At 37.8% G+C, this 288,358-nt stretch overlaps 2 protein-coding genes and 1 long non-coding RNA gene across 3 annotated transcripts; 2 read left to right on the top strand and 1 right to left on the bottom strand.

The window, feature by feature from the left end:
• Positions 1-5,578: 5,578 nt before the first annotated feature.
• Positions 5,579-8,968, top strand: LOC108696455 (POU domain, class 4, transcription factor 2). The gene is made up of 2 exons (XM_018225846.2): positions 5,579-6,478; positions 6,838-8,968. Exons 1-2 carry the CDS (start codon positions 6,263-6,265, stop codon positions 7,774-7,776), a joined length of 1,155 nt encoding a protein of 384 aa, XP_018081335.1. The 5' UTR covers positions 5,579-6,262; the 3' UTR covers positions 7,777-8,968.
• An 8,483-nt stretch (positions 8,969-17,451) lies between these two features.
• LOC121401131 lies at positions 17,452-28,204 on the top strand. The gene is made up of 3 exons (XR_005966144.1): positions 17,452-17,492; positions 23,263-23,372; positions 27,773-28,204. It is a non-coding gene; the product is annotated as an uncharacterized LOC121401131 (long non-coding RNA).
• A 17,347-nt stretch (positions 28,205-45,551) lies between these two features.
• Positions 45,552-188,955, bottom strand: ttc29.L (tetratricopeptide repeat domain 29 L homeolog). The gene is made up of 11 exons (NM_001096364.1): positions 188,799-188,955; positions 187,059-187,177; positions 182,950-183,033; positions 151,636-151,859; positions 140,806-140,991; positions 128,445-128,657; positions 118,953-119,038; positions 97,105-97,196; positions 92,527-92,650; positions 81,228-81,459; positions 45,552-45,717 (listed from the first exon to the last, which is right to left on the bottom strand). The coding sequence occupies exons 2-11, from the start codon at positions 187,169-187,171 to the stop codon at positions 45,608-45,610; spliced, it is 1,464 nt and encodes a 487-aa protein (NP_001089833.1). The 5' UTR covers positions 187,172-187,177; positions 188,799-188,955; the 3' UTR covers positions 45,552-45,607.
• Positions 188,956-288,358: the final 99,403 nt, after the last annotated feature.

Below are 288,358 nucleotides of genomic sequence, written 5' to 3'. Positions count from 1 at the left end.
CTCACATATGTAGAGAATGAATAGGTGTCAGACTCGCAATTCTGTGGTGCGTGCAGGAGCGACACTTCAGCCACATCCACAATCCTGACCACAACGATTTACATAACATTTCTGTATATTTGCTGCCGTGTAATGAATTTGTGTGAAAGTAAAGCAAAACAGACATTCACTAGACATTTGCCTTTCACTGTTTCCAAAGTGCATTTTTGACATCAGCACTATCCTCTTTCATTCGTCATTCATTTCAGCCCAAGTAAAAGTTCAGCTAATTATTTCAGCGGAGTTTTTATAATTTCATGAATTTATTAGAATGCCTTATTTACCTCACAGAACAGTTATATAGTTAGTGAGTTAGTTAGTTAGTTAGTTAGTTACATAGTTAAATTGGGTTGAAAAAAGACAAAGTCCATCAAGTTCAACCCCTCCAAATGAAAACCCAGCATCCATACACACACCCCTCCCTACTTTTAATTAAATTCTATATACCCATACCTATACTAACTAAACAGGGACAGTTTAGCATTTTGGAGATCAGCTGTCAGTTGCTATTAAGATCAAGAGTCATGTACATTGACTGTGTGCCACACCATGCGACTACTCATGTGCTTCCACCATCATATAAATACATATAATACACAAAAGCCATGAATATCCTGTAAATTATATCCTTATAAACGGTGAGTAGTGATGTCATCAGTTATAAACGGTGAGTAGTGATGTCATTTCTGTCACATGACACACTAAAATTTGTGTATTATAATAAATAAAGTACCCCCAGTTGTAAAATATGAGGATATTAGAAGTTACCTCGGAGTTCCATGACCTGTATAAAAACACTCGGCCTTCGGCCTCGTGTTTTTATATGGTCATGAAACTCCTCGGTAACTAATAATATCCTTATATTTTACAAGAGGGGGTACTTTATTCACTATATATATATATAGAGTCATTCATTTATATACGTTGCAAGATAGAAATTCCATTGTAACATTTTACATGAAACATCAACAAAGAGAAAAACACTGGTATTATTAACCTTCACTGGTGTTATCTGATGTGATTTCAATAGGATGCAGAAATCCATAGAAAACAACAGGTTTGATAAACATTTAGTAGATTCTATATCTGCCCCCACAAATATATATTTGCACGTACACCCGCGGCTACATAGATACTTGAGAGATAAATAGATATTGTGTCTTACTGAATTATATACTGAATTATATGACAGATGATAGATAGTCTTGTGGATAGATAGAGTGATGATAGATAGATAGATAGATAGATAGATAGATAGATAGATGACCGATGATAGCTAGATAACAGATGGATAGGTAGATTATAGATAGATATTGTGCGTTTATATATTTACTATATGAATACGTTATTATACAGTATATGCATTGCATATACATATACAATAGAATAGATCGATGACAAAGATAGATAGATACATATATATAGATATAGCTAGATAGATGGATAGATAGATAATAGATAGATAGATAGACAATAGATAGATAGATAGATAGAGAAAGAGAGAGATAGATAGAAAGATAGATAGATAGATAGATAGATAGATAGATAGATAGATAGATAGATAGATAGATAGACAGGTATATGATAGATAGATAGATAGATAGATAGATAGATAGATAGATAGATAGATAGATAGATATACAGGTATAAGATAGATAGATAGATAGATAGATAGATAGATAGATAGATAGAGAAAGAGAGATAGATAGATAATTGATAGATAGATAGATAGTAGATGATAGATAGATTAGCTAGATAGATAGATAGATAGATAGATAGATGATAGATAGATAGATAGACGACAGATAGATAAATAGGAGATGATAGATAGATAGTAGATGATAGATGAAGATGATAGCGATAGATAGATAGAGAAAGAGATAGATAGATAGATATGATAGATAATTGATAGATAGATAGTAAATTATAGATTAGATAGATAGATCATAGGTAGACGACAGATAGATTGATTGATAGATAGATAGATAGATGAAGATGATAGATAGAGATAGATAGATAGATAGATGATAGATAGATATTGTGCGTTTATATATTTACTATATGAATACATTATTATACAGTATATGCATTGCATATACATATACAATAGAATAGATCGATGACAAAGATAGATAGATACATATATATAGATATAGCTAGATAGATTTATAGATAGATAATAGATAGATGATAGATAGACAATAGATAGAGAATAGATAGATAGGTAGATAGATAGATAATAGATAGATAGATAATAGATAGATGATAGATAGATGATAGATCAGATCAGTGATCCCCAACCAGTAGCTCGTGAGCAACGTGTTTCTCTCCAAACCCCTTGGATGTTGCTCCCAGTGGCCTCAAAGCAGCTGCTTATTTTTGAATTCCAGACTTGGAGGCAAGTTTTAGTTGTATAAAACCAGGTGCACTGCCAAACAGATCCTCAGTGTAGGTTGACAATCTACATAGGGGCTACCAAATGGCCAATCACAGCACTTATTTGGCACCCCAAGAACATTTTTATGCTAGTGTTGCTCCCCAACTCAGTTTACTTCCGAATGTTGCTCACAGGTACTAAAGGTTGGGGATCCCTGGATTAGATAGATACTGTAGATAGATAGATAGATCGATAGATAGATAAATAGACAAAGAGATCGATAGATAGATAGATAGATAGATAGATAGACAAAGAGATCGATAGATAGATAGATAGATGATAGATAGATAGATAGATAGATAGATAGATAGATAGATAGATAGATAGATAGATAGATAGATAGATAGAGATATATAGAGAAAGAGATCGATAGATAGATAGATAGATAGATAGATAGATAGATAGATAGATAGATAGATAGATAGATAGATAGATAGATAGATAGACAAAGAGATTGATAGATAGATAGATAGATAGATAGATAGATAGATAGATAGATAGATAGATAGATAGATAGATAATGTTGCTCGCAGGTACTAAAGGTTGGGGATCCCTGGATTAGATAGATACTGTAGATAGATAGATAGATAGATAGATAGATAGATCGATCGATAGATAGATAGACAAAGAGATCGATATATAGATAGATAGATAGATAGATAGATAGATAGATAAATAGATAGATAGATAGATTGATAGATAGATAGAGAGAGGGAGAGAGAGAGAAGGAGAGGGAGAGAGAGAGAGAGGGAGAGGGAGAGAGAGAGAGAGAGAGGCAATAGGTAGATAATAGATAGATAGATAGATAGATAGATAGATAGATAGATAGATAGATAGATAGATAATAGATAGATAGATAGATAATAGATAGATAGATAGATAGATAGATAGATAGATAGATAGACATGCATGTTAACCAGATACATAGACAGAACCGCAAAGGTTACAAGAGTGAACACGTTATTCACCGAAGTCCTGTACTTTGTGCGATATGATAAGAAAAGTTTCCAGTTTCGGTGCCAAGTGAAATGATTTAGTTTTTCAAAGGAATCGTTCAGCAGTAATAAAGGAGACCCACAGCAGTGTGTTTCATAATCTGTCTTATTTCACATAAATAAGTTTTTTTTAACATTTCTGAATTAATATCCTTAAACATAAGGAATGAGCTTGTATCCACCACGGCTCCAAAATATGTATGGAATAACATCATGTTATTCCGTACATATTTTGGAGCCGTGGATACAAGCTATATAGCAGCACCAAGCTGGTTCCAGACTTTATCGCTCTGTATTGCGATACAGTCGCAGAATTCCAGCAGCACAGAGAAATTGGCGAAAGCTTGTTGATTAGTACATAACATAAAGTTGCAGCCATTGTGGCTGACACCGAGGGCTAATTAAGAAAGCAGTTAATGTGCACAGAGGGGTGTGCTCAGCTTACATTATACAGCAGCCTTGCTGTCATTAATAAAAGATTTCTATAGACTTGAGCCTCTCACCAGTGACATGCACTACATTAGCTATACAGCCTCTCCATCCTTCCACCATTATGAAAACTAATAAATTCGTCAAGGCGAATTAAGGCCACAAATCAGATGAGCCCTAACACATTACATATTGGAGTGCCGTGTCTCCCCAGTCTAAATGAAATTTCAATCTAATCATTCCTTCCTGGCCTGGCCATAATTTGCTTAGAGATGTTGTTTTACTTGCTACACGGCGCTCCTCCTGCCATAATTAAATGATCCTCAAGCTTTAACTTTGATTTATTTCATTTCTGGGAGATGGTGACTGTACAAGTCGCACACAGCAATTTGGGGGCGTTACTAGACACACAACAAAGCCCCTTCGTTTGGGTTCAGCCTAAGACTCCCATGTTCTTGCCCTATCTGAAACCACATTGTGCACTTACCTGGGGGGCCCTCCGGCAGAGATACATGCTTTTCATGGGTGCTGGACCCTCTCGGAGTGAATGAGGACACAGTATTGACATTAAACTCCAATAGAACCCAAACCTATTTTGACGCAATCTTCAATATATTGTTTTGGGACAAATAAAAGTGATGGGCTTGTGTCTCTGTTGTTTTGGTGAGTCCTTGCAATTAGCCAGGCAAGTGAAATCGTTTCGTTCAGTCCCTGAATCCAGGGCATCCTCTGTGTCTCTGCATCACTACACCTATTAATAGCAGCTCACTGGGTGACCACAGGGTTTATGTAAATAAGAGAAGGACCTGCTCGTGGCAATCATTTCGCCCTGTTGACCCATATATATATTTATAGGGAAAGTTCTGGCACCAATAAAGAGACTCTTCTATCAGTCTTGTTAGATTTCGTTTTCCATGTACCTGACACAGACCTCCTGATACCTGTACTGATACTTGTACTGATACCTGCGCCTAAACTAGTGTTTAACTACAGAATGGTTACAGGATACTTTATATTTCTTGATTGCGCATAGGGAAATATTGGTACTATACATTAGTACTATACATTAGTGCTATTTATTAGTATTATACATTAGTGCTATATATTAGTAATATACATTAGTACTATATACATTAGTGCTATATATTAATAATATACATTAGTGCTATATATTAGTATACATTAGTGCTATATATTAGTACCATACATTAGTGCTATATAGTAGTACTATACATTAGTACTATATATTAGTAATATACATTAGTGATATATATTAGTATTATACATTAGTAATATACATTAGTACTATATATTAGTAATATACATTAGTACTTTATATTAGTAATATACATTAGTACTATATATTAGTACTATACATCAGTACTATATATTAGTAATACACATTAGTACTATAAGGATACAGGTATTGAGCTACCTGAGCTACAGAACAATGGAGTGTGTCAGAGTAATGTGCACTGGTGACAAGGTGAAAAGGTATGGGCCGTTACTCCTAGTCTGGTCTCTACATGAGTTTGTTGGGGTTAATGAGAAGCAATGAGCAAATGACACATCCATTCCCAGGCAGCAACAAGCAAACAGTGAAAGAAAAAAGAGCATTCTCCCTGTATCATAAACACACACACACAAATACAATCAATGACAAACAGCCAATCAGAAAGCAGCTGATAGCACAGGGCAAAGCCAGACAGAGTGCGCCTCCCACCCACATTCATGCCTATTCTATTTACTCACTACTACCTGCTGCCAGGCCAAGGTGAGCAGCCGAAGCAAAGAGCAGCAGCTAAGGAAGGAAAGGCGGACAGAGGGCTGAGCTGGGGGTACACAGGGGCACCCCCATACATTGCACCAGCACGAGATGCAAACAAAAGGCACGTTGCACGTTGGGATCAGGCAGGTGTCAGTGTGAGGCTCCGGGGATGCCAGAGAGTTGGCCTGGAGGAGACACTCGCTCAGAGACTGCTGCCAGGCCGCTCAGCTTATACACTGGGCACTAGCAAGTGGCTGATGCCATGAAAGATTAACATAAGGAGAGAGTGGGACAGTGGATGGGAGGAGTAAGAGTGGCAAAGAAGGGGAAATATTAGAGGATCTGGATTGAGTCTCAGGGGAGAGGAGGAGGAGGAGGAGAGCCAGAGCAGCGCTTCTCACAGGGACACACACACAAAACCTGGCTCGTTGGCAGGAGAGGGAGACACAGGCAGGAGGCAGCAGCTCCAAACCGCGGCACATTTGAAGAATCAGGAGGAGCCTGTGCCATCCTTCCTTGCCAGCCCGGCTGCTCCTCTAATCTGGGGGGTCTCGGGCACTCAGTGCCCCCTTTCTGTCCCCATTAGCCGCAGTCATGATGATGATGTCTCTGAACAGTAAGCAGCCCTTCAGCATGTCTCACAGCAGCATGCAGGAGCAAGAGGCCAAGTACTCAGCGCTGCACTCTTCCTCCCCTCACACCTCATCCTCGGCCACCAGTTCCCCCAGTATCAGCAGGGCCGGCGCCGGCAGCGGGAGCAGCAACAGCAGCGCAGAGGCGATGAGAAGAGCCTGTCTCCCAACCCCACCGGTATGTACTGTGCATAATCACCGCTCTGAGGCACAGCCTGACAGCCCCTTTATCTGCTTGATGTTTTTTTCATGTCTGTACAGCAAATCACCCAACTCATCCAATGTTTCCCCCCTTCTTCTTCCCTCTCTCTCTCTCTTTTGCCTCAACTTATGTATTCAGCCGGTCTTGCCTTTCATATTAATTTTTATGACCTGGGATATTGCATGTACCTTGTGTAGTGTGTGTGTGCCTAGGCGTGTGTTCTTCCTCTCTCTCTCTTTGTAGCCGGAACGTTTTTTTTTTTTAGCATTTCAGAAAAGTTTTAATCGGTGAATTCCCAGCAGACAGTAATGTGTGCTTTCTATTTGACATTGCAGAGCAATATATTTGGAGGTCTGGATGAGAGTTTGCTGGCCCGTGCTGAAGCTCTGGCTGCGGTGGATATAGCGTCTCAGTGCAAGAGCCAACACCACCACCACCACCACCACACGCCTCACCACAGTCCCTTCAAGCCGGACGCTACTTATCACACAATGAACACCATTCCCTGCACCTCGGCTTCCTCTTCTTCTTCAGTGCCCATCTCCCATCCTTCTGGAGTGGCCGGCTCCCACCACCACCATCATCACCATCACCACCACCACCAGCCCTTGGAAGGAGAACTGCTGGACCACATCAACCCGGGATTAACACTGGGGGCCATAACAGGACCAGACGGCTCTGTAGTCTCTACACCAGCTCACCCGCACATGGCCAGCATGAATCCAATGCACCAGGCAGCGCTCAGCATGGCACATGCCCATGGGCTTCCAACCCACATGGGTTGCATGAGTGATGTCGATGCGGATCCCAGAGACTTGGAAGCCTTTGCTGAGAGGTTCAAGCAAAGAAGGATCAAGCTCGGGGTGACCCAAGCTGATGTTGGATCTGCTCTTGCCAACCTGAAGATCCCCGGAGTTGGCTCTCTCAGCCAGAGCACCATCTGCAGGTTCGAATCCCTCACCCTTTCCCACAACAACATGATTGCCCTCAAACCCATCCTGCAAGCCTGGCTGGAGGAGGCTGAGAAGTCTCACAGAGAGAAGCTCACTAAACCAGAGCTCTTCAATGGAGCTGAGAAGAAAAGAAAACGCACGTCCATAGCAGCCCCAGAGAAGAGGTCGTTGGAAGCCTATTTCGCCATTCAGCCTCGTCCTTCCTCCGAAAAAATCGCTGCCATCGCAGAAAAACTGGACCTCAAAAAGAACGTGGTCCGTGTGTGGTTCTGCAACCAGAGGCAGAAACAGAAAAGGATGAAATACTCTGCTGGGATTTAGACTGTCTACTTTTTGCTCATTTTGTAAGGAATTAAAAAAAACCACACATTTTAATATGTTTTTTAATCGCCAAAATCTCTATAAATGTATATAAACCGACATTTCTATATGCCAGGCAGCTGTGGGCTCCACCTGGGCTGCAAAAAGTATCTGGTGCCCACAAAGTCTCTCGGATCGGGACTGCACAAGTAAGACGTTTTTATTATCTCCCCAGTTTCAGTGCACAGTACAGCTATTTTTTAAGAAAAATACGGAACATGGGAAGCACAATGAGAATATGCTGGGGACCTTGAGCTAATTCCAGAACCTATAAAATGACTTTTTCCCCCCTTTTTTGTCCTTACAAAAAATCTGCGATGACTTGGTTTGTTAGATAAAATTATATAAATATATAAATATATATATATATATATATATAAATATACATATATTTTTAATGTGATTGAGTAAATGTGTCCCCCGTTGTGATGCTCTAAGTGTAGGCAAAGTCACCCTGATGTATTTTCCTTTGTTTTGTTTTTTTTTTAATTTATTTAATTACAATATTTTATGTTTTTAACCGAGCATTGAAAAAGACTATACGTATTGATATTTAACAGCAAAGGTTATTTATTGGTTATCACTTTCCCACCTCTGGTTTATATTGCACAAAATCACGAGTTTGGTAAAAGTACAAATCACCAGGTTGGATGTTTATCTAGCAGCTCTTTTCATTGGTCACATCTGTAGATTGCCATTAATAGTGACCCCCCCTCCCCCTTTCAACAAGGAATATTGACTGCTCCCAGGCTGTATTATATGTGGATAGACCCTGACATCTGAATGTTCTTCATATGGTTTCCTTTCTTACATATTTAATGGGGTTCCCCACTCTGTCACTCTCGCCTTGTAAAAGAGACATGTGGGGGTATGTGTTCCCTGCTAAATTAAATTAACGCTTTAGACTAGTCTCAAAGGAATATCCAGATTTGGAAGCTGAACACTTTATTTATTTACAATATACCATGTGTATAACCTGTTATGTTAACAGACGATAGAAAGGTTTAACCACAGCAGGGATTGCCGGGTCCCGTACTTATTTATATTGTTTGAAATAAGTGAGAATTCACCAGAAAGTTCATTATGCTGTACATATTCATATTTCTTTTACACACATCTATATATATATATATATATATATATATATATATATATATATATATATATATATATATATATATATATATATATATTGCTACAAATATTTTGCTGTATTACTGTAATGAGACTATTTCTGGTCTTATGTCCTGTAAGATGAAATTTAGTTGTTTACTTAATAGAATTTTTTCATTTCACTAATGTAATAATTTATTTGGATTGTTAAATGGTCTTTCATTAAAAAAAAAAAAACAAGATCTGGACTACTGGCAGTGAATATTCTTATTCAGATTTAGTATTATTTGTAGACAATGTAATAACACTGCAACAGAAAATGATACTCAAAGGAGGAACGAGAAAATGTTCACACAAGTCTAAATAAATTGGGGTTTGGAGTAGTTTTCACAGTCGTGGTTATTTTATAAGTTTATGTGAGATACTGTTTTGTAAGAGCCTGCAGTGGTGTAGATTGTGACATTAAAAATGGGCAGCTCATCATCATGTAACTCCTTCAAGTGTTTGTTCTAGCTAGAACACTATATAAAAGCTTTAAGCATTTAAATCCGCTCCATTTACTGCACTGGAAACTTTTACCTATAGGAAATAATTAATTAATCCTTAATTGTGCCATTACATGCGACTTTCCTTTAGAACATAATGCGGGGAGAGTGCTTTATTATGCATTCTCTACTAATGCAAAGTGTCCACTATTATCTCTTACATCGTCTCCAAAGAACTGTAAATTAAGCGACTCACCATCTCGAAAGCCTAGACCGAAACAATAACTGTAACACAACACACTTGGCATGTGGCAACTTAAGCCTGCGATTTAATTTCAGATCACAGCAAAAAGCAAAATAAAATAAAACAAAATAAAAAAAAAAAACTGTAGTGTAAGCTTTTTTTTATTAAATAACTGAAGAGCCTTACATTGTAAGCATTGATTTTACATCACATGCTGTAAAGAGTAAATAGATAGTTTATCAGCAGTGTGTGTTTAATAGATTAATATACAGTGCCCTGTTGGGGATGGGTGTGGGGGGGGGGGACACGGTGCTTTTGATGCAATCAGAAAATACATCTGTAGCGAAAAGGTAAATCATGTTCTTAATTTAATTGTTGTCAAATAAGACAGCTCCCATGCCAGTGTTCAATTTTATTTTAAAAAAAAGTGTTTGAAAAAAAAGTGCATTATAGTTGAAACTATATTTGTGTGTGATGTAAAGAATTTCTATATAAACCAGGGGACATTTAGTAGGGAGGTAAATGATGGGCCCATGCATAGGAGCTGTAGTTATGAAGCTGCTGGACAGTACCGCAGGTTTCAGCACCATGGAGAGATCCCAAACCTGACGCTCCAATGCGCACTGCTCTGTGCCATGTAACAAGATCACTAGGCTTTATCCACTGATCAGATACTTAGGAAACTCCCCATATTATATTATTCTCATCATCTCTACAAGCTGCCATGGGAATCGAAATCAGTAGCTGAGCAGACATCCCCTGGCACATAGGAGTAGGCCTCAGCTTCTACTGGTACAACTAGAAAATAAAACACAATTTAACAAAACAAATAGATCGGTGGGAATGGTACATCGTATTACCCTTCTATCCGTTACAACTGAACAACATTTTTGTTTAAATGTCACGCTGTGAAACAAAAGTTTTGATTTTTTTCGAACATGCACGTGCATAATGACATGTAGTTTGATGAACTACAAGCGCTTGCTACTGTGATTTGATAAGGCACGTGAAACATGAATTTCATGAGCATTATCTCGGTTTTAAGTAGACTAACATAGAAAATACATTGTGTGTAAATTCAATATATATATATATATATATATATATATATATATATATATATATATATATATATATATATATATATATATATATATATATATATATACGAATATGCAACTGCAACTGTGATTTCTAAATGTTATCAGGGTTTTTGCATGAAGAATTCTGCTTGTCTTTTCCCCATTGGCACCTGGGACGTTTTAAAGAATAAACAAGGGAAAGTTGTGCTCACCACTAGTTTTAAAGAATACCCTCGTGGGGTCGCAAGAATAACAAACAAGCCCCTTATTTTGATTCTATCACATATACACATAGGAAACACCCAAGAGCCGCATTTCCTTTGGTTTGAAATGAAACTGGTATATCTATATATGTTAATATTCGTTTGCATCACCGCTTTTCACATGTGATGAACAGTGTTTTCTACACCTGATGATCAAAAGAAGAAAAACTATTTAGTAATTGATTTGTATTTGATTACTCAGCAAGTCCAGTTGTTTTTAGATTGACCTATACTAGATATACCATGACCTGGATGAATGGTCATAGTCATATTCAGTAATTGGAAAAACATTTGCCCAAATTCGATGCAATGCGCACAATCCTAGGTTATACCTCTGTATATTTCCATGATATCTAAAACGAGATAGTTCTACGATTTATTATTGATATATGTTACACTATTCGTGGTGTTCATTGTGTAGAATTTCTGGGCAAAATCGAATTTCTTTGCCAGCTGCCAGTGTTACCATTCCCAACAAGGAGAGCACAGATACAACGATTTCCCTACGCACATGATCCATTCAATAATAAAGCTGCGATTTTACGAGCGAATGAATAAACGACACGGCGTATTACGAAATGAGCTCATTAGGGAGCATAAGTAAGTCATCATTAGTTATCTCTGCTAATAACTGCAGGTCAGCGTGAGCAGGGACAGGCAAACCTCATTGGAATTAACGTGAAGTTTGCAGAAAGAGTTCCCAGTCTGGGATTTACATGGCAGCCCCTTGCTGAGCCAAAACCCCCATTTAACTCGCAGCTATTGCAATACAGCCATGTGATACCACAAGGATTGGCAGTCACACTCTCCCTGGCACAAGGTGAGCACAATAAAGCAGGTATATAATCATGAATAAAGCAATTATAAACATGAAGAAAGCAGGTATATAATCATGAATAAAGCAGGTATATAATCATGAATAAAGCAGGTATATAACCATGAATAAAGCAATTATAATCATGAATAAAGCAATTATAAACATGAATAAAGCAGGTATATAATCATGAATAAAGCAGGTACATATTTATCAGTAAAGCAGCTATATTCATTAGTAAAGCAGGTTTATTCATTAATAAAGCGGAAAAGGTATTTTTTCTTCTTGAATATTAGTTTGCTCCTATATATTGATATTAAAATATCAAAACCAAAAACAGCAACATCAATATACATCTTGGAATAAACACAAAGCATGAAGCAAGGAAATCCTAACGTGCTATACAGGAAATAGTAGAAGGAGTAGAAAGCCAAGGTCAGACACACAGGTTATTTTTATTCTAGAGCTCACACAATAAAGATCAGTAGAGTAGGAGCAGTAGAAGGAAGTGAATGAATGCAAGTAACATGGCAAGTCCCCAGTAAAGAGGCAGAGCTGCTGCTGGCCGAACTCCCCCATCTCCCCCAGCAGACAGCCGTCTCGGATAAAACATTAATGAAGTGTGGGTTTGGCTGGGCTCAGCCTGAGGGCCAGGGAATGGTAAGTACATTCACACCCAGTGACAGGGGACGCGCCTTTAATATGAAATCAGCCATCCCCAGACGTAAATGGCACAGATGCCAGCCAGTTCCACGTTTAGAGCGATAAGGTAGCGCTGTGTTGCCCATCTGCTTGGCGCCTGTATTTCAAGCTTGTTGGTTAATAATACATAGCTTTCATACCATGCACAGTGTTACTTGGCCTTGTTTTTTTTTTAATACGACTAATGTAATATTAATTGGCGAGCGCCTATAAAGCTCGCAACTCTTTGCTGAGAACTAATCGATGCGACTTGAATGTGGCAGTGAGCGGGGCTTGTCTACGGGCTGCAGTGAGGGCCGCTCGGGCCTGTCGGAAGGTACCAAGGGAAGCATGGGGGGGGGGATTCTCTGCACTATAATCGGAAAGATGGAACGGACCATATAGGTTTGTTGTCTGTAATATTGTACTCATGATAGTACTATTGTACACTAAAAAGAAAGAAAACAGAAAAGACGGAAGAGCAATGGAGAGGAGAGCCGGGAGTACTAGGACACATACAGACATTTTAAAAAATAAATAAATAAATAAAAGTTCATGTACATCTATAGCAGAGAGATAAATCTCAGCTCCCCCGTAATAAGTCTGAGGCGCCAACTACCAAAAACAATTGTACACAAGGAATAATAAGCGCAAGGACACACACAATGACAATAGTAAGGACAAGTAGCGAGTGCTCATTAGGAATAAGCGGAACACATGGACATTGCCGTACAGCAGCCAATCACATTCACACAGACTCTTGCTACCCACATCGATTTCTGTTCAATCAAAGCCAGGAGTAGCTGCTGGGCGAGAAATCAGGGACGAATTAAAAAAACATATCCACGTGATTGTATTTAATAATCACCTCTATTTGAATTTCAGTCCATGGCTCAGCGATCTCTCCAAGGGGAAGCACTGCTGGCTCCGCTGCTGCTTAATATACAGGCCTAGTGTGTTGTCTGTGTGTGTGAGTATGTGTGTGTGTCAGCAGGACCGCCATCAGAAATCGCAGGGCCCCATACGAAAAAATTTCCTGGGCCCCCTGGGCTGCGCCCACCACAAGCCCCACCCGACAGGTCCACCCTCCCCACCCGACAGGTCCACCCCCCACCACAGACTAAAAAAAAAAACCATTGGTGGCTATGGTTCCCACATGTTAATAAAAAAATATTGGTGGTCAGGGTCCCTCCATTAAAAAATATTGGTGGCTAGGACCCCACAAGGGGAAAAAAATTGGTGGCCAGCCCGCCCCACGTTATAAGAAAATTGGTGGCCAGGGCCCCCTTAAACGTCCATGTAAAAAAAACTTGCCCCCCCCCCCAGAAGTTTAAAAAAAATTTGGTGCACGTGTTACCTTTGTGATATAAGTATAACTATGTATCTTCCCTCAGAAATTCATTAGTTTATTGTAAGTGTGCGTTCTCATTTTCTAACAAACAGCAACACACCGACCATGTAGACAATGCACAGGTTGTACAGAAAAGTATTTTGCCCTGGAAATTGGTCGTGAGAATGAAATGAATATTTACTATGTTACACCCCCAAACATCGATTCTGTTGGCCTTGCCCTAACTGAATGGACTCATAAGCAGACAAAACCAAAATCTGGGGGGGGGATTGAATGTAAGTCTTTGCCCTGCACCTCTTCATTATTGAAAGTGCTGCCTTAGGAAACAAGTCTGTTTCTTTTTCATTTCATGCAACGTTTGTGTAATTGTTCATTTCTTATATTGTTCCAATCTGCTGAGTCACACTAATACCAGTACCTCAGAGGCAGCAGCACGTGTTGTCTGTCGGGACACCGTTTTTTTACCAGGGTCTCTGCTAATTACCCTTCATTTCAGTCACAATCCTTGTTCACACACAAACATCATCATCCCCAAATCTCAAGGGGACACCCATGGTTTCCTGCCCCATGAATAACTACATTTACCTCATGACTGTGGTGCAGTGAGAAGGGGATTGGAGGCACTGTGTGGTGCTGTTAGAAGGTGGTACAGGGACATAATTTCCATTAGAGCAGCCATTTATACACTTCCATGGCAAACTACTTCCATTATTCCATTCCTCAGGCTTTATTCTAATAAAATGTAGCAGCAGGGGGTGCTTCAGAAGAGACTTCACCAAATCCATTATTATATTCCTTCTCCAGGTGCCTAAGTTTTATTGCTGTAAAACTGCTTTAATTGACACCAAAACTGTGTTGTTATTAATATCAAATGACCTTATAGTGATATTCCAGGTGGCAGTAAAGGGTAACATAAAACACATGGTGGGTTCATATAATGAGCAATAATATTTGCTGGGCCTTAATCTGATTCCTCACAGGGAGATGACTATCACCTCCATATTTAGGAGACCTTCATCCTATGTGGGGGGACCAGCCTGTAACACCTGGAGCTGAATATGAAGAGCATTGATTCGATTGCCGGTATCCGTGTGAGCTCTGGGCTACTTGATTAGTTGTTATGAATTACCAAGTGGACCATCTGAGGCAACCGGTGCAGGAGATCAATATAACAATTTATTGTACAGAGTATTAACTTCTAGTTTCTCTTTATTCCAGAAATGACAGGCATAGTTTAAAGGTATCAGAAGGTAATGAAAAAGTACCGTGCCTTCATTTGTGACTGACAGAAACTGCAATTGAAGTAAATATTTTACAGTATAAATATTTGGTTTGGTGCTCAAAGGAGAGACAGAAAGCGGAGTATATAGCGTCGCACAATCCTGAATTACCCTTGTGTTAAACAATGTGTCTGCCTGCCTGAAGCGATCAACTTGTATTGAAATAAATAAATAATTGTTATATTCGTGTTGTGCTCATTGCAATCAGGTCTTCTGTGATTAACAAAACAAAATTAATTAAAGTGCATTTATAAACAGTTCATGGTGACTTAAATATTTAAAGTGCATGGTGCTTGGTTGTGAACATGGGAATGTGCTTGAACCTGCGGCTTGGACTAATTAAAGAGACATCATAAAAAGTAACTTTTATTTCATCTACTAAAAATTCATGGATAGAGAGGAAGTTAATTGTTAAAACCACTAAAAACAAGTAAAAATTCAGGGTGGAAATCGGATCTAGATTTGGTATAGAAAAGGGGTGACAGTAAAAATGTTTCCTTTAGACTGTTCCCATATCGATCTTACAACACCCGTTTCCCTATACTGGCTGATTAGTAGTATGGGAGTACGTTAGGGATAAATTAGCACTGTTGCAGTGATCTCCAAAAACGACTGAGCGAAGGTAAGTGAGGATTGGGGGTTGTGGGGAGGTGCCCCTTAAGTAGATAAGCGTAATGTGCCAGCCACTGTACAGTATGATGTGCGCAAAATTTAACTGACACTGTGTCCTCTCAGAGGCACCTAATGAGTTGTGGCCTATTCCCTAGACACTACAAAAGCGACACATCGCACTGACAGAACCGCTGAACAGGACGTTCTGAGGATAGGTTCCCCCACCCAGAAATTATCATCCGATCCTTCCCCCCTGGTCCTCTAACCCACTGCGTGCTTTGGTAAGATTCCTTATAGTTCCCAAAATTTAAACCGCTAAGTTAGCGGCTGAGCTACTGTGCCTGACGCACGTTTCGCCGGTTAGGCTTTTTCAAAGGCAAATGGCGGCGTGTTCTTGCGATATTTAAGTCCTCACGAGCACGCCGATTGGTCTCTTGATGTCACGTGACCCGCAGGTCAAGAGACCAATCGGCGTGCTCGTGAGGACTTAAATATCGCGAGAACACGCCGCCATTTGCCTTTGAAAAAGCCTAACCGGCGAAACGTGCGTCAGGCACAGTAGCTCAGCCGCTAACTTAGCGGTTTAAATTTTGGGAACTATAAGGAATCTTACCAAAGCACGCAGTGGGTTAGAGGACCAGGGGGGAAGGATCGGATGATAATTTCTGGGTGGGGGAACCGATCCTCAGAACGTCCTGTTCAGCGGTTCTGTCAGTGCGATGTGTCGCTTTTGTAGTGTCTAGGGAATAGGCCACAACTCATTAGGTGCCTCTGAGAGGACACAGTGTCAGTTAAATTTTGCGCACATCATACTGTACAGTGGCTGGCACATTACGCTTATCTACTTAAGGGGCACCTCCCCACAACCCCCAATCCTCACTTACCTTCGCTCAGTCGTTTTTGGAGATCACTGCAACAGTGCTAATTTATCCCTAACGTACTCCCATACTACTAATCAGCCAGTATAGGGAAACGGGTGTTGTAAGATCGATATGGGAACAGTCTAAAGGAAATATTTTTACTGTCACCCCTTTTCTATACCAAATCTAGATCCGATTTCCACCCTGAATTTTTACTTGTTTTTAGTGGTTTTAACAATTAACTTCCTCTCTATCCATGAATTTTTAGTAGATGAAATAAAAGTTACTTTTTATGATGTCTCTTTAATTAGTCCAAGCCGCAGGTTCAAGCACATTCCCATGTTCACAACCAAGCACCATGCACTTTAAATATTTAAGTCACCATGAACTGTTTATAAATGCACTTTAATTAATTTTGTTTTGTTAATCACAGAAGACCTGATTGCAATGAGCACAACACGAATATAACAATTATTTATTTATTTCAATACAAGTTGATCGCTTCAGGCAGGCAGACACATTGTTTAACACAAGGGTAATTCAGGATTGTGCGACGCTATATACTCCGCTTTCTGTCTCTCCTTTGAGCACCAAACCAAATATTTATATAGGAGTGGTCAGCACATCCATGTCAAGTTGCTTCTAACTCTCGGTTTAAGGGGCAACCCTAAAGAAAAACAACTGGTTAGAAGGTGCGGCTACCATCTATAGTATTCTCCTTTACAGTATAAATACCTACAGAGACTGAGCAACATTTCAGAGGATATATAGCGAAGCAAGATCCTATGTGCAAGATATTCTGAATTGAGAAAGCCAGTTGGATGACTGGTGAAACGTCTTCAAGAAAAACACAGAAGGTCCAGTTGATTTGACTTATTTCTATAGATATAAGGTAAAATTGTGTTTTAATGATGTTGCTTCTGTGTAAAAGAACTTCTTATTCTATCCATGTTTATTTAAAAGGCCTTGTGCATTTGGAGACCAATTACACTGGTTAATTATCCCAGCGTAATATTCTGTGAATGGCTGCACAGCAAAGTGTCATGGTGCTGCTAACGCTTAATATGTGCAGCACTGGCAGCAGCTGGCAATACACCTAGGACTCAGATCCGGATTTGCTTTCGAATATTGTGAATGCAGGGTAAAATAATATTCAGAAATCATTTCATGGACCTGCACTCCAGTTTATAGTGAATCAATTTGCTTTTATTATGTACATCTTATACACCCTGGATGTATAAGATGTACATAATAAAAGCAAATTGATTCACTATAAACTGGAGTGCGGGTCCACAAAAAGATATATATATATATATATATATATATATATATATATATATTTGTGATCACAATAGTATCTTAAGGACTAAGGGTCAGGGCACACAGGCAGATTCGGGCGACTTGGGAAAATTAATCGCTCTGTGTGCCATCCCGCCAGCAATTTGAATACTTTTTACAAGGCAGGGGAGGTAGTTCGGGGAGATTAGTTGCCCCAAAGAAGAGGAGATTTGTCGCCGGGCGACTAATCTCCCCAAATCTGCCTCTGTGCCCTGACCCTAAAGGACTAAACTCCACAGAATATTTTGTAGGATGGTGTCAACACATCCTACAAGCTGGACCTAGTCAAATCAGTCAGAATAAAATGGGACTGATCAAAAATATGATGTGTAAACTACATGGAAAAATTTCCCTCTGATGCAACATTACTGTCGGAGAACGTAGCATGCAGCGTCTTCATCCAATGAGATAAAATCTGATGGTGTCTCATTGAAATACACTGTCCGATAAAGATGCATGAACAAACTACACCATCCAACTTTGGTCCAGATTCAACTCAGTGAGAAAAAGTTATCTCGTGGTTTATTACTTGAAAAGTCATGGAAGAGATTCAATTCAAGGAGAAAAAACTTTTCTCCTAACTCATTTTAATTTTTTTCCCATAGACTTCAATAGAGTTTTCATGTGATAAACCATGAGACAAGTTTTTCTGAATTGAATTGCATCTCAAATCGAATCTGGTCCATGACTTTTCACGTGATAAACCCTTTTCTCACTGAATTGAATCTGGCCCTTTATCTGATCTGACTTTACATTCTAGCTGTATGGGGATCAGATGGCAAGATCAGATAAAATTTCACGCGCAAAATCTGATCTGTACTTTTATCCATAATGAGAACTAAACCGTAACAAAATATAAATGCTAAACATTAAGTTTTGGGGTTCTGTACCAGCCCTATGCTACCACAGCCCTTTAGCCCTTCTGCCTCCAAAGATGCCCCAGTAGCTCCCCATATTTTTTTCTGCTGATTCAAAGCACATGCTCTGTGTTACTTATCTGAGCTTAGGGACCGACTATATACTGTATTTTTATATATATATACATCATTACATGGTAGCCCAGAAACCAATGCAATTAGCATCAGAATGTAATAATCAGCCCTGTAGCATGAGCCTATATGTCAGGCAAACATAATTTTCTGCTTGATGATTTGTGTCAACCTCTAAGCTTAGCTTCTCAACAGTTGCTCAAAGCCCACTGATCATGTGTGTGTCACTGACACTCCTAACAGAATGCAAGAAGGTGAGCTCCTGTGACAACTTTGAAGGTCTGGATCATTACTGCTAGAGCTGCCGAACCATTAGGCTGGTTATAATCTCATCATATAAAATATGGTATTTCTAACCATATTTGTTTATAGGGTTTAGTTCTCCTTTCCCAGCATTTTCACAGCATATCACTGCTCTTTAGTGAACCTGGACAAACACAAGAGTCCCCTGCACTCAACCCATTATCAATAAGACAGAGACACTTTGTGCATACTGCTACTAAAAAATGCCTTTCCCTTTAAACAAAACAGGTGATTGTTTGTCCATATATTGCAATATATTTAAGCTGGCCAACTACATCATCCCATATCTGGCCAGTCCTATGCTCAATTTTCATCTGATTCATTAAGAATTCTATTGCTTCATTATACATTTTACAAAGGGACTAAGTTTTACCTGCAACTTACTAGCTGCTTTCAAAGTAAAACTCCCAAACTTGGCTGCCATACAGTGCTAAGCAGTTCCTCAGTTCTTGTCGCAGGCTGCACGCTTCTGTCTCCATAAATCCTGCTGAATGGTTGCTGTCATAGCGAAATCTTACTGGTGGCATTTAAAAGAGAACAAGACTTCTAAACAATTAAATATGCATAAAATGCTAATTTGAACTCTTTTACAATTTAAAAAAACATTTAAAGTTTTGAGAGACTTAAGAGGGAAAGGTCAGTGTCCTCAGCCCTGTCCCAGCTGCTATCAACCCCTTTCTGCACCTGTCCTTGATCTGGTAGGATTGATTTCTCAAAGGCATACTCCCAGTCACTACTTCCACAGCAAAACTAAGATTTTTTTTTAGGGGTGTAATTATGTATTTTTATCAATCTATAGTTCTTTTTCTCCCTGTTTGTCTATCTAAGCTCATTACCCTGTGCCTGTAGTGTGATGCTGTCAGTTAATTGGCAATTGGTGGTCCAATCAAGCATTTAGCATCCAATCAAGCTTTTACAAATTCTGAGGTATAAAGAACAGCCTTGTTGAGATGTGAATTGCTCATAATATAACAGCAGGTGAAACCCACACTGTAGGGTCAGAGCAGCAATAAAAGAGATTGTGAGCCAGTTCTTTAAAAAGGGCTGTATACGCAGCCAAAATCTTTTTACAATTCTGCTTGATACCTTGATTAACATTCTTATTGTAATAACTACAATTTTATTAAAAATGTTAAAGAAATTATGCTTTAATATTTCAGAATGGTTCAGATTCATTAATGGCTAGGAGCGCTCCCAACATGTTTGAGAAACTGTCAAATCCATAGCAGGAAGTGAGTCTTGCAGGGAGGTATAACACAGGAATGATCCCAATTTTGATTTCAAATTATACTCTACGGGGGTTATTTATTGAAGTCCGAATGGCAAAAACCTGAAAAACATGTATTTTTTAACTATGACATTTTTAGTGGGAAAAGAACCCACAAATTTTTCTGGATTTATTATACCCCGAGGATGGAAAAAGTCCGAAACTGAAAATCCGGCATCTCAGACCTACAGAGGTTGCATATAAATCAATGGAAGAAGTCATGAAGATTTCTTGATCTGCGCTGGGAATCGTGCTAGAAGCCAAATATTTAGTGGTTTTCAGGCTGAAAATCCCAAAAATTCGTACGATCGAAAGTTTTCACAAATTTCTAATTTTTTTCCCTTGGTTTGTATGTCTGACTCACTGTAAATAGATACAAGTTTTCCTTTAAAAAGGGGTCAATTCATCCTTCAAGAATGGTCCAAATTACCCTAGCAACCATGCACTGTTTTGAATGAGACATGAATATGAATAGGAGAGGGCCTGAATAGAAAGATGAGTAATACAAAGTAGCAATAACATTAAATTTGTAGCCTGTTTTTTAGACAGGTTCAGAAGAAAAAGGCAAATAATTAAAATGAATGAAGTTAAAAAAACTAAAAAATAAATAATGAAGGACAATTTAAAAGTTGCTTAGATACAAATAGTTACCTTAAGGTAAACCACCCCTTTAATAACACTCCAGACAAAATAATTAAAAGTTATTTGTTCAGTGTCCTTTGCTTTTACAGCATTTACTATATATTTTAGATTCTGCATCTGAATGATAGGAACCGTAGTGCTTTAGCATTGCTGGTAAAGGGGTTGCATCTCCAGTGACAAGCTTCTCTACATTGGGTAGTAACACTATTCCTAACCTGATCCATTGATCGACTGTGATTTTCATAACACTATTCATTAAATGGTAGATCACCAATCTGACCTAATATGATGAAGTAGGAGATTCCATCTATTTAATAGAAAGCTGTGCTAGACTGGGGTAAGCTGATGTGCCTCATGTGCAACAACAGACTGATTGGTGGAGAGGGGACAGACGCTATGCCAAGAGTTTTGTTATCAGAGCAACCTTTGATAGCTAAAGTGCCTCTCACAGGTAGCTGGGCAAACATTTTAAATATCTAGGATATGTGCTGTCAAAAAATAATGAAATTGGAAATTGTTTAGGAGATTACTTTGAGCATATTCACTTTACTTTTATCTGTGTGTATTTTTTTTTCTTATCATTTATAATACTACTTACATTGTAGTATTAAAAGGAATATACTGTACTTTGTCTTTGGAGAAAAGTAAATTTTTCTATATGGCCAGAAGTACCACTAAATCCGCATGTCCTCGGTTACAACACTCATTTCCAAGTTCCAAACTACCTCTGGAAGCAACAGCAACATAAGAACTAGTTGTTGGGAGAATGACTTTTTATTTATGGACAAGCAGCCACAGACAAGCCTAATATCACCACGCATAAGTATTGAGTATTGATCAATGCCATTAGTCTGTGGAACAGTGGACTAGTGTCCATAAGGCAGTCTAACAAACGAGGTTGATACCAAGACAAACAATGCCTACTTAAATGCATAATGCAGACTATAACATTTAGTTTATTTTTATAGTCTGAGCTAGGGCCCAAAAAAAAGCAAACCTGAATGCTACATCCTACAATTATATTATTGACACTCTGCTTTCTATTTTGTGGAAACAGTTTAGAGAAGACTCTTTCCTATTTCTGCAAAAGTTATTCCCCAGTAGACTATGAGGTCTGTACAAAATGGGATTGCTGAGATGGAGACTAGAAGAACTTGACTGACCTTTAGGGATAAAGTACAAGGGAGGTTTTGATCAGATTTTATGGATCAGATTTTATCTGATCTTGTCACTCAACACCACAAGATTTTGCAGGTTCCTACAAAAGCTGATCCCCATGGCTGTAATTAGTTGGATCAGATTCAGTCAGATGGTGTTGTATGTTCATGAATCTACATCCGTCATTGAACTGGCGGGTCGTGTCGAATGGCAAATCTTCCATGTAGTTTACACATCAGATCTTTCTATCAGTATCATTATATTTTGACCCACACGACTACATCTGACTTTTAGGATGCGTTCTGTTGGTCCAACAAAATCTCCTGTGTAGTTTAGCCTTAACAGAGCCTTGACTTCATCAAAGCAAATTCCAGCAACTTTCTCAGCAGAGTGCACACTTTTATAATAGTAACAAGAGAGGACCTACTTTATGTGAATACTTTTGGTTTCAGAATGAGCTTTTGGACAGGCAGTTGTCAAGAAACCTTTGGTAATATAACAATATCTATAAATAAAACAATTATTCAAAAATACAATTATTTGCTAAAATATTGATTATATGGATATGGAAAAGATAGAGGTCAGGATACAGGTGATACGCCATGGAAACAGAACAGAAGTTGCGGAGCATATCGGCAGCTGAATCATAAAATCTTCATTTATTGAAAATGATTAAAAGCATAAATATCATAGCAGTGACTTGTACCCCTACGCTTGATGCGTTTCGTGGCGTCTCGCCACTTCCTCAGAAGCATGGTGATACGCCAGGCAGGTGAATTTACATTCTGGATTGGTTACTGTAATGGGTAAAGTAACCTCACCTCTTGTACTATAGTCTGGTCACTGTATCAGCCTGCATTTGAACTTGGAAACTATATGTTTGGTAGAGAACAATAAAAAGAGATTTTTTTGCACCGTCATTCAGATAACATAATAATATATCCCATTTTAAACTTTTTTTCCAGACTCATTTACCACTGCATCTCAAAGATTAGAAATAGAGGAGAACCTACTTGGAATCCACATCCACCAGTCAGAAAAAACCCCAATATCATTTGGGACGGTAAACAAAGAGGTATATTATTTTAGTCAACTAATGTTTCTGTTCCCAAATTCCTAATTTAATCACTCTTATTGACTTACAATTTATACTTACATTCCTCAGTTTGTCTTTTCTCCTACTGATACGATTTTGCTCTAAATTAAAATAGTTTGAAATAATTGAACTATAACATCATTAGCTGTGTCTGGATTGTGGCTCAAAATACAATCTATTCACAATATTTTTAGATTCACAAAAACATAATGTACTATATTTAAAACAAGATCAAGTTATTGCAGTTAAAACAACAATTTATGACAGATAGAGGCAACATTTAGGGGCAGATTTATCAATAATCAAATTCTCATTTTGACCATGCAAAATTCATCAATTGTATTTCCAAATCTCAAATTTATTTATTAAGCCCAAAAAACTGGAAAATTTCCATAAAAACAGCATGTAAAAGTTCATGAGTCCATGTAGAAATTGACAATAGTATTTTCAAATTTTAAGCTTTTTTTTATTTAAGTTTTCTCGATTGATTTGAAATTTGGCTCATTTAAAAAAAAAAAAGCGTAGAATATGACTTCACTGAGTGGCAGTTGTTTTCTTGTGTTAGTAAGCAATCATGCTTTTACATTTTGAGTTGCGTTGAGTTTCAATTGTTTGTAGATCACCAAAAATAAGGACCCTGTCTGAGAAGTAAAGCGGTTCTTAAGTGTAAAGAAATAAAAGATCTAGTAATCCATAGCAACCGATTAGATATTTGTTTTCAAACAGCTGATCAGTAAATGCTACCTCCCATGGGCTAATAGCCTAATAGTAAGCTATGCCCTTTTATTAGCCTTTTTTGTCCTCTTTTATAGTTATGCATAATTATTCCTCGTAAAGGGGTTGTTCACCTTCCAAACACTTTTTTCAGTTCAGTTGTTTTCAGATTGTTCCCCATAAAGGCCTTTTTCAATTACTTTCCATTATTTATTTTATACTGTTATTCCAAAATCTAAGTTTAAATTTTTATATTCCTGTCTCTCGTGTTTGAGTCTGGCAGATCAGTAATTCAGGTGCAGACAATTTTGCAACATTTAGTTGATACATTTTTCAGCAGCATCTCTGGAGTATTGGCAACTATTGTTTCAATTCTAACAGCTGCCTGTACTGAAACCCAGAGATTCTGCTCAGCAGGGACAAAGATAGGAAATGTATCAACAAAATGTATCAATTTAGAACAGTTAACAGGGTCGGCGACCCCCCTCCCAGAGCTGTTTTAGAAGGTGAAAAATGACACTTTACACTTCAGTATTAGAAAAACAGTGACACATAGAAAATAGAAAGTAATTTGAAAAAGTCATAATTTGTGGTGATCTATCTGAAAACAAATAGTTTGAAGGTGAACTACCCCTTTAACAGACACATAACACTATTTCCCCACCACCAAATACTATGAACCCCCTTTATATCCATGCAATGCTGTGTGCTTTTTATAGCCTTGAAATATTAGGTCCCCCACAGTTTCTGTGGCAAAACTGCAACACAGCAAAGTTCCTGGCAGCCATTGTCAAAGACTGAAAACTATGTCAACTGCACACATACATGTTAAAGGTTCTTGACTAGTTTCTGCATCAGTTTGACTCCTGCCTAATCGGTTCATGCATCTGGTTAGTTATTACTGTCATTCAAGTCACTGATACTGAGGATAAAGTGTACAGTATGTTTATGCAATACGCTTTGCAATTTACTAGTGGCTTCATGTAACAAAATGATCCGCTGATGTGCTACTGTTAAGGAAAACAACTTGCCGTAGTGTGGGCTTGTGATGTTCTCAACGTGGCACATCATTTCTGGTAGTATTGTGAGTTAATGAGCACTAAGTCAGAACATGTAGGTTCATTTAGACAGCAGCAGTTATATTCATCTCGCTGCAGTAACAGCAACGTCCCGGAGAGCTGGCACGTACATAAGGGTTGACAGAATTTGTGTCGGTAAACTTTATATGGAGGCTCAGAATACACAAGGAGTGTTTGCTTTAGTATGTTACACCTAATCCCTGAGCATTTATCCTCTGTGTAATGACAGTGGCAAGGAGAGAACAGCTGCTTGTTTGTTTGTTTTCCATTTTATCTGCACACCTTGAACGTATTATAACACACTTGAGATATAAAATCTGTCACATGAGTTAGGTACCCCCATGTAAGCCATATTTACCAGTCATTATTTAGGTTTCTTTTGTCTGGTCAAAGGCACCTGCTGGTTGGCTGTTATGGCTTAGTGCACCATGATACCATTTTTGTTACTGTATAATGTGACCTTGTTTATATATTATTCCCTGGTGGGCAATAACCCCTATCCACCCAGTCAGTTTTTATAGTATTTAATCATTCACATGCACCCAGAAATCCTAAAGGTCCATCTGGTTATCCTGTCCAGTCCCTGGCATATATGATTTTAATAACATTTTTTTAAATTTAGTCTGTATACCAAGTTGTACTGGACAGTAACAAACACGTGGCTCCTCCTGCACTGAAATGTCTTTCTCTAGCATGTAGATATACTGCTTGCTGGAAAAGGGATCACTCCCCAAGGACTGAAATAGTCCTTATATACAGAGTGGGCTTTTTCCATTTTCTTCAAATATATTGATGTTTATGACTCTATTCACCAGACCTAATTAGTCACAAAGCATTACTCTTGAAGCCTTACTATTACTAGTAAACAATGGATTTTCTGTAGCATCTTCATAGACAGTAAATCACAAGGATGAAAATGAAGGTGCATGGTGCTGCACGTCTAAAGACATCTATAATGTCTTTAATTGCTCAATAAACAACAAAGGATCTTCTCTATATATTAGTTAAATGATAATAATGCAAGCTTTCAAACTTTTTACCAGTTAGGTTAAGAAGGTAAAAGGTGCAAATGCCAACCTGAAAGCTTGCATTTTTGTTATTGTATTGTGGGAAGAGGTTATTCATACTGTTTCATATGTAACATAAATTAAGCCTAATACATAAAACAGAAAAAAATATATGGACCACTACATTAAACAGCACATATTTTGCCACACCAGAAATATAAACCTTAAAATTTACTGTACAAATATGGTAATTGTAGACTTTGATGGTGGCTTTTTGTACTGACCTTTTATTTATATTACATGAAAAATTTGCAGGCTGTGTTATTTTTTCATATGGGGTAATATTTCGCCATATAGCAAAGTAAACACCATGCACCTTTTTTGTGGTATTTTAGATGCTGTCAGTTATTTGGACATGGTGCCTAGAACAAAGTTTTCCTGTTTGCTGTAAAATATAATCCTGATTATACCTTTAATAGAAATACAGTTAGGTCCATAAATCTTTGGATAGAGACATTTTTTTTTCTAATTTTGGTTCTGTACATTACCACAATGAATTTTATTTGGTTTTCACAATAAACCATAAAAATCAATATGATAACAAATAGTATGCAGAATAAGAAGATTCACAATGAATTTTTAATGAAACAACTCAGATGCAGTTGAACTGCAGACTTTTAGCTTTAATTCAGTGGGTTGAACAAAATGATTGATAAAAATGTACATTTCAGGGGCTCAAACATAATTGGACAAATTAAAAAACTGAAAATAAAATGTTAATTTCTAATACTTGGTTGAAAACCCTTTGCTGGCAATGACAGCCTGAAGTCTTGAACTCATGGACATCACCAGATTCTGGGTTTCCTCCTTTTTAATGCTCTGCCAGGCCTTTACAGTTGCTTTCAGTTGCTGTTTGTTTGTGGGCCTTTCTGTCTGAAGTTTAGTCTTCAACAAGTGAAATGCAGCTCAATTGGGTTCAGATCAGGTGACTGACTTGGCCGTTCAAGAATATTCCACTTCTTTGCTTTAATAAACTCCTGGGTTGCTTTGGCTGTATGTTTTTGGGTCATTGTCCATCTGTATTATGAAACACCTTCCAATCAGTTTGACTGCATTTAGCTGAATTTGAGCAGACAGTATGTCTCTGAACACCTCAGAATTCATTCGGCTGCTTCTGTCCTGTGTCACATCATGGATAAACACTAGTGTCCCAGTGCCACTGGCAGCCATGCACGCCCAAGCCATCACACTGCCTCCGCCATGTTTTACAGATGATGTGGTATATTTTGGATCATGAGCTGTTCCACGCCTTCTCCATACTTTTTTCTTGCCATCATTCTGGTAGAGGTTGATCTTGGTTTCATCTGTCCAAAAAATGTTTTTTTTCCAGAACTCTGCTGGCTTTTTTAGATTATTAGAACCAAAATTAGAAAAAAGTTGTCTCTGTCCAAATATTTATGGACCTAACTGTATAGCATTAATACTTGACTGTAGCCACACTGTTTTAAGTTATATATTTCTTGCTGCACTGATGAAAATACAGCCATAATTTATAACATTTTTTTCCTTGTGTATATAGAAAATGAAGATACCTAGAAGAGAACAAGCAATCTATTGGGCCTTGTGACACTGCTGTTCTGAAAAAGTATTGGTTGAAGGATGACCAGTCAAGTCACTCCTTGGCAGATATTTCTCTTGGAACCCCACATGACATGGGAACTTGGAATTCTAATACACTCCTTGCTGTACATTCAATTCAGCAATGGTTATCAATCGTTTTCTTCTGTCAAAATCTTTGAATGAGTAATACTGGTTTGCATGGAAAATGTGTTCACCAAGGAGCTCTGGTCGCCGAAATGCTTTTAGTATTAGCTGCCTTTGGGAACATCCTTTGAAAATGCAGCCCAATAAGTCTTCAGCATATTATTTACAGCCTTGCAAGCTAAGCATGGACTGAACAATTGCATGCCATGTTAATAATAATGGCTTCATAAATATGATTGAAACCTTATTCCATGCCAGTTTTTTGATATTAGTGTCAGACTTGAGGACGTGAATAAATGCACGGTGTTAGGAGGATGCTGACAGTACTGTGTTTACTAATAATGAAGGGATCAACTGATCTGCTTTTTCCTATTTTTATAATGTTAAACAAATATTTGTTGGCTGCATGTTACCAAGGTCATAGTATACTGAATATAACAAGTTAGATTTGCCCAAAGGCGTGTACTTAGACAGAAGCCAAGGAGAGGACAGATGTGCAAACCTGTAGATAATCACTATAAATATACAACAGTGTGCATCTTGCAGCAGTCTTGGGAGAAGAATTTTGAGGCTTAAACAGTTCCTACTCAATCACTCTACAGTCTATAAGACAGGGAATTGTTCCTAGAAGAAGAGTGCCATTTACAGCCCACTACCTTAGCCAAGTCCCTTTGTTAAACAAGCTTTACACCCTCCTGACACCTGGTAAGGGATTATAAGGACAAAAGGAGCCCTTGTGGAAGTTAGAGTGTGCTAAAGACGAGAAAAATGTTAGCAATGAAACTGAATGAACAGTTTTGGCTGATTTTTGGTACATGTATGGTGGCCCTACTGATTCCAACTGGTATTCATGTACTAAAAATAAAGTCCAGTTTGCAGGTCGGGCAGGTCTGAAAAATCTGATGATTCACTGAATTTGCTAGTATATGGTGCATCTGCAGACAAGGAAGTGAAGAGGAACTGTAGCTTTGCCGAAATGATTACAACAATAGAAAGGTGGCTGAAAATGTTTTGTAGAGGATGTGAAAGTATAACAGGACCAGGACAAGGTGCTTCCATTTGTGCCATTGTTGAAGGATGGTGTAAAAAGAATTGTTTGTAACGTGATAGAGTGAGACAATAGGAGACACCAATGACAATGAGTGGGGAATTAGAACAGTACTTTTATTAAATCAAGCAGTCATAAAACCACACTCTCATTCAATGCTGGAGAGATGGAGACTATTATATGTTCTACATTTCATAGACCTGCTGTTTTCTTCACTGAGGTTCTAGTGCGTTTTAAGTCACATATAACATTTTCCCCAGAATCCAGGATAATAGCAAATTTCCTCGCACAATATTGACTGCATGAAAATATTGGCTCATGTTTGGGTCCAACTAATGTTCCATCACAATTCATTTAAATATAAATTGGGCAGGCTGTACCATATCTGGTGAGGACTACTCTGGATAATGGAGATGGCCTTCTCCCACTGGCTCTTCACAGGACCCCATGTGATTTGATTGCATGGTCCACAGGATTTGACCCACCTTTTGGCTGGTGTAATGCAAATATCTGTCTGTTTAGCAACCTAGCCAAATAAGCATATCTTATTGTAAATATGGCCAGTTTATCTCTTTGTTTTCCTGCACCTACCACAGCTCATGTCACCATCAGTTTGTTTATATTCATACACACACACGAAAGATGTTTATGTACCCCCTTTTAGACAATGTCCCAGAATCTGTCACTTCACAAAGAAACAAGATGAGGGAGGGATTGGGTCACTGCATGAGCCTGAGGGGGCTGGGAACTCGTTTGTGCAGCACGGGAAGACTATAACGGTTTCCTTTCAGTCTGTGGAATAAGGTATGTCTGTGTAAAATAAAATATTTTTGGACCTTCAGACAGTGTTTAGGCACCTTTTCTGCATAAGCTCAGCTGATTGATCTAGTGTCAAAAAGGGGGATATATTTCCTCTTTAAGAGTAGGAGAAAGATTTAGGGGGTTATTTATTAAGGGTTGAGTTGTGTTTTCCATTAAAATAATAATTTTCGTGGGTTTTTTTGGCCAAAAATAAAATTTTCGGGTTAAAAAAAACTCAATTTTTTCAAGTTTTTAAAACATTTTTTTTTTCAAGATTTATTATACCGTGACCCTGGCAATAGCTTGAATGCAAAAATACACCACCTAAAACCTGTCAAGGTCATGTAGGAGTCAACGGCAGAGGTCTCTTGAACCATCTGAAGAATTATGTTTGCGGTTTTTTTTGGGGGAGTTTTGCTTGAAAGCTCGATCAATTTGAGCGTTTCTAGTTTTTTTCCCACTGAAAAAGTGATTAATTCAAGATTTCAGGTTGTTAACCCCAAACTGAATCAAGTTTTTTCCATTCGAGTTTTTTCTGAAATTAGAAACCACTGTGAGTTAATTCGAGGTATAAAAAAACTAAAACATTTGACCTTTGATAAATTTAGATCAGGGTTTCTATAAATGCTCAGTTAGGGGATTCAGAATTGTGTAGTTTTGCAGATCTCTTAAAATCTTTTGTGTATCTGTTTTTCTCTCACAGACTTACCCTCTCAATTGTTTGCAGTTGATACGCCTTCAGTTGTGTCCATTTGTGCTGAGGATCTATTAATCATATCCAGAAGCATTGGCAACAAGGCATGGCAATCCTCGCCTCCCAGTTTATACAGAACAGAATCATTTACATAAAGTCCTTAAGGCAAATAACTGTTGGGGCTCTAATTTATATCTGATGGAAAATTAGCCGTCATTATGCGCTCCATTAGCAGCGTCTTTAATGTGCTTCTAAGCACCATTTGTCAAGCGGCTTGTTAATATCCTTCAAGTCTTTAAAGTTGAGAGCTCATTAAAGACTGCGCTCTGTTATTGATGTAATTTAGATGAGTCTGGAAGAGCAAGTATGTCTCAGCTTCAGTGGACGGGCCACCAGGATAGAGATTCTGCATCCTTCTATTTTATTGTCTATGTGCTTCCCGTGACAGGGAGAAAAACCTAAATTGGATCTGTGCAGGGACGCATTTGTGGAATGGATCTAGGATGGAAGAAATTTAGTGGCACAGCATAAAAAAAAACTTTAATGTGGTTGTGTCTGTGCATGCAGAAGTAGTAACAAATGTTTTGGGGTGAATGTTAGAAATAATGTATATTTATTTTATACAGATGATCACAATGAGCTGTGATTTGAGGACCTGTATCATGGTGCTTGTATGGGAGGGGGCATCACAAACATAGCCCTGGGCAGGAGAATCTGGCCCTGTGCCCAGGATTGTGTGGCAAAATTGTAAGCAGTAACCATTGTACTTAATATTAAAGCAACAGTAACGTCAATTTTCAAAAAAAAAATTAGTTTGTATAGAACGAAAAAAAGACACCAAGACATTTGTAACTTTAAAATCGCCAAGTCTTTATTAAAAAATAACTTACTGAAACTCCGCGTGCGTTCCTCTTCAAGAAAAGGCGACAGGGCGATGATCCATAGTGCGGCGCTCAATTTCTCCTCCCTGCCTTCTATAGGAGATAGCCAGGGAGGAGAAATCGAGCGCCGCGTGATGGATAGTCACCTTAACGGCTATTCTGAAGAGGAGCGCAAGCGGAGTTAATTTTTAATAAAGACTTTGTGATTTTAACATTACATATGGCTTGGTGTTTTTTTTCCGTTGTATACAAAGACATTTTTTTTTTTAAAAAAAAATTGGCGTTACTGGTCCTTTAAGGCCCTGCAATGCATATGGGGTACAGCATCTGAAAGCTGCTAGGTCACAACAGTCCAGACTTGAGTTGGAGCATGAAAGGTCATTTCACAAGGCTTCTGATGAATTCATTATTAAGGGGCACATTTACTAAGGGTCGAATATCGAGGGTTAATTAACCCTCGATATTCGGCCATCGGAGTAAAATCCTTCGACTTCGAATATTGAAAATTTTTAATCCATCGATGGAATGATTTTCCTTTGATCAGAAATTGCTTAGAAAGCTTATGGGGAAGGTCCCCATAGGCTAACATTGGTGCTCGGTAGGTTTTAGGTGGCGAAGTAGGTAATCAAAGTTTTTTTTTAAAGAGACAGTATTTCGAATATCGAATGGTCGAATAGTCGAACAATTATTAGTTCGAATCAAATCGATTCGAAGTCGTAGTCGAAGGTCGAAAGTAGCCAATTCGATGGTCAAAGCAGCCAAAAAAAACCTTGAAATTCGAAGTTTTTTTCATTCTAATCCTTCACTCGAGCTTAGTAAATTTGCCCCCAAGTGTTTCAAATAAGATACAGGTATGGGATCCATTACCTGGAAACCTGTTATCTAGAAAGCTCAGAATTATGACTAGGTCATCTCCCACAGACTCCATTTTATCCAAGTTTTTAAAAATAATTTCCTTTTCTGTGTAAAAATAAAACAGTACCTTGTACTTGATCCCAACTAAGTTTTAATTAATCCTTATTGGAATCAAAACCAGCCTATTGGGTTTATTTAATATTTACATGATTTTCTAGTAGAAGTAAGGTATGGAGACCCGAATTACAGAAAGATCCGTTATTCGAAAAACTCCAGGTCCTAAACATTCTGGATAACAGGTCCCATACTTGTGCCTGGATTGTGTATCTAGGGACAGCATTTATACCAATATGGGATCCCTTATCTGGAAAGAACAAAATCACCATAAATTCCATTTTAAGAAAAAGAAATTCAAATTTTGAAAAATGATTTCCCCTTTCTCTGCAATAATAAAACAGTAGTTTGTACTTGATGGAAACGAAGCTGCATAAATCCAATTTGGTGACAAAACAATCGTATTGGGTTTACTTAAGGTTTAAATGATTTTTAGTAGACTTAAGGTATGGTGATCCAAATTACAAAAAGACCCCTTACCCCCCCAGCTCCCAACCATTCCAGATAATAGATCCTATACCTGTATTGTATGTAGTAACGCCCATTATTATTTTTATCTGCACTGTATTACAATTAAGTTCATTTTCTTCTAAGCCTTAAATATTACATTTTTTTTGTAATATTTTCCTTTTCTATAAAATGCAATGTGATTGGTGGAACAGTGATACTCAGCAACTGAAGAGCAGGTTTATTCTAAGACTAGGAAACAATAACTAATTGCAGGTTTGCTTACAGCAGAATTCTAAAATTCAAGTTTAGAGTGAACATCCCCTATAAATGATGTACTAAACTCATAGTTATATGTTCTGCTTGAGGATATAAAGGCTTGTGCCCTTTGCCTGGGCCGGATTTGGTTTAATCGAGTACTCATTATGCTGAGAGTTCTTTAAGTGATTGTTCAGGTTTGCGAGTGAGCACTTAGGGGCTCTCCATGCGTTCAATCTGCCCGCTGGAGTCTGCATATTCTGTTGTCGGAAGTAAGTGATATCTTGGGAGATGCAAAAAGTGATAGATTGAAGGAAATGGAAATCTATCAGAAGCATTTTAAGGTTCATTGAAGAATTAAATCATAATTACACCAGAGAGTTATACAGAGAGTCTCTGAAACCTCAGCGCAATAAGCAAATGGGAAGCCAAGCGCCGTATTTAACATGTTTATTTTGTGTGTGTGTGAGACCAGTAAACATGAGAAAGTCAGTGAGGAGAATCTCATTTCACCAAGGTACATTAAAGCCTTTTAATTAGAGATGTTATTACATTAGCATGCCACCATTCCATCTGAGAAACATAAAGGCCATTGCATTAATTAGCTTGTTTATCTCCAAATCCATATATTTTGTCATTTTTCCACATGAGACTATTAGACACGCAATAAAGGGAATCATTATTCTCCCGACTGGAGGTTGGGAAACGTTACTCTAGTTTTTATATAACGATTATAATCGCAGCCTTTTATCCCCCCAAGGCGTCAGATGCTTATTATGGCCAACACCCAGGTCTCAACCCTTTGAAATGTCACAGAAGTGTCTGAAATTGCAGCTGTTATAAATATATGGCTGCCCCACATATAGAATGCAACTGCACTGCCTATGGTGCAGAGAAATCCCTGACACTTACATAGTGAGAAGATTTCTCAGCAAATTTACAGAAGAACACATTTTGTTTCCAATTTACTCGGGGGTTATGGGGCCTAAGCACATTGTATACATGCCCGGGGGGGGCGCTTCGCCAATGAGGCGAGTTGAGGCTGTCGCCTCAGGTGGCAGCGCCCCAATAGGTACCAGGGGTGGCAAAAATGCCGCTCCTGGTACTTTAAGAGCCAAATTTCCTGTTTTCAAACCGGAAATTCGGCTCTTCTAGCGCAGAGAGCGCAGTTAAGCTCTCTGTGCTAGCGTACTGATCCTCTCTGCCGCCCTTGTGGACCCCCCTGGACCCCCTCATGCCCCAAAAAGGTAAGCGCATGGGGAGATGGGGCGGCAGCAATTGCTGCTGCCTCAGGCGACGGAGGGGCCAGGATCGCCCCTGTACATGCCACAGAGACACCAGGGGGCACATTTATCCAGGCCTGGATCTGTGGTGAGGCCACAAAGGCCGGGCCTAGGGTGGCAAAATTTTAGGGATGGCATGCTGCCCTGCCACATCCTAAGGAGTACTGGTTGCTCCGGTACTTAAAAGCGCACTCACAAGGGCCGGCACTAGGACCATGTGGCCGTGCTAGGTCTGTGCGACCATGGGAGGGTGCGCACGCGAATTGTCCGACGCTGGATTCGGGGCACCACTCGCATAAATCTGCCCTGCATTTATCAAAGGTTTAATTTCTAATTCGAATATACTCAGAATTCGACTTGGGGGTTATTTATAAAAAAAAAAAGATCAATTATCTAAATTCTACCGACTTGAAAACTTGAATGAAATCTAATTTGACTAAACTCCAAAAAAAAAAACTTGAATGTCAGGAAGGCTACTAACATGTCCAAATTGGTCCCTGGACCTCTCCCATTGACTTATACATGAACTCGGCAGATTTTAGTAGACAAAAAGTCAAATTCGAGTTCTAAAAGGGCCTGGGTATGATAAATCTCGAAATTTGAATTAAAACTCGAATCGAGTTTGGATAATTTATAATTTGAATTTGAGAGTTTTGACCATAAAAAAAATTCAAAAATTCAAATTCGAACCCTGAATAAATCTGCAAAAGTATTTTGGATTCACTGAGAAGCCATATAAATGGAGCAAGAAGGCCCCTATGGCCTTTCAGTCTACCTTCCCAGGCACAGCATAGTTGATAGCACAACATCGCTCCAATCAGTAGAGGCAAATAATCTGGATGTGTAACATAACAGCATTTTGTATCAGACTGGAATAATCTCTTCTAGTGATGAGTGAATTTCCTGAAAAATTAGCAAGACACATTAAAGTCTATGGGCGATTTTTTTTGTAGCAAGATGTATTAAAGTCTATGGGTGACTTTTTTTGTCCTCACTCCATTAAAGTTGCATTGAAGTCAATTGGTGTTTTTTGTCAAGTTTTTTCTCATGCCAAAAGCATGAGAAAAAAGCAAAAACAAATTTTTGTCGCCATCAAAACTCGATGGCGAAATGCGGAATTTCGCCTCGAATCTTTGAATGGCCAAACAATTCGTTCATCACTAATTTCCCAAATTATGGAACAATTACAGTTTCTCTCTTAAACAATATTATGAAAAAAGCTGCTCAAATAAAAAAAGGAAGCACCTATAATCACATTTACCTGAGCAGAGTGGCTAGAATTACAATGTGAGAGGTGTGTTTAGGGCACCTCATTAGCACAGATAATAGCAGATGATGTATTAGCATTGGGTGCAGAGGGCAATAGGACTTGGGACCCCAACAGAACTAGGACGCTTCAAGGTAGAAATGAGAAATAAGAACAAACTGCATGTTATATTATATAATAATTGTTATTGTGTACAGTAAATGTCAGCTATTTACAAGACATGTACCTTGTTTCCCCTACAAATGGGAGTCCTAGGACTCCTACATTGCTCTCTAATTGTGGTCTTGAACATTCACTATTAACCCATACACACATCTACCCCCTTATGAAAACCTCGATTATAAAAAAAAAGGTAAAATATGTAATAGGATCAGTTTGAGGACATATTGAGGTCATTTTGCAGCACCAATATTCGCTAGCACTGAGGACTGCATGCAGAGAGGATCTGAGTCAGTTTTATTGTTAGCAGGAGCCTCCTCATATCAGTTGTTTTTTACGGTGTTCCCCCAGGCTAAAGTAATAAAGGCAGTAATTACAATGCTAAAGACCGATGTAAATAAAGGCAATGAGACAGTGCTGACAGATGAGTGGCTTGGTCACATTCTCATCCGCAAGCCCAGTTGGTAGAAATGACAAACACTCTCAATGCCAGTGGCCTTAGGCAACAGACCGGGGACAGAATGGGCAAAATGACATTCAGGAGGAGAGCAAGAGCTGAGTGCAAAAGAGCAGAGGTGCTGGATAAGGGAGGCTGCCCCTTTGTGCCTTTCTTTGTTCAACTGGGAAGAGATGCCGTTGAGGGATCATGAAAGCGTTTATCATATGCTCTGGCTTCTTGAGAATATTTCTCTTTAGGAAATGCTTTATGTATCTGATTTTTTTCTGTTTTACTTACAGGCATTAGGGCAGCATGTGCAGACTTTCTGAAACCTGATTTCCAAGAGCACAAGGAAACCCAACACAATTATGAGACAGGCTTCAAATGGTGGTGCCGTCAGAGCCTGCTTGTCTGACCCACGACTAGATTGATAGCTGAGCATGGTGAGTCCTGGCTTAACCCTCTGCCACATACCTTTGGGAATATGGAACAGGGGGTTGGATTATAATCTCATTTTAGCCTGGATTTCCTGACTGTTATAGCACTGAGAGTTAATAAATCCAACAAACCCAATATTCTCCCTAAAACACAATTAATGTTTACATTTGTACAAAAAAAAAAAACAAATCTATATTTATTCTGTTGCTAAATGCATTCATTTGCTTTTTTGATATGGAGATAATATAATATTTTGTTTTCATTCTATATCTAAGAATATATGTAAGTGTATGGTTAGATGGACATAGAGCTCACTTGACTACAGCCACAAACCCCTGCCATTTTTAAAGTCCTGGTGGGTGTGCCTTGTGTGTCATGTGACTCATACTGGAAAATAAAACCTGCCCCATCTATACGTATTTGTCCCCACATATGGTGTGTGATTCACATATAACTGATTACATTTTCAGGGGGAAATTCACTAACGGGCGAAAATTCGCCAGCGACGGCTTCGCCACCTTCGCCACACTTTGACAGGCGCAACTTTGCACAGACAGCACTAATTCACTAAATTGCGAAGTTGAGCTAGCGTTGGATAATTTGCATACGACGGGAAGTTAAATTTCAATGGATGTATATGTTGCAGCAAATACATTACAATACACAAGCCCAGGGAAACTTAATAAAAGAAAATAGAGTTGTTATAATGCTCTACACATAGTTTATGTGCCATATGTTAGGAAATGTAGGGGGGAAGAAGGATACCCAATAAAAAAAATGTACAATCTTTTTAAAGCCTATCACCCTGTAAAAAGGAAAAGACGCCAGCGTTTTTTGGGACTTAGAAATAATTTCAACTTTTTTTGGACAAAGTCCTATCTACTCTATTGCACTGCCAAGTCTGGCAATAGATGTAACGTTCAATAAAAACAAAAACGTAGTGAATTTGCATAGTAACGCTCTTTTGCCAGAGCAAAAATACGCCTGCTGTTAGAGTGCGAAGTTTTGCTAGAGTCTATCTCCTTCGCTAGCGTAATTACTGCAGCGCCTGTTAGTAAATCAGCAAAGTGTTGAATTTTCGCCAGCGTTAGCCACTTCGCCCTGTATTAAATTTGCCCCTTAGAATGGGGTCATTCATGAATATAAGTGGAGTCTCATAACATTTTGCAATTGCTACTTTCTTTATCCCGTTGGAGTGGCGGGGGGGGCAGATAAATATTCTTTTTTTGTTACAAGTACCCCAATCATTTTTGCCATGCTCTTGACATACCAACCCCACAAACATTTGGACCAAGGACCTTTATCACATTGTAAATTAAAGTCTCAACTACTCCTTCAACCTTTAAACCTCACTTAAAAAATAAGGGAATAACATCAATAACAATTATTTTCCAGTGAATCATCATTTGAGGAGAGCAGAAATCTGATGTGATCCCCTAAAAGTTTAACCTATTTTCTGACCTTATTTAATAGACATAAACAAATTACTTATTTGCCCCACTTACCTAACTGGCAATGAGGTTTGGGTGGCCCAATAAACTCCTTGACATTTGCCCACAGGACAATATTTATTTATACCCAATAAAGAGGGAAGAGGGAGTCAAAGTCAAACAAACCAGCAGCCCACTGAGACCGCTCTTTGGGATGAGGAAGTAGAATGTGATTTTAGTGTCATTTTCACTGAGGTCATAGAACTTTAGAAGGTAAAAAGAACATTACTTCAAAGATTCACTTCCCTATGGCATGAAAACTGGCAGGATATCAGTTGCATCCAGTGGAACCCATCTGCTTGACTCTCTGCAGTGGTGTCTAGGGTACTAACCCTTTCTCATCTTCTCATTGGAACCTCTGGCTGCTCTACTACCTACCCTAACTATGTCTCCCACTCCTAGAATGAGCTATTACCTCACTCTTGCTAATTCTACCCACCTTTAGTTTGTCTTCCTTGGCCAGTAGGAAATTCCCATCTTTCCCAGGGAATGCCTAGCAGTGGACATGAAATTCCTTTGTCTCGCAACTCTACAGGACCCAGTTGATGGCTGAAAGTGACTCCTTCCATTAAAGCTTTAATACATTTCTACTACACAAGCCGAAAAAACCTTTGGAGCAGGCACTCAATGAAGGCAAACTTCCACCAGGCAGATAAATTCAAAGTGAAGAGTTTATTGTGTCCACAGCCTTACGCGTTTCATGTCATAAACGCTTAATCATAGGCTACAGTTTTACTATTTCTACTACACAACACATATTTCTACAGTGTAGTATCCAATATTCAGTTTTCAGTGCCAGGGTTTATAACTAGTTCAAAGACAGATGACTAATAACTGGTTGCTTAGGGTTATTGCACTAGGGCAAATGTGCTGAATGTTGTTAAACAAGTCCGAGCATCCAAGATTTAGTTCAGAACATTGCCAAGCCCCAGAACATCATTGGTAAATTGGAAAGATGTTTCCCTGCTCTGAGACTTTTCCTTAATGTATGTAAGTGGCAGCCTATTCCTAAACTTCAGCCCAGGTGTCCTTCAAGACAAGTTTGAAGACCTAACAAAATAAGCAAATGAACCTTCTCTTATCAATAGAGTAATGCTTTCCACACACTCCTGCTAACATTTCCATACTCTAATACAAACCATATCATTCTCGGTATGTCAGCCCTCCAAACAGAGGATTTCACCAGGTCTTCAAAAGATGAAGGAGTCATGTCAAGGCTCAGGACATTTAGCAACAACATTGGTAATTACATGCTTGGCATCACATATCACCTGTGCATTAATGCAATGAAACATTTCCCTATTCCTAAATATAGATTCATACCTTAATAGAGGAGCTAATGTCATATGTATGCAATCGACAGTACACTCCTCGTAATAATAATCTTGGAAACAGTGCAATGCTCTACAATTCCGGCTTCATTTCTGTCACCATGAGGGTTCTGTGGAAAATTTAATAAACAAGCCAAGTACTTGTACAGATTTTTAACAAATTATTTTCGTATTTTGAGGAATTACCTGAAAGATAATTTCCATAACACACCGGAGAGAAGCTGCTGAACCACTATTAGCCCTGGAAATAAAGAATGACATTATGTAAATAAGAATGAACTGGTATGAACTGGGTATCAATATCTGCAGGAAGTGGAACACAATGGTGACAATGTAAGTTTTTTCTTGGTGCTTGTTTTTAGTTTAGTCTCAAGCATATTAGCTCTCTGCTAAAGAATTAGCAATAGTAATGTTTATATACCAGCTGAACTGGTTCAGGGAAAAAAATAAATAAACACTACAGCTAAAAGATGCAATCAAAAGAAATCATACATTGGGCCAGATTTAATTCAGTGAGAAAAAGGTTTATCACGTTAAACGTCAATTGAAGTCTATGGGGAGTTTTTTCTCCTCAAATTAAATCTCGTCCATGAGTTTTCATGTGATAAACCAGAAGATAACCTTTTCTCACTGAATTGAATCTGGCCCATTAGTTGATATACTAAGGATTCTGACATTAGCCTACATGATATGGATTGCTGAGTTCCACTTACCAGAGACCAGAAGAATCAATTGCTTTCTATTCAGAAGCAAATACTTTCAGCACCAGCCACAATTCACAATATGGTTCATCATAACACAAGTCAGTAGAAACTCTTCTCACTTTTCCATCTTTTGAATATAAACAAACTGTTACAGTTTAACACTTGGAGGTTTTTTTTAATGTAATTCGGATCTTCATGCCTTAAATCTTTTAAAAAATCATTTAAACATTAAATAAACCCAATAGGCTGGTTTTGCCTCCAATAAGAATTAATTTTATCTTAGCTGGGATCAAGTACAAAGGACTGTTTTATTATTACAGAGAAAAAGGATTTTTAAAAATTTTAATTATTTGGATAGAATGGAGTCTATGGGAGTGTTTGCGTAATTTGAAGCTGTCTGCAAAACAGTTTCTGGATATCAGATCCCATACCTGTGATACAAGTGCTAGGAATGTTTAGCACATTTTAAGTTTAGAAACTGTGCTTAGTGATGCTATCAGTATTAATCAGTGCATAGTGATGTTGTCTGCATCACATCATTCACTGAAACAGAAATATAATAATAAAATAATGTAGGCTTGTTGTAAAATAGGAGGATATTAGGGGGTTATTTATCAAAGGTGGAATTTTAGAGCTATGTGAGCTTTTTTAAACCTCTGATGAACTCAAATGAACTCACAACTGGAATGGTTTCTAATTGAAGAAAAACCTTGAATGGAAAAAACTCAACTCAGTGAGTTCTGGGTTAATAACTATTGATGGGCGAATTCCTGGGAAACAACGAAAAATTTGTTAAAATTTGAATTTTGACGCCCGTGTCAATTCTGATGCTCGCGTCAATTTTGTCGCTGGTGTTAAAGTCAATTGGCATCTGAATAATGTTGACGTGCAACGCTTTTGACACAATCTACTTTTCCGCCGTATGTCCAATATTTTTTGAAGCAGGCAAATTTACGCTGGTGAATTTTTGTGGCTCTTTCTTGAATGTATTCGGCAGATGTGAAACGTGGAAATTCGCAGCGAATTTGCGTCTGGCAAATTTATTCACCAATCACTATTAATAACCCAAAAACTAAAATTTTCATTGGAAAAAACTTGAATCGCTCAAATTGATCAAGTATTTGAGTGGAACTCTCAAAAAAGATCTCAAACATCATGAAGGCTATTAACATCTTAAATGGTTCAAAGGACCTCTGCCATTCCCCTCCTATGTGTCCTCGACAGGTTTTAGATGGTGTATTTTCAGATCTGAGCTAATTCTAGGGTCAGGGTATAATAACTCTTGAAAGATTCTAGTTTTTTTTTTAACTCGAAAAATTTGTTTTTTTACCAAAAAATAACCTCGAAAACTTGAATTTTTCATGGAAAACACAACTGGACCCTTAATAAATCTGCCCCCAGATGTCACCTCGGAGTTCCATGACTTGTATAAAAGACCTGTGGCCTCTTGCTTTTATATGGTCATGGAACTACTCGTTAACTTCTAGGAGCCGATTCACTAAGGGTCGAATGTCGAGGGTTAATTAACCCTCGATATTCGACTAGGAATTGAAATCCTTCGACTTCGAATATCAAAGTCGAAGGATTTAGCGCAGATAGCTCGATCGAACGATCGAAGGATTATTCCTTCGATCGAACGATTAAATCCTTCGAATCGAACGATTCGAAGGATTTAAATCCAACGATCGAAGGAATATCCTTCGATCAAAAAAAGTTAGGCAAGCCTATGGGGACCTTCCCCATAGGCTAACATTGACTTCGGTAGCTTTTAGATGGCGAACTAGGGGGTCGAAGTTTTTTTTAAAGAGACAGTACTTCGACTATCGAATGGTCGAATAGTCGAACGATTTTTAGTTCGAATCCTTCGATTCGAAGTTGTGGTCGAAGTAGCCCATTCGATGGTCGAAGTAGCCAAAAAAAAACTTTGAAATTCGAAGTTTTTTTACTTCGAATCCTTCACTCGAAGTTAGTGAATTGGCCCCCTAATGTCCTTATATATAATTAGTAAGCCTTATTATCCCCTTGGTCAGTTTTTGGTGTATGAACATTTTCATTCATACAGGTCATGATATACAGTATCTAGTAGAGTTTAGTCTATCTCAACTGGAATTTTCTTTTCAGACTTAATTCTACTAGATACTTTTGTTGTCCTTGTGTTAGCGACACTGGGTTTCTACTGTTTGACATTTGGCCTTGTTATTAGTATTGATAAGTCTGCTTCAGTTGTTTTCTCACTTCTGTGACTCTCTGTGAAACTACTTAGCGTCTTTAAGGAACTGCCTTCTCTTCAGTATTTTTCCATTCTCTGTCTGTTTCAGACTACAGCCTCTTAACCTTTGTCCCCTTATATCTAGTATGACTGTGCAGCACTGGGCTTTATTGCTTTTGTTCTCCTTGTGTTGCACTCACCAAAAGGATCTGTTATGGACTGCACAAGACAATATATGCATTGAAAGCTTCAAAGGAGGCATTACAGATGGCTTTATCCAAATGGAAACGCTTTCTGGAAACATCAGTGTAAAATTATAGAACTCCATGGCTAATATTGGAAACTAAAGATGACAAACAAAAGCTTTTTTGGGAAAGCAAAAAATATACACCTAAGTAATATTTGCTGTTCTATTCTATTGAAATTCCTCATTATATTGACTTGTGACAAACATGCAAGGCCAGAATTTTATATACTGCCTACATTCTACCTTAATACTGTAGGAAACAACATCCCCATCTTTTTATTTTTCTTTTCTAGCAAGTATTATGAGCCATTTTCTCCATAAGTTCAAACATTTCCTGTAAGCACATGAGTCAGGCAGCTTTTTTTGCTTTTCAGAAGGACAGCTTTCATTTCTGTTAGGTTTAGATATAATGTAGTACAGCTATTTTGGGAACTGTCTATGCTATATGCTTCCTCTGCTTACAGAACAGCTTTCTCTGCAATGGGTATGTTGCCTGTTAAAATCTTTCCACGGCCACATGTATTCTACAGACTTTAATTAAATTCCAGTTGGTCCTACTGGTTGTATCCTCCAGCTGGGTCTTATAGGTTAAAACTATCAAAAAATGGAAAAAATAAGCCATTGTTTTCCATCAGAATCTGATGAGACTAGACTCTGCCGGTCAGACCAATGTTTTCTTCTGGATGCATCTAAAGAATTGGGTGAAATTCAGTCTAATTAATGTAAACAAAAACAGCAGCCCTCCTAAAATCAATAAAACAGATATAATATGAGCTCTGAAGTATGAAACGTGCCTTTGCCCCCTCTTTTGGTACCTAAGAAAGTTCTATGTAAAGTGTTAGGCATCAAGATTACATGTCTTCTGTATTTTTCCATAAATGAGTTGCTGATAGCCATAGCTATATCAGAAAGCAATAGTATGGACCAGTGGTCCCCAACAAGTGGCTCATGAGTAATATGTTGCTCACCAGCCCCTTAGATGTTCCCAGTGGCCCCAAAGCAGGTTCTTATTTTTGAATTACTGGTTTGGAGACAAGTTTCTGTTGCATCAAACCAGATGTACTGCTAAAGAGATCCTTCTATTGGCTGCCAGTCCACATAGAGGCTACCAAATAACCAATAAAAGAACTTAATTTGCACCAGCCAGGAAAATTTGTTATGCTTGTATTGCTCCCCAACTCTTTTTACATCTGAATGATGCTCACATGTAAAAAGGTTGGGGATCCCTGGTCTAGAACAATCTTGTCATGGTAACACCAGAATTTCTACTCTTCTGCTGATCCTGAGGCATAACACTGACTAACTAAAATCGAACTGTTTAGTGTATTGTGCATGACAAAAATCCTCCATATGGCATTATGCCATCTGTACTCCATTTTGGGAGCTCTTCAGGCCATAATTCGTTTATAGAAAACAATAAAATAAACATGTGGAATGTAATTACACTGAAAGGTTAGTCATTCACGATACATATGATACTGGCTGGCTGCTTATGTCTCTCATTGAACAACTACAAGACACATTCCTAGTGCCCAGTGTATTTACAGGATGAAACATCAATCTGCCAGCCGCTTAGTCCAATTCGTGGTATTTTTTCTTTGTAGCAGAATGTATATTCAATCAGTGTTGTAACATTGAATCAGTCATTGGGGCTCATTTACTTACCTGAGAATTTTCGCTTCATAATACTCCACAACTAGGTGACACGTTATTAGGTGACGAATTTGTGTATTCATCAAAATACGAAATTACGGCTCAGTAGTAGAGCGTGGTCGTACTTCATCAGCAATGATTTGTTTGCAGGAAAATTTCTCTAGTGTTACTTCCTTCCTAGCGAAACTTAACTAAAGGTGGCGATACACGGGCCGATAAAAGCTGCCGACAGACTGTGTCGGCAGCTTATTGGCCCGTGTATGGGGGCCCCCGACGGGCTTCCCCGATCGAGATCTGGCCGAAAGTTGGCCAGATCTCGATCGGATGGGTTTAAAAATCCCGTCAGATCGCGGCCGCATCTGTTCGTTGATGCGGTCCCGCGATCCGACCGCCCGTTTGCTGAATGCTAGGATCCGATCCGGAAAACTGGCCTTTTAAAACTGGCACCAGAAATTCAAATTTGGTGCCTTTAAGTTAAGTCATGACGCTCTGCGTCAATTGCGGACGTACTGGGGACCGGAATGCGGAAGTGTACGCCTGCGCACCAGCAACCTGGAAGAGATGCGCCGGGAGGTAAGAGATCTTGCCAATCTCCCAGCGCGTCTAACAGTAGGGAAAGGCAGATCGGGGAGATTGTCGCCCTGAAGAAGAGACGATTAGTCGCCAGGCGACTAAATCTCCCCGAATCTCCACATGTGCCCTTACCTTCAGTAAATGTATCCCATAGTGTAACATATACACTTCACGGAATTCCTTTTGCTGAACACTGTACCACAACACTGTTTTAAGTCATTTCATATACAATTAAGTAATAGGAAAACACTGATAATGTGGTTCATAAAAAAATCAAACTCAAAAACAGTTGCTTTGAAATAAGAATCTAGTTTGGAGGATTTATTTGACTTTATACCAGGTTCTCAGATGAAAGCAGGTTGTGTAGAACATAATATTAAAGGAAGCATGAAATGCGTTTGTCAAAAACAAACAAAGGTTATACAGAAGTTGTTGAAGTATTTGAAATTTTTATATCACATTTGGCACTATAATCTTGCTCTCCCCACTGAAGTTCCTGTGGAATATAAATATTATACTGTTATACTGCCTTATCTCTCTTACTATTGTGGATGGAGAAGATTTTACTTTTTTAGAATCACTCAGTACTCTGCATGTACAAAGAATGGGGCTGTGCTACTGGTAGAGATTAGTAATTACATTCTCCTAAATGATTAGTCAATCAACCTAACAAGCTAAGGTTAAATAAGTATGACACAAGCTGTTAACTGCACATTTTTATAATTATGATACGCAACAGAAGTAAAATTGTCAACAATATTATGAGGTTGCCACCAGCTCTGCAGAAGTCTCATTTTCAGGATCATCTGAGCTTTCCATGATGACGTTGCTTTTGCCTCCATCTTCAGTATCTTTCATGGAAGTTAATTCTGTAAAGAAAAATTGTTTGAAAAAATATGAAGAAATGCGGTACTGAGAAATGTTCAAAGGCATAATAATAAATAAGGAAATAGTTAAAATAAATCTTAGTCTTATTAAAGGCCCATAGGCCTTGCTTTGGAGAGGTATAATTGCCATATAGTGGGATTCTAACTGCCTTACACTAACATAAAAATATATTACATTGTCACACATATCAACAGGTTTAGGTCACCATTTTATCAATAATAATGCACCAAACTGAATGCACCTGAATGCTTAGTCCATATTGCTTTTAGTGGGATATGTCCTCTTCTTAACTTCTTAACTCTTAACTTTATTGTAGAGTTTTGGGATTTTTTTTTGTTTTAGAACTGGGGGCTGTATCCCAGGAACTATGGCCCTTTTGACAGGCCTTCTAAACTAGTACATAAACCACGTAACAATAAGTTGGGTGCATTCAAACTCTATTCCCCCTTCTGTGAAATTAATTTAATTAGGCTAATTATTGCCACCGCTCACCCTGTAATGGGCCCGGGTGCAGATGCCCCGGACATTTCGCTTATTTAATCCACGTTCAGAGGCATTCAGTATTTGCAGGTCACTCAACGCTTGAAGTGCCTGGTCCGGCCCCGAAGTGCCCCGAACCCGCAGCTTTGGGAGACACGTCAGTCCGTAATATGCAATGTTGCGTACACTCTCACGGATCAGCACACAGCGGTGGTTTTGAAAGGCTTTATTTCCCCAACAGATCACCTACGGAGAGGATCTGTTGGGGAAATAAAGCCTTTTAAAACCACCGCTGTGTGCTGATCTGTGAGAGTGCGCACTGCAGGACATCTTCCACAAGCGCTGTGCAAGAAAGGCCTCCTGCATTGCACTGGACTCCACACACCCCTCACACGGACTGTTCACGCTGCTCCCATCCGGCAGACACTTTCGCAGTATTAAAGCCCGAACAACCAGGCTGCGCAAAAGCTTTTTTCCGCAAGCGATCAGACTCCTCAACTCACTGCCTGTCCTCCCACTACATTCCAGAAACACCTGAACTGTGAACTTAACTTTGTGAACTGTTAATTTATTTGCACAATTCTAAAGGTTTACACATGTGTATATCCAATTTCTGCCTATATAGTGCACATTTCATGTTTACATATTTATTGTGTATTTTTAAGTGCCTTTTTGTGATCTGTACTAGCTGGAGCCACGTCGTCTCGTTTCACTGTATATTCGTATACTGCTGAGATGACAATAAAGTTTACTTTGACTTTACTTTGAAAACATTGGATTTTACTGACAGGTCTTCTAAACTTTAATTTAATTGCTTTTTTTTTTCTTTCATGGACTACTATTTGTTGGAGCAGGTCACGATGATGCCGTAATGGCAGAGCACTCCCAGTCCGTGCCCTCTCCTACCAGATCACAGCTTTCTCCTCCTGAATCGATGTGGAGCGCAGATCAAAGCATTTCTAGTCCAGTATCTTTAATATCAACTTAGCTTTATTCAAGCGAAAATACAGTTACATTATAATGGTGAGTGTGTGCAATTCTAACACGTTTCGTGCCAGCGAGCTAGGCACTTCGTACAATTGCTGCCTGTCAATTCATTTAATTAAAAAATAATTCACTATTCTAATCTGCCAATGTATTCAATCCTAAACTTCTGTATTCTACACAATCTAGTTACTACATGATGGCACACATCCTATATAACTGAACCTATCTATCCTACATTTTCTTGAATTCCATTTCTTGCAGGACTGCAATCTCCCTACACATCCTAATCAGTAACTGGTTCTTTGCTGCTCATTGCAAAAATGTAATTTTGCATAATTTATTTAATGCAAGAAAAGTTATTATTCTGTTCTTCTTAGCCAGCATATTCTGCCCAATCTTTTTACCCACAGTTTAACCATTCTATTTTAAGGATTCTAGCTATGGGATACAGTCTGCCTTGCTCGTTCCAACTTTATTTTACATCTTCTAGCTATTAAAATCACCCTATCCTGCATATTTTAATAATTCTATTTTACAGTTCCAAACATTTTAATAATTTCTACTATGAGCCATCTATTTTATTCTGCACATTCTACTCATCCTACCCCACACTTTAAATTCACTAGCCTCAGTACATTCCAAGCATTTTAAATAGTCGGTTGAGTTCATAATAGCAATTTAGCCTGGATACTCCATCCACGACATTTTGGGTATTTTAACATGTGTAAAGAACATTGAAACTAGTCCTGTCCAAATATGAATTTATCTAACCTAGCAACCTCAGTATACAGATTATATGTGTGATCTATGCATGTCATACTGTGTGTTCTAGCAAACCTGTATTGTATTCATCCCTTCTGCGCTGCACTTAATCAGCACTATTTTTTCTCATCGCATTTAACACATTGTATCCTCCACTCACTCACAGTCAGATTCTGCAGTGTAGGATCTCCTGTGTAGTTTCCACTAATCAAATAATTCTATGTGTGGTGTAGTTCTATTTATTGTTTAGAAAGTAACCTGATTGCCTTACTGTGCATGTAGAAATATTTTGAATAACCATTCACCCTGTAATTGTTGCTTACAGTGGCATTAAGGCTTACTTATGACTCAGTTATTAATTCACTCAGTGTAAGCTCAAGTGATTGTCATTGTGTGAAAACCAGACTTGAAGGGAAGATTGTAAAAAACCCAAATATCAGCCCAATATATATTCCCCGGACTGGTATACAAAATAGTCTCTGGTATTTCACGTATACAGCCCCCACCAGCCCAATAAATAGATGTCTATGACATCTTGCAGCAGCCCCTCTGGCATTTGCCAGAATCCCCAAATTGCCATTCTGTAATAGCCCATTTCCTTATAAAAGAATGTCAGAGCATGGGCTAAGGATGAAGTATTTATATTGTAGAATAAATTATTTGCAGTGTAAACAGTGTAATTTAGAAATAAAAAACGACATAAAAAATATGACAGAATCCCTTTAAGGACCATAGTACATGCAGCAATTTAAACACTGCTACTTGTGGAGGTGATCAGAACACCTCAACATACCCCAGATTGCTTCCCATTCAGTTAAAAGGAAAATAACAGTGGCAGCCCAGCACCTGCTACTAATACTAAACTTGCTGTCATGCCTTGCTGCCTTCTCGGCTCAATTTCACTTGTCCTGAAGGCCCCCTTGACTCTAGAGGAGGGTTACAGACACAGTAAACCAATGGCAGAATGTATATACATATGTTTCAACTCCTATAACCTCAGCTGACAAATATTTACTTTGCTGAATGTAGTTCTGCTAATAAACCTGAAGTCAATGGGAAGCAAATAAACAAGGTGTAACAAGGTGATCCTACGAAGGAGGTTCTGAAAATTCCTTTGCTGCACCCACTTCTGTTGCTAGGACAATAAGAAAACCATTGTTTAACCTTGTTTATCTGCCCATCAGGCTTAACAGAAACCTTATTAATGGAGGGAGGGCTGCAGAAAAGCACCTTCCATTGCTCACAGCAATGCTTCCAAATAGTGCAGCCTTGAGGGCTAAGACCGTGGCTCTTTTAATGTTCCTGCTCCACTTGGTATACAGTTACTTAATTCATAAGTAGTTTAGAACTAGCCAGACTGCATGCAACTGACAGGAAATGTGACTTACAGAAATGTGATGTCATGATTACGTCATTAATAAAAGAGAGGTACGTCATCAGGACAAGGAAGACAAGGCATGGGTAGTCATTTATAAACGCACACAATCCAGTATCTTGTAATTTCCTAGACAAATGGCATACTATTGAACTAATGAGGCCCATAGCTATCCAGCAAACCATAACATTCCGATTTTGTCATAGCTGTCATAGAGCAATACAGCAATATAGATCATTAGGATATTCACAACTGAAATGTCAACTGCCAACGATAAAAATAATAAAATAACATCCTACTGAGTCAGTATGTAACCTATATATTAACGTTACATGCTTGGAGGAAAGAAGAAAGGGTGAAGTTCCGCTCGCCGGACTGTTAGTTAAAAGCCAGAATCTTTATTAGTCCATATCAAAAACACGCTGCATGGTTAGCTTGACGCATTTCGGGCACAGTTGCCCATAATCATAACCACATTACATGTTTGAATGGGATCATCTTAATGTGTTAAAAATTGCTTAGCACAGTGAAAGTGCACCAGCATCAAAAGGGTTAAACCAATAAAGAGCATCACTGTAGACTAATAGCACAATGCATTGCTAAAAGAATGCTAGTGACCTTTGTTGCACATATATATACATGTTTCGGAGTGATGGATGCTTTAAATAGTCATTTTAGCACGCCAACTTCAAAACACACAAGGGGAACTAAAGATTCAAAAGCTTTAGATGAGTCTGCAGAGGATTCGTTGACAAGGCTGAATTATATGTCGTTGAATGAAGCGAAGGGGGTTTCTTCTGAATAGTCATCACAAAGGTTGATTATGTCTGTATATCATTTAACCTGGCCCTCCAGGCTACTATTTACTATGCAGCCTCGGCATCACCAAAGCTGATCACTGGTTCAGGAGAAAATGTATTTATTATTAACCTCCTACCTACACATAAAACACATCTGCAAACAATTTGCATTTAACTCAAGAAGAATCATGTTTAAATATAGAAATGCATTTCATCCTTAGCTACAGTAGATCCTTTATTCTGTGTGGAAGCAAGTGCTGTGTATTTATGCCAAGTAAAAGGCTTCCTAATAAGATCTGGCGTCGGTTTAAATTGTCAGGTACTAATGCTGTTCACTGGTAAACTAATTGTATCTGAGGATAAGTATGGAAAATCACTGACAGGGATGCTAGCACAGAGTCAGAAACTATTTCTACATGTTCCTAAAAATTAAATGCTGTTTTCCTATCTGTTCCAGCCGAATATATTAGTGAAAAATACCCTTTGCTTAAGAACAGCGTTGGTTATGTTATCTGTGAATATAAATTTAGGTATAAAATAACGTGCAAAAGTAGCAGATTATTGTATTCATTAATCTCACAAATAAACAAAATTTGTCTGCAGATTGGAATGAAATACATTCTTCACTGTGACCACTGCAATGTATTACAATGTCAGCAATTCACAAACTGCACGATTGTCCATCCAAGAGGGGCCTGAAAGGACAGTTTTTATAATTAAAGGGGTTGCTCACCTTTAAATTAAGTTTTACTGTGATGTAGAGAATGATATTCTGAGACAATTTGCAATTGGTTTTCATTTTTTATTATTTGTGGTTTTTTGAGTTATTTGGCTTTTTATTCAGCAGCTTAGAGCCCTGCAGTGGGTCGGGTACCTGCAAAAACCTGCGGCACCCTGCGGGTTGTGGGTATAAGTTCCGGGTGCAGGTATAGACGCGGGTCGGCGGTTCTGCGGGGCCACGGGTCTTCTTAACAGCGATTTTTACTTCTTTTTTCTGATCGTGTCTACTTCCGATGATGTCACCTCCGGGTTATAATGACAGCACTTCCTGATTCTCGATGGTCAGTGGGTTGCGGGTCCGGGTTGCGGATAAATAACTTGCAGGTCAGGTAGCGGGTCCAAGTGGGTAGAATACGGGTTGCGGGTCCAAGTTACGGGTCAGGTACGGGTTCCAAAAAATGGACCAGCGCAGGACTCTACAGCAGCTCTCCAGTTTGCAATTTCAGCAATCTGGTTGCTAGGTTCCACATTACCCTAGCAATCATGCATTGATTTGAATAATACAAAGCACAAATAACAATACATTTGTAGCCTTAAATAACATTTGTTTTTTTGATGGAGTCAGTGACCCCCATTTGAAAAAGGGGGAAGAATCCCCTGGAAAGAATGACTAGAAAAAGGCAAATAAATAAAAATGATAACAAATAAACAATGAAGAACAATTGCTTAGAACTGGTTAATTTATAACATACTAAAAGTTAACTAAAAGTTAAACCACTGCTTTAACATGTATTTATAAAGAGGCAACGTTTACTAGTTGGGTGTATAGACCGATTAAATACATATAGGAGGTAACAGGGGTCCTGTTGAAAAGAGATTAGAGATTACAAAAAAAATGCTTATTGCAATTCTAGATACTCCTGGAAGCCCATTATAATGGTTTTGGGAGGAACACTTACGTGTTGCCCTAGATATTCTTGAAACGATAACTAGTTGCTCGAAAAGCAATATTTTCTGTTTAATGGCAAAATGGCAGAAATACAAGGTGTGCAAAGAGTGCACTGAACTGTACAAAGCTACACTGTGTGGTCAAGTGTATGTGCTGATTTGCTTCCGTTGTGCAGAATGGTACGACAGAGTAAAATAAAGTTTGATTAATACACTTTCAACTTGGAATACATTTTAACAAAAAAAATTCTGCCATTAAAGGGTGCATTACAGCACAGGTATGCAGAATGCTTGGGACCTGGAGCTTTCCTGATAAGGGAGCTTACTGTAATTTAGATCTCCATAGATTTATTGAGGGTCGAAGTGAAAATCCGAAATGGAATTCGAATTTTAAATTTTTTTTTGGTGAAAACTCTCAAATTCTAATTGTGAATTATACAAACTTGATTTGAGTTTTAATTAGAATTTTGAGATTTATCATACTCTGGCCCTTTAAGAACTCGGATTCGACTATTCACCACCTAAAACCTGCCGAATTACTGTATAAATCAATGGGAGAAGTCCAAGGATTCATTTGGTGATGTTTGTAGCCTTAAATTCAAATCAAGTTTTAATAATTCGAATCGATTTCGATTCAAGTTTTCAGGTCATTCAATTTCACTCAAGTTTAAAAAATTTGATGTTATGAAAGATCACTGACAGGGATGCTAGTCAGAAACTATTTCTACATGTTGCTAAAAATGAAATGCTGTTTTCCTATGTGTTCCAGCCTAATATATTAGTGATACATTTTGACTAGTCGAATTTCGAATTTATGGGAGTTTAAAAAAACTTACATGAAGTTGAAATTTGAGCCTTGATAAATGTGCCTCTAAGTCTACTTAAAAATTATTTAAACATTAACTAAACCCAATAGGATTGTTTTGCATCCAATAAGGAGTAATTAAATCTTAGTTAAGATCAAGCACAAGCTACTGTTTTATTATTACAGAGAAAAAGCAAATAATTTTTACAAAGTTGAATTATTTGATTAAAAGAGTCTATGGGGTATATTTATCAGTGAAGTTAGAGATAACTACAGTCCCCTAGAGTGAAATACTGCCTCTATCCATTCATTTCTATCGGATTTTTAAAGGCGTGAACTATCATGCCTTTAAAAATCCCATAGAAATGAATGGAGAGAGGCAGTATTTAACTCTAGCGGACTGTAGTTAACTCTAACTTCACTTTTTGATAAATATACCCTTATGGGAGACTGTCACCCCTTAGGGGAAAATTCCCTAACTGGCGAAAATTTGCAGCCATCGCAACACTTCGCCAGGTGTAAATTGGATAGAACAACGCTAATTCACTAAAGTACGAAGTTGCGTCCAGGGCGCTCAATCAAAGCGAAGATGCGCTAACGTTGCGGGAAATGATAAAGTTACATGGATGTATATGTTGCAGCAAATAGATTAATAAAATAAAATAGAGTTGTTATAATGCCCTACACATGAGCCCACTCTATAGTTTATGTGCCATATGTTAGAAAATGTAGGGGGGGACCCGGTTACCCAAAACTCTGAAAAAAGGAAAAGACGCCAAGGTTTTTTTGAGGAAGTCCTATCCACTCCATTTCACTTCGCCTGGTCTGAGCTGGCGAAAGCAAGTCTGGCAAATGAGGTAACGTTCAGTAAAATCCTCATCTTAGTGAATTTACGCAGTTACGTCCGTTCACCAGAATGAAAATTCGCCTGACATTAGTGTGCGAAGCAACGCTAGCGTCTATCTCCTTCGCTAGTGAAGTGACTCCTGCCCCGTTAGGAAATCTGCAAAGTCCATGTGGGCGGTAACGCTAGCACATTGACGCAAGCGCTAGGTACTTCGCCCTTTAGGGAATCTGTTCCTTAATTCTCAGCTTTCTCGAAAATGGATTTCCAGATAACAGATACATGTGTACATCGCTTAAAAGTGCAGAGTTTTCAGCAGGTTGAAGATAACAGATACATCGCTGCATTCTCCCGTTCCTAAACTTCACCATATTGCCCTTCCTGACACTTTATTATAAAACCAAGGTCTGCCGTTTTGGCCCATGAACTCTTGCTCCATTCTGGAATATTAATGCAACAAATTGAAGTTACTTCCATATTAATAAAGTGACAGTGGAGGCTGACACCAAAGCCGTTATAGTATATTATTTCTCATCATCTCGTATGTCAATCAAAAGAACTCTTATTTTTAATTATTTGTAATTAGAGCAAATGGCTTTATTCCACATTTGCCCATTTGTCTTTCACATCCAACTTTTCTTTTTTTAAATAGTGGCTATAAATGAAGTGGTTCGATAATTATACACCATATATAATAATTATGCAGCATATGTAATAATTATACACCTTATTGCTGTAAATACAAACAAATCTCGGCTTGTGTTTAGTTTATTTTAGACATGCCCAAAATTTAAGTTTAAGTAGTAGAATGTTGTTTATCCATTCATGTTTAATCGCTTCAGCCCTTTACTCTATAAGATATCAAGCATCAGTAAGTAATGGAGGATGACCTTTTCAGTTTTTCAAAAAGTCTGTACATAAAGGAAAAAAAATGTGTCCAAATATATCTAAGTGCCACCTTTGGATCTGTAAAGCCACTGGCCACTACAGAACAGGCCAATGTCTTTGCTGCTTGTCTTCACAGCTAAAGAGATGAATGTGACATAAAATCAATTACTAGCTTTATATCCTCTAATGCACAACCCTCATGGCCTCATATGCTACAAATGCCTTGAAACGCTTTAAGAATTTGTGAGGACCGTATGGGGAAATAAAGATATTGTGATTCGTATGTTCTTCTTACCAAAGCTCGCAAAGAAAAATAATTTTCCTACCTGGCGCTTGTGTTAGACAGGATAGAATTTTTCTCTCTAAGGTTCAGATAGAGATGATGATGTCCTGTACAGATGGGGGGCCTCTAAATTATTGTAAGCCCCTAATGGTCGTGCCTGTGGAATATGTTAGTACCTTACAAATACATAATAACATTAAAGGAGAATGAAAGTCCTTTTACACTTGGGGGTGCCAAAAGTTAGGCACCCCCAACTGATCGCATTAACTTACCTCACACCACGGGCCAGTGCTCCTATCAGGAGAAAACTGCATCGGCCCGGGGTTATTTCAGCGAGCAGTGTCGGACTGGCCCACCGGGATACCAGGAAAACTCCCCATGGGTCCAGGTGTCAGTGGGTCCTCATGCTACTAAACATTTGGCCTATTTCATTCTCATTCCCTATTTCTATGAGAAAAAGAGGCTAAACAGATGGAATAATAAACTATAGTAAAGAAAAGAGACTAGGAGAATAGAGGTTGAGTGAGGTGTGGAAGAATAATAGTACTGATAGTGGGCCCCTGGTCTATGGTTCTTTGATGGGCCCCTGGTCTAAGGTTTTTGGGTGGTCCCCTGGTGTCCCAGTCCGACACTGCCAGCGAGCACCACAGAGCAACCGTCTTTCGGTTTTTTCCTTCTTCTCGCTGCTGCGCATGCGCAGTAGAGCGAAAAGCCCAACTTAATGGAAAAGCTTGCCATTTCATTCTACTGCGCATGTGTCTACAAAATGGCTGCTGCCTGCTTGTTGAGATTATGAATTCCAATACTAAAAAAAGAAGATTTACATTTTTTTATATTGTAAGTAAAGATGATTTTGCTTGACTTACATCATAAAATAGGATTTGCTATTATGTCTTAAGGTGACAGGTCCCCTTTAATACCTGATAGTAAATGGGTTTCCCCCCAAAGTCATTAGGCCTTCCATAGAAAAGTTGCAACATCCATTATAAATCAAATCAACATTTCTGTAGAATTTAGCTGTACTTATTAGCTGTTAATTTCTACAGTAGTTTTAAGTTGTAAAGTGCATTATAAGTAAGAGAGAGTAGCGGACAACTAGCATATAGTCCAAGAACTATAGAATCATAAGATGACCTAAGCTGCAGGAAGACCTTGCATAATGAATTGACAATACTCAACAAAGAAAAATAGCTGTAAGGTTAATATCCCCTAAGTGTGTCATGGGACTAGCTACCCTTCTTCATGAGCCTGCATTTAATTTAGTCATCTGCTTTGCTAGACTGAAAAAGTAGTAACAGCAAGGAGCTGACCAAACAGGGAGTGCATGTCTTTTGGTATACAAGGGCGCTAGGAAATGAACAGGAGGTCCTCCCTTAGGCTTAAAAGGGTGCAAGGAACAGCCCAGGAAGAAATTATCTAGCTGGTTTTAATATTATAAAAATAATATATTAATAATAATATCACTTACTGCCTGCAATGACTCTCCATAGAGGATGCAAGTGAAAAGTACCATGGTCCAATATTGCATATGTTTTTTGTTACTACTGAAAGTTAGTGAAGCTGATTAACTGTGAATCAACTTCTGCCACCTATGAAACCATAACTAGCATCCACTGACTTGACAAAGCAGAACATTCAAGGACTGGGACTTCCAATGATAAATATTGGCTATAGTTGCTTATGTATGGGCAGAAGGCTAAGGGGAAACCTGAAAGACAGGAACAATGGTTTAGGAATAGGTTGTCCAACTGGTGTGTGGTCACTGTGCAAGTACGAGCTGAGGCTTGTGTGCCAGTCAGGAATGGATAAACTGCAATTATAGCAATATGATCTATAGGTCATCAGCATGAGTAAAAAATTAGCAGGATGAGGGCGGGGGGCATTTGCTAGTATGGGGTTTGGGTCACTGGACCAGTAAGAGGTTGGAACCATTTCACCATAATGAGTTTGTGGTCACTGTATACATGGTGGTATACATATATACAATATATATTTGTGATGTATGTGCCCCAAATATGTCTAAATTTACTTTTTTATAAGATGGATAATTATTTAGAATTAATAACAAGTTCCCATATTTCAGATGCTATATTTATGTATTTATGTGAACAGCACATGGTCTTGTTGAATGGATTTATTAAATTTGTTTTATAAATTACTCAATTAAAAACATTTGTCATTTGCATGCCTTTTGGATTACCCCCAAACTGTTTTTCTACTACCAATAGCTGCACAGTCATGCTACTCTTTGCCAAAAAGTTCAAGCGATGTTAACGGATTACATACGAAATCCTTGAAGTATACTTTGGCTTAAACCCTGCAGACAGAACATAACTGATGAAAAATAGAAAAAATCAATAAAGATCTCACTAGCTTTTTCTTGCAAAATTAATGTTTTAAAAAGACATTTCAATGGAATATTCTAAGCCCTTAATTTAATATCATGTGCACTGAGCATTAGTCTTTAGATTTAAAAGAAAACTAATATTGGAAATTTCACATAAAACTGTTGAATAAAATAGTTGAACTGGCAAAGCAAATTCCGACAATATCTTTGCCTAAAGTAAATAAAAGAAAAAGTACAGGATATTTCAAAGGTGTCAATATTAAGGTTTGATATAATAATCAAAATCAATTCAATGCTTTGGTTCGGAACAGATGCAATGATTAGATTGGCGTTCTATTTACAGCTCTGTTGAGTGTCCATAACAGCTACTATCAGTTGCACAAACTCTATCCATATTTTCACATCAAATACCAAACAAGAACAAATGCACACAAAAGATTTATAAGGACATAATATAGAGAATGCCTAGAATACATAACAAGACATCATTAGAAAAGGGTACCTATCTTCTATGTATAGCACTTGAATCCCAAATGTTTTATCCTGAAGAGCAAGTAATTTTAATTATTTGTCATAACACAAAGGTTGGATTTCAACTTTAACTGCAGAACAATCATTAACATTCACGATAGGAAGCAAATGATAAATAAACAGCACAATTCATTTGGATGGTGGAATCAGTACAGACAAAAATCTGAGCTTCATGATCTTCAAGCGGCAGTCATCATTTTTATTATCGCTTCCAAGATCTCCACGCTTGAGTGCTCTGCATACTATCTGAGGCACTGGATGCATAATTTTGCAGTGCTTAAAACTTTGCTAACTGACAGAATGTAAAACTGAAGATATATGTAGTGAATAAAGTACCCCCTCTTGTAGCATATAATGATATTATAAATTACTGAAGAGTTCTATGACCATATGAAAACATGTGTGCATAAGTGTTTTATACAGGTCTTGGAACTCCAAAGTGACTTCTAATATCCTCATATTTTGCAACAGGGGGTATTTCATTTGATATAATACACAAGTTTCAGTGAGTTAAGTGACACAAATGTCATCACCAAGCTTCGATTATAACCGATGACATCACTAAGCACCATTTATAAGAATACAATTTACAGGATATTAATGGCTCGTGTGTATTATATGTATATAACATATTTAGGCACAAATAGCCAATATTTAGGCAAATAAGACTCTCACGGCAACAAAGCACAATATGTTTACACTTATTTGTCAAGGGAAAAGGTGTAAGTGTGAACTCCAGGTCACATTCACTAAAGCAGAAAACTCAAAAATGTACTAAACACTGTCTGCGATGTAAAATACAAGGCCCACTTCTACCTATAATATCACAGGTCACTGAAAAGTGCATCTGATGTCATATATGTATGTGTCATAGCTCCATTGCAATGTTTCTTGGCACTCCATTTACTGTACTGTTATTTGTAAATGGAGTGCCATCAATTAAATAGAGACAGGGTTGCCACCTTTCTGCCAAATAGTAAAAGCCTCCCTATACCTGTATCTTTCCTAATTATAATATCAACAGAGAGGATACATATAATAAAAGAGAGGAGACATTTAGGGGATTATTTACTAAATTAAAATTTATCTGGTGAGGCTTTCTTTGGATTTTTCTACGCCGAATTGTCGCCGCAGTTTTGTGAATTAATTTGCTTGCAGCAAATGCAGAAATTCGCGGCCAATTCGTTGTCTGCTGAATTTATTCGCTCATCACTACTGCTGTGGTTATGTATAAGTCAACGGCAGAGGTCCCTATCCAAATTGGAAGTAATAATGGTCTGCGTTAGGTTTAGCCCAATAATACGATAAATTTGGGGGTTTCAGGCAAAAGCCTGAAAAAAATCAAGCGTTTCTGGAAAATAGTCAGAAAAAACAGTACGATTTAGGGTTTCAATCGATTTTATCAGTTTTTTCCAGATTCAATTAATTTCATTAATAAATGGGGCATGGGAGTTTGGTCGAGCTTTTTTTAATTTTAATTATAAATATATATTTAGAAGCGATAAATTCCGATTTTAGTTAATATCCCCCTTAGTATCACTCAAGTATTATCTATACCACTTAGCAGGCAACCGTATGAAGAGCGCCAGTTGAAGCACAGGATATGTTTAGCTGAAATCCTAAAACTAACAAAAAAAGACAGATTTTGGTAAAAATATGAGACTCACCCTGATAGGAGCCCTTACTGATCTGATAACTGTATTTATTGATTTGCTAGCATAAATAGCCAAGCATATTTATTTTTTTCTGTCTGTCTAGACAGAAAATTATCCCCCCAAAAATAATCATGGTACTCCAAAATGATAAAAACAAGAATACAGTAGAATCCCCATTTTACGTTTTTCATGGGACCAGGAAAAAATTATGTAAAATTATGTAAAATCCGGGAAAATGTAAAATCAGGGAAATGTGTTAAAATAACTTTTACTTCAAGTACTGAAAGGATATAAACACAGGAGACTTTTTTACATTGAGATACAATATTAACTGTGTTAATAACAAGGGTTAAGCATTGCAGCATTAATGTTACACTATGAGGGGGGGGGGTATGTACAAGGCCTCTCTGTCAGTCACATACACAACATAAAGAAATAAGTGATTGGTGCAGGACTCTATAAGGGGCAGACTAATTGCAATTGACCATTTAAAGGCCAAACCAAGGCAAAATAAACATCAGGGCAAAATTTGGATGTAAAATCTGGAAAAACATTACTTAAAATCAAGGAAATGCACCCATTGAAATGCATTATAAATTGTCGGGACCACAAATAAAAAATGTAAAATACGGGAAAATTTTAAATCTGGGGACTTAAAATCGAGGTTTCACTGTAATTGTATAATGAAAAAATCATTGCAATGGTTTTTAAATTGTGTAAACCTTGTCATTCCCTTCACTGCTGGTTCTAACTGTGCTATTTAAAGGGGTGGTTCACCTTTAAGTTAACTTTTAGTATGTTTTAGAATGGACAATTTTAAGCAACTCTTCAACTGGCCTTCATTTTTTCTGCATTATAGTTTTTGAATTATTTGCCCTCTGACTCTTCCAGTTTTTTAAATGAGGGTCACTGACGCCATGTAAAAACAAATGCTTTGTAAGACGACAAATTGATTAGTATATTTACTTTTTAATACTCATCAGTCCCTCTCCTATTCATATTCCTATTCATATTCCTATTCGTTGTCAGAATTGGAATCTTGGCTGGAGGAGCCCTGACTACTGCTACATTGTTTCAATAAAACAGCAGTTAAAAGCAAGGGACAGAGAGAGACTGCTTTCTATTGCTATTCCATTTACAAATAACATTCATTAAAGTTATTAAAAAGTTTTCATTAAAGCATAAGTTGATTCTGCAGTCCTCTTAAAGAAAAACTCTATGATCAAAATGCCTATACCGACCAATACCATATTCCCATTGTTGTGGCTCTAGCTCTAGCTTGGGAGTGAAAAGATGGTTTATTCCAAACTCTTAAGTCCCCCCCACCCCCCCCACACATTAACTTTCAGTGCATTAATTGCAAAGCAATCATTTTTAATTTCCTGGGTCTTAATGATCAGTTTGGGTGTTAGAGCTCAGTGCTGCCACAGTCAAATACATTCCTATGAACTGACACATTGACATTGTTAATGTTTTTATAAATTGTAAATAAACGTTATTAAATTGGAACTATTTGGAATCAATTAGGATTCATTGGTGTAAACTTGAATAAACCGGCCCCACTATCTGAGCAACTAATGATCTTAAAATAATTTTTTAAAAAGTATATTGAATGCCTTTTCATTTATAATTTGATAGGATTTTATGGTGTCAGCAATAAAAAAAACTGCTATCTAATTTATATGGGTGGAAAAGGATGACTGTAATTCAACTGGCAAGACTGCTGGCAAGAAATTGTTTCTGAATAAACTACACTGCCAAATAGCATCCATAATGAAGCTCATCTCAATGTAAAACCACCTGGAATCTCTGCAGTCTTGTGCTGTCCAAATAATTTAATGCATCCAAAATGTAACTCGTGTATAATTTGTCTTGAAATACAAGGAAGAAACAAAAAAGGACGAAGAAGGGCCTTTACCCATTTGTGTAACTTGTATTTATGTGGTTTGTGTGGTTGTTGATAATTTAGTTTAGAAAGGTTTGGTGACGTTTAGTCTATTGAAATGGTTTGTAATTCTATTTTCTAAACCCCTACATGTTTTATTGCACGTGCAATGGCTTATTTTAATCTTTACTTTTTACATTCAATATTAACAAATGCAAAATATAGATAACACATTCTGAGTAGAGCACAATGAAAATCACCTTGTTTTTGTGTTCAGGTTACACCTTTGATACACCCATTAATCATTTTATGGATTATATGTGTAAAAAACAAGTCATAATGTAAATTTTGATGTCTCAGCATAGTTGATATGGTTGACAAGCATGTTGCTGTACATAAAGTAAGCAGCCATACAAAAAACTATATTATCGTCTTTGCTACCCGTAGAAATGTATAGGTATGGGATCCGTTATCTGAAAACCCATTATCCAAAAAGCTCAGAATTATGGTAAGGCCATCTCCCATTTATTCCATTGTATCCAAATAATCCAAATGTTTAAAAATTATTTTATTTTTCTCTGTAATAATAAAACAGTACGTTGTACTTGACCCTAACTAAGATCTAATTAATCCTTATTGGAAGCAAAACCAGCCTATTGATCCAAATTAAAGATCAATTATCCTTAGAACAACAGGACCTGAGCATTCTGGACAACAGGTCCCATACCTGTAGTTAGATTGATATTTTAAATGCTGCAGGAATGGCAGTGTTTATGAAAAATTTCCCTTTATTATTGCGAATATAAAAAGGAGATATTCATAGGAATATCATCTAATAGTATGAGTACAATGCCATTAAAGGAGAACTACATTTGTGGGTGTATGTATAAAGCTATATCATAAATATATATACATATTTAGATTTGAGAGCATGTGTAAAAGGACACACATTTACTTTACAGTGCTACGCAATATAAATACATGTACTCTTTCTCCAAATTTAAGGATATTAAAAGCCTACTCAAGTTTCCCTTATTTCTACATTTCTTCCTGGTGTTTGTGCCTTGCATTGAGAGATGGCAAAATGACTGAAGTCAAGCTTCAAGTTTTAGGTGGCAGAGATAATTGATCTCGGAGAGCTAGAAAGTCACAAAAAATGTAGTAAATTACTGTGGCCGTACTCTGTAAACAAACTCTTCCATGTGCTTTGCTCATTAATTTCCTTTGAGTTCAGTATAACACAGCAAGGAATTTGAGAAGATAGACCCATGGTATATGACACGTGTATGTGTTTTCTTGGCTTAATGCAGTGAAGCTCATTTGAGAATCAGTGATGAAAATATGCGAGTTGTTGTGCAGAGAAATACAGTGATCATATTATTCTTTCTGTCTTTTAATGCTCCAGGGATCTGGAGACGAATAGGAGCAATAAGTTCACTTTGCAGAATTAATGCAGTAATTCTTTATCATAAGAGCTTAGCATTAGCTAGGACTGATTTTTCTACAGAGTGCTTCAAAGTCTAGTTTTAATGATGGCCCTAATTTGTTAACACCTTTTAAATTATTAATCCCCTTTATATTCAAGTAGTTATTACATGTCATAACAATGTATCTATGCGGGGTAATGTAATAGTATTTTCTGGATGTCAAGTCAAGGCCTGAACTAAAAAATGCCATTAAATCTGATAATTACCTGTAGCTGAATATTTATTATCCCCAACTGGATTTATAATAGCTGGCTTTGTTTCAGTATTATATCATATTTTTTATCAACAATCATAAAACAGATAAGTACAATGACACATCTGAATTGAAGGAAACAGTATTATTCATGGAATAATGATCAGAGCCCATAAACCAAATACTATGATAGAATAATAATTGACCACTCTGCAGACCATATGCCAGGGAGCTTGTATTTGCTCTTACTCAATTTATGTTTAATAAATGAGCAGTTGCAGAAACTGTTCTATTAAAGAAACAGACGACGCATAAAAACATAACATGCAAAAGCCTGACATGACACATGTTCTTATACAAGTAACATGTTTGCAAAATTAAATAGTATGTTTAATCAAAAAATCTCAACTTTTATATTACAGTGTTAGGACCCTCATTGAGAAACTGATAAAAAAAAATATATATTACAGTGACAATCAAAGTAAATGTTATATTTTAAAAGTTTTATACAAAGTCACAAAGAGGAAAACAATGAAATTGTGCACTGAATTGAAATACTAACAAAACACGCCCATATCAAAGTTCAGCTGTGCATTGAAATAATAACAACATCGGCCCATATCAAAACTAAGCAGTACCCAATGGATGTATTTTTTTGCTTTGTGCAATTCCCCAAAGCAAGTTTTGAAAGTGGAAAGAAAGATAACACAAATCTACAAACGAATGTACGAATCATTCAAAGAGAAAATATTTTAAAGCTTACATTCCATCAAATATTATTATAATTGTGCATCTTTTTGAAAATAATGCTTATTTAAATAATTTAAACTATATTTAAAATAATACTTTTTCATTCATTCACAACTAGCCATTACCTCCAATGTCTGAAGTTAGTGTTCTACTATAAAGAATCAGACACATACTTCTTTTGAAAATTCAAATTACACTGCCTGCAAAAGTTTTCAAAGTTGATTCCCCCGAGTGTCAATAATTCAAAGAACCAGAAACCCCTGCCATGGAATAAACAGGCACATTTCTCTTCAGGCCAACAGTGCAGGGGATCTGTAGTTTTCCCAAAATCTTGCTATCACCGCTAAGAACCTGCTGCAGATTAACACATAAAAAGCTAACAGATAAAATTAAAAAATAGAATCAAATAAAAAATACTTACAAAATTAAACAAATATCTTTTTATTAACTTTTTGAATTAAAACATGATTTGCCGCTAATTAAATTCCTTGAACTAACAAATATGCCTCCCGAAAAATATTTACAAATAAATGACATGATCTTTAAAGACAAAAATGCTTATTACAATGTATAATAGGCTACATTCGATTTGATGAGAATATTTATCTTACAATATATTTTATTGTTGTATTTCCAAAAAGCTTAAAATGTTTTATTGATATAGAACAAGATAAGTTTTTCCTCTTTGAATTGAAGCTAGCTCAATATCCCCCAGCTACATTTGAAAGATATTAGAAGTCGCCAAAGAGTTGTATGACCTGAATAAAAGCAGCCTGCAGCCCTTTCTTCCGCTTTTATAGGGTCATGGGTCTTCACAATGTCTAATATTCTCAGAAATTACAGGTGGTCAAACTGTACATTACCCACAATGCAATTAAGTGTATGCAGGTTTTTGAAAAGCATTTTGGGGAAAAGAATAGTAATAAATATAAAATATGGGTTCATGTAAACATTTTAATTAATCTAATAAGCTGCTCTAGTTAATAAATAAACAATCTTGCAGGAAATAAATTGGACTTCTATTAGGCTGTCATAAAGTAATTAAGTACACTCCAAAATGCACTTTACCTTGCTACATTTTACATGGTCATTAGTTTCTCTGTAATTGAATTTATTTTCATTGCACATTAATGTGATCACAAAATTGCTAAGCCTCCATACAAATGTGATTCCAGTGAAAAGAACACATCAGTGAGTACCGAAGATTAAATAACATTTTTGGCTATTTTTAAAGTTATCAATGCTTCCATCTGTTGTCAGTGGGACAGATTTATAAAAAAAATAATATGGATCAATGGATTTTAAACCTATTTGACAATTTAATATTTGTTATTTATTGAATGAACAGAAAAAAATTCAAATAAAAGATCATTGCCCTTACTATGGATCAATGGATTTCAAACTCAAGATCATTTAACAATTTAATATTTTAATATTTGGTATTTAGTGAATGAACAGAAAAAGAAATGTCAAATAAATTATCATTGCCCCTAGCTTTTTAAGGGATTCAACATCAGCCAAAATAATGAGTGGTCTGGGATAATGAATTCTAAAGGCTCAGACAAGAGCAAACATAAATATTTATTGAACCAATCCAACTAGCCTATCAAATCATTTGAATGATTTGAGTGTCTGTTTGAACTAGAGAATATTCTATTACTACTTAACAAATGTTGGTGCTTTGCTAAATCTAAAGAATAAAAGAGCCCCCACAAATTGAATTTGTCTACGTTTAGTGGAAAAAGGATTTTAAGGCAAAAATTAAGAATACTCAATGACTGTTACTCATAGAAAATTGTCAGTTGTTTTTGCATAATGAAAAGCTTTCCATAATCCATGAATTTCAAAATTTCGGTGGTTTTCAGGAATCAGGAATTCTCCCTGAGGTCTATTAATGGGTTTGATTGCAAGATTATTTCAGGTGTCAGAACCAGGAGTTCAGAGAATGTAAATAGCAATAGCAATCACATTTAAAAATAATGTTAATACCCACTGAAAATGTGTAACTAATGTATAGTGGAAAGTTTCTTAGAATTACTTTATTTTTCATTATGGAAAAAAGCAGTGGGATGGAGGTCCCTTTTAATCTGCTAAATTTGTAGAGAAAAGTCTGCAGTAAATAATAGTGATATAGAGCAAAAACAGAAAAAATATTCTTTGGGTTATCCTAATCACTTAGTATATAAATCATTGGTTCGTTAAACCCTCCAGCAATAGAATGCAATGATCTGAATACAGGGCACTGAATGAGAAATACTGTAATTTTAATCAGGTATTAAGTCTTTCCAAGGCTGAGTTACACGGCGTACTTAAGCAATGATGATATTGCATTACTGAAATTGTACTGGAACTTTTCTGACTGGAGGCCATATTTTGAGAGTGGATACAGTTAAGTACACCAATGATCACATGCCCTTAGGGAAGTTAAGTAACTGTGTTTGCCTAGAGGTACCCACTACTAATATTCAGAAATAAGCTCAGTTTTACTTAGGTGAAACATTTATTCAGAAGCATTTTACACTTTATCAAAGATAACTTTCATTTTTTAGCTGCACTAAAAGAGAAGCCTTTATGTACATTTTATTTTAAAAGTGGCAGTATGAAATAATTAGGATTGGTTAAATTATCTGTCTGATTTTCCCATGGGGTAAATATAATTAAAATAAGACTTCAAAAGGGTCTCCACAAAGTAGACATATTACTCACATAGGGGAAGTGGCCCAGGTGCACCACCCTGAGCCCTAAGCAAAGAGAGCTGATAACCAAAAATAAATATGGAGCAGGCACTCAAATGAAGGCAATCTTCCATCAAATAATTGAAGCAAAGTAAAAAGATTTATTGTGTCCTCTGCCTTACGCATTTCGTGTTATAAACATGTAAGGCGGAGGACACAATAAATCTTTTTACCGTGCTTCAACTATTTGATGGAAGAGTGCCTTCATTTGAGTACCTGCTCCATATTTATTTTCGGTTATCCGCTAAATATAATTAAAACACTAAATAAGAGTTTCAAACTACACCTGTTGTATTCAGCCCTCATTGTAGATTTACAGTGGGGACCCTGCAGGGATCAATAGCTTAACACCATTAAGCAAAAGGGGTTTGGCACTGAAAAAGAGGGCACTGAGGTATTTCTGTAGAACAGTAGGACATAGGCAGCGTCACAGGCAACATCCGACCCTAGTATTTGTAACTTTTGCAAATCTTAAGGTCCCCCTCTGCCACAGGGCACCTATCTGAAGTACTACTGCATATGAATCTTTATATAATTTTTATCATAGGCCTCTCCACAGTTTTGCTGATATCAGTTGGCAAAAAGTCTGGCTGTAAAACTGAACTCTCATACCATGTTTCTTTTCCTACATCTCCGGTTAGTTTGCCTGTTTATCCCGATTTTCTATTTTATCACCTCCCTATATAAAAACTCTTACCTTCTAGTAAATTGGGGTCTTAATGTATTCTGCTGACGATAGATTTGAAAGTGCAAAAGCTGGGTTTATCTTTGCTGCGGCAAATGCTGTATCCACCTATTTGCTAGAAATGTTTTTCTTGTTGCTGCAAATCTGGGGTTACTTTGTCTGTTTGGTGGTATCAGAAAGCCTAGCTGAACTGGTTGAAAGAAGCTTACGTGCTATGCAACCTTAAGCAGATATATCAAAGGCTTTAATGCTGTAGGCAACGTGAAGATAAAAAAATGATTTATTAATAAATAGCAAAGAGAAAGGCAGATCAAACATGATCGGGCAGGTAGCAGGCAATCAAAGTCCGAATAACAGGCACAAGTTAATAACCAGGAAATCACAACACTGGGAAACAAGACCATGGCAGGAAGAGGTTTATAGGGACTAAAGATGCAGGGACCCAGGATACAAGAACACAGGATATAGGAATTCAGAATTCAAGAACAGAAATATTGGTCACAGCAAAAGAGCTCAATGACTCAGTAATGGAAAAGAGCAGTGCTGTCCAACTGGTGGCCCGGGAGCCCCCTTGTGTGGCCCCCAGATGAAAGTCTGCCTGCTGTGTCTGCTTACCTTGTGTAAACTTTAAAGGGTATCAGTACTGAGTTTAACACACCCCTGCATTGTTTACACCTCAAATTCAGACAATAAACTCCTGCATTGTTCACAACCTTAATCCCCCCTGCATTGTTCACACTTGCGACACCAATTGTTCACACCCCTAAAGACTTCTACTGTTCACACCTCAGACCCATACTGAAAGTGCCCACATTTTACATACCCGAGACAGAGCATTGTGTCATCTTTGAGTGGTCCTTTCCCTGTGTGTGCCATACACTGCCTGCCCTACTCTGTCTGTCTGTATGTGCACCATGCTTTGTAGGTGGGATATGAGTCTGGTGGGGGTTTATTGGCATTTGAAAATACTTGTTGGGGGGACCACAAGGTATTTAATCATGTTCTGGGGGTTGCTGTGTTATCCACAGGGGAAAAGGATTATGGATGTAAGGGTATGTCTTAATATGACATCATAAACTTGTTTCACATATAAGTGATATCATTGCAGTGAGCATCATTTTTTGGTGTGTTACCACCATTAATTAAAGTTGTGGTAGTAACATGGGTGTGGTTTAAAGTTGCTGTAGTTTAAAAACAAGGAGTAGTAAACACTGGCTTCCATTGTCAGACCTACACTACATAGGCCAGAAAAATTTTGCAAAGTTGTGCTAGTGATAATACGATAAGCAGGGTACCACAAAATAAATTTTCGATCTTTTTCAGCCTATCACCCAGTAAAAAGTAAAAAACGCCAAAGTATTTTGGGACTTAGAAAAATTCTCAACTTTTTTTTGACAAACTCCTATCTACTCTATTGCACTTCGCATGGTCTGAGCTGGCAAAGTCAAGTCTGGCGCAAGAGGTAACGTTCAGTAAAATCCACAACTTAGTGAATTAGCGTAGTTACGTCCCTTCACCAGAGCACAACTTTGCCTGGCATAAGGTTGCGAAGTACCGCTAGAGTCTGTCTACTTCACTAGCGAATTTACGACAGGGATCGTCCTTCGTCCTTTAGTAAATTTGCCCCTAGAGTCCCGTGAATCAGCAGAAGATGTGGTTGCACATCACTTGCTCCCATCTTCCTCCACTTAGCAAGAGCCCATCTGGGTATAGTGTGACCTATATTCTACCTTTACTATCTTGACAAGGCACTTGGGGGCAGATTTCTCAAAATGTGAGTTTAGAGCTTAATAAATAAAAACTCACCAGTGCTGGGCCAGGTCTGTCAGTTGCCCCAGGCAAGTTGGGTCCCCGCCACAGCTGTGCGCAAGTGTGCGAAACCGCGGACGCGCAGTCGTTATTGTGCGTAACCGAGGACGCACATGCGTAATTGTGCGTAATCGAGGATGCAAGCTCGGAATTGTACGTAACCGTGAGCAACTGAGGGCATGCAGCAGATGGCACGCGTGGCTGGCACAAAGCACTTCAACTTCACAGAGCGCACCCAATTTTCAAGGTGGTAACATTTGCCGGACTAGGGGGAGGCTGCATATAGGTAAGTGTCTTGGTGCCCGCAAGCTTTATGCCCTAAGCAAGTGCCTCTTGTGCCTACCCCTAGTTCCAGCCCTGAAACTCACCCACATTTTATTCATTCCTATGGGATATTTAGAATGGTATTTATCAATGTGCGAAAGTTAGAACTCACCATTTGATAAATACGGTTCTAGAAATCTCATACAGATTAATAAAAAGTGGTTGAGTTTTTATTTATTAAGCTCTAAACTCACATTTTAAGAATTCTGCCCCTAAGGGTTACATAAGTAAAGTACTTTAAAAAAAAAAAAAAACTTTTTAAAAAGGGAGACCCAATAGCTCACTTGCTTACACCACTGCTAAACTGCATAGCCCAAGGCTGCCAATCAGAGGAGGGGTGTAACTAAAGAGGAAGCAGACCCAGTGGCTGCAGGGGGCCCCAGGATGTATAAGGGGCCCTAATTAATGAGCAATTTCAATATATAGTGGTAAACAGGACAACCTCTGTATATGTTGGGGGCCCTAAAATGAATTTGCTGTGGGGCCCGGTAACATCTAGTTACACCACCGAATCAGATATCAATTTTAATCAATCTAGTATAGTGTTTTCAGACTTTTTAGTTCAAGTCACATCCATGCTTTGGTCAGGGTCCCACATCTAATTTATAACAAGCTTACAGATTTAGGAAAAAATATCAGTGCATTCAGCTGTTCACTTCAAATCTTACCCTAACTGACTTTCAATCTTGGTATTCTTCTCTAATTTCATCCAACTATTCATCAGCCTAAGGCCCTCTAGATTATTACCATTAATTATGTCCTTTTAAATATAAAAGAATAATGTAATAGAAGTAGATTGACCGATATTTACTGTATATATATATATATATATATATATATATATATATATATATATATATATAAATATATATATATTTCATCAAGTAATACTGTTTACATGGAAGCCCTACCCATACCATCTATCGTTTTCCATCTGATGCATAAAGTGTATTATTTATATACAACATTGCATAATTCAGCATAAGGAATTCAATTATCAGAAAATTATAGGTGATTCCCAATTAGTGATAATTCCCAATTAGTGATAGGGAAAGCAGTTTTGCTGCACTCACTTTGCAGATTTGATTAGAACACCTAAACCAATGAGAAATTAACACATTACATCAACCAATTAACCAATTAATTCACAGTTCCAGGCAACAAATCTGAAGTAAATAATGGTCATGCATTCAGTAACGTAACTAGAGGGGGGCGGGCCCTGGCGTGGGATGTGCAGCTGCGCCCCCGGCCCCCTCCGTACGCCCGGAAACGGCTGAAATTACTGAAGAAGTCAGTGGCGCGCGAGCTGCTGGGGGGCCCTGAGGGGGTGCGGGCCCTGGCCCAATTGCACCCCCTGCTCCCCCGGTAGTTACGCCGCTGCATACAGCATTTATAGACTTCAGCAAAATGTACTATTGTCTAACCTCTCTCCAGTACTACAGTTTATGTTCCAGTCAAATGAATGTACTTTTTTTTAGTGCTGAATTAGGAGTTTTCAATCTGCAACAGAACAGAGATTTGTAATATTGCTTGACGCACAGACTATGGCAGAAATGAAACCTCTTGGAAATAAGAAGGAATTGTGAGAATAATTGAACGTTATTTACATACAACAGCTGCCAAAGGAAGTCAGAATTCAATAAACATGAGGCATAAAAATCCAAATATAGTTTATAGTTGTTCATCTTTGAATTAACTGTTAGTATGATGTAGAGAATGATATTCTGAGCAAATTTGCTGTTGGGTTTCATTTTTTATTATCTGTGTTTTTTTAGTTATTTAGCTTTTTATTCAGCAGCTCTCCAGTTTGCAGTTTTAGCAATCTGGTTGCTATGGTTCAAGTTACCCTAGCAACCATGCATTTGTTTGAAAAAGAGACTGGAATATGAATAGAAGATGGCCTGAATAGAAAGACGAGTAATCAAAAGTAGCAATAATCAATGCACAATCCTACCCCGCTCCACGGCGCAGATCGAAGACAGCACAGGAAGCGATATCTTTCAAAATTCTTGTGGCTTTATTCAGTACATCTTAGTGAGTATTTGGCAGTGGGTTGGTGTAAAGAAACCTACGCGTTTCGTGCCCTCCCTCCAGGCACTTCGTCAGACCCTGACGAAGTGCCTGGAGGGAGGGCACGAAACGCGTAGGTTTCTTTACACCAACCCACTGCCAAATACTCACTAAGATGTACCGAATAAAGCCACAAGAATTTTGAAAGATATCGCTTCCTGTGCTGTCTTCGATCTGCGCCGTGGAGCGGGGTAGGATTGTGCATTGATTGTTGCTTCCTTGCCGGAGTGAGGAGGATCCCGCGAGAGCTGCGGTCGAAGTGGGAGACGTTTCATCTAAAGAAGGGGTGAGCTCCGATTTGGTTTCTAAACCTATTCTCTCTTTGTGTATAAAAGTAGCAATAACAATACATTTGTAGCCTTACAGAGCATTTTTTCTTAAAATGGGGCCAGGGACCCCCATTTGAAAGCTGGAAGGAGTCAGAAGAAAAATGCAAATAATTAATTAATGCAAATAAAATGCAAACGAAAAAAAAACTATAAAAAAAATAAATAATGAAGACCAGTTGAAAGGTTGCTTAGAATTTGCAATTCCATAACATACTAAAATTAGAGTGCTGGTGCATATTTTGCTGCAGCAGTCTAGTTCATGTGATATTATTATTAAAAATATCATATATTTATACAACATGTTTCATTGTGTAAATGAAATGGGTGTTTACATTGATCATATAGATCATATTAAAAAAAGATACCTGATACAAGTGGTAAAGCTCAAAGATCTAAATTGTATTACTGTTATTAAATACTGTTTTTGGGTCCATCTACAGTAACTAACTGCTTGTGTATTATGTGCATTGTGTATTGTGTTGCCTTACGCAATGGATACCGAGCAGCAGCAACAGATCAGTTGGTTCATATATCTGTCTGTTTATTCATCTAGCTCTTTAGGATGGGATTTACCTTTTATGTTGGCCAAACTGCTTTTGTTTTAATGTCCCCACCATAAACCCTTCCTTATGCATCTTGTATTAATTTGAAGTAATTCATGTATTCCCCACCAACATGCTAATGTTTCATGACAAACAATAAAAGTAGTTTTTCAGTAACAGTATCTGCTGTTAAGGTCTGAAATGTTCAAAAAGGATGCAACAATGAAACATATTACATTCCCCCATTATCTAAATTTGGATTAGTGTGATTTTCATAAATTTTCTACTAAGAAAAAACTCCAATGAAAACAATGTAAAAAAAAAAAACCTTGAATACCTCGAATTCAAGTTTTATTCATCATTGTTAGTGAGTTTTCAAGCTTAAAACCAAATTGGAAAAACTCGAATTGAAAAACACGCATTGACAGTTCTCATTGACTTCTACATGACCTTGCAAGCTTTTAGATGCAGAAGCTGGGATTATTTATTAAAATCCAAAAAAATCCAAAAAATTCTAAATTTATAAACTTTTAGTAAAATAGTCCAACCAAACCCACACATATTTTTTCCCCTTATTTATCAATAAATTTTTCTGAAAATTCTTGAACAAACCATGAAAAGAATTCGAATTATACAATTTTTTTGGATTTGACGCTCGAAAACTCAGAATATTGCCAAAAACCCACGAAATCTTCGGATTCTTGCACGAAACCCAGCACAGATCAGGATATCTTCGGGACTTCTCCCATTGAATTCTACATGAACTCAGCAGGTCTGAGTTGGAGAACTTTTTTATTCGGACTTTAATAAATTCTGAAAAATTCAAGGTTTTTTTCCACTAAAAATTCAGATTGTATAGTAAATAAATGTGAATTTTTCAAGTGTTTGGCATTCAGACTTCAATAAATAACCCCCTTCGTGTTTTCAAACCATTAAAAAAATTCAAATCACAAAAAAACATGACTGTTAAAAAACAATCCCGTAAATTCTTAATTAAAATATATATAAAGATATGTGTAGACAAAATGTAAAATAGCAAATAGTGGAAGATAACGATAAAAATAAATAAAAAATAACTTTGCATGCTAAAAAAACCAAACAAACAGTAATGAAATAATAATTCAGGGCTTACACAACTTCATTATTTATGTACAAATGAAATGTCAATAATATCACTTTCAAAGAAGTGACATAGATGCTAGTGACAAACTTTATATTTTGGCTTTTATCATCCCATAATCCATAATGCTTCCACTTTCTCTTCTCGTTTGAATCATAGCACTGCAATTTCTTTCCTCCCTAACAACTGCTCTTTCTGCCAGTTGTCAGGATAGGATACTGATTTTTCCACCTAGGCTTTTCAAGTGCTACAATGGTATCTTCAGAGAAGAAGCAGGTCTGTGTAAGGCACATTTTCTCTGTCCTAACTCAATTACTGGATGCTTGAACTGCAATGAATTCATTTGAGGGCACTGAGACAGCCAGTAGGAGGGTATTGATTAGAGTATAATGTCATGTGAAACAGTAAGAGTGAGATGAAAAGTGGAGTCTGCTTAATGGTTTAGTAATAAGTAGGTGGGAATGGCCCCTAATTAGCCAACAATTGCTGTGTATCCTAGTTTCCAAACTTTCCCTCCTCCCTTGGCCACCAGCTGCCAGTCTGTTCATGCTTTTTTTTAGTTCATTGCTTACTGCAGCGCAAAAAGCCTTTGTTTAAGATAGAGGGCTCCTAGGGTCTCAGCTGCCGGGGTACTGCTTGCTGCCTGCAATGAGTAGCAACTGTCAGTTTATTTTATCTCAATCTTTTCATCATTCTGCTGAAACTGGTCGAATGAAGCCACCTGAGAGACCTGAGCTCTGAGTACCTACAAGTCATTAGCCAATCTATCCCAACATAACAAGTCAGCTCAACATTGCCTCAAATACATATTTTTAACCATGTAAATTCCAATCAGCACATTGTATGGAACTTAAGTATACTGCTGCATTTATTCTGGTAATCAGATAATGCCACTGTGAATACATGGGAGAATTTAATAACTAGTTATAATTGCTTTAATTGTTGTGTGCTATACTGCAATGTTTGCGATATTCGTAAAATGCAGAAAACACATACCTGTAACTTTCTTAATTGATGACAGTGTTGCAAAGAGGAGAGAAAATGATATGGCATAGCTGAATATACAAAGTTTTACATGCTTGTGACATATAAGTTGATTTATTCAGAATTCTTACTGAAAGCATGGGGTATACTAGGTATCCAAGAAACTGATCAAGAAAGAGAAAGATGCTTTGTGCACTATTCACCACAGGTCCAAATTGCTTGGCACTTAACTAGCCTGATACTGCTGTACACAATAGTCTCACCATGTCCCTGAGTTAAGTGCTTGGTAGATCTCACAATACTGTTCTTGACTTCCCTGCCCCAGCCCACTTCTTACCAGACCCAGCTCAACTCCAGTCCTGTTTTCTTCTAAGCTGCCACGTTTCCTTCAAAATATTGTTCTCTTTGTACCTGTCCCAGTATGGTTACAAAGCCTCACTGTGTCTTACAGTTCCAACTCAACCCTTGTCTAAACCAAACCTTATCAAAGGCATGTATAAAGGAGACATTAAAGCAGTGATTCCCAACCAGTGGCTCGTGAGCAACATGCTGCTCACTAAACCCATTTATATTGTTCCCAGTGGCCTCAAAACAGGTGCCTAAGTTTAAATCCCTGCTTTGGAGGTACATTTTGGTTGCATAAAAACCAGATGTACTGCCAAACAAAGCTTGCAGTAGGCTGCCAGTCCACATAGGGGCAACAATGACCAATCACAGCCCTTATTTGCACCACTCAAGAACATTTTTCATCTGAATGTTGCGCACGGGTAAATAAAAGGTTGGGGACCCCCTCATTAAAGCATTAATATTTTTGCCCATAGGCTTGTCAGTAATTAACTTACAATAGATTCTGTGGAATTTTAGATTATGTTTCTCCGTTTTGCACCATGGATATACAGAGTTTGTTTGACACTGGAGGATATGTACATTTAGGGGCAGCAGATTTATCAAAATGTATTCACACCACTCTATTCAATCCAATGGCATTTTTAGAAGCATATTCATCAATGGGTGAAAGTTAGGGGCAGATTTATCAAGGGTCGAAGTGAAAATTCAAATTTTCAAATTTGAACTTTTTTTTATGGACAAAACTGTCAAATTCGGCTAGGGAATTGTTCCCTTTTTCAAAATGTATCCTACACTGGCCCTTTATGAACTAATTCGACTATTTGCCACCTTAAACCTGCCTAATTGCTGTTTTAGCCTGGGTCATGTCCTGGGATTCATTTGGAGTTGCTTGCTACCTTCCAGAAAATCAAATTCGATTTGAATTTGCGGGTCGATCCTATTAATTCGAGTACAAAAAAATTAGATTTTTTTAACAAATTGCAGTTGGTCGAATTTCGAGTTTAAAAATAACTCCCATGAACTTGAAATTCAACCCTTGATAAATCTGCCCCTTAGTGTTCACCGTTTGATGCTTCTAAAAATCTCATAGGAATGATAGTCAGTGAATTTTACTGTGGTAAGCTCTAATCTCACATTCTGCTACATGTTCCCCTATGTTTCATTACTTATTGATGGTGGATAAGTTAAGTTGTTAATTTTGATATAAGATTGTAGATTTCGGGCACAATAAATATACATATGCACATTAGAAAAAATAGGGCTTATTTACCACAAGAGCAGTACACAAAGTGCACTTTTGTAGGCAATTCATATTTTTTTGTGTCATTTCAGGTTCTCTGCATTATTATGGTGTTTGCGAAAGTCCTTTCATACAAGTCTCCTGTGCAACCAGCATATTTGGAGGCAAGTATCATTAATAAATAGTGGCAACACATATAACAAGTTGAGTTCATTGCTGTGAGACTAAATCGTATTTAAAGTTAAGAATGAATAATTATTTGGGAAGCACAACTTTTCTGTCTCAGTGAGCCTCAATTCCTTAAAATGTTGGGACAACACTAATATTGATTCTAACCATAGCTTTGTGCTTCCCCCCTGAAATGCTTACATTAGTAGTTGCATAGTAGGGAGTTATTATTGCATAGAGCTGGTGGAAACTTTTGCTCTTATGCCACTGCTGTGTCTTGTGCTTTGCCCAGTAAGTAGCTTCACCTCTTTTCACCAGTGCAGAATAGGAAGAGAGTTGCAACCTTTCAATTTTCTAAGTGCCACTGCACATGCTCAAGTCCTATTCAGAACGGGCAGTACAGCTATTCATGAGTATTCGTGGATACCTATTTCTCAATAGTCTCATTTTAGTGCTTTTAGAGGATTTTGAATGTCATGAAATGTATTAAAAAATCCAAAATGAAAAAACCAAAACAGGAAAAGTTGCAGAAAAATTGCAAAAACTGTGACTTTTTTCATACTGTCGCACAAAAGCCAGCATCAAAAATACCCAAACACCTCTAAAACCACAAATCAAAAAAGATCTTCCAGTTATAATTAGGGTCATCAACCACTGACTTCTGAAGGATTTCGACAGGTTTTAGCCAGAGTATTTTTGTGTTCGCAATTGTTGCAATTTTGTCAATAAGTCGTAAAAAGGTCAAGCTTTTTTTCCGACTTTTTTGGATTTTTGGGATCAGAAAGCCTGACCCGAAAAAGTCGAGGCTTAATAAATCGGCCCCTTAGAGTAATAAATAATAATAACTAAAAATGTACAATGTATTAACTAGCACTTCTTCTTCTTTGTCACTTTTTGAACATGTTAAAAATGTCTTGCTGTTGCTTAGTGTTAAAGAAAAAGTAAATATTATTCTGCAATTTTACGTGTGCCAAATAAAATACTGCATTAGATAAGTCTATAAAATGTGAAAGTTTACTAATACATTGTTTTTAATGTGAACATTGACAATGTCCCTTTTAATTTGTCCTTGTTAATTACTGCAGCTTTCACTGCTTCAACCCACAAAAGTCGTATTAATCAGTAATTAGACATTCTATTTTTCAGAGAAACAAAGGGATTATAAAGAACTACTTTTTAATTTAGAAAACAGAAGTCTAATAAAAAGCATGTCAAATAATTCATGCATGTGATTAATCTGCCATGGCAGCATTATTTATTAAACGGGTGATGACTCAAAATTTATAGCTGTAATATTTTAGGAATCATCTTACAAAGAATGATATAGTGTAGCTTGTGAAGAGAACCCTTGTCAAGATCAGATAGACATTTTCTTGCCTTCATTTTTATTTTAGTGAGCTCAGAAGACAAATGCAGACCATAAATTTACAATATGGTCATAACTAGTGAGCACCCTGTACAATGCCAATTTGTTAGAGACTTAGATACGGTTATGTATCAGAATGAGAAATGTGCGGTTAATAAGCTTGTAAATTTGACTGTGAAAATGTGCAGGGCATGCTCTTTCTGGAAATACAGGGGCATTTACCAACAAACAGTGATATTCTACATGTATAATAATACTAATAATATAACTATACAGTTTTCACTAGTTCTACACTTAGCAACACATTGATATAAAATTGTATTTCCAAACTCCTAAGTAAAAGAAATCTTAAAATTAAATTGTTTTGTTTTGCCTTCAATAAGGATCAACAAGAAAAATGTGAATTATTTCATTAATATGGAGTCTATCAATTTTTAAAAATGTGAATTATTTCATTAATATGGAGTCTATGATAGACAGGCTTCCCATAATTCTGTTTTTTCTGGATAACAGGCTTCTGGATAACTAATCCCATTCATGTACAAGGTTTATCGCAACGACATGCTTCCAGTATAAATCTTCCAGTAAAATTGTCTGGTTTAGGGTGTTTTCATGGCTTTCTCTGAGTAAGGAACACAGAATGCCATTCCATTGCTGTAATTGCCATTATTTATCCACACAACATACTAGTCTATAGACTTATCGTGAAATACTTTATATTTTAGGACTACATAGAGGTCGCCTACAATTTTTTTTTATTTTCTTGTTTTTCTCCCTATCTATGGACCAGATTAAGCAACACTCAAATTTTGTTTTTTCTAATTAAAAAAACCCCTGAAAACAGCTTATTTAAGAAAAAAATTGAAATTTACAAACTTGACTGCTGGAGTTTTTTGTACGCTAAGGTCTGTAAACTCAAGTTCTAATTCACAATTTTTGCAGCAAAAAAAAAAATCCATATCTGTACTAAGACTAGACACACATTTCAAAATGTACAATTGTACATGTACTCTCTAACTTGCAACACTGGCCATTTGCAACCACCAAGCAGTCTGGAAAACTGTAGGTGAGTTGCAAAAAGACCAGTGTGCTGGTTCTGTTTTTACTTAACCCTACATTAAAGGGAAACTGTAGGAATCCAAACAAAGAATGCTATTTCATTGCCTTAATTGTCATATATCCACACAACATACTTGAATTTCTATTTTATAGACATGTTATTGTGAAATACTTTATATTTTAGGACTACATAGAGGTCGTCTGTTATTTTTTTTTTTCTTGTTTTTCTCCCTATCTATGGAGCAGATTAAGCAACACTCACATTTTGTTTCTTCAAATTAAAAAAACCCCTGAAAACTCAACTTATTTAAGAAAAAAATTTAAACTTACAAACTTGATTGCTGGAGTTTTTTTGTACTTATATGTATAAATCTTGAAAATATAAGGTCTGTAAACTCAAATTCTAATTCACATTTTTTCAGCAAATAAAATAAATCCAAATTCAAATGTTGATACATTTGCCCCTATGTGTTTTATGTATTTACATTAAACTGCTATAACTGACTAAATAGCAAATTCCCTGTACTAGGCTAAAAAGAGAAATTGAGAATTAATATGCTAAAGTTATAAAAATATTGAGGACACCTATTAAATAATAGTTATAATGTGCCTCATACATATAGTTTCTAACCTATAGACCACTAGCCATAATTATAAAATATTATGTAATACATGCTCGTGCAATCTTTAAGGAATCCCTGCATGAGTTTCATACAGGGTTTTGTGCCAAAAAAACTTTGGCAATCTTCATTGTTTTACACAAACAGGCTTTTGAAACAAAGAAAAACTTTGGCACCTAAAAGCTTATCCCAAAGAGAAAACAGAAATGAATAGTTTTTATTGTTACCATAATTGTGGACTGCTTACTAATGTTACAGTTACAAATATTACTACAAATTAAATCTTTTCAAATAGAATAGAATAAAATTAACTTCAGATCAGAAAAGCAGCCAGTTAAGTTATAATTTCTACACGAAACACAGAAAGAAATCGCCAGCGCACGATCTAACTCACGCTGTGGCGTTGACCAGCTGCTATAAACACCATTGTGCCATCGCTCAGACTCACCCACATTCTGGAGTTGACCAGCTGCTATAAACGATAAAAAGCCAATATGTGTACACAAAAAGAAAAGATAAAAAGAAAATTTGCCAGTGCACAGTTTGCCTTTAAAAATAATTACAAAAAAAAATGAGGTATTAGTACCAAAATATGTAAACTCACGTGCCACATCAAGGCCCCTCATTGAACATAAGTCCTACACTATGTGAGCATTATAAGTTTGCAGTGCATTTAAAATCAAGTCCCCCAGCAACAAATTTGACTGCACTTACCCTTAGCTCAGGAGTTCTAGTGGGAAAGGAGGGAGCTTTTAAGCCAACAAACATACAAAAATCAAGTCCCCCAGTAGGCAATGTGACTGAGTAATAAGACCATGGTGCACTTCCCCTTAACTCAGGGGTTATAGTAAAAAAAAGCAAGGAGCTTTTTAGCCGTAGCCAATTAACATACCTCTATAAATAATTCCCTGTATTAAAGGCTGAATGGCAGCTATTGGCAATATTTGGCTACAATTTGTACACAAAACACAGAAAGAAATTGCCAGCGCCCGATCTAACTCACACTGTGGCGTTGATCAGCTGCTATAAACACCATTGTGCTAGCGCTCGGTTTAACCCACATTCTGGAGTTGACCAACTGCTATAAACGATAGTTTAAGTTTTAGTTATAATTTTGCATATCTCTATAATATATGTACTAAGACTAGGGACACATTTCAACATGTACAACAGTGTATGTACGCTCTAACTTGCAAGACTTGCCATTTGCAACCACCAAGCAGTCTGGAAAACTGTAGCTGAGTTCCAAAAAGACCAGAGTGCTGGTTCTCTTTTTACCTAACTCTTCATTAAAGGGAATGTTATCTGACAAAAACACCTAAAATGTTGCATTATTGTGAAACAATATACATTTTAACATGTTTACCTACATTAATGGAAAGTTGGAAGGCATATTACATTTAATGATTTATATATTCACCATATGGCATGTACCATAAAGAGATTAGTACCGTAGCTGCTACTTGTAGCTGCAAAGCCATAGGTGTCTATTTTCATTAGTGACAATGGAGCAAATTTATCCCACAAAAAACAATGAACCCTATTTCTTGTCTGCTATAAGTAGCAACGACTAATCTCCCTATGTGACAAGAGGCTTTTGGCCTTTTTCTGTAAGATTTGATGTAGTTATACATTAACAACCTCTTCACCTGCAAGTGAAAGCTTTAATCAAGAGATGTGACTGTGTTCGCTTGCTATTATTTCCCTTATTTCCATTGCTAAGAAAAATAAAAGTACACCAATAATCTCTTCACACTGTAACCCAGGTACTATACATTTAGGGGCAGATTTACTAAGCTCGAGTAAATAGTTCAAATGCATAAATATTCGAATTTCTAAGTATTTTTTTGGGTACTTCGACCATCACATTGGTCAAATTCAATCGAATTCGATAGAATCGAATGATTTGAAGTAAAAATCGTTCGACTATTCGACCATTTGATAATCGAAGTACTGTCTCTTTAAAAAAAACTTCGACTTCATTCTTCGCCACATTAAAGCTACCGAAGTACAATGTTAGCCTATGGGGACCTTCCAGAGCACTTTTCCAAGTTTTTTTGATCAAATAAAAATCATTCGATCGATCGCTTAAAATCGTTCGATTCGAAGGATTTTATCGTTCGATCGAACGTTTTGCACTAAAATCCTTAGATTTTACTTAGAGGGTCGAATTCGAGGGTTTTCTAACCCTCAAAATTCGACCCTTGATAAATCTGCCCCTAACAGTATCTGATATGAATAATACAATATATCAGTTCATATAGCAGCCTGTTCATTTCAGTCTTACACAGTCCCTTTCATTATTCCTGTATTTCACTACCACTCTAACATGTTTCATAAGCAATGGCTTACCAGGTTTTGCAGGGTCACTGAATATGTCACTTCTATTCATTTTCCATGCTAGCAGGTGCCCAATGCTGGCATAGTCTGCAGTGTCTGTAAGTCTGCTAACGGTCAGCATCATCTTGTGCGCCTTTGAAATGCTGTACTGAACCTGTGTCTCTTCTATCAGTGCTAAATCACTAAGGCTGAGTGCAGTCTCATATGCTTCAGAAAAATACTGGCATGCTTTCTCGTAATTTCCCTAAAAGCAAACACATAAAACAGAAGTACATGGTTAGTTTAGGATGAATGTTATTGCAGGAAGCGTTTCTTGTCACAGCTGATTACATCACAGTATTTACATCTGTATACATTAACTGCTTGTTAAATATATAGTCACAAGGTATAGTTCACTTAGATTCTTCAGTAACAGTTTAAAATTGAATAATCCTAAAATTTTCACAATTGTATGTTTTTTTTATTGTTCCCTGTAATATTTACATTGCAACAGTTAAAAACTGCCATAAAAGTCTGCAATAAAAAAATAAATATCGCTGTCAAGAAGAAGTTAGTCGAAGTAAAATGGTGCTCTTCCTGTCACATTCAATAGCATAATCACTTCCATAGTCTGTGCGCTCATTTGACAGAAATATATTCCTCTGCAGTCAAGCATTGAGCCTATGTTTTTAATCTTAACAAAGGAGACAAGAATACTCTTGGCCTATACTATAAAATAAAAAACAATAAATGTATGCTCAATAGAAAACAATGAGAATACTTTTTGTTTAACTTGTGTTTAATCATGTAATATACACTCCGGTGTTTCATAAATCCTTTATGGTGCTTCATGAATTCTCTATATTCTGAAACTTTGCATTACCTATTAAATTGCTGTCCACATGTTATAAAAACATTTACATAAATATTTACATAAAATGTTACATATGGAAAAGATTTGAATGGGAAAAAAGAAAAACATCTTAAAGCGATATTGACACATTCCTATAAAAATCATAGGAACGAGTCAGTATGAAGTAAATGCTGAACCCGGAATAGTTTCCTCAAAGCCCCCATGCAAAGCCTCCACCAGCCCCTCCAAACCTGCGTTCACCTGCCCTGCTAAATGATCTTCTGTGTCGTTTCAGTGTTGCTGAACTGGGGGCGGTGTGATCCTTCCATAGACTGATTACGAATGAAAACAGGAATTCAGCCTATGGAAGGATCGCTCTGCCCCAGCCCAGCGTCACTGAAGCAACGCGGAAGATCTGTTAGTAGTGTCAGCCAGTCTGCTGCACACAGGTTCGCGGGCTGGGGGCGGCTTTGCGGGTAACTATTATGGGTGCAGCATTTACCTGATTTTTTATAGGAATGTGTCAGTATTGATTTAACCCTTCTAGAGCATATTAAGCAAACTGAGTACAGAATCCAGTATTTATTAAAATTAAAATGCAGGTAATCTAAGTAATGCCACATGAAGAAAAAAATTGCATTTGCATATTACTGTGGAAGCCAAGGTGTTACCCAGCAAATAAATAAAGATTAAATAAAGATTGCTGACACCTCTGAGGGCTCTGAGAATTTGAACTGGCTAATTGATAAGGTATGGCTCTAATCTAAAATAGAGGTACAGATATGGGATTCATTATCCGCAAACCGATTGTCCAGAAAGCTCCTAATTACGGGAAGGAAGGTCATCTCCCACAGACTCCATTTTAATTAAAGAAGTCAAACTTTTAAAACATATATACTTTTATTCTATAATAATAAAACAGTGCCTTGTACGTGATCTAAACTAAGATATTCATCTTTATTTGAGGTGAAACAATTTTATTGGTTTTATTTAATGTTTTAATGATTTTTTTCAGTAGACATAGTACGGAGATCCAAATTATGGAAATACACCTTATGCAGAAAACCCCAGGTCCTGAGAATTCTGAATAATAGGTCCGATACTGGTACAAAAAAAATGGAGGTACAGTACTATAAACAGAGTCCCTGGTTTGAAAGTTCATGTAACTCTAGTCAAAAGCAGACTACGTATTCCAAACATATTCTATCACAAAACTACGTCTTTCCATTAACTGTGAATGACCCTAGGGGCTATGACCATATTCCCATCTTTCTTACAAATATACCAATTTCTTCTAATTCATTCTTTTGTCCTGGAGGCCAACATTTGTACAGGTGATCCACATATTCCCTTTCCCTGACCGGATACTTTTTTATGTAACTGCTTGCTTTTGTTGCTTTGTCATCATGAACAAATACATACTGTAGGGCCCTTTCTTATAAAGGAATGAAGTAAAAAATTACTTCCTCACCAAAAATTGACAGTTAACATTAATACTTTTACCTCCACGTTTGAAAAACACACTAAACATTTTCTGATTAAGTGAAAGGAATGTGGATTTAGTTGTGGGTGAAGTAGAAGTTGCTCCAAATAGTACTGGACTTTTGTTAACGTGATACAGTTGTTAAATAAACAGACACAAGTTGGTGGTGAAATACTTATTTTTTTAAAGACCTATCTGAAACTACTATAGTTTCACCACATTCTATCTCAATATATTTTAGTTACCAACATTAATATTTTATTTCATCCCATCAGTTACCCCTTCTATAAAATACTGTAAAATGTAACTATTCAATGCACCTGCAACATAAAAAACACAACAAAGTTTCTTTGTACCTAAGGTGAGCAGGAGAAGTAGTAAAGAAATCAAGAAAGAATATAATAAAAGACTACTGAGTTTTAAGGAATATTCTTTCTAAGGTTGTATCCTATTTTCAATATCCGATTTTTTTTCAAATTACACACCCCCAAAACAGTGGATTGATTGCCTGCTATAGCTATAATGGTCATTACAGCTATACATTTTCTTGCCAAAGCAAACAACAGATCGATGACTAAATCATTATAATTTTATTGCTGACCACCAGTAATTATGAGGTGGTAAAGACATGGAATTCCTGGACAGCAATATGAAGCTCATAAAATCAATACGAATGAACATGTTCCTCTTCAGGCACATGTATTGGCATTCATTACAGCAAATACATTTGAATGCTTGTCATCTCTGTTGCTCCTTGAATCATAACATGGGTGGCGAATGTGTGTGCATAGTTCTCTACTAGTCTCAGCACATTTTCGAGCCAAGGCCTTCACCTTTATAAGGGCACTGGAAGCCGTAAACTGTGGCTATAGACCTAGTTATTTAGCTCCAAGTTCTTGGATTATTCTACAACTGTCTCTGTTGTCAACTTTTCCTGTTTTCTGCATTCTGCTTGCTTTCTACCTGTCTCAACCTTTGCCTATTTATCGACAATGCAAAACCACCGTCTTTCTAGACTTCATATTATCTTATGTATTTAATTTTTCACTTAACTTTGTCTCATTTTTACACGTGGTCATGTTTAAGGTACAGTGTATGAAATAAAGAGACTAAGGGGCAGATTTATCAAGCGCCGAAGTGAATTTGTGGGAATTTTCGAAGTAAAAAAATTCGAAATTTGAAGTAATTTTTTGGATACTTCGACCATAGAATATGATACTACGACTTCGAAGTAAAATAGTTCGAATATTCGGCCATTCGATAATCGAAGTACTGTCTCCTTAAAAAAATGGTGACTTCAATACTTCGCCAAATTAAACATGCCGAAGTGCTATGTTAGCCTATGGGGACTTTCTAGAGCATTTTTCTAAGTTTTTTGAAGTCGAAGAAAAATCTTTGATCGATGGATGAAATACTTCGAATCGTTCGATTCGATGGATTTCATTGTTCGATCGAACAATTTTACTTCAACGGCAAAACGGTCAAATTCGGTGAAAAAAACTTTGACTTTGAAGTCGAAGTAAAGCCATTCGATGGTCGAAGTATTTATCACTTCGAAATTCGACCCTTGATAAATCTGCCCCTGAAAGTGTAACAATTCACCACATAAAGTATTAGGACCAGGTGACCACCCAGAGCCTTCAGCGAAGGGAAAGAATCAAACCAGATATCTGTAGAGCAGACACTCTAATATGGGAGTCTTCCCACCAGGCGGATAAGAACAAGTAAAGACTTTATTTATGTCACAAGTCACCAATCATAAGTGTCTGAGATATGCTATATGCTATATTTCCCTCAAGCTCCTCCAAATTACCTAACAATGTTACTGAAGAGAAATGTCAACAGAATATAAGCAAGGCCAAAACCTTTACTTAAATTCAATAGCATATCTCATTATTTTACATTTGCTACAATGGAAAGTAGACCAAATGTTTGTAAACACAGTCAGGGTGATAAAAGGGAGAGATGTAGTGCTGTTTGTGCAAGATCACTGAAATTAAAACATGGAAAAAGAAAACCCAAAATAGCACACCATATAAGAAACTTGCAAAGAGCTATATTAGGGAGCAAAATATTCATAGGTGTCAGATTGTATGTACGCCAAGAGGATGTCTGTCACAAACTGGAAAGCCTGCATAGTAAAGATCCAGCAAGTGGCAAAAAAAGAGATGTCTAGAAGAAAACATTAGGTCAGAAGAGGATGGTATATTTCCATTATAGAGATCCAGTAATGGTTAATTTTGGGAAAACTTTATACCTGTACTGTATTTCATTTTTCTTTTGAAAGTGATCCATGTTTTTTGAATAAAGACTGTACAGATAAAATGTTTTACCATTTGGATCTCAAGATTTAGGGGGTTATTTACTGAACTCTGAATTAATCTGGTCGGGCTTTTTGGGGCAAAACTCAAATTTTTCATTTTTTTTTTAAACTCAAATTTTTGAGATTTATTAAAGCCTGATGCTGCAAAAAGCCTAAATCCGAAAATATGCAATCTCAGACCTATCGAGGTTGTGTATAGGTCAATGGCAGAGGTCCATATCCTATTTGGAAGTTTCTGTGGTCTGCACTGGAATTAACCAGAAAATCCAGCCATTTCAGAGCGATTTGGGGAAAAAAAACCCAAAAAAACATAAATTCTGTTTTTTGCTAGATTTCATTGGGTTTTTACCCGAACCGATTAAATAGAGCGTTTCAATAATAAATAAGGTAAAATCAGGTATGAGAATTTGTTCATGGTTTATTTATTTAAATAATGAGATAAAATTTTAGTAAATAACACCCTTAGTGTAAAATAAGTTTTTGATGTCAAAATAACATAATAACAACAATAGAACAATAAGCAAAACCAGTTTTCCATCATGTGCATTGAGTATATTTTAAGCACAAATTTTAACTTTTTACATTTCTTCAAGGCATATATATTGACAGCAGCATTTTACATGAATACACTGTTTTAAAATGATCATACTACTTACATGTAATAGATTTTATTTCACTATAACAGCAAGGTAAAGATGTATTTTATTGTTAATACATATTTCCCTAATGAAAAAAAATCACAGCTTGAAGATATGTAAATAAATGCAGAGAGCTGTTTAAATTAGAATTTACATATGGATATTTGCTGATTCAGCACCATGTGGTTCTTCAGATTTAAAGGGTGTTCTGTTCACAGATTCAGAAGCAATTCATGCAGAAGCCAAATCAAGTTATTTTTTTTGATCAAAACTATTCATGGAAAATGATTCAATATTCCGAAATTGATGGCCTGCATTTAAAAAGTCGTTGAGCTCATTACAACGGAGAACTGCATTATGATCTTTTTTCGACCACCAAATGTTAACTATTTAGTTCAACAGCCTTTTACTTATTTAAATATACATAATACCAGTGGTTGAAAAAAAATCATAACATATAAATCAAGATGAATACTACAGAAATGTTGGCAGCAGTCAAAAGCAAAGGTGGTATTTCAAAATATATTTTACAATATATATATCTATATCTGTATCACAGATGTATGGTCTATTATACTAGACCATATACTGTACTAGTATACTAAAAAAATCAAAACATTAAATAGCCCTAACAGGATTGTTTTGCCTCCAATAAGGATTAATTATATCTCAGTTAGGCTCAAGTTCAAGGTACTGTATTATTACTACAGAGAAAAAAAGGAAATCATTTTAAAAATAATCAAATTATTTGATTAAAATGGAGCCTATGGAAGATGGTCTTGCTGTAATTTGGAGATTTCTAGGTAATGGGTTTCCGGATAACCGATATATATGTTGTAAAGCTTGGCAAAAAACAATTACCTGTATTTTTGAGAACCACTGGTACTGACGTTATTGCAAGAAAAGTAAAGTGTTTGTGAGAAGTCAGTGTGGAAAACTTTCCTTCAGTCCTATTGATCTAATTTGTACATATAACAAAAGTCAAGATGAAGACACCACAAAATAAAAATCCCTTCTTTATGTTACCAACAAAGAGAGAATTTTTAAATCAGAAATATTTATATTAAAACAAGAATGTGGTATGACAGGAATATCAGATAAATGTTATGAAAAATCTAGCTGGGAAAGTGTTACAGCAGACCCAAGCAGACCCAAGCAAAAGCAAAAGAAGTTTCTGTGCTGTATACACAGGGGATTTATTTACTAAACTCTGGTCGGATTTTTGGTCAAAACTCTTCTCTTTTAAAAACTCAAATCTGACCATTTCAGGCTTTTTGGGCAATTCGGGAAAAATCCCCGAAAAATCGACGACTCTGGTTTTTTGTTTGATTTTATCTAAATTATTAAATTGAGCTTTTTTAATAGAAAACACGGTAAAATCAGGCATGGCTAAATTACAAGTCTTAAAGGGGAACTATTATGAACATAAAAATACAACACGAGCTTCATATCATGGAAATGAGAAACTTTATAAATATAATCAGTTAAAAATTCAGTACTATTCCTGACATAATCAAATTACTCTACACTATCTTCTCAGTAATTTGTCTCTCCACATGTAGCTTTGTGTCGGAGTCAATTATGTCTCTAATACATTGTCTAATCAAAGACCAAAATCTTCCTACTACCGTGAAGAGACAGATTGCTAAGAAGAATTTCAGAAGAATATCTTGATTATTTCAGAAATTATTCAGGAGTTTGCTTGGATTTCTGCAGGGTTACAGTTATTGAATATATATATATCTATATATCTATATATCTATATCTATATATATATATATATATATATATATATATGCACTTACGATGTAACAATAAAACGATTGATTCTTAAAACAGGGAGTGCTGGTCTGAGAGGTTACAGTTATTGAATATATATATATATATATATATATATATATATATATATATATATATATATACATATATATATACACAACAAAAGAGAAAGGGTGCAATGTTCCAAATATCTACAATTACTACTCATCGTAGTCTGTCACTGAAACTTTATAGTGGATAAATGGTTTAAAGAGACAGCTTCTAAGTGAGCACTCTGTAGATCTAAAGTGAACTGTGAATTGATGTTATTTTGTTGCCTAGAGACTGTTGTCTCCACCAATAAAGTGAGCTTCATTGAGGATATTCCTGTGGGAGGAATCTCTTAGTTTTGTGTTACAGAGGAAGTTAGCTCAAGGTTAGTTAAGTCATTAGGCCACACTAAACCATCTTCATACCAGTTCCAGCCATATTAGTTGACCATTTATTTCTTTAGGTAAAGGCTACGCTATTGCCTTATTTTGTGTATGTTTAGTTCTAATTTTGTTAAGTAATTTTTATGAAACACAAATCTCTATGTGAATGTATACTACAGTATACCAAAAGGTATGTGTTACCTAAAATATATATAATGAAACTTCTGTATTATATACACACAATATATATATATATATATATATATATATATATATATATATATATATATATATATATATATATATATTATATATACAGTAGGAAAAATTAAAGGATAATTTTTTTGCAAGATTTTTTTTCAGTAGAAAAAATAAATGTAAATAAGCAAGCACCAACGTCACCCTTATTTTCTTGGTTTTAGTAGGATTGTACTAATGATTAAGTACACTATATAGGCACAAGTATCTGGACACATGCCCAATCTACATCTAAGTCTAAAACCAAGAAAATAAGGGTGACGTTGGTGCTTGCTTTGCTGCTGTAACAATGTTTACTCTTCTTGGAAAGAAGATAGAACATTGTTGGTGCCATTCAGCCAAAAGAGCCTTAATGAGGTTGGGTGTTAAGACCTGGCCTGCAGTTAGTCCTGCTCACTTCCCAGCTGTTCCTTTTGGTTGAGGTCAAGTTTCTATGCAGGTCAGTTAAGTTCTTCCACCCCTATCTCAACATACCAATTGTATAAGGACCTTGCTTTGTATATCATTGTGCTGAATCAGGAAAGGCTTTTCTCCATTTGTGACACCAAAATAGACAGCATAGACTCTAGCCAAAAGCATACAAAATGCCAGACTTTATTACTATTATAATTACTTCTCCAATAAACTTTATAGTTGGCAGTGCATATTGAAAAATGTTCTCCCGGTATCTGCCAAAACAAGTCTTGTCCATCACATGCAAGGTGCAAGGTGGTTCAGTGCAATTCATCACTCCAATGAATATGTTTCCACTGTTCTGAGTACAATGGCAACCTTTACACCAACTGATGCTTGGCATTGTATATGAGTATGCAATACATGTTCATGGTTGCTGGCTGGTAAAAGAAAATAATGTTCCAAGCAAATTTAAAAAAAAGTTATTCTTGCTTATAGAACAGTCTGGAGCTTCTGGTAAAAATGTCTTTGACTGTCAACATCCCCCAAACACATCATACAGTATATCATGCAAAAACTATGTATACCATGTGTATAAATCTGTCCAAATTAAAAGGTTCATTATATTGAACACGTGTCAATAATGTATTCAGTGCATGTGTGCTTGTGTGTAGGCATGAGTCAGTTCAAATGAATATGGACTACAGAGTCTTTATTTCAGTCAGATAATCTGGATGCCAGTGGTCTGCAGGTGAATTACACAAAGGTCTGGGCAAATAATCCTGTCTTAAAGGAATAGTTCAGTGTGAAAATAAAAACTGTGTAAATAGATAGGCTGTGCAAAATAAAAAATGTTTCTAATCTAGTTAGTTAGCCAAAAATGTAATGTATAAAGGCTGGAGTGAACAGATGTCTAATAAAACAGCCAGAATCCAACTTCCTGCTTTTCAGCTCTATAACTCTGAGTTAGTCAGCGACTTGAAGGGGGGCCACATGGTACATTTCTGTTCAGTGAGTTTGTAATTGATCCTCAGCATTCAGCTCAGATTCAAAAGCAACAGATATGACCCATGTGGCTCCCCCTCAAGTCTCTGATTGGTTACTGCCTGGTAGCCATGGTAACCAGTCAGTGTAAACCAAGAGAGCTGAAAAGCAGGAAGTCTGACTGACTGACTTGTTATACATCAAATCACTCCAGCCTTTATACATTACATTTTTGGCTAACTAACTATATTAGAAACATGTTTTATTTTGCACAACCTATCTATTTACCCAGTTTTTATTTTTACACTGAACAATTCCTTTAATGACTATGTTTCACATTTTTTAAGCTTTTCTCATCAATGCCATTTTCCCAATGGTATTCACAATAGGCTATAGAACAGCAAGTGATAAACTAAGCTTGACTTTACTATGGATCCATATTACACACCATATGTCACCAACTTTAACTTCCTTTGCTCCTTTATAGATCAAACATCCTTTTTTATACTATGTCAAAAGTCTTAGATTAGGGGGCTAAAATCTTCACTAATTTAGATCTGGAGCAAGCTGGATGCCAACAGCATGATCTAATCTTGTTATAATCACAACTGGCCATTAGCACACTTGTACCAGCTGTCAAGCAGCAGAGCGCAAAGAGTGACTCTTGTATTTCAACCAACAGGCAAGTAGTGTGTGCACTTCAAAGCAGAGCCTTCCCACTGGGTATTAAAGCACACAAAGAAGTCACAAATTTCACTACCACTTTCACAGCAAAGGCCAGGCTTCTGCAAAGAGAGCTACAAACCGCTTATAGCACCCACAGTGATATATAAAAATAATTATTAAATAAAAAAAATTATAACCCTGATTATTATGAATTGTACCACCTCCTGTGAAATGAACTATCACACAGAAGTTATTTGCCTGTTTTCCATTTTTTTGTGCAAAAAACAAAAATACACAGTGATTGGTAAATGTATATGCTACAATCTTGTATACCATGATTATTTCTTTACTTTTTTTGCATCTAAGCACAATTTCAGAAATTATTTAATTTGGATTCTTTCTTGGAGATATATTATCCCATGTCTGTTCAAATACATCAAGAGCATTGATACTTATAATCTTTAATATTAAATTCTATTTTTGTGACAAATTAAGAAACTATAACATCTTACTGTGGCAAGGGAAGTCTCAGCCATCTTATATGTATATGTAGTTTTTATGTATAAACTTATGTAAATTGAACCTCGCATTATGAAAACATTTCAGTAAGAAATACTTCGCGGGTATGCATAGAAACTTTGTAACTGTCCTTTTGATGGAAATACTAAATAACCCTTCCTTAAATCACTCATCTTTAATATTCCATCCTAAACATATTTTGGCCTTTTGCTCAGTTTTTTCATATTCATTTTGCTACTTAATTTTATTGGTGTATTATAATTTTTATATGTATTATTCTTCCACAGTTATAGCTCTTTATTTCCTGCAAAATGCCCAGTAATTTCTGTGCTGTTTTCTATGCACCAAGAGTATTTCAATGCAGTATAAATTCACTCATACATGAAATAGCCTATCCTTATTCCTTGATGAGATTACATCCGGCAGTTCTATAAAACATATTAAAGTAGATTATATAGTGCAGTTGCCTATAACTGTAGATTGTAAACAACAATTTAACAAACTTCCATAATTTCATACAACTGCACCAACATTACTTCTGAGTATAGCACTCTTATGGATACTGTATGTGATCACAAAAATGGCAGCACTACAGAGGGGTCATGTACAAATGTAGGTGCTAAATAGCACATGTGATGTTAGCAATTAGTTTTAAATAGTCTTATCTTTTAGAAAATAAATGCAAATAATGTGAATTGTTTTTTTTTATATAATTTTATTTTCAAATTCTTTTTTTGAGATTTTACAATAAAACAAATTTACTTTTTTACAGAATGTAAATATATGTGAGGATTCATATTTCAAGTAAATAACATTAAGAATGTTACATGAACACTAAACAAATAGTGTTAATTTATTTATTATACGCTATTGCTCAAACACAAAGATTCCAAAATCCATAAAGAGTCACTTAGCAGATAAATGTTTAGCAATTTAATGAATGGAATAATTTTTTTTTTATTTCCCACTTACATCTAACTTAAATTGATTATAAAAATGTATAGCTCTTGCATGTTTACTTACTCTTGTGTTGAAAATATCTCCAAGGCAACTGTATGTTTCTATTAGGCTTCGACTTAAATTGTTCAGTTTGGCAATTTTAATAAAGTTTTCCAAATACTCCACACTTTCAAGAATTTTTCCTTGGCTGAAGGGAAGCAAAAGTAAAAAAGTAAAAATGTAAACATACAGCAGCTCTTTACAAACAGGGCTCTACTGAGCCTTTAGATGGTTGATTTGAACTTTTCCCAAATAGTAGAGGAGATGAGCAAATACAATGGATAAAAATCCATCAACATAGTAAAATTCTGAATTATCTGTTTTTTTTTTAAGTTGAAGACACTACCTATACCTACCTATAACTTTGGTCATGCCCCCCAGATTAAAGCAAGGTTACCAATTCATGTTAATATTATGTTAACATCCACGTAGAGTAGTTCCAAAAGACAGCAATGACAATTCAACACATATTTGGTAGCTTTCATGTTATACTGCAACAGATCAAGAGTCCCGTAAATATCTATCCATTAGCGTTCACTGCCAATTGTAATGATTTACTAATCATCTGTCTTTCATTGCATGATATATGCATATTCTTAATTTAGTTCCAACCAGAGTATTATGTGTAAACACAGGGTAGCATGTTAGTCTGATGGTAATTGACTATTTGCAACATATGACCTGTCAAGTAGTTTCCTGAATGCTGATAAGAAGCTCCCTGCATATGTTCATCAGTGAATCACGCCGAGAGAAGGTTGGGAGGCGTGACAAGCACAGAGAGGCAGAAAAATGATGGGATTTGTAATAGAAGGATGTCATCTGTTAATTGACATGGGGCCATAGCACTGGATGTCAGGGTGGTTGACTCACTGCAAGCCTCTCCAGTGCTTTTGCTAATATTAGTGGAGAGAGCCAGCAACTCTAATGGATGTGAGTTATATGCTGAAGGGCACCAAAGTGAATTCAAATGCTATGTATTGTTATCCAAGGAAGCTTGGTAATGCAGAGAATTAACTTCTACAGAACTCCTCTGGCACAAAACAAATGCTGCTTTGAAATTTCTCCCAGACCCAACCCTACTTGAACAGTTTCTCACACTGATAGACTTGGGGAATGAGTACTAAAGGATGAATGCCCTCTTTTACTGCATGTGCCCTAAGATTTAATACTTACTTGTAAATATAAATAAATATATATATGTGCTCACATTAGAGGTGGGGCTGCTTCGCAGTAGGATATTGTAAGGCTGCTATAAAATTAGCCACATACACTGGCTCTAACGCAATTATAAAATCAAACTATTATTTTATAATTTAGTTTTTCTTTCACTTACTATAGTAAATTAACTCCTCTGCAAATTTTTCTACACAATTCATAATAACATTGTCTTTTATTGGCTTCAGTAAGTTTGTTCTAGCCCGATTTTCCGGGTGTACCCTGTTAAAAGTGAAATATACCCAAAATATATTGGCACATTGTACAGTAATATGCTAATCATGTTTTTTTTTTAAATTTACTTTACACATATGAATGGGAACTCTGACAGGGTAATTGCATCAAAAACTTCAACAAACTAGTAAGCACTGTCGGACACATTTTAAATGAAATAAGTTAAGTAAATGATGCTCCTAGGGTCTGAGTTTCGATATCAGCCAGGGCACTCAGTTTTTATTTTCTCTATGTGCTTGAGTGGGTTTCCTACATGTACTCTGGTTTTCTCCCACACTCCAAAAACATACAGACAAGTTAACTGACCCCTGATATCTGACCATAGCGTAAGTGAACGTGATAGAGACTTTAGATTGATTGATGTATAATCTCTGTAAAAATGCTTCTGAATTTGTTGGTGCTATATCGGTAAAGTATAACACTGCAACATTCAGTGACACCAGTTTAATTGCAATACATATTGTCAACTACAATATGGTTAGTAAGTACTGTAGTAATGACTACACTTATTTTACTATGTGCCTACTCATTACTATATTGATGTATATTGATCCAGTTATGGGCAGAATAAGCTTTTGTAGTTGAAGAGTTATATACAAACAATCATAATATGCAGAATCATATGTTTACCAATTTCACCAATAGTTTTTATCAATTATTATGGTACTATAGGTTAAATATAAAAGCAGGCAATTTTAATTTCAGATAAGAAGCAAACAAATGGCACAAGGTTATACAGGTATAGGATCCGTTATCAGAAAACCCATTATACAGAAAGCTCAGAATTACGGAAATGCTGTCTCCCATAGACTCCATTATAATCAAATAACCCAAAGTGTAAAAAATTATTTTCTTTTTCTCTGTAATAATAAAACAGAAGATTGTACTTGATTCCAACTAAGATATAATTAATCCTTATTGGAAGCAAAAACCAGCCTATTGGGTTTATTTAATGTTTACATGATTTTCTAGTAGACTTAAAGTATGAAGATCCAAATTATGGAAAGACCTGTTATCCGGAAAGCCCCAGGTCCCGAGCATTCTGCATAACAGGTTCTGTAACTGTAATGTTAAACATATATTAATACTTGCTTTATCATTGCCTTATACACAGTGCACAGGTGCAGGATGGAAATGACGTTATAGATTATAATCACCAAATTCACTCAACCAGACCTCAGAGAGTTAAAAGCATACATTCTCGGGAAAACAAGACTTTTCGGTCCAAAGAAAGAAAATGAAGAATCACAGAATATTTGACTACTAAGGTGATTCCAGTTTCCAGATGGGCAAATGGGACTATAAATGCCCATATCCCCTGACAACTGTCCAATTATGTATATGACACTAAGACTACTGTTTGCAGTAGAACTAATCAATAAAGGATCTGGTTGAGTGAACATAGGTTTTGGTTGAACCAATGCATGAAATCTTCATCATTTACTCAGAATGGAGAAATCAAATAGAGCAGAGATGAGACTATCACAAAGGGGATTTTTAATGGTACTGTAAGTTTGTAGGCTGGAGCAGCACATTCTAAGTTAAATGGAATCAGTGAAAAGGGAAATGTATACGAGAAAAAAAATTAATGGATTTTCTCTTTAATTTAAAGAACTAATATAAATGTTGTTATGTAACAGATGGAAAGCAGTGTCTCTCTAAGAAACATAAATCACCAGGCTATTCAATTTATTGGAGAACAAATTTAATTTGAACTTTGGTGATTGGCATTTTAATACATTTCAGCTGTACCATATGTACACCAAAATAAATTAATAAATCTAAAATATAGAACAACATCACTGATATATATTTAAACCTTTTCATGATAAAGGCTCCATAATATTGCTAATTGTATTTGTTTGTTACAAACATATCTTTTTACCTTAGCTTTGTATTTTTGATCCATTCAGTCTAAATATTCTTATGCTACAAAGGGCACACTGAAGAGCAAATAATTATATTTTCTAGTGAAGCCATGCTCCATTTTCTGATTCCAACAATGAAATGCTCATAATTGTTGCCTCTAAGTTTAAAAATCTGTAATAAGTTTGTAACAACCTTAATGGCTACATCTACTCTGGTCAGTACATTTCATGCAGTAGATTTCCTCGAATTACATATAAATGTGGGTAAAGGACTCCAGAAACTAGTTATCTAGGAAGTCGCAACAGCTGCTCTGTTTAAACACAAATAGGGCAATGTAATAAAAAGTCTTCAATTTGTCCACATCTTTTAAAAAAGCTAAACAGTATATGCTACCTGTTGACTGTATGCTATGGGTTGCTAGACATGTAGCAAACTTAAAACCATTTACTAGATTACCTCATAGTTGTAAATTGTTTTCTAATCTGCTGTGATGGATTTTCACTGCAGTAAGATAGAACATTGTACTTTATAGTAATAAAGCTAGCAGAAGTCTACGATGATGGCAAACCTATCCTATTTTTACGCTTAAATATATTTTAGGAGCTTTATGTAATGGAGCTGCACATTACAGAAAAGTCAAATAACTAAAACATTTATACAGAAAGTAACACATTTATGTAAAGTATACATGCATATGAATGCATTTATCTTATCTTTGTGCCTTTATATATATTGTATGCATGTATACAGTATATACAGTTACGGGACCTGGGGTTATCCAGAAAATTCGGGTCCTGGAGTTTTCTGTATAATGGATCTTTTCATAATTTGGATCTTTATACCTTAAGTCTATTAGAAAATCATGTAAACATAAAATAAACCCAATAGGCTGCTTCCAATAAGGATTAATTATATCTAAGTTTGGATCATGTGCAAGGTACTGTTTTATTATTACAGTGAAAAAGAAAACTATTTTAAAAGATTTGGATTATAAATGGGAAACAGCCTTTCTGCAATTTTGAGCTTTCTGGGTAATAGATCCCATACCTGTATATTTTTTTTATTACCTAAATGTTTAGAATCATAACATAAGAAAAGCTTCGAAATATCTTCATTCTCCCCTTTTAAACTGTTCTTTCTTAAAATAACTTTGACTGAAAGGGTCATTCAGGAAGGGCAGTGCTTAAAACATAAGCAGTCAGTAAATGGGAAGTGACAGATCACTAACAATTTAAGTCTTTCACAGATGAATGCATTCCCAGTGACATGGGAGTGCTAACTTACCTTTCTAGGGCTTTTGCCATTGCTTTGTATGCTTTTCCAAGGCTCACATTATCTTCCAGCATTTTTGAAATTTCCATGTATGTATTTAAATACTGAAAGATATAAAACATTACGTCATTTATCAAAATATCCTTCTTTACTGTGATTATAAAAGAACTTGTTTTATTTCACATAAAATATATTGCATTTGCTGCCAATATTAAACTGTACCTCTAAAACACTAAATGAAGGAATTTTAAACGAGTATTGTCTAGAATTGATTTTGTACTTAACTTTCTAGAATTGGTTTAATTTTCCTATAACAATCTAATATTTAATTGTGCTGCATGTGTAGATTAATATTTCATATTCCAACTTTTTATTATCAATGTGGGGAGTCTAGCTATATATTTAATTTTAAATTATTAAAAATAAAATTTTGAGATATGAAGAAAAGCCTTGAAAAGGCAACATATGTAACAGCAAATAATGCTTAAAAATGCTGAACCATACCTAAAGCCTTGTCTTGTCAAATATGTGTGTGTCTAAAAGCATTTTATAAATATACAGTATACATACACTTTTGTATAACTGGAGTTAAAGGAGAACTAAACCCTAAAAAAAATTGGCTAGAAATGCTATATTTTATTTATTGAAATTATTGTACCTGCCTAAGGATTCTCAATAGCAGCAATGATCCAGGACTTCAAACTTGTCACAGGGGGGGGGTCACCATCTTGGAAAGTGTCTGCGACACTCACATGCTCAGTGGGCTCTGAGCAGCTGTTGAGAAGCTAAGCTTAGAGGTCGTCACAAATTATCCATCAGAAAGAGAGGTTGGCCTGTAATATAAGCTGATGCTACAAGGCTGATTATTAAATTCTGATGCTAATTGCACTGGTTTCTGTGCTGCCATGTAGTAATTATCTGTATTAATTACTAATTAGCCTTATATTGTGACATTTCTATTCTATGTGTACTATATATTACTGAGTCAGTCCCTAATCTCAGTAAGTAACAGCAGCACAGAGCATGTGCAGTGAATCAGCAGAAAAGAAGAGCTATGGGGCATCTTTGTAGACACAGATCTTCGCTGCTAAAGGACTGTGGTTGCCTTGGACTGGTACAGAAGCCCAAAACATAATGTACAACATTTCTAGCCTACTTACTTATATTATAAGCTGAAGTTCTGGGCAAACAGAGACAAGGTACCACAGTGTCAACAGGTGCACAATCCAGCAGAAGAAGCAAGATGATTGCAACAGAATGTAGAGCAACTACGCAGATGTGCAAGGACCATTTTCAGCAAAATAATGAAGAGGAACAGTACATTCTTTCATTTTCATGGTTGGGTCAAAATCATATTTATTATGCATGGAAAATATTTTTCCAAATGGAACAAATCAGGTTCTTAGGTTTCAATAGAAAAACATTTTTTTCTGTTTACCCTTTTCCTTTATATTTCCATGCTTTATTCTGTATAGTAACACTCAAGATACAGTATACCGTAATGATGCAATTACAATCTAGCTATAAGTTACAGTTAGTGTCTCCCTGCAATTTAGCTAATGCATTTCACTCTGTGGCTGACAAAGGGAAATCACTGTTAAAGTTTATTGGAGATGTATTTCTTTGATTTCTGGCAATCTCAGTCTGCTCAGTCATTTCACAGTTTGTGAGCAGTAAGAGTGCTTCTGCCTCATTTACAGCTCTTGAACAAGATTCAAACAATCAGCTGGAACATTAGTCAAAGGTTTTCCTAGCTAATGACTTCTGACATGTATTGCTGCAACTGGCTAGGCAGCATGCTGAGACACTGCAACAATGGGACATACTGTGGGACAGTGTGAGTATTTGCCTACATCTGAAGGTATAACACATTTTTTTTTTTCCTTGACACTGTATTCTGAATGTGTGTGTGTGTGTATATACAGTATATATTTAAAAAATCCTGACAGACGCAAGGTGCACACTGGGTACTTATAAAAAATAAAATTACCACATATTAAAAAGGTTAATATATATATTGATATCATGTGCGCTACATTAATAATAATTTCTTACATATAGCGAGTTCTTGTTATTTGTATTTATTTACTCCTCCCTTATTGAAGCTCTGCAAATATACCTGAGCCTGCACATATAATTTTGCCAACATGTCATTAAATAAAGTAATATCTATAAATGTGGAAACCCTTACAAGTGACACAGGCATTATAAAATAACATAAAAGTCAAAAAACATTTTTGCCTTTGGCTTTATTTTATCTGAGTTCACTATAGAATGTAATTATCTTTGAAATGGAAGGATTCCCATAAGAATGTTGAATGAGGTAATAGAATATAAAGAGTCTTCCCTAGATCATCATCCTTACAACAATGTAGCTAAAGGATATTACATAATCACATTATATGCTACACTACATGCTAATTCATTTAAAATACAAGTACAATAATCATCTTATTAATGGCCGCATTTCATGGCTACACTTTGAGTAGAGTTCAACTGCATCAAAAGGAAAATCTAAGCAGGTCACATATTCTACATATTCTAAACACGCAAGGCAGCTTGCTTGCAATTACCCTGTGTGCCTTGGGATTCTTTCTGCTGGACTGTTTGGGAGGCGGCCGATCCTCTACCTTTGTGCACCAGGTGTCGTTACTCTAATTTACTAAGGGTGTGCGAGAGCCATAGTTGAACTACCACATATTCTACATAACATTGATTAAAATTGCAGCTAACGTCCTTAAAGATATCAATGAATGTATGGCATGACCTACTATATATTTATATATATATATATATATATATATATATATATATATATATATATATATATATATATATATATATATATATATATATATATATATATAGTGAATAAAGTACCCCCTCTTGTAAAATATAAGGATATTATAAGTTACCGAGTTTCATGACCATATAAAACACGAGGCCGAAGGCCGAGTGTTTTTATACAGGTCATGGAACTCCGAGGTAACTTCTAATATCCTCATATTTTACAACTGGGGGTACTTTATTTATTATAATACACAAATTTCAGTGAGTCATGTGACAGAAATGACATCAGAACTCACCGTTTATAACTGATGACATCAGTACTCACCGTTTATAAGGATATAATTTACAAGATATTCATGGCTTTTGTGTATTATATATATATTATATATATATATATATATATATATATTATATATATATTATATATCCTGATGACGATTCTACGGATCGAAACGCGTTGATGTGATGATGGACGAATAAAGTTTTTTCTTCTTACAAACAATTGAACTTGCTGCTGTATTTTCTTTAATGGAATTATATATATCATCACCACCTCATAAAAGCACCAGTAATCCAAAATTTGTCAACGGTGCAGTCTCTGTAACAAAGTGTTAGGTGCCCCAGGAGACCGGCACACCTTCCTACCTGGTTTCTGGAGCCGTGTGTGTACGTTCCAGTGTATCAGGTTTCATACACTGTTTGTAGCACACCTCTGTGTTGTGACATCATTGCTGTGCTTTTGGCACCAAATTTGAAAATAAAAGTGTTTCCATGACCCCTTTACACTGGAAAGCTGGTTCTGTGCTAATACAGTCCTGCCTAATTATCTGTTCCATTTTCTTCCATAGTTATTGAAGTTGTACCTGTTTCCCGAATCCGACTGTATGCTGCCTGCCCTGACTCCTTGCCTGCCTTCTGGTTAACCCTTGCAAATACTGGAATGTATGACCAGCTCACACACCCTGGCCTTCTAGATATTGCCTGGTGCACCGTGATGGAGGGGTCGGCGGCCTCCCATAAATACAGTTCCAAGAAAATCACTGGCAATCACAGCTGATTCAAGCAAGGAAAAACCCTTGCATGTTTATTTGCTGTTGTGCAACATTTCGGGGTAGTACCCCTTTGTCAAGCATTGCAAATACCACACTTGTGATCAAACTCCTCTGTGCTCTGGTTCTCTCTGTTGGTCCGCAGCAGAAAGTTCAGAGCAAACAGGGATCTCCTGCTCACTAAAGAGCACAATCTTTCAATTAGTCCCAGGGTTCCTGCTACACAGATCATGCCACAAAGCATCCTTGGGTTTCCATTTGCACCATTGATGTGTACAGTGTTGGACTGGGACACCAGGGGCCCACCAAAAAACCTTTGGTTAGGGGCCCACCAAATATTTTTAGACCAGGGTCCCACCCTCAGTATTATTTTCTTCCTTTTTCTCACTCAACCTCTATTCTCCTAGTCTCTTTTCTTTACATACTATAATCTATTATTCCATCTATTTAGCCTCTTTGTTCTCATAGAAATAGGGAATGACCATGAAATAGACCAAATGTTTAACAGCACAAGGGCCCACTGACATCTGGGAGTTTTCCTGGTATCCTGGTGGGCCAGTCCGACACTGAATGTGTAGCAAACTTGTTTCAGTCTCCTGGCATCAAAAATAAACTTTCTACATCAATCTGAAGTTTTATTTGAACTGGGTTGATATCACGTTTTCCATAAGTGACCAGTTTTGGACTAAATTATATGTTCAAATTAGTACAAGTGGAATCCATTTATTTTTCAAGTATGAAGAGAGGTAGATGCAAAAATATGAGCAAATGAGAGAACCAATGTTTTCTTGTTTAGCTGAAATGCAAAAAAAACCTGTGACTGATGCACAAGAAGGTGAAAGGCATGTAAGCAAAAACCCATGTCTTTGTTGCCAATAACTGTGCAGATACAACTTGAAAGACATTTATAAATTCTGGTGAAAAATGTTTTGGGGAATACATGGCAGACTACAGTGTTATGTTTCTGAAAATGCCCCTATTAGTATTATGATTTAATTTTTTGCCTTGCACAATCACCAAATTTACTGAAAGTTTAGTGCTCAACTGAGTTTACAAACTTTATCAAAATTCACAAAACCTGTTAAAAAATGAGGGCTGAAATATAATCATTCTAGGAAGGCCTTTATGTGGTTCAAATACTGCCACATGGCCATGATGGTTTGCTAATACAGGTATGAAATCCATTATCCAGAAACCCGTTATCTAGAAAGCTCCAAATTATTTTAAACAAATAATACACGCCAATCAATAAAATATTAGAAAAGAAGAAACAATTTCTCTAAGACTCTGTAGTGTTGTTTACAGGATTCTGCTTTTTTCTACAGCTCTTGCAAAAAAAAAAATGTATGTTCTATAGTAGTTATTAAATTAGTTTCTATGCAAACATTTCAATGTCAGCATCTTTATATGTAATATATATTTAATCAGTTTAGCAGAGAAAGTGGAGAAACATGTACTGGCTATAATAATTTCATGTTAGAAAGAATAGCCTAGCATTCTATAATAAAGTATTGGGCTACCCTGAAATAAAATTGTATCACAAAAACAGTCTATGGATTCTCTGCTCTCTTAACAAATGTGACAAAAACTGAAAAAGTGATGTCTGCCAAGAGCTTTTACCAACTATGTCATAACAACTAGTAATAAGAGTAAATAATAAATGGCTATGATCTTGTGGGATATGGTAGCAATATCAAACTATATTAGGTGCCTGCTGATAGGGCTTTACAAGAATCGGAATTCCCTGGCTTCCCAGTAGAGTTTTGGCCTGACAATAAACAACAGTTTAATACTTTATCTAATACAAGCCAGGAGGTGTATTCAGTAGCAAGCTTCTGCAGATGTTCACATCCAATAATCTATCCATAATTGATGAAACAGGGAGGTCAGATGTAATGGCTCCTACTTTTCCAGCAACAAATAAATGGTTATTGACAAAACAAGGCAGAGTGGTGCTGAGAGCTGAGCAGCGACAAGCCTGATGCAGTGCAGGGATGAAAACGTGGGTCTTCAGCTTAAGAAATCTTCACCATGATGCTTGGCATAAAGGGCCACACTGTCACACACACACATAAAACATATCAAACTTTGTAATGACAGCATGTAGACACAGTCACAGGAATTTACCAAAGAAGACAGGGCCAATGCTGGAGAACAAGGTAAGTACAAATGCACACACTCAGATAAGGATTGGCATGACAGAGCTATGATCCTCTTCAGGTATGGATTGGTATGACAGAACTGCAATCCGGCTTCCCTGAAGGCTTTTATCACTGGCTGCTTGGTTTGTAACAATTTACTATAGATGACTGTGATGTATGGAAGCTTTTATGCTGTTGACATGTGCAAGACATGCCTTAGTATCTGTATTTGAATCTGTATCTGCCTATTTCCATTGAATAACTCCATTTATATAGCAATTATTTTATGTTAAAACTATGATTATTTATTTTAAATTCAGTCAGGATTAAATGGAAACGAGCATGTTCAATCAAATGCATTAATCTAAATAGACAATGAACCTTAAATATTATTTTAAATGTATCTGAATCTATTTTACGATGTAGAACTGAAATACCTGACTATTTGCGTATTTAAAGTTATCACGTGTGGTTAATGCTCTAAACAAATATTGTCCAAAGCTTTCTAAAATTCTAGTATGGGTATGTGATCCGTTATACAGAAACCTGTTATCCATAATGTTCAGAATTATGGAAAGACCATCTCCCATAGACTCCATTAAAATCAAATAATCCAAATTTTTAAAAATGATTTTCCTTTTCTCTGTAATAAGAAAACAGTACCTTGTACTTGATCTAAACTACAATATAACTAACCCTCATTGGAAGCAAAACCAGCCTACAGGGTTTATTTAATATTTAAATGATTTTCTAGTAGACAAAATATGAAGATCCAGATTACGGAAAGATCCATTATCCCGAGCATAACAGGTCCCATACCTGTATATTATCTGGGGGATAATATTACTTATTTACTGTACTGTATGTGGAGTTTTCATGTTCAATAGTGAATTGTTTTAGGCTTTTAATCATAGACATTATGATGTAAGAGTTAAATGCAAAATAAAAATATATTTATGCAGCAATTATGAACAGGGCATTCTGATATTAAATATTTAAACCTCACTGTGTAGACTTCTTCAGTCAAAGTATTATTTGTTGACTCTAATGGGAAGTAAACCAGTATCGGCATTGCAGGTTCCACTACAAATTGAATGTGAATGGGCACAGGAAGATAAAATATATTTCAATAAATAATGTGAAAACTGCAAGATGTGCACAAACCTTGCAAGAAGTATTGAGTCATGAGTAAATAATGAAGTCTGAGTCTCAATGGCATTGTCTGCATTAAAATATCTGCAATCTAAACTCAAAAAGTCCCACATAAAATACCATAGTGGACAAAAGAACATATTGACAGTCTGTACTATGAAACTAAGCATGCTATGGAAAAGTTTATTACATCATTTAATTAAATGTACGCTATTCTGATGTATAGAGAGTACAAGAAAGTATATCAGGATGAATAAGAGCAATATTGGATCTGTCTATAACAGAAGAAACTAATCATAGGGTCCGGCATCAAAGTCAAAGTCAACTTTATTGTCATCTCAGCAGTATATGAATACATAGTAAGACGAGACGAAGTGGCTTCAGCTAGTACAGATATCAGAGTGTCTCTGAGGTAGTCCCGGTGTGTAAAGAAAAGTTCAGTAACATTGAACATTAGTCATAATTAGATCACAGTAATTGGTCTAATGGTCACCAGCACAATAGATTATGATCTAAGGACACTAAGGGGCCAATTCATTAACTTCGAGTGAAGGATTCGAAGTAAAAAAACTTCGAATTTCGAAATGTTTTTATAGCTACTTCGACCATCGAGTGGGCTACTTCGACCTTCGACTTCGAATCGAATGATTCGAACTAAAAATCTTTCGACCATTCGACCATACTGTCTCTTTAAGAATAAACTTCGAACTCCTAGTTCGCCACCTAAAAGCTACCAAACCCAATGTTAGCCTATGGGGAAGGTCCCCATAGGCTTGGCTACGTTTTTTTGGTTGAAGGATAATCCTTCGATCGTTGGATTAAAATCCTTCGAATCGTTCGGTTCGAAGGATTTAATCGTTCGACTGGGATTTTCATTCCCAGTCGAATATCGAGGGTTAATTAACCCTCGATATTCGACCCTTGATGAATTTGCCCCTATGAGTCTAAGGGGGTTATTTACTAAACTCCAAATGCAAAAATCACAAAAAAGAATTTTTTTATAAAATCTGACTTTTAAAAAATCACACATTTTTCAGAATTTATTAAACCCCGAGGATGGAAAAGTCAGAATCTGAAAATCCGGCATCTCAGACCTGTCAGGGTTGCATATAAGTCAATGGGAGAAGTCCCAATGATTTTTTGATGTGTGCTGGGTTTCGGGCAATACCCCGAAGTTTTTGTGTTATAATTCAGAAAAATCGTGAAATTCGTGAAAATCAGATGAAGAAGTCCGAAAAATTTGTGAAAATCGGATTTTTTTTCACGCAAAGCAAATTTTCCGGAAAATGTAATAATAAATAAGCATTAAAACCTGAGCAGATTTGATCAGAGTTTGTAGCAGAAAATATCAAGATAAATTCCGACTTTGATAAATAACCCCCTAAATCTTACTAAAACTATATCTTTGAAAACAATACATATATGTATACTCGTTTTTTTACATATACAATTTTATAGTATTGCATAAGTCTTTGCCATTCATTCAGATATTCTGTATGGTACAAGTTGGTTCTAGTTCAAAGTTGGTTAAACATTAACACACGGCGCCAAAGTGTGCACACATCAAAAAGAACTTTAAATACACATAAGCTTGCATTATTTAAGTTGCTAAATAGTGACTACACTATGTTCATAACAACATTATTTGGAGAACAAGAGGTTTTAAAGGAGTATCATACCCCAAGAGGTTTTAAAGGAGTATCATACCTTAAAATTTTCCAACAGAATTGTGCACTTAAAGTGATATCCCCATTCTGGTACAGTTTTATGCGATTTCTCTGTTCAGGCTATGAGAAAATATAATATGTTGGCCCTGAGAGTAACATTATAGCGTAATTTGCCTACTCACAACTCTAATTTATATCAGACAACATTTTAGGACATACACTCTTTTTTTTATGGAGGTATTTGGCAGGTGATAACGCAAATTATGGACAGAAAGTGGATGCCTGGGCAAAAACTACAAATCTAAATTAATCTAGTAACATGTTCATAGATTCAGGGAGGAAGATTGGAAGTGGTGGCAAAGGGAAAGTAATTATACATTTGCCTCTAAATATTTTTATTAGAATAATACAAAGTATAAATTAAAAGAAGAACGTAGCAGGGTGAGAACCTTGCCTCAGGTGGCAGGGAGCGGCCACCCCTTGTAACTTAAAGAGTTGAATCTCCAGTTTTAACCTGGAAATTCGGCTCCGCTAGTGCAGATAGCGATATAGTGCTCATTGCACTAGCGAAGCGGCCACACTTTGACCCTTTTCAACGCTAAAGTTTTAAGTGCGGAGTGGGAGAGATATGTGGCATCAGGCGGCAGCAGCCCCTGGATCACCCCTGGAAAGAAGTGAACCTTTAAGCAACAATTTTATCCTAATTATGTTTTCTATGATGTTTTTGCCTTTATTTAATTGGGGTAGTTCAACTTTCCTTTTACTTTAAAGTGATACTGTCGCTAAAAAGATACTTTTTAAAATATGAACATGTACATTTGGGGGCAGATTTACTAAGCTCAAGTGAATAATCTGAATGGAAAAATATTCGAATTACACATAAATATTCAAAGTATTTTTTTGGGTACTTCGACCATCGAATTGGTCAAATTCGATTGAATCGAATGCTTCGAATGATTCGAAGTAGGTTTTCTTTCAATATGTGGAATCAGGTATGCCTGTATAAAAAAAAATACATTAATTTTTTATGCACCTTTTCTAAAACTGAATCAAAAAGTGGGGTATAGTTCCCCTTCCAAAACTTTTTTCAGTTCAGTTGGTTTTCAGATAGTTCACCAGAAATAAAGACTTTTTCCAATTACTTTATATTTTCTATGTCTTTTTTTAAAATTGAAGTGTAAAGTTTAATTTTTCACCTTCTAAAGCAGTTTAGAGGGGGGGGGTCGTTGATACATTTAGTTGATACATTTCTTATCTTTGTCCCGGCTGAGCAGAATCTCTGAGCTGTTAGAATTGATACAATAGTTGCTAATATTTTAGAGTCTGTGTCTGAATTACTGAGCTGCCAGACTGAAACACCAGAGACAGGGAAATTAAAATCACTTAGAGTAAAAAAAAATAGATTTTGGAAAAACCATAAAAAATAAAAGATGGGAAGTAACTGAAAAAAAAGTCTTTATTCCTGGTGAACAATATGAAAACAACTGAACTGAAAAAAGTGTTTGGAAGGTGAACAACCCCTTTAATTACCTTGATACACTGTGGTTGTTTTTTTTTTGCATTTGTGGTAAAAGAGGTTTTATTTTGCCACCATACTTGTAAAGCAAGATCTACATGTGCCAAAAACCCTCTACTCTTCACTTAACTTTTCTTAAACAACATAAAGCACGCTCTTATATGAGAGCATGCTGTGCAATAAAAGTATATGCTGTGCCTAGATATTTATTCAGATCTTTGTGAAAATGTCAGTCACTTCGGTGATTTAATATATTATATATTTGAACTATCATACAGATAATATTATATTGCCTGTATTGCAACTCTGTCAAATGGGTGATGAGTAGCAGTATCTAGCTGGCTCCATGCAGTGCATTAGCTGCATCAACATGGATGCCCTATGGGAACAAAAAAAACAAAAAACAATGCTCTTGTGTTCATCACAGAAATATAAAGGGCACAAACAGCATTTTTTAAAAGGGGAAAAACAAGACCTTTGAGGGCCCCTTTACAAAGCAATAATCCAAGCACCACTTCCTTCTTAATCCATCAGAAAACACAATAAACCTCACCACTTTCAGTCCCAGCGAGCCCCTAGAGCTTCAGTGCCCCATATATATATATCTTTATGAGAAAATGTGGATACCATCCCCCAATATCCTTAAAAATGGTATACTGCAAAATAATACAAAAAATATAAAACAATAAATAAAGCAGATACAATGGTGACCATCACCACTAAAAAAATGTCCATTCCTATGTACAGGGGACATAATGTAAATGAAGTGAAACTCAATGTACAAATATATTTTCTCTTTAAAATGCAAGAAAAGATGAAATCCTAAGTAAGCAGACACTGCACTGATGGATGCACAAAAGTGTATTGTGGTTGTAATCATGCACACCTACTTAGTATTATAATTGCCACACTGCTTAAGACCCTTAAATATAAAGACTACAAATAATTACAATAATATAGAGAGACATATGTCAGTAAAATCCGGTAAAAAGTTCATAAGCATAAAGGCATGCGTCTAAGGGAGTACACAGGGCAGAGGAAGCGGCAGAAATGAGCAACCGCAGGAGGAAATGAAATCTTTCACACCAGCTGCTCCCTTTGGATTCCCCTAGAAGGAAACTGCCTGAGGTAGGCTTGAGCACAAAAGGATAGGAAAGATGAAAACTCTAATGTGCGGCAGGAAAACCCACTGCTGAGACCCCTGAGTTTACATCCCATAAGTCTCTGGCTGTGTGGCAAGACCTTTTAGCATGTCACAAAGGCCGGTGATAAACAGCATATTACCATGAAACAAACCAAGTCTGAGCGCTATTGTTGAGAGTAATGATAACTAGCACTCTCATGGGAGATGCAGCAATGGTTTCATCTCCCTATGCATCTGTGCACAGATCTCTAAATGGAAATCAAAAGTGCATATTTTCATTAGGAATCTAGCAGTGTGAATATATTCATAGTGGTTTTCAGAACCCCATTTTAAGCAAATTTTTTACAAAACTCTCCTTGCATTCTATTTATGTTTCATTTTAACAATAATTTAGAAACCATTCTTTTTTATGGAAATGTTTATCCATATCAAGATGAAATATGTTTTTTGCTTGTTAAATCATTTTGAATTTATCAAATCCTTTCCAAACACATAGATCAAAACAATACCCATGGCTTCCTTTACAACCAATGCTTAAACATAAACTTTTTGTTACATAACTTAGAGGGAGTTATTTTTTAAAATCCGAATGTTAAAATCTCAAAAAAAATTATGTTTTTCACCAGATATATTCACTAGATATATTATATCCCGATGCTGCAAAAAGCCCAAATTCGAAAATCCGCCATCTCAGACCTGTTGAGGTCCTGTATAAGTCAATGGGAGAGGCACCTATCTCAATTTGAAGTTTTTATGGTCTGCGCAGGGTTTAGCCCAAAAATCCAATTTCTTCAGGGTTTTTCGGGAAAAAAAACCCAAAAAATTTTTAGCAATTCGGGAAAAAAGCCCAAAATATTCAAGCAATTTGGGAAAAAGCCTGAACAATTGAGTTTTTCCGCGTTTCGATTAAATCGAGTTTTATTTATTACTAAATAAGATAAAATCGGGCATAGGAGTTTAAATTTGTATTTTAGTAAATAATCCCCAGAATGTAGCTCCTTTGAATAACTGATGATATTTTATTAGAAATTAGGCTTGCATTATATATGGGAATTCTTTAGTGCTGCAGTCCATGGTTGCCTTCTCTAAGAAAGTGGTGTCTAGTTCTGCAACATAATACCCAGTAGTGACCTGGATCCAATGCCCAATTGCAGGTCTCAGGGGCAGATTTATCAAAATGTGAGATTACAGCTCACCACAGAAAAACGTACCCACTTTCTATTCGCTCCTAATTTTATGGGATTTTTAGACGTGCATTTATAAAGTTGTCCCATATCCCATAGGAATGAATAGAAAGTGGGTGAATTTTTCTGTGGTGAGCTCTAATCTCACATTTTGATAATCTGCCCCATAGTTTCTAGATTACTGAGTAAACACCAATTTGTGCTACTTTTGTCTGATTCAGCTCTCAAACCTCTTGCCTGTTCTGAACTATGCTGCTTAATTCAAGGTCTGACCTCCACCTGAATCTTTGGTTTTTGACTTAAAGCCTGTTTGACCCCTTGGACACATCACTACTGTACTGCTGTTAATTCCTGCCTATCCTCCAGAATCAGCTTCCTCCTAAATCCCAAATTCCAGGTCAAAAAAGACAACGTGGCCCTGCTGTTTGAAACAAGCTGCTGACTGGAAAAAGCAACTAAAAGCAAACAAATCAACTGAAAAGGATAAATATTTGCTATTAACTGCTATTTTATAGTAAGGTTTTATATTTAAATACTGTGGTTTAGTTTTTTATAGTTTTTTTCTGTCTTGGGTGCTAAACAGCAAAGTTTGGTGTGTTAGTTTGCTTACAGCAAGTTTGTCACAGCCTGCTTTACTTTGCAGTTAGTTCTCCCTCAGTTTGAGGGGGTGGGGTTTGATTTGTTGCACCTGAACAGACTGTATATATAGAACCCCTGGGACTCCAGTGGAGCTTGCTCTAGTGTTTGCTCTTTAATTGGGGGATCTGTAAGCGGAGTTACAAACACCGGAGTTAAGTGGGGGATCTGTACAAACCCCAGAGTTAAAAACTAAAGGAGGTTCAAACTAGGTCAAAAGTTTGTTCTAAACCTAATTTTTATTTAAATTTTTATTAATTTTTAAATTTTTTTTAAATTTTATTATTTATTTATTTTTTCCCTGTAACTGGGATAATGAGTGCTAGCAAGATTGAAGGTCTGACTCAGTGCACAATCTGTCATATGTATGCAGATTTGGAACGAGAGATCCAAAATGCTTACCTCTGTAGTGGTTGAGAGCAAATTGCCACTTTGGAGGCTCGAGTTAGAGCACTAGAGCAACAAATTGCAACACTGCGGTCAATTGACAATCTTGAAATGAGTCTCTAGTGGGGTGAGGACCTAGTGGGGTCATATAGTTGGGGGGAACAGAATAGCAGCAGGATATTGAGGCAGCTAGCTGGGTGACAGTTAGAAAATCTAAGGTGGGCAAAAGGAAAATGGAGGCTGATACAGAGCTTATACATCGCAACAAATTTGCAATTCTAGATGGGCCTGATCTCTCTAACAGCCGGGAGACCAGTTTCTCTAGTAGTGGTGGGGAGGAGAGCAGAGACAGGCCTAAGCAGATTGTGGTTGTAGGGGACTCAATTATTAGGAAAGTGGATAGGGTCTGGATCGCTACAACCGAACAGTTTGCTGTCTACCTGGTGCCAGGGTTCGGTCTGTGGTTGATGGGCTGGGCACGACCCAACTGTCTTAGTGCATATCGGTACTAATGACAAAGTAGATGGTAGATGGAAGACCTTAAAGAGTGATTTCAGGAATCTAGGCTCTAAGATCAGGGAAAGGTCTTCCAATGTCATCTTTTCTGAAATTTTGCCTGTGCCACGTGCAAGTTTAGGAAGACAGCGGAAGCTTAGAGAGCTAAATGCGTGGCTCAAATCTTGGTGTAGGAAGGAAGGGTTTGGGTTCCTAGAGCACTGGGCTGATTTTTCCTTGGGGTACAACGTATACAGTCGTGACGGAGGAAGGGTATGGGTTCCTAGAGCACTGGGCTGATTTTTCCTTGGGGTACAATGTATACAGTCGTGATGGTTTACACCTCAATGGAAGGGGGTCCACTGTGCTAGAGGAAAGAATGGCTAAGAGGTTGGAGGAGTGTTTAAACTAGGCAAGGGGGGGGGGCGGGTGAGATAAAGAATTATGCGGAAGCTATGGTAGATGGGGCAGTGGGGTTAGTAAGGGGTCATGGGGGAGGAGTGAGGGGGCATATAGTTTACCAGTTAGGGAGGTCCCTCTGTTACAAGGAAAACAGAATAATTCTAATTTAGCATATAATTCTCTACTAAGTAATGCAAATTTCAAAAGTAAAAGTAGTAACCTCCACTGTATGCTGGCAAATGCACGGAGTTTGTCATGTAAAATGGGAGACCTAGAATTAATTGCATACTCTAAAAATTATGATATAATTGGTATCACTGAGACTTGGTGGGATGAAACATGTGACTGGACTGTGAATTTAAATGGTTACACCCTATTTAGGAGGGACAGAGGGATAAAAAAGGGTGGAGGAGTGTGTTTGTATGTAAAGCCTGAATTAAAGCCATGCGCTAAAGAAATAACCATAGCTGGCACTGGTGAGGGTGTAGAATCCCTCTGGGTAGAGATTTTGACTGGGCAAAAGGTTACAAAGAAAATTATCATTGGTGTATGCTATAAACCACCTTTTATAAGTGACGAGTATGAAGCCCAGCTACTCTTGCAGATAAAAGTGGTTTCACGGCTGGGTCAAGTTGTTGCTATGGGTGACTTCAATTATCCAGACATTGACTGGGGTAATGGGGTTGCTAAAACAGAAAAAGCTAGGTGGTTTGTAAATATGCTGAATGACAACTTTTTATTCCAGCTCGTTCAAGAACCTACTAGGAATAACTCACTTTTGGACCTTGTAATAACTAATAATACTGAACTCATCTCTAACATTTGTGTGGATGAGCATTTAGGGAATAGTGATCATAACATGGTCTCCTTTGAGATTCTGTTGCAGAAGCAATTCTATATAGGATTAACTAAAACACTACATTTCAGACGTGCAAACTTTGACAGTATAAGGGCATCTCTGCAACATATGGGAAATGCTTTTCACAGGGTTAAACACAGAACAAAAATGGGAAGTCTTTAAAATGCTGCTTAATAAATATACATGTCAGTATATTCCCCTTATAAGCAAGGAACGACGTTGAAAAGCAAAACCCTTTTGGCTCAATAGAAGTGTTGGTGTTGAGGTGGATAAGAAAAGGTGTGCTTTTAAGGCTTTCAAGTTAGCTGGAACAGCCAAATCATTTATAAGGTACAAGGAGGCCAATAAATCATGCAAAGAAGCTATAAGGCAAGCTAAAATTGATATGTAAAAGGATATTGCAGCAACCAGTAAAAAGAAACCAAAATACATTTTTAAATATGTTAATAGTAAAAAAATTAAGCAGGACTTAGTGGGACCTTTAGTTTCAGAGGAGGGTCAGCTGGTTGATGAAAACAAATTAAAAGTGCATATTCTGAATTCATATTTTTCGTCTGTCTACACAAATGAGGAACCAGTTATTGAAGGTTTCTTTCTTAGAGGACAAGGAAAGGCAAAAAAATAAAATCACATTTTTACTTTCTTTAATGAACAAGAAACCTATCTCCAATATACTTTAATTAAAAATGTGTACCGTTTTTATAAGAAACCTGACTGTATGCAGTAAATTCTTCCTTCATTTACTGCTGTGGATAGGAATTGTCAGATGGTCCCCAACTGCTGAGCAGGGAAACAGTCATACTTATGAACAGCAGGGGGAGCCCCCACCTTACTTACCAGCCATGCAGAATTCAAGCAGCTTTGTTTATGACGATCCCTAAGCAGCCCAGACCACACTGAGCATGTGCAGGGTCAGGCAAAGATGTTTAACAAAGTTACAAGATGACAGCCCCCTGTGGCCAACTTTGAAAGCATAAATGATTTGTTTGATTAGGCTTTGTGGTGCAGTAAGTTCATGCTTATGTTTAGTATAAAAAATACAGCATTTCTAGCCTTATTCTATTTTAGACTTTCCATGTCCTTTAATAGTCCTAATTCTAGTAATACAACTAATGGTTCACACACAGCGAATTGCTAATGTGATGCCTCTATTCAAAAAAGTATCCCGTTCTCAGCCTCAAAATTATAGGCCAGTTAGTCTGACGTCAGTAGTAGGAAAGCTTTTTGAAGGGTTAGTAAAGTATAAGATACTGGACTTTATAGCAAATCATAATACTATGAGTGTATGCCAGCAAGGTTTTATGAGTAATAGATCTTGCCAGACTAACTTAATTTATTTTTATGAGAAGGTAAGCAGGGACCTCAATTCTGGGATGGCAGTGGATGTGATTTACTTAGACTTTGCTAAAGCATTTGATACAGTGCCACACAAAAGGTTACTGGTTAAATTAAGGAATGTTGGCCTGGAACATAGTATTTGTACCTGGATAGAGAACTGGCTAAAAGATAGACTACAAAGAGTGGTGGTAAATGGAACATTTTCTAATTGGACCAGTGTTGTAAGAGGAGTACCACAGGGCTCTGCACTAGGTCCCTTGCTTTTCAGCTTGTTTATTAATGACCTGGAGGTGGGCATTGAAAGTACTGTTTCTATTTTTGCAGATGATACTAAATTGTGCAGAGCTATAGGTTCCATGCAGGATGCTGCCACTTTGCAGAGTGATTTGTCTAAGTTGGAAAACTGGGCAGCAAACTGGAAAATGAGGTTCAATGTTGATAAATGCAAGGTTATGCACTTTGGCAAAAATAATATAAATGCAAGTTATACACTAAATGGCAGTGCGTTGGGAGTTTCCTTAAATGAGAAGGATCTAGGGGTTTTTGTAGATAACAAATTGTCTAATTCTGGCCAGTGTCATTCTATGGCTACTAAAGCAAATAAAGTTCTGTCTTGCATAAAAAGGGTATTAACTCAAGGAATGAAAACTTAATTATGCCTCTTTATAAGTCGCTGGTAAGGCCTCATCTGGAGTATGCAGTGCAGTTTTGGACTCCAGTCCTTAAGAGGGATATAAATGAGCTGGAGAGAGTGCAGAGACGTGCAACTAAACTGGTTAGAAGTGTGAAAGACTTAAATTATGAGGGTAGACTGTCAAGGTTGGGATTGTTTTCTCTGGAAAAAAGGTGCTTGCCAGGGGACATGATTACACTTTACAAGTACATTAGAGGACATTATAGACAAATAGCAGGGGACATTTTTACCCATAAAGAGGATCACCGTACCAGAGGCCACCCCTTTAGACTAGAAGAAAAGAACTTTCATTTGAAGCAACGTAGGGGGTTCTTCACGGTCAGGACAGTGAGGTTGTGGAATGCACTGCCGGGTGATGTTGTGATGGCTGATTCAGTTAATGCCTTTAAGAATGGCTTGGATGATTTTTTGGACAGACACAATATAAAAGGCTATTGTGAAACTACCTCTATAGTTATTATAGGTATGGGTATATATAATTTGTGTGAAAGTAGGGAGGGGTGTGTGTATGGATGCTGGGTTTTCATTTGGAGGGGTTGGACTTGATGGACTTTGTCTTTTTTCAACGCGATTTAACTATGTATCTATGTAACTATGTAACATACATTATGTAGGAGAGTTGCACTAAAGCACTCAACTTTTCTCTCATCAGGTAGGTGAGTGTAGATTACTGTGCTGTAGTGTGTTCATACACAATCAACCAATATATATATATATATATATATATATATATATATATATATATATATATATATATATATATATATATATATATATATATATATACAGATGCAGCCACTTTGGTTTGTCTGTTTGACACAGAATAACTAAACACAGATATCCCATTTATCTCATTTAACACAGAAAACTGCGTCACAACATCCCATCTAATTAAAGCATTCACCATTGTTCACAATGGTGCTTTGGTATGCTAATGGAAAGGTTAAATGCATTAAATGAGTTAAGATGACTTTAGATAACGCAGTTTCTTCAATTAACCCTGAGTCATGACGCATTTATCTCACAAATCCAAGTGGCTTCATCTGTATATATAGATAGATATATAAATATATATAAAATAAGACAACATGTAAAACATATCCACCTAAGTAAAAGATTAGCATGCTTAAAATCTGCTACAGTTGAATAAGTAACCAACAGAAGCAAAGTAAAGGTATGGTAAAGATGCCATTCTGCATTTCCAATGCCTATGTGTGCCATCTCTGTGGATACCATTCCCTCTCTGATATTGTTTCATACACAGTATACTTCATGTATATAGTATCCAAGCATTAATTTTAAGGAACCAGATTCTATGCCTCTAATATCAAACCTCCATGGCGTATATAGATGCAAAATTCGCCCAAATATCTTCTAAAGAAGCTGAATGATTGTATTATTTCATGATAGTCATTTCACTTTGAAATTGAAAGGCAAAGCAAGATAGGAACGCAACATTTGTACAATTTAATATATACCCAATATTTAATAAAATATACATGTAAATATGGTCTTCTGGCACATTAAGGCATGTATGTGGCATTAATAAGATGAATTACTATAGTACATTATAGTACATTTAGTAAAAAATATTTCCTATCCTAATATTATTGTGCATTTTTTTTTTTAGAAAATAAATGAAAATAAAAAAATAAACAAAAAGACATACAGACTGCTATTTGCTGGAGCTCTTTTTATTTTTCTGGTTCAAAACACGTTGAGAATGTTTGTGTTTCTTTCCAACTGAACACATCTGTCTGAAACCATTATATACAGTATATCTGATTCTCATATGGTGCCGTAAGCCCTTCATGACTGTAAGAACCCTTCACTACAAAGAAGCATTAGGAAAGTTTATGATTACAAAGATGAACAATTTGCAGAGCTTTACTGAGCAAAATAATTATAATAAAACCTGGATGAATAATGGCATGACAGGACTCCGACTGGTCAATTTACACTGTACAATTAATTACAGTACAATGTACTATTCTCTCAGTATTAATGAACCTGTTGCAATGGATGTCTTGTTTTTGTTTATGCCTGCTAAACAGTTAATCTGTGTTATGAAACTAAAATACAAGTATTTATATTAATATATATAAATGTGTAAGGGTATATACACCAAAACACACAAATTAGATAAAGCCTGATACAGGAAGTAATGAGGGACATACTCTCCAAAGCATACAATCTAAATAGGAAAAAGTATGATGAAGGGTAATGATGTGTGGTGAAGCTATAAAAATAAATTGTGAATGAGATAATAGAAATAGTTAATGACAGGTGTATAAAAAAACCACTGGCCATGAATACATTAAATATATCAAACTGCATATCATTAAATCATGAAAATTCTACAAAAAGAATGTACCTTTGTCAAACAAGGCATAGAAACGAAATAACTACATGTTTTGTGTTTTTGTTGAGCTTAGTGCAAAGCAGTGAAAGGAAAGCACTTCGATTTTACACTTGATTGAGAAGAGATTGCTTAGTGGCTGATTTCAAATTCAAGTTTTTTTTAACTAGATACATTTAAGAAAAACAAAAAGGATTATTTAAAAAAAACCATAATGTTTATTTTAAACAAAAAAGGCTTCAATGTTGAAAATATGCCAGCCATGGACTTCTTCGCCAGGTTTTAGCTGGCAAATTTTTCTATTTAAATGTATGAATCTTTGTATTTTAAAAATTCAATAGTTTGTTAAATCTGCCTCAGCTATGATTCTTCTCTGTTCCACTTACTGACAGGCAACAGTGCAGTGAATAAGCATTTCATATAAATCACAATACGTCCTAGGTGTAAAGCTAAAATCCCTAATATAACACAAGTAAGGATTGCTATTTTTTTTAGAAGCAAGTTGAACATTTTTTTCCCACCAGAACTATTCTGTATTACATGTTACTAGACTATATTTTCAGGTATAAATAAATACTTTTTATTCTGATACCTGTACCCTTTAATGCTGCCAAACAGAATAGTCCTGGTAAGTCCTGGAACACAGACAGTGCACTATTCATCGAAGAGACACAAGTGAGGGCTCAGAATAGGGGCAGGTGCAATGTGTGCCTGATACTCCATGTCCCACATGATGCAAATTATGCCTCTATTGTTATCCATATCAGAGCTCTAAATAGGTGATACAGTATTCATTCAGAACCCTACTTATTTCATCTCCAAAAAGTGGTTCTTGGTTGCATCTAAATGATTCCCAGACTAGTAATGCTCTTACCAATACTTGTTAGATTGCATTTATAATGTTAAAGACAGCTGAACTTCCAAGCATGTTAAAGGACAAGGAAAGGCAAAAAAGTAAAATCCCATTTTTACTTTCTTTAATGAAAAAGAATCCTATCTCCAATATACTTTAATTAAAAAATGTGTACTGTTTTTATAAGAAACCTGACTGAATTCCAGTGAAATTCTCCGTTCATTTACTGCTGTGGATAGGAATTGTCAGACGGTCCCTAACTGCTCTGCAGGGAAACAATCATACTTATGAACAGCAGGGGGAGCCCCGCCTTACTTCCCAGCCATGCAGAACTCAATCAGCTTTATTTATGATGATCCCTAAGCAGCCCAGACCACACTGACCATGTGCAAGGTCAGGGTCAGGCAAAGATGTTTAACAAAGTTACTAGATGACAGCCCCCTGTGGCCAACTTTGAAAGTATAAATCATTTGTTTGATTAGGCGTTGTGGTGCAGTAAGTTCATGTTTAGGTTTAGTATACAAAATACAGTATTTCTAGCCTTATTCTATTTTAGACTTACCTTGTCCTTCAGTCAGAAAGGCCTTTCGTGTAACTCTAGAGACTTTTCAATAATCATCATAATGTAAAAAAGGGATACTGATAAACTCTTGTGCACTGAAACTGTCATATAGTGTCAGTAAGTGACAGCAGCACAGAGCATGTGCAGTGAATCAACAGAAAAGAAGATGGGGAGCTACTGGGGCATCTTTGCAGACCCAAAACATAATGTACACCATGTCTAGCTACTTCTTTAGTTAGGCTTTAGTTCTCCTTTAAGGCCTTTAGAGTTCATATAAAAGTTTAATAGAAAAATAATAGGAAAAAGAAAATGCCTGCTTTAACATGTGTTTTCTGTGAAAGAAGCAATGCTGGTAGTTTCACGTGCTTCCTATTCATGCAACACCATTTCGGTCTGTAGCAGCTGATTTAGGGTAACTTCATACATTTTGATGGACACCAAAACAATAGAGGAACCAAACCATCTGAAAGTATCATGCATACCTTAGGCCTAAAAATTAAAAAATCGGTAGCCTACAAAATTGGTAAGCTTTGACCTATTGAAAGTGTTTCCTGGTAGGTGAATCTTGCCCCCACATGAATACATTTTTAAACCCTGAATATTAATAATGACAAACTCCCTAATGCTCTTACTGTTATAGCCATCTGTGGATTCCCAGATGAAATATGAGCCAGTCCCAAACGGTAAGCTGCTTCTCCTTCCAGTTTTTTATTGTCTCCTGATGAAAGATCACAAATTGGTTAAAAAAAGATCACACGATAGCGTATGTTTTTGTAATTTATGCAAACTGAAACATTCTTCAACAAAACAACATGAAATGTTCAACAAATGATCATAAGTTAAACCTGCCTCATTTCAAAAGTTGCTGAACTACAACTTTGCACATCCCTAAGAGTCTTGTGAATATGCCTGCCAAAAAGCAATGCTCTTTGTAGAGGTGTTAAAAAAGACAAAAGAACACAGTTCAAAAAGAATATGCTTTATAGAAAACCTAGCTGAACTGAACAAACAGGGAAAAGAAATCTCAGCACAAACAGTGAAATGTTTTTACACCTTAAATAAAACACCAGCCAAAATGAAAAGCCTTACTTTGGGCCTCCTAGGAACACCAATGCAAAGTTATACAAGGCAGCATGGTCAAGTAATCAGGTTTCATGGGCTAGGCTGTGTTGCTCATGGCCACAACTTTGTTGTGACTTGGGCAATGCATAAGTATTAATAGTAGCACGCCAAAGAAGCAAATCTAGCAGGACTAAAGTGCTTAAGAGCATGGCTTGTGTTCTAGAACAACATTGATAAATCATGCAAATATATTAGAGTGCACTCTAGCTAAAAATGATTTATGATGGTATGCCAGTTATTGTTGCTGTTGAACACTTACTACCCATGATTATTGTGGGATATTCATATTCATGTGTTATTTTACTGTCACAGATTTCTTAGACTGTAACGTGGCAAACTAAAGCTTTACATGATCTTCCCTTTTCACCAGCATCTTATAAAGCACAAGCACAGAGCAGTGCCTCTGTTTTTAAATGGTAGAAGCAGACTATGGGCAAATTACTAAATTCTACACAGCTGTCCTTACCACGTGCCCTATGGCGGAAAATCAGGACAAGGTTGTCCTGCTCCCTCTGGTATAGCTCAAGAAATTCACTGGCACTCACGGCTGGTTCAAGCAGGGATATACCCATGCGTGTTTATCTGCAGTTGGTGCCACCTACTGCAAATAAACATGCAAGGGTATATCCCTGCTTGAACCAGCCATGAGTGCCACTGAATTTCTTGAAATGTCTGTCTGGGAGGGTGTTGACTCCTCCATCACCGTGCACCAGGCGTTATCTTTAGAAGGCCAGGGTGTGCGAGCGGACCATACTTTTTACCCTCTGGTATAGCCCCATGTGCTAGAATTGTATTAACTGGTGCGAGGTGTAAAGTGCAGCCAGATCCTGGGGAGCAGTAAATTCTTATATACTGTATTATATAAATGTACCAACATACTAATTTCAATGTGAATGGTTGTTCCTGGCTACACACAAGCCTTTTTTTTTACAAACTATAGTGTATCACCAATGTATTTTCGAAAACATGCAATTTATACCAATACAGGGTAATTGTCAGGGTTGGACTGGGCTGGCAGGACAACAGGAGAAAATTTGGTGGACCCTGACCCTCGTAGGCACCTGCTGACCAGGTCTGCTTCTTCCCAGGATGTAAACTGCAGGCACAGATTTTGCACTTCTCCCCTGAATACTGGTCCGTGGTGTGCAATGTCGGTAGACTTGTGGCGCTCACTGTTGGGGTGGGGCGCCATTGGCACCAGCCCCAGTGAGCCCTGGACGCCCCAGTACGACACTGGTAATAGTGCATTTTTTTTTAAATGCATACAACCCCTTCCAATTGTTGGTTTTACTGGTCCTTTAACACTGCTTATGGAACAAGGTTTGTAGATGGGAATAAGAATCTACAGAAAGAGCTAAGGGGAAGTGCAATGTACAAATATAACTTCTGCAGAGGCATGCTCATTCCTCATTAATGTTCAGTTGATAAATATGCCAACAGCAACACGCTGATTACTGCACAGAATCATTCTTCTGTTAACTATACTCTATCTTTAAATGAACAGTTCAGTGTGAAAATAAAAACTAGGTAAATAGATAGGCTGTGCAAAATAAAAAATGTTTCTAATATAGTTAGTTAGCCAAAAATGTAATGTATAAAGGCTGGAGTGACTGGATGTCTAACATAACAGCCAGAACACTACTTCCTGCTTTTCAGCTCTCTAACTCTGAGTTAGTCAGTGACTTGAAGGGGGGTCACATTGGACATACCTGTTCAGTGAGTTTGCAATTGATCCTCAGCATTCAGCTAAGATACAAAAGCAACAGTTATGATCCATGTGGCCCCCCCTCAAGTCAATGATTAGTTACTGCCTGGTATCCAATCAGTGGAAACCAAGAGAGCTGCTAAGCAGGAAGTAGTGTTCTGGCTATTATGTTACACATCCAGTTACTCCAGTCTTTATACATTACATTACATTACATTACAACTATAACAAATCCTATTTTATCATGTTAATCAAGTAAAATAAACTTCACTTACACTAAAAAAATTATATATAAAAACTTTGCATCATGCCATAATCTTGTTTATGCTCCAGAATAGGGTACCTGATGTCCATGCCCATTCATTGTCTACACAATTAGATGGTGAGGAGGGAGGAGAAATAGTGCAGTGATTTCAACATGCAGAATGGAAAGTAAAAGTAATTGGCTGCCCCGCCTCTATGTTTAAGGAGGGGTGGGCAATATATTATTGACAGCTGCGACTTTGAACAAGTCTATAACAGGTATTGATGTTTTAAAAAAAATTAATTTGGATTTAATGCTTTGAAAAGGACTTTTATTATACAGTTTTTTGTCTGGGTGACAGGTCCCCTTTAAATACAGTGCTTTTTTGTGTTTACTGTGAAGGATTCAGTAAGCAAAAACTTAATGGAAGGAAAAAAGGAACAGCATTTAAAGGGATTGTTCACCTTTAAACAACTAGTTGTTTTCTGATAGATCACCAGAAATAACTACTTTTTCCAATTACTTTATATTTTCTATGTGACACGCTTTATTCTAATATTGAAGTGTAAGGTGTCTTTTTTCACCTTCTAAAGCAGCTCTGGAAGGGGGGGTCGCCGACCCTATAAACTGTTCTAAATTGATACATTTAGTTCATGCATTTGTTATCTTTGTCCCTGCTGAGCAGAATCCAGTTTCATTAAAGGCAGCTGTTAGAATTGATACAATAGTTGCTAATAATCCAGAGATGCTGCTGAGAAATGGATCAACTAAATGTTGCAAAATTATAACAGCACAGAATCTGGGACATTCAACTTTAAACTTAGATTTTGGAAAAACAGTAAAAAATAAATAATGGAAAGTAATTGAAAAAAGTCTTTATTTCTGTGGAACAATCTGAAAACAACTGAACTGAAAAATTGTTTGGAAGGTGAGCAACCCCTTTAAGTCACTGACCCTTGACTGCTGGAAATCTAAGTTTGAGCTCTATCACAAATGGGAAACTTTTTTAACTATAATGTTCTCTAATGTTTCTTATTTAAATGAACACAATATAAATTGGTGAATAAGGCAACCCCCACAATCTTATTTACCTAGGAATGATTTGCTGTGCAACAACACTGCCAGTAGACTGAGAGGGAAAAAAACAGAAGGAAGAGGCAAAAAAACATATGCCTGGAAAATTCTCTAGGAACTGATGTTTTGAGGAACTGTCAAATTGTATTTTTATGCAGGTTTTGAAAACAATTAGCTAGAATAAAATAAAGCCAGTGTGGTTAAACCCTTGTGGATTGCAAAAGGCCAAAAGGAGAAATCAATATAACAAGAATATCATGACTGCGTCTTATAAAACACCCATCAAAGTTTAAGTGCCAAGATGCTCCCCACATAAATATTCCAATTATAATGTATGCAGATAAACAAATGTGTATGACAAACAAATCGTAAATACTTTTTTGCTGGTTGGCCATTTTCTGTCATGCTGTAATGTTTTTTGAGAAACACATGGAAAAATATGAATGTTTTACTTGACAGAGCAGTGGAATTGTATGAGTAATTGATCAGTGGAGTGCAGTGATTATGGGCAAGTGCAGCGGTAAGCCAAGCTCCAAGTTGCTATGTTCATTAAATTCTGAAATTAGGCAATCATGACAATAGGTATACTATATATCACAGCCAGGAATACTGCCTCTGCACACATTACAAAGATTTGATAAAAATAGCAGTAGTATACATCACCACTTTTATGCTATCTTTAACATTGTAGAAAATAATTTTTGATTGCTGCATTTGTCCAGACAGAGGCAAGATAGCTATAGCTGACATTTCAGGCAATAAGGATCAAATTATTTTTGATACAATAATTGCATATAAACGAAGCATTTCTACATAGGTTTCATAGTCCTGGGTATCCATACAGATATAGGCAGTGGCGGAACTACCAGGGGAGCAATGGGTGCGAGGGCCCCCCGGCAGCCCACGCGCCACTGAAATCCGGTGTGTACGGAGGGGGCCGGGGGCCCGGCTGTGCGTCAAGCACCAGGGCCCGCCCCCTCTAGTTACGGCACTGGATATAGGACCCGTTATGCAAATACCTGTTATCCTGAAAGCTCCGAATTACAGAAAGGCCATCTCCCATAGACTCCATTATCATGAAATAATTCACATTAAAAAGTATTTCCCTTTTCTCTGTAATAATAAACAGTACCTTGTACTTGAGCCTAACTAATATATAATGAATCCTTATTTGATGCAAAATCAGACTATTGGGTTTATTTAATGATTATATTATTATTTAGTAGGTTTAAAGTATGGAGATCCAAATTATCTGGAAAATCCCAGGTCCAGAGCATTCTGGATAACAGGTCCTATACTGGTACCAACTAAAAAAAATCTCGAATAAATACTAGAATATAACAGAGTAATATTTGAGGACCAAAGTAGATCATGCTATGATGCCAGTCTAGCAACACAGTACAGATATGGGACCTGTTATCCAGAATGCTAGGGACCTGGGCTTTCCATAAATTGGATCTTCATAACTTCAGACTACTAGTAAATCATGTAAACATTAAACAAAACCAACAGGCTAATTTTGTGTCCAATAAGGATTAATTATATCATAGTTCGTATCAAGTACAAGGTACGGTTTTATTGTTACAAAGAAAAGGATATAATTTATAAAAAATTGGATTATTTGTATAAAATTGAGTCTATGGGAGTCTGCCTTTCCATAATTCGGAGCTTTCTGGATAATCAGTTTCCAGATAATGGATCCCATACCTTATAACAAAAACATTAAAAGGAGCCATACTATTGCTCATCTACCATAACTGGTATAATTAATAGTCATCTATATAACAATGTAATTGCGTTTTGAAGTAGCTCCTTCCAATAAGTGTAAAATGTAGAGTGAGAGCAGGCAGAGCAATTATTTCTGGTCATATACTTATTTCAATTATCTCAATAAAACTTTCTAAGTACAAAAACTACTTAAATAAAAGGTTACAACCCAAGAACTGTCTCTGGAAATCAGGGCCAGTTGGAACTTATGTGTCTATGCAGTCAGCAATAAATTGCCTATAGACAACTAAAAGTTAATGGTCAAATGTTTAGAAAAACAAAGCCAGGATGACAACACAGCATGACTGTGTTGAAAATCCCAAATGACTTCTGAAATATATGCAGGCTATTACTGTGCCAGATGGTATAACAAGTGTACAGGATATTGATCCTGCATAGCAGATGATCAAATGATAGGAGAATACCAACTTCAAAGGTTCACCATTTTCAGGTGGCACTAACAAAAACTAAATGTGTTTAAGTACAGATAATTTCCTATTTCATGTAAATCCACAAAGGATTTATGTAACAATTAACCCCATGAACAGATGTATAAACATTAGTTATAAATTATTTTAATTTACAGAGATTGCTCATCATTCACATGGAGTGCCTCTCCCAGTGGTTCTTACAGTCTAAGGTCCCTTCAAAAAAATGCACACATAGATTAGGTACAGCTGCCTGCACTGGTAGTCTTGTATATCTTTAGAAGTGAAGTACTGTAGATTCTGGAAAAAGCGAGACAGTTGCCTGGCAAAGGTATGGTGATTTGTTTGAGATAAGCTTTTATCCACCCCCCAAAAAAAGGACCAGTGCCCTGTAACCCTGTGTTTATTTAGAAATCAAACAGCTCAAGGGTCTTGTTTGTTTTGCATACATTCTGTTTAATTGAATGGGTGATGTTTACATGATTGCTTTAAATATAAAACAGTCTATGTCTAGTCTAAGGTTACCAGATATAGGTATACTTCCTAAAAATCCAGCTAGATTCATTTCAATGAAATCCCTTGCAATTAGAGCAGCCCAGCAACATACATTTAGTAGGCGTGTCCCTGAATCCTGTCCTGTCCACTTCACATTCCATTGTATTCAATATGTATCTTCAACTGGTTTATGTATGTCTCTAGTTGGCCCCAGGCCCGGATTTATGGAAAGGCCACCATGGCCCGGGCCTAGGGTGGCAGGATTTTAGGGCATGAAGCCCAACCACACCCAAAAGCTCCGGGGTTTATCATGAGATACAATACTTTTTTAAGTTCCTCATGTGCCAAACCCCAGTGCTACCGACCTGATGATGAAAATTTGTGCATGTACAAAAATAAAGGGAAGGGGACAGGGATGACGAATGGCAGGGGGCTAGGGGCACATGCTATGTAAATCCGGCCCTGGTTGGCCCTAGTTAACCCAAACCCTTAAAGGTGTGGTTCGTATTTAAGTTAACTTTTGGTATGTTATAGAATGGCTAATTCTAAGCAACGCTTTAATTAGTCTTCATTTTTTCTTTTTTATAGTATTTGCAATCTTCTTATGAATCTTTCCAGCTGTCAAATGGGGGTAACTGACCTCCATCTGAATACAAATTATTTATGTTATTACTACTTTGTATTACTCATATTTCTATTTAGGTCATCTCCTGTTCATATTCTGGTATTGCCTGGTAAGCTGGAGAGCTGTTGATTAAAAAGCTAAATCATCACAAATAAAAAAATAAAATCAATTACAAATTGTCTCAGAATATCATTCTCTACATCATACTAAAAGTTAATGCATGGCAGTTGATTCTACAGATTCTAAAGAAGCACTAACAGTGCCACAGCTTCTGTTCTGAAGAATCTTGTGTACATTCAAATGCAACTTCTTATAAGAACTGTAGCATCAATAATAGGAATGTAAGTCAGGTTTATGGCTATAGAAGTATTTATTTTTTTATATGTATTAATATTTTCTTGCTCCGTGATCTACATATGGATAAGTAAACATGTGTGACTGAAAAAATTATACTGGATGTTCACCTTTAAATTTACTTTTAATACTGTATGTTATAGAATGTCTTATTCTCAGAAACGTTTCAATTGGTCTTCATTTTGTATTTGTTATCACCACCTTCTACCTCTTTCCTTCTTTCAAATCGGGGGTCACTGACCCTGAAAGTGAAAAAAAACTATTGCTCTGTTATGATACAATTTTATTCTTACTGAATTCAGTGATGAGTGAAAATTTTCACCAAGTTTTGCTGCGAAAATGATGCGCATGGGGGTATATTTATCAAAGAGATCACCACAGTCCACTAGTGTTAAATTCCGCCATTCATTTCTATGGGATTTTTAAAAGAGTATTTATCAATTGGTGAAAGTTCACCCTTTGATATTTGCCTGTAAAAATCCCATAGAAATGAATGGAGAGTAGTGGAATTTCACACTAGATGACTGTGGTGATCTCTAACTTCGCTCTTTGATAAATATACCCTATAAACTCTAATGGGTGAAAACTTTGTTGCGCAATTTGTTGTGTCATAGAAAAAAATTGTTGCCATAGACTTCAACTCATTTCTGTTTAGACCCTCTACTATTCATCTTTCAGTCTCTCAGTCAAATAACTGTCTTGTTGCAAAGGTAAATTAGAGGCTGCTGAAATCCCATTCTGAACAAAATATTATATAATTAAAAAAACACAACAAATAAAAAATGAAAACCAATTATTAATCGTCTCAGAATATCACCATCATAGTAAAAATTAAATGTAAGGCAAACTACCTCTGTAAACAAATTCATAAAAAATTAGCAATGATATAGTAAAACTGATGCACACATATCAAATGAAAAGGGCTAACAGGTATTAGTAAAATGCCTGAATTGACATTATGTAATTTTTAAGTAGTGAGAAATATTTTTACAGTTTATGGGTTCTTTCATTTATATCTACTGTTCTTCTAATCCCCAGAAATGCAGTCTTCCTGAAACAGACACCAAAAGGCTCATTTAGGAAGCGCTAAAAATGGATGGAAAACTGAGCATGCATTGACGTTCTTCAGAAAGGTTCCCCTTCAGTCTGCTCTTGACTTGAGCAAAATGAGTTAGAGGCTAATGTGCCAGAAGCAACGTTTTTCCATCGCTTACACTTCTTGCATGTGATTTGCCATAATAAATGCTGCAATGTAGGTAAAAACATGGCATTTGTGCATCAGTTGTATCCTTTGCACATTTACTAGATTTGTACTGTAGATGAGATCTTGTGTTAATAAGGTCTGTTTTTATATTATATCACCTTTACATTTCCTAAATGTTGGGATTACGTGGTGCCTATAACTTCATGAATAGAGCAGAAAACACTGTGATGGACAACATTTTCCAACCTGGTTCCCCAAATAGCCACCTACAAGTTAAGTATGTCTCAAATTATAATGTATTTTGGTCAAACCTTGTAACCAACATATTTTCATTGTTTTTTTCACATCTTTCATTTTAATTTAGGAACAGAACATAAGGCCCTGCAAGTATGTATGCATGAGCTGTGGCATGCTTCACCTTGACAAAACTGTCCATCTGTCATTTGCAAGTTGGGTAAATTTGGAGCTGGAAAGGGCAGCAGGGATTGTGCTTGGTATGTCTCAACAATATGCTGCAGGTTTGTAGGAAATGGTTGATAACAAGGCAACTATCATTAAAGCAGTGCAGTCTGCATTAAGCTTTTTGACCCACAGCCAGGAGAATAAATATTTCAGGTGATACAAAGTTGACGTTGAGATTTGTCCAGAATGTCCATGATTCTCTTCTGGCATTTGCTTTGAGTTTTTTCTCCATTAGGGGAACCTCGGTGTAATCTCAGTGTTGTAATCCCTCTATATTTTATGAACGCTGCCAAGAGAGTCATTTCTTGAGACTTATGTCATTCCAGGTGACTGAAATGCTACAGTTCTTGGTATTTCATATGTTATGTCTACCACAGACGAAATTTTCACATAATATGATAGAAGCTATGACAAAGCAGACATAGACAGCATAAACATAATACATATGGCTGCATTTCAGCCGTTTAAATCCTTTATGAAATGAAAACAGCAATTGCATTTTACAGGAAGTTAACATACTGTTGATATTTGTCTCTGAAATGATAATGACCTAGTCAAACAGTTCACAACATTTAGTTTACTTGTGAGAAAACCAAGGCTAACACATTAAAAGACAAAATGTGATATTGTTATTTTTCACATACCTTCTCTTGCCATATCAAATGCTTTTATTAGAGTTTTGATGGCCTGTTGGCATTCTCTGTTCTCTAGCATTTTGTCTGATTGCAAAGTGTATATTCTCCAGAGGTTCTCACAGGCCAGTGAGTTGTGAGAGCGGCCTGTCTCATCTTTCCATATCCGGCCTACTGTCAGATGATAAAACGCCTCATAATGCTCAGCAGATTTTTCCAGCTGACCTACAATATACAAGCCTTGTATGAATACAATCAGTATTTCAAGACATAAACTAAATCACATTGGTTTTAGATATATGATTTTAAAATAAATCACAAAACAATATGTTTCATATTACATATTTTGATAAAATACAAAATAATGCTACTTTTTAGATATATGAATTATAAACAAAAACAATGTATTCTAAATTATAGTAAGGCTATTTATTGTTCAAAACAAAAATGCATAAACTGTTGTAAGGTTTCGCTCATTTAATATAATTTTGTTTGCGGTCCCACTTATGTATTATGCATAATACATTTTCCCAGGTTTTACACCATTTTTTTCTGGTGCCCTGAAAAACTTAAAATGTGGGCTCTACTGTATAATGATCTTGTTTTCTTAATACAATTTAACATTTTCCCCTTTGTGCCTACAAGATGCTACACTTTTGAGGTTTTCTCCTGCCTTCTGTTCAAATCATATCTTACCTGTCTTCTTCCAGTCACGCTATAAAAACACAAAAACCTATGGCCTTTCCATAAGCTATTCTTTACATTATGCTATATGTCTTATGCTTCAACCATTCCCTTTTAGTCTTCTCAACAGTATACAGAGCCTTATTTTCCATTTGTTGTATTTTGGTTTATTCATTTTTGTTACATAAGTACATAAATATGGAAATATTGAAAATGTTTGCCACTTTAAGTTATAAAGCGTTACTACATTGACATACATTTGCCAACCAAATGCAGCTGGAGATACGCAGTGCTTACTATGACTGGTAAAAAACATAAATCTAAAAAAATCTGAGGCTCCTTAAATCTATCATTGCAAAGTTGATTAGTGAGTGAGGCTTAGCCTCAGTTATACCAAGTGGATCAGAAGTAAACAGGCAGGCAGTTAACTAGCATGTAAACAAAGCATGGTATTTTGGATGGTAGGTTTCTGAAGCTGGGTAACAATTCACTTGTGTTTTCTGACACTGTTTCTCACAAGGATTTAGTCAATTGCATTTATGAACTAAAAGTATTCCCTACCTACAGGAGCTGTTTACAGTCTGGATTAATTTAATGCCAGTGACACTAAGGGGGTTATTTATTAAACTTTCAATGTGTGGGTTTTTTTTAACTATAAAATCCAAATTTTTAGTGGAAAAAATAAAACACTAATTTTTCAGGATTGATTATACCCTGAGAATGGAAAAAGTCTGAATCAGCAAACGCAGCAGACCTACCAAGGTTGAATATACCGTAAATCAACGGGAGAAGTCCAGAAGATATCTTGGTCTGCGCTGGGTTTCATGATCTTGTGGTTTTCGGGCAAAAATCAGAAAGCAATCAGTGTTTTTTTGGGTGGAAAAATCCGAAAAATTTGTATGATTCATTTTTTTTCCCGCACAGGAAATTTTTCGGGAAAAAAACCCATGCAGATTTGGTCAGAGAATTTTTCAGAAAATAATGAGATCAATTCAAACTTTTGTAAATGGGCATCTATTATTTTAAAGGCCCAATAATACAAAACCACACCCGTAAACACTGTGTTTCCTTCAAAAACTCTAATACACTTCACATAAATAAGCCAATATGTAGCCATTGGTTGTCATTCAGATTAAAGTAGTGCTGTTGAATTCACATTTGTGTAGCAGATAACTGATAAGCTGTTTATAGTACTGTAGTTTTATGTTTATATCCAGTATCTAGCAGTTATACTTTAAGTCTGAAGCATTAAGTACTTGGAGATTAATGGGGGTAATACAGATATTGCTTTCAACATTCCTATGGAAACCTCTCTTAAAATTAGACTAGTGCCGGCAGTGAATATTTATTACCCGGTTCTGGATGAACAGATATAACCTTTAAATATAAATAAAACAATTACAATTACCCCAATTAAATGGGGGGAACGTTTCTTTCCAAAGACACCAGTTAATATCAAAATCCTTTCGTTCAGAAATACAGATTACTTTAATATTTCATATTGAAATAATCCATTAGCCAAGCCATGGCCAAAATTGCAAATATGTCCTCCCATTCACAAGATTAAAGGAGTTGTTCAACTTTGAGTTAATTTGCAACTGGTTTTCAGATTTTATTATCTATGGCTTTTGGAGTTATTTAGCTTTTTATTCAGCAGTTCTCCAGTTTGCAATTTCAGCAATCTGGTTGCTAGGGTCAAAATTACTGATTTGAATAAGAGACTGGAATATGGATAGTAGAGGCATGAATAGAAAGATGAGTAATAAAAAGTAGCAATAACAATAAATCTGTAGCCTTACAGAGCAGAAAGAATGAGAAGAAAAAAGCAAATATTTAAAAACGATGAAAAAATTAATGAAGACCAATTGAAAAATTGCTTAGAATTGGTAATTTTATGACATACTAAAATTTTACTTAAATGTGAACCACTCCTTTAAGCACATGTGGGATATTTGTTGCCCATGGGAAATCATGCTCCCATAATTGACAAAACACCAGAAAATACTTTTTCATCACACCTTACTTGTATTGCCATGTCCAAGCAAACTGAACCATGTATTGGTGAGCAAATGCCTTATTTTGCATGATTGCATGATCCAAAAGGCACAGCTTAGGATCAATGCATAGATATTTTAAGGTGTTTTGTCTCCTGTGGGGAATGTGATTTCCCATAAGAGACAAAGCTCCTGTGTGTTTAATTTAAGGGCTAGAAGAGCATACAATTGACAGGGGAGATGCAGTCATCAAAATGCTCCTATCTGTCACAACTTTTGGAAACATCAAATAAAAAGTATATAAGGCAATAACTGCCTGAAATGACTTGCATGTTGCTGTGTTGGCTGTTTCTGTAAGAACAGGCTTGTGCATATTGAACTGATATGGCTGCCTACATTACCCTAATTAAAGCATAAAAAAGGATTAGTTGACATTTTAAAAGGCAAAATGAGGGTTTATTATGAGTGTAATATACTTTTCATTCCTATTTTGTTTTAGTTGTGGAATTATGTGTAACAAAACCAAATAATCAATGGGACCTGTTATCCAGAATGTTCGGGACCTGGGGCTTTCTGGATAATAGATCTTTTCTTAATTTTGATCTTCATACCTTGAGTCTACTAGAAAATCATGTAAACATCAAAAACACCCAATAGGTTGGTTTTGCTTCCAATAAGGATTAGTTATATCTTATTTTTGATCAATTACAAAGTTCTGTTTTATTATTACAGCATTATTATTATTTGGATAAAATTGAGTCTATGGGAGACGGCCTTTCTGTAATTCGGAGCTTTCTGGATAATGGGTTTGCAGATAACGGATCCTATACCTGTACTAACAATGTCAGCACAATTTGTTTTGGTTTCAGAAGCTATTCTCTTACCTAAAAGTGTCTCACACACATAATATGTTCTGTTTAGAATGTAACAGTTCCAGAAATTCAGGCACACTTAAAAATGTGATCTTAGCTGCTGAACAAATGTGTTCATGATCAACACAAAAAGGGCAATGGAACAAAGGGCTATCCCCTCCACTTGCTTGTCATGCTATGGTATACAAGCAAATGTATACCAAATGTAAGCAAATGTATTATTCGATCGTACCACTTCTCAGTATTATAACTTCAAATTTCAATTCCACATGTTGGGGGCTCAAACCAACAAAATATTCCAAAAAATGGAATCAAATACCTTAAACACAGTTAGTGGAATTAAAATTTATATTCTTTAATTCAATATAATAATAACCTAAATAATCAGTGACTGGCCAGTGAGGGAACCTAAAGTAAACGTAATTGTAGAGGATAGAGAACACAGAGCAATAAGCTCACGAAGACTTGGAAATAGTAAAATAATTAAATGTCTATCCCCTATATAATACTATTTCTTATATTCCTTCCTTTCATGAGATTGCACATTTATTCAGACTGGAGGTGAGATTTTTTTTTTTTTTTGTTTTATAAATAATAATTATTTGTGCTATTTAGAATGCCTAGGTTGCTTTTTGAATTGATTATTATTATTATAATGTATTTATAAAGCGCCAACATATTCTGCAGTGCTGTACAATAAATGGGTATATACATTAAACATACAGATGTACATATAAAGCAGTCAATAACCAATAATGTACAAGCAGTGAAGAGGGCCCTGTCCAAAAGAGCTTACAATCTACAAGACAGACAAAAAGTAGGAAAGCAATATGATGCTGAATTAGTTTTTTGGCGGCTTATTTGTCCAGTTCTAGTCATAGGTAACTGTCCAGTTCTAGTCATATGTAACTATTTTAGACATAAGGACCAATTGAACAAACAAATCACCAATGTTACTTTTGTTGATGCTGTTAAAGGAAGCTTGTATATAAAACAACGTTCAGAAAGGTTATGTTAAAATTGGGCACAGTGTATTCTAAAAAGAAATATCATATTAAAAGCAGTAACACACAACATAATTGAAATATTATTCTGCCCTTTCATAAACAGTGTCCAAAGCATGCTTAAGTATATTTACTTCAATAACACAGAAAGGCTTTCCTCAACAAATGATATGAAATTGAAATAATTACAGTCTTTTCATGCACATTTTTTGCATTCATTTAAAATATTTTCCTCGCTTAAAAATGCCTGTCAGAACTAGTGACCAAACATTAGGGAAAGAGAGATGCAAAAGACTTCATTGGCTGCATCATTTTCATACTACAAGAATTTGTATTAACACAAATGGCTTTAAATGTGTAGCTGCCATAAAAGCAGGCACATAAATGTAATTCTCCCAGACGCTATTTTGATGCACATTTTTTGAAGCCATGAATATTTAATGATATGGGCCAAACTAAAGTCATATAACATTCTTACATTACTGATGCCTTCGCCCGTAAGCTACAAACATTATAGCCATGATTGAGTGTACTAAAATGAACTCATTCAGCATCACATTGATTACTCAAAACAAGAGAGGCAAAGAGAGAAAGAGTAGTGTTTCCCCACTTATAAATAAAAGCTGCCACAATTGAAGGTTTCATCGCAAGAGCATAGCAAGCATTATCCACCACCCCATAATTAAATAAATAAGGTATCACTGAACAGAACTGCTTGCCAAGGCCTGACATTAATCTGGTGGGATGTTAATTAGGTTCAAAGACTGCTTCCAGTGTTCTTCAAGTAATTTACTATGTCACAAATTGCAAGATGTACTGGCTGACCTGCCTGATTGTCTCCTATCAGCAATCTTTAGGGTAGCTAATTATCTCCTACCCTGTAAGCATGTACTCCCCCCCCCCCTCTCCAGCTGAAGTTAAAGGCAGCACAACTAAACATTAATGAACATTCTAACACATTCTTCAGTCTGATTTTTGAAAAATAAAACACACATTTTTTTTTAGCTTACACATGAATTGGAAAAATAGACGATTGATGACATCTTGGTAAATTGTTTCCACCGAAATCAAGGGGAAGTTAAATGAACCAGAATTCTGCTGAATAAAAGTTCACTTAGAACATTAGTATCTTGTAGTCAAAATAAGTACTGTATGCATGTTATATTAGATATTTTGGTTGGTCGTTAATCATCTTTCTATTCCGCTTCTCATGAACCTGGTATTTAAAGAGATTCTGTCATGATTTTATAGTGTAATTTTTATTTCCAAATTACAAAAAATAAGTCACTCTACCATATAAAATTTTATAACCAACATGTATGTATCTTTTAGTTGTAATATTGGTGTGTAGGCATTTTATCTCAGGTCATTTTACCTGATCCTGTGCTTTCAGAAAGAGCCAGAACTTCATGATGGAACTGCTTTCAGACAGGCAATTCAGTTTTTTCAACTCAATGTAACTAGAGGAGTGCAGTGGGACTTTTTTTTAGTGCTAGTCTCATGTCTACCAGGGACGCGATATCTTGTGTCAGGGAGCAGTTATTGCTATACTTTCCCACTGTTCTGTTAGGGCAATGTACCAGGAGATAAATCTGCAACGATAAATCTTCTCTTCTGGGACGACTAATCTCCTGTAAAAGCTTCCCCACCCGCAATAAAGTGAATCAATGGTGGTAAAACCCATGTGTCGATTCAGTCTTCCAAAATCGCTTGAAGTTTCCCTTGAAGTTTCCTCTTGAGGCCGTTGCTCTTTTGAAAAATGGATTTCGGTGCAGAAGTTTGCTGGAAGAACGCTATTAACTAATGAGTTTTGAAAAATATTTTCTCATGACAGAATATTTTCTGGTCCAGAGGACAGTGATTCTAATGGTTATAATTTTAAGGTTAGATCAGGAAGGTCACCAGGCAACAAGAATTAACTCCTGCAAAAATGTTTATTCACTAAAATGCTTTACTCTAGTGTTATGTCTGGCTGAAAATGACTAGCTTATTAGCTGGAGAGCTACGTCTCAGAATATGAACAGGATGTTTAGTTATCAAAGTAGGGATGCACCAAATCCACTATTTTGGATTCGGCCGCACCCCCAAATCCTTCACGAAATATTTGGCGGAATACCGAACCAAATCCTAATTTACATATGCAAATTAGGGGTGTTTTGTGACCAAAAGTTATGTGATTTCCCTCCCCACCCCTAATTTGCATATGTAAATTAGGCTGAATCCTGGCCGAACCCCGAACCGAATCCTGGATTCGGTGCATCCCTAGATCAAAGTAGTGTGATATAGAAGCCTACAGTATGTAGTATATATGTTTCACAGAGTAACAAAACATGGGCATGGGAATCGCTGAACACTCTTGAACCATCCTTACATTTTGTACCTGAATCTGTGAGTGCAGGCTAGAATAATCATATATCACGAAAAAAGAAAGCAGAGCACAGTATGTGAATCCATATATGCTTTTGCACCTGAGCCCTAACGAATGCAGATACATTAGTTCTATTCAAACATATGTGGCTGTAAATGTAAAATTATATGATTGTTACATATCTAGACATTAAAGTGTCCTGGTCTGTAGCTAAAAAACGAAACTACTTTTAAATATTTATAAAAGCAAAAGCCATCAATTTATATTACAGTATAAGGGGTAGTCCACCCTCAAACTTGAGTTTTAGTATGAAGTAGATAGTGATATCCTGAGACAATTTGTAATAAGACTTAATTTTTTTGATACTTTTTGTGTTTTTTTATGGCTAGCTTTTTGTTTAGTAGTATGGAATTTTAGCAGGCATCTAATTGATAGGGTCCAAGTGAGTACCTAAATAGAAATATGAAGATTAAATAAAATTGTGCCCTCAAAGAGCACTAGTTTTTTTAGTTTGAAAACTGGAAATAGACAGAAGACAATTTTAAAACTACCAGTATATAAAATTAAAAAAATGAAGACCAATTGAAAAGTTGTTTAGAATAGGCCAATCTGTACGACGTCAGTGCCCCTTGCCACACAAGTTTTAATCATAGACAAATTGCATCAACATAGTGGCAGGTATAATTTAAAACAGCAACAGAATTAGCAGTAACTTTTGGACCTCCAGACCATAGCTGCATATATGTGACAAACACCATTATTCTCATTATCTGTATTCATCTGTTACAGTCTTATATTGCTCTATGTGTTCCACTGCATTACAGTTTATATTTAACAATGTAGAGTAAGCAAGGGTTCCATAATCTGGGTAAAACGACTATTACTACTAGTCAGCAGTAAGAAAACACACTTGCATTTGAAAATACTAGAGCAGCATTCAATCAAATGTGAAGGAAATCTGTTTAGTTTCAACCTACACATATAGAAAATAAGAAAATATCTTGTAAGGCAGTAGCCTTGTATACTAAATATTTAGTTGGCCATGCAGGTCCACCTTTTTTGATCTGTTTGTTTGTGATGCACACAATACAGTATATGCAACTGAAGCAGATCTGCCTTGCAGCTCTGGGTGGGTTTAAATGGCAAAGCACGGATATACAGATTACTTTGGCAACATGCTCTTTCTTTTGTGTACACTCCAACATATTTGCAGCACCTTTTTTGATAACAAGCACTATACATATATTATGACCCCACCCAATTCTCCCAAACTAAGCTAAAACATCCACCCTTTGTGCAAAAAAGCAAAATAACAACTCCTTAACCACAATCCCTTATTTTTGCCATTGTGTGGCCCCCACACGAAAGTCTGGCTGCTGTGACTGCTTACCATGTGTAAGCATTAAAAGGTATTACTACAGATTAACTGGCCCATGCATTGTGTGCACCCCAGACAAAATGTAAGATCTGTAATTCCCCTTGCATTGTTCACACCAGAAACTCAGTTTCTCTGCCTGTGTGTGACATTCTCTGCCTGCCCTACTCTGCCTGTGTGTGTCATACGCTGCCTGCCCCACTCTGCCTGTGTGTGCCATACCCTACCTGCCCAACTCTGCATGTGTGTGCCATAATCTGCCTTCCCTATGTTCCCTGTGTGTGCCATACTCTGCCTGCCCTAAGCTCCTTGTGTGTACCATACTCTGCCATGCTGCAATTTACTTAATAAATTAGCAAGGGTTTACCCTGCTAGCAGTACCTGTGCCAGTTAATTCTGTTGGATCCATACTCTGCCTGTCCCACTCTGTCTGTGGGTGCCTTACTTACAGTGCTACAAAATATGTTGGTGCTCTAAAAATACATGTTCATGATAATAATACTCTGCCTACCCCACTCTCCCCTATGCTCCCTGTGTGTGCCATATTCTGCCTGCCCTATTCTCCCTGTGTGTGCCATTCTCTGCCTGCCCTATGCCCCCTGTGTGTACCATAATGTGTCTGCCCTATGCTCCCTGTGTGTGCCATTCTCTGTTTGACCTATGCTCCCTGTGTGTCGTACTCTGCCTGCCCTATGTTCCCTGTGTGTGCCATTTTCTGCCTGCCCTATGCTCCCTATGTGTGCCATACTATACCTGCCCTATGCTCTCTGTGTGTGCCATACTCTGCCTCCCCTATGCTCTCGGTGTGTGCCATACTCTGCCTGCCCTATGCTCCCACCATGTGCCATACTGTGCATGCCCTATGCTCCCAGTGTGTGCCATACTCTGCCTGCCCCACTCTGGGTAGGTGGGGGTTTGCTCTGAGGTGTGTTAGCATTTGAAAATAGTTATTATGAGGTCCCTAAGGTATTTAATTATGTGCTGAGTGTTGCTATGCTATCCAAATGGGAGAAGAGTGTATATTGATTTAAGTGTATGTCTTAAAATTACTTAAACATTGTTCACAAATGAGTGATATCCCTGCAATGTGCACAAAGCATTTGGTTTTTTGGTGTGCTACCACTGTTGTATTCCCCTTTTTCTCCTACAGTGCGGGTGATACTGGGACTGCTGTTGAACGAGGTGTCACCTTTTGGAGTGGTGACCTGGTATTTCTCAGAGCGACCGATTAGTTAATAATAACACCATTTATTGCAGGGCTGCTAACCAGGCCCCTTGCTCTGGGGGGGGCAATTGTTAGCAGTCATTGCTGTCAGTCAGATCCCACAGTTAATGGGAAGGGAAAGTTTAGGGAGTGGCTTTCTGTCCTTTTCTCATTTACTTATACACTATTAGGATTAGGATACTGTACCCCTCTAAAGCAAATTGCATGAAAATGGGAAAAAATCAAAATATACTGTACCTAAACCTTTCCTGTATTTCATTACAACATGATCAATTTTAAAGCAGTCAGAGACTTGGAGCAGAGACCATACTTTGAAAGCAGCTCAGTGATATCCTGATTCCCTTTTTACTTTACTATAGAAACAAACCCTGCAGCATTTTTATGGTGTCTTTTTTTGTGAAGTGGAAATTGTGCCAGAAAGTAGCATTACGCAAACCCAGAATATATCTTTTCAGAAGGCTACAGCCCTGCTATTTCCATATCACAATAGAGATAGGATTTCTATTTCACAGTTAAAAAATTAAGTTTATATTTGAACAGTTTGAACAAATTGCAATTTCTGGTTTCTTTTTATATGTGTCTCAAATAGCAGGTTTAAGCAGAACCATCACAGGAAGTAGTTATTGTAAGCCCACCAGTCACCTGGGCCCTGTCAACAAGTAAAATGAGGACCCAATGAAAAAAAAAAAAAAAGAATGCATGGTTATTACCCAATCCAGCCTGTTTACTCCACACTATGCCAAAGCTCCACCTGTGATCTCCTAAATCCCACCCACTCTTTTGCAAGCCTTCCCACTCTGTAATCAGTGACTTACAATTTTGAGCTTCATGGGCCTTCCCTTATGCCATGGAACCAAGGGCTTAAGGATGTCTTGTTGTGGGATGTTCAAGTACTGTTAATGGTTAGTCAAAACACAAGGAATAAAATAACTAATCATCGTCCAGTGAGACAGACTGCTTTGAATTTGTTTTTCCTTAACTTTTATATACATAAATTTGCACAACAAACAAGTATGTGTTATATATAATATTTAAAGAAACATAAAGTCCAGAAAAACAATGGAGGACACATTGCATATTTCCTGTTGTATACCAAACTCTACACATTATACCTGTAAGTGTATACGTGTAACAAAAGTTTAATGTGCATGAACATAACATTCACTTCATTCACATTCATGTTCACTAATGCTTTCACTATGGATCATATTTTATTTATGTCCATAGGTCAGGCAAGTTGTCAAACACAGTGGCCCACATGAAGCCCCCAAAAACTAATTTATGAACAAATACATAATATAAAATGCAAAAATCAACAGCCCGTAAAATTAGTACCTGGAGATACTAAAGACTGTAAAATACACATACACACAATACACACAAATTATACAGTGAGGAACACAAAATAATTATTGTTATAGACTAAGTACATTCTATAGTAAACACTAAATAATGTAAGTACTGAGATATGAGAGAATGGATTGGTTTCATGAATGTACCTAGAGTTATAGTCTAATTATATTATTGGTGGTCTAATTTAACACTTGCAATGTGAGGGGATATCAGTTGCATGGATTACTGACTCATAATGCCCTGACAAAGTGGCAGAATGTATATCTGGCCCACTTAATATTTTCCAAGGGCATTCTACCCCTCAAACCTCCTTGTGCAGGAGAAAACAGTTTTTCTAAAATTATTCACAAACAAAAACCAAAAGAGGGTCCCCACCGTTCCTTCCTGATTTAAGAAGTTCCTGAAACAGTACTCTGCTTTTTATGGTCATTACAAACAAAGCTGGTTGGGGGATCATAGTGTGACTACTGTTCCCCCAGTTGAACAGAAGGGGTAGGGAAATCTACATTATTTCTTTCTTTTTAAATGAGTGTGTATGTGATGTGTTTGGTTAGATGTTTTATTATCCTCTTGCTAGGGATAAGCCCAGTCATGTTGTCCTTGGAGGTGGGGATGCTAAACTCAGGGAAATGTTTGTGAATATTCACAGATACTCCAAAATGGGTAGATGAATGGATGCTGGTGGGAGTGCAGGAGTTATAATCTGGAATAATTAAAACGATGTAAATTTGACATGAGCCAGAATCACGTAAGATGATGGACACGATAACATCCATATAAATGAACTCACCATAAACCTACTGAATCAACTGTGATCACACAATGGGCCAGATTGAAATTAACGAGAAAACATTATTTTATGGCTTATCATGTGAAAACTTAAGGGCGAGAATCTGGGAACAAAAACAGTTCAAGTTTTTACCATAGACTTCAACAGAGTTTTTTTTCTCATTTAGACTGTAAACCCTATGGGGTAGGGTCCTCTAGCCTTTTGTTTCCTTGACACTGAGCACTTAATCTGTATTGTAATTATATTTTTTATATTTATGTGAATTGTATTTCTAATAATGCACTTCTTGTTACTTTTTATTCCAAAGACCCCTTGTTTGTTACTACTAATTTACTGTTTTGTTTTACAGTGCTTTGCCCTCAAGGAGCGCTTTACAAATAAAAATATACATACATACATTGAATTGCGCCTGGTTTTATTGGGCAATCTGGAATTGAATTATGAGACAAGCTTTTCTCTTCAAACTGATTCTGGCGCAATGTGCTATGTGGAAACACCTGGAGTTCCATGTAGCATATTCAGCTAATATCTACATATAATTAAAAATGTAATCACTTGGTAATCAGTTTGGATAATGATTAGCCATTTTTATTTCATTCTGTTAACTCCATTGTCTTTCTTCTCCTGTCTAATGTTTTAATCAAAGTAATTACTGAAATGTTTTCATCTCACAACAGAGCAATGCAATTGGTAAATATCTGTAATTACCGTGTTCCTCTTCAGCCAATCCAAGATTTTCGTGTGCTTCAGCTTCTTTTCTTCCTCCGTCACTTTTAATTTTTGTAGCTGTCTGAAAGCAACATTCAAAGAAGTGATATGAAAGCCACCGATCATCGAGTTCTTGGAAGTACTGAGCCAATGCCAACTGATTTTTGTACACATCTTCATAGTAGCCTGAGCAGATAAAAAATACAAATTAATTTAATATTTATGTTACAAAGGAATGCTGCTGTTCTTACAGTCAAAAATAATATTTCTAAATCGAAATACTGCCTATTTTTACATGATATTTGGAGCAAACTGCTTAAATGACAAGTAAATGTCTTCTGTAATAACTGATTACTTGTTCATGTACATTATTTTTCTTTTTCTTATTGTCATAATTGATCTTGATTGCATTGTTATTGTTTGAAGTGTGAGCATAAGGAAAAGAAAAATATTGAACTTAGACCGATAATGTCTTTAGGCATTAACATTAAAAAAAAGTTCAGTGTAAAATAAAAACTGTGTAAATAGATTTTGCAAAATAAAAAAAAATTCTAATATAATTAGTTAGCCAAAAATGTCATCCATAAAACTGTTCTGTGAGTTTGCAATTGATCCTTAGCATGCAGATCAGATTCGAAAGCAAACAGTAATGACACATGTTGCCCAAAGTCACTGATTGGAAACCAAGAAAGCTGCAAAGCAGGAAGTTCTGTTCTGGCTATTATGTTAGACATCCAGTCACTCTAGCCTTTTATACATTAGATTTTTGGCTTACTAACTATATTTGACAAATTTTTTTTATTTTTCACAGCCTATCTAATCTATTTACCCAGTTTTTATTTTTATACTGAACAATTTTTATACTGAACAATCTTTAAGGGGGCCCTGGCATTAGCAGTTTATGAAGTAACAAGATCTGTATTTCTGTTTGGAAATTTATAATTCAAAAATCCCAGACTAATAACATATTCAGAGTCCAATAATGAAGGGAATACATAGTACAGGTAAGAGATCTGTTATCCAGAATGCTTGGGATCTGGGATGTTCCAGATAAGGGATCTTTATGTAATTTGGACAACCATACCATACGTCAACTAAAACATTATTTAAACATTAAACAAACCCAGCAGGATTGTTTTGCCACCAATAAGGACTTATTATATCTTAGAATGAAGAACAGGTATGGGATCTGTTTTAAGGAAAGACTCTCTCATATACAGTGCTACGCAATATGTTGGCGCTATATAAATACATGTTTATAATAATAATAATCCCAATATCTAAAAATGATTTCCTTTTCTCTGTAATAATAAAACAATACCTTGTACTTGATCCAAACTGAGATATAATTAATCCTTATTTGAGGCAAACCAATCTTATTGGGTTTATTTCATGTTTAAATGATTTTCTAGTAGACTTAAGGTATGAAGATCCAAATTAAGGAAAGATCCATTATCTGAAAAAACCTCAGGCCCTGAGCATTCTAGATAAGAGGTCCAATACCCGTACATCGATTTTATTATTACAGATAAAGAGGAAATCAATTTTTAAAATTTGAATTATTTGTTTACAATGAAGTCTATAAAAGATGGCTTTCAATTCTGAGCTTTTAGGACAACGGATCCCGTCCCTGCAGTACTATAACCAGCATTCATTAGACGTCACTAGACAAACCAAGAGGAAAACCTGAAAACAACTGGGAGCCTATCTGGAAGCAGTTCCATTGTGAAGTGCTGGCTCTTTTTGAAAGGACAGGATTAGGCCCAATGACCTACACATCAATATTACAACTAAAAAAAATACGTGTTGGTAGAGTAACAGTGTAATTTAAACATAATACTACACCATAAAAATCATGACAGAATCCCCTTAAATGTGAAATAACAAAAGGGGGATTGTGGGAGCACTCCAAGTCTAGTAAAATAAAGTAAATGGAAGAATGACTGATCTGACTGTTATACTGGCAAGCCACTATGTAAGGCCAGTGATAACACAAACAATTCAATAGATGCAACAGTAATGAAAGGATGCACCTTATGTTAACAAGAAGTGCATACATCTACTCGCAGGGCTGTACAACTGGCAGCCCGCTGGCCGCATGTGGCCTACAAGCCCCCTTGTGTGGCCCTCCACATGAAAGTCTGCCGGTTGTCTGCTTACCATGTGTAAACTTTAAAAGGCATCACTACAGAGATTAACTGGCCCCTCCATTAAACCTTAAATTCAGACTGTAATCCCCTGTATTGTTCACACATGTAATCCCTCATGCATTGTTCACATCCTTAAACCCGGTACTGTCACACCTGAGACCCAAACTGAAACTGCCCACATTGTTCACACCTTATTTAAAATTCTAATGGGGCACCAGCACTCTATCACTGTATGTAGTGCATTTTAGAGTGGTCCTGATGTGTTTCCCTGTCTCCTGCTCTACCCTATGCTTCCTATGTTCCCTGTGTGTGCCATGCTCTGCCTGCCCTATGCTCTCTGTGTGGGCGATACTCTGGCCTTCCTGGAAGCATCAATACCAAATATATATAGTTTTATGGAGATTTCTCACTTGTATGGTAAAAATCTCCAAGCAGTACACTACCAAATTTCCAAAGCACCATTCCACAGAATGGCATACCTCTGATTTTAAGGCCAAACTAACAGTAGGTTTAACCTAGAAAATTACACATTTTTGGAAAGAACAGATTCTGCCGAATCCAAAATGGGTAAATATATCTTCCTACTACATACAACGAATTGCAAAGCTATGCTAAAAGCAGAGGGTTTTTATGACATTTCTGAAAATTGACAAAAAATATAGTAATTTGCCACATTTATCTTGCACAATTTCTTACATGCAAAGACAAATCACCCTAAATACGAACACCAGGGGTCTACTGAACACTTTGATGCCCAATATGCATAGATATGCATATAAGTATGTGGTATGTAAGGACCCAAAATATAAATAGGGCATAAGAATTTTCTCTGCTGCTAACTCTGCTGCTGCAAACAGACCCCCCAGCAAGCATACAAAATGCCAAAATGGTAAAAATTAGATACAAAAAGTAATATAAAAAACTGTTTATTTATGCATGTGCGTACACTTGTAAAAGATGTGTGACAGTGTTTATGTGTGCATGCACGTGTGTAAAAAAGGGCCTCCCCCTCCCCAAAAAGCCCCAAATGCAGCAAAATGCAATCTTTAGTAAATAAAGTGCATAAAAGTATATTTAAAATAACCACACTGTATTTTATATCAGGAGGGCTTCCGGCAGCTAAGGAGGGTCAATGACTAAGTTCCCAGAAGGCATGAAACGCCTCCCTCTGAGATGTTCTTTTTTGTACTAATAAAACTTTTTTAATTTGCATTTATTTTTGGAGTGAAGTCCAGTTTGTGCCAGTCTACCACTGAAATCGACATGTCTAGCATTGCCTCCCGAGTTGAAGGTCTGGGGCTTGAGCCCCTGGACCCCCTGATGTTATTGGTGAGTTATCCTTACTGCCTACATTTTTTGTCACACTGGAACTCTTTTCCTTTCTACCTATCCCCTGTTACCCTTGTTAAATTTTTTTTCCCTGGAAACATGGCAAGTTCCAATGTCGCAGAGCAGCAAACCCAGGAAGTGAGTGGGTGGAGCTTAGGCAGAGGAAGCAGCAGATCGCATTGTGTCTGCAGTTTGAAGGTTGGCCCTGAGACAATCGCATAGCAGGGCTGACATGACAGCACACCTGTCTCATTGCCCAGTGGGCTGTTAACACACCTAACCCTCAGAGGTGGCAAAACTTGTTGATGCAGAGGCAGTTAGAGCCTTTGACTGCCAGCATGTATAGGATATGTGCTTAGCAGGCAAAGCGTTAAAGGGGTGGTTCACCTTTAACTTACCTTTTAGTATATATTATAGAATGGGTAATTGTAAGTAATTTTTCAATTGGTCTTCATTTTTTCTTTTTTATATAGTTTTTTTTAAAAATTGCCTTCTGACAGACGATGCCTTCTCACCCCATCTAAAAAAACAAATGTTCTGTAGCGCTACAAATGTACTGCTATTTTTTATTATTCATCTTTCTATTCAGGTCCTTTCCAATTCATATTCCAGTCTCTTATTCAAATCAATGCCTAGTTGCTAGGATAATGAGCAAGCAGATTGCTGAATAAAAAACTAAATCACTCAAAAATCACAAATAATCACTCACTCGGTACATCATACTAAAAGTTAATTTAAAGGTTCTTTCTTTCAGTGTCGTTACTTCTCTCTTAGTCCGTTTGCTCCAGCGGGGAGCATAGGGCCTCAACGACACTCCTCCAACGAACTCGGTTCGCAGCGGTCTTCTTCAGCTGAGCCCATGTCCATCCGGCTGCCTTCATTTCAGCCTCCATGCACCTCCTCCATGTCTGTCTTGGCCGGCCAACTTTTCTTTTCCCTTGTGGGTTCCACTCAAGAGCTTGCCTTGTGATGTTGTCAGAACTTTTTCTGAGGGTGTGGCCTATCCAGCCCCACTTTCTTCTTCTGATTTCTCGGTCAATGGAGATCTGTTTTGATCTTTTCCATAGGCTGATGTTGGAAGTTTTCTCTGGCCATCTGATGTGTAGGATGTGTCGTAGGCAGCGGTTGATGAAGGTTTGGAGCTTACTTGTGGTTGTCATGGTCAGTCTCCAGGTTTCCGAACCATAAAGCAAGACTGCTTTCACATTGGTGTTAAAAATACGAATTTTGGTTTGTTGTGAAAGGGCAGTGGAGTTCCAGATGGGACGTAAGGTGTTAAATGCATGTCTGGCTTTGTTGATACGGCTCCTGATGTCCTCATCTGCTCCTCCATCCTTGCTTACTACGCTGCCCAGGTAGACAAACTTGTCCACGTCCTTAATGTCAACTCCTTGCAGCTGGATTTGATCTTGCTGCTGGTTGTTAATCCTCATGGTTTCTGTTTTGTTAGTGTTGATCTTGAGGCCAGTTTTTGCTGCTTCCTCTGATAGACGTGTGAGTTTCTGCTGTGCATCTTGTTGTCTGTGCGACAGGAGGCTGACATCATCTGCAAAGTCTAGGTCCTCCAAGATTTTAGTGAAGGACCAGTGGATTCCTGTGTTGGCATTTTGTGTAGAACTCTTCATAATCCAGTCTACTACCAACAGGAAGATGGTTGGTGACAACATGCAGCCTTGTCTCACCCCCGTCCGCACTTCAAAAGGCTCTGTCATTTTTCCTTTATGCACAACCTGGCATGTGGAGTTGTTGTAAAGTTGTTTGATAATGGAGATGAATTTTGGTGGTATCCCATAATGTGCCATAAGTTTCCAGACGACCTCTCTATCTACGCTATCAAAGGCCTTCTCAAAGTCTACAAAGATTGTGTAAAGTGGAGACTGCCATTCCAGTGATTGTTCTATGATGATGCGCAATGTTGCAATGTGGTCCGTGCAAGATTTGTCCTGCCTGAAGCCTGCTTGCTCATCTCGCAGTCGTTTGTCTAGAGCCTCCCTCAGTCTCAGCAGCATGATTCGTGTGAGTACCTTGCTAGGTACAGATAGGAGCATGATGCCTCGCCAGTTGTTGCAGTTGGAGAGGTCGCCTTTCTTGGGAAGTTTCACCAGATGCCCTTCCCTCCACTCTTTTGGCACGCTTTCCTGCTCCCAGACTTTCTGAAGCAGTGGGTATAGCATGTTCGTGGTTGTTATGACGTCCGCTTTTAGGGCTTCAGGTGGGATACCATCTGGACCTGCTGCTTTCCCAGCCTTGATTTCTTTTACTGCTGTGATGATCTCGGCTCTACTGGGTGGGTTGGTGTTGATGTCCAAAAGGCTGTCTGCTGGTGGGATGAGTGGAGGCTGCTCTAGAGGTGGCCTGTTGAGGACTTCTGCAAAGTGCTCGACCCATCTCGTTCGTTCTTGGCCTTCGTTGGTAATGGTAGTGGCCTTCTTTGTCCTTTGTTGCACATGATGGCTGTGTGTTCTTGCCTGCGAGAGTTCTGGTGATCTCATACAATCGCTTCATGTCCTGTTTCCCCGCTGCCGTTTCTGCCTCCTCTGTAAGGTCGTGAATGAATTTCCTCTTATCCGCTCTACAGCTCTTTTTCACCATCCGATTTGTCTCCCAATACTGTGCTTGGAGATCCATCTTTCCTGATGATTTTGACGATTATTCATCTTCTGTTTGAGTTCTTTTCTTTCAGTCATAAGATCCCATGTACCCGATGACAACCATTCCTTGTGCTTTCTGTTCTTTTTCCCCAGGACTTCTTGGCAGGTATCCCTCCATACTTTCTTCAGCTCCAGCCAGTGGTCTTCCACCATCTCTTTCTCCAACTCTGCTAGTGCCTCAAAGCGGTTCTTCAAGCTGCACTGGTATTCTGTAGCTTTATTTGCATCTTTCAGGCTCTGCACATTGTATTTGAATGCTGGCCTCTGTGCCTGGTCCCTGTGTGCCCTTAGCTTCAGCCTCAGTGTCGCCTGCACTAGGTGATGGTCTGACGCAGCATCCGCCCCTCGCTTCACCCTGACGTCTAGTAGACTCCTCCTCCACTTTCGACCAATGGTGATATGGTCGATCTGGTTCTCTGTCTTTCCATCAGGGGAGGTCCAGGTCTTCTTGTGGATGCTCTTGTGCGGGTAGACGGTGCCTCCAATGACAAGCTCGTTGAAAGCACAGAAGTCCATGAAGAGTTCTCCATTTCCATTTTTCTCCCCCACTCCATGTTTGCCCATGATTAGTTCTTTTTCGGTGTTGTCCTTCCCAACTTTGGCATTTAGGTCTCCCATGAGGATCTTTAAGTCCCTTCTATGTATCTTATCAATAGCTGCCTGCAATGCACTGTAAAACTCTTCTTTCTCTTCTTCTTTTGCAGTGTTAGTAGGTGCATAACACTGAGTGATGGTAACGTTTCTTCCTTTGGACTTGAATCTAGCTGACAGGATTCTCTCTGAGATTGGTTCCCACTCCATCAATGCCTTGGCTGCCTCTGCTGTCATAAGCAGTCCAACTCCATACATGTGCTGTTTTTGTGGGCCAGAGTAGATGATAGTTTCTCCGCTCGCCAGTCGTTGTTGTCCGTTTCCTGTCCATCTTGTTTCACATAATCCTAGTATGGTGATCTTATAGCGTCCATCTCCTTGGTCACTTGTGCTGTTTTACCGCTTTCGTAAAGGGTGCGGACATTCCATGTTCCGATCTTTGTTTTGGTCTTGGTTGATAGAAGATTTATCGGCGCACTGGCTTCCCTAGGGCTTTCACCAGATTGCGTCATAAGCTCTGCTGGAGAGAAATCATTGCCAACCAAGTTGCTTTCTGATTGTGTCGTTGTGGTTTCTGTAACAAATTTTTTTTTTAACGAGAATGGGTTGTTGGCCCATAGCCCAACCCCCAACCTGGAGGGCCAGGGACTGCACTTCGTCTGGTCTCTATCCTTTGACCTGTCTGGCATGGGTGGCCCTGCCAGGAGTATAAGCTCCAGCCAGCATAGCTCTCTGGGTTATTGAGACACTCAAGCCCTCCCACCACGTCAAGGTAGCAGTCCATGGGAGACTGCTACCTTGACGTGGTGGGAGCTTATAATTTGGGCACAAGTAACAGCAGTTTATTGAAGCTCAAAAAGGATATTTTACTTTATTTCGTCAAAAGAAGTAGTGTGTCAACTCCTACTCATATTAATAAATACAAATATACAGTAATATACAGTAATATAAGGCTCTTGGTGCAGTCCAGTTCTTTCAATATTTATACCTCTTTAATTATGCAGTTAAATATCTTCATTAATCAACAACTTTAGTATGAAATGTATAATACTAGGAAAAATGGATGACAATAATATTTTACAGGGCAATTTACATGTAAAAGTCTCACACTCTATGTTGACCGAACCATCCTGGATCATATATACTGATGTTGAATAATTAAATAATTGAACAAGCTGTCAAATTGCAAATTTGCAACTGTAAATACAAAAGAAAATGTTCTTATTTTAAGGAAAGCAAAAAAAAAATCTATGTAAATTAAAAAATGTTGACATATCCAGAATATACTATATACATTATGGTAAATACATCTGTAATAATAGTAATGTGAGCAGACATTCAGTCTGGTGTGCAGCTGTGGCCAGCTAGATAAATCAATAAGATGAGCAATTGTTACTCTTTCTATTCATTTTACATAACTCATTTAGTGCTACAAAGCATGCCTTTAAGCTCTGAATCAGGGAAATAAGATTAAAAAGCACAAGTATTTCCATGGCCAACTATCACACACTAGCGCATATTTATGAAACTGAGATAAAGTTGATAAAAATCATGGAAAAACACTTTTTTTTTGCACAAATTTGTACACATTACTACTCTACTACTACTACTAAAAGCTTGCATAGTTCATAAGCTCTAAATAAGCTGTTATGCTGTGAGGAAAAACTTGCTGAGAAAGCAGCACAAGTCCACAAGTTGCACAGCATCAGCTGCAATTACTGCAAGATAAATATGTTCACATTATTATAACTTCAGTTTCCAATTTAGATTGCCAGACTTTATTCCCACACAGTTCAATAGATTTTGCCAAGTTGAGTTCTTTATTACAGAGATAAATATTATGGGGGTTATTTACTAAAATCCGAATTGATCTTATAATTAGAATAAAAAAAGCTCAACCAAACTCCCATGGCCAATTTTGCCTTATTTGTTAATAAAAAACCTTGAATAAATCGGAGCGGGAAAAAACCTGATAACATTTTTTTTAGATAATAGCCCCTATATGTATACTGTATATATATATATATATATATACACACACACAGAGTCGTTGAGTTACATACACCCAAATTACATACACCTCACACTTACAAACAGAGGCTATTACAGTAATGTACTGTGGTTTGCTTGACGTTTATTAACATTTAACTTTAATAAACCACCTGCCCAATCCATCTTGGCGTGTGTTGTCTACTGCACAGCACAAAAAGGTAAAAATAAATATGCACAGGAAGGTAAAAATAAATACTATGTTAAGACAAACATCTGTCTAAGTTACATTTAATATGTAAATGTATACGCTGTATGTTTCAACTTACATACAAATTGAGTGATATTGACACTAAAAAATACTTTTTAAAATATGAATGTACGTTAAAAGTTACCTATAGGTCATGCTGATTATTTTTTGCTGAAAGGTTTGTTTTTGTAAGTAATTGTTAGCTGAAGTTCCTAAACCTGACTGTTTTGCAAACCTGACTGTCCCATCTCAGCCTATCAGTTAAAGTTTCTAATGATAACAGATTCCTGCTGCACAAACATGTCAGTTCCGTCATAGGTGATCACAGGGAGTCGGATAGGTAATGAAAAAGCATTGGGCAAATACATCATGGCACAATTATAAGAAGCATGCAAAGTCAATTGTATGGTAGATAAAAAAAGTTAAAAAGGTATCTCTTACAGTATCTCTTACAGACCCTATCTCATACTTAACCCTGGGACTGCTATATATATCAGATCTACCGGTTGTGTTGGGAGTGTGATTGCATCCCCTCAAGGTCCGTTGGAGCCTCTCGCTTGTCCAAATACAGAGTGAAAACGGTATCTGAAGGGGACCGGGGGGGGGGGCATGGTGGTCCTGCACCCAAGCCCAGCCAGTGATGGATACATTACTGCATAGTTTATAACGTATAAACAGTTTAGTTATATGTGTATTGAGTGCTAACTTGATATACTGATATGTTGATACTACTACATTCTTACTTTGCCTGTTTCTTCGTAGATCATCCAAAATATAAGGTGCCAGTAAATTGTTAGAGCCCATACCCTAGTCGCAGTCCTACATTTTGGTTAAACCCCCACCCCACTTCCACATAGAGAAAATAAATCGTTGCTGTTACAGACATTTGGCCATAGTTCCAAAATATAGTTCCAAATACATGTTTTTAACTGTAAAGCATTTAAAACCACAAGTGCCGAGTGCAAAGTATAATTTTTGGCTTTTTACTCATAATGCAGTGTTCCAAAACTTTAGCAAAATTGCTGCTGTGGGGGGAGTTTACAAGCTGTGACTGTGCCAATGTGTTAAAACACTGAAAATGTTAGTTGTAACCCTGATATCATTTTCTCTTCCTGCAAATGATTAAGAGAACCATGAGGTGGCAAAATGAAAGTTGTTTCAGTTTCACTAGATTTTTTTTTTTACTAGATTTTTACTTAAATAGAACAAAAAATACTCAATAAAATATAATATGTAGAAAGTATGTTCAATACAAATCTTATACATTGAACTTATGTTAACCCATGACTTAAAGCCACTAAAAGAGGTAAAGAAATGTCTTATCCACTTAATATTACAATAAAATAGAAAAAAAAATACAATTAACAACAGATTAAACATTTTTCCTCTACTATTTATTAAAATAAGAAGAAAAATATGTGTACGTGCAGAAGCTTTATTTTGCAATCGTAAATTTCAGCATTTATATAGAATATAAGAGAAGTTGTAATACTGCTTATTGTAGCAGCGTTTCCAGCAAATGAAATGACTGTATATGTATAGCTTTTTTTTTCTGAAGATCTTGGCTCGTGCATTTAAAACACAAATATTCCCAAAAGGGTGTTTTAAAATATACGCACCCTTAATCTCCTTGATTCCTGTTTTAGAGGATTAAAAAAAACGAAAAGAGCACAGCTTGATGCCAGACTCCTTTTTAACCATATTTTATGATCTACTACTTATCTTGCTATATGGCAGATAAGAGTAACGCTGATATGTGCTAAATTGTAGTAATGTTTCAGACTCAGAGATGAAACAATTTAGAATCCTCGCCTGAGGCTCTTACTGCTTCAGCTCCTGCTGCTTTTTTACCCACAATCCCCTTCCTTACCTGCTCTTTGGGCTGCCTCAGCCCGTGTCAGGAAATGTTGAAGTTGATCCAGTATTTCTTGCTGCTCTTCCAAGGGCTTCTGATGCCATATGGCTGACCCTGGCCCCGCAGCATCCCTCAAGGCGTTCCACCTCTGGATCACAGTAAAAACTTCTGAGAAAGACTTGTGATAGCCCTTCCGCAGCATCTCTATGCAGATATTTTTCTTAAGTGAATTCCTATATCTTCATTAAAAATAAATAAAAACTTTATTAATATTATTGCTAATTATACAATAAAAAAAATACAAAAAAATACAATATTTGAATATAGATTTCCCATTATTATGCATAATGCTTTAAACCTTAATAAATGGAAATGAAAAAAAAACCAATATTTGCTCTATGTGTTTTTCATATTTAATATAACTGTTGTGCACTTACTGGAAAACTGTAGCGGTGGAACTGACTAATAAAAACAAATATATGTGGGCAAGGGTTAGCACAGACAGCAGGGTAGACACTGGCTTTCTTTCAACTGCTTCAGGACATGTTTGTATGAAGCTCTGGTGACTCCATAAGGCCATTGGAGGATAACAAAGCAGTATGCATTAAATACAATATCTGCTGTATCTCCCCAACAGAGGTTTTTTAAATGTTATATTCAAATATCGCTCATACATAACAGGTGGTATGAAAAAAAACCCTGATATTAACCAAATGAAGAGAAAAGAACCTCCTCCAGTGATGCAGAAAGAGTAATATGAAAATAAATCATATTTTAATAGCACTCCATAGCATAGCAATACAATATTTGGCTAAACTTTTCATTAAAGAAGTATAATTTTAAGAAACTTATAAGCACTGCTTATTTCTTATCCAAGGTAAGCTTTCCATGTGCATCTTACCTGGAGAATATTCAGAGATTGGACAAGTATACATATATAAAAAGGTAGGTAGAACATTGCAATTTGCTGTCATTTAGAAATTGATTGTGAATTTAAAAATAAAATCCGGAGCCAAGTATAAAGAACATATATTAAAAGTCCTATGAAGAAAGGTTAAAGGATGCAACATTTGCATCTAGCCTAGTAACCCATAGCAACCAATCAGCAAATATAATTTATTGGTCAGCTGTCTAAAGAAACCTGAAAAAATGTTATGGTTGCGATGGCTTACTAGAATAAATAAAATTTTTGTATCTTCACTTTTTGAGGCATGTCCAAAGTGCGGCCTGTGGGCCAATTGCAGCCTGTATTCAAATTCACCCCGGCCCTCAGCCTCCGTCATGAAATTAATAATAATGAGGCCCCCAGCACAGTGCAATCAGGAATCGCCTAGCAGTAACATTTGGGCACATTAGTGAAATGACCTGCCACTTGGTCTATACTGCTGCCTATGTGCTGAAGGTGTTAGCAATAGACACGTACTGGCACGTGGAGACGTGTTGTTTTTGCATACTTTTTTAGGGCTGAAGGTGTCAATAGATGTACTGACGTGCCAGTACAGTAAACTAAAGAAGTATGGCGTCTGGCATCACTATGTACCAGTACATGTCTATTGCTAACACCTTCAGCACACAGGCAGCAGTATTGACCAAGTGGCAGATCATTTCACTAATGTGCCCAAATATTACTGCTATGGACACTCGATTCCTGTAATTTAATGTTATTGGTTCAAAGAATGTCGGGTTGAATTGTCAGCCCCCACACATTTTCATCTCACCAAATCTGGCCCTTGTTGCAAAAAGTTTGGGCATCCCTGTATTAGGTCATCCTTATAGCTACAGATAAGCTACATAGACATATAAAGCTGAGAGCAAAATACAACCAAATAACAGATAACTCACTGACCCAGGCCAATGTTATCACCTTTGAATTACCTTTCTAACAATAAGTACTTTGCAGTGTATTTTCAGCTGATTAATATGAAAGGTCTGCCATTTCTGTGAGATGCTTTATTTAAATGTTATTGGAAATAAATCATATATAGGATAGATAGATCCACCTTTGTATTAACTTTTAGTATGATATATAGCAGTGCTGTCCAACTTCTGTGGTATTAAGAGTCTGATAATGGAAGTCAGTGTTGACCACTCCCTGTTTTTAAACCACACCCACTTTAAATACACCCATGTTACCATAAGAACTATAAGAACCATAAGACTATAAGAACCATAAGGCCACATCTACATTAATGGTGGTAACACCACAAAAAAAAAACAACTGGTTGGTGCTCACTGCAGGGATATCACCCCTCACTCATATGTGAAAAATGTAAGTCATATTAATCTATACGGCTCCTCCTCCCCTGTGGATAATATAGCACCCCAGCACATGATTAAACACATTTGGGGCCCTAACAACAATTTCCAAATGGTAACAAACCCTGCCAGGCTCATAGAGCAGAAGGCATGGACACCTTTCAGGACCACTATTGAGGTGTAAACGATGCAGGGGCCAGTTAATCTCAGTACTGTTACCTTTTAAAGCTCACACGAGGTAAGCAGTCACAGCAGGCAGGCTTTCATGTTGGGGGGGCACACAAGGGGCCACACATTTTAACAAAATTTGTAATTGATTTTCACATTTTATTATTTTTGTTTTTCGAGTTATTTAATTTTTTTCCGGCAGCTTTCCAATTTGCAATTTCGGCAATCTGGGTCCAAATTACCCTAGCATCAATGCATTGATACGAGTAAGAGACTGGAAAATGAATAGGAGAGGACTGAATAGAAAGACAAATAATAAAAAGCAATGACAATACATTTGCAGCCTTACAGAGCATTTGTTTTAGATGGGGTCAGTGACCCTATTTTAAAGCTGGAAAGAGTAAAAAGAAAAAGGCAAACAATTAAAAACATAAACAAATAAATGATGAAGGCATTCTAAGTTGCTTAGAATTGGCTATTCTATAAAATACTAAAAGTTCATTTAAAAGTGAACCCCTTTAAATGCAGTCTCAGACCTATCTTTCAAAAGTAGTGATGTGCGGGCAGAGAAAAATTAGACCCGCACCTACTGTACCATAACACACCCCTTTCACCACCTGCACCTGACCCTAACCCAGCACGCCTCCAAATTTATAGGCTCATGCCCGCCCAAACATCACGAAGGCCGTATCATTGTGTTTTTTGGTGAAGATAGGATATTAATGTCTGAAACAAAAACTAACTGAACATTTAACTTAGGTGTGTTCTTAAATATTTTTAAAATGTGTAAGAAAGTGAATTTAGCTATGGGAGGCTTAAGATATACAGACTCATAAATAGAGACCTTATAATTGTTTCCACATAAGAAAACACAGCAGCTACAAAAAGGCATGCCTTGAACTGTTTTCTTATAAAAGAAAGCTGGAAAAATATTCACTGAAGAAACTCCACAGACAACAAGATTTTTTATTCAGGAGGCATAATCTACTGTAAAAAATGGTATAGCCAAAGGAGAAAAGACAAATTTTTGGTCTGATGCAAGTAATGGATCAATACACATAAGAGTCACTTCCTTTTGACTCAACGATATATGTTTGTTCTGAAAAAGCTTTAAATACAAAACTACAGAGCACATGTGAATGATTGAATTGGATCATATAATTGGATCCTACATTCATCTCATTTCAACAAGTTAACAATTCAATCAGCCATATTCATTTCACTTCGATGAAAGCCAATCTTACAGCAAAGATGGCTTTTTGAATAATCTCTCACTCAAGCCGTGCAGACTGTAAAACATGGAACAAATTATGTGATGGCAGTCTATCAATGTTATCTACAAAATTAAATCTGTGTTATCGGGAAAGCCAGTCCTGATACTCAATTATAAGCTTTAATCAATAATATATATACATATATATATATAGGTTCCAATGAGTATCCGCACTCTGATGCACTCCAATGGAGTTTTCTTCTGCTGGGGTGCACGGTTAAAATGTATATATTCAAATTCTGCGAAGAACCAGCACTCCCATATGTAAAAAGTAGTTTTTTTATTTCTGTTGCATTCCAACGTTTCGGTCCCTATTGGGACCTTTCTCCTTGAGAAAGGTCCCAATAGGGACCGAAACGTTGGAATGCAACAGAAATAAAAAAACTACTTTTTACATATGGGAGTGCTGGTTCTTCGCAGAATTTGCATATATATATATATATATATATATATATATATATATATATATATATATATATATATATATATATATATATCACCAAACTCATGCATTTCAAATAGAGCCACACCTATTTTTGCCTAGCAAGACTAATAAAAGATAAGTTATGGCAAAGTTTCTATGTAGTATATGAAAATTAGTATACAACATAAGGGTATGTAAGCTATCAGGAATGCTGGGTTTGCTTTCCATTACCATGCTATGTTTATATTTTTTATATCTGGAACAGTCTATATCCTATGACGAATGGCTAGTGTCAGAGGGTCAATATCTATTACCCCCGCCCTCTATGATACCATAACGCTACAGGGCCCAAGGCAGGATGGACTATAAGGGCTAATGGTCAACTGTGGACAATGGTCACTCATATAATTTATACTAGGCCATACAAATAAATGATCTCCACTCTGTTACTTAGATTCCAGAGTGTCAGCATAGTGTCAGCATCAGTAATGTAACTGGAGGGGGGCGGGACGGGCCCTGGTGCCGGACGTGCAGCTGTGCCCCCCACCCCCCTCCGTACAAGACTATATGCCCGGAAATCGGCCGCTGCGGGTGGACATCGCCAGTGCGCGAGCTGCCGGGGGGCCCTGAGGGGGTGCGGGCCCTGGCCCAATCGCACCCCCTGCTCCCCCGGTAGTTCCGCCACTGGTCAGCATGTCTCTTATGCCCTTTTGCAGAAGTGCTGCTTAATAGCTTTACCACAATGGCTATGTTTAGCCAACAGATGTTTACGAGGCTGTGGACAGTTGGAACCAGGAAACTTATGTTGCAAAACTGCACATCCTGCAAGAATGTATAAATGTATATGCCAGTAAGTCTCCTCGCCAGACCATGTATGGTATTTCTGTGTACCCTTTGTCACAATTACTGTAAATGCCTTCTGAAAGCTATATAACGCTTGGACCAAGAGGTGGGTCTTTGGTAAATCCTTGGGTGACATTCTGTGTCTTACTCCAACAGTTTACCCAGACAAAACTGTTATGTTGGATTCTGTATGAATAAATTGCCTGACTGAGTTTTGTCTTACACGAGGTCTAAATGGTACTACTAAAAATACCTTCAGCTACTAAAAACATTTAAAAGCCCAAAAGGATTGTTTTTGACATCAACATGAATTTATGTTAGCTTAGTTATCCTCGTGGTACTGTCTTACAGTTCCAGAAAAAAGTCATATTCCAGAGCTTTCCAGGTAACGGGTGGATAATAATCCCATGTATATATGTGACTGCAGTTTTCTCTGATATGATCAGGGAATATTACATAAATGATGTTCCATTAGGTCCTTATAACATTATTAAATGGCTAACCAAACATTTATTTTAAAATACAGATATGGGATTTGTTATCCGTTATCCAGAAAGCTCCAATTACAGGAAGGCCATCTCCGATAGACTCTATTTGATCCAAAATAATCCTAATTACTTAAAACTATTTTCTTTTTCTCTATAATAATAAAACAGTACCTTTTACTTGATCCCAACTAATATATAATGAATTCTTATTGGAGGCAAAACCAGCTTATTGGGTTTATTAAATTTTTAAATAATGGATTTAAGATATGAAGATCCAAATTACAGAAAGATCTATTTACCGGAAAACCCCAGGTCCTGAGCATTCTGGATAACAGGTCCCATACCTGTAGTAAGTATCTAAGACTCAGAGCCCTTTTAACAAGTGAATAAAGACTATTGGCTGCAAAGAAATTGGCAGTTATCGGTTTCCAAGATGTCACTTTTAATCACAGTTACTAAAATTGTAAGATAAAATAATCAATTGAATGGCTCCATCTTTCATTCAACCCTGCTGGGGCATATATCTTTCTTGCCATATCACTAAAGAGAGCAAGTATTGCATATTCCCTGCTAAGCCTGAACCAAGCATTACTATTATGCTTGCTCTGTTCTAACAAGGACTTCCCTATTCAACAGTTTTATATCACAAGTCCCCTCTGAACATGCCTTTTCAGATTGGAAAGCATTAAAGTAATGGCTCTAATTCACAGAACGCACAATAGAAATATGCTTTTCTGCACATTTCTGTGACAGTACCATTAATGATACTTTGGCAGCAGTAATATTTATATTATATTATTTATATTAACCTACATGCATGTAGGAAAGTAAGTAGTATAGGACAACTCATCAGCACGCATTAAAACACTGAAGCTTTTCTTTTGACGGTCACGGCTGTATATAAATTTGCACTCCTATTTGCCTAAAGAGGCATCTATCAAATTAGTATGCAAACTTTTGTAAATTTTTCACTCACTTTTGTAATTGCTTCTAACCACAGCATGGCTTGTACTAAAACAGGGAGCACAGCTCTGGCCTAGAACCATAACCAAATATGCACAAAAAGTCTGGCATTCTGTAGTTGTGCATTTGCTCAGAATATCACCTTAATTGAAAAGCAAAGGAGTAGAAATGAGGGTTTGCATTTATACAGTAAGTCTTACGAATGGAGTGCCTAATACTCCTTTTACAAAAACTTGTGGATTCTGTACTGAGGTATTTTGGTTGTCAACTGTTGGGTTCAAGCCATACTTCTAAAGTCTATAATTTAGCCTTTTAGCTCATGATGATGTTGCAGACTTATAAAAACATATGTTGTGCTATAGTTAAAAGGGTATGAAAAAAAATCATTGAATGTCAAATTTCACCATAATTGTCATTCAACACTAGTCTCCAAGTGAAGTGATAAATCTGTCCCTATGTATGCACTCCTAACAATTCTGAATTCTGAAATAATTTTTATTTCACATTATCCTTTTTCTTCACTTTGGAGGAGTCTTCCAAAGTCATGAATATGTGTTCTCTAATGCTACACTGCACACAATGGGTGTTTGTTTATTAGATCAGTAGATTAGCCTTACCTTACACCCAATGAGTAGACTATATACTAAATAAAATGGTATATTATAATTCTGTAGTTACGTACATATTGTACTGCACCATGCTTACATATCTTACTATCGCCCAGATGTGCACAAAAACGAAACTTTCAAAATTAATTTAAATTAATTTAATAAATAGTTGAAAAGCACAGATAATGTAACAAGATTCAGCCGACTTGTTGGTTGGTAATATTTACTAGATTACTAGATTTACATTTCCAGTTTAGAATTATACTCAAGGGACCTATTTTCAAAAATTTGGAATATTTGAATAAAATGGAGTCTATGGGAGATGGCCTTTCCATAAAATTTAGAGCTTTCTGGATAACAAATCCAATACCTGTACAATTGATTAAATGAAATGTACTTCCATGAGCAAGTACTACAGCTGATACATACAATACATATTTAAGTTATACATTTCACAAAGTAGACAATTAATAGTTGATTACGAATGACTCGTTTCTACAAGGCAAAATGTGCGGCAAATCATTATAAAAGTAATCTATTGCTTTAACATAAATCAGATTATTTGTGAGAGTGTATGTGTAAGAGAGATAGAAAGAGAGATAAAGATAGAACATATCAATATAAAAAAACTTTGTTATGTAAGACTTTATTATTTGCTAGTAATTACTTGGAACACTGGGGCAGGCATCACATGAATAGTTGATGTCCAGTATTATTTCATTTTTGTTTATGAGTATGTGGAGAGAACTAAAATGCAGGAATTATACTATGGAGAAAAAGTAATAACTTTACTTTGAAAATAAAGTTCACAGATTACATAGATAATCCCCATGGTGAGATCATTATGTCCAATAAAGATTTAATCGAAGTGATCTCTATTACTAAGTACAAATGCCTTCTGTGCTGATGCATTGTGGGTGTCTGTGGCACTGACAAGGCTTCTTGCTTAATATTTATTATTAGTAATTGCCCTTAAATAGTCCTGCAAATCAGCATGGGAGATAGTCTATGAAAAAATAAAATTTTCTACAGATTGAAAGTGTAATTACAACACAATAATTCAACTAAAGAAAAACCAAACTGCATAGGGCTGTAGTATCATAAGTTATAATTGCTTGTCACTGGGTTTATTTGATGAATTTGTTTGGAGGAAAAGAAAGGTGTTGCAATATTAGATAAAATAGATAACATTTTCCTGCATTTCTGCTCTTTTCTAAAGGGGCAGTATACATTTTTCAACATAAGTTTAAAGGGGTTGTTCACCTTCAAACTACTAGTTGCTTTCAGATAGATCACCAAAAATAACGACTTTTTCCAGTGACTTTCTATTTTCTATGTGTGACGGTTTTTCTAGTATTGAAGTTTAAAGTGTCATTTCTCTCCTTCTCAAGCAGCTCTGGGAGGGGGGTCGCTGATCCTGTAAACTGTTCTAAATGGATACATTTAGTTGATACATTTCTTATCTTTGTCCCTGCTGAGCAGAATCTCTGAGTTTCATTACAGGCGGCTGTTAGACTTGATACAATTGTTGCTAATACTCCAGAGATGCTGCTGAGAAATGTATCAACTCAATATTGCAAAGTAATAGTTTAGTGTCTGCACCTGAATTACAGAGCTGCCAGACTCAACCAGAGACACAAACATTCACCTTTAAACTTAGATTTTGGAAAAAAAGTAAAAAATAAATAATGGAAAGTAATTGAAAAAAGTCTTTATTTCTGGGGAACAATCTAAAAACAACTGAATTGAAAAAAGTGTTTGGAAGGTGAACAACCCCTTTAATGAAAAGAGCTTGTTTTTTGTGTTAGGCTACATCAAGGGGCCGATTCACTAAATTCGAGTGAAGGGTTAGAATGAAAAAAACTTCGAATTTCGAAGTATTTTTTGGGTACTTCGACCATCGAATTGGTTAAATTCGATCGAAGTCGAACGATTCGAAGTAAAAATCGTTCGACTATTCGACCATTTGATAGTCGAAGTACTTTCCCTTTAAAAAAAACTTCGACCCCCTACTTCGGCAGATAAAACCTACCGAAGTCAATGTTAGCCTATGGGGAAGGTCCCCATAGGCTTGCTAAACTTTTTTTGATCTAAGGAAATTCCTTCGATCGTTTGATTAAAATCCTTCGAATCGTTCGATTCGAAGGATTTAATCGTTCGATCGAACAAAAAATCCTTCGATCGATCGAACGAACGTTTAGCGCTAAATCCTTCGACTTCGATATTCGAAGTCGAAGGATTTCAATTCGAGGGTCGAATTTCGAAGTATTTTTTACTTCGAAATTCGACCCTTAGTGAATCTGCCCCCAATTGTTCTGCCCCTGCTACAAATAAAAAAGAAACAACCATTGAAGATATAGTTGAAGGATAAAAGAAAAAAAAGTATGCAATTCACTCAACAAAAGCTAAAAAGTTTCACAATACATTGTATTTTTTTGTAAGTATTTTAAACTCTGTCTGCCCAGATGTGTGCCTTTTTTTTTTACAGCAGTAAAGTACTTTTGTGTTAATGAATAGGAAACTTGGAGTAAAGAATAAGAAGGGGAAATAAAACAAGACATTCAACAGGGAGACATATAAATGTGCTTGGCAATACAGAAACTACCGGTTTAGTATTGTACCATACTTGAAACATTTAAACATATGTTTTTGTATCAGTGACACTTATTTCTTGTACTTGGCAAAGCAGTGTCAGAAACCAAGCCTCACTGGGGGTTTCACCTTAAAGGAGAAGTCAACCTGTACGGGGAAAAAACCCTCCCCTGTGTAGACCCTCCTCCCCCGGCCAAATGCCCCTAACTTATTACGCACCCCTCGGCGCAGGTCCTCTGCTGCGGAGTTCACAGACGACATCTTTTCCCGAGCATTCTTCTTCCTGCTTTGCCCAGCGTCTTTTGGCGCATGGGCAGTACGAGGCATTTACCGGTAAGGATCTTCTGTGCATGCGATGAAAGTCACAAAGTTTTCGATCTGCGCCCGAGGGGTGAGTAACAAGTTAGGGGCATTTGCCCGAGGGGAGGAGGGAGGGGGGCCTACACAGGGAAGGGTTTTTTCCCCGTACAGGTTGACTTCTCCTTTAACAATGGCCTTTTTTATATGCCTAGAACTAATTACAGTTTTTTAAACCTCATTTACAGGCTGTTGTTTGTAATAAGTTAGGTGTAAACATATCCATAACAATTACTGAAGAAGCAGCAAAATATCTCTTATGGTGTAGACACACATAGCTACTAGTAGCAGCTACTTGTTACTGCTACAGAAAAAGACAATGCTGATAGCATTCTTAGTATTGTCTATGGCAGGGTATTTTCTGGCATTTCAAGGAGATTAATTGCCCGCAGCAGCAAAGATTTATCGCAGGCAGGCCATGTGCCAAGGGGTTGTTAACTTTAGATTAACTTTTACTTTGATGTAGAGAGCGATATTCTGAGTCAATTTGCAATTCGGTTTAAATTTTTATTATTTGTGGTTTTTGAATTATTTAGCTTTTTATTCAGCAGCTCTCTAGTTTGCAGTTTCAGCAATCTGGTGCTAGAGTTGAAATTACCCAAGCAACCATGCACTGAGAAGAGAGGCTTGAAAAGATGACTAATAAAAAATAGCAATAACAAATACAATACATTTGAAACCTTACAGAACATTTGTTTTTTAGTTTGAAAGCTGGAAAGAGTCAGAAGATGGCAAATAAAAAGATTAAAAAAAAGATAAATAATGAAGACCAATGAAAACACTGCTTAGAATTGGCCATTCCATAACATACTAAAAGATAATTTAAAGGTGAACAATCCCTTTAAGTGATTGATCTTTTATTTGGGGGATAACGGCCATAATCAGTCCAGGATTGATTTACCTCCTGTAAGGATTCATTATATCTTATATCTTAGTTGATCTTCGGATCAAGTACAAGGTACTGTTTTATTATTTCAGAGATTTGGGGGATAACGGCCATAATCAGTCCAGGATTGTTTTGCCTCCTGTAAGGATTCATTGTATCATATATCTTAGTTGATCTTCGGATCAAGTACAAGGTACTGTTTTATTATTTCAGAGTAAAAGGAAATACTTTTTAAAAATCTGAATTATTTAATTAAAATGGAATCTACTGGAGATGCTTCAGAGCTTTATGGATAATGGGTTTCCTGATAACAGATCTCATACCTGTATAAGTGAATAATAGGGCTCAAGAAACAGGTAATTTTTAGAAAGGGGAAGAGACAGTCCACCAGGGCCAACACCACATGGAATGCCCCCTTTAACTGATGGCCCTTTTCTTTGCCATCTTACTTACAGAAGCAGTTATCCGAGGGATCCTCCTTTACATAAGTGCAGTGTGCCAAGTTTAATTTCTTACACAGATCACAATGTTTTTCCCCAGTTTTAGTGCAGTGCACTGTGTCAATGGGAGCAGTGCATTTTGCATCTCACGCACACACAGCACTCACATTTTAACTGTACTTTGAAAAATATTTAGTGCAATTGAGTCCAATTTTCGACAAAGTGCAATTGCGATAATTTTGACGCACTGACAGCAATTGTGTCAGGCGCAGTTCCCCCCTTGAGATTGCAACAATGGTGGAATTCTGTGGGAAAACTGCTGAATTATAGGATAAAACATGGCGTTTGCGCTCAAAATTTGGAATGTAAATGAGCCCTTATATGTGGAGTCAGCCATACCAGAAGGGCCCAGAACAGAGTACTCTTGATAAATTTAGGGACATGGAAAAACAATAGCTAAAACGTCCCATGTCACGCATTTCATATTTAGCATATCTGTAACCATGGTACATGTGGGCCAAAAGTCTTGTGCTGGGAACAGGGCCGGAACTAGGGGTAGGCAGAGTAGGCACGTGCCTAGGGCGCAAAGCTGGGAGGGCGCCAGGCACGTACCTTCTCTGTCGCCTACCCCAAGTCCGGCTCCCTTCTCTTCCCGACTCTGCATTTTTTTTTTTGCGCTTCTCAACGCTTCTGCGCATGCGCGCGAGCTTGAATTCGCGCATGTGCACGCAAGCTCGAATTCACGCATGAGCACATGAACGCAAATTTGTGCAGGCGCCACGACTGCCGGGCCTGCCTAGGGCGCCTGCCCAGCATGGCCCGGCACTGGCTGGGAAACATGATTTATAATGAGGCTTTTTTAAAGAGACTGATTCCATTCCATTTCAACCCTTTGTGCACTAACCTCACCAAAAATCAATAAGGCAAATTGTAGGCTTGTTTTGAAATGTTTGGTTCTCCAAATTGTGTTGTTAGAACTATATAAAGTATATATTAGGTGACAGTTTGATGGATGAACTATTATGGCAAGAATCATTATTAAACATATACATAATAAAGTTTAACCAATTCACATACAAATCTATTCGGTTTGTGTAATTGATTTTTCTCTGCATATAAATTACTTTAGTTCACAGTCTATACAGTTTTATTATAATAACAAATGTCACATGCATGCAAACGTTAGATTATATTATCTGGTTTACATTTATAAAAATCAAGAAAGTGTTATAAACTACAGTTTATTAAAATAAGTGCTTCTGTAACATTTATCAATAGTTTTACAACCACCATTTGCATTTTCAATCAATTGAAAAATCAAACATTTTAGCCAATTTAATTTGACACAAAAGACACTAAGGGGGTTATTTACTAAACCCATGATTTTTTATTTATAAAATCAGACTTTTAAAAATCATGAATGTATTAAACCCTGAGGATGTTAAACTCAGAATTAGAAAATCTGGCATCTCAGACCTGTCAAGGTTGCATATAAATCAATGGGAGAAGTCCCAATGATTTTTTGATGTGCAATGGGTTTCGTGCTATACCCCGAAGTTTTCTGAGTTTTCAGGGTGAAAAATCCGAAAAAATCTTGAAAATCAGATTTTTTTTCCCGCAAAGCAAATTTTCTGGAAAATTTAATAATATATAAGCGAAAATAATGCGAGCGGATTTGATTGTAGTTTGTAGCAGAGAATGTTGAGATAAAATCAGACTGATAAAAGGGGTTGTCCACTTTTGCAATAACTTTTAGTATGATGTAGAGAGTGATATTCTGAGACAATTTGCTATTGGTTTTCATTTTATTTTATTTGTGTTTTTTGTGTTTTTATTCAGCAGTGGTCCAGTCTGCAATTTCAGCAATCTGGTTACTAGGGTCCAAATTACCCTAGCAACATGCACTGATTTAAATAAGAGACTGGAATATAAATGGAAGAGGGCGTAAATACAAATACCAGTAAGTAAAAAGTAGCAATAAAAGAGCATTGTTACAGAGCATTGTTTACAGATCATTGTTTACAGAGCATTGTATTTTTAGATGACCACTATTTGAGAGCTGGAAAGAGTTAGGAGAAGATAATTTAAAAAAAACTATAAAATATAAACAATGAAGACCAATTGAAAGGTTTCTTAGACTTGACCATACATACTAAAAGTTAACTTAAAGGTTAACTGTTTTACCAAAGGTTTTTTTACTCACCATTCAAATTTGGGATTATGAAACACACATGTTCATTATTTATTAACTGCAACAAAAAGCTGAATGTAATAATTTGGCATCTAAAAGCTGGTGAGTTCACAAAGAAGGCAATGGGAGTTATATTATCAGAATTCAAGCAATGTTTTCAGTTGGAATTTTTTGATCTTTTTTAAAAAGTTGGTTGACTCATTGAATGTTACATTTTTAAGTGATCAAGTTCAAGTCTGGTGAGTTTTCAAATTTTTTCAAATTAAAAAGCAACTCGAAAATTCACAATTAAAATTTTTAATAAATATGACTCCACATATCAAACTCTTTGTAAAGTGAGTAACCGTTCCTTCCACACAATACCACATGGCTACCGTTAAGTTAGTATCTTGGAATGTTCGGGGCCTTAATGATAAGGTGAAACGGGCTTTAGTATTTAACTATCTTAAATCCTATACTCCCCATATTCTCCTGCTCCAGGAGACTCACTTAGTTGGGAGGCGGCTCCTAGCTCTTCGGAAACCGTCGGTCGCATATTCTCACCATACTACATACTCAACATACGCTAGGGGTACATCGATTTTGGTTAGGAAAGGTTTCCCTTTCGACCTCATTGAGGTGCGTTCGGACAGGTCAGGTAGATACCAAATTCTAGCGTGTGCTATAGCTGGTTATCCCATCTTAGTGGCGAATATTTACATTCCCCCCCCATTTACCGATACTATATTACAGGATCTTTATCAGACACTATTGATGCTACCTCCGGCTCCGATATGTATTATGGGTGACTTCAACAATTGCTGTAACCCTCAGGTTGATAGATTGTCCTCCCCTGCAGTGACTACCTCTAAACTTGCTACGTATCAGTCATTGTCTAGAATAGATTTAGCACTGGTTACCTCGGATCTTCTCCCCAAAGTTAGAGAGGTTAAATATTTGCCCCGTGGAATCTCGGATCATGCCCCTCTGCTCCTCTCATTAGATCTTCTTTCTGACCCTGTTCACAAGAACTGGAGGCTGAGCCCATACTGGTTGCGGGTCCCTAGTGTGGTTGAGGAGTCCACGGACTCCGTTTCGCATTATTGGATTTTTAATCATGGCTCCGCGGACTCCTTGACTACCTGGGAAGCTTTTAAAACTGTATCTCGGGGTACCCTGATAGCTGCAATTACCAGGGCTAGAAACACCTCTAAAGATACTCTGCAACTTTTGGAATCAGCAGTAGCCCAGTCTGAAGCTGAATACATTGGCAATCCCACGCCTCAGACTCATGCTGAATTTGCGGCTGCTCTTCGGCGGCTGAATCTGCATAGGGTGGAACTTACGAAAAAACAGCTTTTACATGCCACTAGTACCACATTTGCATACGGTGATAAAAATGGCAAACCTCTTGCTTTCCTTGCTAATCCTCCTCATGGTACCTCCGCTGTCCCCAGAATACTCTCATCAACCGGTGAGGTGTTAACTGCCCCGTCTGAGATAGCCCTAGAATTTGGTAAATATTATTCCTCTCTCTACACATCTACTGCGTGCTATTCTAATACTGACCTCCACAATTATCTTAATGGTATTCCCATTCCAAAAATTTCACCTCAGCAAGCAAAGTATATGGACTCACCGATTTCCCCATATGAGATTGCAGAAACCATATTATCTTTGCCCTCGGGTAAATCCCCAGGCCCAGACGGCTTTGTCATAGAATGGTATCGCATTCATATACGTGAGATAGTGCCCAAATTACATGAAACCCTGATGTATGCCTTTGAGAATTTCTCTTTACCCAAAACGTTTTCTGACGCAACAATTGTGGTCATCCCCAAGCCGGGAAAGGACCCCACAGTGTGTTCTTCTTATAGGCCAATCTCTTTGCTCAACATGGAAATTAAAATTCTTGCTAAAATTTTAGCTAAACGTCTTGTCAAGGTGGTGTCTACCGTTGTGGAACCAGATCAGACGGGCTTCATGCCTTCTAAATCGACTAGTTTTAATCTGAGACGACTATTCCTTAATTTACAACTGAGGCATGAAAATCTGGGCTCCAGGTTGGTGGTTTCTTTAGACACGGCTAAGGCATTTGATTCGGTTGAATGGCCATATCTATGGGAGGTAGTGACTAGGATGGGTTTTGGTCCTTCTTTCACAAAATGGCTTAAGCTGATGTATAGTGAACCAAAGGCTTCCGTCAGGGTTAATGGCATTAATTCCTCACCATTCCACCTAACGAGAGGTACTCGCCAAGGGTGTCCCCTCTCCCCGTTGATCTTTGCTCTGGCAATTGAACCTATGGCCATAGCGATTCGACACTCTAAAAGAGTAAAGGGACTCATATACAAGACAATTGAGGAGAAAGTTTCACTCTATGCAGACGATACGCTACTCTATTTAGAAGACCCGCAGGATTCACTCTCCTCTGTACTTGGGATTGTCAAGAAATTTGGTACGTTTTCGGGCCTCCAAATTAATTGGGACAAGTCTGTAATCTTTCCCATTGATGGACAACTCCCGACAGTGGTAGACCCGGATTGTAATCTTAAAGTGGTAGATAACTTTAAATACCTGGGGATAACGGTACACAAAGATCCAACGCTATTTCTGCAGCATAATTTATGTGCCTTGCACCGCAAATTTAAGGATACACTTACACACTGGACTAACCTCCCTCTTACCCTTATAGGCAGGATAAATATATGCAAAATCATCTATCTTCCTAAATTTCTTTATATATTCAGTAATACCCCCTGCCACATACCCAAAAAAGCCTTACTTGATATAGACCGCACACAATCGGAATTCATTTGGGGTAATAAAACGCCCACGCTATCCAGAGCCACTCTCAATGCCCCGCACGATCAGCTGGGACTTAATTCTCCAAATTTTGAGCTGTACTACCTTGCCTCCCAGGCCTCACATACAGCCAGCTGGAAGGTGTTTGACGCAGAAAACCCGGCTTCCGTAATAGAAGCCTTATATTTTACTTCAGTGGAAAGTCTACACAACGCTTTATATAGAACTCAGAAAGATGTTGGCCCCTTACTACCTGTTATGGATGCTACTAAGAGAGCCTGGGACGCAATGGTTCAGATCACTAAGGCCGATATTACTTTATCTCCAGACTCGCCTTTATGGGGTAACAGTAACTATCTGCATTTTGCTACATTCTTAGAGGTGGGAGCTTGGTCTAAGTTAGGGTTAAAGCGGCTGTCCCAAGTGTTCTTTGAGGGGAGTCTTCCTACGCTAGCTACTCTTCGTCAGCTTCTTTCTCTGCCTGACCTGTCCGAATTTAGATTCAACCAGATCGCCCACCTTTTTGCAGCGCAATTCCCAACTTCCCCTGTGCTAATACAACGCACGATGGTGGAGGAGTTGATAGCTCAGCCCACTAAAGCAAAACTTCTGTCGCATACGTATAAGCACTTGATCTCTAATAGATATGACCCCAGGCCCAGAGTGAAATATAAGTGGGAAAGTTGTGGAGTCAGTGTGGATCCAGATGATTGGGATGAAATCATAGACAACCTTTACACTCCATTAGTAAGTGTTCGTGACAAACTTATCCAATTTAGGATCATACACCAAACATACCTCACCCCGCAGAAACTATTTATAATGGGTAGAGCAGTTTCACCCGCCTGTCCTAGATGTGGTGCTTCTGTCGCCAACTTTCTGCATTTAATGTGGGACTGCCCAGTAATACTCCGATTTTGGAGAGCAATTGTGCACTTTATGGCTGCTGAACTGGAACTTCCCCAAATACTTAACCCTGCTACCTGTCTCCTGGGCCTTCTTGATTCGGTGATACCTAGAGTAAACACTAGATGCCTGATGAGATTGCTTCTCTTTTATGCGAAAAAAGTGGTTGCCCTTCACTGGATGGGCCCTTCGCCCCCGACGCTGAGTAGATGGATTGGGCTAATTAACTCGCAATTGGAATTGTATAAACTCACGTACCTCGCCCGAGGATGCCCAAAGAAGTTTGAGAATATATGGAATCCTTGGATCGAGTCACCTGCCACCTCAACTACCACCTGATTGCCAATTTTCAGCCATACTTCCTTCCCCCCTCCCTTTTCTCTTTTCTTTTCTTTCCTTTCTTAATCTGTTCTTCTCTCTACTCTTTATGTTGTAAAATTCAATAAAAATTACTCTTTAAAAAAAAAAAATATGACTCCACATATTTTGAGCATAGTTTTATGGAAAAGGGAAAATAATTATTTCATTATTAATAAACCCAATAGGATTGTTATGCAACCAATATGGATTCATGCAGCTGAAATCCCATACCGGTACATACTGTAACTAGAAACCATTTACAATACAATATTTTAAGCAATATATATCAGAAAGTATACCTTTGTATAAAATATACTTTTTGCGTAATTAGTTTTTTTTGTTTTGTTTGCTCCCACCTTGGGAACCAGGAGACCATAATTGATGCCACAAATGCTAAATGTGATTGGCAAATTTTAAAATCAGACATTAATAACTTACTGAGAAATCAATGTTCCTAAAATGTATTGTAGAAGAGCCACTAATAGCATTCTCAGGCTAGTGTCATAATTATGAGTATACTTCAAGAGCTCCTAAGGGGGGCAATTAGCATTATACTGTTCCCTTGGCATTTGAGGGCTAGGGGAAAGTTGACCAAGCCTGTTTCTTCATGTTATCATTTGCTGCATTTCAAAAAATGAATTATGATTTATATAACTGCACATAAGATTTATAAAGCTGGTCACCATATATAACATTTTTATTTTTAAACAATTATTTGTTGAATCTGGCCTTGTTTTTTTTTTTACAATAATTATATCTACACAATTACTAAGACTGGGGTTTATGTAAAATGTATGGTTGCGAAATTGAGTTCCCACCTACTGTACATCCTAAATTTGTAACAAGAAAAAAAAACATGCACATTATCCAGGAATCTGTTTGGGATATAGGTGGATCCAAACACTTTTTGAATCGGAATCCTTATGGTAATGTGACTTTATAGCACTGAATGTGACATTTTTCTTTTTTGGTTGATACACGTGTATTTGTGTAAGCAAACTATGATTCGGCTTTCAACCTGTTTTTGAATATTCATGCACTTACAAGAACTAGATTGCTGGTAACACATGGGTCCATGTAATGTGAGCAACTGCATTGAACAATATAGGCAGGCTGGCACAGGTCTGGAACCAAAAGGGTGCAAAAGAACACAGTCTTTTATTCTTCAACTAGTAACACTACATACACGTATGGGATCCGTTATCCAGAAAGCTCAGAATTAGGGAAAGGCTGTCTCCCATAGACTCCATTTTATCCAAATAATCTAAATTTTTAAAAAAGATTTCCTTTTTTTCCGTAATAATAAAACAGTACCTTGTACTTGATAAAAACTAAGATTTAATTAATCCTTTTTGGAATCAAACCCCAGCCTATTGGGGTTATTTAATGTTTAAATGATATTCTAGTAGACTAAAGGTATAAAGATCCAAATTACAGAAAAATCCCTTATGCGGAAAACCCCAGGTCCCAAGCATTCAAGATATCAGGTCCAATATTAAATTACTCTAAGACCACTAAAATCGACCTTCAATAAATGGCAAACTAGTAGCTTTTGAAGGTGGCTGGTAGAATTCTTCTGGTATCCTTGATTTAAGCTTAGTTTAATTCCATAATTTTGAAATGATTCCCCCTGTTTCTTATCCTCTCTAAAGCTAAACTTAGGGTTAACTTCACATTGCCCTGGTTAATCTACAGTGAAACCTCGATTTTAAGTCCCCTGATTTTAAGTTTTCCCACATTTTAAATTTTTTATTTCTGGTCCCACTAATTTATAATGCATTTCAATGGCTGCATTTCCCTGATTTTAAAAAATGTTTTCCCGGATTTTACATCAAAATTGTGTCCCGATTGTTCCAAAAACTGCTTTTCTTCCTCTATGAATGTTATATAAATAAATAAAGAGGTTTAAAGGAGAAGGAAAGGCTAAAACTAAGTAAGCTTCATAAGAAAGGTCTATATAAATACTCCAGTAAACCCTCAAAGTAATGCTGCTCTGAGTCCTCTGTCAAAATAAACATTTCTTTCCTTCTATTATATATTCTATTGTGTATACATGGGCTTCTGTATCAGACTTCCTAAACCTTCAGGGCTAGGGCATGAGCATGCTCAGTTTGCTCCTCTCTGCCTCTCCCCTCCCTGCTGTAATCTGAGCCAGAGCTATGAGTAAGCACGAAGAGAATCCATCAGGAAGTGATGTCACACCAAGCTAATATGACAGCTGCTATCCTAAACAAACAGAAAGAGTTTCTAGAGCTGTTTACTCAGGTATGGTAAAGCATTCAGCATGCAGAATAAATATAGTGTTATAGCTTGCACTATTGTGGTTAATCTATTGCCAATAAACTGCTTCAGTAGCTTTCCTTCTCCTTTAAAATACTAACTAGATGTATATTTTACCATGGTTCTGCCTGTAAATGGTAAATTCCAATTAGTCTCCCCATTATACAGTACTGCACCAATCACATATTGCTTCAGGTTGTGTATGTGATTGACAGAGAGTCTTGCACATGCCCCCCATAGTGTAAAATTAACACTACAATGTTTAATCCTTGTAATTAACACAGCAAATATTGTATCTGAAAGTAAAACAGACTCCTGTGTTTATATCCTTTCAGTACTTTAACACATTTCCCTGATTTTACATTTTCCCAGATTTTACATAATTTTTTCCTGGTCCACTGAAAAATGTAAAATGGTGGTTCTACTGTATATTATTATAGCTAAAATAGGGATCAAATTGTATCATAAGCAGTTGGCTATTGTACATATTAGAGTACTGTACTAACAGTTCTCTCAATGTTTGAACATATACTGTAGTTTATCCATATACAAACAGTATAGCTGAAGGCAATGCAATGATGCGCCATGATTAGGACTGTTTAAAAAAATCAAATGTGAACAAAAAAGAGGTGCAGCATATCCTGACAGCAGCAAGATCTCTTCTAGCAGCACATTGTACAAGACCGCAATTGCCAGGTCGGCAATCACTAATAGCCAAAGTAAACTGGACCCGAGCGATAGAAACGATCAGAGACAAATTGTTACATAGGAGCTACGAAAGGGAGCTGGAGTGGTATCCGTGGGCTCAATACCTGGAAGGAATTCAAACTGAATCTAATATTAATGAACCTAGAACTACCTGAGAGGTGCAGCAGACGAGAGGTTGTCTGGTAATAATATACTGGAGCTAAAATATCTATGTCTTCCCCTATATGTCTTCCCCCTTTTCTCCTCCTTTCACCCTCTTCCTCAGAGGTCCCCCCCCTCTTGTTATCTTAATGCCAGCTGCAAGATAGTGGCACTGAAACAGAACATCCTCAGAGGTCACTAGAGGTGACCAGTCGTATAGGATCATACATATGGTACGTCATAAAATAACCAGACTAGGATAAGCATGCAGCTGAATATATGTTGTAATTTATTGCTTTTAATATTTGTTACAATAAAAACCAATAAAAATGTTAAATATTAAAAAAAAAGAGGTGCAGATGTGTTGAGTGTAAGAAGGCACAACTGTGTGCTGTTGCCAACTTTGACCTCAGCAAAAACTGGACAAGAGGGCAGGGTGATGTCATTGGGGGCAGAGCATTGACATATTTGGGGCTGTGAATTACATTCTAATGACTGAAACCCTGCACCCAGTTGTATATAGAGTCATTGTGTATAGCATTGTGTTGATAGTTAATATAATAGATAAATACAAGAGTTAATATAGACAAATACAAGAGGTCCTCTGCACACAACCCATTATTAATATATTAAGGACAGTGAGACATTTTGTGCCTTAAAGGAATATTCAACCCCCCAACTAATAAAAACCCCTACCTCCTACCCTCCATAGTCCTCCCCCTCCTGCCCCCCCACACAGGTGTTAACACCTGTAAATGCCCCATAGCCTGTAATTACCCCTCGTTTCAGAGTCAGCTCAATGGAGCTCACGGGCACCATCTTCTGTCGCTTCAGCAATCTTCGGGTCTTCTTCTGGTGCTTTAGTTACTATCGGTGCATGAGCAGATATCATGAAGAGCAAGACTGCTCATTACCGAAGCGCTGAAGATGGAGCCTGTGAGCTCCACTGCGCTAACTCTGCAACGAGGGATAATTACAGGCTTAGGGGCATTTACAAGTGGTAACACCTGTGTGGGGGAGCAGGGAGGGGGGACCATGGAGGGAAAGGATAGGGGGTTTTATTAGTTGGGAGGCTGAATTCCCCTTTAAGCTACTAAAAAATGCCTTACCTTTAAACAAAACAGGGATTGTTTGTCCATATTTGTGAAATATACATTTTTTAGTAACTTAAGGCACAAAATGTCTTAATGTCCTTAATACATTGATAATGGGTTGAGTGCAAAGGACATTTGTCTATATGAGCATAACTTTCCCTTGTTTGTTATAGTTTATACAGGAGCAGTGGCCAGCTCCATGTTGTAGCTCTCAAACTTCCTAGCTACAGTCAGGTGATACCAGTGGTGGCCAATAAAAGGGCAACCATGTTTGGGAGTTATAACCTTGAAAGCAGCATGTATGTTGTAGGTAAAATGTATAATAATTAAGCGTGTGGTAATTCATCTACGTGTTTCTACACATACTGATTTTAATGGATGCTAATAAATTGTGATTTTATTCTCCTAGAGCTATGTGAAGTGATTCATGTTCGTAGAGATGTCCTGCCCGTTCTGGAGGCTTTCATCACATGACATCACAAGAGAAATTGTTGTTTGCCAATTCAAGTTAAGAGAGCTCTCTTTTCTTTCTTTATGTCTGCCAAAAAAAAGTATAATGAAGCAACATCATTTTTAATGAATAAGATGAAAGTTGAGTGTAGAACTGGCCATACTAGGGATGATTTTGACGTAGTTGGCCAGCTTAAATATATTGCAATATATGGACAAACAATCCCTGCTTTGCTTAAAGGGGAGGATATTTTTCAGTGGCCTAAGGCATAAAATGTCTTAATGTCTGAAATATATTGATAATGGGTTGAGTGCAGAGGACCTTTTGTATTTGTCTATATGAGTGCTGTGGTCACACCCTTATTGTACCCCTGCTTAATGGTTTAAAAATTAGCTAATTAATAGTGATGAGCCCTATAACATGCAAACATTTGATTTTTCTACTTTATAAAAATCTGTTTAAATAATTTGTTTGCATCAAATACTTTGTGATTTGTTGATCATTTCATATGTTAGCTACAGATTTTAATTAAACAAAACAAAAGTTTATCTCACCCAATTCTGTAAGTCTTTCACAATTTTTTAAATCTAATGTTAGACCTACATTTTAGAAAATGTATCAGAATGTAATATATGATTTTGCACTTCTATTAATAAGGGAGTAGACCGGACTGTTTCAAGGTGATATAAACCAAAACAACTAAACTGTTTGAAACTTACTGTGAGTTGTCCTCTGATTATTTTTGTAATTTAAATTAATTTAGTTTTCTGAGATATTAGCAGTTTTACACTGCTAATAGCAGGCTTTCAGGTCAACGTATCAGTGACCCTGTAAATGCAGTTCCTGTATTCAATTAACCCTAGAGTTTGTAGAGCTGAGCCAAAAGACTGATATTAGCAAATTTAATTTCAAACATCTCAGAATTTGTAAGGATTTAGCTCCCCTTTAATATATCCTTGTTTATCTTTTTTTACATTTTAGGCTACACAGGGTCACTAGCTCATATAAGCAGCCACACAGATGACTGAAAATACCAGTACATACAGAGTTATTAGCAGTTTCACAAAGATACAAATGAATTGTGTTGTGGCTGTACAAAAAAATGTCACATAAAAGAAGAAAAATTTCATACATAAAAGAAGGTGTCTGCACATTACCAGGTATGCCATTATACAAGAGTGGAATGGATTAAAAAGACATGAAACATATTGCTTCAAAACTCTTATACTGTATATGGTAAGTGCAAACTTATAGGTGTATAAATCAGTATAGAGCATCATAAAAATAATAAACATTAAATATATTTTATTTCTTCTTCACACATAGCTAAATGCAAAAACCACCAGATTAAACTGTTTTGCACTGGTATTTTTTTCTGCTGAAATTCTGAATTGTACCCTGTGGCTAAATACTATTATTTGCCTTTTGCCTAAAAAAATTGTTGTTTTGCCCCAAACTGTAGCTTTTTAGTCAGCGTATCTGTGTAATGGTAATGATTTTACCCTTAAATGTGCTCTGGGCATTTAAACAATTCTAATCAGAAAAAGTCTTTCCTTTTGGGCAATAATACCACTGATTCTATAGGTTGAATGGTCTCTGGGGGCATCTACTGGAAGCATAACCAAACTGCAGCAGTATATACTGTGACTTTTCTTAAAAAGTAGCGAAAAATAACACAGAATTAATAAAATAATACTATATTACTATACTATATATACTATATTACTTACAGCATAAACCAATTTTGTTGTCTTGATATTAGATAACATTCTATGGGTGTTTCAGCTGAAACACTTGGTTAAAATTATTTTATGAACAGGTTAAATGTAATTTCTACTGGAACTGCGCATTAGGTGCTGGCACGAAATATCTTAATGTCACCGGCAACAAATAACAATTATTTTACTCTGGTTGGCTTAATGAAATACAATTTCTTGAACCCATGAAGCTGAAAGGTAAAAAAAGATTTCTAGTATTTATTTAGTTACATATTAGACATAAACCTTATTTAAAGCCAGGCAATGATTTATTATGTAATAAAATAATGTTATTTCTATTTAATTTGCAGCTGATATTTATTGAAATGTGTTTGTTTATATATAAAACAACTTCTTTGGTCTGTTGAATATCCAAATATCCAAAAATTGTCCTTATACTTAAAGAACTAGGGTTAAAGAGGACCTCTCACCCAAAATCCTATTTTCACATTAGTCGTGCAAAATTAACTTTAATTACACTATATAAATTATTTGAATCTTGTCTCCTTCAGTCTGGGAATTCATAATTATAGCAAGCAGGCAGGAGCCATTTTGTGGACACTATTATTAAGGCAAGCCTTGCATCATCTCAGAATCTTGCTTGTGCACCAGAATGGGGGATCTGATGTCCATCCCCATGGACTGGCTACACAATGAAACGGTGAAGAGAACGGGGGAATGTGTGGAAAGCAGTGACATCTAGTAAGTGCTGAATGGAAAGTGAAAGGAATTGTCTGCCCCGCTTCTATGCCTAGGCATAGAGGAGGGGCAGACAATATTTAATTGACAGCTAAGATTTCTAAATGAGATTACAACAGCTATGAATTCTTTAATAAAAAACAGAAATTTGATTTCATGTTTAATTTGAAAAGCACTTTTATTATACAGATTTTTGTGTCTGGGTGACAGGTCCACTTTAAGCAACCAAATAACTAGCAGGATGCATAATACTGGCCGGAAAGAGTAGAATGAGTATGTAGAAGTTGAAGCAGCTTCTATAAGATCCACTTTTTGCAATTGAGAAATAGATCATGTATAATTCTGACTCCCCACAGAGATACAAATGAAAATCCAATTCGTTTTAAATTGGGTAAATGTTCCACTGTTGCAGTGCAGATGGTTTACTTACTCCGAGGTGGCTTTTAATACCTATATTAATTTTACCAGAGGGTACATTATTCATTATAATCTACAGTTAAATGTATATAGGTTAGTCAGAAACTTTTTCTCTTTGCTGCAGAAAAATGGCTGGTACAAATTTGGAATAGGGTATTATTTTCCAGAGTTTTTTTTTTTTACAAAATAATAATTGCTTAGGTTAGGCTCTTAGACAAATGACAGGCAGTGTGGAATTGTACAAAATTCTAGAAAAGATTACCATAAATTAGGGATGAAATGAATCCACTATTTTAGATTCTGCCGAACCCCCGAATCCTTCGTGAATGATTCGGCTGAACACCGAACCGAATCCAAATCCTAATTTGCATATGCAAATTATGGGTGGAAAGGGGAAACATTTTTACTTCCTTGTTTTGAGACAAAAAGTCATGTGATTTCCCTCCCTGTCTCTAATTTGCAAATGCAAATCAGGATTCATATTTGGTCTGGCCGGGCAGAAAGGTTCAGCTGAATCCTGCTGAAAATCCTGGCTGAATCCAGAACTGAATCCTGCTTTCGGTTCATACCTACCATATATAATAAAAGGCACTTTTTAAAGAGATAGGAGTGTGCTGTTTATAAGGATACAATTTACAGTTTGACCAAACTGTAGATTATATAGTGAATAAAGTACCCCCTCTTGTAAATTATAAGGATATTATAAGTTACCGAGGAGTTTCAAGACCATATAAAAACACGAGTTCCATGACCTTATATACAGGTCATGGAACTCGTAGGTAACTTATAATATCCTGATAGTTTGCAACTGGGGGTACTTTATTTATTATAATACACAAATTTCAGTGAGTCCTGTGACAGAAATGACATCAGAACTCACCGTTTATAACTGATGACATGGCCTTTGTGTTTAATATATGCATACATGCACATACAACCTATACGTTCTTAAAATGGGTATTTTGTAGAGTAATGTGAAATAATTATTGTTTTGCAGACAGTTTTTTAAAGTTTAAATCTCCTATATCAGGCTAACTTACTAAGGGGCAGCACAGATGTTGGAACACTAGGGCTGCAAAATTGTGGTCCTTAGGATGCCATTAACTAAGCACTTGCCATACTGGGAGTTCAAATAATTAATAGGTTTAATAGGTTTAACTATTTTTTTTCAACTTGCACTAATGACATATAAATAACTGCTTCTTTATCATAAGTAATGTTTAAGTTAAGTTAAGATAAGCAGACTGATGGCTGGCTTACTAGAATTCTAATTTATTTAACTATTTGAATCCTGCAAGTTTATCCCCCTTGGTTTCTCACTTTGAGTTTTAACACTCTAGCTTTTGTCATAAACCCTTTTCTATCATTCAGCCCACATCTTCCTCCTTCCCTTCTGTCACTTTCTCTCTCTGTGTGTTATGCACTTTAAAAACTAGTTTTATAGTTTCAATTTAAATTTAAAGTTTATATTCTACAAACATGCATGGCTTAGACAGCTCTGATTAGGATGTACCATGCATAATATACCCACTCACACCTTTATTGTTAATAGAAATCAGTTTATTGAATAACAATAGCTACAGGGTCTACATTTCAGTCTTTGCTTTTCAGGAAAAAATATTTTTAGCTTCATGATTGGATCAGAAGAAACTAATATGATTTTGGTAGTTGATAGTAGCTGGAATAGGCAAAATGATTATTGCAAGCAGTCATGAATAAATGAAGAGGTGTGTGTTTACACTACCATGCTGCTGTATTTTGTGCTGAGCACACAGTGTAACTAACATCTTTAAGATACAGTGACTGGATCAAAACAAATTGGAACTGTTATGGGAAATTCAAAACTGCAGGACGAACGTTGCATTGAAAGACACTCCAAACTTTTCAACTTGACAAAATTAATAAAAGCAACTTGCACAGAAACTTTTCTTTCTTCTGTATTTTATTACAGAAGTATGTCATGTAATTTAAGGTTTGATGAGTTTTTGCAAGTAAAATTCTGTTTCCTCTGCACTTGCTAATAGTCATGAGAATCTGTAGTTTGCACCTTCACATTAAAAATGCATTTCATTTTTTTTCTAAATTATTCACCCCGCCTTTTATCCAGATCATGTCTTTGAAAGGAGGATGAGGATAATAAATGGAATAATTCATGACTTCCCATTAAATATGAAAGTTTCTTTTACAGAGTTTAGAAAGTGAAGTTGTACATAATGTGCAGGACTTCATTAGAACTTTTTTTTTAACCTTTTTATGGAGAAATATAACAATTTTCTGCCAGCTGTACGCATGTAATAAAGACTAGATTCTTTTGTTTGGAGAAGACGCTTAGAAGTAGGATGTTACCTAAGTTGCTATAATGTAACCATCAGATAAATAAAAAGGCACGCATTCTAAATATGATACTGAGGCACCTATAAACAAAGAAAATAGCTGCAACATACAAAGCAGGAATAAATGAAAAATGCTGTTTTAGGTTAATACATATTTTGCACATAATGTTACATTGCAATACATTTCCAATATATTTCCAAATAATAATGATTCTTGTAGAACCTATAACATAATGATTTCTAGGAAAAAATCTGCATATGACAATGTAAGCATTTTAGAAAAAGAGTAAGGTTTAGATCTATTCATATATACTTGTGTAATAATTCTAAAAGACACGTTAAGACACTAAGGGGCATATTTATCAAGGGTTGAATTTAGAATTGAAAAACTTTGAAATTCGAATTCAAAAAGACCAACCGAAATTAAGTTGAAGTTTTTTTTTTTGGAAGAATAGGTCCGTTTCTGATCGAATAGTTCCATATTCGTCCCAATTCGAATCATACGAATCAAAGGAATACCCCATTAGTTTGAATTCGATTCGAAGTTTTTCCCCCAAAAAAACTTTTTTTTCAAAGTCCACCAATTGACTCCAAATAGGTTCTAGGAGGTCCCCCATAGGCTAAAGCAGAAATTCGTCAGGTTTTAGATGGCGAATGGTCGAAGTCGGATTTTTAAAGAGACAGGACATGATAAATCTCAATATTTGAATTTTTTCATTTTTTTCAAATTCGAATCGAATTTGGACTATTTACTAGCCGAAGTACACAAAAATAGCTCGAAATTATAATTTTTTTCATTCGAATCTTCCAACAGCCAAATGTGAACTACTGGGATTTGTGGTGCAGAGCTGAAGTTTTTTTCATCTTCTTTTTATTTTCTTTCTGATCTTTTTATTCATACATTTTCAAAAGAAACATTTTGAACTGTCAATTGACAGTTCAAAATGTCTTTTGGCGTTTAACAATTCCTAGGAAACATAACTACAGAGTTTGTCTTGAACCAGACAAATAAGTTACCACTTGCAAGTCTGTGGCACGAATAAAACAAAAATAAAAAATGAACTCTTAATCATATAGATATCTCTATGAAAATCATTTTTATTTCAATCTGTACAAAAGGTCTGTCTTCATCAAATTAATTTCTTTTTATAATTTAATGGCTGTTTACTATGTGATGTTTAAGTCATGATTAGTTTTATTTTTATGTACAAAGGTTTTGTTTTCATTTCCAAAACTTACTCAGTTGGGATTCAGCATGGGATTCAGACATCTACAGCTATGATTTCCCTCCCCTTTAAGAGTTCTATGGTTTAACCATGGACTTCTCAAATCTTCAGCTTGAGTTTGATTAAAGCTCCTGGTGTACTAATACACTGATATAGGGTAAGATGCTGTAAATCTGACAGATACTGTAGGTCTTACTGATCATCAGCAAAAACATACAACATAAACCTTAGGCTAATGAAGGTTGTGCATTGAAACCAACTTCAGTTAAGTTTTAGGTAATAATAAGCAAAAAACTATACAATATATCAATATTCATCCTTTTATTTTAAGTTTTATTGTTAATTGTTATTGTTAATTAATGGCTTTTTATATACTCTTCATTGTTCAGTTTCATTGGATGTGGCCCGTGACTTAACTTGCCAAGATATGAGGGACATTGCTTATAGTGATTTATATTCATTAAAATAAATATAACTCGTATGCTTTAGTTGTGCAAAAATGAATCGGCAAGCATTTTCATGTGACTGCCATTGCATGTTTGTGAGTGAAAGACCAGCAGTGTTTTACATTTAAGGCCATGTTAAGGTATTTACAGGTGTTTTAGCACCTGCAGGGAGCACATTTCCACTGTGCATCCAGTGTGAGCTTTAAATTTCCTTTTTAGGCAGCTATTATGACAGACGCCCTATGATATAGAAGACACACCATGAAATCTTCCATTAAAAATAAATTAGGATTTTAAACCAGTAGTCAACACTCATCTGATAATTAAAGGTAAATTATACCCTCGAACAATGTATATCTATATAAAAAAAACATTGCATAAAAGAGTTCTTATGTAAAACCCTGCTTCATGTAAATAATAATAAATTCATAATAATATACTTTTTTAGTAGAATGTGCCATTGGGTATCATAAATAAAAAAATTGCCATTTTAAGAACTAAGAACACGGTGCACACAAACAAATCATACATGTTAGGTCACATGAGCCAATTAATGGACAAAGTTCTGTCTTCACACTTCTTTCTGTTACAGCTGTAGTATTTCTGGTCAGTTGATCTCTGGGAGCACACAGAACATCACGAATTTGTGGTTCAAGGTAAGAGAGGTAAAAAGGCAATTTACTAATATCAATATCCCAGTTGGGTAAAATTATTTAATACGTCACTTAGGGGGATATTTATTAAAGGTGGAATTTGAGTTTTTCGAGGGTAGTTTCACAAAACGTAAAAACTTGTTTTGAGATTTATTATGCCCGAAGCTGCTAAAAGCCAGAATACAAAAATACTCAACCTTTTGAGGTCATGTAGAAACCAATGGCAGTGGAACCATTTGATGATGTTTTATGCCTTCATTATTTTCGAGTTTTTTTGTATGGTGGTTTTTGCTTGATAACTCATTAAATTTGAGGTATTCAAGGTTTTTTTTGCTGATAAAGTTTATTAGAGGTATAATAAAACTCACAAACTCGACCTCTGATGAATAACATGAATTCATAAATTAAATAGGATATATAAATTAATATGATATAAACTATCTGTTGCTTAACAAATAATTTTGGGAGTAGTTTTCCTTTAAATAGAGTCCAGACAGCTTCAATACTTTCCCAAGTTAGCTATGCATGAGCTGTATGAAATGTTCCCTATACCTTTATCATTTGATGCAGTGCATATTTGTTTATCTAGATTCCTTTGCTACAATTTTTGCACACTAGGAGGATATTTACTAAACCTCGAATTTATCTGGATTTTTAGGGCAAAAACTTGAATTTCTTGTGGAATAAAAAACTCAATTTTCTTTTAGATTTATTATACCTCGATGCAGCAAAAAGCCTTAATACAAAAATCCGCCATCTCAGACCTGTCGAGTTCCTTTATTGTGATCGGGAGATGCACCTATACCAATTTGAAGATATTGTGGTTTGCACTGGGTTTAACCCAAAAAAATCAGACAATTGGTTTTCACTCGATTTAATCATGTTTTTTTCCCAATTCGATGAATTAATTATTTTTATAAACAAATAAGGTCAAATTGGGAATGGGAGTTTGGTCGTGTTTTTCTAATAAAATAATGAGATAAATTCAGAGTTTAGTAAATAACCCCCTAGGCTTTGTTTGTTGATCCAGCCAAGCACTGGCTGCCCCGTCTTAACCCTTCCCCCCATCCAGACCTGCAGGGGAACAAAGGTGGCAACCATATTATCTACATCCAAACAATGATCCCCTTATCCAGAATACTCCAGGTCTAAAAATTCAAGATAATAGATCTTGAAAAATCAGAGTGATAATTATGCAAGAGCTACTCAGAGCTTGCATAAAATATTTTGCAATGCAACTAACTGGGAATAAAGAGGAAACCAACAATAGATAAAACACGCAATCTAATGGAAAGCATGACAGGTATATATTTAATAAAAGTATAAACTTATCTTGATTATTAGTATTAATATTTTTTATTTATAAGCTGCATTTAAAAAAACAGCAGCACATGCAACATACAGAACAGTCTACCTTGATATGAGTAGTTGCTAAGTGGCAGTTGTTTTTTTAACAATATCTTATATAAAATTATAAATAGTTAATGAAAGTAACAAATACATATTGAATTATTCCATCCATTTTTGTTATAACTTCAATGCAAAAAAAATAAATAAATGTACATTTCAAAACTAGTAGACTTACATTGCAGTTTCCTCTTTGGATAGCTCTTTGATATTCTTCTGCTGATTATGATCTCTGACACTTCTGTCCCTGATCAAATGAATCCTAAATTAAAATAAAAGCAAAGAAATTTAAGTGAGGCTCAGAAAGGTACTAAACTCTGGAAACCACCAGTATGCGGAATACATAATGAATAACATTCATAACAGAAACTATTTAGTAAGTCTACAAAAGAATTATTATTTTTATGTAGGCAGACACACTATACGTACACACTATATTAAAGAAACATTGCATGATTTTAAAGCCACAGAAGTGTTCATTATTCTGTGATAGTTGACTGTATTGTATATTTTGCAAGCATGAAACAATTCCCAACAAGACTGCAGAAGCTTTTGCTTAAAGGTGAACTAAAGCGCAAATAGGGCAGAAATGTTGTATATTGTGTTTTGGGCTTCAATACCAGCCCAAGGGATCAATATAAGGTGGATTAGTCAATACTTCAGATTATTAATAAATTGCAGCTCAGAACCCAGCACAATTAGCATCAGAATGCAATTATCAGTTCTGAAGTATCAGATTAAATGACAGGCAAACCTCATTTTCTGTTTGATGACGGCAAAAACATAAGAAACCCTTTCAAGGGCCATATGTTTTTTCTCAAGGGAACTGGCAAAACAAGATACTTGTTTTTGGTCTTCTTTCAGCCTTGTATGAAATCTTGCTGATTATTACATTGACACCAAAGGCCTGGCTTTATCAGTGATTATCAGCATGTATATACTGTATGTCATCTATAGCAGGTGTTACAGTATTGATAGCAGCATTAGAGTTTAGCATACAAATATATATATATATATATATATATATATATATATATATATATATATATATATATATATATATATATATATATATATATATATTGGGTAGAATGATCAAAGAAATGTGTTAAAGGAAAACTATAACCCCAAAATGAACACTTAAGCAACAGATAGTTCATATCATATTAAGTGGCATATTAAAGAATCTTACCAAACTGGAATAAATATTTAAGTAAATCTTGCCCTTTTACATCTCTTGCCTTGAGCCACCATGTCGTGATGGTCTGGGTGCTGCCTCAGAGATCACCTGACCAGAAATACTTCAACTTTAACTGTAACAGGAAGAAGTGTGGCTCATGTGACCTAACATACAATACAGTGAATCCTACGATCCCAGGGGGCGGCCCTTATTTTTTAAAATGGCAATTTTCTATTTATGATTACCCAATGGCACATACTACTAGAAAAGTATAAAAAGCATGAAAATGGTTTATTTACATGAAGCAGGATTTTACATATGAGCTGTTTCATGCAATAGCTTTTTATAGAGACCTACATTGTTTGGGGGTATAGTTTTCCTTTAAAATGTGAATGTTGCCTTTAATTTCTCCCTAACAGTTCAAGTGAGCTGCAAGGGAGATGTTACTAAACAGAGCATGGTTTCTTTGTTTAAAGGATTTTGCTGTCTGGCACATAGTGTTCTGGAAGGAACAGGCAAGCCAGACAATCTATTCCAGTGGTCCAGTTCACATGTTGGAGCTCACTTTCCACAGGAAGGTTGCAGAGGAAGACGTGACCAGGTGACTTAGAGTCAAAAGTTATTGAGGAAACCAGAAGGGCAGACACGCCAGAGGCTGGTTATCTAATATCCCTGGATAGGGGAAAGTCAGCAGGGCTTAATGAGAATCCCAGAATACTCCAGTGTGTGGAAGCCACCCTGTGTGGTGAGCAATCCAGAGTGGGGGAAAATCTTGAATGCATGCTGTTAAACGCTAATGAACTGTGTCTGTAACATTTATGTTGGGGAGAGATTGCCTAAATAAACCTGTGCTTTTGCCAGAAGACATGGTGTCCCTGTCTTTGTGCTCCTGATCCTATGCTTACCTGCCTACCAAATGCTGATTTCCCTCAATAAATACAGGCAGCAAGCTTGTCACAATATATATACTGTATATAATCTTGTGTGGAACTTCTAACAGAGTAGACAAATGAACACTTTAGGCAGCAGCCGAAAGCATTCAATAATAGAGACTGTAAGGGTCATTAACAACCACAAAAGTAGTGCACAATGTTTTTACCTGCAATGCAGCATTTTTCCAGTAGCTCCCTCCAGCATTATTGAGGCTGTGCGCATATTTGAATCCTGTAATTGTGCCCAATTTCATTAACCCATTTTTATTATTTTCCCTTTCAACACTCTGCTTCTTTCAATGAGAGTTCTCCCAGTGTCCGGCACTGTCTATCTCTCATTCTCACCTGAACTCTGGTGCACTCATATTTGGCATTATAGATAACATTGTGGCCAACTGAACTGGCACTCCCCATGGCATCCCACAGAATGAATCTTGTTCATATTTTGCTTGCAATACCTTCTTCTAACTTTAATAAATTAAAATAAAGCAACCACAAAGCAAAATCCGGGAGACAGGGAACCTTTGGTAGAAATAATATAAATGCAAGTTATACACTAAATGGCAGTGTGTTGGGAGTTTCCATAAATAAGAAGGATCTAGGGGTCTTTGTAGATAACAAGTTGTCTAACTCTGGGCAGTGTCATTCTGTGGCCACTAAATCAAATAAAGTTCTGTCTTGCATAAAATTGGGCATAAACTCAAGGGATGAAAACATAATTTTGCCTCTTTATAGGTGCCTGGTAAGGCCTCATCTGGAGTATGCAGTGCAGTTTTGGACTCCAGTCCTTAAAGGGGTTGTTCACCTTCAAACATCTAGCTGTTTTCAGATAGATCACCAGAAATAACGACTTTTTCCAATGACTTTCTATTTTCTATGTTTCACTGTCTAATACTGAAGTGTAAAGTGTAATTTTTCACCTTCTAAAGCAGCTCGGGGGGGGGGGTCGCCGACCATGTAAACTGCTCTAAATTGATACATTTAGATGATACATTTCTTATCTTTGTCCCTGCTGAGCAGAATCCCTAAGTTTCATTACAGGCAGCTGTTAGAATTGATACAATTGTTGCTAATACTTCAGAGATGCTGCTGAGAAATGTATCAGCTAAATGTTGCAAAATTGTAACAGTGCAGGATCTGCGCCTGAATTACGGAGCTGCCAGACTCAAACACCAAAGACAGGAATATTAAACTTTAATCTTACATTTTGGAAAAACTGTACAAAATAAACAATGGAAAGTCATTGAAAAAAATCTTTATTTCTGGGGAACAATCTGAAAACAACTGAATTGAAAAAAAGTGTTTGGAAGGTGAACAACCCTTTTAAGAGGGATATAAATGAGCTGGAGAGCAGAGACGTGACTAAACTAAACTAAACTGGTTAAAGGAATGGAAAACTTGGGGTTGTTTTCTCTAGAAAAAAAGAAGCTTGTGAGGGGACATGATTACACTTTTTTACAAGTACATTAGAGGACGTTATAGACAAATAGCAGGGGACCTTTTTACCCATAAAGAGGATCACCATACCAGAGGCCACCCCTTCAGACTAGAAGAAAAGAACTTTAATTTGAAGCAACGTAGGTGGTTCTTTAAAGTGAGGACAGTGAGGTTCTGGAATGCACTATAGTAAGTATAGATATGGGTGTATATATAATTTATGTGAAAGTATGGAGGGGGGTGTGTATGGATGCTGGGTTTTCATTTGGAGGAGTTGAACTTGATGGACTTTGTCTTTTTTTCAACCCGATTTAACTATGTAACTATTTTATTATGTATAACATCCTTTAGCCATTTATTATTACATGTGTCTCAAGACAAAGCATTCTTTACAGTAAAAGCACTGTATCAAAACTCTAGCCATGAATCCCAACCACATGCATTCTTTACAACATAATCCTAAAATTTTAAACGGCATCAGTTTCCACTGATCCATTAATATTTAGAGGGCTATTTATCAAAATTTGTATCTGTGAAATTGTTGTATTTGTTTCTACTTTGAAGAAATTCAAATTCAAATTTTTTTTATCAAGCTTGATAAAGGGCTATGTGAGGCCTGGAACGTTGCTGTAATGCCCCAGAAGTTTGCAATAAAGGCATTTTTATTTTAAGAAGACTAAGTGGTGCTGTTCCAATTTAATTCTTGTAGCAAGTTTGTAAAATGCAAGTGATGCTTACCTGTAGTGAGTCTTTTGCGGTAGCTCTTGTGGTTGAGCAGGGACAGACCTTTGGTGTACAAGGCTAGGAAAGCGCTGGAGACTTTGCCTTGGCATAGCTGGTAGTGCACTCATTCTCTTCTATAAAAGTATAAGTAGATACGTTATTGTTAACTGTTATTTTTAACTTTTTCTGTATCAATAACTTCTAAGAAAGCACTATACAGCAAACACAGGATCAAAGCAAGTTACAGACTTACAATGTAATTTTACTTGTTCGTGCCATTTTATAAACTATTCTGTACTAGCATTTTAATTATAACCTTTCAAAATACTCCCCGCACTGTAGAAAAAACTAATAGTGAAATGAATATGAACCATAAATTACAAACAACTGGAGAAGACACTCAAGATAAGGGATAATACCAAAACTAAAACAGGAAAGCTTGCCCTTTAAACGGTTTGTTAACCTTTAAATCAACTTTTAGTATGACGCAGAGAGTGATATTTGCAGTTTTCATTTTTTATTATATGTGTTTTAGGAGTTATTTAGCTTTTTACTCAGCAGCTCTCCAGTTTTCATTTTCAGCAATCTGGTTGCTAGAGTCCAATTTACTATAGCAACCATGCATTGATAGGAATCAGAGACTGGAATATGAATAGGAGAGGTCCTGAATAGAAAGAAGAGTAATAAAAAGTAGCATTAACAGTAAATATGTAGCCTTACAGATGATTTGTTTTTAGATGGGGGCATTGACCGTAATTTGAAAGCCGAAAAGAGTCAGAAGAAGAAGGTAATTAATTAAAAAACTATACAAAATAAAAAATGACAGCCAAATGAAACGAAAAGTTGCTGAGAAGCAGGCATTAAATAACATACTAAAAGTTAACTTAAAAATGAACCACTCCATTAAGATTTTACAACCACTGTCAGCAGGAAAATGGACAGTACACCTAGGAAGTAATTTACTTCCACAAGGGCAATATAACCAGGGTTAATAATATGACATTTTGCATTGATGCATCAGATCCAGGATTCGGTTCGGGATTTGACCTTTTTCAGCAGGATTCGGATTCAGCCTAATCCTTTTGCCTGGCCGAACCAAATCCGAATCCTAATTTGCATCCTGGGAGGGAAATCGCATGACTTTTTGTCACAAAACAAAGAAATAAAAAATGTTTTCCCCCATCCCTTCCATAATTTGCATATGCAAATTAGGATTCGGTTCGGTATTCGGCAGAATCTTTTGTGAAGGATTTCGGGGATCGGCCGAATCCAAAATAGTGGATTCAGTGCATCCCTAACTAAAGGGTATCTCTTCAGAGAAACAGGGTATGTTCTCCATTAATATTTATCACAATCCAACATCCTTGTGTAAAAGGCAATACAAAAGCATGTTTAACTGAAGATAAATTAATTACAAGGAATTTGAATCTTTGGCCAAAAAAAACCTGAAAAACTGGGACTGGGACAAAAAAGGGCCACTAAACTACAATACCCAGAATGCTCTGCCATATAAAGGAGGGTGTGTTTTAGAGACCACTGGAGGGTCAACAACTGGACATTTGAATTCATCTGAAAGATCATAATGATATGATATATTGAAAATACACACTGTTATCTGTTGTAACTAAGACCTTTAGGAACCTGATAACAGACAGAACAGAGAGATACACGTGCAGAAAAAACACTAGAAAGAAGTGTAATAGGGTAACAGACGTGCGGATACTGCTTTTCAATAGGAAACAAAAATGCAATCACCAAGTTTGCGGCGAGGTGGTTTTTGTAAAGAGCAATCTCTCAGTCCCTCACACCCACGACAAACCCCCAGCTATACTTCCCCTCCGCGCACACTTCCACGGGCTGGATTCTGACCCTCTGTCGGTCCACTCACTGCATTACGACGCGTCTCCAAGGCAACTGTCTAGGAACTGATTTGCCCCGCCCTGTGTGTTCGCAACCACCAATCGTAAACTGCGGACGGAGACCTTCATTAAGAGATCGTGTTTTTCCCAGCAAGCTTTGCGGAAAAGCTGTGAAAAAGAGAATCAGTGGAGGAAGGCACACACACACTGTGCATGGTGACGTATACACACACATGGAGAATTACACACACACACTGCATGGTGACGTATACACACGCACAGTGAAGTACACACACTGCATGGTGAGGTATACACACATTACACACACACTGCATGGTGACGTATACACATATGGAGAAGTACACACACACACTGCATGGTGACGTATACACACACGCACAGTGAAGTACACACACTGCATGGTGACGTATACACACACACACACACTGTCCCTTTTTCGGAGGGACAGTCCCTCTTTTGACAGCTCAACCTGCAGTCCCTCATTTGTACTGGAAAGTCCCTATTTTCTCTGCACTGAACAGCCAGAAAAAGAAACAAAGTTTGTAACTTAATTGGCTTTGGGCAGAGAGCACAGAACAGCTAACAGGTGCAAATAAGATACTTTGTAACAATTTTGAGACACAAAAAAACTGTTTAGATCAGGAGAAATATTTTCAAAACTTTGATAACCTGCCAAATTATGTAAAATGAACATGGTAATTAGGGGGTGTGTTCACAGAAAGGGGTGTGGTCAAAAACATTCGCTGTTCTACGTGCGGAAAAATTTTTTGTCCCTCTTTTTACTTCCAAAATGTTGGGAGGTATGCGCACACACACACACACACTGCACAGTGAAGTACGCACACACACACACACTGCACAGTGAAGTACACACACACACACTGCATGGTGAAGTATACACACATACACTGCACAGTGAAGTACACACACTGCATGGTGACGTATACACACACACACACAAACACACACACACACACTGCACAGTGAAGTACACACACACACACTGCACGGTGAAGTACACACACACACTACATGGTGACGTATACACAGCTTAAATATATTGCAATATATGGACAAACAATCCCTGTTTTGTTTAAAGGGTAAGGCATTTTTCAGTAGCAGTATGCACAAAATGTCTCTGTCTTAAATATATTGATAATGGGTTGAGTGCAGAGGACCTCTTGTATTTGTCTAGACGTATACACACACACACACTGCACAGTGAAGTACACACACACACACACACACTGTCTGCACAGTGAAGTACAAACACACTGCACAGTGAAGTACACACACACACACACACACACACACACACACACACACACACTGCATGGTGAAGTATATACACACACACTGCACAGTGAAGTACACACACACACACACACTGCATGGAGTACACACACTGTATGGTGACGTACACACACACACGCACACACACACAGACTGCACAGTGAAGTACACACACACTGCACAGTGAAGTACACACACTGCATGGTGACATACACACACACACACTGCACAGTGAAGTACACACACACTGCACGGTGAAGTACACACACACACACTACACGGTGACGTATACACACACACACTGTACGGTGAAGTACACACACTGCATGGTGACGTATACAAACACTGCATGGTGAAGTATACACACACACTCTGCACATAGGGTTGCCACCTGGCCGCTATTTTACCCGCCTGGCCAGTAAAAATGATGGTTGATCCCAATGTTATTAATAAGGAAAAAAGAAAGATAAATATATAGGAAGTCCGGAATTTTTTTCCAGAAAAGGTGGCACACACTGCATGGTGACGTATACACACATGGAGAATTACACACACACACTGCATGGTGACGTATACACACATTACACACACACACTGCATGGTGACGTAGACACACATAGAGAAGTACACACACACACTGCATGGTGACGTATACACACACGCACAGTGAAGTACACACACTGCATGGTGACGTATACACACACACACACTGTCCCTTTTTCGGAGGGACAGTCCCTCTTTTGACAGCTCAACCTGCAGTCCCTCATTTGTACTGGAAAGTCCCTATTTTCTCTGCACTGAACAGCCAGAAAAAGAAACAAAGTTTGTAACTTAATTGGCTTTTGGCAGAGAGCACAGAACAGCTAACAGGTGCAAATAAGATACTTTGTAACAATTTTGAGACACAAAAAAACTGTTTAGATCAGGAGAAATATTTTCAAAACTTTGATAACCTGCCAAATTATGTAAAATGAACATGGTAATTAGGGGGTGTGTTCACAGAAAGGGGTGTGGTCAAAAACATTCGCTGTTCTACGTGCGGAAAACATTTTTGTCCCTCTTTTTACTTCCAAAATGTTGGGAGGTATGCGCACACACACACACACACTGCACAGTGAAGTACACACACACACACACACTGCACAGTGAAGTACACACACACACACACACACTGCATGGTGAAGTATACACACACACACTGCATGGTGACGTATACACACACTGCATGGTGAAGTATACACACACACTCTGCACATGGGGTTGCCACCTGGCCGCTATTTTACCCGCCTGGCCAGTAAAAATGATGGTTGATCCCAATGTTATTAATAAGGAAAAAAGAAAGATAAATATATAGGAAGGCCGGAATTTTTTTCCAGAAAAGGTGGCACACTCTGCATGGTGACGTATACACACATGGAGAATTACACACACACACTGCATGGTGACGTATATATACACACACACACACACACACACACACACACACACACTGCACGGTGAAGTATACACACACACTGCATGGTGAAGTATACACACACTGCACAGTAAAGTACACACACTCCGTGGTGAAGTATACACACACACATACACACTGCATGGAGAAGTTCTGGCTGCTGTAATAGGCAAGCATATACAATCTTAATAAATACTTTTATTAACTTTTATTTTGGGGTGTTAGAACGGACAAGATATTTTCCATTTTCACGAGGCTGAAGAACAAGTGATGGTTTTAAAGAGGATGTTCCCATTTTTCCAAAATAACTAAGTTAGACTTTGCAAATGAGGCGCTCTTTCCAAAATTTGTGATTTTGGAAAAATCGATTGTTTACACTTTATTCATTGTTAATATTGCCACCAGAGTGAACTTTAATGCTGATTTCTGAAATTGTATGGTGTGACAGAGCCGTAACTCTGTAGAGAGAAATCATTTAATGGATTATGCTTTGTGAGGATATCATCAGAAATGTGTGCATTACCCTTACCAGATTGACAGCTTTGGAGTTTACTCTCTGTAGAAGGGGGTCGCTATTTCGCCAAACTCCTCCATTCCCTCTGTAGAAGGGGGTCTCCAACAAGTCGGGACTAGAATTGAAAACAGGCCCTGGCATTCCAAGTACAAAGAGGTCCAAACAGACCCCACCAGCCCACTAAACAGTGACTTTCTATGGCATCGTACTGCAGCCTGTTCGGCGTTTGCCAGCAGACCCGGATTTGTGGCAAGGCCACAAAGGCATGGGACTAGAGGCGGTAACTTATTAGGGGTGGCATGCCGCCCAGCCTCTATGGGGAGCACTGTGAACTCACTGCTCCCCAGTGCTCTGACGATTGCGCTCGTGCGCCCGCTGGTGGTAGTGTGGGCGGGCGCTACAACCCCGCACCCTAGGGGCCCCAGTGCTGTTTGCCAGAATCCACAGATTTCCGTCTGGGCCTGGTTGCCAACTCTTTCTCCATTCCATTAGACAGAGGTCAGCAATCTTCAACGAGGGCATTGTAGCTTTAATTGCTACTGCTCAAGCCCTGTCCTTATGTCATTGTCATGGAATTGGCTTCCAGTTTGAATAATCTCCCGTACTGCCTTTCCCCCGACAAGAATAGGTATCGCGGCGGGATTGCTTTGGATTTCCGAAGTTGCATCCTTGAGTTTTGTACAAAGCTTACCACTTAAACTATACTTAGGGGCAGATTTATCAAGATTTATCAAAATCGAAAATTCAAATTTTTTTTTATGGTCAAAACTGTCAAATTCAACATTTAACAAATAAAATAAAATTTAATTTGTTTTTAAAAAAAAATTGATTTGTTCAATTTAGGGGAGTTTTTAAAAACATGAATTTGAAATTTGACCTTTGATAAATGTACCTCAACCTTTACAATACTTGACTATCACCTCGAAGGCTTTTAAAAGGTTGAAATGTCCGACTTGATTTTTATAGATAGGTAGGTATGCAGCCAGCATTGGTGGATGATGGAGTGGCTAGTTCCCTGCATCTAACATAGATTGGCAGAATTTCCTGCCTTGGGGTGGGTTGTTGAATGTGGATAGTGTAAGGTACTTGTGCCAAAATTGTCTAGTGCTCTGTCCGATGTGGGGCGCAGGCGCAGGGGTGCGCAGGCTTCTGGGCATCTTCGGCGTCTGACGCCCACGTTCGCGTCTTTGCGCGGGCGCGCGTCCGTTTATTCGGACGCGCGCCCGTCGCGACGGACGCGCGTCGCGACGGACGCGAGCGCGCTAATTGACGCTCTGCGTCAATCACGCTGCGGCGTCACGTTTGGCGCCAAATCTGTCCCTTTAAATAGTCTTCAGCAAAAGCAAACGGTGCTTGGTTATTTCCTTGCTTGGACTCGTTCCTGTTTGTTCCTGCTTGCCTTTTGGATTTGCTTCTCTCGTTACCGACCTCGGCCTGACTTTGGATTTCGCTTGTCTTCTGCTTGCCTACTGACTTCTGCCTGTTTACCATTTCGATAATCTTCTGCCTGCCTTTTGACCTCGGCCTGTCCCTCACTACGTCTTGTCTGCTGCCTGCCTATCGACCATCTGCCTGTTCTACGACTACGACTTCGCTTCAACTTGCACTTGAATCATCCCTACGGGTTCAGTGAGCTGTACACTAAACAGCAGTTCTAACTGCTCTTCCTATATTGTCTCCAAAGAGCCTGACAGAATAACCAAGCCAGAATGGAGCCTTCGGAAGAGTTGCCTACGCTGGTCGAGCTTTCTCAACAGATTTTGTCCCTTACTCAAGTAGTGAGAGAACTTCGGGGTGACTATATTCATGTGCAAGAACAATTACAGAGTTTGCAGATGTCCACAGTACCGCCAGACGCCTCCGCTTCCGGATTATCAGCTACTGCGTCAGGAGGGGCAGCTTCTTCCTCTCATCAGGAACCCAAGGTTGCTATGCCCGACAAATTTTCTGGAGACCGAAGGACTTTCAGAACCTTTGTTAATAGTTGTCGGCTCCTGTTTACCTTAAAGCCTCAGTCTCATGCTACTGATCAGATCCGGGTTGGAGTTATGATTTCGTTGCTTCAAGGGCAACCCCAGGCCTGGGCTCATCGCTTATTGGAGCAAAACAGCCCCTTGTTAGCAACTACCGACTCATTTATCCAGGCTTTGGCAAAGATTTCTGAGGATCCTCATAAGGTGGAAACAGCAGAAGCGGCTATACGAAATCTGCGTCAGCTTCGCCGTCCTGTTGAAGAATATGTGGCAGAATTCCGGTGCTGGGCCCCAGATACTCTGTGGAACGATAGGGCTCTTCGACATCAATTTCGTCTGGGGTTATCGGAAACTTTAAGGGACGAATTGGCAAGAGTCGGGTTACCGTCTTCATTGGAGGAAGTAATTTCACTGGCCGTCCAGATTGATCAAAGAATTAGAGAAAGACGCCAAGAAAGAGGTGTTGGTCCCTCAATTCCGGAATGGGTGCTGCCTACAGCTCCTCCTCCAGTTTATCCTATTTCTTCCTCTGATCCCGAACCTATGCAGATTGGGGTGGTTCGAAAGACACTTTCTGTGGAGGAAAGACTTCGTCGTAGACGGTTGAATTTGTGTCTTTACTGTGGCCTTGCTGGACATTTACTTAAAGATTGTCCCACACGACCCAATGGTAAAAATCGTCTTCTTCATTCTCCTATTTTACCATGTATTCCACCTCTTCAGTCTTATATTCTCTTCTTCCTTGTGCAGAATTTTGTTACAACAATTCATTACATTCTTCCACGGGCCAAACTCCTTTTTTCTCTAATATAGGGTTCCATCCTATTATGTTCCCTGATGTCTTGCCGGAAGTGACTCTTCCTTCTCTACAGGATCGCCTTAAATTTCTCAACCAGAACTCCGGGATCCTAAAGACACACATAAGTAAAGCTCAACAAAACTTTAAGATTTTTTCAGATCGTAGACGAGGAAAAGATCCTGAGTTTAAGGTCAATGATAAGGTTTGGCTTTCTACACTGAATCTTCGTCTTTCAAATCCCTCCAAGAAGTTGGCTGCAAGGTTCTTGGGACCCTTCTCCATCAAAAGGGTAATTAATCCTGTTTCCTTTGAATTAGATTTACCGGAGTCTTTGAAAGTGTATCCTGTCTTCCATGCTGCACTACTCAAGAAATTTGTGCCTAATACGTTTCCTGGGCGTATTCCTCTTCCTCCTCCAGCGATCTCTTGTCAGGATGGAGTTGAATTTGAGGTCGAAAGAGTTTTGGACTCAAGGTTTCGGGGTAAGAAGTTACAGTATTTGATCAAGTGGAAGGGATTTCCTAATGAAGAGAATTCCTGGGAACCAGTGGAGAATATTCATGCACCAAGATTGGTTTCAGCATTCCACAGAAATCATCCGGAAAAAGCCTGCTGAAGACGTCCTGAGGCCATCCCTCAGGGGGGGGCAATGTAAGGTACTTGTGCCAAAATTGTCTAGTGCTCTGTCCGATGTGGGGCGCAGGCGCAGGGGTGCGCAGGCTTCTGGGCATCTTCGGCGTCTGACGCCCACGTTCGCGTCTTTGCGCGGGCGCGCGTCCGTTTATTCGGACGCGCGTCGCGACGGACGCGAGCGCGCTAATTGACGCTCTGCGTCAATCACGCTGCGGCGTCACGTTTGGCGCCAAATCTGTCCCTTTAAATAGTCTTCAGCAAAAGCAAACGGTGCTTGGTTATTTCCTTGCTTGGACTCGTTCCTGTTTGTTCCTGCTTGCCTTTTGGATTTGCTTCTCTCGTTACCGACCTCGGCCTGACTTTGGATTTCGCTTGTCTTCTGCTTGCCTACTGACTTCTGCCTGTTTACCATTTCGATAATCTTCTGCCTGCCTTTTGACCTCGGCCTGTCCCTCACTACGTCTTGTCTGCTGCCTGCCTATCGACCATCTGCCTGTTCTACGACTACGACTTCGCTTCAACTTGCACTTGAATCATCCCTACGGGTTCAGTGAGCTGTACACTAAACAGCAGTTCTAACTGCTCTTCCTATATTGTCTCCAAAGAGCCTGACAGATAGATACGATTCTAAAAATTTCATAGCAATGAATAGAAAGTGGGTGAATTTTTCTGTGAACTCTAATCTCACATGATATGCATTAGAGCATTTTAATAACCACCTGTTCTAACTGAACCAGAAATAGTTTGAGCTCCAGTTGTTGGCGCCTTTTTTCCCTAGGTATGTTTTCTATGTGTCTGTAGGTACTTATTGGGCCACACACTGCATAGTGGAAGTTCTGGCTGCTGTAATACATTTTGATTGGATGGATGGAATTTTAATGGCAATCATTTTTTTCGGGTATTAGAACGGGTAAGATATTTAAAATTTTGACCCACATTCAGCAACCCATTACCACCTGTACTAACTGTATTAGGCAGTTTCCTTTAGGGCTGTGACACGTCGTTTTGTCTGCCGGTGGTCAGCAATAGCTCAAATGTCCGTCACCACTCTTGATAATAATACATGAACTAAATGACACTTGTTGAGCAGTGACAGAAGTCACTGTGTTAAAGAAGCAATTTGCAGTGTAAGTCTACTGTCACTTTTCTTTGTGCTTCAGCCATAACATCTTACATTTGATTTTATCAGAAGTGGTGACAGGCAGACAGGGGCTTTTCGAACTCTGCACATTTTTTTCCTGGGCAGCAGCATCTGTCAAACATGGCGATGGGCTCTTAAAATGAAGGACTTTCCCTTAAAATTAAGTTTTGGACTTTCTCCAATTGCTAAAATACTGTAAGTAATGTTTTTTTCAACCAGCATGTCAATATTATGAAGCAAAGCAATGGTAGTTGTATAGAAACATGAAACACCTAGGAAATCAGGCAGGTCAATCCTCTAAGAAAAGGAAAGGAAATCTGTTATCTTGTCAACTGTCTATCGTTCTAAGGCGAAGCTGAAATCTATTTCCAGGACAGCATATGTTAATCCAAATTACATAATGATGTCTTAAAACCCCAGGTTCCAAACAAGTACACTATGTTAATAATCGTTAATTAATGCCTTTTGGTTTGCCTCATATTAATAAAAGAAAAGTAAATAAAAACAAAATTGCAGCTGTCACAGAATGTAATAGACATTTAAAGCTGCTTTAGCAAATATCACACTGTTTCAGCTTTATGATGGTGACGTAGCTCATTTGCACCTGTGTGTAACTACAAAAATAATCAGAATATATATTATCTGTATCTTTGGGAAAGATTTTAACATTTTCTTCTGTATACACTATGTTTTTTCTTGCTAAGATCTAAGGCAAGCTGCACTGAATATTGGCAGGGTCAGTGTAAAATAGATGAAATACTGAATGAATGCTTCAAAGCTGGAAAAGAATATGCCCTGAAGTGTGCTTTTTTGTTTTGATATGTACAGCTCATCCTATAAAACCCTACAGCTTTTCTCCCTTGGGAAACTTTTAAATCAACATTGCAAGGATAAAATTAAAAGTCAATATGTTAGAAAAATATCAATCTACAGGACACTTTCACTGCAGAGGGAGAGCACCATGGAAACTTTTCACATTTTCTCTGTAGAGAGCTTGTTGAGCAGAACTCATTATTTTAATTGACTTACAAGTGTAATACGAGTGACAGTGCACATCACTACAGTTATACACTTTGCACTGGAAAAATAATTTAAGTACTAACTGTAATTGTAAATAATGCAGCTTCCATAGTTTGCTTACATAAAACACAACCAGCAGAGGACAGCCATACAAAAATATGGTTGATTAAGTGTGCCACATTTGTATTTAGAATTAGACAATATTATTAGATTAATATAAAGCTACAGTAAAAACAAAATGAGCATTATGATATTCCAATGACATATTATAAAATTATATTTCTGCATTATGGTATTATGGACTTCATTGTGATGTAACAGTGACCATTTTGGCATTGTAAAATTGGCATTTTCCACTATAGCATCGCAATGATGTTTGTGCCAATATAATATTGCAATAATATCTGAGCAACTGAAAACACCATAAAGAGATTTACATCACAATTCCATTAAATTACCAGTAACTAAAGATGAGTTCTTGTTCTTACCTTTCTCATTAAATTCCGAATAAGCAAAAAAGATTACTTAAAGTGAATATATATTTGTCAGTGGCAGTGATTGTATGGCTAAACCAGTCATTTGGCTCTGTGTCTTTAAGAGGAGGGGCACACTCTAAGAATCCGGTAGATTTAGTCACCTGGTGACAACTCGTCTCTTCTTTGGGTGACTAATATCCCCGAAAACCCTTCCTGCCAGCTAGAATCGAAATCGCTGGCGGGATGGCACTCGGAGCACCAATTCTCGGGGGCGACTTCAGAAAACGAAGCGCTCGGAGTGCCATCCCACCAGTGATTGGCAGGAAGGCTTTTCTGGTAGATAAGTCGCCTGAAGAAGAGGCGATTTGTTGCCGGGCGACTACATCGTCCCAAATCTTAGCGTGTGCCCTTGTTGTTCCAGCAAAAAACTGCACCAGCCCAGGGAGCTTCTATGCAAGCACCACATCATGATCTTCTCCTTTAGGTGCAAACACTCAGTAGAGTGAGAAATCAAGCAGCTTTAAGCAAGAAACCAGCAATTTTATTCAAATGTTTATGTGGTGCACAGGACAGAAGAAGAACTGAAAGTGGAAGATTGCAGCATGTTCCTTGTACAGAAGTACCTCAAGGTGGTGCAGTTTTCTGCTCAGGTAATTGATTATAATCATGGCTTTCTTTTACCTTTAAGGGACAAGAGTGAGTAAAGCTATCTAGAAGTGCAAGAGTTGTCCATCCTATCTCATGACCTCTGGGAAGCTGACAACAACACAGGGACAACAGCCAAGTAAGGGCTGTATATGTGTAACTTACTCAAGAAGAAAGAAACCAGAGAGCAGAGTGTGTCAAAAAGCACCCCAGCTCAAACACCAGACTAATGGTTACAGATGGACTCATAAGTATTGGTTTCCTTTCTGGGTATATCCATACTATTACAATACATTTTTAAATTGTAGCCGAAAAGCGATTTTTCATCTTTATTGTAAGTTAAATGGAGATTGTAAGTGTTGTTATTAAAAGAAAGTCTAAAATCAACTTAAGCTTAAGTGTTGTCCATGAAAAATATATATCTTTACCACCAAGCATTCCCTCATTAATTTTTTCATCAATCTTTTAAAAAAAGTTGAAACATGCATATAAAAACATACCCTGGCTGAAGTCCAGAAAACACTTTCAATAGGGCACACACATGCGCAGTAGTTCTCATTGGTGCCCTGCGCATGCGCACAAGGATCTTGTGGCTTCCCTGAGAAGCAAAGACGCTGCGGTCACGTGATGCAGCCGTTTGTCATCGCTGACCCCTCTGCCCCAACTGCATTCAATCAAGCTCCAATTGCGATCCAGCTTCCCTGTTGCTTGGAAAAAAAGGAAGCTTTAAAGCTCCTGCTTTAAAAGTTTGTCAGTGAGCAAGCGCAGGAGCGCATGCTACGATCTTTTTGTAACATTTACAGCTTGTTAACAGAATGCGCAGGTGTCGCTCCTTGTTTGCAGTCAGTCAAACAATGCACTTAAGATTATATTACAGGGCCATAAAGAAGGCGCATTCACAGTAACGAGGAAGCACAGGGAGGAAGTGATGCACCAATTTGAGAATGGTGACGCCAAGCTTTTAACAGCGGCGAAAAATTTGGAATGTTGGTCCACAAAACCAGTGATGATATTACAGTTTTTAATGCAGGCTTTCAGGAGGGGGCCTGATGCCAAGGTTTAATTTTTTTTGTTTCCTTCTCCTTTAAGGCATATAATTTTTAAGCAAACCTGAAAAATAAACATTTTTAAAGAACTTCTTCATTAAATTACTCGTTCATTTATACAGTGTCACATAGAAGTTTACTGATTAATTTAATTGACCTGGAACATAACTGGCTGAAGTATAGATTTCAAAAATGATGGTAAATCAAGGTGAAGTACCTTGGGGTTCTGTCCTTTTTCTTTGTTTTTTTAATTACCGTGAGGTAGATATAATTGCTGTCTATACTTTTATATTATATTTTTTTTTATTTTAATCAATTTCAAGAGTATTTTAGTACATATGCAGGGTTCAAGTTAAAAAAAGGATATGATTTCACACTTATGGCATAAATGTTTTTTACCTCCACTAGTGTTTTAATTGGAATGTGTTCTGAACCTTGAGAAAGGCTGGTCCCAGACCACACCAAAAAGCCCAACTGCTTAATGAGTCCGGTTTAATGAGAATAACTGATTTGAGAACATTATAGCCATCCTGAGCTCTCTCTACCAAATGAGCATTTAAACAATAGTATGAACTGCCTTAAATTCATTGCTGAAATACATAGATAGGAATAGTCTATAAAATATTTTTCTGGTTGGTTTGTTTAATTCTTTGTGAACAATTTGGACGAGAAGAGGGAAATCACATGAACAGAAGTGTGGCACTTAGTAGTTTATAAAAAAGGAATAGCATTTCTGATATGAGCAGGAAAAGCTGCTTCATCTGATGGCACCCTCAGGCTGGTGACAAGAAATGTGCCTTAAGCTATTTTGGCAACTGTGGGGAAGTAAAGTCTAGAATAAAAGTAAGAACTAAAATGTGTTCCTCGAAAAAGGAAAACAAAAGATTAAAAACAAATAGGTGGACTGGAAATAATACCAGTATGACATGTATGTCTATTAGGCTATGATCTAATGAAACTAATGAAATAAATAAACTCTCACTGGCTGTTTTGCTGAATTAGTGTGTAATTCCTCTTCTGCAGAATATGTGTGGTTTATCCATGTGGGGCCACATCTATATATAGATATACTTAGCAATGAAGACACATCCCTTACAGTCATATGAAAAAGTTTGGGAACCCCTTTCAGCCTGCATAATAATTTACTCCATTTTCAACAAAAATACAACAGTGGTATGTCTTTCATTTCATTTACATCTGAGTACTGGTGTGTTTTCTGAACAAAGATTTTTAGTGAAGCAGTATTCAGTTGTATGGAATTAAATCAAATGTGAAAAACTGGCTGTGCAAAAAATTTGCTAATTTGAATGCATGTAACTGCTCAATATTGATTACTGGCAACACCAAAATTGGTTGGATTAGCTTGTTAAGCCTTAAACTTCATTGGCAGGTGTGTCCAATCATGAGAAAAGGTACAGTATTTACAGTAAGGTGGCCAATTGTAAGTTGTGCTTCTGTTTGACACTCCTCTGAAGAGTGACAGCATGGGATCCTCAAAGCAACTATCAAAAGATCTGAAAACAAAGATTGTTCAGTATCATGGTTTAGGAGAAGGCTACAAAAAGCTATCTCAGAGGTTTAAACTGTCAATTTCAACTATAAAGAATGTCATCAGGAAATGGAAGGCCACAGGTACAGTTGCTGAAAAACACAAGTCTGGCAGGACAAGAAAAATACAGGAGCGGCATATGCGGAGGATTGTTAGAATGGTTACAGACAACCCAAAGATCAGCTCCAAAGACCTGCAAGAACATCTTGCTGCAGATGGTGTATCTGTACACGGTTCTACAATTCAACGCAATTTGCACAAAGAAGATCTGTATGGCAGGGTGATGAGAAAGAAGCCCTTTCTGGACTCCCTCCACAAACAGAGGTGCTTGTAGTATGCAAAAGATTTAGACAAGCCACAGTCATTTTGGAACAAAGTGCTTTGGACTGATGAGATAAAAATTTTATTGTTTGGTTATAACCAAAAGCTCTTTGTATGGAGGAAGAAGAACACCTGCTACCTACTGTCAAATTTTGGTGGAAGTTCCATCATGCTTTGGGGCTGTGTGGCTAGTTCAGGGACTGGGGCCTTGTTAAAGTCGAGGGTCGGATCTATTCAACCCAATATAAACAAATTCTTCAGGATAATGTTCAAGCAATGAAGTTACAAAGGCATTTATGCAGAGGGATAAGTACAAAATCTGAAATGACCGTCACAGTCCCCCGACTTGAATATCATTGAAAAATTTTGGGATGATTTGAAGTAGGCTGTCCATGCCCGGCAGCCATCAAATTTAACTGAACTGGAGAGGTTTTGTATGAACGAATGGCCAAAAATACCGCCATCCAGAATCCAGACACTTATCAAATAGGAGGCGTCTAGAGGCTGTTACATTTGCAAAAGGAGGCTCAACTAAGTATTGATGTAATATCTCTGTTGGGGTGCCCACATTTATGCACCTGTCAAATTTTGTTATGATGCATATTGCATATTTTCTGTTAATCCAATAAACTTGATGTCACTGCTGAAATACTACTTTTTCCAAAAGGCATGTTATATATTAAAAGAAAGTTGTTACTTTGAAAGCTCAGCCAATGAGAAACAAAACTCCAAAGAATTAAGAGGGGTTCCCAAACTTTTTCATATGACTGTATACACACAAATATATTGTAAGGAAGTTATCTGGTGGTCTTGTGGGCAGAATGGTCCAACGCCCTGTTCCTGGCGTAGACACCCGCTGCTGCGCTGCTCCCTTTCCGGTTCCAGATTCCCCCATCGCGCGAGCGCCGTGAGCGTCCATTTCTTAATGGCGCTGGCGTGATGACGCCAGCGTGCATTGGCGCAAAATTCAAACAGTTTCAAAGGGGAATTCAGTCTTCAGCAAATTGGTCATTGTTAGGTTCTATTAGCAAGTTCCTGGGTGTTATCCTGCGCGATTGACTGATTGTAATGTGTTTGACCCTTGCCTGCCTGCTTACTACTCTGACCTCTCCAATCCTGACCTTGACTGTCTGTGACCTCTCCAATCCTGAACCTTTGCCTGTCCTCCGACTTTTCTACGATCTCTAATCCTGATTCTGGCCTGTCTGACTATAATAACTGCTTGTGCTGGCCCTGCCTGCTTGTTCCTGGTGGTGTTCTTCCTTCCAATATCCTGGTGAGACGATCGCGCCCCTTTGCTAATCCAGAACCGTTAGTTTTGCTCCTCTCTCTGTTAAGACCTGGCAGCATCCAATTAGCCGAGGACTCCTCCCGAGGGTGCCGAATGTGGCATATATATATATTTTGAAGGATATATATATATATATATATATATATATATATATATATATATATATATATATATATACACATATATACACACACACACACACACATTTAACAATCAACATGTATCAAACTTCAAATGTTATTTTTTTTGTATATAGTGTGTGTTTTAATTAGGGATACACCGAATCCACTATTTGGGATTGGGCCAAATCCCCGAATCGGCAGAATACCGAACCGAATCTGAATCCTAATTTGCATATGCAAATTAGTGGCAGGAAATGAGAAAGTGGAAAAAATTCTTCTTTTGTGACAAAAAGTCACGTGATTTCCCTACCTGCCCCTAATTTACATATGCAAATTAGGATTCAGATTCAGTTCGGCCGGGCACAAGGATTCGGCTGAACCTGAATCCTGCTCAAAAAGGCCAAATCCTGGCTGAATCCCGAACTGAATCCTGGATTCGGTGCATCCCTAGTCCTAAAGATTTGTAATTTCATATTATTGTGTACTTTGTATATATATATATTATGTTCTAATTTAATTTACTGAATCATATTTTACCATATGACAAATCTTAAAAATAAACATTTTCATTTAGGTTTTGCAATAGAATCACTTGAATTATTTAGGAGCTTATTTGGTATTTACATATACAGTTACTTTGATTATAACAACACTGAAGGTACACTGTAATACTGAATACCATGCTGCTTGAAAATTCTACATTTTGCATACAGTAGATATTCTAAAACAAAGCCTTTGGGAACTTTACTTGGTACAGGCTTTGATGTGTCTCATGTGTATGTTTCTGCTGTTGCTCAAGGGAAATGTTACGAATTTCTCATTCAGTAGAAGCCTTCAAACCCTAAAGATCTGTTTGCTTTAGCCGTAGGCAATTCATTATCAATCTTCAGGTTTTACAGATAAAACGATGGCTGCATTTACTGTTAATATCAGTGTTTTGTTATTAAAGTACACATGTTCTGTAACAATCGTTTTCTTACAATTCAATTGAGAGATGCTGTTACATATCCAAAATAAGTCACTCATACGTTTCCTTTTAACACAATAACATTATTGGAGTGATAGCTTATCATCAATGCTAGTTATTGCCATTTGTATATTTCGCTATAAAAACGTATCCTCTGCTCTTAAAGGGTAGCTAGAAGATCATACAAGGTGCAGTGCAGCTGCTTCTATAAAGTTTGTTCATCCTTACTGCCCACTTTATGCACCACATGTCAAAGCAAATAAAAGCTACAAGGGAACCTTCTTCCTGCAATATGAGGTGAACTTAGCACCAGTTTGAAATAAATAGACAACATGCTTCATGCAACATGCAACATGCAAATTTCAAATATTCTTTGTACTCAACTATAAAATACAAAAAACATACATTCATCAACAACAACAGAGGGCACATTTATGTCCGCAATCACATTGGGCAACTTGTGCTTTTTCCCAAAAGTGAGTTGTGGCTAAAACTGGTACTTGCATTAAAATGTGCTCTTTGCACTTCCATATAAGTGCACTCGGCGCCCCACAATTATTTCTGCCTTTCGTTCTGAATCAGGCGCTGCTGCACCTATTGACGCTGGGGAACCCTTGACCCACCACCATCTCCTGAGCAGGCAGTAATTCTAGAGTTTGCTTTGCGCCCAGCATTAATAGGTTTAGCACACTTTGTGCCTAAAGAATCCTGTGCAGACATTGCACCTGATTCGCACTCTGAGTACCAGAAACGACACTAGGCAGACTTTGAAAATAATTTGCACAACTGCATCTGATTTGCAACAAAGTGCACATGCAGTTGCATTCATTTTGGTGAATCAGAGTATTGTGGTGGGTACAGAACAATTGCATCAAGAGAATTGCCGTTTGTGACCACAATGATGCCAGAAAAAATGGTGCAGTGTTGAAAAAGACATGGAGACTTGGTAAGTGAATGCACCCTTTTGTTACCTCTCTTTTTAACTGCCATTTTGTGTCGCTACTTCTCAAATGCTGTACATGCTTTTCTACAACATCTTGTCCCTTCTAAAAGTCAAATATAAATTTCAGTTCTCTCTACTTTTAGATCTCATAACAGGCATTCCTTATAGTCTGTACTATAAAACCTTTGCTAAAACTGATTTAAACTAGTTGAAAATTCTTCAAGTAAGGTGAGGGTTATTTATTAAAAAGAATTTTTTGTTTCTTAAATTGAAAAACTTGAAGAGTCACCAATCTCAATCATGCACTTATTTATTAAAACCGTGAAACCATGATCATTTAAAAATGTGAGAAAAAACATTCACAGCAAAATCTCGTACTACCCATCAATTTCAATGAGTCTGAAAATTGAAAAGTAGCAATGAATTTTGTTAATACCACTCTCTTTGAGTTCTAAATAAACTCGCCAGCTCGATCTTTTGCACTTAATAAATCTTGAGCATTTGTGCACGAATTTGCTTTTTTGGCTTCAAAAGGTCTTGGAACATGTTTGGGCAAATAATTTATTTTGGCGCTTGGTTATGTCTGCCCAGTAGTGCTGTCCAGGGGTCTAATCCAATATTTTGTAGTAGTACCACCAGGCATTTTCATTTTTTGCCATTGCTCCACAACCATTTTAACCAGTCCCTTCATATTGCAGTCTAACTTTTGCACTTTCCAGTTCAGTAAGGTACAGGCCATATCCGTATACAGATCAAACCATTGCTTAGAGATTGGACGTTTTGCTTATTAACTTGTTTATGGATATCTGCTAGCTTAACAACAAAATATTTCATGCCTGAATGTAACCAATAAAAATCTAAATTCAGTTTAAGTAGTTAGAGAGTGATATCAAATAGATCAGTGATCCCCAACCAGTAGCTCGTGAGCAACATGTTGCTCTCCAATCCCTTGGATGTTGCTCCCAGTGGCCTCAAAGCAAGTGATTATTTTTGAATTCCTGGCATGGAGGCAAGTTTTGGTTGTATAAAAACCAGGTTCGCTACCAAACAGAGCCTCAATGTAGGTTGACAATCCAAATAGGGGCTACTAAATGGCCAATTACAGCACTCATGTGGCACACCAAGAACATTTGTCATGCTAGTGTTGCTCCCCAACTCCTTTTACTTCTGAATGTTGCTCACAGGTTCAAAAGGTTGGGGATCCCTGAAATAGATCAATCAAAGTAGCCAGTATTTTAGAATGATTAATGTGGAAGCCAGGCAGAGTGCAGTTATGCATCTCAATAGATTTTGGAGGTATGTCAAAGTTTGGGAGAGTGTAAAAATACGGTTGTCACAAACATCATAATTTTGTAGCTAACCTGACTGATCTTGATTCCATGGATTGAGGGGTCAGATCTGATCATGATGGTCTGGGGTTCGATGCAGACTGTATATGGTGTGTATGAATTCTTGATTGCTGTGGTCAAAATGTTGCAAATTTTTTGTCACTACTTACCATAATATAGCATAACACTTTTATATAGCAGATGGGGGAAGAAATGTGCTAATTTTTTTGAGTGGGGCTCACCTGCAGCCCATCTGTGTCCGCTATAAGCAAAGGGATTTTTTGCAATGGGAGGTGTTGCTAGTCAGTTACAGGCATCTTCAATTCTGTGTTTTTCTGCTAGAGCACACAACTGCCCTGTTTTCTACACCATAATAATATTAATATGTAACTTTGAAAAAAAATGTAGTTTATATCAGTGGAAATAATGAAAAATAAGACAATATCTTTCATAACTTTTTGTCAAGGAAAGTCTAATTTATTTCTCTGCCTCTGTGTTATGATATGGAATAACTATGTGGTGCTTATGTGTTCTGTCTTGTTCCATCTTTTGATTAGAATAATACAGTGAAACTCGATTTGAAGTACCCTGATTTTAAGTTTCCAACATTTTACATTTTTTATTTGTTGTTCCACCAATGTATAATGCATTTCAATGGGTGAATTTCCCTGATTTTAAGTAATGTTTTTCTGGATTTTACATCAAAATTTTGTCCTAATGTACCCAAAAACTTTTTTTCCCTCAATGAATGTTATTATTTGTAAAATGAAGAGTCTTAAAATACTAATCAGATGTATATTTTGCCATAGTTCTGTCTGTAAATGGTCAATTCCAATTTGTCTGCCTTATACAGTCCTGCACCAATCAATTATTGATTTAGGTTGTGTATGTGGCTGACAGAGAGGACTTGCACATACATTGTAACATTAATGGTGCAAAGCTTAACCCTTGTTATTAACACAACAAATATAGTATCTCAATTTAAAACAGACTCCTGTGCTTATATCCTTTCAGTACTTGAAGAAAAAGTTACTTTAACACATTTCCATGATTTTCCATTTTCCCGGTTTTTACATCATTTTTTCCTGGTTCCTTGAAAAACTTAAAATGGGGGTTCTACTGTAGTTACTACTGAAAGATTTTTTAACATTACTCATTATTTCCACAAAAACTAGTAAATTTGAATCATTCATCTGTATTTCATATGATGATGATGAGTATGAGTTCTAAACTTGTTATGTACATGTCTAAATATGCAAAGATCTCTGTTTACATTTGTAGGTCTTTATATAAGAGTATATTTTAATATACCTCTGTTTCTCCTTTATGAAGGAATTCTGAAAGGTTCAGAAGATTCTTTTATTTTATACTTACCCCATATAGTCATTGTTCAATAATACATATCCTGCTGACAGGTAGGGAATATGGATGTCAGAAGTGGCCTAAAGCTAAATGCCCCAAATTATGTCAAACTTGGCTGGACAGCATATTTTGTTTACTATAGACAATCAGGCTGTTATTATTGAATCCTGAGCTTTCTTCCATCTTATACAATCAGTTTCTAATCATGAAAAATAACTGTTTTAATCAGGGTTCTAGTTTTAGATAAAGGTAAAGTATCATCTACCAAGCACAGAACACATCTCTTTCAAAATTATAGAAATGAGAAGATGTCTGTCATCATATCCATAATGGGGACTCCAATAATCACACACCTGGGACAGCTATTAGAATTGGTCCAGTCCACTAGACTTGTTGGTGCAGGTGGTATGTAAATTTGGTACTAATAAGTCCCATATAATAACATCCTTCTATTGCTCCTCAGGCAGCCTGGCACTTAATTGAGTGCTCCGTCTTGGGTAAGACACATTTATCATTTTAAATCCAAAGTTTAATTTCAGAATTGGGATACATCTGCAGTCTACCCCCAGGGAGGAGAACAGAACTTGAAACACTTGGCAGAGTTGTAAAGGTGCTTTGGCTACTTCCCTTGTACCATATTAGGATGGAGTTAACATTTTTGAAAAAAATATATGTATATGAGTCAGAGTTGAAAACGATGTATTATCTTAGGCAGAAATACAATTTTAAATAATTAACTGTACTCCAGAGGGTGAATCAAAGACCTGTTCATTTGTAGGCAAAGATGAGGTAACAGGGTTAAGGTTATTCACTAGATAGTGTGTGGAGTGTCTAGCTATTATTATGTCAAGATATTTAAATGTAATTTTAATATATAACCTAGTTACTAACACCCCTTCCTTCCAGATCATCTGCTTAAAGGAATAGGACATTTTTAATCATTTGTTTGTTAGTTGTTTGTGCCCCCCCATGAGAGTCTCTTGCTTTTTAAATGGAGTGCCTTGCCACCATATTCTCCCACACACATTCTTTTGGTGATTACATAGGGCATATGCGCAGTACAGAAATCTCTTGGAAAATTCTATACTGCATATGTGCCCGTCCTAACTGACTGTCAGGATGCCTGGAGAAGATGCACCTTGACATCTGTGGATGTGCAACTTACAACTTGATGACTGTAGATATGCTGGGTTTAAATTCCAACTGATCAGGGTGAAGTACTGCAGTAATGCAATGCAATGGACAAAACAATCTTTGATGTCTGTTTTTGAGTGATATGGGGCGAAATAGTCCAGTTTAATTAAAACTGAATGCAGTGTAAAATGTAGAGTCAATGAGCCTGTCCCTGCTACCTTGACTATTATAGACGTTTCTGTCAACCTCCTCCTCTTGTAGCTGGTACATCATTGCTAACTGGAAGAAGAGAAGAGAGGTTATATCTTCCAGTTATTCCTAATGGGTGATATAATAGGAGAATCCAACCATCCCTTTGGTAGTTTCAACATAAACAGAGAGGCAGATGTTGTCTTGACCAAATTGACCAAATGTGATTACTTTCTTTTCTCCATGCTTACCCTTCTTTATTTATTAGCTCCTATTTCAATCTCTGAATAAAAATTTATTTGATACCATTTTATTCCAATTTGTGCTTTATTGTTGCAATTATTAAAATGTTGAAAATATGTGATTTTTTTTTATAGTTTTGACCTCGCTCCAAGGATATCGCCCAATTGTGGCCTATGTAACACTGAGTCACTGTGCTTTTTGTAAATAGCCCATGTTGTACTTGAGTTATGAAGGCTATTTGTGAGACATGCTAATTTGTTCATACTTACAACATGCAGCTGACTTGTATGCAAATAAACCAATAAAAGCTTGGTTTAAAATAAAATTAAAAAAAAAATGTATAGTTACAATAATCCAAATCAATACTAACAATATTATCAAATTATTATTTTAATTTGAGCATAGCTATTTGAGTATATACTTGTGTGACCTTTCCCAAAGTCTATGGAAAATTATTAAGAATTGGCTTTAGCAGAGTGGTAAGTATTGTGCAGCTCTAGGTGCATTTGCAGGTAGAACAAAGAGCAAAAACTCACAAAAGCCCCAATTATTTAAACCTTGTGTGTATTCAACATGATCTCAACCAACAAAGTATACTGTAGGTGTGTTGATGTTTCAGCATGAATTAATTAATTAAAGACTTATCTCTGTAAAAACGGAGACTGATTTGATGATGAAGGTTGGGAAGTCAAGGTTACCCACGCCTTTAAGACTCTACATAAAGGAACAAATTCCTTACCAGGCCTTACAAAAACCCCACATTAACAGATCTAGGTCAAAAACTAGTTGATTCTCAATAAAGGCTGTACAATGTTGTGTTAATTGAAGAGCCAATGAGAGGCATGATGGGCTGAAGACAACCACCATTTGATTCGTCAAACACAATTATTATTATTATTATTATTATTATTATTATTATTAAAAAGAAGATACATTTTTGAGGAATGAGTAATTAAGTTAAACAATTATATAAATTCTACAGTATTCAAGGGCCTGGAAAATATGTCCATAACCTTTTCATGTTTACCCAAATTAATTTAGCAGTTCAATGTTCATAAAAGAAAAGTACGTTTGGCTCTTTCCTGTTCTGCTTACAGTTTCATACCAGCACCAATAATCTTACGTACTGCCTTCTAGTATCACTGGAGAATGGAATAAAGCTAGCTTTAAAAAAGATATGTACAGGAAACAGTTCGATGTCCTGCACCTAAATAAAGAATGCCCCAAATCTCATAGCCTTAAAGGAGAATTTAACCTGTTCGTAAAAAAAACTGTACCCTCCACCCCAGGTTGACCCCCCTCCCCCCAGACTAACTACCCCCCGTGAAGATGCCCATACTCCATATTTACCCCTCGCCACAGATTCTTCCAGCGGAGTTCCACTCATCCATCTTCCGCAATCTCTGTAAGCTGACTGAGACATTGGTATTTCTGCGCATGTGCAGTTGGAGCAGTTTGCCAGTTTGCGCAAAATGACACGGAAATTGCCGATCTCTCTGTCAGCTTACCGAAGAGCTGTAAAATGGAAGCGTGGAACTTCACTGGAAGGATCTACGCTGAGGGGTGAGTATGGGGCATCTCTCCAGGGGGGGGGTAGTTAGCCTGGGGGAGGAGGGAGTCTACCTGGTGTGGGGGGTACAGGTTTTTTTACGAACAGGTTGAATTCTCCTTTAAGCCATAAAAAGTGTAATCCCATGATATATAGCCAAATATTTCTCACTCATGAATTCGAAATTCGACCCTTGATATATGTGCCTCCCAATGTTGATTTCTGGTGAGATAAATGCAAGGCCATTCTCTTGCACAGTGTCAATGTTGCATTTTTAAATATAGTTTGTGTTTCTCTTTTCAAGATAATCAATGAACCTACACACTTTAAGGGCTGAACTCTACGGTGCAGCTTGTTCCGATCCGAAACGATGAGAGGAAGCGGATGCGACGACACAGATGCGCTGAATATAATATAATTAATAGGAATGTCGGACCTACAAGATGCATGCATTTGACACCACTGTCAGATGTGAACGTCACACGTTGCGTCTTCATCCAACATGTTTTGTCTTCATCCTATTACTTACATTATATTCATCATATCCGTCTTGTTGCATCCGCTTCCTCTCATCGCTTCAGATAGGAACAAGCCGTACCGTGGAGTTCAGCCCTTAAGGGATAATTAAGGGATAGGCAAAGATGGATGAATCAGAGTTTCTTAATCTGGGCAATTCATTATCATAACTCCTTACTTATGTTTTTTTACTAGAAAGGTTAGAACAAAATGTTTTCTTTATGTGTTTATGACATTGAACATTGCATTGTTATCATATAAACAGAACTTATAAACAAGAGCATGACATAATAGTAATATTTACAATGTAATTGTATTTGGTAATATGTTCCAGGTGCGGACAAGACCTAGTTGAAGTAAAAAAATTAAGAACTGGTAAACTTTGATTTTATGTTAAAATCTTTCTGGCAGTCTTCAAACCTGTCGAGGTCATGTATAAGTCAATGGGATACATCCCTTTTACAATTTGAAGATATCATGATCTGCACTGGGTTTCGTCCAATAATCCAAAATATTTGGGGTTTGGGCTTTCGGATGATATCCCGAGAAATCAAGCAATTTGGGCGTCAAATCTGAAAAATTTGTACGTTTCAGGTTTTCACTCAATTTTATCGAGTTTTTTCATAACCAGACTTTTCTGAGTTATTCTATTGATAAATAAGAAAACATCATGGATGGGAATTTGGTCAAGCTTGGTTTAATAAAATATTAGATAAATTCTAGTTTTAGTAAATAACCCCTTAGTCACATTAAAGTAAAAGGGGTTGTTCACTTTAAAATTAACTTTTAGTATGATATAGAGAGTGATATTCTGAGACAATTTGTAATTGGTTTGAATTCTTTATTATATGTTAGTTTTGGAGTTTTTTAGCTTTTTATCAGTGCCTCTTTAGTTTTGCAACTGAAGCAATCTGGTTGCTAGGGTTCAAATTACACTAGCAACCATCCATTGATTTGAATAAGAGACTGTAATATGAATAGGAGAGGGTCTGAATAGAAAGATGAGTCAGAAGAAGCAGGCGAATAATTGAAAAACTATAAAAGAAAAAATGAAGACCAATTGAAAAGTTGCTTAGAATTCACCATTCTATAACATACTAAAAGTTAACTAAAGGGTGAACAACCCCTTTAATTTAAACATAAATTAATGGGATTGTATTGCCTCTAATAGGAACTGTTTTATTATTACAGAGAAAAAGAAATTCAAATCTATTATTCTTTTTATTAAAATGGAGTCTATGGGAGACTGCCTTCCCATAACAGGTTTCCGGATAACAAATCCTATACCTGTATATGCACACTGGAGATAATTTGGAAAGGCTGAAAATGTTTTACCCAAATTAACATAGTACAGTAAGTTAGGTTGAAAAAAAGCATGTCCATCGAGTTCAACCTTTTAAGTCTATGTAAATAACCTGCCTAACTGCTAGTTAACTATATAACTCGAAATTTTATTTAAAGAAAGTGGACACCAGTAGAATTTATACACTTTTTTCCTTCCAAGGAAACATGTGGAGTGGAGAGAGTGGTAAAAAAAACAAGTGAATAAATATGCAACTTGTTTGCTTTTAAGTGTATGAACTTGGATTTGATGTGTATTGGTTGAATGGTCTATGTATCCATTGCTCTCCTTAATTTTGTCTTCTTTATATATTTGTTTTGTTTTGGTTAAACTTTAGAATAAAAAAAGAATCAAGTTTTGTGATAAAAAAATATTATTGAATAGTTGCTTTTACAGATACAGGTATGGAATATATTAACCAGCAATACATGGGAACTACATGGCAACTAGGGTTTTCTAAATAAGGTATTCTTCTGTTATGTGGAATATGATTCCTTAAAGGAGAAGGAAATGCTCCTTGGGGGTGCCAAAAGTACAGTATATTGTATTTACTTACCTGAAACTACGGGCTGGTGCTCCTAGCAGCAGAAAACTGCACCAGCCCAGGGTTATTCTAGCGAGCACCAAGGAGCCATCGTCTTCCTGCTTTTTCTTTCTTCTCGTGGCTGTGCATGTGCAGTAGAGCGAAAAGCCAAAGAATATCATATAATACACAAAAGCCATGAATATCCTGTAAATTATATCCTTATAAACGGTGACTAGTGAAGTCATCAGTTAAAAACAGTGACTAGTGAAGTCATCAGTTATAAACGGTGAGTAGTGATGTCATTTTTGTCACATGACTCACTAAAACTTGTGTATTATAATATAATAAAGTACCCCTTGTTGGAAAATATGAGGATATTAGAAGTAACCCCGGAGTTCCATGACCTGTATAAAAGCACTCGGCCTTCGGCCTTGTGCTTTTATATGGTCATGGAACTCCTCAATGACTTATAATATCCTTATATTTTACAATTAGGGGTACTTTATTCATTATATAATACACAAGAGCCATGAATATCCTGTCAATTATATCCTTATAAATGGTGAGTAGTGATGTCATCAGTTATAAACGGAGATCAGTGATGTAATTTTTGTCACATGCCTCCTAAAACTTGTTGGAAAATATGAGGATATTAGAAGTAACCTCGGAGTTCCATGACCTGTATTAAAGCGCTCGGCCTTCGGCCTCGTGCTTTTATATGGTCATGGAACTCCTCAGTGACTTATAATATCCTTATATTTTACAGCAAACTTAAGGCATGGAGATCCAAATTTGGAAAAGATTCCTTATCCAGAACCTGCAGGTCCTAAGCATTCCAGATAATAGAGCCCAGAGTTAAGCCTGAGTGAGTTTACTTATGTCAAAATGTTGTAGCATGGGGCATGTTAATTACAAAGAGGATATACCAGTAGCTGCATTACAGTCTCATAACATTTACCTAAATAACTACACATCGGAAAATATCATGTAATACTCGACTAATGTCTTATCTGTTTTTAAATAGCCTATTGTGTTGCAAATATTGGCAAATTAAAAAAAAGAATTGGGTAAACTAAGCACACAGCAAATAGATAAAACTGGAAATGCCTCCTGCATAATTCACAGTTTGTTACCTGAAGCTGTCAAACTTGGATTAAAAAAGTTTAAAAATGCCAGATTGTGTTGTTTATTTTTTTGACTATCCATTAAGATGGCATGTTAATGTGGGATGTGCCTGATGTATAATTTTTGTAAAATGATGTGGAAATGCAACAGCACTATATAAATATCAGGAAATAGATAATTAAGTATTTAACTATATGTATACTGAAAGGGATTAATATAAAATACCCTGTAAATTCACAAAGGCTTTTTTCAGCACAGTATGCCTAAACTGAAACTCGGGATACATAGAACGGGACACAATGTAACCTGATCACATCAGAACAGGCCACCTATGGGATATACATTATCCAGAGATGGACACCGGGCTACTTTCATCCTCATCAAAGTTACATAACAATCACTCCTTGGAGGCAACATACTTCTCTTTATCGTTATTTCACTGTACTTTGGTACTTTCTGCTCCTGCCAGTCAAAGATTAAATTCATATGGAATAAGAACTGAGACAAATATGCTGTTTGAAATGTATCATTTCTCCTTAAATTACAGAAGCGTGTTTCCCATAGTGCTACACCGGCAGATACACTAGTTCAAATGGCAGCCTGCTTGGAGATGTGCAGTACATGTGCGCATTAACCTGGAACACAAGGGAATTACAAATATGATCTTTTTGAGAGATGACCATAATATAATTTAAAGCATTTTTTCTAACTTCATTTTTATTTGGGCTGCAAGATAGTTAGACTTTTCCAGTTGGACATTTATATTTAGAGTATACCCAGAGTCATTATTTTCTCACATACCTCAGAATATTCAATAACATGAGTATAAAGTTTTAAAGAACCACAAAAAATAAATTTAAAATAACTAAATAAATAGAACTTATTGCAGCTATCATGTATGTAAAGTACGGAACTTAGAGACTGTCATTTAAGTTTGGCTGTGCCGTTCTTTAAAGTTACCCCAGGTATCCTAGATTTTGTGGTATTGGTCTAGATTCGAGTATTGCTTTTCTCAGCTGCCATCCGTTCCAAAGCATCTCTATTGTTGATTTGTATTGTGCATTCCAATGGTTGTGTCGAATTTTTCCAGTATTTGCCAATTAAGGTGATGGCTGAATTGAAGATGTGAAATAGTAATTTCCTGGTAGTTTTGGTGTAGTTTGTAGGGTACATTTGTAAGAGGGCTATTTCCGGATTTTTGGAGTTGTACTTGCAAGATCAATTGGAAAATGTTTTGCCAAAATGGTAAGACTGTTTAGCATTCCCACCACATATGAAGTAGAGTGTTCACACCAGCAGGACATTGGATAGGTTAGTATAGTTTTGGATAGTCTCTATAGAGATTTTTTTGAGGTGTGCGTCCACGTGGTTAGTGCATTTTGTTGTTCCTTGCGGTGCTGTCAGGGCCTTTTGCCATTGCTGTGTTGTGAATATTTGCTGAAGTTCTTGCTCCCATTTTTGCATGTAAGGTAGCTTGTCTTCTTGTCAAGAGTTATTAGTTTTTTGTAAGAGTCTGAAATGAGGCCTTTCACATTCCATGCTTGTTAATAAAGGTATCCCATGTATGACGACCTTAAAGCCAAATATAGTTATACATCCAGACATTTTGATGTGTATTTTTGGGAATCATCCTCATTTAAGCAAACTTCACCAGTCAGTAACCAATCCACATAGGTTTGTCTGCTGAATTCTCTATAATCAGTTGGAAGTAGTGGAGCAGTGAGCAATGCAGATGGGCAGGGCTGGAATATGGCAGGTTGGCATCTCATTGTAAGTGCAATTAGTTAAATGCCTTTATTTTAGATGTCAGTTTAACAATGTGTCTATGATTTCTGTTCACTCTTTAAAATGATTTGGTGTTTATAGTAGATGTTTATTATTCAGTGCATGGTAAAATTCCTTTTTACATGAAATAGATTCAATATTTTTCTAGTAAGGGATATGCAATGGTAAGTATATCAGAGGGATTTTACAACCCTTACACACCAGACAGTTTTGCAGTCCTTGAACACTTTAATAATAAATGATCTCATAAAATATTCTAACTAATGATCCTCCATGCATAGTTTGCTTTGGGATTCTATCACATACAAATACCCCTAAAATGCATGCCCCTTGTGTTCCACCGTAGCATGAGATCCCAGTACCCTTCCACTGTACACTTTTTGTAAGAGTCACACAGGAAAATATGTATACAATTTGCATAAATATATACTCCTGTACCATCTGACCTTTGAAAAGATCATATGCAGGCTTGCATATTGTTTTTAACTTATTCAGCTTTCTGTTAACTGAAGAGCTGAACAGACATGGATGGCCCATTACTAATAATTAATTGAGGTAACTGAGATGACAGTTAACATATCAAATAAATATGACACCAGATAAGGCATACAAGGGAATGTTGTGCTCACAACTAATTTTTAAATTAAGCGGGGGTTCAAAGAGGCTGCGACCACAAAATTCACATAGACAAATACAAGAGGTCCTCTGCACTCAGCCCATTATCAATATATTAAGGACACTGAAACATTTTGTGCTTTAAGCTACTAAAAATTCCTTCCCCTTTAAACAAAACAGGGATTATTTGTCCATATATTGCAATATATATATTGCAATATATTTAAGATGGCCAACTATGTCAAAGTCATCCCCGATATGGTCAGTCCTACACTCAACTTTCATCTGATTCATTAAGAATTCAATTGCTTTATTATACATTTTACAAAGGGACTAAGTTTTACCTGCAACTTACCTGCTGCTTTCAAAGTAAAACTCCCAAAATTGATTGCACTTTTATTAGCCACCTGTGGGATCACCTGACTATAGTTGGAAGGGGTGGGAGCTACAACAGGGAGCTGGTCACTGCACTTCTATAAATTATAACAACCAAGGGAATGTTGTGCTCACCACTAGTGATGGGCGAATTTGCGCCGTTTCGCTTCGCCAAAATCTTGCATATTTCTTGCGAAATTTGTGAAATGGCGAAAAATTCACGAAACGGCGCCGGCATCTCATTTTTTTGACGCCGGCGAATTTTCGCGGGCGTTTCACAAATTTATTCGCCGCAAATTCGCGCCTGGCGAATAAATTCGCCCATCATTACTCACCACTAATTTTTAAAAACATTAAGCGGGGGTGCAGTGAGACTGCGACAAAATTCACATAGACAAATACAAGAGATCATCTGCCCATTATCAATATATTAAGGACATTGAAAAATGTTGTGCCTTAAGCTACTAAAAATGCCTTCCCCTTTAAACAAAAAATGTATAATAAAGCAATTGAATTCTTAATGAATCAGATAAAAGTTGAGTGTAGGACTGGCCATATCGGAGATGACTTTGACGTAGTTGGCCAGCTTAAATATATTGCAATATATGGACAAACAATCCCTGTTTTTTTTTTAAAGGGGAAGGCATTTTTAGTAGCTTAAGCGACAAAATGTTTCAATGTCCTCAATATATTGATAATGGGTGCAGAGGATCTTTTGTATTTGACCAGATAAGGCATAACATCAATCTTACTTTATTTTTCAAATTACTTTGATATCGAATAAGACATAGCATTCACATTGTTTGCACATTAATTTGGAATTCATGTAATTAAACATACCAAATCAGCATGAAGCATTTACATGGCATCTGTTTAAAAGAAAACATATTATTGCTGATGGCTGCCTGTGTAGGTTTTCTTTTTTGTGAATTCAAATAAAAATTATTGAAATAAAAGAAAACATATTTGTTGGTTGCAGTGGGTTAATGCACTTGGCCCTTCTATTATCTATGAGATACAATGCAATATTAAGGGGTAGTTCACCTTTAAAGGCAAGCTAACCCCACCCAAGAGAGATTCCGCATCTAATAGCCCCCCACTTCATCTCCACATACCCCACTACTTAGAAAAGTGTTGCAGTAAGTCACACAGACCCCATCTTCGAATACGCTGGCTAAAGGACTGTCGAACAGGCTGGAAGGCACTGTGCAAAGTGAAAAAAGGTGAAAAAATGTTGCACCTGTTTTTTTGCACTTTGCCTTCCAGTTCCTATATAATGCAATGTTGCTTATTCTGTATAAATAGGTAGCAATTGTGAACCACAGATTTTTTAAGGACACTCCACACTGACTGCATACATTACATGCCCAGCAGGCAGCAGCAATGTTGTATTTCTAATCTGTGTAAATGGGGGTATTGCCTAGTTTTGCTTATTACAGTGCTTGTATAAATAGATTGTTATTTCACAGGGATAATATACTGCAAACACTGACACAAATTCATATTTGATTGTATGAAGTGTTCAGGCAGAGCTTCATTCCATTCAGCGCTTTTATTTTCTGTGAGTGATTTGCTAATGCATTGGAAAATACACTTATTGTAGCTATATGACTAAAGTTACACAACGGATATTCCCTTAATGTGATGCAGTGTGCACTAGCAATAATATCACCTGCGTTTAGTTTAATGCAATAGAAAACTGGCCCGTCCACGCTATCAATGGATAAAATAAAGTACAATCAGATTAAAATGGACGAATCGAAGAATGAGACCGGTATGTATCGGAAAATAAAGGATAAAAATATTTAATTTCTCCACAAACTTAGTTAAATGTCAAAGAATTTAAAGGCCTAGTTAGCAAGTATATTAGATGAGATATGTCAGTTTCCCAATTTACAACCCTGACTTGTCTCTTGTGATTCCTTATCGCCTCTAGCCATTCTCCTCTTACCTGAGGCATTCTCTGGCAAAAACCTGATGCTTCTAGTCATTCTGCATTCTTGTGTTGCTTCAAAAATAATTGGACAGGCATCTTTCCATAAACAATCATCATTAGCTATCTAGTGTGTACAGAAAAAGAATGCCACACAAATAAGATTCAATTGTTTTCCAAGCCTTACACCACAAATGCAGCAATTTGGTCTGCTTATTTAAATATGATTGACAGGGTATTAATGTAATTAGCACTTTCCCAGAATGCTACAGAAACCCATGCTTTCAAACTCAGGAGTCCCTCTTCATGGAAAAGTGACAGAGCTGTTGACCAATATGCTTGTTGATATTCCGAACCATTTCTGCATTCAGTCTATAAGATTAACACCGTTAAAGCCATTGCATGAATTTTAAGAGAACAAGAAAACTGTCAAAAGGTTCAGGGTTGTACTGGAGTGTTTTAACGGACTTAAATTCCTTTCTACTGTGAAAAATATACTAAATATAACTGAATTGACATTTAAAACATCTGTGGATGCTTACCATCATGAATAACGTAAGAAAACTGATTTGTCCCCCAATACATACATTATTATTTATCGCTAAATATTGTAGCTAATCTTATTTTTTTACTCTCTGTATTTGAACAAGTATAATCAAGGGTGATTTATTCTTCAGTCATGTCACCACCAATGTCTGCCATGGGCTAAGCATTTCACATGCTTTGCTATGGGAAGTGTTGACAGGTGATTTTCAACATTTTGAACTCCTTGGTTCTCAACTTGAGCACTGCAGTGGCAAAAACACACTGTGTGCAAAAAAAGATGTTTGTATTTGACAACCTCACCTAGGGGGGTATTTACTAAGACTCTAATTTTTCCAATTTTTTTATTAAAAAAATTCCTATCCACGCATAAAAGTCAGTGTGGGAAAAAGTCACGACAAAATCGTGTGTCAAATTGAATTGTGGGAATTTTCAACTTCATTCTCAAATCATGACTTTTTCAATTTGATGCTCAAATTGTGTGACTTTTTCAATTTGACGCCTAAAAAATGTGACTTTTCCGAATTATTTAAAGAAAACCAGCCTGAAAACCTTGAAGATTATGAAGGCAAGATACATCTTCAACTTGTAAAAGGGACATTTACCACTGACTTTCACATTTTTTTTTTCAAGAAACATGCATTCAGTTATGCAAATGTCCTGTTGTACACAAAACAGAAATAGCATTTAGGAATATTATCCAGAGGCAGCACTCAAACATTGAGTTTATATAATTGCTTATTATAAAAGGAGAAGGAAAGGCAACAAATAGAGATGTCGCGAACTGTTCGCCGGCGAACTTGTTCGCGCGAACATCGGGTGTTCGCGCTCGCCGGAAGTTCGCGAACGTCGCGCGACGTTCGCCATTTTGGGTTCGCCATTCTTGGCGCTTTTTTTTGCCCTCTCACCCCAGACCAGCAGGTACATGGCAGCCAATCAGGAAGCTCTCCCCTGGACCACTCCCCTTCCCTATAAAAACCGAAGCCCTGCAGCGTTTTTTCACTCTGCCTGTGTGTGCTGAAGAGATAGTGTAGGGAGAGAGCTGCTGCCTGTTAGTGATTTCAGGGACAGTTGAAAGTTTGCTGGCTAGTAATCGTTTTGATACTGCTCTGTTATTGGAGGGACAGAAGTCTGCAGGGGTTTGAGGGACATTTAAGCTTAGGTAGCTTTGCTGGCTAGTAATCTACCTTCTACTGCAGTGCTCTGTATGTAGCTGCAGTGGGCAGCTGTCCTGCTTCTGATCTCATCTGCTGACTGCTGCAATAACAGTAGTCCTTGTAAGGACTGCTTTTATTTATTTTTTTGTTGTTTTACTACTACTACTACTACTACTATAAGAGCCCAGTGCTATTAGTCTAGCAGTGTTGGGGAGTGGGACTGGTGTGCTAATCTGCTGCTCCTAGTAGTTCAGCAGCACCAACTTTAATTTTTTTTTTTTAATATTCATTTTTTTTTTATTTTACTTTTTTTTATTTTACTACCGCTGTAGTAGTGTATAAGTTGACCTTTTAGGCATTATTTGCCCTGTAGGCATTATTTGCACACTGTTTTCTTCAACCCGCCATCTAGCTGTGTGACCTTGTTCACATTCTGTCTAAATATCCATAATATTACCGTCTCCAGAAAAAACACCGGAGTGACTTTTTTCAAGCAGCCATAATATATTTTACGTAATCCGTATCCACCGCTGTAGTAGTGTATACGTTGACCTTGTAGGCATTATTTGCACACTGTTTTCTTCAACCCGCCATCTAGCTGTGTGACCTTGTTCACATTCTGTCTAAATATCCATAATATTACCGTCTCCAGAAAAAACACCGGAGTGACTTTTTTCAAGCAGCCATAATATATTTTACGTAATCCGTATCCACCGCTGTAGTAGTGTATACGTTGACCTTGTAGGCATTATTTGCACACTGTTTTCTTCAACCCTCCATCTAGCTGTGTGACCTTGTTCACATTCTGTCTAAATATCCATAATATTACCGTCTCCAGAAAAAACACCGGAGTGACTTTTTTCAAGCAGCCATAATATATTTTACGTAATCCGTATCCACCGCTGTAGTAGTGTATACGTTGACCTTGTAGGCATTATTTGCACACTGTTTTCTTCAACCCGCCATCTAGCTGTGTGACCTTGTTCACATTCTGTCTAAATATCCATAATATTACCGTCTCCAGAAAAAACACCGGAGTGACTTTTTTCAAGCAGCCATAATATATTTTACGTAATCCGTATCCACCGCTGTAGTAGTGTATACGTTGACCTTGTAGGCATTATTTGCACACTGTTTTCTTCAACCCGCCATCTAGCTGTGTGACCTTGTTCACATTCTGTCTAAATATCCATAATATTACCGTCTCCAGAAAAACACCGGAGTGACTTTTTCAAGCAGCCATAATATATTTTACGTAATCCGTATCCACCGCTGTAGTAGTGTATACGTTGACCTTGTAGGCATTATTTGCACACTGTTTTCTTCAACCCGCCATCTAGCTGTGTGACATTGTTCACATTCTGTCTAAATATCCATAATATTACCGTCTCTAGAAAAACCACTTGAGTTACTTTTTTTCAAGCAGCATTCATATATTTTACGTAATCCGTATCCACCGCTGTAGTAGTGTATACGTTGACCTTGTAGGCATTATTTGCACACTGTTTTCTTCAACCCGCCATCTAGCTGTGTGACCTTGTTCACATTCTGTCTAAATATCCATAATATTATCGTCTCTAGAAAAACCACTTGAGTTACTTTTTTTCAAGCAGCATTCATATATTTTACGTAATCCGTATCCACCGCTGTAGTAGTGTATACGTTGACCTTGTAGGCATTATTTGCACACTGTTTTCTTCAACCCGCCATCTAGCTGTGTGACATTGTTCACATTCTGTCTAAATATCCATAATATTACCGTCTCTAGAAAAACCACTTGAGTTACTTTTTTTCAAGCAGCATTCATATATTTTACGTAATCCGTATCCACCGCTGTAGTAGTGTATACGTTGACCTTGTAGGCATTATTTGCACACTGTTTTCTTCAACCCGCCATCTAGCTGTGTGACCTTGTTCACATTCTGTCTAAATATCCATAATATTATCGTCTCTAGAAAAACCACTTGAGTTACTTTTTTTCAAGCAGCATTCATATATTTTACGTAATCCGTATCCACCGCTGTAGTAGTGTATACGTTGACCTTGTAGGCATTATTTGCACACTGTTTTCTTCAACCCGCCATCTAGCTGTGTGACCTTGTTCACATTCTGTCTAAATATCCATAATATTACCGTCTCCAGAAAAAACACCGGAGTGACTTTTTTCAAGCAGCCATAATATATTTTACGTAATCCGTATCCACCGCTGTAGTAGTGTATACGTTGACCTTGTAGGCATTATTTGCACACTGTTTTCTTCAACCCGCCATCTAGCTGTGTGACATTGTTCACATTCTGTCTAAATATCCATAATATTACCGTCTCTAGAAAAACCACTTGAGTTACTTTTTTTCAAGCAGCATTCATATATTTTACGTAATCCGTATCCACCGCTGTAGTAGTGTATACGTTGACCTTGTAGGCATTATTTGCACACTGTTTTCTTCAACCCGCCATCTAGCTGTGTGACCTTGTTCACATTCTGTCTAAATATCCATAATATTATCGTCTCTAGAAAAACCACTTGAGTTACTTTTTTTCAAGCAGCATTCATATATTTTACGTAATCCGTATCCACCGCTGTAGTAGTGTATACGTTGACCTTGTAGGCATTATTTGCACACTGTTTTCTTCAACCCGCCATCTAGCTGTGTGACCTTGTTCACATTCTGTCTAAATATCCATAATATTACCGTCTCCAGAAAAAACACCGGAGTGACTTTTTTCAAGCAGCCATAATATATTTTACGTAATCCGTATCCACCGCTGTAGTAGTGTATACGTTGACCTTGTAGGCATTATTTGCACACTGTTTTCTTCAACCCGCCATCTAGCTGTGTGTATTATCGTTTCCAGAAAAACCAACTGAGTTTTTGTTGTTGTTGTTGTTTTTTTAAAAATAATGCCAGGCAAAGGCAGGCCGCCACGCAAAGGCCGTGCTAGGGGCCGTGCTGCTATGCAATCCTGTGGCCCTAGCAAATTGCCCAGTTTTAAAAAGCCAATGACCCTGAACTCCCAAAATGCTGAAGAGGTAGTTGACTGGCTTACACAGCACACCCCATCCTCTACCGTTTCTAACTTTACCACAACATCCTCCTCATCCTCCACTGCTATGGCCACCCCACGTAACACTTCCTCCACCACCGGTGCCCCTTCTTCACTGGGGTCAGAGGAGTTATTTTCCCATGAGTTTCTTGAACTGAGTAATGCGCAACCATTATTGCCAGAAGAAGATGAAGGAGATGAGGACCTTACACCAGATTTAATTCTGGCAGAGAACACGATAGAGATGGACATAATGAGTGATGAGGAGGAGGTCCCCGCTGCTGCTTCCTTCTGTGATGTGTCAGAAGAAATTGATGCATCTGAGGAGAATGATGATGAGGAGATTGATGTTTTGTGGGTGCCTAGTAGAAGAGAGCAAGAGGAGGGTAGTTCAGATGGAGAGACGGAGAGTCAGAGAGGCAGTAGGAGAATAAGACTTAGAAGAAGCAGGGAGGACAGCCCGCAGGGATCAGTAGGGCAACAACATGTATCGGCACCTGTGTTCAGCCGGCCAACGCACCCGCCATTGCCGCCAATACCGCCAACTCCGCCAACTTCTACTGTTACCGCCAGATCGCACACTTCCAAAAAGTCAGCAGTGTGGGATTTTTTTAATGTGTGTGCCTCTGACAAAAGCATTGTAATTTGCAATGAGTGCAGTCAGAAACTGAGCCTTGGTAAGCCCAACAGCCACATAGGTACAACTTCTATGCGAAGGCACATGAGCGGCAAGCACAAAGCACTTTGGGAGCAACACCTCAAAGGCAACAGGCAAACTAAAAGCCAAACTCCTTCTGGTCCAGCATCTTACTGCTCTACCTCTGCTCTCCTTGACCCGTCTGAACCACCCTCCACTCCGCCTTCCACCTTGACCACCTGTTCCCATTCCCAGTCATCTGCCACCAGCCAAGTTTCTGTGAAGGCCATGTTTGAGCGTAAGAAGCCAATGTCTGACTGTCACCCCCTTGCCCGGCGTCTGACAGCTGGCTTGTCTGCACTCTTAGCCCGCCAGCTTTTACCATACCAGCTGGTGGACTCTGAGGCCTTCCGCAAATTTGTAGCAATTGGGACACCGCAGTGGAAGGTACCCAGCCGCAATTTTTTTTCTAAAAAGGGAATACCACACCTGTACCAACATGTGCAGAGCCAAGTTACCGCATCTCTGTCACTTAGTGTTGGGCCAAAGGTCCATATGACTACTGACGCATGGTCCTCCAAGCATGGTCAGGGCAGGTATGTCACCTACACTGCCCACTGGGTGAACTTGGTAATGGCTGGGAAGCAGGGAATGGGTAGCTCAACAACAACAGTGGAGTTGGTGTCACCACCACGGATTGCACGCGGTTCTGCCACCACCTCTACTCCTCCATCGCTCTCTACCTCGTCTTCTTCTTCTTCTTACTCTGCTGCTGGGTCCTCCTTCTCCTCCTCCACACCTGTGCACCCCCAGCTCCCCCTAGGCTATTCGACGTGCCAGGTACGCCGTTGTCACGCTGTCTTGGGGATGACGTGCCTGGAAAGCAAAAACCATACCGGATCTGTACTCCTGTCATCTCTGCAGTCACAGGCCGATCGGTGGCTGACCCCTCACCAACTGCAGATCGGAAAAGTGGTGTGTGACAATGGAAGCAATCTGTTGGCAGCGTTGAGACTAGGCAATTTAACACATGTGCCCTGCATGGCACATGTGTTAAATTTAATAGTCCAACGTTTTGTCTCCAAGTACCCAGGATTCCAGGACGTTCTCACCCAGTCCAGAAAGGTGTCGGCCCATTTCAGACGTTCCTACACAGCCATGGCACGCCTTGCTGACATTCAGCAGCGCTACAACATGCCAGTCAGGCGTTTGATTTCTGACAGCCAGACTCGCTGGAATTCAACGCTCCTTATGTTGGAACGTCTGCTGCAACAACAAAGGGCCGTCAACGAGTACCTTTTTGAACTGGGTGGTAGGACTGGATCTGCACAGCTGGGGATTTTTTTCCCCCGTTACTGGGTGCTTATGCGCGATGCCTGCAGGCTCATGCGACCTTTTGAAGAGGTGACAAATATGGTCAGTCGCACCGAAGGCACCATCAGCGACCTAATACCCTTCGCTTTCTTCCTGGAGCGTGCCGTGCGACGAGTGACAGATGAGGCTGTAGACCAGCGTGACGAGGAGCTGGAAGCGCACGATTTCTGGTCGGAATCACCAGAACGAACCCAGGCACCTGCTGCAACGCAGGGAGAGGTGCCAGAAGTGGAGTCAGAGGAGGAAGGTGGCTTTGTGGAGGAGGAGGAGGAGGACCAACAGGAGCAGGCTTCCCAGGGGGCTAGTGGTGACCTTTTGGGGACCCCTGGTCTTGTACGTGGCTGGGGGGAGGAGACCGTGGATGATGCAGTCCTTGATAATGAGGAAGCGGAGATGGATAGCTCTGCATCCAACCTTGTGAGAATGGGGTCTTTCATGCTGTCATGCCTGTTGAAGGACCCCCGTATCAAGAGGCTTAAGGAGAAGGACCTGTACTGGGTCGCAACGCTACTAGACCCTCGGTACAAGCATAAAGTGTCAGAAATGTTACCAACATACCACAAGTCCGAAAAGATGCGGCATTTACAAACCAGCCTGCAAAACATGTTGTACAATGCTTTTAAGGGTGATGTCACTTCAGGAACTCATCAACATTCCAGGGGCAGAGGTGCCAGTAATCCTGCCACGAGCACACCTGCAAGGACAAAGCCCTTTGGCCAGTCTGTAACGTCAGACATGCAAATGTTTTTCTGTCCAAGGCAGCGCCACAACCCTTCTGGATCCACCCTCAAAGAACGCCTCGACCGGCAGGTAGCGGACTACCTGGCATTAACTGCAGATATCGACACTCTGAGGAGCGATGAACCCCTGGACTACTGGGTGCGCAGGCTTGATCTGTGGCCAGAGCTGTCACAATTTGCCATGAACCTCTTGTCTTGCCCAGCCTCAAGTGTGCTCTCAGAAAGGACCTTCAGTGCAGCAGGAGGGATTGTAACTGAGAAGAGAACTCGCCTAGGTCACAAAAGTGTCGATTACCTGACCTTTATTAAAATGAATGAGGGGTGGATCTCGGAGGGTTACTGCACGCCGGAAGACTTGTTCTGACTTCTATGCAGCTGTCCTTCTCTTCAAGCCTCATGACTCCACACACAGCTGTCCTTTAGCGTCCTCCTCCTCCCTCCGCCACCGTTACAAACTAGGGTGCAAACCCTACTGGTTTAATTTTTTCTGGCCTCTGTGCTTCAGTGGCTGCAACCAAAAAAACTGGGCAAACAATGTCTACAAGGTCAACGTATGGCAAAAAATGACTATTTTCAGCATTTATATGGCATATTTTTTCTGGCAACTGTGCTTCAGTGGCTGCGTCCAAAAAAATGCATATTTTCTGCATTTATATGGCATAATTTTTCTGGCAACTGTGCTTCAGTGGCTGCGACCAAAAAAATGCATATTTTCTGCATTTATATGGCATAATTTTTCTGGCCTCTGTGCTTCAGTGGCTGCAACCAAAAAAATTTATATTTTCAGCATTTATATGGCATAATTTTTCTGGCCTCTGTGCTTCAGTGGCTGCAACCAAAAAAATTTATATTTTCAGCATTTATATGGCATAATTTTTCTGGCAACTGTGCTTCAGTGGCTGCGACCAAAAAAATTTATATTTTCAGCATTTATATGGCATAATTTTTCTGGCAACTGTGCTTCAGTGGCTGCGTCCAAAAACACTGGGCAAACAATGTCTACAAGGTCAACGTATGGCGAAAAATTACTATTTTCAGCATTTATATGGCATATTTTTTCTGGCAACTGTGCTTCAGTGGCTGCGTCCAAAAAAACTGGGCAAACAATGCCTACAAGGTCAACGTATGGCAGTTGTTTAAAGAGAACAGTAGATTACTAGCCAGCAAAGCTACCTAAGCTAAAATGTCCCTCAAATCCCTGCAGACTTCTGTCCCTCCAATACAGAGCAGTATCAAGCAGATTACTAGCCAGCAAGCTTACTATCATCTGTCCCTGAAATCACTAACAGCTCTCCCCCTACACTATCTCTTCCAAGCACACACAGGCAGATTTTTCAGATACATTTTTGCCCTTGATCCCCCTCTGGCATGCCACTGTCCAGGTCGTTGCACCCTTTAAACAACTTTAAAATCATTTTTCTGGCCAGAAATGTCTTTTCTAGATGTTAAAGTTCGCCTTCCCATTGAAGTCTATGGGGTTCGCGAACCGTTCGCGAACCGCTCGCATTTTTGCGCAAGTTTTTTTCCGACGTTCGCTACATCCCTAGCAACAAACACTAGGAGATGCCAAAAGTTAGGCATTGTCCAGTGATTGTATTTGCCACAAATCTGGGCTTGAGGGTTAGTACATAGTTAATCATTTATTTGCATAAAAGTGCAAATATAAAAATATGTTTATAAATACATGAATAAATATATACTTTTAAAAAATAATTATTTTGTAATGCTTTCTGTTTTAAAGGAGAAGGTTAGACAGATGTTAAGAGCAGCACATGACATTTTCCTGACTTTAAGGGGCAGATTTATTAAGGGTCGAATTGAAAATTGGAATTCAAATTCCAATTTTTTTATGATGAAAACTTCAAATTCGACTAGGGAATTATCCAAACTCGATTCCAGTTTTTAAAAATATTCTAATTAGATTTTCGAGATTTATCATACTCTGGACCTTTAAGAATTTGAATTAGACTATTCGCCACATAAAACCTGCCTAATTACTGTATAAGTCACTTGGAGAGGTGCAGAGACTATTTGGAGTTGTTTGTCGCCTTCCCAACATTCGAGTTTTTTTTGGAGAAAAAACTCAAGTCGATTTTGGTCGAATTCGATTCCAGTTTTTGAGTCGGTAAAATTAATTTTAAGTTAAGTCGAATTTCGAGTATATTCAAATATAAGGGAGTTTAAAAAACTCAAATGAATTTGAAATTCAACCCTTAATAAATGTGCCACCTCATGTTCAACTACACAAAAAGTACTGGCAGTAGCGATCCTAGAGGGGGGCGGGCCCTGGTGCGTGACGTGCAGCCGGGCCCCGCCCCCCTCCATACGGCCGCATTTGTATGTGGCGCACGGACTGCCGGGGGGCCCTGAGAGGGCCCTGGCCCGCTCACACCCCCTGCTCCCCTGGTAGTTCAGCCACTGAGTACTGGTTTAGGAATTCCCCTAATAGCTCTGGAAACCCCTAATTATTAAGGAAGTCCTCATAATGCTAACTTATTGTGCCTTTAGCTACAGGAATACTAGCCTCTGGGAAGGGACTGTGGGTGTAGTAAAGCAGGTATAGTACAGAGAGTTGGTACCTATATTTAACAGTGGGATAATAGTCTCTGGAAAGGTAGTGTGATGCCTATAATAGCAATGGGGATAATTTCCTCTGGGAAGGGACTGTGGCTGTGGGATAGCCGGTATAATAGGGAGAGAAGATGCCCATATTAGTAATGAGGATAATAGTCTTTTGGAAGAGACTGTTGCAATAGAATAGCAGGTAAAGGGAGAGATTGTTTCTATAGTAGCAATGGGGATTCAGTGAATCTGAATCCTTCTGAGTCAGTTCATCCCTAGTCACCTGTGACAATGGTCTAAAACAGTGCTATCCAACTTCTGGGGAACTGAGGTTCTGTATGTCACTTATTTTATGTATGTTGTGTATGTATGTCCCTAAGTACAACTAAACCACTTTGAAAAAAATTAATTCAGGCCCAGTGGAAAATTTTACTTGCAGAAGTTATTGATTGTCAAGCTTCATGTTATATTAAACCATGTGGAATAAAAGTGTTAAGTCTATTTAACTGTACTGTGTTATTATCTGATCACTGGTGTCTGACTTTGCTAATATGATACGGTATCACTTTAGGTACTAACCATTTAGTTTTTATCCTGATAACCTTCTTCTTTGATATCTGACAGCTGCCTATGACTTTAGTTTGATGCATTACAGATCATTTATATTACAGGGTTACATTTGATTATCTTGAAGGAAGCTTCGGTTAGATCAGTTTTTCTAGTTTGCCATTAGGAGGACACTCCATGTGAAAGTGTTCTAGCAATTACCATGATTTGTTGACTCATTAGTTACTTACTACAGTGCAATATCAGAATAGTGGATGATTTTACTTGTAATTCATACTATTAGACCATAATAAATATAATCCTGTGTAGTGTAGAGGTGAACAAGATATTGATCCAGATTGGTTGACAATGTAACCAGAAACCAAGAGCTCATAGAAGTCTAGTACATTTTGCCACTATTTCATTAAAAAATGTTTATAAAGAATGATATTGATGAGTTGTGTCATACTCAAGGTAAAACTTTGATAAAATACTGTCTGCACAGTGCTCAGTTCAAGGGAATGTTTATGTATATGGTGAATATTTCCTTCTGTTCTCTTTGCCAGTAACCTTAAGAAATGCTTAATGTGTTGCTTTATTTTACTTATAGTTAAAATGATCAAGAAAAAGGGAATGTTTCATATTGGGAAACTTTACATCCTGAATAAGGCATTACTCATTCCACTAGACTACAAATCAAAGAGTATCTCATAGGCTTCTTAAAAATTAATTTTAAAATCTGATCCTGATTGTAGTTTTATGGTAATTTTTTGCTATCAATCATCCTTATACCTAAAGTCTCTAGGTTCAGCTGTTTCCCTACAGAGCTCATCCATTTCCCCTCATTATAATTCTTGAGGTGAATAAAAAAAAAAAACAGGATAGGAAACTGCAACAGAAAACGACTCAAAGGTGTCAACTTGAAAGTGGAGAATGGGTTGCAGTGAAGGTTTATATTTTCCTTATTTTTTTACAATTATATTTCCTAGTTCATATTAACCAAATGTTTTAATCTAAGAAAGCAATTACCTACCAGATAACTGTTTATTTTCAGGATCAAGTGGTAACATAACCCATTTTGAAAAACTTTTTATTTATTTAAAAAGCAGGACATAGTTTTGCAGCTATAATATTTGTAGATGGCTGCCATATCACTACACACATGTGAATATGTTCATATTCATAAATATTATGTACTAATGTGTCTTCACTCCTTTACTTGAACTAAAATATCCAAACGGGTGAGCTTATGATGCCTCATACTACAGTAAATTATTCTTAACCATACGATAATATTTTAGAAATGGCTCTCCTTTGAACATTTTTCCCAATTATAAAACAAATCACTACATTTTAACCACATACTGTATGTGTTCACTAATTTTGTACCTAAAAGTTTTTCTTTTTTTTTCCCTTCAATCCATTTCAACACAGGACTCTGTATTGGTTTAACCACTGTTTTACAGTAATGTGTATCCACTTGTTACAAATTTGTAATAAAGAATTTTGGTGAATATGTAATTTATTTTTATTGGTCACAAAATGATTGTTCTGTGGTGTGCCCTTCAACCTATGAGTAAGTACCTCATTATCTATGAAATGCATTTTACTTTTCTGAACCTCAAATATCCTTTTACTAGTGTGACTCTCTGCTTGAAAACACATACCCTGGAAGGCAGATACAAACTGCAAATGTTAAAGGAGAAGGAATGTCCTCTTACACTTCGGAGGTGCCAAAAGTTAGGCACCCCCAAGTGATCGCATTTACTTACCTGATACTTCGGGCCGGTGCACCTATGAGGAGAAAACTGCACTGGCCCGGGGTTATTCCAGAGAGCACCACGGAGCAATCATCTTCCTACTTCTTCTTTCTTCTCATGGCTACACATGCACAGTAGAGCGAAAAGCCAAACTTTAGTGAAAAAGCTGGCTATTTCGTTCTACTGCCCATGTGTCTGCCCTGGGAAACTTGAAGAAAGAAGAAGCAGGAAGACGATCACTCCGTGGTGCTCTCTGGAATAACCCCGGCACGGTGCAGTGTTCTTCTGATAGGAGACAAGGGAAAGTTGTGCTCACCACTAATTTTTAAAAACATTAAGCAGGGGGTGCAAGGAGGTTGTGACCAAAAAAATTACATAGACAAATATAAGAGATACTCTGCACTCAACCCATTATCAATACATTAAGGACATTGAAACATTTTGTGTCTTAAGTTACTAAAATGCTTTACCCTTTAAACAAAACAGGGATTGAAAGTCATCCCTGGATGTAGGCGGCCATCTTAAATATATTGCAATACATTACAAACAATTCCTGATTTGTTTAAATGGTAAGGCATTTTAGTAACTTAAGGCACAAAATGTTTCAATGTTATTAATATATTGATAATGGGTTGAGTGCAGAGGCATTGTATTTGTTTATGTGAATTTTGTGGTCGCAACCTCATTGCACCCCCGCTTAATGTTTTTAAAAATGAGTGGTGAACACAACTTTCCCTTGTTTGTTATAAGTTAAACAGGATCAATGGCTAGCTCCATAAAAAAAAAAAGAAAAAAAAAAAAGGTTGAACTCGATGGACATGTGTCTTTTTTCAACCTTACTTACTATGTTACTATGTTACTATGTATTGTAGCTCCCAAACTTCCCAGCTACAGTCAGTGGATCCCAGTTTTGGTCAATAAAAGGGCAACCTAGTTTGGGAGTTTTACTTTGAAAGCAGCAAGTAAGTTGCGGGTAAGGTCACACCGGGAAGGTCTTTGACGTGGTTGGCCAGCTTAAATATATTGCAATATATGGACAAACAATCCCTGTTTTGTTTAAAGGGTAAGGCATTTTTAGTAACTTAAGGCACAAAATGTTTCAATGTCCTTAATATATTGATAATGGGTTGAGTACCGAGGACCACTTGTATTTGTCTCCTGAAAGGAGCATCTGCCTGGGGTGTCAGATAAGTACAGTAAATGCAATCACTTGGGGGTGCCTAACTTTTGGCACCCCCAAGTAAAAATGACTTTCCTTCTCCTTTAATGCACAGTTACATTCACAAATGAGAGTGGACTGATCTGTACTTGATGCATAAGTGATATTTCATTATTATGGGTGTCTCTTTCTTAGTTAATATTCTTGAAAATGCCACATTTGTGATATTAGATATTAAATTGCAAGTGGTTGCCTACACAGAAGTAACTTGTTCATCTGACAATTTGACTCTACTGTCCCATGGACAGAAAAAGCAGACTGAATCTGCCAGCAGGTGAATGTCACGTCAGATTTGCGGATGAGAGCTGTATTGACATGTAAGTGTTTTTACTGACACTCACTTATTTCTGTTTCCGTATATAGGCATATTGCACTCTGCTAGAATGTCTGCATCTGATTTTACCATACAAATGACGGCAACCAAAAACCTTTACTTTTTTTGAATACATTAGTTTAAATATCATCTCTTAATCACTTATTGCTAAAATGCTGAAATACAGGTCATACACAGAAAAGGTTTACAGGCATTCCTATATATATAAAGTAGGTGTCACAAATAATTCACAATGCTGGTTTACTTGTAACAGTAAAAAGCATTGGTAAAACCGGGGCTAAAGAAACAGATCTGTCAGTATCAATTTGCTGCTAAAGTAGATCTTGATAGATGCAGCACAGTGGGTTCTGTTGAATTCATGTCACAAATATACTGGGAGTTTTTGTGTTAAAATTCACTTTACTGACTCTCTGGCAAGAGAAAGCACATAGCAGCACATGCAAGGTATAATAAAACCTTCAGTGCATATTCTCTGCACAGGGGACAGTGATGGATTTATTACAGCAAGATGACCAAGCTCTAGTAATGTATTTCCAAAACCCTCATATACGCAGGGATCAAAATATAACCCCTTTTAAACTGCCAGTAATGTGCACAGTACTTGCCAATAACTGCTAGGGTGAAAGTAATACATAATAATGATTACTTACACGGTATGAAACTAAATGTAGTAGATAGAATTTTAAATGTATTTTATATGTTTTTGATTTAGTAAACGCACACTGGAATTATGTATTGATTACTGATTGAAAAAATAACATCTAAAAGAATAATTGAAAATGCAGCCTAATCTGTGCAAAAAATACAGTATCACTCATAAAATAATTATTATTTGCTTACACAGTCCAATACATACCATTAAAGCCACCAATTTTTCTTAATTGTTGCACAAAGATATTTATGACAATGGTTTTATTATATAATGAATTATGTACCACCCTATTGTAACATATAAGGATATTATCAGTCACCAGGGAGTTCCATGCCCATATTCAGCCTTATACCAGGTCAATTACATTATAAAATATCATTGATAGAAATTTAACAATTTTACAAACGGATCCTATCCTTATGAAGAAATTGGAAAAAGGATGTAGGTTTGTAACCACAAAGACCAGAAACCTTAGGAAATATACTTTTACAAAGCCTTATAAATTAATTAAATGAAAGATCCATGAAAAATATGGTTATCTAAAAAGGAATGTACAAATGTGGTTCTAAACAGTGCATAATGTAATTATGTACAGAAAACACAAGTTTTTGTTTCTACAACAAATAAGAGAACAATTCAAATTAGACAATATATAAACTGTAGCACTAAGGGCCAGATTTATCAAGGGCTGAATTTGTAAAAACTCCCATGAACTCAAAATTCAAAATAAAAAAAAATCAAATCTTTCAAACTTGGGCGAATGGGATCAATCCGCAAACTCTAATCGAATTCGAAACAATTTTGATTCGAGTTTTTTCTGTGACAAAAAACTCGATTTTCAGGAAGGCTGCAAACAACTCTAAATTGATCCCAGTACGTCCACATAGGCTAAAACAGCAATTCGGCAGATTTAAGGATGCAAATAGTCGCATTTGAATTCTTAAAGGGCCAGCACATGATACATTTTAAAAATCAAATTAAATTTTTTTTAAAAACTTAAATCAAATTTTAACTGTTCCCTAGTCGAATTCCAGTTGAAAAAACTTGAAAATTTTACATTTTCATTTCGACCCTTGATAAATCTGCCCCTAGGTATGTGATTTATATATTGACATGTGAAAGTGTCAAAAACAGTATGATGGGCAAACTAGCCAAAAATCAAGAGAGAATTAGAGAACATGTGCTAAGTATTACTAAAGACAAATGTCACACATGGTAGCCAGGCATTTTGTGGAAAGCACACATAGCTCTCCTGCTTATTTAACCATTACAGGTACTAATAGAAGTTATCTAGGTCCAAGAGGGGTTGACATAATCTCTAATCTTCAGAGAAAATAAACAAGGTGGATTTTCTATCTGGTACCAGATAATTTGGTATTTCTTGTTATATATGATGTTTCCTCATATATACTGTTCTTAATTTTGACTATTTTCAAGGTTTATAATCACTTTATAAAAATAATTAGTGGTTTACTCAGCTAATTGATATATGCATAAAATCATTAATGGAAATACCGCCTCTTTCATGTGATTGGCTACATTTCCTTTAATTATTGTAACACACTCATCTATCAGAAACCTTGAAAACAGCCCCGTACTTTCGGCATGCGGAACCAACAAGGAAGTAGTGCATAGGATAGTAACAAGTCCGTAAAGAGGTACCGGCAAGGATTAGGCAAGGTGTTGTCAAAAAACGGGCAAAATGGTCGAGGCAGGCAGTAAGAATCGGAGTCAAAACAGGCAGAAGTCAAAGAACCAGGATATTCCAAACAGTAATAACGCTTCAGCAGAATCTGTAAACAGAAGCCAGCTTGGGCACTATTAAAATGGAGGAAGACCTTTTTAAAAGAGAATTGGCTGCAAAAGTTTGTATCTTGCGGTGGAAAATGTTGTAATGGCGCTCAGAATTACGACACTCTTGTCGAACATGAACTAACGTCACTTGCACAAGAGCAGAACACGTAATGTTGATGAACACGCGCGCATGCACCCCAGAGTGGCGCTCTGGGATGTAAGAATGCCAGGAAATCTCCCGGAGCGTCTTACAATTATTGTGTGTATAGCATTGTTGTTCAGCCTCTGATTAAGTGTCCTTGGGAGGCATGGAACCTGTAAGGCTTTTTTGGTGATTATTTTGAAATTAATCAAAACTGAAATTAATCAAAAATGAAATCCAGAATATGGTTCATTTCTAGTCAAAGCTGCCCTTCCCAGTTCTTCCAAGCTGATTTGTATTCAAAGCACATCACAATTGTGATCTATGAGATCTATAATCTGAAAATCCAGTCCTATTTAGGCAAACAATTCCTATTTTCTTCTAAATTACACAGTACCCTGTACTTAATTACAAGATAGTATAAATCCATATTGATGTCAACACATTTTAAATGTTAATATTTCTAACAGCTGAAATGGTGCAATAAATGACAATGTATCCTCTTTCCCCAATCTTCTCCAATCTAGGAATGGCCTGTGTTTGGTTTGGAGGGGTCGGTGCATCTCCCAATATGTCTCAAATAGAATGATGTCTGACGAAGGGGCACGCCCCCGAAACGTTACATCTCAGTGACCGAATAAACGTGCAGGGGTTCTCCCTGCTACACTGGCTTTCGTTGTTTGGTATCTTTTCTATTTGAGCAATAAATTACAAAACATGGATGGTGCACAAAGCCAAAAGTATTTGTACTACCAAAGTAATTAAGTAAACAAAAATGGTCACAGTTCACCCCAGTCCCAGGGTGCAAGCATACAGTAACATACTGGTAGATGTGAGTCCCTCCAAAGAAATAAGCCAGCAAGTAAAAAGATAAATATTTTGTATTTTTTTACTTGCTGGCTTATTTCTTTGGAGAACTCACATATACCGGAGAAATAGCTGAAATCGTGCTCCAAATTACAGAAAGGCTTCTTTCCTAGAAAACCTCAGGCCCAAAATATGCCATATAGAAGTTCAAATACCTGTAATTTAATATAATCTTTTTGCATTCAGAATGAAAGTCCTTTGTCATTTTCACTGGTTGCTTTGCTGGGCAAAGGTACTCATTTCAGAACCAGTATTAAAGCTTTATTTTTCATTTACATATGTATCCAGCCCAGTTTCGCATTAATTTGCTTGCAGTGAAATGTGGAAATTCAACGTGAACGTGAATTTGTGTCTGGCGAATCTATTCGCCCATCACTATTAATAGTATCTGATACGTCATATTGATTGAGTGGTGGGTGCAGGGGTAAGTTACATGCACTGGAGCAGTTTGGAAGATCCAGCTTCTAAACAGACATTGCAGATGAAAATAAGAGCAAACTGAAGACAATGGATGTACAGAATTAATATAATGATTGGAGTGATAAATATGATGGCCAGCCAAGTATAACTGGGGATCCAAGTATTATTAATTAAATATTACATTTCCATCAGCACATATAATAACATTAATTGAGGTGCCAAAAACTATTAATGCTGCAGTTTGGTGACAGCCATTTATGAAGTGAATTAGGGCACAGAAGTTCTAGTTCAGCATCAAGTCATTATTTATAAATAACTTATATCTGCTGCAATAATGGTTTGCTTTTAATGGAATATTAAATAGATACATTATAAAACATTTAGCCTGAATTGTAATTCAAGTATGAATTTATATACATATTCCTAAATAATAATCAATTAAAGCACTGTTCTTTGTTCATTTAGATGTATTTACTTCCCCTTTGTATGGCATATTAGTGCTCTTTGACTTTGATGTCCGTTAAAGATCCTTTAATTAACTGTCTGTTTTAAAACAAGATGTGAAATCCTTTAATAAAAGGTGCAAATGTAAATGTTAGATGCAAGGATATAATGTTTTTTATTATTAAGCAAGGGATCCCCCCAAAATATTAGAAGTCACATCACTTCAATGTAGCCACGTGGAAAATACGTTGTCAATGAAGGTTCATAGAACCAGATAAGCACTCGACTAAGGAGAAGGTCTAAATAAAATGCAGACCCCTTCACTCTGTGATGCAAGCCAATGGTCTGACTTGGACAATTTATGGAAAGGAAAGATGGGTAGCTTAAGAGTTAGAATAGAGACAAAGTTGTTTTAACTTTTAACTGTTGTTTACTATTTCATTATTTTATTATGAGCAATGTTATATCTTTATTGTGTAGGACATTTTGTAAACTTTATTAAAAATTTATTTTTTTCACATAAGCAATACTGTAAATAGTCAGACAAAGAGTTTTCTGGGTAAAGTGCTAAGTAGGACAATTTCCTATTTAATGATCTGCATACTGGCAATATGTTAGGAGAAGCCCCAGGCTTAAAGGAGAAGGAAACCCCCTGGGCGCAAAACCCCTCCCCCCCTCCCCCGTGTTGCCTCCCCTCCCTCCTCCCCCCTGGCCTACCTGTCCCCCTGGGCAAATGCCCCTAACTTGTTACTCACCCCTCTGCGCAAGTTCTGTCCACGGAGTTCACAGTCGCCATCTTCTCCCACGCGCGTCTTCTTCCTGCTCTGACTGGCGTCTTCTGGCGCATGCGCAGTAGGAACGGCTCTACTGCGCATGTGCCGAATGTCACGAAGTTTTCCAATTTCGTGACATTCGGCGTATGCGCAGTAGATCCGTACCGGTAAATGTTCCTACTGCGCATGCGCCAGAAGACGTCGGTCAAAGCAGGAAGAAGACACGCGTGGGAGAAGATGGCGACTGTGAACTCCGTGGACAGGACCTGCGCAGAGGGGTGAGTAACAAGTTAGGGGCACTTTATTTGGGTACTTTACTTCAACATCCCTATGCCTTATCTAGTCTAGATTCTGCTTCTTGATAGGGCTTTGCACTTTTTACTAAGGTATGGGACCCGTCGGAAAGGCCATCTCCCATAGGGGGAAATTTACTAAAGGGTGAAGTGGCTAACGCTGGCGAAAATTCGCCAGCATTCCGTCATTTCGGCACTTCGCCTATTTACTAACGGTAGCTGGCGTAATTTCGCCAAGGAGATAGACTCTGGCGCAACTTCGCCCTCTAACGCCAGTCGAATTTTCGGTAGTGTTACTACGCAAATTCACTAAGTTTTTGATTTTACTGACCGTTACCTCCAGACTTGCCTTTGCCACCTCAGACCAGGCGAAGTGCAATAGAGTAGATAGTACTTCCTCAAAAAATAGTCCCAAAAAACGCTGGCATTTTTTCCTATTTAAAGGGTGATAGACTGAAAAAGATCGTAAATTTTTTTTTGGGGTACCCTTCTTCCCCCCTACATTTGCTAACATATGGCACCTAAACTATACTGTGGGCACATGTGTAGGGCAATATAACAACTTTATATAATTTTATTAAGGTTCCCTGGCCTTATGCAGTGTAAAGTATTTGCTGCAACATATACAGCCATTGTACTTTAACTGCACGCCATATGCTAATTTCGCCAGCATTCGTTACCCTGTGCACAACTTCGGATCTTCATAAATTATGAAAGGCGAATTTACGCCTGGCAAAGTGTTGCGATGTGCGCGAAGCCATCGCTGGCGAATTTTCACTGGTTAGTGAATTTGCCCCATATCCAAATAATCCAAAGATCCAAATTACGGAAAGATACATTATTCTGAAGACCCCAGGTCCCAAGCATTCTGGATAAGAGGTCCCATACCTGTATAAGATAATCAATATGTACATTAAAAGTATTTTTTTTTCCCGGATTTCACCAATACACAGACATTTAGAAATATATAGAAATATAGCAGAAATATATTTGTTTACATTGTTTTGTCGGTGCTGAATTCATTATGAGCATTTGGTCAGATCCAACGGAACACTTAGTGAAACACTTCATAGGCATTGTGTGCATCCCTTCCACTTACAGTATATATGCATAGACATCTCAAGTGAGGATCCATGAATCAATAAGACAACCAAGTGCTCTTTGTGATTTTTATTCTTAAAACAATTATTTATTTATCAAGCACAAACATATCCTGCAGCAATGTCATAAGCGAAGCAGCGATTACATTTTTATTTTGGTGTGTGTGTGTGTTTTGTGACATATTTCTTCATGGGGATACTACTCATCATTCATTATTTTATTTGTACCTTGTAAAGTGAAGTTTACAAATAAAGTTAACACAATCAAAGTAAGGATTCTGAAAATGATTCAACTAATGACAATATTCTTTGTTATACCACAAATAATGCTGTGGTTCCTAAATCAAGAATAGGAAACTTCACTTTGCAGAATGCTGAATAACACACACAAAAAAAGATATGTCAGAATTGTGTTATGTGTTTGACTTAATTGATCAGGCCTCATATATATATGTATCAAAACATTTGAAATATACATTATAAATTCTAGATGTGCCATCTGAACTGATACTGCTGCTTTGTTGCAACTTTAATACTTCTAGGTCAGCGGATGAACAAATAAGCCTGCACTTTCTGATTTATACACCTAGTTAATAAAGAAAAGTATATTAGAACAAAGCTCGAGTGTAGTGTACATGAGGACAGGAAAATGTACCCTTGTACCAGACTGAAATAGTAAGTATCTAGAGCTCTAGAGTAGAATTAAATAGAATAGAGTCTAAAAGTGACAAGGAAAAATCTATGTATATATCTATCAATTATCTATCTATTTATCTATCTATTCATCTATCTATCTATCTATCTATCAATTATCTATCTATTTATCTATCTATTCATCTATCTATCTATCTATCTATCTATCTATCTATCTATCTATCATCTATCTATCTTTCTAGATACCTACCTTGAGCTATCCCACTGAACCCCGTTATTACATACCTTAATGAAAGAAGGAGATAGAGATGGGTGTAAAATGGCAACAGCATTTATTCACATTTTATAAAATAAATAGGACCTTGCCAGCTAAACCCAAGGAAATATTCTAAAGCCAGAATTTAATAAGAGATCATTACTATGCTATGCTGCGAACATGAGAGAAGTTCAGCAGCCCTGCTGCCGGACCTGCATCTGCAGTGTGTCAGTGATAGGAAATCCAAGCATGTTGCCCCCTAACAGAAGCAGTAGAAGCGCCTGTATCAATCAATACACCGTGCAGTCACAGGAGAGAACCTCCTTTCTCCCTCTTCTAAACTTACTTGTGCAGTACTCTGGCAAGGTCCTACTACTACTGTGACAAATAAAACTTAAAATATAATATCATATGTGCACTGTTTCTACCTGCTCAGAAGATAAGGAATTGAACTGACTCTTCCCCTGACATCACATCCCTCTCTTACTCCGCCGCTGGGCCTGCACATCTCCTGCTTTAACTATTCCTTCTCACTTAAACACAATTACATGTGATTCTGCCCATCTCTGACCTAGACCAGTATAATTTGACTGCTGGTCATTCAGATCCCTTGTCATGCAGGCTCTGCGCTTATAGCTCCAGGGCTTTCCTTTAATGAAACAGAGCAATTTAAGCGATAGTGAACATTTTAGTTGGTGTGTCATTTCAAGTTCAGTCAAGCCCAGTGGTCCTATATTTTCTTAAAAGTATTATTGAGATTGTTGTTTTAAAGATTTAACTGTTAAATTTCCAAACATATCTTGGATGGTTCTTGGGCATATTGTCAATTTAAATTCATAAAACCATAATAAACACGGATGTTCTGGGTGGCTGATTATATGCATGTCGGTGAAATGCTTGAAAGCTTATCATACACTTTAGATTACTGGTGGCATATACCATTGCACTATACACAACTACAAGCTGTGTAACACATTAAACATTGAAAAGTGGGCTGAGCCAACAACACCATACAGCATGTTGATATAAGAATTATTATTTTTATTAAACCCAATTTACTTTTAATTTTGTTGTGTGCATTAAAACTTTCTAAAGATTTTTTTCCTGAAATGTTCCCAATATATAATACAGCATTCTCTAAAAATGTATAAAACTGCAATACTCTAATTACTCATTTTGAAAAGAATAGTGTTCCAGCTGAAAATAATTATGCTCCTTTTCCCTTAATTTTCAGATAATTTTACTTTTGCTATACATGCTGCATAATGTTCAATTTATCTTCACCTGGGTAAATGGTATACAGATCTAGACTTTGTATTCAGCCGAATCTTATTTTGAAGAAGGGGTTCGGCCGAATCCAAAATAGTGGATTTGGTGCATCCCTACTATTTGGTAGCCCCTACTTAGACCGACAGCATACAGGAGACTCTGGCAGTACACCTGGGTTTTCTGCAACCAAAACTTGCCTTTAAGATAGGAATTACAAAATAAGCACCTGTTTTGAGGCTACTGGATGCAAATCTATGGGATTGGTGAGCAAAATGTTACTCACCAGCCACTAGCTGGGGATCACTGCCTTACACTATGGTGATGCAAATTACAGGAAGATCCTTTATGTGGAATATCTGGATAACAATTCCCTTTCCTCTGCTGATCATTTGCAATTATATGCGTGCTTTTGTATCATGCAGTATCAGTAGAATAGTAGCAGCTACTGAATCTGATCATAAATAGATGCTTCTTTTGCTAATGCTATTAGAAATGTGACTGTCCCATTTTTGTGCATGAACACAACTATACAAAGAAATAATGCACTGAGCCCTCAACAAATCATCCTTTTTATATTAAATAATAATCTGTGCATAGCAAAAAGCTAGCATGCTTAAGGGCAGATGTCCACCTGCAATTATTAGGTACTCTATGTCATAACAGAGACATTAGCTTATAAGAAGGAACATGGATTTTGAAATCAATTCAAACTTGCATTCCTTTGTCTGTAAGTGAAGGTTTCCTTCTTAACAGTCCCAATTCTAGTAATACAACTAATGATGCATGGTTCACACATGAAGAAATTCAAAAGAGACTAGAACATGTTAAGATTAACAAAGGTCCAGGGCCAGATGGTATTCATCCCAGGATAATTAGCAAGCTTAGCTCTGTGATTGCCAAATCTCTTTACTTAATTTTTCAGGATTCATTGAGATCTGGCATAGTGCCGAGAGACTGGCGAATTGCTAATGTAGTGCCTCTATTCAAAAAAAGGTTCCCATTCTCAGCCTCAAAACTATAGGCCAGTTAGTCTGACGTCAGTGGTAGGAAAGCTTTTCGAAGGGTTAATAAAGGATAAGATACTGGACTTCATAGCAAATAATAATACTATGAGTTTGTGCCAGCATGGTTTTATGCGTAATAGATCTTGCCAGACTAACTTAATTTCTTTTTATGAGAATGTAAGTAGAGACCTCGATTCTGGGATGGCAGTGGATGTGATTTACTTAGACTTTGCTAAAGCATTTGATACAGTGCCACACAAAAGGTTACTGGGTAAATTAAGGAATGTTGGCCTGGAACATAGTATTTGTACCTGGATAGAGAACTGGCTAAAAGATAGACTACAAAGAGTGGTGGTAAATGGAACATTTTCTACTTGGACCAGTGTTGTAAGTGGCGTACCGCAGGGCTCTGTACTAGGTCCCTTGCTTTTCAACTTGTTTATTAATGACCTAGAGGTGAGCATTGAAAGTACTGTTTCTATTTTTGCAGGTGATACTAAATTGTGCAGAACTATAGGTTCCATGCAGGATGCTGCCACTTTGCAGAGTGATTTGTCTAAACTGGAAAACTGGGCAGCAAACTGGAAAATGAGGTTCAATGTTGATAAATGCAAGGTTATGCACTTTGGCAAAAATAATATAAATGCAAGTTATACACTAAATGGCAGTGTGTTGGGAGTTTCCTTAAATGAGAAGGATCTAGGGGTCTTTGTAGATAACATGTTGTCTAATTCTGGGCATTGTCATTCTGTCGCTACTAAAGCAAATACAGTTCTGTCTTGCATAAAAAAGGGCATTACCTCAAGGGATGAAAACATAATTATGCCTCTTTATAGGTCCCTGGTAAGGCCTCATCTGGAGTATGCAGTGCAGTATTGGACTCCAGTCCTTAAGAGGGATATAAATGAGCTGGAGAGAGTGCAGAGACGTGCAACTAAATTGGTTAGAGGGACGGAAGACTTAAATTATGAGGGTAGACTGTCAAGTTTGGGGTTGTTTTCTCTCAAAAAAAGGCGCTTGCGAGGGGACATGATTACACTTTACAAGTACATTAGAGGACATTATAGACAAATAGCAGGGGACCTTTTTACCCATAAAGTGGATCACCGTACCAGAGTCCACCCCTTTGGACTAGAAGAAAAGAACTTTAATTTGAAGCAACGTATGCGGTTCTTCACAGTCAGGACAGTGAGGTTGTGGAATGCACTGCCGGGTGATGTTGTGATGGCTGATTCAGTTAATGCCTTTAAGAATGGCTTGGATGATTTTTTGGACAGACATAATATCAAAGGCTATTGTGATACTAAGCTCTGTAGTTAGTATAGGTATGGGTATATAGAATTTAATTAAAAGTAGAGAGGGGTGTGTGTATGGATGCTGGGTTTTCATGTGGAGGGGTTGAACTTAATGGACTTTGTCTTTTTTCAACCCAATTTAATTATGTAACTATGTAACTATGTAATGGGAGACGTTTTGTTGAAAAGCCATTGCTTGGGAAAGTCAAAAAAGTATTTGATTACTTTTATTATATTCTGTTCACCAGGACATTGATTTATAGCAGTGGGTAAAAAAAAAAAAAAAAAAATATACAGTACACAGACCCTGTACTTTTATGAGTTTGAATTAAAGCTATGTATGAAAAATAAAGCTAATATCCCCATAAAATAAAAGGGACAAATAGCAACAGCTTTTTACCATTGTTGATGCTAATTATCATTATTAACTGGTAAGGTGCAATTTACCTATTTACTAATTTTCTAAAAAACAGTAAACTCGTGTGCAACAGGCAAAGGTTGCCCTGAAACGAAACTTTCTCATTTACTGTAATTTCAGTGACTATGGTGAATCATTGCTCTATGTACTTTGCACTTGGCTTTGCATTTCAACAAATGAGACAAAACTAGTAGATGGGCATCAGGGTCACTCAGTGGGTAGTGGTCTGTCTTGCAGCATGGGATCCTGAGTTTAATTCCATCTTGGGGACTATCTGCAAGGATTTTGTACAGTACGTTCTCTCTGTATATCCTTGGGATTTCTCTGAGTACTCCGGTATCCTCCCACATAAAAAAAACATGCAGGCAGGTTAATTGACTCCTGATAGATTGAAACTACTGTGTGTGAATATGATAGGAACCTTAGATTGTAAGCTCCCAAGGGCTGGGACCTTAGATTGTAAGCTCCCAAGGGCAAGGACTGATGAGAAACATTATATAATCCCTTTAAAGTGCTGTGTAAATATGATGGCGCTATATAAATAACAGGTAATAAATGAATGGGTGCTAGTAGCCTCAAGTTATAAACCCTTTTGTTTTAAATTAATTTGAAAAAATTACATCGTTAACCATACAGTAACATCATCCTCAGCTTTGTGCTTAATGAGCAAGTGAAGTAGCAACAGAAACATATTAAATGTGTTTAATGTGGTCTATCATGAGCAGGAGCTGGGTGCTCTCGATAACTAATGTGTTGCATCTATGATAGCTAAAAGCTAAAGAAACAGCATTGGAGCAGGATATTATTTAGCAACCTACACTGCACTACATTACTTTCCATAACATACTTTTCACTATGCTTGCTGCTATTCAAATTAAGCTCTTTGCTGTTGCTTTTGGGAAAATATCTGCCAGTATTTTAATGATAAGTTATTCCTTGCTGTTAAAGAAAGCTGTGATTATGTCTTTCAAAACAGATTACTGCTACATTTGTGTACTGTAACTGACACTGAGTATAACATAAATGTCAAAAAATGTCTTTTGCCTTCTAATAATAATCATCTATGAGAATAAGTGCAAAAAAATATCTGTGGAGTTTAGCAGTGGTAAATAACTGGCCAATGTGTAAGTGAGGCTGTCATAATATAACGAGTGATTGACAGCGGTGACAGTAATATATAACAATATATAGCAGCTTTAAAGATGTAAAACTCCTGCTGAACGAACTCAGCAGCTTTAACAAATAGGCAACAGAATATGTAAAAATGGCAAATTATGTTGACAAGCAGCTGCAGTTCACTGGCACGAGCCAACAATGAGGAAGTTTTTATTGTAAACCTTTCGATTGATTAAAAATTTAGATATGAATTAATTTTTTTGCAAAGTAGAACTCATATGCTAGTAGTTCATTTCACTGTCCACACAAGTTATAGTTGCTGTGAATTCCATTTTCTCTGGACATGGATGAGTAATGTTGTATGCTCATTGGCAGCAATTTGTATTTGATCATATTTAAATGTAGCAAAACACTTGCTGGTTCTTGTATTTCTTAATATGTGTAAAAAAAAATAATAGTTCAGTATTAGCAATGGAGCAAATTTTATTTTATTGTAGACCTGATGCCATCCCACTCATTCCCCAGAATCCCCACACTTTGGGCTTATGTTTCATGCAATCTGAGCAAGTTGATGGGGAGTGGAATTGCTTGCCACCCCTGATTGCTTGACCACTGATTTGTGGCAAAAAAACATCCCCATGGCTATACCATTCGTAATTGACTAAATGGGGAGTCATGTGCAAAGTATATAACCATCCAATCTTCAAATCTAAAATGCATCCTTACAGTGTTAACAAGGGAAAGTATGACCAAATATTAACCATTACTTATCAGTGCTTAGCAATATACAACCATGTTAGCAGTATAAAAGGCAAGGAGTAAATAAGACAGGTATGGGACCCATTATCCAGAATGCTTGGGACCTGGGGTTTTCCGGTTAACGTATATTTCCATAATTTGGATGTTCATATCTTAAAGGGATACTGTCATGGGGAAAATTTTTTTTCCAAAATGAATCAGTTAATAGTGCTGCTCCAGCAGAATTCTGCACTGAAATCCATTTCTCAAAAGAGCAAACAGATTTTTTTATATTCAGTTTTGAAATCTGACATGGGGCAGACATATTGTCAATTTCCCAGCTGCCCCAAGTCATGTGACTTGTGCTCTGATAAACTTCAATCACTCTTTACTGCTGTACTTCAAGTTGGAGTGATATCACCCCCTCCCTTTCCCCCCCAGCAGCCAAACAAAAGAACAATGGGAAGGTAACCAGATAACAGCTCCCTAATACAAGATAACATCTGCCTGGTAGATCTAAGAACAGCACTCAATAGTAAAAACCCATGTCCCACTGAGACACACTCAGTTACATCGACAAGGAAAAACAACAGCCTGCCAGAAAGCATTTCTCTCCTAAAGTGCAGGCACAAGTCACGTGACATGGGGCAGCTGGGAAATTGACAAAATGTCTAGCCCCATGTCAGATTTCAAAATTAAATATAAAAAATCTGTTTGCTCTTTTGAGAAATGGATTTCAGTGCAGAATTCTGCTGGAGTAGCACTATTAATTGGTTCATTTTGAAAAAAAACTGATTTTCCCATGACAGTATCCCTTTAAAGGGAATGTCAAACCAAAGTATCATTTTGTGCCTAATAAAAGTTTTATTTTTCAATATGGATTTTCAGTGGTTTTTACGTTATGTGTATATTTATTGGTATTGAAAGCAGTGTCTGTCCCTTTCTATCCCCTACCTTGATGGCTCACACTACTGAAACAATGTAAGACATGGCAGCTGATTAGCAAAGACTGGGTAACTAAGACTTTTGCAACATTGTTTAAAAAGTAGCAATTATTTTTACAAATAACTTTAAAAGCACTGAAAATTTTTAATAAATGTATATGTGAAAGCGACTTAGAATTCTGTTTTCTTTTATTAGACAAATTTTTATTTTGGGGCTGACTTGCCCTTTAGATGTAAAAGAAAATCATGTAAATGTTAAACAAACCCAATAAGCTGGTTTTGCTTCCAATAAGGATTAATTATTTCTTAGTTTGGATCAAGTACAAGGTACTGTTTTATTTCAGAGACAAAGGAAATCATTTTTTTTAAAAACTGGATTATTTGGATGAAACGGTGTTTATGGGAGATGGTCTTCCTGTAATTTGGATCTTTCTGTATAATGGATTTCTGGATAAGAGATCCTACATCTGTATATACATCTGTTGATAAAAGGCAGCCCTGAATTTGGCCCTGCCAATCTAGGGTACTGGAAAATGCAAGATATGCATTCGAGATTTGTCAGAAAATGATCATTAAGATCAAGATCAGATTCTCATGATCAAGTGGATATAGTATAACGGTACACAACTACCTTTTCCAGAATGTAAGCCCGGCACTGGCGGTTAGTACAGTGTTGCACAGCATCTTGCAATTTGGAGTTTTCAGCTTGCCCATGGACTGCCCCAGCTTGCCCATCATGAATACAGACACTGCCAAACACAGGCAGAATTGAGCTTCATTCTGTAACACAAAGACCTGCACCTAAGGGCACTAAGCATGGGAGCAGGTTACATGGCACTTTGCACCCACTTTTTGGACTTTTAATCCTGCCCTGCAATTTGTAAATGAGACCTAAAATGTTTTCAGAGAGCACAACAGACAAGAGAATATCATAAAGTGACACATAAGAAATTGAGCTGGAGCAGGTTATGAATATGTAGACAGAAGACTCTGCTGCAACATGTGGAACTGAAGACGAAGGCTTATTTAGTTTGCAAATGTGTTCAGAAAAGTCTTTTAAATATAGGCAAACAAGCCTTTATAACTAATTCTGGAAACACAGAGTGCATCAAGGGACAAGGATGAACAGGAGGCAGGCAGATACATTGCAGATCCATATAATATTAGTTATGAATGCCACATTGCATATTTAACCTTTGGTGTCATGGTGCCCCTTGGAAAGAAAAAACAAAAATGCAACCATGATGGGGCCACCTGGGTATTGGATATAACATCTCTCATGTTACTTTGCAGTGTTGTGCGGAATTCAGTTCTGCCAGCATCAGTTCTAAGCTAATATATTATATTAATGCTCGTAAAAGGGTCCAAATAAGAAAATCCATTTATATTAATTATTTTTTAGAGTTGTGTTTTTGCTGATTTTTCTTAACTATATTTAGTTGTGATAAACATTTCTCTGTTTATTGTGAAGTCAGCAATAACATCTGCTAAAATATTGCACCAATGTCCAGAAAGCAGCGCTAATATTCCACTTAGATAATTAGCTGGTTTCAGTTGAGATTGCTTACTCTTCAGAGGGTAATCGGATGTGTCTGTCACTAAATTCCACATTCACTGTGTTTTTCTTTAATATTGTCCCTGTCAGATAGCAGCCTAAGGTTACATTCCAGTTCACTCTCAATGCTTTGATTTAAAACAACCATGGCCAGGTCCTTTTACTTATCTCCTATCTCTTCAGCTTTGTTCAAGCCTGAGCTCCATTCGTCTGCTAATTAGCTCTTTGGAGATTTCCCCTTTAAAACTCACTATCACAAAGGACAGGAGCTGTTCAAAAGTTTCTAGCTTCATAGAAATTCCATATTCATGCACATCCTGTACAGCTGTCTTTTAAAATTAATAATGGCACGGCAGGCCAATTTTCGGGTAAATAAGAAACCTAAGCTAACAAGAAAAAAAAAATCTCCATTATCTACAAATTTAAAGTAACTGAACAAAAATGGGGCATGATAACTTTTCCATGCAGGTCCGCAGAAGGGAAAAAATAATATAAATGTCTGTGCAATAAATACTGTTTGTATGTGTTCTTGTGAGCAAATATTGTGCTAACTGAATATAGAAGAAGCACAAGTTTAGGGTACAAGGAAAAAAACCACACTGTAAAAACATCAAGAGTGGTCTTACATCAAGGAAGGCCCCGAGGATGTCTTTGTTGTCAACTTCAGAAGAAAAAATAGGAACAGAAGAGGAAACTGGCAGAAGGAATAGATGCCAGAAAGAACTCAAAGGATTAGGTCTGGGTGAGGTGATCGGTATTCGAAAGCAGTCTGGCTTCTGGCTCTGATCTGAGGGAATAGGCTGGCAGCAAAGCCAGAGGGCATAACAGCACAAACACACCTATAGCACACTGCTGGAGGCTTGCCTCAGTGCCTTGAAATTGTGATAGCAATTAGAAATAAAGGAAGGAAAGAACAACAGGCAAAAGCATCATATTTATGAACAATCTTTCTGGTTTGCTTCTAGTGCTGTTTCAGGTTTTTGGTGATCTTTCCCTCCCTTCAGCTATGATTCCATTTCTAGTATGAGGCAATGAGATAGTAAGCACGGGCGCCCATCTGAATAGCAGAGCAAGATGAAAGTCAAAACATTTTGAATAAATTAATGCTATAACACAGATGTCTTACTTTTTATTCTTTGCTGTTGATGCCATGCTGCTAATAATGATGCAAATTGTGATGGGAAGATGAAGAGAAGAAAACGGGGGATATAGATGGACTGACAATGGCCTCAAAGTTTAGCTGTAATTTAAGATCCGTTGTCCTGGGCATAGGAATACAGTCAGTGCATTGATTTGAAATTAATTCAGCGCATATGGTGCAGGAGTTTGGTTGGAGGGTGCCTGGCCGAACAGGAAAGAAACTTAAAGTAAATACTTAAATTATAAATATCAAACTGCATTAGCCCCTTTTAAAAGTTTTTGTTCATCAAGATTGAAAGGGCCTTTGGCTTGTCATGCCTTATAAAATGGAAACATATATATAACAAGGTACCCCCAACCACGCTGGGGCCTTCTATAGAAAATCACTTTCTCTGAAAGGGCCTAAATCTGGACTTGACTTGCAAGCGTTATGGATCCCGTCTAAGGAAAACTTGCTGTCAGTGATTTGCATAAAAACAAATTCACTGACAGAGGTTTAGTAAACCACAACAACCAATCTAAACATAACTTTTATTGCAAAGCTACTGTAAGTCCAATAATTGGTTGATTCGATACTATACTCTTATAAGATCATACCTGCTTTTGCTTACAGTGTGATAGGAACATTTTCCTAGATTTATTGCAGAATATTCTATTCTAATAGGTATCTTTTCATTTCAGGTACCGCATTCAAAAATGTTATATGGGATTAGCTCTGCTATAGTAAAGCTTAAAATGTATTGAGATCATTAAAAAGCAAACTTTGTCAGCTTGAGAAAGGACCTGGAGGGTCCGAAACGTTGCTGGAGTTGCCGTATGAAATAATAAAGACGGTTATATCTTCACAAGATGGGAGTGCTGCTATCTTTTAACTTTGATCATTTAAAAGCAAACCAAGGTGCCATACACTGTTAAAACCCATTTGCAATTATGGCTGGTGAAAATTATGTATTTTGGTATTAACATAATTCGTACTGTTTTGTTGTCTCTGTTTTTGTTCATATCACTGGTTTATCATTTCTTTCCTTTTATCATTCATACATTCATCTTCCCTGCTGTTTGTTAATTGCTTGTATCAGGTCTTGACTGCCTGTTTACACATTTGTTTATAATTATATGATTATGTAGATTACAGTTTGTACTTCTTTACATGTGGCACAAGGGACTTCTCCAGAAATTGATTTCCACCCTCTCTTTCAGGGAATATTTATCTCATTGAAGAGGTTGAGCAGAGCTGGATGTTGTGCTCACTTTCCCTGGCATGCCGCTGTGCTTAATGTGTCGGTTTAATCTGATATGCCCTTAACACTCAGGTGGTCTGGATATTCTTTACCTTTACACAGGTGTCATATTTGCCCTTATGTTATCAGTTATATTCTGCAGAATTGTGTTGTTAAAATCAGCAATTCATTTATCGGGTGCTCAGTAGACAATATTATTATTCTGTTCTATTATTACGGTATGTTTTTATCAGGCAAGTGATAATAGTCTTCCCAAAACATTGAAACAAAAACCCATTTGGGGGTATAAATGTGGTAGGAATCTAAAGGACATTTTGATGCCCACAGATCCAGTGAATTTTTACAATGTTACACCTCTTCGCTTGGCACCATTGCAGGTTGCACTACATGTTGAAACATGCTAACTGGGAATAATTTTCGACATCCACATACACGGAAATCAATTGAAATTAAACATAGGATAACCTGCACCACAACACATGTAATATATATAATAATATGTCCCTGTGGTCTGACATACATGGGTAAAACCCAAAACTCCATAAGAGAGCGTATGGGCAACCATAGATCAGCACTATGTGCTGCTTTTGAGTAAAAACAAACTGATATTCCTCTTTTAAACATTACCTAGAAAAAGGTCATGGTCCTCCCATATTTCGTTTTATGGGAATAGACACAATCCCTAATCCTCGCCGTGGGGGTGATCGGTGTCGCATGTTGCTACAAAAAGAAATTTTTTGGATCCAGAAATTAAATACTTTGTCCCCAAGAGGTTTGAATGAGTATTCTTCATATTTGCCTTTCCTAGATGAATGTTGACATTTGTTTCTAAATAAGTATGTATAACGTTGTTCAATTTTATACTTATTCATTCATTTTTTTGGTTATGTTTTCTTCTATTTCACCCCTAGGTGGCAGTATGTACAAACCTCTTCGCAGTGATTATGGGCTTAATTGGCTTGATGTTAAACACATGATGGTGGCACCTGTCTGGTGGGAGTGTACCTTTGAGGTTATAAATTTGTTTTCTATCTTATGTTTTATTATCTTGATAAAGACCTCATAGAGGGTCGAAACGTTGATACTAATAAAGGTTCTTACTTTTTAAAAAGACCCCAGAGTGCAACAGCATTTCTTCAAAAAAAAAAAATAATAAAAAAAAATTATAAAATTATATATATATATATATATATATATATATATATATATATATATATATATATATATATATATATATATATATATATATATATATACAGAGACATTTTGTGCATACTGCTACTGAAAAATGCCTTACTTAATGAATCAGATAAAATTGAGCATAGGACTGGCCAGATATGGGATGACTTTGACGTAATTGGCCAGCTTAAATATATTGCAATATATGGACAAACAATCCCTGTTTTGTTTAAAGGGTAAGGCATTTTTCAGTAGCAGTATGCACAAAATGTCGCTGTCTTAAATATATTGATAATGGGTTGAGTGCAGAGTACTCTTGTATTTGACTATATGTATTTTGTGGTCACACCCTCATTGCACCCCCGCCTAATGGTTTTAAAAAATAGTGGTGAGCACAACTTTCCCTTGTTTGTTATAGTTATACAGGAGCAGTGACCAGCTCCATGTTGTAGCTCCCACCCTTCCCAGCTATAGTCAGGTGATCCCACTGGTGTCTAATAAAAGGGCAGCCAAGTATGGGGGTTTACTTTGAAAGCAGCAAGTAAGTTGCAGGTAAAACCTAGTCCCTTAGTAAAATGTATAATGAAGCAATAGAATTCTTAATGAATCAGATAAAATTGAGCATAGGACTGGCCAGATATGGGATGACTTTGACGTAGTTGGCCAGCTTAAATATATTGCAATATATGGACAAACAATCCCTGTTTTGTTTAAAGGGTAAGGCATTTTTCAGTAGCAGTATGCACAAAATGTCTCTGTCTTAAATATATTGATAATGGGTTGAGTGCAGAGGACTCTTGTATTTGACTATATATATATATATATATATATATATATATATATATATATATATATATATATATATATATATATATATATATATATATATATATATACTGTATATTACACAAGAGCCATGAATATCCTGTAAATGATATCCTTATAAATGGTGCTTAGCGATATCATTATAATCGGAGCTTAGTGATGTCATTTCTCTCGCATGACTCATTGAAACTTGTGTATTATAATAAATAAAGTAACCCCTGTTGCAAAATATGAGGCTAGTAGAGGTCACCTTGGAGTTCCATGACCTGTATAAAAACACTTGACCTTCAGCCTCGTCTTTTTATATGGCCATGGAACTTATAATATTCTTATATTTTACAATAGGGGGTACTTTATTCACTATAAAATACACAAAAGCCAAGAATATCTTGTAAATTATATCCTTATAAATGGTAAGTTCTGATGTCATTCTGTCACATGACTCACTGAACTTTTAACTATGGGAGCATAATCCTTTCTTAACTCTCTTTCAAATCAAAATTTATATTCAACTCAAACAACCCACTGTGAAAACTGCTTTAGTTGATTTTACTGGTTTAACATAGAGGCAGATTTAGGAAAACTTGTGATCAGAGCTCACTACGGAAAAGATCACTGCCTTTCTATTCACTACTATGGGATTTTTAAAAGCATATTTATCAATAAATGCATTTTCATACATACCCTTCTAAAAATCACATAGAAATAAATGGGTGAATAGTGGGTGTATTTTTCTGTGATGAGCTCTAATTTCACATTTTGATATATCTCCCACCTAATCTCTTCCCACCTTTTATTGGATCATAGTTTATTTATCATCATTAGCTGTAGCTCTATGGGCAAATTCACTAAGCGCCGAAGCGCCGAACGCTAGCGTTACTTCGCTAGCGTTTGGCATTTTCGTTACTGCGCAAATTCACTAACGAACGCTGGCGTAGATTCGCTAGTGTTACTTTGCACCCTTACACCTGGCAAATTATCGCTACGGACGTAACTACGCAAATTCACTAACGCGCGCAGTGTACTGAACGCTACCTTTTACGCTAGACTTCCTTCGCCACCTCAGACCAGGCGAAGCGCAATAGAGTAGATATCCCGTGTAGCATTTGTATGCTCTAATCCTGTACTGCTTACAAAATCTGTAATGTGTTTTTGCACTTTGTGCTGGTTTGGAAGTTTAAAGACTGGTTAGTAAAAAAAAAGTAAGGACATTCAAGAAGCAACATTTTTATTTAACTCAATAGTCTAATGATGCTGTCTTTCAATAGAAAATAAATTGGATATGCTCTCAAATAAAGTCGGTAATTAATAACCCTCGCTATATAGGACAGTCAGGCTTATATTCTCATACCATTACACTTTTGGTACTACCTGGTCTCCTTTGGCTTAAGCTGTTTAATCAGCTTACTCCATTCTCTACGGACAGACTGATAGAGGTTTAATTGAGAGATTCCATTCCTCTTTTTTTTATTTCAAATTAAAAATGTATGATAGTTCTCTCATAATGAACTCTATGAATGTGAAATAATTATAATGTAATTATTTATAAAAAAAATCACCATGGTTACTTTTTAAGAAAGTAGAAATTCAGAGAAGATAAGATTCAGATTGAAAATGAATTTAAAAGTTAAAACTAGACTTCCTGTAAATAGATCATTTAAAGTTTTGTTTTTTTAATATATTATTTTGGGTAACTTAATTTTTCGATAGTATTCCATAAAATTTCCAACGATTTACGCTACAGGGAGGTTTATCAGTTTATCAGTCAGTATAGTACTGTACCTTCCCTGCTGTATCCAGACAACATGCTCTATCCAGACAAACAGAAAACTTTGTGCAGTTTAGAGGGGAGGTTCACCTTTACATCAACTTTTAGTATAGAATTTCTAAGCAACTTTTCAATTGCCCTTCATTTTTTATTTTTTATAGTCTTTGAATTATTTGCTTTTTTCAAATGGGGTCACTGACCCCATCTAAAAAATGCTCTATAAGGCTACAAACGTATTGTTATTGCTACTTTTTATTACTTATCTTTCTGTTCAGGCCCTCTCCTGTTTATATTCCAGTCTCTTGTTCAAATCAATGCAAGGTTGCTGGGGTAATTTGTACCCTAGCAACCAAATTGCTGAAACTGAACTGGAGAGCTGCTGAGTAAAAAGCTAAATAACTCAAGAACCACAGATAATTAAAAACTCACCCACCGCAACAGGTCCTGAAAAAAAGAATGGTGTAGCAATCTGTTTTGGTAAAGGCTTACAATTTAAACCCTGCACTGTTCAAAGGGATCCAAATGGTAGATATATGTTGCTTATTGGAGACTTACAGGATATAGAAGTAACACTGCTTAACTACTATGCTCCAAATGTGGGACAGGATGGTTTTTTTGACAAATTAAGGGAGATACTACAAGTACATCTCAGGGGTCACTTGATATTGGGAGGGGATTCCAATATCTGTTTACATGCCAAAATGGACAAAACTTATAAAAATCCGTTACAGTCAGTTGTAGATTCAGTGCAAGCTAAAAAGATATTGAATATATTACAATCACTGCTGGTAGCAGATGCCTGGAGGGAAAGCTGGCCTACCACTAAAGACTATACGTTTTTCTCTAATCCACATAAAACATATTCCCGCATAGATCATATTTTTTTGTCGCAAACACTTTTACCAAATATAGCTACGGCACATATTACACCAACTACATGGTCTGATCATTCTTTAGTACTGGTAGAATTGAAATCGTTGATTTGTAAACCCACACAATTTCGGTGGAGGCTAAATAATGCCATATTGGCGACATCTCAATCAAGATCCCATATAGAAGGCAGTATCCAACAATATTTTGTTATAAATCAGGGCACAGTGGCCTCACCAATCACATTATGGGAAGCTCACAAATCTGTTCTGAGATGGGAAATTATCAGTATAACAATGGCCCGTAAGAAACAGAAACATGAAAAAATACAAAAATTACAACATAGATTGTTAATTTTAGAAAAACAAAATAAAACGAAAATTTCTCCTAAATTACAGACTACTATATTAGATGTTAAAAGAGATCTCGATCTGTTATATACTCAAGATGTAGACAATGTGCACCAATGGCAAATCAATAGGCGTTATAGTAAAGGTAACAAATCAGAAACCCCCTTAGCCCGAACGTTGCACTCAATAATGACCCCAAATCCCCCTTTACATAAAATCCGGACCAAAACTGGTTCCACTACAGGCAATCCAAAAAAGATCTTACAAGAATTTACTGATTACTACTCCAAAATTTATCAAGCCCTCCCTAAATTTAACGTAACTCAAGCAGATAATCTCTTTGTTTAAGTGAGATTACCTATGCTAACTCCAGAACAAAAACAGATCATGGATAATGATATCACGATAGAGGAAACTTTGCTAGCAATAAAATTACTTCCAAATTCCAAAACACCTGGCCCGGATGGCTTCTCAATAATGTATTATAAGAAGTTTTCTCCATTATTGTCGCCATATCTTACTAACATGTTCAATGCCCTGATGCGTGGAGGTAAACTACATTCAGACTCTATATTGGCGCAAATTGCATTAATACCCATGCCTAATAAAGATTTGTTAAAATGTGGTATTTACCTCCCTATCTCAATATTAAATAACGATGTAAAAATTTTAGGAAAAATATTGGCCACTCGTTTGAATTCATTTTTAGCAACCCTTATTCATCCTGACCAGGTAGGGTTTGTCCCCAATAGAGATGGTGGAGAAAATATAAGGCGTCTGATACAATTAATATATACTCTTAATACCTCACAAACTTCAGCGCTAATCCTGGCTTTAGATATTCAAAAAGCATTCGACTCAGTTACTTGGGACTATTTATATTATGTGTTAAGAAAATGGAACTTTGGGGATAAATTTCTCTTATCTATCCAAGCTTTATATAACACTCCACAGGCTTTCCTAAAATGGGGTCCTTTTGCTTCTGACTCGATTACCTTGTATAGGGGGACGAGACAAGGATGCCCACTTTCACCGTTATTATTTATTCTGGCAATTGAACCTCTAGCAATACTGATCAGACAAGACCCAAATATAACTGGAATAACAATAGGTCAGCAAACTCACAAACAAATGTTATTTGCTGATGATATATTGTTGATGTTGACGAAACCGCTTACATCCTTACCACACTTGTTTAATAACCTATTTCAATTTGGGCTCATATCTGGACTGAAGATTAATCCTGTGAAAACTGAAGCCTTACTTCTGAATATTTCCCAATCACAGAAGAAATTGATTCAACTTAATTTTGACCTACAATGGAGCGATAAGCTATTAAATTATCTGGGGGTAAAAATAACTCCAACTCTTGAAGGTTTATACCGAGCTAACTATCCACAACTTTGGGCAGAAATTCAGAAGTCACTTAGGGCTTGGTCGAAATTGCATATATCATGGTTTGATAGGATAAATGCACGTAAGATGATACTATTGCCTAAAATATTGTATTTTTTTCGGGTCTTACCGATAGAAATTGCAAAGTCCCATCTCAGCAAAATTCAATCACAATTTATGAAATTTATTTTAGTCGCGATTATCCCAAAACAGTACTATTGCCCAGAAATAAAGGCGGCCTAAGTGTCCCCAATCTACTTTACTATTATCAGGCTGCTCAAATTATGCCGCTAATTCACTTTTATAGACCCAACCTTCCCATAAGCTGGCCATAGATGCAAAGATCCGATCGTACGAATCAACGGATCTTTGCGTCTATGGCCAGCTTTATGGGCTCAAATTGAAGTAGCATGTCTGAAAACAATAAATCCTGCAGTGTTACTGTGGATTCCTAAACAAGACAGACCTATTGCTTCCACCCCAGTGCTCAAAATGGCATTATCCATTTGGGATCAAATCATACCAAAAACACCTGTCAGGGTACCTGGGGGCCTGGGGTGCGGCGGGGTCGTCTGCCAGTGAGGACGCCCGCTGCACGTCCTCTTCTCTAGCCGCGCCAGCGTGTCTTTGCTGGCGTCGGCTTCTCTCTAGGGCGCACACGGCGCGCCTCCTGGAAATTTAAAGGCGCATGACGTCAGCGCGCAAAGGCGCGAAATTCAAATGGTATTTAAAGCCCTGGGTGGCTGCTTGTAATTGTCCGTGATAGGATTTGTTCCTGGTGCTTCTGAGCCTTGTGTTTATTCTGATTCTGTCTGATTCCTGTTTTGACCCCTGCCTGGCTATTTCGACTATTCTGTATTCCGGATCCTGACCTTGCCTGCTTACGACTACTCTACAGTTTAACCCTTCGATTGATCACCCGGTTTTGACCCTTTTGCCTGTTTGACGTTTCTTGCTATCTGCCTGCCTCGACCCAGCCTGTTTGACGATTCTTGTTATCTGCCTGCCTCGACCCTGCCTGTCTGACGATTCTGTTGCCTGCTCCATTTGTACCGTAACCTTCGGCCCAAAAGACTCTGCTACCTGCCGTGCCCCTCTGCTAGCCAAAACATCTCGCCTTGTACCCCTCGTTAAGTCCAGGTGGCACCCAAGTAAGCTGAGGGCTCCTCCCGAAGCCCAACGGTGGTCACACTACTGGTGAAGCTGAGCTGAGACCAGGGTACTTGGCACCTGTTCTGGTATTGGGTGCCGGCCGTGACATTATCACGGGCCATGGAGGACAAAAGTCACGATGAAGCTGCTGCCGCTGCTGCTCCTCCAACTACCACTGAAGTGCTGCTTACCACTCTGTTACAGCGCTTGGAGGACCATGAACAGAAGCAAAATTACCTCCTCCAAGGGTTCCACAATCTAACTCGACAGCTGAAGGGTACGCAAGCTTCACGGCAGCAATCTGTTCCTGTTCCAACACCTTCTGTGGGTTCCTCTGCCAATTGGGGAGACTCATCTAAACCCCATGAACCCAAAATTGTGTTCCCCGAAAGGTTCAGTGGGGATCGTACTAAATTTTTCGTTTTCAAAGAGGCATGTAAGCTGTACCTTAGTTTCTTTCCTCATTCTTTTCAATCGGATGAGGAGAAAGTAAGGTTCATAATGACCCTGCTTTTGGGTGACCCCCAAATTTGGGCCCTCAGGCTGCCTCCCTCAGACCCTGCTCGTTATTCCCTAGACACCTTCTTTAACAGCATGGCCATTCTTTACGATGACCCGGAATCGTGCATCATCTGCCGATACTGCGATTCGTAAGTTGCGCCAAGGGAAAAGGGATGCGGAGGTGTACTGCACCGAATTCCGCCGGTGGGCAGTGGAGACTGGGTGGAATGATTTGGCTCTTAGGAGTCAATTCCGGTTGGGGTTATCCGATTCCGTAAAGGATAGTCTGGTTAATTATCCCCTGCCTTCTAACCTGGATGGTCTTATGTCCCTCGCCATCCAGGTTGATAGAAGGCAAAGGGAGAGAAGGGGTGAGCGGAGTACAAACATCCCTGGGGTTACCAATTTAAGATCCAATGTGGTAACTAATGTGACATCTCCTAATCCCTCTGTGCCTCTGCCTCAGGAGGAGCCTATGCAATTAGGCATATCCCACCTAACTCCTGAGGAAAAGGCACGCAGGCGTTCCATGGGTCTCTGTTTGTACTGTGGTGAAAAGGGGCATTTTTTGAACCAATGTGTTAAGAGGCCGGGAAACTCCGATGCCTAAATGGAGAAGGGGAACTCCATTTGGGTGCAGGAGTTTCCTCTCCCCAATCTGCCTCTAAAATTTTGTTACCTATTAAACTAACTTGGCCTACGGGCTCTGTTGAACTATCCGCATTTCTGGACTCTGGGGCGGAGGGTAATTTTCTAATTTTAAATTCTGTATCCCTGTGGTTCCTCTTAGTGCCCCCATGAGAATAATGGCTGTGGACAGAAGACCTTTAGGGTCAGGTGTAATCTCTAAGGAGACGGTAACTCTTTCCATGTGTATTAATAACTTGCATTGTGAGGAGATAGCTTTTTACCTCATAGAGGGTGCTTCCTCTCCTCTTATTTTGGGGTTACCGTGGCTCCAGAGGCATAACCCTCTGATTGACTGGGTCTCAAGGGAGGTGGTTCAGTGGGGTACTATGTGTGATGGAGTATGTGTTCCCTCTGTAGTAGCAACTACATCGCTTGAAGGGTTACCTGCTGCATATGCAGAATTCACTGATGTCTTCTCTAAAAAGGCAGCAGAGACCTTACCCCCACATCGGCAGTATGACTGCCCAATTGATCTGGTTCCTGGATCTACTCCTCCTCGTGGTAGAACCTATCCTCTTTCATTGCCCGAAGCCCAGGCAATGAAAGAGTATATAAAGGAAAATCTAGAAAGGGGTTTCATCAGGCCTTCTAGTTCACCTGCGGGGGTGGGCTTCTTTTTTGTTGGGAAAAAAGATGGTGGTCTTCGCCCCTGTATTGATTATAGGGGGCTCAATAAGATCAACATAAAAAACCGCTACCCTCTCCCTTTAATTTCTGAACTCTTTGATCAGGTCAAAGATGCTAAAATCTTTTCCAAGCTTGATCTTAGGGGGGCTTATAACCTGATCCGTATTAGGGAGGGTGATGAGTGGAAAACTGCATTTAACACCAGGGATGGGCACTACGAGTATCTCGTTATGCCTTTCGGCCTCTGTAATGCCCCCGCAGTGTTTCAGGAGTTTGTTAATGACATCTTCCGGGACCTGCTGGGGATCTTCGTAGTGGTCTACCTAGACTAGGGATGTAGCGAACGTCGGAAAAAAAGTTCGCGAACATATTCGCGAACTTGCGTCAAAAATGCGAACGGTTCGCGAACGTCGCGAACCCCATAGACTTCAATGGGAAGGCGAATTTTAAAAGCTAGAAAAGACATTTCTGGCCAGAAAAATGATTTTAAAGTTGTTTAAAGGGTGCAACGACCTGGACAGTGCCATGCCAGAGGGGGATCAAGGGCAAAAATGTTTCTAAAAAATCCATTGTTGACACAGCGCTGCGTTTTGTGCTGTAAAGGGCAGAAATCACACTACATTTCTAAACCTGTGTAATAAAATGCTTTAAAACATCCGGCGTCTACATGCCAATCAAGTCGTGTAAAGGTTACAGCCTGTTCACACGCAAAGACGAAACGCGGTGCTTACTGCAACGCAAAAAGACGCAAAGAGCTTTAATGAATGATACCGTCAAGTGAGCAAATAATAGTTTTTAATTACTAGTTGCTTGTCACCTCCAGGATGTTCGTCCTGTTAGTGGCAATATTTCTGTAGTGGTGTGTTTAGCAGTCACCGTGCTTGTGCGCACGTGCACGGTCAGGCAGAGGTAATTCAATGTACAGTGAAGTGAACCAAAAAACACTGATTCTGCAGTGTGGGCCCAGTTTTGGTCTACTTTATTGATCACCTGCGGTGACCATAAAAGATGCGATTTTGCCACTGTTGCAGAACCCTGAAAAATTAGGCATGTGTACTTTCCTGAAAAATTATGTTTTTTTTGTCGCAGCCACTGAACCAGAAGTCCAGAAACAATATGCCATATAAATGCTGAAAATATTTTTTTTTTTGTGGCAGCCACTGCAGCACAGAGGCCAGAAAAAATATGCCATATAAATGCAAACAATATTAATTTTTTTTTGTCGCAGCCACTGCAGCACAGAGGCCAGAAAAAATATGCCATATAAATGCAAACAATATTAATTTTTTTTGTCGCAGCCACTGCAGCACAGAGGCCAGAAAAAATATGCCATATAAATGCAAACAATATTAATTTTTTTTGTCGCAGCCACTGCAGCACAGAGGCCAGGAAAAATATGCCATATAAATGCTAACAATATAAATTTTTTTGTCGCAGACACTGAAGCACAGAGGCCAGAAAAAATATGCCATATAAATGCTGAAAATATTCAATTTTTTTGGTCGCAGCCACTGAAGCACAGAGGCCAGAAAAAATATGCCATATAAATGCTTAAAATATTCTGTTTGTTTTGGTCGCAGCCACTGCAGCACAGAGGCCAGGAAAAATATGCCATATAAATGCTAACAATATAAATTGTTTTTGTCGCAGACACTGAAGCACAGAGGCCAGAAAAAATATGCCATATAAATGCTGAAAATATTCAATTTTTTTGGTCGCAGCCACTGAAGCACAGAGGCCAGAAAAAATATGCCATATAAATGCTGAAAATATTAATTTATTTTTGTCGCAGCCACTGAAGCACAGAGGCCGAAACAATATGCCATATAAATGCTGAAAATATTCATTTTTTTGTCACAGCCATTGAAGCACAGAGGCCAGAAAAAATATGCCATATAAATGCTGAAAATATTCTGTTTTTTTGGTCGCAGCCACTGAAGCACAGAGGCCAGAAAAAATATGCCATATAAATGCTGAAAATATTCATTTATTTTTGTCGCAGCCACTGAAGCACAGAGGCCGAAACAATATGCCATATAAATGCTGAAAATATTCATTTTTTTTGTCACAGCCACTGAAGCACAGAGGCCAGAAAAAATATGCCATATAAATGCTGAAAATATTCTGTTTTTTTTGGTCGCAGCCACTGCAGCACAGAGGCCAGAAAAAATATGCCATATAAATGCAAACAATATTAATTTTTTTTTGTCGCAGCCACTGCAGCACAGAGGCCAGAAAAAATATGCCATATAAATGCTGAAAATATTCATTTTTTTGTCACAGCCACTGAAGCCCAGAGGCCAGAAAAAATATGCCATATAAATGCTGAAAATATTCTGTTTTTTTTGGTCGCAGCCACTGAAGCACAGAGGCCAGAAAAAATATGCCATATAAATGCTGAAAATATTAATTTATTTTTGTCGCAGCCACTGAAGCACAGAGGTCGAAACAATATGCCATATAAATGCTGAAAATATTCATTTTTTTTGTCACAGCCACTGAAGCACAGAGGCCAGAAAAAATATGCCATATAAATGCTGAAAATATTCTGTTTTTTTTGGTCGCAGCCACTGAAGCACAGAGGCCAGAAAAACTCAGGATTTACCTGGATTCAAATTAAACCAGTAGGGTTTGCACCCTAGTTTGTAACGGTGGTGGAGGGAGGAGGACGCTAAAGGACAGCTGTATGTGGAGTCATGAGGCGTGCAGAGAAGGACAGCTGCATGGGGAGTCAGAATCAGAAACTCAGAACAAGTCTTCCGGCATGCAGTAACCCTCCGAGATCCACCCCTCATTCATTTTAATAAAGGTCAGGTAATCCACACTTTTGTGACCTAGGCGAGTTCTCTTCTCAGTTACAATCCCTCCTGCTGCACTGAAGGTCCTTTCTGAGAGGACACTTGAGGCGGGGCAAGACAAGAGGTTCATGGCAAATTGTGACAGCTCTGGCCACAGATCAAGCCTGCGCACCCAGTAGTCCAGGGGTTCATCGCTCCTCAGAGTGTCGATATCTGCAGTTAATGCCAGGTAGTCCGCTACCTGCCGGTCGAGGCGTTCTTTGAGGGTGGATCCCGAAGGGTTCTGCCGCTGCCTTGGACTGAAAAACATTTGCATGTCTGACGTTACAGAGTGACCAAAGTGCTTTGTCCTTGCAGGTGCGCTCGTGGCAGGATTACTGGCACCTCTGCCCCTGGAATGTTGATGAGTTCCTGAAGTGACATCACCCTTAAAAGCATTGTACAACATGTTTTGCAGGCTGGTTTGTAAATGCAGCATCCTTTCAGACTTGTGGTATGTTGGTAACATTTCTGCCACTTTATGCTTGTACCGAGGGTCTAGTAGAGTCGCGACCCAGTACAGGTCCTTCTCCTTAAGCCTCTTGATACGGGGGTCCTTCAACAGGCATGACAGCATGAAAGACCCCATTCTCACAAGGTTGGATGCAGAGGTATCCATCTCCGCTTCCTCGTTATCAAGGACTGCATCATCCACGGTCTCCTCCCCCCAGCCACGTACAAGACCAGGGGTCCCCAAAAGGTCACCACTAGCCCCCTGGGAAGCCTGCTCCTGTTGGTCCTCCTCCTCCACAAAGCCACCTTCCTCCTCTGACTCCACTTCTGACACCTCTCCCTGCGTTGCAGCAGGTGCCTGGGTTCGTTCTGGTGATTCCGACCAGAAATCGTGCGCTTCCTGCTCCTCGTCACGCTGGTCTACAGCCTCATCTGTCACTCGTCGCACGGCACGCTCCAGGAAGAAAGCAAAGGGTATTAGGTCGCTGATGGTGCCTTCGGTGCGACTGACCATATTTGTAACCTCTTCAAAAGGGCGCATGAGCCTGCAGGCATCGCGCATAAGCACCCAGTAACGGGGGAAAAAATCCCCAGCTCTGCAGATCCAGTCCTACCACCCAGTTCAAACAGGTATTCGTTGACGGCTCTTTGTTGTTGCAGCAGACGTTCCAACATGAGGAGCGTTGAATTCCAGCGAGTCTGGCTGTCGCAAATCAAACGCCTGACTGGCATGTTGTACCGCTGCTGAATGTCAGCAAGGCGTGCCATGGCTGTATAGGAACGTCTGAAATGGGCCGACACCTTCCTGGACTGCCTGAGAACGTCCTGGAATCCTGGGTACTTTGAGACAAAACGTTGTACTATTAAATTCAGAACATGTGCCATGCAGGGCACATGTGTTAAATTGCCCAGTCTCAGTGCTGCCAACAGATTGCTTCCATTGTCACACACCACTTTTCCGATCTTCAGTTGGTGTGGGGTCAGCCACCGATCGGCCTGTGACTGCAGAGATGACAGGAGTACAGATCCGGTATGGTTTTTCTTTCCAGGCACGTCATCCCCAAGACAGCATGACAACGGCGTACCTGGCACGTCGAATAGCCTAGGGGGAGCTGGGGGTGCACAGGTGTGGAGGAGGAGGACCCAGCAGCAGAGGACGAAGAAGAGGAAGAAGACGAGGTAGAGAGCGAAGGAGGAGTAGAGGTGGTGGCAGAACCGCCTGCAATCCGTGGCGGTGACACCAACTCCACTGTCGTTGTTGAGCCACACATTTCCTGCTTCCCAGCCATGACCAAGTTCACCCAGTGGGCAGTGTAGGTGACATACCTGCCCTGACCATGCTTGGAGGACCATGCGTCAATAGTCATATGGACCTTTGGCCCAACACTAAGTGACAGAGATGCGGTGACTTGGCTCTGCACATGGTGGTACAGGTGTGGTATTCCCTTTTTTGAAAAAAAATTGCGGCTGGGTACCTTCCACTGCGGTGTCCCAATTGCTACAAATTTGCGGAAGGCCTCAGAGTCCACCAGCTGGTATGGTAAAAGCTGGCGGGCTAAGAGTGCAGACAAGCCAGCTGTCAGATGCCGGGCAAGGGGGTGACTCGCAGACATTGGCTTCTTACGCTCAAACATGGCCCTCACAGAAACTTGGCTGGGGGCAGATGACTGGGAATGGGAACTGGTGGTCAAGGTGGAAGGCGGAGTGGAGGGTGGTTCAGACGGGTCAAGGACAGCAGAGGTAGAGCAGTAAGATGCTGGACCAGAAGGAGGGTGGCTTTTAGTTTGCCTGTTGCCTTTGAGGTGTTGCTCCCAAAGTGCTTTGTGCTTGCCGTTCATGTGCCTTCGCATAGAAGTTGTACCTATGTGGCTGTTGGGCTTCCCAAGACTCAGTTTCTGACTGCACTCATTGCAAATTACAACGCTTTTGTCAGAGGCACACACATTAAAAAAATCCCACACTGCTGACCTTTTTGAGGCTGGCAATCTGGGGGTAAAAGTAGAAGTCGGCGGCGTTGGCGGCGTTGGCGGCAATGGCGGGTGCATTGGCCGGCTGACCACAGGTGCCGATACATGTTGTTGCCCTACTGTTCCCTGCGAGCTGTCCTCCCTGCTTCTTCTAAGTCTTATTCTCCTCCTGCCTCTCTGACTCTCCGTCTCTCCATCTGAACTATCCTCCTCTTGCTCTCTTCTACTGGGCACCCACAAAACATCAATCTCCTCATCATCATTCTCCTCAGATGCATCAATTTCTTCTAACAGCTCACAGAAGGAAGCAGCAGCGGGGACCTCCTCGTCATCACTCATTATGTCCATCTCTGTTGTGTTCTCTGCCAGAATTAAATCTGGTGTAACGTCCTCATCTCCTTCATCTTCTTCTGCCAATAATGGTTGCGCATCACTCAGTTCAAGAAACTCATGTGAAAATAACTCCTCTGACTCCAGTGAAGAAGGGGCGCCGGTGGTGGAGGAAGTGTTACGTGGGGTGCCCATAGCAGTGGAGGATGAGGATGTTGTGGTAAAGTTAGAAACGGTAGAGGATGGGGTGTGCTGTGTAAGCCAGTCAACTACCTCTTCAGCATTTTGAGAGTTCAGGGTCATTGCCTTTTTCAAACTGGGCAATTTCCTAGGGCCACAGGATAGCATAGCAGCACGGCCCCTAGTGCCTCTGCGTGGCGGCCTGCCTTTGCCTGGCATTATTTTTAAAACAAAAACAACAACAACTCAGGTGGTGTTTCTGGAGACGGTATTATTATTGATATTTAGACAGAATGTGAACAAGCTCACACAGCTAAGTGGCAGTGGTTTGAAAATGAAGAACACACTGGGCAAATAATGCCTACAAGGTCAACGTATACACTACAGCAGTGGTGGATACGGAATATATTATTGCTGCTTGAAAAACGTCACTCAGGTGGTGTTTCTGGAGACGGTATTATTATTGATATTTAGACAGAATGTGAACAAGCTCACACAGCTAAGTGGCAGTGGTTTGAAAATGAAGAACACACTGGGCAAATAATGCCTACAAGGTCAACGTATACACTACAGCAGTGGTGGATACGGAATATATTATTGCTGCTTGAAAAACGTCACTCAGGTGGTGTTTCTGGAGACGGTATTATTATTGATATTTAGACAGAATGTGAACAAGCTCACACAGCTAAGTGGCAGTGGTTTGAAATTGAAGAACACACTGGGCAAATAATGCCTACAAGGTCAACGTATACACTACAGCAGTGGTGGATACGGAATATATTATTGCTGCTTGAAAAACGTCACTCAGGTGGTGTTTCTGGAGACGGTATTATTATTGATATTTAGACAGAATGTGAACAAGCTCACACAGCTAAGTGGCAGTGGTTTGAAAATGAAGAACACACTGGGCAAATAATGCCTACAAGGTCAACGTATACACTACAGCAGTGGTGGATACGGAATATATTATTGCTGCTTGAAAAACGTCACTCAGGTGGTGTTTCTGGAGACGGTATTATTATTGATATTTAGACAGAATGTGAACAAGCTCACACAGCTAGATGGCCACTGGGCAAATAATGCCTGCAAGTGCACTACTATTGGTGCACTACTATGAAGAACAGCAAACAGCACTGGACACCTTAAAGAACAGTAAGATAAGTAAAATAAAAAAAAAAATTATATGTATATTAAAAAAAAAAATATTCTTGGGTTGGTGCTGCTGAACTACTAGGAGCAGCACAGTAGCACACCAGTCCCACTCCCCAACACTGCTAGACTAATAGCACTTGGCTGTTAAAGTAGCAAAGTAAAACAACAAAAAAGAAAATAAAAGCAGTCCTTACAAGGACTATTGGGTTATTACAGCAGTCAGCAGATGAGATCAGAAGAGATCAGTGCCCACAGCAGGCAGCTACATACAGAGCACTGCAGTAGAAGGTAGATTACTAGCCAGCAAAGCTACCCTAAAATGTCCCTCAAATCCCTGCAGACTTCTGTCCCTCCAATACAGAGCAGTATCAAGTAGATTACTAGCCAGCAAACTTACTATCAACTGTCCCTCAAATCAGTGAAATCACTAGCAGCTCTCTCCCTACACTAGCTCTTGCAAGCACACACAGGCAGAATGAAAAAACGCTGCAGGGCTTCAGTTTATATATGGAAGGGGAGTGGTCCAGGGGGTGTGGGGGTGGTCCAGGAGGGAGAGCTTCCTGATTGGCTGCCATGTATCTGCTGGTCTGGGGTGAGAGGTCAAAAAAAAGCGCCAGGTAAGGCGAACCCAAAATGGCGAACGTCGCGCGACGTTCGCGAACTTGCGGCGGACGCGAACAGCCGATGTTCGCGCGAACAAGTTCGCCGGCGAACAGTCCGCGACATCCCTAACCTAGACGATATTCTGATTTTTTCCTCTAACATGAAGGAACATCAAAATTATGTTTGTGAAGTCTTACGGAGGCTAAGGGGAAATAATCTTTATGCGAAACTAGAAAAATGTACTTTTGGGGTTTCTTCTGTTCAGTTTTTGGGGTTTAACATTTCCAGCAAGGGTCTAGAAATGGATCCAGGCAAGGTGAGAGCAGTCCTGGATTGGACCCAACCCCTTTCGTTACGTGCAACCCAAAGATTTCTTGGTTTTGCTAATTATTACCGTCAATTTATCAAAAATTTTTCCCTCATTGTGGCCCCCATCACTAATCTAACTAAAAAGGGCGCTGACCCCAGCATGTGGCCTCCTGAGGCCGTTCAAGCGTTTGAATTCCTCAAAAAGGAATTCAGTTCTGCCCCAATCCTTTGTCACCCCGACACTGCGCTTCCTTTTATTGTGGAGGTTGACGCCTCTGAAGTGGGAGCGGGGGCAGTCCTTTCTCAAAGGCACCCGACTACCAACAAGTTATACCCCTGTGCTTTCTTCTCCAGGAAGTTTTCACCCGCAGAGGTGAATTATGATATAGGTAACAGGGAATTGTTGGCAGTCAAATGGGCCTTTGAGGAATGGCGGCATCTCCTGGAGGGTGCAAAACATCTGGTGACGGTCTATACTGACCACAAAAATCTATTGTATATAGAGTCTGCTAAACGCCTTAATCCAAGGCAGGCTAGGTGGGCTCTATTTCTCACAAGGTTTAATTTTTCTTTGACTTTCAGGCCTGGGACTAAAAACGGTTTTGAATCCATTTCTTCTGACTCTAGTGAATGTACTCCCATTATTCCCAGAGAAATGATCATAGCAACTCTTGAATCTGACCTTTCTTCTTTGTTGCTCCCTCTTCAGACATCTGCTCCTGCAGATACCCCTTCGGGGAGATGGTTTGTACCACAAGAGTTAAGGGAGCAAGTATTAAGGGAGGTGCATGATTCTAAAATGGCAGGGCATCCGGGCATTTTTAAGACTGTGTCCCTGTTATCCCATCATGTTTGGTGGCCATCGATCAAACTGGATGCTAAAGCCTACGTTAATTCCTGCCCAGTCTGCCAAAGATCAAAGTCTTCTCGAAATTCTTCCCAGGGTCTGTTAATCCCTTTACCCATTCCAGTAAAACCTTGGTCCCATTTGTCAATGGACTTCATTGTGGATTTACCCCCTTCTCAGGGGAAAACGGTGATTTGGGTGGTGGTGGATAGGTTTAGCAAGATGAGCCATTTTGTTCCCCTTCCACACCTCCCTTCTGCTAAGACTTTGGCTGACCTATTTGTTACCCACATTTTTAAGTTTCATGGTTTTCCTGAAAATATTGTTTCCAACAGGGGGGTTCAATTTGTCTCTAAGTTTTGGCGTGCATTCTTTTCTTTGGTTGGGATTGAGTTATCTTTTTCCTCTGCTTATCACCCCCAAACCAACGGTCAAACTGAGAGGGTAAACCAGTCCCTAGAACAGTACCTCAGGTGTTATGTGTCTGACAACCAGTCCGCGTGGGCAGAACTGTTACCCTGGGCAGAATTTGTATACAATAATGCTACCCATTCTTCCTCTGGGGAATCTCCTTTCTTTATTGTCAATGGTCTACACCCCAAAGCCTTTTCGTTCTCTGGGTCGGGTTCCCCTGTACCATCTGCCAATTCCTCAGTTGAGTTATTTTCTAAGGTTTGGTCTCAAGTGCATGAATCTCTGTCGGCAGCTACATCAGCTCAAAAAAGGGCTGCTGACAGATCCCGTAGAGAGGCACCCCAGTATAAAGTGGGAGATTTGGTCTGGTTATCTACCAAGAATATCAAGTTGAAGGTGCCTTCTCTCAAACTGGGTCCTAAATTCATTGGTCCATATCCTATTACTGCTATAATTAACCCTTCCTCTGTTCGTCTTAAGTTACCTGGTAATTTTAAAATTTCTGATTCCTTTCATGTCTCCCTTCTCAAACCAGCTTCACAAAACCGGCAGTCATCTGTTCCTCCCCCAGTACTGGTTGAGGGTCAACCTGAATTTGAGATCCAAGAGTTCCTTGATTCTCGCCTGGTTAGGGGTAAGCTCCAGTATTTGATTAAATGGAAGGGCTATGGCCCCGAGGAGAACTCTTGGGTCTCAGTTGGGGACATCAAGGCTGACCGTCTCAGGAAGCAATTCCATCAAAAATTTCCTGAGAAGCCTGGGGGTCCGGTGGCCCCCCCTGGAGAGGGGGGTAATGTCAGGGTACCTGGGGGTCCTGGGGTGCGGCGGGGTCGTCCGCCAGCGAGGACGCCCGCCGCACGTCCTCTTCTCTAGCCACGCCAGCATGTCTTTGCTGGCGTCGGCTTCAAATTCAAATGGTATTTAAAGCCCTGGGTGGCTGCTTGTAATTGCCCGTGATAGGATTTGTTCCTGGTGCTTCTGAGCCTTGTGTTTATTCTGATTCTGTCTGATTCCTGTTTTGACCCCTGCCTGGCTATTTCGACTATTCTGTATTCCGGATCCTGACCTTGCCTGCTTACGACTACTCTACAGTTTAACCCTTCGATTGATCACCCGATTTTGACCCTTTTGCCTGTTTGACGTTTCTTCCTATCTGCCTGCCTCGACCCAGCCTGTTTGACGATTCTTATCTGCCTGCCTCGACCCTGCCTGTCTGACGATTCTGTTGCCTGCTCCATTTGTACCGTGATCTTCGGCCCAAAAGACTCTGCTGCCTGCCGTGCCCCTCTGCTAGCCAGAACATCTCGCCTTGTACCCCTCGTTAAGTCCAGGTGGCACCCAAGTAAGCTGAGGGCTCCTCCCGAAGCCCAACGGTGGTCACAGTACTGGTGAAGCCGAGCCGAGACCAGGGTACTTGGCACCTGTTCTGGTATTGGGTGCCGGCCGTGACAACACCTTTAAAATCTCCATACTTCCCAGCTATGCCTGTGATTGGGAATCCTATTTTTAAACCAGGGCTACAAGATAGGGACTTTTGTTGGTGGAAATCGCATAATATGATATACGTCATCCAATTTCTTGGCTTACAAGGCCTTAAGGACTGGTCTGTTATAGTTGAACAAAACAATCCCCCAAAATCAGAATGTTTTCGATATATACAAATACAGCATTTTCTTACCAAACTACTTAAAGGGTGTACTAATATTTTGACCTCTTCTATCTGGGAGCAAATGTGTGTTAAATTTCCTTGTAGTGGAGGAATTATATCCATTCTGTATAAAGAAATTTTAGATTCCTCGATTTCTTCCCTTCCAACTTATTCTAAACTATGGGAAAAAGAAATGGGCATTACAATAGATGAATCTACATGGCAACAAACTTGGACCAATAGGACTAAGATTTCAACAAATATTTTAGCTTAGGAAACATTATATAAAGTTATATCTGGATGGTATATGGTTCCCACAAAGTTACATAAATTTTATCCTAATTCTAGCCCGCTCTGCTTTCGAAATTGTAGCATGGACGGCTCTATGTTACATATTTGGTGGCAATGTAGGCAGGCGTTCAGATTCTGGTCCAGGATATTTACGTTAATTGATTCGATTATGGGAATCAAACTTCGAAAAGATCCTCTGATGGTACTGCTTCATACAAATATTCCAATTTCAAACAATATAGTAAACGTATACAATTTATCTTTACAGCAGCGAAACAGACCATTGCTGCATCCTGGAAAAAGTGTTCAATTCCCATAATTATGTTCCGGATCAAAATGAACTGGTTTATGATAAATGAGAGAATGTTGAGTGTTACTGCAGATAAATTTGATGTCTACACCAAAATCTGGACGCCTTGGATATTATATACCAGGTTATGATGCAAATATCTGACAGGAGCTTTCTGGTTTATTTAATTGTTTTGGGTTTTTTTTGTTTTTTTTTCTGATTGCAAGATTGTAACAAGGGACAAGGTTAGATAGTATTGAAACCTACAAGATGGTACTTTGTGTAGTCATAGGCACTGAATTAGGAGCACTACTGTATCTTTATAGTAAACACGGAAACGGTTATTTAAGTTTGTTAGTTTAATTTTTTATTGATATGCAATTTCCAAAGTCAGAATGTTTTGATTTATGCTGTATAGTTGAGAGAAATGATGGAAACTAAAGTTTTTTCTTGGCCCTCCGGGTACTTGAATGTGATGACATTGTCCTCCTCTGCGTAGGAGAATATCCATTTTCTGAAATTAGAAATATATGTAAAAACCGGATATGACGAAAGTTAATACTGTATTGTTATCTAATAAAAAAGTTTTAAAAGAAAAACTCACCCACCTTCTATTCATTCCTATGGGATTTTTAGAATCATGTTTATCAAATGGTAAATTCTAACTTTCACCTATTGATAAATACATTTCTAAATTCTAAAAATCCCATAGGAATGAAGAGAACATGGACGAGTTTTCATTTATTAAACTCCAAACTAAGATTTTGATCAATTTGCCCCCATAAGTTTACTCAAAAGGGTGAGAATTTACAGTTTAATAAATACGATTTTAAAAATTCCATAGGATTAAATATAAAGTGGGTGAGTTTTTTTGAGCTCTAATTTCATATTTAGTAAATCTGCACATAGTCATAACCAAGTAGTGGCAATATGGCTAATTTTATTCCCAAATCATCATTTGTTAAATATGAATCACATTGACAAAAAAAAACTTTACAAGGTTACTCTGCACAGAGTCTTGCACATGTTTCAAGAATTTTGATATTACTTTGAGAAGTGTGGGATATGCCTGATATCCCCCCAGAATTACTTACTGTATGTAGAAACATATTCTGATGGATTTTTCATGAAGTTCTGCAATGTGTATTGGCAAGCAGGGTATTCTACTGATTTCTATCTTTATCCCAACTGTACTCCCAGCATTCTCTAACTCTGTTCCTAAGAGGCAGTTCAACACTTTGTAACTAACTTGTGACCTGTGCTCTGATAAACTTCAGTCAGTCTTTACTGCTGTACTGCAAGTTGAAGTGATGTCACCTTACTCCCTACCACCCCCCTACCCCCATCAGCAGAACAATGTGAAGGTAACCAGATAGCAGCTCCCTGAAACCTACATTGCTCCCACCTAGTGGTAGACATAAGAACAGCACTCAATAATAAAAATTCAAGTCCAGCTAACCCAAGTCGCGTATCCTTCAGTCACACTGAGTAAGAGAAACAGTAGCTTATCTGAAAGTAGTTCCATAGTGCTAGCTCTTTCTGAAAGCACATGACCAGGCAAAATTACCTGAGATGGCTGTCTACACACGAATATTACCACTAATGAAAAATACAATTATTGGTTCAAGAAAATAAATTGAAATAGTAGAATGAGTTACTTGAAATGTACACAGTGAAATTTAGTAACAAAAAGTATAAGGGTAGGGGATCTGTTATACAGATCAGGATATGGGCTCCTTCTGTAATTTGGATCTTCATACCTTAAATCTACCAGAAAATGATGTAAACATGAAAGAAACCCGACAGGCTGGTTTTGCTTCGAATAAGAATTCATTATATCTTAGCTGGGATCAAGTACAAGGTAATATTTTATTATTATAGAAAAAGGGGACATCATTTTTAAATATTTGGATTATTTAGATAAAATGGAGTCTATGGGAAACAGGCTTTCTGTACCATACAAATTATGACAGAATCCCTTTAAAGGGATACTGTCATGGGAAAAATTTTTCAAAATGCATCCATTAATAGTGCTGCTCCAGCAGAATTCTGTACTGAAATCTATTTTCCAAAAGAGCAAACAGCTTTGTTTATATTTAGGGGCAGATTTATTTAGGGTCGAATTTAAAATTTTGATTTTTAAATTCGAATTTTGAGTTCATTTTAGTGTAATTAGTCTAGGGAATAGTCTAAATAGTTTAAAAAATATTCGAATTTTGAAATTTATCATTATCATTTAAGAATTTAAATTCAACTATTCGCCATCTAAAACCTGCCTAATTGTTGTTTTAGTCTATGGGGTACCTCTTACAACCAATTTGGCGTTGTTTGGTGGACTTTTGAAAAAATGTTTTTTTGTGTGAAAAAACTTGAATAGAATTCAATCGAGTTTGCAGGTCGATCCTTTTCACCCTTATTTAAAAAATTTGAATTTTTTAATACATTTTGATTGGTTGGTTTTTCCGATTTTTTTTCCCCCCATAAACTCGAAATTTGACCCTTGATAAATCTGCCCTTTAATTTTGAAATCTGACATGGGGCTTGACATATTGTCAGTTTCCCAGCTTTCCCCAGTCTTGTGACTTGAGTTCTGAACACAGTAAAATCCAGGTCCCACTGCGACACCTCAGTTACATTGAGTAGGAGAAACAACAGCCTGCCAGAAAGCAGTTACATCCTAAAGTGCTGGCTCTTTCTGAAATCACATGACCAGGCAAAATTACCTGAGATGGCTGCCTACACACCAGTATTAAAATACATCTGCTGGTTCAGGAATGACATTTTATATTGTTCAGTGAATTATTTGCAGTGTAAACAGTGTAATTTAGAAACAAAAATAACATCATAAAAATCATGGCAGAATCCCTTTAACATATGTATTCAAACGTTTTAGCACTAAAAGATGTCAAAGTCAATGGGAGCTGTTATTAGCAAATTGTAAAATATTTATTTACTTTGGGGCTTTAGAGTTTTGAAAATTATTTTGCATGTAAACGCAAGTTTACAAGGATTTCAAGGTTTTTGTATTCTTATTCTGAATTGTCTTTGTTCTTGTTTTTAATGTTTGGATCTTTTAATAGATAAGTAGACATTTGTCTCTCTTAATAAATAAGTAGACATTTAGTAGTGTCATGTCTCCAGCATACGCTTTTACCATATTTGGGATTTCCCTATTCATTTGCTCGGAGCTCCCTCCTCTGGACACTTGCTGTAAGTGCACAACGTCACTTCCTGTATATTCATTCTACACCTCCATAAGGCTTATGGCAGAATTTGGACTAATCAGGCTACCGTACGCCCACCATGTGACCTAAAGCACTGCCTCGTGGGAGCTAGGACTCCATTTTACAGACCATGCTGCTGGAAGAAGCACACAGTTCTGCATCTCCCTTATGATAGAATCGCTGGTAAGGAAATAGTTACACCAAAACACCTCCACAGCTGCCAGAACCCCCAGAGACATTGCTACAGAGACATTTATGCCAGTATATATATTTTATGCTGCAGTTATATGTTCATTTGCATGTTTTTTATATAGTTCATTGCAAGCATACTTATTATATTTTCTGCTGTTTGTATTACAGTTTCACCTTATTCCACTTGCCTATTCAGTAAAATCTACAGACTCCAAGCTTAGTCTCTTTATTGAATTGTGGGAAGGTTTAGCTGCATGTCGAACTACACACTGCCCCAGGGTAATACGTAGCGAGGACAGAACAGTGAAACAGCGCTACCACAAAGGTGGGATTGAACTATAACTCACTGCATGCGCAGTAAAACAGCAGCTGACACACAAGTGATTAAACCAGCTACGCTGCAAGCTCAGACAACAGTATATTACAGTGATCCGGATACAGATACTGCTATTAAGTCATTACAGCACAGAAAAGCCACTAAAAAGGCTTATCCCGAGTCCCATAATGTCACAGAAAAAGACATCCTCATTAGTGACCAGATCCCAGGTCTCAGGCTCCTCTCAACGCTCATCTGTTACTAATGCTGCCGCCATTGCCCGCGCAAAAGCAGAAGCAGCAAAGGCCCGTGCTGCCTTCGCAGAGAGGGAAATGGAGGCAAAAGTAAAGAGTGCACTCTTGGAAGCAGAAAGGGAATCAGAGAGTGCCCGCTTGAAAGCAGAGAGTGCACGCTTAGAAACAGAAAGGAGAGCAGAGAATGCCCGCTTGAAAGCAGAGAGTGCACGCTTAGAAACAGAAAGGAAAGCAGAGAGTGCACGCTTAGAAGCAGAAAGGGAATCAGAGAGTGCCCGCTTGAAAGCAGAGAGTGCACGCTTAGAAGCAGAAAGGGAAACAGAAAGTGCACGCTTAGAAGCAGAAAATGCACGCCTAGCAGTAGAGGCAAAGCTGGAAAGTGTTCGCTTAGAGGCAACCCTAGAAAAGCTGGCCAGAGAGAGAGAAGCTGCAGCGACTTTGGCAGAAGCAAAAGCTCTAGAGATGATTGTGTACCCTAGCAGCGAAGGACACAGCGAGGTACCTAATCTTGAGACTGAACCCCATGACCCACTACAACGCACTAGAGAGTACGTCTACCAACACTCCAAACAAGACACAGATTCTCTTTCAGCACAGCAACCAAGCCAACATGCTGCTCCTGAACCAAGCCAAGGATGCCATACACCTCCAAAGGCCATCAGCAAGCTTCAATTGCATCAGAGAGACCACGTCGAGCTAAGTGACCCTGCCTACAACACCCACTTCAGCCAGGTACCCAAGCCTAGGGTTAACCCTGCACCTACCTCTTCAGCTGTGTCACAACGGTATGTCACAGTCCAGCCTAAAAGAGAACCTCCAGACAGGTATGACTATACAACACCTTCTCACTATTACACTCATCCACCTACTTATCCTGATACTAACCAAGTCACGATGGACTTTGCCAAGTTCTTTGCACGGCGCGAGCTAATCACAAAGGGACTTGAAAAGTTCAATGACCGCCCAGAAGGCTTCAGAGCCTGGCGATCCTCCTTCCAAAATACTATCAAAGGCTTAGACCTTTCATACAGTGAGGAAATCGACCTCCTTATCAAATACCTAGGAACTGAGTCTGCAGAGCATGCCAAAAGGATCAGAGTCATTAACATAAATCACCCAGAGACTGGTCTCAGAATGATCTGGCACAGACTTAATGAATGCTATGGCTCAGCAGAGGTTGTAGAAAATGCACTCTTCAAGAGAATTGATGACTTCCCTAAAATAACCAATAAAAGTTACCAAAAACGTAGGGAACTAAGCGACTTGTTAATGGAACTACAAGTAGCCAAAGCTGAAGGAGACTTACAGGGGCTTGCATTCCTAGACACAGCCAGGGGTGTTAACCCCATAGTACAAAAATTGCCCTATAACTTACAAGAGCGGTGGATGGCACACGGGTCAAAATTCAAAGAAATGCACAACGTTCCATTTCCTCCTTTCACTGTATTCATGGACTTTGTATACCAACAAGCCAAGATGAGAAATGACCCCAGCTTTGATTTCACTTTGTCACATACCACCCTTTCAGTACCTAATACTTGCAAAGCAGCAGTAACAGTACACAAAACTAATGCTTCCTCTTTAGATTCTTTTCACAGATCTGCAGAACCTTCTCACGAGGAGACAAGGTACAAAGACCCTAGTAAGCAGTGTCCTTTACACCAACTGTCTCACCCTCTTCTGAAATGCAGAGCCTTCAGAGAGAAGTCCATAGAAGACCGCAAAGCTTTCCTAAAGGAACACAACATCTGTTACAGGTGCTGTTCATCAACATCTCATCTCGCCAAGGACTGTCAGGTCAGTGTAAAATGCACAGAATGTGACAACACACATCACAACACAGCTTTACACCCTGGGCCAGCCCCGTGGACTGTACCTTACACCAAGAGCGCCAGCAAGCATGGCGGGGAGGAAGATGACAGTGCCACAAACACTACAGAGGTCAGTTCTCATTGCACAGAAATCCGCAACGGTACCATAGGCAGCAGATCCTGCTCCAAAATTTGCCTGGTCAAAGTATACCCGACAGGCCAAACAGATAAAGGCATTAAGCTCTATGCGATCCTGGATGACCAGAGCAACAGATCTTTAGCCTGCCCAGCCTTCTTTAATACATTTAACGTCAAGGGCCCAAACACTCCTTACTCTCTAAAAACATGTGCAGGAGTTATCAAGACAGCAGGAAGAAGGGCATCCGGCTACCAAGTAGAGTCCATAGATGGAAAGGTATGTCTACCCTTACCAACTATAATTGAATGCAACCAGATCCCCGATAATAGATCCGAAATCCCTACACCGGACGTAGCTAAGCACCAGTTACACTTGAAACGTATAATGCACTTAATCCCCGAACTTGACCCCAAGGCTCGGATAATGCTTCTCCTTGGAAGAGATATGCTACGGGTCCACAAAGCGAGGGACCAGATAAATGGCCCTCACAATGCACCTTATGCCCAGAAGCTAGATCTCGGATGGGTCATAATAGGAGACGCTTGCCCGGGAAGAGTACATGAACCAGTCTGCGTAAACAGCATGCTGACAAACACACTAGAAAATGGACACCCCTCCATTTTCCCACCATGCAACAACCAGTTCCTAATAAAGGAAAAACCTTACGGCACCAGCCTGGTACACACACCTCCAAACATTTCCGATGATAATCTCACCCGTGACAGTGATCAAGATCATTTGAGATGCACAGTGTTCCAGAGAACAAAAGAAGATAACCAATTAGCAATGTCTATTGAGGATATACCCTTTCCAAAAATAATCAAACAAGAACTAGTTAAACACGATTCAAACAGTTGTGTCACCCCTCTACCTTTTAAGTTCAGAGATAACAACCCTTTCAAAGACATCACAGAGTACCCTACGAGGGTGCACATCTTTGGCAACAGTCCTTCTACTGCAGTTGCAATCCACGGACTCAGTCGTTCTGCCCAAGAAAGTGAGGTACAGTATGGATCAGATGCCAGACCATCAGTAGAAAAAAACTTCTATGCTGATAACCGCTTAAAATCGATACCTTCAAGCAAAGCTGCAATCAGTCTTTTTAAAAGAGCACAGGAAACACTCACCTGCTCCAACCTCAGGCTTTACAAAATAGCTTCTATCAACAAAGTAGCGATTGAAGCCTTCTCTTCACAAGACTATTCAAATGATTTAAGAGACTTAATCCTCAAAACATCTGATTGGGACAACCCGCTGTCTCCTGACAAAAAGAAGTTGTGGGCAGAATGGAGAAGTTCTCTAGCAACCTTTTCCAACCTTTGTGTTACACACCCATATGCCCTAATACCTTCTACAGAGGTACAAAGCCAAAAACTTTGTGTGTTCTCTGATGCTTCTGTCAAAGCCATAGCTGCCGTAGCATACCTCAAAACTGTGGATATCTATGGACAACGCCACACTGCATTTGTTACGGGTAAGGCAGGACTGGCACCAATTCCCGAACACACTATACCCAGACTGGAACTCTGTGCTGCCGTTGTAGCTGTAGAGCTAGCTGAGCTCATCGCAACCGAGACAGGCACAGAGCCCAAAGAGACTGTTTTCTATACGGACTACAACCTAGCGGACCACGCTGTTACAGCAAGTCAGCTTAAAGACACAACTTGGCTCACAGAACCGACATCCTTGTGCATCACAAGAAACAAACCTGTCCCTAAAGACAACACTCTGAGAAAGCATGACCCATTCCTTGTCCAAACTAGCCCATTAAGAGTAGGAGGCCGTCTTGCGAATACCTTCTGGGACAGATGGAGAAAGCAATACATCTTTACTTTGCAGCCACTTTGCAAATGGCAAACTACCAAGCCCAACCTCAAACGTAGTGATGTTGTTCTGTTGAAAGACTGTCAGTCACAAAGGAGTGAATGGTCCTTGGGTCTTGTCACCAATACATTTCCAAGTGAGAATGGGAGAGTCCGTAAAGCTGAGGTCAAGACCTCCAAGCAAGGAGAAACCAAATTGTTCTTCAGACCAGTGACTGAACGAACTTTATTGTTGTCTCCCGAAGAAAGTGGTGGCATCCATAGATGCCAGACGGGGAGTGTCATGTCTCCAGCATACGCTTTTACCATATTTGGGATTTCCCTATTCATTTGCTCGGAGCTCCCTCCTCTGGACACTTGCTGTAAGTGCACAACGTCACTTCCTGTATATTCATTCTACACCTCCATAAGGCTTATGGCAGAATTTGGACTAATCAGGCTACCGTACGCCCACCATGTGACCTAAAGCACTGCCTCGTGGGAGCTAGGACTCCATTTTACAGACCATGCTGCTGGAAGAAGCACACAGTTCTGCATCTCCCTTATGATAGAATCGCTGGTAAGGAAATAGTTACACCAAAACACCTCCACAGCTGCCAGAACCCCCAGAGACATTGCTACAGAGACATTTATGCCAGTATATATATTTTATGCTGCAGTTATATGTTCATTTGCATGTTTTTTATATAGTTCATTGCAAGCATACTTATTATATTTTCTGCTGTTTGTATTACAGTTTCACCTTATTCCACTTGCCTATTCAGTAAAATCTACAGACTCCAAGCTTAGTCTCTTTATTGAATTGTGGGAAGGTTTAGCTGCATGTCGAACTACACACTGCCCCAGGGTAATACGTAGCGAGGACAGAACAAGTAGTAGTACAAGTAGTATTTTGCTAAATAGGCCTCCAAGTCTAAAGCAGGTACTTAAATAGAAGAGGGCAGGGGTGAAATTGGCAAATCATAATACAAATCATGAAGCTTAAGTCACACTAACACTTCTGTGTATCATTTTAGGAAAAAATACGGGTGCCACTCTGCATATATGGTGGAAACTCTTTACAGAGCACAGTCAATCCTATGTATAATAAATTCCCAGTATCCAAAATTAACCACACATTTTTAGAGATTTGTGGAAAAAGTCTAAATTCAATAGTTTTTAAATTGGCCGCTTAGAAATAATGACTGGCTTTTACAGATAATATTAATTTCTCATACATCTAAGCTCTACCCACACTGCCTTGAATATAAAGCATGATTATTTCTTCTTTTATGGCATAACCCAACTTATGTGGCTGAAAACAGGAAGTCTGATACAGAAGCCCATGTGTACACAATAGAAGGAAAGAAATGCAGTATTTCTTTTGACAGGGGACTCAGAGCAACATTACTTTGGGGGTTTACTGGTATATTTAGATGGACCTCTCTGATAAGGCTTACTTAATTTTAACATTTCCTTCTCCTTTAACATGCCACCACTCCTTTATTATTTTCTTTTTCAAAGAGCACAGCAAGTTAATATATATTCTTAAATCTACTGAGGTTTCCTGTCCAGAATTTATATTATGTGGATAGTGTATGTTTATTTTATCAACATTGTTGCCTAATTGAAACAAATCACATCAACTAGTTTATTGATTATAATTCTATGTTCAGAAAACTTGACAGCTTGTATACAGCTGTTTTATCTTTTAACTAGATAGTTTAATTTTGTTGGCCTGGCTTGAATCCTAACTGTATACCTGGCTTTTGTCCCCTTCATCATTTCTCATTGCTGCATCAGCCTACTAATAAACCCTGCCAGAATTTACAACCCTTACGTTCATTACATAATAGGGTTTGTTGCCAAGAATCAGTTTATTTATGGACGAACAGATGCAAACATTAAAGAAATATGTTTTTTTAAAAAAATGGTTTGACAAATGGTGAACATAAAGTTTGCATGTGTTATTTTATTACAGAACTGAAGTGATTGCACAGCAGAGGTGACAATAACAATGGAAAGCTATTGTGCTAGACATCCAAAAACGTAATAAAGAAGTCAAGTGTTAACTATATTAACTGTAGGTCATTTCCCACAATGCTCTTTACCAGATTTCAACCTGTATTGTGTCAGAAAATGAGTGTATATAATACAAACAGTAACACATGCCTGTAGGGAGCAGCACTTCACACGCTCATTTGTATTGATTTGTTCTGGTGTATTGCCTGAAGTGGCTTAAAGGAAAACTATACCCCCAAAATGAATACTTAAGCAACAGATAGTTTATATCAAACTGAATGACATATTAAAGAATCTTACCAAACTGGAATATATATTTACATAAATATTGCCCTTTTACATCTCTTGCCTTGAACCACCATTTCGTGAGTCTATCTGTGCTGCCTCAGAGATCACCTGACCAGAAATACTACAACTCTAACTGTAACAGGAAGAAGTGAGGAAGCAAAAGGCAGAACTCTGTCTGTTAATTGGCTCATGTGACCTTACATGTGGTTTGTATGTGTGCACAGTGAATCTTACGATCTCAGGGGGCGGCCCTTATTTTTTAAAATGGCAATTTTCTATTTATGATAACCCAATGGCACATACTACTAAAAAAGTATATTATTATGATAATGGTTCATTTACATGAAGCAGGGTTTTACACATGAGCTGTTTTACTCAGTATATTTTAATAGAGACCTACATTGTTTGGGGGGTATAGTTTTCCTTTAACGTTTGTTTCCTAATGTACAGCTTTGCAGCTCTGCAGAATAGACTGGAACTTTATGAATTAAAGATAAAAGTTATTATATGTTATAATAAAGTTATCAATATTACTGCTGCTGTGCAAATGGTATGCCTTTTATTACATGTAGGGGAAAGAGGCCAACTTTGAGGTTTGAGTTTTTTCCACAAATCTACAAAAACTTGATATGTATTTTTCTCAACTGCTAATATATTTATGAAATAACTTAAATTTGATTACGTTCATTTGCTGAAAATTCTAATTTTGAAAAAAATAAAAAATAAAATAGAAGCTCACCGTGTATTAACTGCTGAATTTCAATTGAAACATCCAAAAAAAATTGTAACGCTAATCTGGGCTACCAAGACCACAAATGGTTAAAGTGTCCAGCCATTGGTATGAGCATGGGTTACACTGCAACTTACACAAAAGGGTCAGGGCCTTCGCCAAGTGGAAGCTTCCTTTAAAAGGTAGTAGAACTACACCACACAGTCTATTTTATGCAAAAATAGATAGATTGGATGACAGGAGGTTCTTTGATTAAATAACAAGATGGATTTATTTACAAGAGCAACAATATTGACCACAGGTTTACTCACGTATGAGGCAGGGGTAACAAGTCACAGAGGAGGGTAGATAGAGGAGGATGATATAGCAATCACAGATGTCACCCCCATAAGTCAAATAGTCAAGCGTACATCAATTCCCTCGGGCAATACACCTTTAAGTGGTCCGGATCCCATCCAGTGGAGTGGTTAGGGAGAAGAAGTCTAGCCTAACATCCTATCCGCTGTGGTCCCTTCACTAAAGGCATACAAGGAAGCCTTGTGGGAAGCTACTCCCTGCTATTATCCTTGATGGAGAACACAACTGCTCTTTCTATATATTCTATCTATCTTACTCTCCTAGAGAGTCTATTAAAAGTATATAACCTGTGCTTGCTAACCTCATTCATGGGATTTCTTGGTTCCCAACTTATCTCTAAAGGTACAGGTTCCTTTAGGGCAGTGGCTTTACTGGGCCTTGGTTTACCCAGGCTCAATGAGCACAACCAGTAGGTAAGGACACCTGCAGCCAAAGAGGAAGAGGCCACTCCTTTCCAACACTATATGGAAGTGTGGCAGGAAGTGGTCATACACCCTTTGGCCAATGACTGATGGCTTCTGCTTCCAGATGGGCCACTACACTGCACAGTTTCATCCTAAAATAATCAAATCAATGGACAATACTACAAATACTGTAATTCAACAGGACTTGTAAGGGAACTATCCTATTAATTAAGTGGACAATTACAGTAGAGTCTTGCACAGAACCAATTTTCCCATTTCTAAGACTCAGACTGTACCCAGACTGGACCCGAAACCGCAACCCGCAACCCGCAGCCTGCAGCCTGCAGCCTGCAACTGGAACCTCAACTGGCATATTTACCCACTTTGATCTGCTACACGATCCGGACCCACAACTGCCTTATCCACAACCTGACCAGCAACCCGCCGACCACCATCAAACAACCCGCAACTGCCTTAGCCACAACCGACCTGCAACCCGCCGACCCCCATCAACCAGAAGTGACATCATCAAAAGTGGGCGTGGACAGAAACAAGTTTTGTAAAACTTTAAAAGGAGTAAAATATAGACAATATTACATAAGATAAGAAATTTAGATGAGACCCGAAACCTAACCCGCGACACATAGACCCATGATCAGCAGACCCGCATCTATACCTGAAAATCTTCCCCTCATTCTGCAGGGTGCCTGTTTTATTTGCGGATAACCCACGGGTACCCAACCTGCTGCAGGACAAATTACAGTACAGGAGAAGAGAAAGCACTAGTTTCCCTGAAGAAGGCATACTAATTGTAACATTGTTCTTTCTTCACTCTTAAATTTACAATTTTCCTTTAAAGTGCAGTGGAGCATATTGGAGTCTTCAGTAGAAGAGATGGAACTCCCTGAAACAGAAATCAGCACATTGCACCAACATTGATTTTATCTCAGCTTTTGAAATTACTTATCTTTGCTTGATTATATTTCTGCAAAGCATGGAAAAGGGAAACATTATATAAACTGGATGGATTTAAAAATGCAATCTATCACGGATTACTCCAAGGAAAGAAGAAGGCAGCTCAGAAATACTTCCTGCCCCTCTGGCAATCACAACACAGTAGGATATAATATCTACATCAAGGAGCTGACAGAATGAACTTAACTGGCATAAAAAACACTTCTGAAATACCAGTTGTCTAAAACTATTGATAAGCATGGATGCATTATTAATGGAGCCTGCAGCCTGCCTAGTGCTTCTCACATGGTTGAAGCATTTAGCAGGATGTATTTCTGTGAAGTGCTGCAAAGAAAAATGACGGTGCCTGACTTAAATCCAACAAATGACTCGAACAAGCTCTTGGGAGGCTCGGAACAAGCAGATGCTTTTCCAGTTGTAGAGTGAGGACAAGGCACTGTTTGATATAGTTAGTAGTAGTTGACAGGAGAAGGACTACTCAGGAACAGCCATCCATGAGGGTCTCACTAGCTTCCTTTATTCTCAGTCAGTCACAAGCCCTTAAATACCAATTGCATGTTTTTTGTTTAAAGGAAAGTGAACATTTGAAACTACTCATAGAAATGTACCCACCTCAGAAAATGAAACATACTTGGGTTACAGAAATGTTTTACCTGTATATTTTTACATATATTTTTACAAATGAACCCCCCTGTGTTTCATAATGGAAACCCACATAATAACAAATACTATTTATAATTGTTCTCTTTTGCATCAATAATTATAAAAGGTTTTTCATACTGCTCCCATTCTATTCCACACACCACTGCCTGAGATCAAATCATTGACCACTGCAAAAATGGGTACTCTGTCAAGTGTGTTAACTCATATACCCCAACATTCTGCCATGTTGGTGCATACCAGTGATGCATGGGCTGACCCATAACCCATAGGATCTGTGGGTCAGATGGGTTTGGGCCCATCCAGATTAAGCTCATGGTTGCTTTTTTCGAACCACAGCACCCATTAACTTTTAGCTGGGTACTGCAGCTGGCTTACCCATTTCTCTAAGATTCATTGATGGGAAAGTGTAGTGCCAAGCCAGCCCTTCTGATGTCACCAAAGAAATCTGGTTGGCACAGGTATGAGAGTTTATTCTCAAGCCCATGCCTAGTTAGGCCCAGGTTGAGTGGGGGCAGGTTAGGGTGAACCCAATACCTTTTGGTTGCTGGCTGCTCACTTTAACTACTGGGCCAGGAGAGCACCTAGCACATTTTCATCTCCCGTACACCGTTTCCCTGGTTGTGTTGTATCACCCCCCCCAGCAGCCTTATTGATTTGGTGGGGTCAGCCAATCAAGCCCAGCCCTCCTCACAGCTGCTGCCTGAGCATTGGCCTTGTTTCATGAGGACTGAGGTTTGTCCCTATCTCTTCTACTGGCTCCTACTCCTACTCTAGTCCTGTTTTGGTTCCCTGCACCTAGTTCTTAGTCCTGTCCTTGTAAATTCCTGCTCTAGTCTTGCTTTTGTGTCCTGCTCCAGTATTGCTTCTTTGTCCTGCTCTAGTCTTGCTTCTGTGTCCTGCTCCAGTCCTGCTTCTGTGTCCTGCTCCAATGTCCTGCTCCAGTTTTGCTTCTGTGTCCTTTTCCAGATTCTGCCTCTTTGGCTGCACTGACCCATTCCAGTCCTCCACCCGCTCTTTTCCAGATTCAGATCCTCTACCTTCTCTGTTGCAGTCTTATTCTCGTCCCCCACTCCATCCTTTTTCTGCCTGCCCCTGACTCTATGCCCTCATCACCCTGATCCTGTCCCATTATCTCCTTCATGTGTCCTGTGTGCACAGTCAGTCCTCGTCTGAAGAACTCGCTCCTAGAATCCTAAATTTTTTTATAAATACTGGAATATGTTGACTGTACATGTTGCTGTACAGAAATACACATTCTGGTAAATTCTATTATTGCTTATTTCATGTATGCCTGACAAGCTACTTTGTTGCAGCCCCATGAAGTGCCTAGGTGAGAACTGACCATCAAGGAGTGCTTGACTAGGGGCAGGGGCAATCCTGCCCAATTTGCCGCCCAAGACGGCCTTTGTTTTTGCCGCCCCCTGCCTCCCCCACGGCACTCACCTTCAGTGCCGGATGGGGGTCAGGGGGGTCCACGTCGCTAATGCAGAGAGCGCAATTGCGCTCTCAGCACTAGAAGAGCCGAATTTCTGGGTTGACTGGGCTCTTAGTTACCAGGAGAGACATTTTTGCCGCTCCTGGCAACCAGGGGGGCGCTGCCACCTGAGGAGAGTGCCTCAACTCGCCTCATTGGTGGAGCTTCCCTGACTAGGGGCTGATCATTCACAAAAACTATAATACATTCACAAGCACTTGGCCCTACAGGGACATATAGTATTAAATATTTTCTATTTTTCAATTATAAACATTCCACTACATAGATATATAAATAAATAAATAAATTTAAAGCACCGGCATCATTTTAGTATGTGCCAGTTTTGTGATAGAATTTCTACGAGTACTTAATTGTTATTCTTCAGGTGTAACGCTTGTCTTCATATTCATACTGTATATTTTCGATATGGTCTATAAGTGTAATTTCTTTTAAAGCTTCTGGGATCCAGAATTTTGAATTCTGTTATAGTGGAATTGTGTGTATTGTGTATGTAATAAAATGCCCAAGCTTCGTTGTTTATTAAATGTTTTGTGAGCCCACGGGGAAATTAAACGTTTCATATAAAATAAAGCTCTTTGCTGTTTAAATGAAAAAGAGCATGTTTTTCCATTAGCAATATCTGAAACATTTTAGAGAACGGTTCTAAATTTGTGTACAATGAAATATTTTATCTGTGCAAAACTACAGCAAGCAATTAAAATGTATAAAACATTTTAAAATCATGTCTAAAACTTTATTTTTTTCAAAATTCTATTCTGGAATAGCTCAGTAATCATGGGCCCCATATTTTTAGGTTACCAGGGCCCTCCCACCAAAGGGAGCCCCAATTATTATCCCATTGGTCACCTGGGCTCTATAGGTGGTGGGCCCATGATTACTGAGCTATTCCAGAATAGAATTTTGAAGAAAATAAAGTGGGCTCTGCAAGCAATTAAAGTGGGCCACAATGGAAAAAAAATCCCCCAATCTGACACGGCTGCTCCCCAATTATATCCAAACTTCACATGTGAGCCACACAATCCCCAACAACTCCCAAAAGCTCCATCCGTACACGACCTGCTAATTGCAATTTTCCATCTCTGGGCTCCCCTCTGCCATGGGGCTCCTGTCTGCAGTACCTCCTTCATGGTGACCATGGTGTGTATAAAATACTTGGATTATATTGTCCTTATTTTCTTATCTGGTTCTTATTGGCAATAATGTATTTTCTCTCCTTCAGGATATATATTACAGGTATGGGACCTGTTCTCTAGAACCTGTCACATATTGTTGGCATTTTTCTTAATAAGCTTGAGTTTTTTTTCTTCCAACTCAGAATTTGATAAATCAGTCTCCCTACATTGCAATAGTAGGTATCCATTTGCCATTGAATCATTTAAACCCTTGGTTTGCGCTCAAAACTTTAGAACATCTGTAAATAAAACACTTTGTTTTCAGCAGTTCTCCTGAGTACAGTACTTTTTCCTTTCCTTTGTACCTGCAAGGGTAGTGCCTCTCTCTCTCTCTCTCTCTCTCTTTCTTTGGATGGCAGGTCCCATTTAACCAGCTCCAATGTCACTGTGTGGGTAAAAAATTGTTAAAGGAATTGTTCAGTGTAAAAATAAAAACTGGCTAAATAGATACCCTGTGCAAAATAAAAAATGTTTTCAATATAGTTAGTTAGCCAAAAATGCAATGTATAAAGGCTGGAGTGATTTGATGTGTAGCAAGTCAGTCAGAACCTGCTTTTCAGCTCTCTTGGTTTACACAGACTGGTTACCCTGGTTACCAGGCAGTAACCAATCAGAGACTTGAGGGGGGACCACATGGGTCTGTTGCTTTTGAATCTGAGCTTAATGCTGAGGAT

The sequence above is a fragment of the Xenopus laevis genome, chromosome 1L (genome assembly GCF_017654675.1).
Source record: "Xenopus laevis strain J_2021 chromosome 1L, Xenopus_laevis_v10.1, whole genome shotgun sequence".
Classification (NCBI taxonomy): domain Eukaryota; kingdom Metazoa; phylum Chordata; class Amphibia; order Anura; family Pipidae; genus Xenopus; species Xenopus laevis.
The sequence above is the reverse complement of the archived record's forward strand: the minus strand, read 5'-3'. Positions and strand labels throughout refer to the sequence as shown.

What these genes read in the sequence shown, in the direction of transcription:
- LOC108696455 (XM_018225846.2), top strand. Translation starts at nt 6,263, where the DNA reads ATGATGATGATGTCTCTGAACAGTAAGCAGCCCTTCAGCATGTCTCAC. An exon ending in CCTGTCTCCCAACCCCACCG is followed by an intron (nt 6,479 to 6,837) that starts GTATGTACTGTG and finishes TTGACATTGCAG; the next exon opens with AGCAATATATTTGGAGGTCT.
- ttc29.L (NM_001096364.1), bottom strand. Translation starts at nt 187,171, where the DNA reads ATGAGTGCACTACCAGCTATGCCAAGGCAAAGTCTCCAGCGCTTTCCT. An exon ending in TCCAAAGAGGAAACTGCAAT is followed by an intron (nt 151,860 to 182,949) that starts GTAAGTCTACTA and finishes TTTTTAATGAAG; the next exon opens with ATATAGGAATTCACTTAAGA. An exon ending in ATCCACAGATGGCTATAACA is followed by an intron (nt 97,197 to 118,952) that starts GTAAGAGCATTA and finishes TATATCTTTCAG; the next exon opens with TATTTAAATACATACATGGA.